The 265,455-nt window shown below is 41.5% G+C and overlaps 1 protein-coding gene across 1 annotated transcript; it reads right to left on the bottom strand.

Annotated features, from left to right (window-relative positions):
- Nucleotides 1-24,433: 24,433 nt before the first annotated feature.
- LOC123650598 (protoheme IX farnesyltransferase, mitochondrial) lies at nucleotides 24,434-161,765 on the bottom strand. The gene is made up of 7 exons (XM_045569485.1): nucleotides 161,624-161,765; nucleotides 156,514-156,647; nucleotides 154,178-154,499; nucleotides 130,852-130,976; nucleotides 65,455-65,525; nucleotides 39,609-39,841; nucleotides 24,434-26,293 (listed from the first exon to the last, which is right to left on the bottom strand). The coding sequence occupies exons 1-7, from the start codon at nucleotides 161,664-161,666 to the stop codon at nucleotides 25,902-25,904; spliced, it is 1,320 nt and encodes a 439-aa protein (XP_045425441.1). The 5' UTR covers nucleotides 161,667-161,765; the 3' UTR covers nucleotides 24,434-25,901.
- Between the last annotated feature and the right edge of the window lie 103,690 nt (nucleotides 161,766-265,455).

The raw sequence follows: 265,455 nt of genomic DNA, 5'->3' as shown, positions 1-265,455 counted from the left end.
CCTTCTAGGGCCTCCAGGAGGAGCGCGACTGCCCACACCTTACTGCCAACTCTTGGCCCTCAGAACTGCAAGACAATACATTCTGCTGTTTGTTTTAAGCCACCAGTTTCTGGTGATTTGTTACAGTAACCCCAGGAAAGTAACATGGGGGTGACTAGGCACAGCTGGGGCCATGGCTGTCCTCATAAAGAGCAAAGGAAAGGGCAGTGGGGGACACTGCAGGTGAGCGGCATTTGTGTCCGGTGCAACTCCTCCTCCAGACCCTGGTGGGGGCAGGAGCCGGGTCCAGGGCCGCAGCCCTGCCCATGGGTGGCAGATGGGAAGTGGAGCTAGGGGTCAAATACGGCTGGGAGACTGAGAGCTGTGAGATCAAACGGAGTCGCCGGGTCATTAAAAATGGATGTTGTTGTCAATGAGGATTATGGCAGGGGATGCAAAGAGGAAAAAAGGATAAATGCAGGGTTGACATTATCTAAGTGGTGGAAATGGGTTCTGGTGGGAAGGGAGTGACGGCAGTGGTCATCTGGCAAGAGCTGAAGGAAGGGCTTGACTCTCAGGTGATACTGACCGGAAGCTGGCGAGCGGGACAGACGGGCTGTGCAGGAGGGCATCTGTCTCCTCTGGTCCGGTCCTGTAAGTGTGCTGGGAGCCAGTCTAAGTGCCACTGTGCAGGGCAGATGCCCCTGGGGATGTTCCCGCGGGGGCGAGACGCTGGAAGCAGGAGGTTGAGGTGAAAGGGAGTCCGCCCTCGGTGGGAAAGGGGCTCCACTGAGGCCACGCAAAAGCGGGAGAGGAGTGTGTGGACAGCAGCTGCCTTAAACTGCTTTAAATATGGTGGGATTTTTTAAAGAGTGCAAGAGTGAATTTCATGCATCTCCAGGAATCACAGAGGGAAACAGAATCAGAAAACCCAGAGCCAAGGAGAAGCCTGTCCCCTCTAAGGGGTCTTAAGGGCATCTCTGGTGTGAGCCCCTCTGTCATGCATTCCCTCCTTCCCGCATGCAGACCAGGCCCTGCGGCTCCTGTGCTGTCCCTCACCCTCAGCTTGTACCCACGTGCACACGGCTTCTCATGTCACCTCCTGACCTTATGTACACCATGTTCTGGGCTGGCTCCCAACGGCTAATGAACTCTCTTCCTGGCCAGGTATGGTGGCTCACGCCTGTAATCCTGGCACTTTGGGAGACCAAGGTGGGGGATCACTTGAGGCCAGGAATGTGAGACCAGCCTGGGCAACAGAGTGAGGCCCCATCTCTACAAAAAATAAAATAACTAGCCGGGGGTGGCAGCACACACCTATAGTCCCAGCTACTGTGGAGGCTGAGGTGGGAGGATCACTTGAGCCCAGGAGTTTGAGGCTGCAGTGAGCTATGATCACATTACTGCACTCCAGCCTGGGTGACAGAACGAGACCCTGTCTTTAAAAAAAAAAAAAAAAAGAATGCTCTTTCTTAGCAATTTGAAACTGGCCCCCAATACTCTGTCTGATGGGTTCTGTGCCACCTGTGGAGTCATTCTCCAGAGCCAGGAGGCCATTCCCAACCTGATCAAGTAGATAAGATTGCCCGGAACAGAACGACACACCCTCCTGCGCACGCTCCTTGTCGGGCTGTCTGTGGTGTGGGAGGCTGAAAACGTACCCCAGGGACAGCAGGCCCCGACCCCCAGAAACTGTGATGTTACATTATATGGCAAAGGCTGCGATTGAGGATCTCACGGTGGGTAGATTATCCTGGATTATCCAGGTGGGTTCTGAATGAGGACATCTGTCTTCATATGAGCGAGGTAGAAGGAGAATTCACACACACACACACACACACACACACACACACACACACACACACACAGGAGACGGCAACGTGACAAAGGAGGAAGAGACTGCAGTGATGTGGCCACAAGCCAAGGAGTGCCAGGGCCAGCAGAAGCTGGAAGAAGCAGGGAAGGCCCCCCCTCCCCCAGAGGCTCAGGCAGGGGTGCAGCCCTAGGGACACCTCGATCTTGGCTCAGCGATATTGATTTTGGACTTCTGGCTTTCAGAACCACAAGAGAACAAATTTCTGTTGTTTTGTGCCCCTTAGTTTGTGGTCATTTGTGACGACGGCCCTAAGAAGTGAATACATATGCAGAGGAAGGAAGGGCCGATGAGGCCCCCCAGCCCATGGCTCCCACAGGAAGGAGCCAAGAGAGTTTCGGGCATGCACAGAAGCGATGGGGGCTACATGGAGGATTCCAGTCAACAAACATGTTCTGTAGCAGCCACAGTTTGATGCCCATCAAATGCAAATGCTTACCCTTGAAAAACAAGGACTGCAATGTGATATACGAGATGCTACAATAAAGATTTTGAGAGGAAACAGCATGAGTAGATTTGGGGTCCTCTTTAGGAAGCATTGCTGTATGAAGGTAGAAGTAGTGAGAGATCATGAACTTAGCACCCACGCAGGGATAGGAAGGGCCAGATCCCAGAATGAGTGAGAAATGCAAACGAGGAAACCCAGCCAGACACTCTGACACAAGAACATACACACACGCCTACACCCTAGGCTTTAATGCATGATGATTTCTCATAATCCTGTTCTACTTGATAGCCTCTGGCTGTTTCTACGTGAAGCCAAAACAATTGAGCAATTCAGCAGAATCATTAGTCAAACTCAAGTTCAGGGAGGCGGCACACTGTAGAGGTGTGATATGGTGATTTGTAATAAAAAAATCTATATTTGGTCTGCATCCCTGTTTCTAGGACAGAACTCCTAAAACCCTCCTAATTTCCTAAGTGACAAGAGCCCTAAAAGTGAAAGGAGCATCTTTTGTCATTCATGGGAAGCCCCTTAATGCACCTGAGTTTATGTTAATGAGGTGACTTTTGGAAGGCCCCTCAGAGTGGGGGCTCCTTGCCAGGGGAACCAAATCACGTGACTAGAGGGTTGGAACTTTCAGCCCCTTGCACTACCTCCAGCCAGGGGCAAGGGAACGGACTGACTCAGCCACACTGGCCAGCGATGTGATCAGCCGTGCCATGCACTGAAGCATCCACAACAACCCAACCGGACAGAGTTCCAAGAGCTTCCGGGTGGGTGAACGACACATGGAGGTGCCCAGAGAGGGCGTGGGAGCTCTGCGTCCCCCCGTGCCTCACTCTAAGCGTTTTTTCCATCTGGCTGTTCCCAAGTTGTATGCTTTTATAATAAACAATAATCTAGTAAATCAACTGTTTTCCTGAGTTCTGCGAGCTGTTTTAGCAAATTATCTAACCCGAGGAGGGGTCTGTGGGAGACTCCCTGATTCAGATTCACAGCTGCTTGGTCATAGCACAGGTGGCAACTGGACTCACAGCTGGGTGTCTGAAATGGGGACAGTCTTGTGGGACCGGGCCCCTAACCACAGGGCTCTGCGCTAACTGCAGGTCGTTGGTGTCCGAGCTGAGTTGAATGGGTGGACACCGGCCGGTGTCTGCAGAGAACTGACCGGTGTGGGAAAAATGTCCACACTTTTGGGGTCCAGAAGTTTTGAGTGTGTGGAGTAGAGAGAAAGACTGTTTTCTTTTGTGTTTTTTCCCCACGCAAGAGGAAAGACCGTGGATTAATTACTCCACCGCCTCCTCCTAGCTTGTGCCACACCACAGACGGGGGACAGGGCGGAGCTTGCAGAAGCGGCCACACGAGCCTACAGCCACACAGTGGAGCGGCAGACCAGAATTCGAATCTGGGGCTATCCGCCTGCCAGACGTGTGGTTTTCCGTCAGCATGCAGACTAAATGAGTCCAGGTGCTCTCTGGATCCTCTGCAGCAGCCTGGCTGACATGAAATGTGTCAGGGGAACTAAGAGCAGGGCAAAATCTGTTAAGAAACCCCCTCCCCATATTAGAGACCGCCGGATCTCTCCCTACAGCCTGATTTCTTTAGGAAATCTATGGATAAGCTTCAGGGGAGCCACAATCTCTCTGGAATTGTTTATGAAATTGGCTTATGTCCATTTTCCGGGTAGCAAGGACCTTACCTCTTACCAGAGTCTCAAGATACATTCACCTTCCCACACTAGACACAGGAAGCCACGCCAGGTGTTATGAGTAAGCGTCAATCTTCCTGATGCCAGCTGCCCACGGCCTGCAGAGAAAGACAGTGCTTTGGGGGGAATCTATAATATTTACATATAAATATGCTTGTTTTATTGTTCAGCTTAGGAAACTTCTGTCCAGGCAGTTCTGGCCACATGTGGGGTATGAAATAAAGATACAAAAGGTGCCCCCCAAAAGCAAAAAGGAGAAGTTACCACCTCTTCCCAATTACATAGAGACTTTATTACAATTCTTTCAAGCCTGTGTCAACATGTCCTACTCACCCCCCTGAACCCTTCTAAAGTACGGTGAGCCTGTCAGTTAAGTGCTGGAGGTTAATTAACAGGTGGACTCACCCACAGGGGAGAAGTATACACAGGTAGGGAGTGAAAGCTTGAGTCAGGGTAGGCAGAGATTTCCTTCTCACACACTTGTCCTGCCAAAAACTGCCTGTGTTCTTCTGAGTTCCTCAGAGAAACAGAACTGAGAGAGAGAGAGAGAGAGACAGACAGACAGACAGACAGAAATATTGAGATTTAGTATAAGGAATTGGCTCTTGTGGTTACAGAGGCTGAGAAGTCCCAACATCTGCATTGGGCAAGATGAAAACCCAGGAGAGCTGGCGGCATGTTAATAATTTCCAGTCTCGGTCCAAGTCTAAAGGCAGGACAAGACTGACATGCAGCTCCAACACTCAGGCAGTGTCCTCTCACCTCGCCCTTTAGTTCTATTCAGACCTTCAGTAGATGAGACGAGGCCCGCCCACATTAGGGAGGGCAATCCACCTCACTTTCAGTGCAAATGTTGATCTCATTCAGTGACATCCTCACACATACACCCAGAATAATGTTTAACCAGATATCTGGGCACCCCATGGCTCAGTCAAGTAGAGACATAATCAACCATCACGTCACCAGTTTACCCCACTCTCCAGGCCCAAAGGAAAAGGGTCCCATGTCCTCTAACGTGAACTCTACCCATATCAGCCTGATCCTCCGACCTCTAAGCAGCCTTGAGAACTGCCTAAAGGTAGCGAAACCAGCAAAGACAAAAAGTGCAATCTTCTAGGTAATCCATAAACCTCATGCAGAAAAGGCTATGGACATTGTGAAGCAGAAGCCAGTTTATGGATCGCAAGCAGATCAACAAATGTTCAGTTTCATAGAAGAAATCAGACATAGTCTTAGATCACTAGAGTGACCATACTTTACAATAATCTGTTGTACATTCTAAAATAGCTAGAAGAGAGTAATGCAAATGTTTCTAGCATAAAGAAAAGAAAAATATTTAAGGTGATGGGTGTCCCAAGTACATTGATTTGATATTTATACATTATATGACTGTATTAAATTGTCAGATAACCCCGAAACTATGTATATCTATTATGCATCCATAAGAAAGTTAAAAAAACTAATTTAATATTGTAGTAAGGATTCTTTGCCAGTGAGAAAGAACGACACAAAATGGTTTATGCCTAAAATAAATCTGCTGGCTCATAGAAAGGAAAAGTCCATGGGAGAGACACACCGTTAGACATTGTTGGATTCAGGGGCTTGGATAATGTCATCGGGAACGAGTCTCTTTGCTGTGCTTTCATCTGTTTTGGCCACTTTCCCAGAGAGCCTCTCTCTTTGGAGTAACAAGACAGCAGCCAGCAATGCCACAAATGCAAGCCCAAAAGTTCCAGTCAAAGTCCTAAACACAACTCTCCAGATCCTGAATTGGACCCACGACGAGTCCCAAACAGATCACTGTGGCCAAATGGCTTCTGTGCTAGCACTGATCAAGCCCACTCAACGTCCCACCACCTGTGGTCCCGGTTAGCGTCAGCCCCATCCAAACCTCACGGACTGGGAGCCTCAGAGGGAAGTCAGGAAGCCCTTAAAAGAACAGACACGAGTGGGTAGCTTGGTGGGGAGAGCAACAAGTTCCCCACTACATAATTTTTAAAAAATCTGTAGATATTTGAACATAATTCTAAGATGGTGGTTCTCATGGGGGGTGATTTTGTCCACAGGGGACACTTTGCAAAGTAAGGAAACATTTTTGTTTTTCACACCTGGGTGGTACCACTGGCATCTAGTGGGGAGAGGCCAGGGATGGTGCTAAAATCCTATGATGCACAGAACAGCCCCCCACAACAAAGAATTATTTGGTCCAAAATGTCAATAGTGCTCAGGACGAGAAACCTTCTTCTATGACCAAAAATGCTGCCAGAAGCTGTGATGTCATCAGAAAAAAAATTTCTGTCCAGGAATGCTGAGGACATGCGCGTCCTTGCAGTTTGTGAATACCTGTTGGCACTTCAAAACGGGGAAGTGGGGCCCAGATACGTCCCTGCTTCCTCAACTCTGGAGCTAAACTTCCAGCCCCATCCATCTGTACATCAGGAACTGTAATCATTAAAGTGACCATTTCAGGTCCAAAGCAATTAGGTGGGAAAGTCCTAGTGGGCCTTTTATAAATCAAGATTACAGGCAATTGTGAGTGTAACAGATGGCGGGCACCGGCCTGCGCTCTCCTCGGTGAAGACCGGCCAAATGGCTCTGCGTATTCCACCATGCGGGGCCTGGAGGCAGCTGCCTGCCCATCTGCACTTGCTGTCCCTCTGTCGACGGCAACTGGTAAAAGCGGCGCCAAGCTCAGAGCTTCTGGAGCACACTCCTTGGGGCTCCCAACGGTTCCCTGTGGAAATGAGCTCCATGGGAAGCTAGGTAAGGGACCCGCAGTCCTTCTTTATGTCGCCAGTCAGGACGCTTTCGGCTGCCAGCCGCTGACTGCCCTACTCAAATGGTTTTAAACAATAGGGCAATACATTATTTCAAATAATAACAGGTCCAGAGGTCTGGATTTGTTTTGTCGCAGGTCCTACCTTCATCCCATCCAGGCACCACATGCCCAGAGCAAGAGCAGGAGCCTTGTTTATTACAAATGAGGAGACCTTTCCCAGAAGCCACCTAGCACACTCCCCTCATGTCTTATTGGCCAGGATTGAGTCACACGCCTGTCCCTAAACCAATTCCTTGCAAATGAAATGGGTTTGCAATGATCGCCTTAGGAGTCTCATCACCTAATGACCACTCTACCTATTAGCAGAAGGTGGACGTTGATCCTTGGCAAACCCCAGTTGCCTTCCCTGGTATGTCAGTTGCAGAGTTAGGGTCGTATCTATCACTCATGTCTGTTGTTGATATTGCGCTTGTCCAAGGCAATTTACAGGTTTGAGTCCCAGAGGGATTGGAGTGATATTTGGTTCTGAATTAAGAGCTCACTTAGGGCAATCCACAAGGGTAGCGGTAAAGGGACATTGCTCTCGATGGTGATGTCGGCAAGAGTTCCTCAAGGACGTGTAACTAGAACACTTAAGAATATCGGAGTTGAAAGAAACTTTAGGTTTTGTATCAGATGTATTTTCATCTGTCAGCAAGTCTTTGGAAAAGAAGCCCAAAGTTCATAGCCTAAATAATCCAATAGGCTAAGTTCCAAGATACCAAGGGTGACATTAACCAATTACTGCACAAGTGGGACAAAGTCTTCAAACGTCCCAACCATAGATTGAAGGACCTCTAATACCCCTGGTTTTCTTTGCCAGAGAAAATTCTGCATTTTGGTGACTATCATTTGTAATATTCCATTCCAGGTACAAACTACCTTCCTCATGAGCAATGAGAGTTCACTAATGAAACAATGGTGGCAAAATTTTTGGAAGTGAAAAGCTTTGACATTTGTGGTACATTAAAAAAATGTGCAAACACAAATGAAAAACAAACGATAATCCTAAAAAAGCAGCAATCACATTTAGGTGCAATTACCCATCCTTCATTAATTTATTATTATTGTTAATCACTTAATTTAGTCTTTCTAATTTTGAGTATTTTACTGTGGAGTTGGGGCCTTGCAGACATTGTCTGGAGCTTTATAACTCTTATCTGCTTGACATTAAATCTCTCCAGGTAACTTTTCTTCCTTGAACTTCTTTTATTTTTTTAATTTTTGAGACAGCATCTTGCTCTATTGCCCAGACTATGTGGCATCAGCCTAGATCACAGCAACCTCAGACTCCCAGGCACAAGCGATACTTCTGCCTCAGCCTCCCGAGTAGCTGGGACTACAGGCACGAACCACCACACCCAGCAAATTTTTCTACTTTTTGTAGAGATGGGGTCTCGCTCTTGCTCAGGCTGGTCTCAAACTCCTAGCCTCAAACAATCCTCCCGCCTCAGCCTCCCTGCTAGGATTACAGGCATGAGCCACTGCACTTGGCCCCTTGAACTTCTTTTATTGAAAAACCCAGTGTTTGCTTCACCTCAGAGAAGCCACCTATGGGAGTCATGGGAGCAGTTCTCCATTTCTCAGCTCTTGTGTCCTTAGAAACAGTAGATCACACATGCTGGCCCCTTACAGTTGGTGGGACGTTTTGAGGGCAAGTGATGTGTAATGTCTATGAGCTGGAGCATTTAACTGCCAGGGTGCTAGACTTTCTGGGCCTTTCTTTTCCTTTGCCACAGAAACCAGCAACATCTAAGATGATGGCTGCTCTAGCAGTCTGGGTGCCGGAGTTGGGGACATGTAGCAGAACCCTCAGCATGCCTGTGACGGGAATCTTGTTTGGGCAACAAACATAAAAAGCACATTAAAAAATTAAACCAATAGTTTTGGGTGCTACTTGTTACCATAGCACGTCCTAGCCCATCTTAACCGAAACACCTTCCAAAATCCTTCCTGTGGAAAACAAAGAAGACAATACTGGGAAAAAAGGCATGGAGGAGGGGACAGAGAAGTGGCAATGTGGTGCCTAGAGTGACCCCTATGTTCACACCTGTATAATCTACCCTTGAAAAAAGTGGGTAGGTAATCCTAGCACTCTGGGAGGCCAAGGCAGGTAGATCGTTTGAGCTCAGGAGTTCGAGACCAGCCTGAGCAAGAGTGAGACCCTGTCTCTACTGAAAATAGAAAGAAATTAGCTGAACAACTAAAAATATATAGAAAAAATTAGCCGGGCATGGTGGTGCATGCCTGTAGTCCCAGCTACTCGGGAGGCTGAGGCAAGAGGATCGCTTGAGCCCAGGAGTTTGAGGTTGCTGTGAGCTAGGCTGACACCACGGCACTCTAGCCTGGGCAACAGAGTGAGACTCTGTCTCAAAAAAAAAAAAAAAGAAAAGAAAAAAGAAAAAAGTGGGTAAGACTTGTGACTTGTTTTTGAACAACAGCATAGGGCAAAGACGGTATGTCACTTCCATGACTACACTGCGTCTTTCACTTGAGAAATTCTCCCTTGCTGTCTTTGAACAAGTAAGCCACTGTGCGTGGGAGGGGCTGTGGAGAAGATCCCGTGAGCCAAGGCGCTGTGGACGGACTCTAGGAGCTCAGAGCTGCAAGAAAGCAGGACTGAGAGTCCTACACCCACTCGAGAGGAATCCCACCAACCACACGAAGGAGCTTGGAAGGGGACCTTTCCCCAGTGGAGCCTCTGATGAGACCACTGCCCCAGCCAACACCTGATCACAGCCTCATGAGACCCCAAGCAGAGGCTAAGCCAGGCCAGGACTGCTGATCCCACGGAAATTGTGAGATGAAGACTGTGTGTTGTTTTAGGCTGTAAATTTGTGCTCATTTGCTAGGTGGTAATAGAAGACCAGCACACCCTGAAAACATTTTTTGGTCAGAAGATTCTCCACTCTCCCCACATTATTTATTCAGTGACTAATTACTGAGGATCTGCAATGGGCCCAGCACTGTTTAGAAACTTGGGATAGAAACATGAAATAAACAGACGAAGACATTTCCCCTAGTATGCTAGGAAAAGGAGGGGATGAGGGAAACACAAGCAAGAACATCAGAAATAACAATGCGTGGTGTGTCAGCAAGTACTATGTGCTGCGGGAGGGGGGAGTGGAACGAGGTATGGGGAGAGTGTGCGGGACAGGAGAAGCAGGGTTGGACGGCAGAGTTCCAAGGAGGGCCCTTGAGCTGAGTCATGCGGCTCTGGAGAAGCCAGTTCCAGAGGGACAGGTCTAGCAAAGACCCCCAGAGCACCCGGCTTGGGTGAAGAACAGGAAGGAGGCTGGCGAGGGGGAGGGCTCTGGCGGACAGGGCCAAAGGCAGTGGGTATTAATCATGCAGGGCTTTGTAGGCCACTCACATGGGTGAACTCAGTGGGGTTCACCTGAGCCACTGCAGGGCGTAGATTCCAGGAGCGGCAGGATGTGACTTGGGGTTCAGAACGATCTCTGTAGCTGCGATGTTGAGCGTGAACCACAGCGGGGCGAGGCTGGAGGCAAAGGGAGCTGTGGGGCACCCCAGGCGCGAGCCGACGGCAGCTGTGCAGATGATGGCACGTGAGGAACGGCTGGTCTCCAGGTACGTGCTGAAGGTGCAGTCAGCAGAATTTTCTGAAAGTGGGACCTGGGGTCTGAGAGAAAGAGGGGCAGGAGTAGAGACCTGAGCTGAGCGCACAGAAGAACAGAGGTGTGGAAGGCTCTGAGTGGGGACGATCAGGAGTCCAGCTGGGCGTGTTGAGTTTGCAATGTCTTTCAGGGAGTGAAAGGGAAGTGCCAGGGTTGGCTGGAAAAGTCCAAGCTGAAGAGACACACGTGGGAGTCGCTTAGCGCAGAGTGGTATTCACAGCCTGAGACTGGAGGGGATGAGTAGGGAGCAGAAGGTGGAGAGGAGGGAGGCTCTGACATGAAGAGATTGAGGGAAATGAGAAAGTGCCACCAAAGCAGGCTGGCGAGGAGCAGCCAGGGGCGAGGGCCCTGATGCCAGGAGAAGACAGGGAACCAAGGAAGATGGCGCTCAGCTGGGTCAAACACCACGGAGGCATCAAGTGAGATGACGGTGGAGACGTAACCCTGGGATTTAGCAACATGGAAGTTGAGAGAGACGCTGACAAGCACAGTTCCAGCGGAGAGCTGGGGACAGGAGCCTGGTGGGTGTGCTTAAGAGAACATGGGAGGAGGTGGTAGGGACTACGTGTTTGTGTTCCGCCACTCCTAGGTTTATCTGTTAAAGCCCTAGCCATCAGGGTGGCTGTATTTGGAGTAAGGAGGTAATTAAGGTTAAATGAGGTCATGCAGGTGGGGCCCTGACCTGACAGGATTAGTGTCCTTGCAAGAAGAGACAGGGAGAGCGAGCCGGCCCTCCCTCCGGGAGCGGGCACCCAGGACAGGCCACATGAGGACATAGTGAGAACGTTGTTGTCTGGAAGCCAGGAAGAGGCCCTTACCAGAAACTGAGTCTGTCCTAATCTTGGTCTTGGACTTCTAGCCTCCACAACTGTAAGAAAGTAAATGTCTGTCATTTTAAGCCACCGATCTATGGTATTTCGGGATGGCAGCTGGAGCAGAGCAATACAGCAGGTTGCGGAAAACAGCAAGTAGAGACACCTGCGAATTCTGCTGCAGAGGCTCAAAGGAATGGGCTGCAGCCAGCAGAGGAAGTGGACTCAGAGAGGTTTTGTTTTGTCTTGTCGTCTCTTAAGCTGGGAGACGTAGCATTCTTGTATGTTTATGGGAAAGAAACAATAGGAAATAAGAAGTTGGCGTTGCAGGAGACAGGAGGAGGATTTCTGGAGCAATGTCTTTGAGCAGATGAGACTCAATGCACAAGGACAGGAGCTGGCTTGCACTAGGTGCAGGGATAGCTCCAGTGGTGGCAGAGAGACAGGTGGGAAGAGGTGTGGGGTCAGAGGAGAGAGGAGGATGTGTGGGATGCGCAGGTGAGAGACTGCTGAGGGACCCCGATGCATCCCGGAGCAGCAAGGCAGGACTTAGGTCCTTGGCCGTGAGTGGCGGCAAGGCTGGTCTGTGTGTTTCGCCGGTGCCTTCAGCTGGTCGGCGCGGGTGTAGACAAAGTTGGCTCTCCCCAGGGTTGAGGTTTTTGCCAGGAGAGCACGATGAAGCAAAAGGAGCAGGAGAATCCAGATACAGGCCAAGGTATGAGTACAGGGACAGGTAAGCTGGAGCACAAGCCAGGGAAGGGGGGAGCACGTGCCTTTTTGTGAAACAAGGAAGCCCAGTGCACCCCCAGGCCCCGCACCCACCAGGCAGGGTCTGTTGGGATTGGAAGTGAGTCCCAGCTGCCTGGCTCTGGGTACCTGAATCTCCATCTTGGGTGCATCTGAACCAGCCTACTGAAGCCGTACAGACCGCTGTGCCCAACTGCGCGTGAGCCCTTGGCAGAGCCGGCTGCAGGGGGCTCTTCCACGCTGGTGTGCTGCTGGCCCTGCTGGACACCTCAGGCACCGTGGGACGGGCTATCTGGGCCTTTCCAGCGACACAGGTAGTTTCCGACTTGTTGGAACTGCGGACCCGTCTAGAACACAGGCTGGGGAGAAGGCAGAGTGAAGGCAGGACGAAGGAAAGGGATAGGAAAGGGGTGGGGAGGGAGAAACAGGAAGAGAGAGGGAGGGCCCTGGGCTAGCCTGGGACCCTCCACAGACCAGGCTGGCCAACCTAGCCACCTGCTGTGCTCGACAGCCAATGCATTTTGCCTTCTGACGTTGGGGGCTGTGGGGCTGTCACTAATCATGTTTGTCTCAAAGTGGCCTTCGTCTTGGAGAAGGTTCAGAGACCAGATGGCACCATCGTCACTACCCCGGGCCTGGAAGGAGCCCCATCCCGCCCCAGCACTCGAGGCCACCCCACCCTCCCGGGGGTCCAGCCAGCCCGAGAACGCAGCCACGACCCCCGCCTACCTCTCCAGAGACACAGCTAATTACAGATTAGAATTGGCTAATTCTTCCTTTCTCCAGCTGTCTGCGGCCTCGGTTTGTTATAGCTGTCTGCTGGAATGCCAGTTGCACAAATACACATGTTAGGGCCTTTGATCTCCGAGTACAATGACATAGATTTATCAAATGTTTGCCTCCTTCTGCCTCTTTGACAAAGGCTGATTTATTGGACGCAGCCCTGGCCTCCCTTCCATTCTTGAAATATGAAGTGTTTGGGAATAGCCAAGGTAATATTTAATATCCTGCCAACGAGCCTCTTGCACTTGCTAACAAATGAACTACATCCCTGCCAAATGGCCCACATCTGTTTGGGCTCCTCTTTTTGACTGAACACATTAGCATGAAAATGCCGTGCGGAGAGTGCCAAGTGTCCCTTTCTAGATGAGGGAGCAGGGACAATTCCGAGGAAGAGGACCACTTCCCGGGCAGCAGGAGCCTTGCTCGTGGCAGATGTGTCCCTCTCTCCCGGAGCGTCTGGGCAGGAGCTGGTCTGCAGCAGGCTTGGGGCCAGGAGCATTTAGTGTCCTCGCCCTCTGCTCCCCACAGAAATTCAGGGTGTGGGGGCAACAGACAGACTTCGTCAGCTCATTTTTGGCTCTTGAATCCAGAAAAGTTTTCCCTAAACCATCCCTAAGACCGGGGAAGTGGCTTCCAAGCAACACGTTATTTCGAGAAGAAAGCTGCTGAAGTTAAAGGTGCTGATTCAGGTGCCCTGGATGGAATTTGGCTTAGCCTTGACCGTGGCTCTGTCTTCCCTGAACAAGACGCTGGTTTAGGAAATCCCACGGGGCGTGGTTGATTCGGTTTAACGGGCAGGTGGCAAAATGTCCTGGGTTGTCACCGTGTCAATGGCGCTGTAATGGGCTGACCTTAATCTGGCCTGTATACAGCGAGGTGGGAGCGCTGATGTCAAATGGCCAGGTCAGCCTTGTGGGGCAAACCCTCCAGCTTACCACCTCGGCTGTGGGTGGGAGAGCCCGAGGGTCTGCAGAGCAGCTGCCCCCCTGGGCCGGCACCCCTCTCCAAGGCCTTGGGGGCCACTTCCTCAGAGCTCCGGACCCCAGATTCTCTCCCAGGACCAAGCTCCAGTCTCTTCCCACCAAGCTTCCCAAGTCTTTGGTCGTGGGAAGGAGTGACTGCCTCCCACACACGGGCTCTCACCGACTTGAGCCAGGTTGAGTAACAATGGAAAAAAACCCCGAATCAGGCCAAGTAGGGCCTGTCTCAATCCCAAGACTTCCTCTTTCTCACTAGGTTCCAGTAAGAGGCTTTCTCAGCCAGCCAGTTCCCCACCCCAGAGGCAACCAGTTACCAGCTGTTTTGCCTCTAGAGATTGTAGGCCTGCGGGCAGGGATGTTTGGCTGTTTTGTTCACTGCTGCATTCCCAGACCCTGCAACAGCAAGTGGCCCAAATGTAGCTAAATATATGTAAATAAAGCAATGGATAATTGCTTAAGAGGTCTTCCTATCTCAAGGGAAGAGAGTTTGCCAAGAGTGGTGCCAGAAAGAGGGGCAGAGAGCAACCTGCCCCCTGGATCAAGTCATCCCTGAAGCCAGCCTGTTTCTCAACCTTCCCACTAGGAACCACATGTTCTTTCTTTCCATGAAGCCATTTTCAGTTGGGATTCCTGTCACGTGCGAATTGTTACAGGAAGGTTGGTTAATGGTTAGCTCAGGAAGAGCACTGCTATAGGGTTAGCTGTATACAGATAGACCAGTGGGTTTAATAGGGAAGAGTGTTTCTCTTAGTCTGATTCTAGGTAGATTATCTATATTTTAGAGGTGAACAAGTGCCAAATGGCAGTGTGAGGGGTCTGGCTGTCAGCCACAATTTGGGTCAGCTTTAAGGTAAACAATCCCATTCTTCCTATTTGTAAAATGAATTCAGATCCTCTGACTGACTAGGCTGGTGGGGAGAAGGAGGGGGGGAGGATGGGGAGAAGTTCCTGCTTCGGGAACCTTCCAGGCAGAGGCACCGGGCTGGGGGAGGCTCGTCCTCAGGAAGCTGGATCTTACCGTATCAGGAGACTGCAGCTGGGACTGGCCGAGGAAGCTTTTCCTCAAGTGCCAGGCAGTGGGGACGTTCCAGGGTTCCAGGCAGAGGTCCCGGTGGCAGGAGGTCTGCAGCGTTGGGAGAGGCAGGATTCTGTGGGCATGAGGGGGCGGGGGCAGACAGACTGGGCCTTCCGCTGGGGGTGAGAGTAGCCACTCAAGCCTTGGTGACCACAGTCAAAGGAAGAGAAAGGGACGTGAGAAGTGCGAGAGGGACTCCCCTCAGTGAACGGCACCACCTTGGCTTCCAAGTTGGCACCCTGCGAATGTCTCACGATCTTCTTTCTGCCAATCACACAGGCAGCCCCGTGGAGTTCCCTCTGTTCCCCGTCCCTCATGGCCCAGCTTCAGTCCTGTCATTGCTCCCCTGCTCTCCCTGGTTCTTCCAATCCATCCTCTGTTCTATGGCCCGAATGTCCTTTCTAACAGCACAAACCTGATCCTGCTGCTTTCTGGCTTGACTCTTCAGTGGCTCCCTATTGCCCTTAGGGTAGAGTGCAGAAGACTTAGTCGGCAAATACGAAGTCAGCCAGATCTGGTTCCTCCCGCCCTCCTTGGCTCCCCTGCTCCAGCCGTGCGGCACTGCGTGTGCTTCCCAGACACGCGAGGCCCCTTCCCGGCCTTTGCTCACCTGCTCTCTCTGCCTGGAGTGCTTCTCCCCTCCACCGCCCTCCCCACCACGTTGGGCCCGATGACCAACAGCCGACGCTGAGTTCTTTCCCACCCACGGAGAAGCACAACTGAGCGGGTGCACAGACACTGTAGAGCTGAGGTCTGGGTTGCGTCCTCCGTCTGGCTCCAGTCCCCTCAGTGGAGAGACAAGCCTATGGCCAGACCAGCCCCGCGACAGTGGGGCCCAGAGACAAGGCCCCAAAGAGTCCAATCAAGGGCGTGAGACCCGGGGCCGCAGGCAAGCAGGGGGCTAGACGCCCCCAGCAAGGCTGAGCGGAGCCCACCGCACACCGGGCAGGGGGACCTGGGAACAGCCACGACACCGTCCAAGGAATCTGGGCAAGAAACTGGAGGGTCCCTTCTGCTCCCAACCCCCTGCTCCACTCCCGCTCGGAGAAGCCACCAGAGAGCGCGCTCCTGGGGCCAGGCTGTGTGAGGGTCCTTCTCGCCCGCCACAAGGCCCACACGGAGCACCGACAGGCGACAGGCGCTGGCCCGGTGGAGAACAGGACAGGCGGTGGGAGCGGAAGGGCCTCCGCTCAGCCTTGGTTTGCGGCTCCCCGTCTCCGAGTTTGCTTGCGGAGGCCGGGAAGGGGCAGGGGCCTTGTCTGCGTCCACCTGCTGATTTCTCTGCATCTTCTGTCTTGGTCACCTCGCCTCTCCTTGGGTGACTGGGTTGGGAGGGGGTTACTCAGCCAAGCACTCTACTTTGCCTCCTCCGCAGTCTCCCGCGTTGTCCCCGCCCTGCCCCTCCCGCAGTCCCCAGCTCTGGCCCCAGCTGCGCTTCAGGGACCTGAGCCCTCGGCCGGCAGCTCGCAGCGCGCCCCCTGGCGCCCGGCCGAGGAAAGACCGGCTCTGGCCAAGACCCTGGCAGCCAGTCCTTGCCCGCCCAGTGGGGGCCCAGCCGCCCTCTTGCCGTCTCTGCACCTGGGGGGTCCACCTTCTCTCGGCTTCCGCTTCTCAGGCAGCTCCCCAAGTCGTGAACCAGGAGGGGCTGCATTCCCGTAAGCTGGCCTGCAGGCTTGATGCCGGCTCTGTGCCACGCATCGCAGGTGGTGACGGAGCGCAAACCTGGTGGGAATGAGTCAACACAGTGACTTCGGTGGACGGTGATTAGGAACGAAGATGGAGGTAGACATCAGATTCCCTGCTGATGTACTTCAAAAAGAAAAAAGAGAAAGAGAACCCAGAGAACTCTGGCGGAGAATCCAACTTAATTTACTGGACTAAGAACTCTATGCTAAGTTGAGCCCTGAAGACACAGGAAATGATGAAAATTTACCACAATTTGGAAAACAAAGACTGTTGAATGAGTGAAACTTGGAAAAAGCAATAGTAACTAGTCTTGGCTCAATTCTGGCAATTTTCTTCACAAAGCAGGTAGAAAGATGCATCTGTCCCAATCTCTGGTACCTCCTCCGGCCACCTCCACTTCCCCTGCTGCCTGAAAGCCACTTGTTCATTCCGTCCGTCCCTGGTGGAGCGTGCATCGCGTGGCCATTCGCTGGTTTCTGTTCCGGTGTTAGAACCGGTTCCCAGCGGCCCCAGGACCAGAGAGGCAGAGCCACCGAGGCTGCAAAAGGCAAAGGAGTTTACTGGCTAGCTCGAGCTAGGGTCCAAGTCCCAGAGCACCAACGCAGTGGCCTCTCCACGAACCAGGACCACGCCCTGGGGTAAAAATTAAGTTTTTATAATTTTTAGTAGGTTATATACGCCGGGCACACCATCTTTTTCCCTCTCTTAGTTCATTTGCTCCTTTAAGAGTGGCTAATCGTGTCGGCTCCTGATTGGTTGGCTCCAAGGTCGTGTTGGCTTCTGATTGGTTGGTTCCAAGTCTTGGGACCTTTTAGTTGTTATCAGCATCATTTTGGGGAAGGGGAGGACCCGCGTCGGGGAAACCGAAACTTAGGTCTATTCCAGGAGCTCCAGCCTGTCATGGAGTCACTCCTGCTTTTTTTCCCGTTTTATATTTCTCCCCTTTTCTTGTTTTTACGAGCACTCTTGCTCGTACATGGGGTCCCGTATTTTTTTTATTTTTAAGTAGGAATTATGGCTCAGTCTCTGGTACTGCTGTTGTAGTATTATCAATTGTACGGTATTGACTCGTTTTTTTTACAAAGGTAACTAATTTATTTAGAATATATGGTCCGAAAGTGAGGATGAGCAGAAGCACAACTAGGGGTCTTAATAAAGTGGAAAGCAAGGTAGTCAGCCAAGGGGAGCTATTGAACTATGACTTAAATTATTTTTTTCTTTGTTTACGCTCTTGCCTCCACTTTGCCAGTCTTTTCCTGACTTTAGCCATGGATTTTTTTATTACCCCAGTATGGTCAGCGTAGAAGCAGCATTTTTTTCCTAGGGCCGCACATAGCCCCCCCTGATTGGAGGAATATTAGGTCTAGTCTCCTCCGGTTCTGCAGCACCACCTCAGACAGTGAGGTTAGTGACTTTTTAAATGGGAGATGGATTTTTCGATTTTGGCTGTATTTTTATTTGTGGCGGCCCTTAGACTATTGAACTCCCTGTGTTGTACTGCTAAGGATGAGACACCTGTCCCTGCTCCTATTGCGCCCAGGCCGAAAAGGGTGGCTAAGGTTATTGTTGTAAAGGGCTTTTTTTTTTTAAGTCAACTCGGTGCCTTCTGTGTCTTTCGTCCATGTATTATGTATTATATTTTTTTGGTGGTAAATAACTTTAGGGAACACTAGCACCATGATGTACAATTTTTCTGACTCATTAAAGACAGACAGGCTGAGGCATGGAGTCAGGCCTGTTTTAGAATAAACCTACCATCTACTGAGCACCAGAAGCACCTATTTTGTTTTTTCAGTCCGGTTTACAGACGGTGGACTTTGGCACAGAACTGTGCATGGCTAGAGGGCACCTTTCCTACGCAGGTTCCGTTTCCGGTGACTGCCTAAAGTGTCAGCCCCGGGCCTTTGTGGTCGCACGTGCAGGACCTGGGGGCCTCTTTTCCCGAACGGTTGAAGGGGGCATCTACTCCTACTGTTTCATAGAAAGGGGGGTCTGATATCATAGCATAACTAACGAGCTTCCGTAGTGTTGGGGTCGGAGCGGTTTAATGTCTTATATGCTGCTGTCAGCATTTTTTATAAGGGATCTCCTGACTTCTTAGCTCTGGGGGTTACTTGTTTTTCCGCCTCCGCCACCGGGGTCTTTGAAAGTGAAAGTGGGGCGACAGTCGGGAGTGGGCTGTTTTTTTTCCCAGCATTGGCTTGGGTCCCATAGCGCCCGAGATGGGAGAAATTCTTAGTTTAAGCTGTATCGCAGTGTGAAAATATGGGCGCTGATAGAGATATATTTTTCAAGATAGTCTCGAGACCAACCGTCTGTCTTTTTTTTTTTATCTGTGAACCTCACACGTATCAGATTATAGTCAGAGGTATACCTGGTTTGCGAGCATGGCCAGACATAAGACACTTTGATGAAAAGAGGTTGTACCTGCCATTTTTATTTTCCATCATTGGTGGTCACACACTTCCAGGCTGTACAATAGAGAGACTTGATCTTCTCACACGCGTGTCTCATTTCTCCTGTTTTAAATCTTGGACAGGCATAAAACTCATTTTGGCTCATGGATACTTGCCTCTGGTTCTGCTTCTACTTTTTTTCTTTTATTTTTTTCAGAGGGCTAATTTCTTTTAAATTAAAATATAGGTCTGGCCACTAAGTGTTTAGTGGGGCCGTTTTTGAAGTCTTATTATAAACTTTATGGGTTTCTAAGTTAGTGATTTCTCAGGTGAGGTTATGGGGCATGTGGGGATTTGGGTCAGTCATTGTTTTTTCTATAAGGGTTATGAATATAACAGTCACCACAAGTATTTTTATCCTGAGTGTCTTTATCATTGGTCCTGTGGCGGTCTGGTTGTCACATGAGTCAGTCTGGTCTTCAGTGGATTTTCTGGATCTGCTGAGGCTCTCCACTGAACTTGCTGTTGTTCTTGTTCGTCCTTGTTGGCAGGTCTTACGTGGGAGTGGTGTATCCAGATCGTCACTCTGTAAACTTTTAGGGCAGTGGGGGTAATAAGAATAATCCGAAAAGGTTCCTTTTACCTGGGCTCCAGGGTTTTGTTATTATGCTGTACTTGTGTCCATCCCAGATGAAGCTGCTCCCGTCCGTGAAGCAGGTCAGGTCACTGTTCGCAAGGGGTCGGTCTTGCAGGTCCCTCCGGGCCATCTGGGTCTCGGCCAGGATCTCAAGGCAGCTCTGTTCGGGTGTTGCCGGCTCAGGATCTGGCAGAAGCGTGGCCGGGTTCAGGATGGCAGGAGTCCGGAACTCCATACGAGGAGTGTCTAACAGAAGTCCCTGGTAGTGAGTCAGCCTCGCATTTGTAATTTATCATCCTGGCGGCTGTTTTAGGATCCCCTGTATGGCGTGAGGGGACATGTGCGTCTAGGACATGTGCGTTGACCTCCCTGAGGTCCTGCACAAGCTGATAATTTTTTCCACCCGGTTTTCTCACTGGCAGCAAGGGAGTATCCTAGGCTGACTGGCACCTCCGGAGAATCCCGGCATCTAGGAGCCTTCGAATGTGGGGCGTTATTTCCACTTTAGCTTCTTGAGGCATGGGGTACTGCCTGACTCGGGCTGGTTTAGCTCCTGGTTTTAGTTTAATATAGAGAGGAGGCCGATGTTTCGCCCAACCTGCTCTCCCTGTCTCAGCCCAGGCTTTAGGAAACTCTCGAAGCCAGTGGTCCATTTTTCTTTCTTGATGGATCCCCATGGGCTGATACAGTCAGTATTTACCCGCCTGGGCCAGGGTCAGGACTTGAGTAACTCGAGGGCTGCTGATAAGGTTTCCCTTAGTATTGGTTATTATTTCTTTCTCTTTAAAACAAATATGGGCTCTTAGCTTTGTGAGTATGTCTCTTCTTAACAAGGGGGTGGAGCATTCCGGAATGACCATAAAGGCATGGCTCACTTGCCCTGAGCTCAGCTCTAACTTTTGCTGGGTAGTCCATCGGTAGGGCCTGGTTCCGGTTGTCCCCTGTACCCAACTAGTCTTGTTGGACAATTTTCCAGTGGTTTTAGTAATTACCGAATGTTCTGCCCCTGTGTCTACTAGGAAACTGACTGGGCTCCCCTCCACATCTAAGGTTACCCTGGGCTCAGGGAGGGGGTCCGAACCCCGTCTTCCCTATTTACTATTTTTTTCTTGCCCCACTAGTAAGACTCTCTTAGGTGATATTCTCCTCTCTGGGCCCCCCTTTTTCTCGGGGCATTTTTTAGTCTAATGTCCCCTTTCCTTGTAATATGTACACTGATCTTTTTCTAGCCTTTCCCTACGGGGGCGGCTCTTTTCTTTCTCGCCGAACATTTTTTTTTCTAATGTGTTCTCTGTAGTCGCCAGAAGAATTTTGGCCATCTCTTTGCTGGATTTTCTAGTTTCCCCAGCCTGGAATTTTTTATCCTCTTGTCTAATTTTTTTAGCCCTTTTTCTGGGGTCTTCTTATTATTGTAGACCTTCTCAGTCATTTTTAATAGATCCTGCAGTGTTTTTTTACATAGTCTATCTATCTTCTGTACTTTTTTTCTTATATCGGGGGTTGCCTGGTTTATAAAGGCCATTATTACTGCCGCCTTGTTTTTATCCGCAGCGAGATCTATAGGCGTGTCCTGCCTAAAGGCTTTTATTAGCCTTTCTAAATAGGCCGCCGGGCTCTCCTCCGGCCCCTTGGCGAACATCTCCTACCTTAGCCAATTTCGTCGGCTTTCATGGCGCAGCTCGGAGACCGGTCATTAGAGTCTGGCGGTAGACCCGGGGACACTCCCTACCTTCAGCCTCATTATAGTCCCAGGGGGGGTCGTTCGAGTGGAAACGCTCAGTCTGTGATCCCTGGGTTAGCGGTGGGTCTGCCGTCATCTCCTGGAACCAGTTTCCGTGCTTCCCCCTGTATTCTTTCCCTCTCTTCAGTGGGAAGAGAACTTTTAGTAGTTGCTGACAACCGTCCCAGGTGGGCTGGTGAGTGAACAAAACAGAATCTAAGAGGTTAATCAGATCTTTAAGGTTCTCCGAGAAGTTGGCGTTTTGAGACTTCCAGTTATAGAGATCACTAGTCGAGAATGGCCAATATTGGTAAGCCTGCTCCCCATCTGCTCATGGGGGCCCTATTGCACGCAGGGGGAGAGCCATTACTGGTTCTGGGTATGGCGTCCTAGCGGCCCGCTGCTGGGTCCCGTAGGCCGGGCCGTCCACCGGAGGAGCTGCAGCAGCTGAGGCTGGGGCCGCAGCGGGGTTATAAGGAGGGGGCAGATTTCACTCCCGGTCTATTAGGTCAGGATATGGAGTGGAATCTGGAAGAACAGGGAGCGAGTCCGAAGGAACGCCATTTGTAGGCCTTGATTTGGACTTTCCCTCTTTTCTGCCCCCCTTTGCTACCATGATCTTGCTGTGTCCTATTGCGGGCAGGATCTTCCTCAGCCAGGGTGGGGGGTCCTGGACTAAGTCCTGCCAGACAATGATGTACGGGATCTGGTCAGGGCAGCTATGGGACCCGTTATTGAAGACAATCTCTTTCACCTTACAAATAATACCAAGGTCGAATGTTCCATCCCGGGGCCACCTAACCCTGAAGGTTGGCCACTTGGACTCACAACATTTAATAAATTTGCCCTTCCTGATTTCTACAGAGAGGTTATGAGCCCGATCCCTGACTTTTTAAAAATGACCTATGAGAATAGACAGAGGTGTCGTCTGAGTCTGTCCCATTCCTGTAAATGTAAAAAGAGTTAGAATATTAGAAGGGAGGGGGCAGTTCGCAGCCACGCGAGGACTCCCACTACGACCCAGTAGAAAAGTGTGAGAGCGCACTTCTTTGGAGGTCCCCAAGATGGAGGTGTGACGGAGTATAAGCTGATACCGAATGCCAGAGCTAGTGAGCTAAGAAAGGTAAGTTGCAACCAAAAAGCAGTAACTCCAGAGACCAAGGGGATCATCGAAAGGATGGCCTTAGGAGACGGGTTCCGGGGCCTTGGCGGAGTCGTGGGCCAAGGACCGGGAGACATTGGAGGCTGCGGAGGAGAAGAAAACGTTACTGGGCGAGGGGACTTAGCCCACCCGTCTTTGTCCCCTCTGCAACAATAGGGACATCTAACTCTTTTGTTAATCAAGGAATTTTCGGGACCAGGAATCGTCTCTCTGCACATTGGATCAAGTTCGCAGTCCTATGAATGAAAAAGAAACATAAAACATGGACAAAAGCGATGAAGCAAGTGACAAACTGACACCAAAAACTTAAATATAAAACGACGACAACGATAAGACAATAATACGGATTGCCAATGATGACAAGACGTTTCACAAATCCCTGATTCTTGGCCCTGTGGCCAACTTGGTTTCCCTCCCAAACAGACCCTATGGGGCCCGCGCTGGAAACCTACCGAGGGGGCGAGGGACGTCTCCCTCTGCTCCCGACCAGCGACCCTCCAGCGCGTCCGCCTAGGCCTTCTGCCCGTCACTTCCCAGAGCCTAGTTACCTGCACCGCACAGATTTTCAGAGTTCCAACTCCTCCTCGGGTCTGGATTCCGTTCCGGGGGTTTCGGAATCCCGCACGAGCCCCCAAAATGTTAGAACCAATTTCCCTCCGCCCCAGGACCAGAGAGGCAGAGCCACCGAAGCTGCAAAAGGCAAAGGAGTTTATTGGCTAGCTCGAGCTAGGGTCCAAGTCCCAGAGCACCAACACAGTGGCCTCTCCACGAACCAGGACCACGCCCTGGGGTAAAAATTAAGCTTTTATACTTTTCAGTAGGTTACATACACTGGGCTCACCATCCCCCTCCCTCCCTTAGTTCATTTGCTCCTTCAAGAGTGGCTGATCGTGTTGGCTCCTGATTGGTTGGCTCCAAGGTCGTGTTGGCTTCTGATTGGTTGGTTCCAAGTCTCGGGACCTTTTAGTTGTTGTTATCAGCCTCATTTCGGGGAAGGGGAGGACCCGCGTCAGGGAAACCGAAACTTAGGCCTATTCCAGGAGGTCCAGCCTGTCATGGAGTCACTCCTGCTCTTTTTCCCGTTTTACACTGGGAGCCTGTGGACACAGCTTCTGCCTTACTGAGTTTAGTCCAGCAGTGGTGGTGTAGTCAGTAAACAGGCAAGAGAAATGCCTACGTCACATACTGACATAAACAAACCATAATTTTAAATTGTGCCCTGTTCTGAGTATCCTGGTGAAATCCCATGCTGTCCTGCTCCGTCTTGTCCCCTGCCCGAGAGTGACTTACTAGCTGTCCTGGTTACCAGATCAACTTGTCACAGTAGCACCCAGCTTGTGCTCAAGTCACTTTTACCTTACTTGATGGCCCCAATGCACAAGGGTAGCGATTCAGATAGGCCAAAGTGCTTCCTTTAAGTGAAAAGGTGAAAGTTTTCCACTTAATAAGGTGCAGAAAGACAAATAGTGCATGTTCTCACTTCTCTGTAGGATCTAAAATAATCAAACTCAAAGAAGCCGAGCAGAATGGTGGATACAGTGGCTGGGGGCTGGGGGTGTGGGGAGATGACAGTCACAGGGTGCAAAGCCTCAGTTAGATAGGAAGAATATGCTTCTGTCTTTGAGACAGATTGCAGTGTGGTCAATACAGTAAATAATAATGTACTATGCATTTCAAAATTACTAAGTAAATTTCAAATGTTCTTACCACAAAAAATAAGTACTTGAGGTAATGGATACATTCATTAGTTTCATTTAATTATTCCGCATTGTATTCATAAATCACAACATCACTTTGTACCTCATAAATATATACAACTATAATTTGTCAATTTAAAATTAAAAAAAAAAAAAGGCAAGAGTCGCCCATGTGCACGCAGCCCCTTGCTCGCTCTCGAAGGAAGCAAGTGCTCGCAGTTCCGCCAGGGACCATGCAGCAGCACGAGGTGACTAAACACAATGATATCACACACGCTCCTTAGATACTGTTTTATTGTAGGAGGAAGACAGAATCAACACATCTTACACTTTGAAAGCTGTACCAGGTTGTAGATGCTTTCTCCAGACATTCCTATGCCATGTTCCCTTCAGTGAATAACCTGGGGACAGCTAAGGGGGGAGACTTCAGATAAGTAGAAACAGGAATCAGATGCTATCTGCAATCACTTTAGAAATTTTGAGACAATAGGCATATTGCCACGAGTGCTTAAATGCTGCTTAAACCCTCGAATGAACCCCTACAGAGCAGCAGTGCCCCGGGGAGACGGAGTAATTAAAACATCCCGTTCAGCTTCAAGACCTTCAGGCACATGGGACTCTTCATAAACCTGTGGCAGTACTAAGGACTAAAGAGCTACAGGTGACTAACAGTGCTTGGTACCCGAGGCCACACCTGGCTACAGGGTAACTCACAAAATGCCCAGAACCATGCTTCTGCCTTTTAAAGCCACTGGATGTGTGCAGGCTAATTTCTGAATTCAGGAGACACCAGGACGGAAATGCGTGTTTCACTAAAGGGACGAGAGCCTGAGCTACGTGGGCTGGCCAGCCCAGCACACCCTTGTTTCTAACTTCCCTTCTCACGCAACCTAGAGAACGCTGGGCCAAAGAGGAGCTGACAATCCACAGTGGTGATGAAGAGGTACAGTAATGGCATCGTAGCCGGAGGGATTCCTGGAGTGAAGTCTAGGGCTACCCTTCCAGAAAGAAGTGCTTCAGACAGCACCTGTAGTTTGAAGTGAACTACAAAGATGCCTTTGATTCCCTGGTTTGGAAATGCTGATGGGTACTGGTGGTGGAGGCGGAAGGGGCTGGCAGTCCAGTCTGAGACCTCCCAGGCAACCGTTTGACATCTCTCTCCCCAGCGGCCTGTGGCAGCCCACCCTTGGTAGTTTATTACCATTTGAGAGAGTTGCGGCTGAGAACACACGGGGTAGGGAACGCCGGGACTGGGGCCCCCAGCTCATCCACAGGGAAGGGGGCCTGCGGCCACAGTGTGCATTTCCCGGGACCAGGCCCTGGAGGGACCTGAGCATACAGGCTACAAACACCAGATTCCCAGTGCTCACCTTGTGGGCCACCCACTGCCACTCTGGCTGGCAGGTGGGGGATGGGGGGAGCAAAAAAGGAAAGTGTGCACAGGTACATCCACGAGAGGAAGGAAAAAAAGAGAGGGGTGGTTAGAGAAAGAGATGTATAAACACCCTCAAAGAAAAAAAGTCTGTATTTATCAATTGAGCCAGCCCATTTCTTATTTGGGGAGCATTTTGGATATTAGTAAAAAAAAGTGTCACGTCATCACTGAGCACCAAATAATTTCACAATTTTGTACTAGAACCAGCGATTTCTCTCCTCACGCTCTAGAATTGCCCAGCGATCCCTGCCCTGCGAAAGAACTGTGCGTGTGCCCCGCGCTGCTTGCTGTCCCCGCCGGGCCCGGCCCCTCAGCTGGCGGGGGCGCGCTCCGGCCGCAGCTTGCAGGTCAGCATGAGCAGCAGCAGCAGCGGCAGGTGCCACAGGCTGCAGAAGAACAGTCTCCGCGAGCTGGCGCGGTCCGCGTCCGCGTAGAAGCGGAAGCCGAGGTAGGAGATGTACAGGTTGAGCGGGAGGGCGACGACGGGGAAGGTCCACGTGGTGACGTCCAGGACCGGCGCGGCGGCCGACAGCGCGCCCAGGGCCAGGCAGTGGCGCAGCGCCACGCGCCGGCACAGCGCCGGGTGCGTGACCGACATCATGCAGTAGCCGCCCCGGGAGTAGTCCTCGCGCAGGCCCCAGCTCAGGGCGTTGAAGTGCGGGAACTGCCAGGAGTAGAGGATTCCTCCCAGAAGAAACGCCCCTGCACGGAGGGTCGGGGAGGAGAGGGAAACAAAGGCAGCTGGTCATCAGAGATGTCCGAAGGAACGGCCTCCTCTCACCCGAGCCTGCCTGGCCTCTGAGGCGCCACCTCCGGCTTCACGTGGCACCTCCGCCGCCCCTTGTCCTCTGCCTGTCCAGGTGGCCCGGCTGTGGGATGCTCCCTGTCACGGGACAGCCGGGCCGGGGCGGCTCTGGCATCTCCCCGGAGGGCCGCCCACGCGCAGGGCGCCCAGCATCCGCGGCTCCCGCCCACCGAGGCGCCTCAGGCCTCCCAGTACCACGACCCCTACACACTCGCCCACACGTCCAGGGACTTCAGTGTGGAATTCAGTACTGTCTCTGGGGGGACTCTGTACTAGAGCTCTGAGCTCCACTTCCACCGCCGGGCCCTGGGCGTGAGGCGCTTCAGCAAGGTGGCGGCAGAGTTGCGACTGGAAGGACACTCCAAGCCCACGGGCCTCTCCTGTGAGCCCCCGCTCCCCTCCCAGGGAAATCGGCACCCCCAGCTCAGCGCACCTGCAGGCCGGGCCTGACGTGCTGGCTTTGTCCGTTCACCTGGCCCGCCAGTGCGCCACCAGGGCTTCCTGGGCAGAGCCTGGCACGCTCCTCTCACACGCCCCCAAGCATGGCACGACCACACGAGCAGGAGGTGTGTGTTAAATAAACAGAGTGACCCAAGGAAAGGAATGAAGTCCCAGGGTAGAAATGGTTACTTGTCTGTGGCTTTGTAATTTTCAACAAGGACATAATTCCCTGGGCACCATATAGCCCCTTTTTCCGGAACAGCTTCCCTACCACCCGCATGGGTGGAATGAAGGCTGCCATTTACTGAGCTTGCCCCATTTAATCTTGACCATAGGATTTTGAGGTAGGTTTTATCATCATTAAAAAAAAAAAAGATCAGATGATGGCAATTCTTCCTCCAAAAAGAGGTGGAGCAGGAATTCAACACCAGTCTGACTGTCAACCCAGGCCCCTTCTACCGCACTCACTGAGCCACCTCCCTAAGGTCGGCAGCAGAGTGGGAGCTGAGGCCAGGGCCACACTGTCCCTGTGCAGGCAATTCGTTATGCAAAATATGCGGACCGAGCGCCTACTCGGCGCTGAGCCAGCGCTGAGTTTACCACCCAGTCAACGGGGTGACATCGACTCAGGGCCACACTAGCGAATTTAATACCACCACTCAAAACTTGAAGGAAAAGTGCGTGGTGCAATGATGACATACAACAGGAGGTGACCCAGTCTCAGCAACCGGAGAAGACCTCTCTGAGCTGAGCTCAAGGGAGAAGCAACCTTGTCCAGTCACGGCTGGTGCAGGGGAACGTGTCCGCAAGGGCCTTGGGGCAGGAAGGTGCAAGGTGTGGTTGAGTATTAGAAGAAGAGTGCAATGTCAGGAGTCATAGAACTGTGTATCAAAAGAAAAAAATGTCAACTTGGCTGTATGATAAATTAAAAAAGGAAGGTACTGTGGCTGGAGTGCTGAGAATGACAGGGAACACCGTTCAGGACAAGGCTGGGGAAGGGGGTAGGGGCCTCACTCGGCCCAGGTTTGCTATTCTAAAAGCAACAAAAGCCACGGAAGGCTCTTCATGTACGAGAGTGCGTGTGTGTGCATGCAGGGGCGAGGGGAGGGTGCCAGTGTTCAGTGACGCCATTGGCGAAGAACACTCCGGAGGGCCCACAGCAGGTGCGGGAGGATCAGGAGATGAGATGAAAGATGACAGTACTCAGGATCAGGCTGGTGACAGTGGAGATGGAAAGAGGACGCACCTGAGGGGGATTCAGGAGGGAAGAGGAGAGGATGCCAGCGCAAGCGCAGGGCGAAGAGGAGCGGAAGTCGAGGGAGGGATCGAGAGCAGCTTAGCAGGAAGATGGGGAGGGGAGGTCGTGACTGTGACCCTGGGCATGTTCAGTCCAAGACGCCTTTGGGACATCAAGGGGAAAGTCTTGGAAAGGACCCTGGCAGAGTGTGGGTGTGGGCTGGGGTCTGTAGTTCGGAGCGACTGATGCACACGTCTATTCCTCAGTAACCCCCCGTGTCCAGCAGACATTATCTGTGTGTCTGTGTTTTCTACTTGAATGTGAACCCAAGAGACTAGAATATATTACTAGGAAGTATGCAGTAATGCTGTAGTAAAGGGTGTTCAAACTCGACAGCAGCCGACGTGTGAAGAGAACTGATTCACTGAAAGTGGTCCCCAAGACCACTTGTTTCCCAAGACGGCTTGTGAACCAGTAGGGCAAAGTATTGGGACTCTGCCTGCTCTCTCCTTTCCCTCCTCTGGACCTGTCCTGGATGCTCCGACACCTCACTGCCTCTTTCCTGGGCTCCCTGGCAGAGAACGGGGAGTTTACCAATCCACTGTGTCATCTACCCTAGAAAGTGCCGTCCTGTACAGCGGGAGAAGAGGTTGAGAATTTGTCACCACAGTCCTATTTCAGGGGGATCTTTTAAGCCCCTGGTCTGTGGGAATGTTCAGAAAAAGAGTAGGGGCTATTGCTAAGGCAGAACCCACCGGGAGAGAAAACAGTTTACAAAATGCAGAATACTCTGGAAAATAAGTCTGGGGCTCTAAGGGCCCAGGGGCCCTGTGTGTGCACATGGCAGGAGAATCAGAAGGAGTGAGCTCCTCTCTTAATCTCCTGTCTGTATTCCCCAACAGTGCAGAAGCAGAGTGACGCTGGGGGCAGGCTACAAGCCATCTAAAAGACAGAATGGGGTCTCTAATTCACGTTGTCCTGGGCAGAAGCATGCTCATTTCTGAGTTTCATGTGTCAGGCAGGGCAGCTGCGGCACATCAAGGGAACCCGTGCGTCTGCGCAAGACTGAAGTGGGTCAGGGCCACTTTCACATGCACGGGCACTTTCCTGTGGCTTCCATGAGTCAATCAGCACCTTCTGTCTTCCAGTACGGGAGGAAACACAACAAAGACCTGCTTTTAGGTCCCCATTTCAGTAGAGTTGCTGTCAAATCCTCCAAATTCATTTTAACCTTATCTATCAATAACATATATACATATCTTAGTTCATAAAGTGGCCATTATTTGTTGACTCTATTCACGTGGCAAACAGAGGATGGGTGTCTCCCATGCCAGGCACAATTCTGGGTGCTGGAAAGGTGGCCACAATCTAGACAAAGTCCTGTTTACAGTCAGGGGGCGGGGGCATGGACATAAGCACAAGGAACAGTGCGGAGGGTGGGGATGCCCTGAGACTAAGCGCTGCTCAGGGAAGGACTTTTTACAGGCGACACCTAAGCCGCGACCCAACTCACTGCAACCAGAACTCTGCCAGCCCTCGCAACAGTGCCAGCATCGAGGCGGAGCAAAGGGGGGAGAGTTCCAGGATGGGGCTGAAGAGGCATCTGGGGACCAGGATAAGGAGTGGGGTCTGCCCTGGCACAGGGGAGAGCAGGCTGGGGGTCAAGGGACAGAGGAAGGCGGCAGACGCGGATGCCTTTTCACTCAGGTGGGGAACAACAAGCACAGGCGGGGGTGAGTGTGTTCATGGCGCAGACATGAGGAGTTTTATTTGTGGCCATTTTAAGTTTGAGGTGCCTCTTAGACATCTCGGTTGAAATGCCTTGTGGCTGTCATTGGCCAGGCACAGAGGAATTGTACACATGTTTCTAGTCCTCACAACAACCCTGCCTACAGGCTTTAGGACCACTACCTTACAGATGAGAAAGAGGAATTAACTTCCCGATAGTATTGGGCACTGCTCAATACGCAGACTCAAATTAACACCATTCCCACACCAGTGGGCTGCTGGATGGCAACTCACACGCCAGTGGCGCTGAGGAAGATGTGTTGGAAGAAGAAATTGCAACAACGCATATTCCAGTACTTAAAAAAAAAAAAAGGGGGGGATCTGTTTCAATGACAAACAGACAGACAATATTTTTGTTGACAGTGAGTACTCTTAGCGAATTAGAAAGGACAGAGGGAAAGTTGGAACCCCCAGGTACAAGCAAGGAGTTAACAGGGTGACAGAGGTAGACCTTCTCCTATTCTCATGGGTAAATAAAGTAATCTCTGGATTTTAAAGTGACTCATATAAGAGGAAGTGTTGTTAGAGCCTCAGGGCAGAGCCGCCTGAGGCTCTGAGCAGTCTGAGGAGCAGATCCAAAGGGTGTGCAGACGGACAGACAGACAGCCATGGCACTGAGGACGCCAACAAGACCAAGAACTGTCTTGTCAAGAAAATCAGCATCAGCGATAACTTGGAAACGGGGGAGGGGAAAAGACCTTCAGAGCTCTGTGTCTGCTCTGCTCTAGGAATGGCTGACAAAGAGCAACCTCCACTGGAGAACCAAATTTAAAATGGCTAATGTATCAGGCCCAAATGTGGTCTCTTTCTTGTCTTCCTCAAAAGCCCTCCTTTTTGTATGCTAACCAGAAGAGTATTTTGTTTTGTTCAATACACTTTTTCCGTTATGCTTCTGCTTAAAATAACATAATTTAAAAAATCATTTTCATGAGAGTAGCATGCTGCTTTCTGCAAGAGGAAATTGGGTGTGGGCTTGGCTCATGTCACAAATGAAAGAGCTTTAGAAATCACAGCCTAGCCTTAATGGATTGTAATCAGAAAACCACCACCCACACACAGTTCTACTTGATATGCTTCAACTGCCTCTCCTCCAGTAAAAGATGTAAAACAAATTACTCTCTTCATCAAGATAAGGTGAACTAGTACAGGAAGACTTGAATTAGTCCGGGGCTGTGGTGGAACTCACCTTCCTTGTGGGGTAAACATAAAACACTCAGCTTACCAATTCAAAGGGCTCACCTTCCTCCCAGGTAAGCGTTCTGTTCACCCTCAGCCTCACTCCCCCAGGCAGTCTATTTTCATGGGGCCCACCTTCTGTGACAACAAATCTTGACTATGTGCCTACTACGGACAGGCACAGTCTCTGTCCTCAAGGTCCTCTGCTGGAGTCTGGCTGGGGAGAAAGACAACACAAACGGATCACAGCCCATGGTGAATGTCACCTGAGGTGCAGGGTGTGTGTGCAGTACACAGGAGGAACACCTAATTTGGCCTGGAGGAGGTCAGGGAAGGCTTCCTGGAAGAAAGGGCTTGTAAGCTGAGACCTGAAGATGGTCTCTCAGTTTTCTGCTTCTATCTTCCTATTTTCTTTTCTAACCCTGAAGGGTCTTTGTACGTATTTGGTTTCATCATATCTGGAATAAATGTCTACTTCTTTTCTGTTAATCAAATACTTGCTGGTCTATGAAAATATAAAATACTAGAAATCTATGAACTAGGCCTATCTGTGGCCACAGTACAGCAACTCCTGAGATCTCGATGCCAGAGGATACCCAGATGTCCAGGGCATCAGCGATTTCCCTCCATACACAGAAAATGGAGAATTGCACATCTACTGTGCGTGTGAGTGAACAGCGAGAGAGAACCCTTACCCGCAGGCACCCTGCTCTGATTAGAGGGACACATCAGGTGGGGCAAGGCTAACCAATGTCTTTCTGGTGACTTGCTGAAGATACATGTATTTTTAAACTTTCTGAAAACATCTATCAAATACTTCTATAACATACAGACTGGGGGAGAAGCTCCCCCATTTCCACCTGTGCATGTCCAGGCACGCTCCTGTCCGCAGCATACCTCCATCATTTTGCTGACAAACAAATCGAAGGCCATTCGAGCTAAATGGTCTCTTAACAGAATGGAGACAGAACTCCTCAAGCTTAGAGCTCTGCCTCTGTCAGTTAAAATTCCCTTTGGAAGGGAGTTCGGAGATTTCAGCTTGCTTTCTCCGACTGCCTAGAGGGCACCTTCCCACCCCCACCCAAACCCATTCATTGTCCTTCGCCATCCACGTGTGGCCTTGCAAGGGACAAAGGAGCCAGCTCCAGTGAACCTTGGAGCTGGGTTTGGGAGGTCTTTCCCTGCTCAGGACAACAGGCTCCTCTCTCAGTGTGGCCCTTAGTGGCTTGTCTGTGCCAGGACTGGTTCTACTTGTGCTTTCAGGGTGATATGGCTGGGGAAGCAGAGCCAAACCCAGAGCTTCATGGTCACAGATTTCAAAGCCTTTCTTTTGAGGGTTAACACAAAGGAGCCTGTGAAACAGATCAGCCTCGACAGTGCAATAGACTTCTATGGCGCTGCACATAAAGGGAAGAGGATGTGGGGCCAGTTTATCAACTGCACAGGCGGCAAAGGGGAAGATGAAAAGTCCTCTGGAAATAGGAAATAGAGTAGGCAATAACTGCTCGCCCTTGAAGAATTCTTCTGCAGTGGCTTAAGAATAATGGAGAGGGCAGTGGGCGGGAGAGAGCCGGACCCCCCTCACCTGACTGTGCTGAGAGTCCCCGCGGGGAGGTCTCATTTAAAGGGAAAGACTTGGGAGTAGAGCACACACAGAGCTCTGACTCTGGAAAAATTGCTCCCCTCCCTTTTTCTCTTCTTGCCACTTTCCTGGAAGGAAGTTTCAAGCATCCATGGACTCTCTCAGAAATGCAAATGCTCCCTGCTCCCTTAGCTCACACTGGAAGGTCTTTCCGTCTTAATCACCCAAATATTAATACATTAATCAAACAGCACTAAGGAAACGAGCACTTTGCACCAGGCTCTGGGTCTACCGCAGGCTGCCCTCCCAAGGCCCCTCCACCACTCCACCCAGGAAGGCACTGGCCTAGCTCCCTCCACGCGTGCTCAGCGACAGTCGAGGCTGCACCACCGACGAGACCCCAGTGCACACGGTACAGAAGTTTGCTTCCAGTCATACCACCGATTGGGGGTCTAGCAACATATTTCTAGTACGTTCCTTTGTTTTTTGGTCTTTTAAGAGAATATAGCGCTCTAAATAGTTTGTTTGTTAATATTCCCATGAAAATGTTCCTCATTTTGTCTTTAAAAATATCATTTATCTTACTCTGGAGCTTTAAGGTTAGTTATGGCAAAATCTCCTAACAAAATGGACATAGGTACGCATTTTTGAGTTTGATTTCAAACCCAGGCAGTATTTTAAAAAAAATCTTTAAAAGTGCTTGGGTTAAATAAATATTTGTTGAATGAATGAGTGAATAAATTCCCTCCATTTGACTCTACTTTCTCATCTGGGAATAAAGGAGGTAAATAAAGTGAGACAGTATTTAACATTTTGTAGTTTACCAGCTGAGGGTAAAAAAACTCATTCTCTTTTTTGTTACTAAAACCATCCATCTGCCAAATGTCACTTCCTGATAAGAGCCCATTTCTAAGTCCTCATTTGTAACTAAATGTTGGCTGACATAATTAATGTTTCCCACACAACATTTGAATTACAAACCAAAGGCAATTGACAAATCAGCTCTACAAGATGGTCATTATAGAGGCCCACCTCATAAACTCCCGAGACATGGGATTTATTCAAATTTAGGAAAATGACAAAAAAGGATCTGAGCCTTTGTAGAAATGGGGGTGATGGAAAGAGAGGTGGCCTTGGCAAGGAGGGGGAGGGGTTTAACCCAAAGCCTCTGAGATACACTAATAGTCTCTGGAGATAAACACTGTTGAGAGGCCTAATGCGAGTGGCTCCAGGCCTGCTTGGAGCTGGAATGTGGCCGGGCACTTATCTGCAGTCTCCCCACCCCCCAGGGCTCCTGCAGGTCACTTCTGTCACTGCAGTCCCCTTTGTGCAGAATCAAACCAAGCACTTCAGTCCTTAAGACAAGCTGGCTAGACCAGGGACCAAAAAGCAGCCTGCTCATTCTGCCTTCCTGAGTTTTAGCTGGGAAGCATTTTTAATGTTTTCTGCTAGGAGCAGTTAAGCTTAATAATAATAATAAAAAAGGCAAGGTAATTAGGCAGGTGGGAGGAAAAGGGCTAACTCTGAGGCACAGAGGAAAAGTGGACACAGGTAGAATCCCATTATAATGATTACCTTTGTAAAACAAAGTCATTTCCTACGCACAGAAGCAGCCAGGCCGCACAGCCCTTGCTGCCTTGATCTGACGCCACAGAGCGCTGTCTGGGCGGGCCTGGTCCTGCCACACAGCTCTGAAGCAAGCACTGGCTGAGAGCCGCCGGCACTGCGACCAGGAGGAAAGCTGAGCTATTTACAGTTCACTGCGCAGCTATAAAATAGCAAATATCAAGAACAATTCACATTTGTTTGGCTTTTACAATTTCCATCTGCCAATCTGTTTAGTTTTCTTCACACTCCTCCCCCTACCCTGCCTCACTCACCCCAAGCTAGATTACCTGCTGTGGATCCACACCGCCCACTGGGACATCTAAAACAAGTTCTTTTCACAATCTGATAAAAAAAAATCAGAACCCCATGGGACATCCTTATACTTATTTTATGTTTTATATCTTTACAAGAGGAGGAAGGCAGTGCAATCTCCTCAGTGCTCAAAGCCCTCTGGAGGCTTATCTGGCCCTACTCTACAGCCACCGCAAAGCCACAAAAAGATCCAGATGCCAAGAAGGGGAAGACGCTCTTCTGACCCAGGTACCTTTCGGTGCTCCGTGGCTCACTCTGACCCGTAGGCTGCTTACCTTCTTTAGGTTTCTCTCCTCCCAACCAGATAGTTCCTTGGGCCTTTAATACACGAGGCTGTGGGACTTCTATTTCAAATACTGGCCGAGCTGCTGCCTCTCCAGTCTTGACTACCCTCTACTGAGCCCCAGGAAAGGCTTGTGCAAATGTGTACACAGGAGGGGACTGGGTGGTAAAATGTTGGTGCTGGGTATTTTATGTCTTGGCTCCCTGGGTGGAGCAAGGAAGGGAATATGAGCAGGCGGATCCACCTCCCTTCAGACACCTATCCTCCTTCCCTTGCCCCACTTGGAGGTGTGCTGGTATTCACAAGTTGCTCTTTCAAAGGATGATCAGACTGATGCTTCACTGAATTCTTAAAGGACGAAATCTTGACTAGGGAAGGCAAAGGTGGTAGGGGCAGGCCTAGGATAGGAAGAGTCCTAATGGCGAGGGGACGAGGGGAAAAGAGCGGGTGGGAGGTGAGAGAAGGCACCTGCAGTCGGCAGGACAATAGAGGCAGACATCAGCAACTTGCTGATCTTCCCGTATCAGGAGAGAACCCGCAGCACGTGTCAGTGAAATAGCCCTGAAAGTGTGACCCGACTGCTCTCCTGCTTCAAGCTCTGTGGGTCTTTATCATCCTGGAATGAAGTACACGTCCTCCGTGGGCAGCTCACCTTGGCAGTGTCCCCACGCACACTGTGCTGCTCTCTGGCTTCCAGGCCCTGAGCCTTTCTACGTGCTCTTCCCCTTCCCCGGGAGCACACCCCCTCCCCAGGTAGGCTGGTCTGACTTAATTCAGAAGTCATTCTTCTCCAAAGTCTTCCCGGACCCATTTAGGGAGGTGAAGGGTTTGCCCTCTGGAGAAACCTTGCTGAAGCTCTAAGATCACTCAGTTACGTCCCTGGCTGTCTGCCTCTCCCCAGAGATGCCGAGGCATGATTTCCACGAGGACAGGCACTGGGTTTTTGTTATGTTTAGATCTTTTAGTGCCCAGCACACGGACACTTGCACCATGAAGTGATTCTGGGGACCAGTTTAAAAAGGTGGCAAACCCAGCAGGCCGCAGTCCCAGCTGCGCAGTGGACGGGTGGTCACCAGCCTCTCTCACTTCCTGGTATCTGTACCCACCTCACCTGCCACCTCCTTCTCTTCCTTACTAACAAGATGGTTCACATAGTATTCCAAAGACTTCTTGATTCACAGGCTTCTCCAAAAGTGATCAATGTTTGGTGGTTCAAATATTAAATGCTTTGAAGATACCATAAAAGAAAAAAAAAAACCCTTTCTTGGCCATTTTTCTCAGAAGGGCTCCTTCCAACCATACATGTCCCCTAAGATAAGAAACCAGACAAGAGATATCATCTCTGTGGATAATACAAATGACCCCAATAATACATCTCAAATAATACCATCTGCCCAGGCCCTCTGCTCAAATCTCTAGGTATTTCCAGGGTATTCTGAAGGCTAGAGTTCTTTCTGGTTCTGTCTTTGCAGATTGGTGGTTCTTAAAGTGTGGTCCCCCGAGCAGGGGCATCAGCACCAGCCGGGAACTCGTTAGAAATAAACATTCTCAGACTCCCCCGCTGCCCACCCCAGACCTGCTGAATCAGAATGCTGGGAGCAGGGCCCAGGAATCTGTTTCAGCAAGTCCTCCAGATGATCACGATGTGCATTAAAGTTTGAGAACCACTGTTTTAGACTTCAGCGAGACCACGGGTACGGTCTCATACAATGCCTCGTTATTTAAAGCACATACTTCTGCGAGGAAGGAACACAGACACATCAGGATACCGACCTTCCATCCAGGCAGTACCACCTAAGCGGACTCGCTGCGGTGACGGAAACGTTCTGCGTCTGTTAATGTGGAAGCTGCTGGCCACACGTGGCTTTGGGCATTTGACATACGGCCAGTGGGAATGAAGGACTCAGTTTTTAAGTTTACTTAGTTTAAATAGCTAAATGTGCCTACTGGCTACCATACTGGACAGTGCAGTTCTAGAAGATAACTAAACTACAGAACCATACTCAACTCAGTTCCTAAAATCCCAGCAATAAAAATCTTTAATACATTCTCTTAGACTCTGTCATCTGTAAAATGGAAGGTACCTATTCGCTGATTCATTCGTTCAAATATTTACTGTTTATTTAAAATTTACTTTATCAAATTAATGTTTTGAAACTTTTTTGAAGCCATTTAAAGCATTATGTAAAGTAGTATTAATTATTCTTTCTGTATAATCTTGATAAGGCTTTAGACATACGGTTTGACCTGATTTGACCTGTGATAAATTAGGATTCTGGGGGCAGTAAACCATATTGTTATTGTGTGCCTTGCAATGTATTTCTTAAGATTTAAAGAAAAAGGATCTACATAATAGAAGCCAACCTCAGAAACTGCCAAGAGGCCTTCTCTTTGTGGCTATACAAATCTTTCAGACTGCTCTGTTTTATATCACGTTCTGTTCAGGTAGATAAGGGGTCTCATTTTCCAAAACAAATATATATTTTCATTCTGCTACGTAATAAACAAGAACGGCCTACCCACAGCTGTCCATCATTAATGAGTTTGTATACAAATGGTTAAGTCTGGATTACAGAAAGACTATGATCAATTTTTAAAATTATCTTATTTTAAATATGACCATTAACAATTTAGCCAAATTCAGACTGTCCCTGAACAAATAAGGGCTGCTGCCCAAATGTGCACACGTAACGAGGACTTTTGCAAAGCTTTGTCTCTCTCTGGCCTCCGGGGATGCAACTCTGGCCTACACATGCTGAGGCTCAAGCGCTTCACAAGGAAATTGCCTGGAAGTGTGACTCGGGCCCCTGGCGCTCAGCAAGACCCTGCACAACAGTGGTGACCAAGTTCTCCACGGCCCTGGACTGGCCTGTCCTCACGAGCTTCCTGTGAGACCCGTCCCTGAGGCTCTGACACTTGGCCCTGTCTAGGACTCCCCAGAGAGAAACGGTAGTTTTGGTGCCTTGTTTCCTTGTGCCAGGTTTGAGGAAGCTGAATAGGGTTCGGGCACTCCTGGCAGGGCACGGGGTGTTTCTGCGACAGGCGGTGGCTCAGCGCAGGTTCCAAGTGCTGGGCAGAGCTCCGTCCTTGAAGAGGGAGCACACTGGGGCCCGCAGAGCCAGGGGCCCTTCGCTTTCTTTCATGGTCTCTGCTCCGAACATCTGAGCCATCACTACAGAGGTCTGGAGAGGGACAGCAGGAGAAAGGATAGCTGGGTTAGGGGACAGGTGGGAGGACAGAGGGAATCTGGGTCAAGTCACGTTTGGGGCTCGAGCAGAACTAAGGAGCAGGAGTGTGACGGGGAGCTGGTGGGTGTGCTCTGTGAATGTAAACTGTGCACCAGGGTGAAAACTCAGGTATCAACAGGCCCAGGGATGCCAGGCCCAGGCTCTCCACCTCCTCCTCACCCACAGACCCCGGCACTCCTTCCCGCCAAGCCCAGAGGCCCCTGACAGTCTTGAAAACAGCAGCCAGGGAATGAGGCTGAATCGCTCAGAGTTTGCAAACCAAACAAAATCTGACCTGGGTTAGTCCCCCGCAGTAGGAAGGAGGACTCCTGAATAATGACAGCAGCACTGTGGACCCTGAGTCGAGCCCTTACCACGGTCTAGCACTTTAAATATAACAACCATTTCATCCTTGCAGTGACTCCACGAGGGGAGGCTGTGACTAGCCCCATGGGGGGTTGAGGAGACTAGGGCCGAAAGAGGCCGCGTCTGGCTGTGAAGGACACACAGCTGACGACGGTGGACTTGGGCTCCCACTCTGGGCGCTCCTAAGCACTCTGTCGATACTGCCCGCCACACAATGGGACTCTGCTTTTAGGTTTATCTCAGAGCAAATGAGCACAGAAGTTTTAGAATATAATATTTGTAGATTCATTAAAATCCGACATTTACAGGATATTAAAACCATTCTAAGAGACAATCATGGTATAGGTGTAATCATATTTGTAAGCTTGCCAAATCGGAGTATAAGAGCTTTTATGAAAAGTTTCAGAAATGTGGCTTACAGGGTAATGGTTTATGGTCAACTGCCTTTTGATCTCTCATGTGAAAAATATGTACTTACATATATTGCAGGAAACCTCACCACTTCCTTCCTAAGTGTTGGTCAAAAACACTAATTACTTGACTAATTAGACTGTGAAACTTCCCTTACAGATGGTAAAAATGAGCTATTTTCACCCCACAAATTCAGTTGTGACATACCACCAAAAAAATGTGGAAATCTTTCAATGGTTTTATTGTAGACAGCATGAACAATTTAAGCAAATCATATAAAAATAAATTAGAAACTAATGAAAATAATCTGTTCTTTCATAAGAGGGGGAAATAACTCTCAGTTCTATGGAAGCAAAGACCCAACCAAGGAGGCCACACCCTTCTGACAGGAGACCAGACGCCTCCTCCACAGACTGGGACATCCCAGGGGATGGGTCGGCCCTAACGTGACTTACGATTTTCATCATGGTTTTCAGGTACTTTCCTTTAAATCTACCTGTAGTCACAGACTGAGGCTGCACTGCTTGCTTTGATTTTCCTTTGTTTTCTTTCAGACATTCCCCTCAAGGGAAAGCATATGCCACGCTCACCTGCCAGCTACGATGACAGGGACTGCCTTCAGCTCTGCACGCACAGTATTTCAGAACGCCACACCAGCACGCTGGCCGAAAGAATCAGTATGGAATAAAATGGGATCTAACCAAGTACTGCAGCTCAGGGAAGGAAACACCTCCTTGACTCGTGGGTGTTCACATGAGATTCCACACCAAGGGACACTCACCAGGATCCAGGCTGCCAGTGGCCGCTGTCCAGCCCATGACAGGTGGGATGGCCCCAACGACGGCCCCGACCCACGTGTTGGCAATGCTGATCCTCTTCAGGGGTGTATAACAGCAGGTATACAGGAAAATGTTGAAGACCCCCAGGGCTCCTGTGAGCGGATTTACCCCCCAGGTCAGAAGGGCAACTCCTGGGACAGCACAACAAGTGGCAAAGGACACAGCGAGCAGCGGGCTGGAAAAAAGCAGAGAACACCAAGCCATCATTTCCAATTCAACTTAATCACACGGCCGAGAATCAATCGGAGCCAACGGAGTACGAATAATCTACCTGGTCAGGGAAGTGGCCTGGCAGGCAGTAGGACTGATTTGACTTCTTCCTTGTTATGAGAATCCTCTTTACAAAACTTAGAGCAAGGAAGGTTGTGTTTTGGAAGCTTTGGCTGCCGCTCTTAATTTTGCCAGCCAGGAGTAAAGGATGTAGCAGCTCAGAGTGCCCTAGATTTGAATACAGGCTCTGTCCCTTCCTGGCCACTAGACTGCCGGACTTCACTGTGCTCATCTCCACAAGAGAGACTATTAATACTCTTCTTTACAGGGTGGATGTAAGGACTGAGACAATGCCGACTTTGCACGGTGTTCCATTTTATAGTTAATGATAAGTAAGGGAGAGTCTAGAATAAAAAATTTAGAACACAATACATAATACTGCAAGATTCAGGTAAAAAATAGTACTTTAATTCTGGAAGCAGTTCTACCATTTATTTATACTTTATTTTAAAACATCACCTGATTAGCAATGATGAATAACAAAGGTATGCCTCAGTGGGTGCTCTCATCCAGTGTCTGTAATAAACCACGGGCCGGCATGGCACCAGCTCCCCACCACGGCGAACGCCAGCGGCTGCTGCATGGTGCCAGCGCCGTAACTTGTTGTATGGATGTGGGATTTTCAGGAGGTCTCACAATATTACACATGTAACTGAAAACTGTCAACTAAAACTCTACAGTGATAATAATGATGATTATAAGCCGGTTTCTCAAAGAGCTCACTTTTTAAAGTAGACTTTGTATGGAACGTGTGGAAGACTTTGAGAGCCTGCATAAATTGGATCTACTAGTTCCTGCTTACAGGCATGTTTGTTTATTCTTTCTTAAGAAACCTAAGGAGGCTATTCAAGCCTGCTTTCTCCTTACAGGAGCCGTAACTCTACCTCTGCGTAAAGTATGTTTGTGCAGTGCTCAGGCAGCCCACTCAACGACAGATTCCACAGTGTGCTTCTTGGGAAGCACGCGCCACCGGCGGGCAGCTGCTAGGGTGCTCTGGTCTTAGCAACAGCCCACTGCCCGAGGGAGGCAATCTTTCCCCAACATGCACACATGTGAGGCAATCCCCTTCTATTCACAGGCCGCAGTGTTCCCACAGCAGGAGAGAAGCCCTGTGTCTACGGAACTGCCCCTCTAGGAAACACTACCTTGTAGAATTATGACAAGTTACAATTCAGCTACAGGGGGACAGGAGGAGCAGGAGAGCACGGCAGCTGAAAATACAGTACCAGGTGACGTCAGGGCCATAGAACATGAAGGCTGGAAAGAACCTGAGGGAGGATCCCGGCTCCCACTCTACTATGTGGCTAGCACTGACTCTTTCCTCCCGGGCCTGTGCCCATTCTGCCTAAAGATGGGACCCAACAGAATGGGAGTTTTGATGGACAAAGAACACACAAGGGATATGTTGCCATCGAGGTGCCTGTGACAGAAGAACCGTGAACCATGGCCTATAGTTGAGAGACTCCTTAGTGCACATCCCACCCTGAGGGTGAGTTTCCACCTACCTGTCCCTGGGTCACCTCTTCTGAACCCCATGGTCAACTACTGAGGCAACACTCACTTGGCCCCTCCATCTGTCATTCTGCCTCGTCCTTCCATCATTCCCTCGCTGACAGTTCCCGTTTCTGAATCTGCTCAGTGACTCACTGTCTCTGCTCCTGCTGGGCAAAGCCCTACAATCATACCAACTGGCTCATTTGGAGAGGATGGCACAGCAGTGCTGGTGCTTGGCTGGAGTTGATTTCCATTCTTGTTCCTTGTAGTGACAGTTTTAACTTCTCTTTCACTTTCTCAAGGCTCCAGCTTCACTCTAGCTCCCCATCCTCCTTAGCAGATGTCCTTCTCTCTTACACTACACTGACAGATACCCCAGACTTACTTCCTTCCTTTTCTCCCATTTCAGGAGAAGAGGTCGTCTTCTTTGTTTTCAAAGATACGCTCTCCACTTTGGCCCTTATTTAATCTCCTTGATCTGTCTGTCTTCTATCTCTACTGTCTACTGACCTGTATCCTCAAATAAATTACTCTGGTCATACCTCCCTCGAGGTAACGGTTGCTTCAGCACTCTTCAAAGCCAAACATACTGATGGAGTCGACTAGACACATTCCTTGTCTCTACTTCCTCCATCCCTCAGTCTCCTATTTGCTCCTCCACACCTACTGGAACAGAGTACTCCAAGGTGGCCATATGCATCATGTGTCCTGGGACCCCCTGGCTTCCCAGCATGGTACAATATGATTCCCTAAATCAAAGCTTAAAAGATGCCTCTGTGTTGCTGCATCTCATATATGCCCAAGAAGAAGCATTTAGATGGTTACCTAGCGGTGCAAATATTCTAACTGTTGTTCTTCTTTCAATCAGGTACTTCATCGCTTACAAGAAGAGAGTTGTTTTTTTCTTTCTTCTTTTTTTTTTTTTTGACCTATGAGCTCTAAAAAGCTAGCTTTGAGTGGGACAAAAATGTCGCTGATGAACATTTTTATTTTTCCTGAATTGGTCCTTGTGTGAAAAAAAAAAGGTTGTTCATTCTTTCTCCAAGGTCTGTGGAAGCCAGTTGGATTCAAAGGTATTAGTGTTATGAAAAGCCCTTTTAGAAAAGCACACATGAATTTAATTTATTGAGATAGGCAATTTTATGTGGAAGTTTAGTTTCTGACCCCTGTTGAAATCACAGAAAATCATGAGGTTCAATTCTGGTGTTTAAATCAACATGCTCAGGGGCATGAATGAAAAAACACAAATGAAGATATTTATCCAGATACCATGACCATTCTCAGCACCAGAGGAAGCCATCCCCTCCTGGCACAAGGAGTGCCCTGGAAATCGAGGATGTCAGAGCTTTCTTGTGTTATGCAAAGGTACTACAATTACAAACTGTGTGAAGTTTATTTTCCCGTGATGTTTCATTTTTCCTAAAATACTTATTATAAAAGTAATATACGTTCAAACTCAGAAAATTTGCAACTACAGAAAATCACAAAGAAGAAATCCTAAATTAGTTACTCAGAGAAATATACTGGTTGATGTCTTTCTAGCCTTTTTCCAGTTATATATCTACTTGAAAAAATAACTGAGAACCTACTATATCATGATTTTGTTACCTGCTTTACTTAAATATATCTTGATAATTTCCCCATGCCATTAAGTATTTCCCTCCTTCCTTCTTTCCTTCCTTTCTTGGGCATGATCAGAGCTCACTGCAAGGCCAAACTCCTGTTAAGTGACCCTTCTACCTCAGCCTCCCGAACAGTTGGGAATACAGGTATGCACCATCACACCTGGCTTATTTTTAAATTTTTTTGTAGATACAGGGTCTTGCTATGTTGCTCAGACTGGTCTTGAACTAGGTGATCCTCCTGCCTCGGCCTCCCAAGGTGCTGGAATTACGAGTTTGAGCCACCATGCCCGGCGAAGTATTTCTTTTATATCATCATCATTAATAGTTACATAGTGGCCTATTCTATGGACATACCACAGTTAATTCAACAACAGACCATTTTTGGACATGGAGTATTTTTCCATTTTTATTAGAAATAATGTTGGGATGAGTATCTTAGGGACAGACTTTTGTTCACAGCTCTGATTAGAATAAATTGAGGATAAATTCCCGGCTGTGAAACTGCTAAGCCAGATGATACGCACCTCATTTAGGGATTCTGACATGCACTGCCAGGCTGCACTTGAGTCTGCACTAGTTCACACTCCCACCAGCAGCGCATGAGAAGGCCTACTTCCCAAACTTGTATTAACACTGGGTATGCCATTAAAAACAAAGCAAAACAAAAACCAAAATTTGCCAACAGGATGGATGAAAAGTAGTATGATGGGCTTCTAAAAAAACCTTTAAAATTAACAAAGTAAAACAAGCTTATTGAGATAGCATTATCCCCATTTTACAAACGAAAAACTGAGATTCAATACAAGTAAAATGACTTGGAAACAGGCTTATTTGTTGGTTCATTAATTTCATCCGGAGTTTCCCAGCCGGTGTGGGGGACACAGGCCATCATACGGCTTGCTGAGGTCTGCAGAGGGCCTGGGCGGCTGGAGTCCTTACTCTGGTTGCTGTCAGCTGGGTGTAGCTTCCTGCATGCTGAAAAGCTCCTTCAGTTTAAACCATTGCACAGGCAGCCTAATGGTCTACTGCATTCCCTGAGATGAAAACAACTGGGGAGCACTAAATCAAAAAAAAGACAGACCTGGGATTTAACACGCTGGGCAAGAAAGCCGTGGAACTCGTCCTGCGGGCACTTACGCTGCAGTGGCAGACGGTGCCGCAGGCGAGAGCCATTGAGCGCGGTGCAGTGGAGGGAATAGGGCAGTCGAAAGCACCTGATGGAGTGTGTTGTGGGGTGGACAGGGCATGTCTGGGAAGAGCTGTTTAAACTGAGACCTGAAGGATGGAGGATGGGCAGAAGGGGTGGACAGCAGTGCCTCCGCAGTGGGAACAGCACGGGAGGCCAAAGGGGAAAAGCAAGGCCAGTTTAAGTTCCTGCATCTGGTGCAGAACGAGGGGTGGGAGGTGTCAAGAGAGCAGAGAAGTTAGGAGGGCCACAGGGAGAGCTCTTTGGGCAAATGCAGACTCAATGAAGATTTCTGTTTTTTAAACAGGGAAGAAAATGATGAGATCTGCTTTTCAGAAGGGTCACTCTGCCTGCCACGTGGGGGCCGGAAAATGCAGACCAGCATTTATTTATTTCCCTCACAAGTGAAGCTCACATTAGGCATTTTCAAGGAAGAAGAATCGTGGGCATGCTGCCACACAACTTCTATCAGACGCTCAGGTGAAAGAAGCAGCCTTCAGCTAGCTTGTACCTTTAATCTATCTTCCAGATTTCCTAAAATGTACTGGTGGAGCAAATCAGATCAGCAGAGAGCCGGCCCTTCTCTCTCACCGAATGGCTCTTTGGTCTAACGACGTGAGGGTGATCAGGGTTTGCTCGTCTAGTTCTATTACTCTTGGCTTTACTTGGTCTCTCCCTAGTCTTCTTTTCACTTTTTTGTCACATTTTCCATACCTTTGCAGGTTACCTTAAGTCTTGTTTGAAGTAAGGCAGAGGAAAAAAGTTAAATAGACAAAGGGGTAATATCATTTTTGGTTGGGTTTTGGTTAGAATCTTGGTATACAATGAAAATACAACAGTAAAGAAATGAAGGACTCTTAAAACTGGGCCTGGGAGAAGGACAAGCAGTATAATGGTTTTGGGATAAAGAGAAAATGCATCAAGCGGTATCTGGGTTATTAAGTTTGACTTACCATGAAATCTTTAAATATCATGGTAATATTAAAGTTGTTGAACTGTTTTAATAAACAGACCTATTCTGAGATAGAAAAAGGTTAAAGAAGAGTGTTCATTTCTCAGCTCAGTTAAACACGATTATGACTTTCTGCCTTCGCGCTCATAAAATGTGGCCAGAGCTAAAATCTCAAAGACCTGAAAGGCAATTCTGTCAAGGACTGATTTCCTGTTATTTTAGATCAATTATTCCATATACTCTTTCTCCAAATCATACCATTCGATCCTTGCCCCCCCAAACCCATCTGCTCTTCCCATCTGAAGATGGTTTTAGAAAGTGTCCCCAACCTGGAGACACACATGACACGCAGACACACAAAGTTACTCTCCTTTTATCATTTATCCCTCATTTTAAAATTTTTGTTTAATTTTTTCTTTCGTTAGACTTTTGCTCCTATCATTTTAATTCCTTAGCAGTTCGCTTCCCTTTCAAGTGTGACTCTGTCACCTGGTTTCTAGGGACAAGGAGAAAGGCTAAGCTGGCCTCCTTGGGCTTCCGGGGCTCAGTTACCTTAGGGGAGGGGCCCCGCTGCAATTTCCGGGTAGACCCTCTGCACCATGGTTCTATTTACGTGTGGTTTAAGGAGCAGCAGCAGCACCACCACCCGGGAACTTGTCAGAATCCAGTGTTCTGGAGGCTCGCTGAAATTTGAGAACTACTGCTGCACCGTTGCCAGTGCCATGCGGGACCCACCGGGCAAGCCACAGATGCTGAGCCAGCAACAGCCACTGCACTCCAGCTCAATTGAGGCTGGCCTGGGGACGTCACCCACTCCCAGTTATATTTTTTTTTTTTGAGACAGAGTCTCGCTCTGTTGCCCAGGCTAGAGTGAGTGCCGTGGCGTCAGCCTAGCTCACAGCAACCTCAAACTCCTGGGCTTAAGCGATCCTACTGCCTCAGCCTCCCGAGTAGCTGGGACTACAGGCATGCGCCACCATGCCCAGCTAATTTTTTTCTATATATATTTTTAGTTGGCCAGATAATTTCTTTCTATTTTTAGTAGAGACAGGGTCTCGCTCAGGCTGGTCTCGAACATTAAACAAACACAAGTACTATGAATTCTCCAATTACAAAATCAGCTACAAGAAAAAGAACAGATGAGACAAAATCATTTAAATAGGAAGAACCTATTTAAATGGAGGTAGAGGCAGGGGCTGATAAACTTGCAATAAATTGTTTCCTGATTTGGTTTTTCAAACTTATGAAGACATATGGATATATATTAAGACTCATTGATATAAAACTATTTTTATTTTCAATTATAACTTTTTATGTAGAATTTCATTTTATTATGCCAAATTACAAAAAGTAAACAAACTAGTACCAGAGAAAACTAGATTGATCACATACAAAACACTTTTTAAAAATGTTGGTGCTTTTGCACCTCTACAACAGTAGCTGTAATGGCCTTTATTAAGAACAGAAGAATTAACATGTCAGATTGGTTCTCACGGGAATGAATTTATACAGGAAAAATCAGAAATGCAGGCCATATTGCAAAAACTTTCTAATTTTCAATAACAGAATAAATGTATAAATAAGGAAAATAGCACTATTTGAAGGGGGAGGGCAGAAAAGACCCAGTAATTTTCCTGAACTGAAAAAATTCTTTCATATTCATTTACTCACTCATGCAAATAGGTTCATGGTTCATGCTGAGGGTTGAATGAAGATTGATTTCAAAACTCACATACAAAAGTAAATTACATTTTAAATTGAGATATCTTTCTACCAAACATCATTGCTTGGGCTCTTTCTACTTCTGCCTTTCCCGCCCAAGGCTACTATAGAAAAGAAACTAATAGACTAAGGGGTGGGGGAGATTTGCCAACATGTTTCTGTGAATTATTGTTTTCTTCTTCAAAACCTAACATTGCTTTGCTTAGTAAATACCAGTCCTCACACAGCTCTGTTAAAGTAAAATTTTCTATAGAAATTAGGAATAAGAGAAATAAAAGCTTTAATTTGATGCCTATTTATTGCACTTAATAAATATAATTTAAATTATCTGACTTTTAAATAACTTCCTGGAGAAATGTGGCATTTCTGTTAAATAATGTGTCAGGGAGGTTTATGAAATGATATATTAAATCAAGAACACTTTATATTTTGAGCAGTTCTGAAGGTAATTGGTTTACACAAAAATTAATTTCATACTTCTTGGTCATTCTTCCAGAATAAATGATTTTTAAAATACAAAATAAAATTTCCTTTCTTTAAAAACAGAACCCTAAACCTTAATCAAACCAAGCCAATTTAACTTTAATTTCCTGCACAAACCCCACATTTGAGCTTTGAAATGAGTTTTTCGGGATAACTGTTTTGAAAATGTCTCCCCAGAATCTTACTTAGGAGTTTTCTATTTCTTCACATGTCTCAGGTTATAGATACTGTACGGTAGCAGACAATGATGTAAATTCAGAGCTTAAGGAAATTGTGAAGAAAGTAAGGACGCAAAACCTATTTTAAAAGAAAATTAAATTTTAAAAAATGTTTAAGAGAAATGCAAGAAATGCAAGAATAACAAAATATTTTTGGCATAATTATAGTCAGAACATGGAAACTGGTATTAAGAAAAACTTTTTTCAAGGAAGAAGACAGAATAGATCTCAGATGAATGAGTTTTTGAAAACTGACCAAAAGAATCTTATTAATTTAGGAGGAATATAAAAAAGATTGGCTGTTAAAACAAACCAACCAACCAAAAAACCAAACCAAACAAAAAACTACCAAAATGAACCTTACCCCACTGTCGACCTCTGAGATTCAGTCTTCAAATTCAAACAGGAGCAATGGTGACCCTTGAGTTATGCTACATCAATTCAGCTTAAATTAAAGATATGATATTTATACAAAGACCCTGGAAAGAAAGTTGACTCCTACTGTCTCATCCATGAAAATAAAAATTTCTAGCATAGTAGTCCAATCCTTTAATGTGTTTCCCAAATTCCCTGAGGGCAGGGACCATCCACCGAATGCTTCCACCATTTCCCCTCCTGCGACACCTAGTCCCTGCCCATGAGAGACATATACTTTTCCCAGTCCAGCCAGATGGTTTAATTCTCTGATCCTCGCCCTTATTTTTAACTTATAGGACTCTATTAAAAAAAAAAAAACCAGCTTGGTTCACCTACACAAAATAGGGTCAATGAATTTTAAAGAGTCTTTGAAAAGCTTTAATAAAACAATTTATTAAAAAATAAAGCTGGGAAATAAAACTGTCCCTGCAGCTTTGGAGACTATCTGGGAGCTGCACATGAGCACCTGCCCCAAGACTGAGGTGCTCACTTCTGTCCCCATCTCCTTGCCGTCCCCCTGGGACCAGGGTCTTTGGTCCAGGATGGGGTTTGTGAAGGCAGACAGGCTGGCACAGCAGGCCAAACAAAGAATAACTCTTCAGGATTTGGTCTGTTGGCTGCTGCTCTGCCATCTCTCGTCTAGGTAAAAGATCTCTTCTGTGAAGAAAGTGTCCTAACTTGGTGCACATGGCTCCTTTGCCCTGGAATTGGAACCCCCGTCTCCAACTTCTGCCTCTCTTTTGTGGGGCCAGTTCTTACTCATCCTCTGAGACTCAGATCAGGCATCAAGAAGAAACTCTTCCAAGAGCATCTGCCTTCACCCCTCCCCCTGGTTGGTCTCCAGGTCTGTCATCGGGCCCTCACAGCACTTCTCAGTCCCTGTGCTGACGTGAGCTGCGGACTTACCTGCCCGTCCCACGACACTGTATTTTTTAGTGCAGTGACTCTGTACTGTTCGTCTCTATATTCTCTGTACACAAGAACGGTGCCCAAATGAACCTTTACAAGCCATGCCAAAGAGAGAACACCATCCTAAGACTATCACTCACACGACACTGAACAGTAAGAACAGCATTTCATCATGTCTAATCTTTTCACATCATCTTACTGGAAAAGAGAGGAATCAAAGTGAAGGGACATTAGACTAAATGACTGTAAAGAAAGACCTAAGAGGTGTTTGCTCCTGTAACATAATCTGGATATTTTCTGGTCATAACAAGGGACACCGGAACTGATGAATCCCCTACCCCTAGGATTGCTATCACAGCTCACAATGCTTCAAAATTGTCATAAATGCTTTCTTTTTTCTCACGACAATGAGAGAAAGAATTGTAACTTTCAGAAAATCCCAGCATTTCTCTTGTTTACTCATTGTAATGATCACGCATGACGATTCGTACAAAAACTTCCTGCTAACTTTTTGTTTTCATACCATGGCTCATAAAAATGAATGATTTTATTTTAAGAACAAAGTTCTCTATATTAGCACCACTATTATTAATATTGAGGCCAAATTCTTTCTTCCTGCCACTTCAAATCACTGGTTAACACTAAAAAAAAAGAAAAGAAAAGAAAAAAACAAATTTCTATACTTATAAAATGTTTATGTTCTTATTACATTAGCAATATATACACACCAAGAGACTAATCATAACAATTCTTAGAAACTCCGCAGAGCTTTCGCCTGGCCGCTACCCATCTACTAGACCAGTGTGCCTGGGTGATGAATAATATTCACAGCTCCCCTGCAGCCCACAAAATGTTTACACTTGCTTAAGTGCTTACCGGTAAAACCTTCAGTAAATTTGAAAAATGTCTCCTGTAAATCCCTATAATACTTAAGCTAAACCCTGTTCTTTAAGTTAATAATGCCAACTAAACAAGCCATTCATTTCATTTCTAAAACTCAATCTTCATCATTCATTTCAAAACCAGGTATTGGCTGACTCCGATTCCAAGTGTTTTAATTTATCCTCTGTAAATAACCTTTCGCTCTGTTCTTATCGTGCAATCTCTCCTGCTTACAGCCCACACCTAAGGCGTACAAGTTATGGATCACTCTCATCTGATCCATTAAGTTGGAAAAACTAATGCTGACATGTATTATTTCCCTGTTGGCATCACCAAGCTGGAAAATGGATAATTCAAAGGAGACACAATCAAAATACAAATGTCTTTCAAAATAACAAGGAGAAAGGCCCAGCCCAGGCCCCCTCCTACAGGAAGCTTTCATTGTCCACTCTGTCCTTATTTCTATCTTTGCCTGACCTCTTGGAGAACTTCTTGTTTGTACCAAGTTATTCATTTCATTCAATACATATTTACGGGCTGCCCTGTCCTGTCTACTAAGCATTTTGTGCATCTGGCTAATTTTTTCACCCAGATTATAAACTTTGAGCATTATAAAAACAAAACTGACAATGTGGATACATTATAGGTTACCAATAAATTCTCGATGAATCAAAGATGAGAATTATTTAATTCTAAAATATTTAACATGTTAGACTTTAACATTCTTAAGAAAGATTAATTTTAATTAGGATAGACCAGGAAAAAAGGTATCACTTTAAAAAAATAAATGTGTAAGATGCCTTAGAAATTTAACTCTGAAGGACCTCAAGTTTCATAAAGAGGGCAGATTAAAGGTATCTGTATTTCTCTGTTCTCTGAAAACCTCAAGGAGAATAGAAAACAGAAAACACCAATGTTGACAGAACCAGGGAACACTCCTACAGAAGAGCTGCCGATACTGCGACACCAGGCAGGGGAGTGACAAAGGAAATACACCTCTGTCATCTGAGGCAAAACATAAGACTCAGTAAATACGGAATTTAAGAATCTCTTCCTTAGGCTTTGATTCTAACACGTAGTAAGAATTAGACATAAAGCACGTGTGCTGGGAATGGGGAGGCGGATTACAGCTAGGAAGTTACAAAGTACAGTCAGGGCTGAGACATTGGCCAGGCGCATGGCAAAGTCCTGAGGAGGCTGCCCTGGAAGCAGCCTTAGGTGCTTCTGCCCCCACTACCCTCCCCTAATGCCGAACTGTCCTCACACCCTTTTCCCTTCCCCAGGGCACTGGACCAGGGGTGACCTGTCTGGCCCAAGCTTGGACAACCAAATTTTGTCTCACACAGCTTTGGAATTGGGACAGAGAACTCAGCCGGAAGACCTGAGGGCTAAGGCTGAGGCTGCAGTTTCAATGATGAGTCAATTTAAGTTAAAGAGAGGTCAGCACAGCCCACATGGAGAGAGAAAACTGAAGCGGAAACACAGAGAAAAGCAGAGGTGAGCAGTGAGCCTAGAAGCAGAACTGTAACTGGTATAGCAGTGAGGGAGCCACTCTTTCTGGAAGTCTGGCTATAAAAAGAGGAGAAAAAGAGTAACTTGATGGAACAGTTGATTTCACAGACGTCGTCTAAGACAGAAGGACCACCTGTCCAAATATTACGTCAGAAGAGAAGGACCCAACGGGCCAGCGGGTCGGAAGAGGTGCTGGGGAGCCCTTGGGGGAGAAATCTGGGCTGGTCTGCAGGTCCTGGAGCGTGGAAGACCTAAGGCAGAAAAGGGATTCCAAATGCCTCCAACAACATCCGAAAACAGATGTTAGATTCTGGCAGCTACAACGTGCTGGGGCAGAATACTTGGTCATATCCCCCTAAGAACAAATGAGATATATCTTAGGGCAAATATTGGGGAATTTACTTTTAATCATTCTTCTTCTGTCCCCTCCCCTTCGCCACCCTAAAACTACTAAATCCATTTTATCCAATTAGGACCAGTGTTACAAGTAGACACGGGGCTTCATTAAGTGGACAGAGTTCAAGGGTGCTGGGGACCTGTGTGATATGTGAGGGGTGGAAGGAAGGGAGTTACTAGTGAGGACATAAAGGTGGCAGAGAAATATGAGGCTCAGCGGTGTCAGAAACAAACTACTTCTTGACAAGTGCTACTTACCAACATGTGCATCCAGACTACCAGGAGCCATGAACCCTTAGGCTGCAATGCGGCTGTGCTTACACCCAGTGGTCTGGCTCCAAATTCATAGGCATAAACTCCGGTGAGGAGCTGATAGCAGAGGTTAAGACAGCTCCATTATGAGCCCTGTGCAGCACTTCCCTCCAGACTTCCTCAGATGCAGATGCAAGAGCTCTTTAGCCAAATGCACCATGACTCCAGATTATCCATATGCATCTGGGATGCTTCCTAAGTGATGTGATGCACAGTGTACTCAAATTCATCAAGTGGCCCCCAAGCCATTAAAGACTCTGATAAATAATTCTATTATAAAGGCCCCAGGGCTGAAGTAAAAAGCAGAAAGCCATAGGGTCAAGTGTTTGCACAGGAATTACATTTGGTAAATAGAAGCTGCAAAAGGATGTTTCTGTTAACCACCTGCATTACTGTAAGGCTACAGTGTTCTCTGGAATGGATAATCAAAACAGCTGGTAACTTCTTGTGTCCTTGGGAAACTTTTAGGATGAATTTAAACATGTCATCTTAGGTATAAAAATGTCTTTTCTTTCCACTAATAAGGAAAACAGGAACAGTAGTATTTTCCAAAACATGATAAGACAATCATTTTTTTTAAACTATGAGTGATACCTTGGACATGTGGAATTGGCATTTTCTTTTTTTTTTTCCTCCTCTGTGTCTGCTCCCAGAGTAGAACTAAGCAGCCAAAGCGAATACTTAGCACACTCTCAAGGAAGCACAGTTCTGCCCTGCATCAGTGCCAGATGTCACCAGAATGGCAGAATGGCTCTGTCTGGAGAGCTGACTAACGCTGGAAGGAACTGGCATTTTATGTAGGCAGTCGTCAGATAATTAAAACTTAAGTACTATCCTCTGTATTCTCCTTGGGAAAAGGAAACAAATAATAATAATGTAATTTCATAGGCTTTATTCTCATTAAATGGTATTTTAGCTGTAAAAGTTTTCCCCTTTGATTCTCAAAAAGATTACAGAAAATTTATATGTTGCCTAAAATGTAAAGTGTTTTTACTATAACTATTTTAAAAATAGTCAATTATCTTACTATCCCTTGTTTATTAAGTATATTCAATGTCACTTTCGCCATCATCTGAAATAACAGAGACAAAAGGCAGCTCAGTGAAAAGCAGGCAAGCTGCACGAAAGCCAGTAATCAAAGCTGCATCAGGACTGGATGTGTGTTCATTTTCTTGAAGCTCAGTGGAGCTGTAGTTTACTGAGTTTATTTAGGTCAGCCCTAAGGATGCAACTATAGTATACTAAAAATTATCCTTCAAAATCCCCCGAAGTCATCCATAAAGTACACGCAAGGGTATGTATGCACAATTCTGGAAAATAATGACTATGTTCACTAGAGTTTGAGAACCCCTGAGTTAAATTAAAAAGGGGGAACAAAAGAAAAGCCTATATTTAGATGGCTGGGCATTCAAACCACTCTGCCTTTAAGAAGACTCTCAGTGGAGGAGAGGAGGAGAATTCTAAGGGGTTCTGCTTCCCTGCAGCGTTTACCCCGTTCAGTCTTCACACTCAGCGTCACAACCTGCCTGATCCCTCACGTATTTTTGATGGTGGCAGTGTGAGGATTTGACACAACAGTGGAGATGCAACTTCTCTGGGATTATGTCCCAAAGTCTCCTTTGCTCGTGTCCCTTAGAGTGAATTACGTGACACCTGTGTGAAGATGTACAGAATTTAACAAAGGTGGAGCCACATGTAGATAGTAGAAGATGGAAACATTTCAGAGAAGACGTAGAGAGATATTCCTTAAAGAACAAACAAAAGTTGTGGAAGAGAGAAAAAAGAAGGCACATAGAAAGGAGTAGCGACAAAGGCAGGGAAGGAGAGACAGGCAGGTAATTTGTGGGAGACCACCGATCCACAGAGAAGAGGAGAAAAGAGGCCTGGAAAAGCAGACAGAGCGTAGCTGGACGCGGAGGCAGTGGTAGCCAGCCTCGACTCTGAACTGGACGATGGCAGAACTTCGCCTCCCCTGTGACCACCCTGGTCCGAGCTATCACCCACTCACACCAGGACCTGTAACAAGTCTCTTCACTCCTCTGACTCTATGTTCCTGTTTCCCCAGGGCAGCTGACGGGTTCTTCTAACCTAAATCCGATCGCACCAGTCCTGTCCTTACAACTGGCTTCCCACTGCACACAGAGTCCAAGCTAGAGTTCTTACCAAGATCTACTTTCTACTTCAGCTCATGCCACTCTCTTTTGGAATTTATTTGTTCACTGGTTCATGTTCTGCCTCCCCTACAGGAACATAAAGAGGGCAGGGACCAGGTCATGCTGGTCATATTCCAGCATTTCATTTAGCACAGAGCATAATATCCAGAGGTGCTCAGGATAGGATTCTAAAAAAAGTAATAACAACAACGATGACAGCACTATCATTCACTGACTGCTTCCCAAGAACAGTCATTTTCTTGCATAACCCCATGAGGTAGGGTTGATTTTTGGCATACTGACCTTGTATCTCATTGTACCCTGGCTAAATTCACATATTACTTCTGGTAGCTTTTCTGTAGATTTGTCTGAACTTTCCACATAAACAATCCTATTTCTGTGAATAGAGTTTTATTTCTTCCTTTCCAACATATATGCCTTTTCTTTCCTTCTTCCCTTATTATACTAGTTAGGAGCTCCAGAGCAACACGGACTGCAGTCCAGTTCCCAGAGAACAGCCCTCACAATGTGGTCTGGTCAGTACATTTTCCTTAACCTGCTTTCCAGCTTCATTTCCTCACTATTCTCCTGTACAAATCCTTTACGACTGACCAGATCACCTGTTTTTATGCTTAAATGCATAGCCTACATTCCCATCTTTGCACCTTTGCTCATCATGTTCATCTTGCCTGGCATGGTCTTTGCCTCCACCTACCCAAAGTCTACTCGTCTGTCAAGATCTACAACCCATCTCTCTAATCTTAATGCTCACTCTCTCTCCTCCCTTCTCTCCACTCCCATCAGAATGGCCTTCTTATTGCCTTGACAGCACATGCCCTATATTCCTGCCTTGATCTTTACTTCTGTATTTCTCCCACAAAGTGAAGTCAGTTCTACTTCTCTGTCATCCATTTGTCTGTCCATCCATCCACCCACCCAACTGCCCATCTATCCATCACTAAACATCAGCTATCTATCAGATATTGTAGCTAGCATGTCAGCTCCATCATGGCAGGAATTTTTGTCTTTTGTTCACCGCTGTATCATAGCATTAAAATTGGTGCTAACACATATTAAGCACTTAGAAAGTATGCATTACATAAACAATCTTAGGCATTGGAGATAAATAGGTAAAAGACTTAATCTGTGTCTTATAAGAACTCATAATAGAACAGAGAAAGAGTGTCTAGCATGGCTTACAGGTGTCTGACTTGGAAACATAAATTAAGGTACACAAGGAAAAAGACAGATTTGGTGAAGAAAATGAATTGGGATACACACACACACACACACACACACACACACACACACAGAATTTGAGATATCTGCAGAAGCATCATCCCAGTAGAGATTTTCAAAGGAACCTGGCTAAGAAGAACGATCTGGGCTGAAGGTATAGACAGCATGGAGTATATATGCAGGGAAGGAAGAGGTTAAAGACCACCAACTACAGAGCAGACAGAGGAGGAAGAACAGAAAGGAACAGCCAGAGTGGCTTATGTCTTACTCATCCTTTGGTTCTTGGCTTCAAGACTTCCTTCCCTGTGATAAGTCAGCCTTGACTTCCTCAGTTTGGGTTAGATAATCTTCTTTGTCTCCCAGATCATGAGGGGCCTGTCCCTATTACAGTATTTAGCACATTACAGATAAGATGCTTATCTAGTTGGTATCCTGCAAGAGACAGAAGTGTGTCTTGGTCATCCGGGGTCCAGCATAGTGCCTGACTGGTAGGTGCATTAAAACAAACAAACAAACAAACAAACAAACAAACAAACAAAAAACATTTGTTGGGTAAACTGTACCTCTGAAAGCACTTAATGTGCTTTTTATGCACGTGTGTGGCCATCTCCTCAATGTGATTCAAAGAGAATGAAGACCGTATCATTGACCTCTTTGCAACCCTAGCAACTAACATGCTTCTCTACATAGACAACATCCTCCATAAAAGTGTCCTGAAGATAACAGTATGAAGGGAGGATTCGATAACCTGTCACTGTCTACTTTCCACTGAGTAGGTTCTGTCCACCAACTTCATCATGATGACAGAAACAATTTTCACTCTCTGGGTTCTCTTATTCACCTCGTGTTCTTGCTTCCTTCTCCTCGTCCTTTGAAAGTAACCTGAATTTCTTTTTTTATATTATTGTCTAATAAGTATAGAAATATATTTTAAAGCAAATTTTGGAAACAGATGGAAGTTCTGTGAACAACTCTACATTTCTCTACAGTTTTTAAACCTCTTCTCTAACAATGAACTTTTATTTACATCATTTTATGGACCTTATTATTATCTGCACAACAATGTTATGAGATGAACAGGTTAGGAATTACAACCCCACTTTACACATGAGGAGGTGGCAGGGTGGAAAGAGTAATTAAATGACTTGCCTCGGTTAGAGTCAGTTAGGTAACAGTTTTCAACAGACCCTTCCTGTACGAAGAATATCTGGAATACGTGAAGGCTGGATGTTTTCTATCATGGAAAATGTTTTAAAATTGCTAAATAATTTTTCAGTCACCAAGTCAAAACTGGATTATGCTGAATCTGACTTTTTAACAAGAAGGTAAACTTCTCTGATATTCACCTTCGTTACATGATTTTGAGTTTCGAGTTCAATTCGTAAAGTGGAAGTGGACATGTGTAAAGAAGGAAAACCCAAGTGGCACCCTGCTTTATAACAAACCACTCTCTTGGGATCTAACCAATTCCCACAAGAACTAATCCAGTCTCATGAGAGCGAGTACTCACTCACTACCTTTAGAACAGCACCAAGATATTCATGAAGGGTCTGCCCTGTAACCCAAACACCTCCCAACACCACCACATTGGGGATCAAATTTCAACATGAGCTTTAGTGGGAACAAACAAATCATAACCAAACCATAGCACTCACTCTTCAGTGTAAATTCCTGACATGTGACACATGAACTTTAAGGTGTGTTCTTAGCCAAAGAATAAAAGGGAGCTCTAAGTCCAGCCCCCTCCTCACAACAATCATTTATAGCCATGACACAGTTTTGCCAGAAATACCAAAACAAGTTAGTTTATTTTACTTATCTTTTACAAATTATAAGATAATTTAAAATACTGAGTGCCACTTTTAAAAAGCTACTTAAAGGAGGTCTGAGGTACCATGCACAGGCAAAGCTCAGAAATACTGTGGGTTAAGTTCCATACCACTGCAATAAAGCAAGCCACATGAATTTTTTGGTTTCTCGGTGCATATAAAAGTTATGTTCACACTATTTTGTAGTCTCTTAAGTGTGCAACAGCATTATGCCTAAAAAACCAATGTACACACTTCACTTAAAAAATAACTTTATTGCTAAAAAATGCTAATGATCACCCGAGCCCTCGCTGAGTGCTGCTGGGGGTTGATGGAAGCTGACTGATCCGGGCAGTGGTTGCTGAAGGCTGGGGTAGCTGCAGCAGTTTCTTAAACTGAGACAACAGCGGAGTTCGCCCCAAAGATTGACTCTTCCATTCATGAAATATTTTTCTGTAGCACACGATGTTGTTTGATAGCATTTTATCCTCAGGAAAACTTCTTTCAAATTGGAGTCAATCCTCTCAAACCCTGCTGCTGCTTTATCAACTAAGTTTATGGAATATTCTAAATCCTTTGTTGTCATTTCAACAACGCTCACAGCATCTTCACCAGGAGGATAGTTCATTTCAAGAAACCATATTCTTTGCTCATTCATAAGAAACAACTCTCATCCATTTAAGTGTTATGAGATTGCAGCAATTCAGTCACATCTTCAGGATCTACTTCTAATTCTAGTTCTCTTGCTATGTCCACTGTATCTGGAGTTACTTTCTCCACTGAAGTCTTGAACCCCTCAAAGTCATCCATGACGGTTGGAATCAACTTCTTCCAAACTCCTGTTAATCTTGATATTTTGATCTTCTCCAGTGAATTATGAATGTTCTTAATGGCATCTAGAATGGTGAATTCTCTATAGAAAGTTTTCAGTTTACTTTGCCCAGATCCATAAGAGGAATCACTGCTTAGGGCAGCTCTAGCCTTATGAAATGTATTTCTTAAATAATAAGACTTGAAAGTCAAAATTACTCCTGATCCATGGGCTGCAGAATGGATGCAACATTAGCAAGCATGAAAACACCACTACTCTCCTCACAGATCTCCATCAGAGTTCTTAGGTGACCAGGTGCATGTCAATGAGCAGTAATATTTTGGACCTTTTTATTTTCTGAATAGTAGGTCTCAACAGTGGACTTAAAATATTCAGTAAGCCATGCTATAAACAGATGTGCTGTCACCCAGGCTTTGTTTTTCCATATATAGAGCACAGGCAGAGTAGATTTAAAGTAATTCTTAAGGGCCCCAGGATTTTTTGAATAGTAAATGAGCACTGGCTTCAACTTAAAGTCACCAGCTGCATTAGCCCCTAACAAGAGAGTCAGGCTGTCCTTTGAAACTTTGAAGCCAGGTGTTGACTATTCCTTAGCCATGAAAGTCTTAGAGGCATCTTCTTCTAATAGAAGGCTGCTTCATCTGTATTGACAATCCATTGTTTAGTGTAGCCACCTTCATCAGTGATCTTAGATAGAGCTTCTGGATAACTTGCTGCGACTTCTACATCAGCACTTGCTGCTTCACCTAATACTTGTATGTTAACAGAGAAGTCTTCTTTCCTAAAACCTCATGAACCAACCTCTGCTATCTTTAGATGTTTCTTCTGCAGCTTCCTCTCCTCTCTCAGCCTTCACAGAATTGAAGAATGTTAGGGCCTTTCTCTGGATTAGGCCTTGGATTAAGAGAATATTGTGGTTGGTTTGATCTTCTATCCTGACTACTAAAACTTTCTCCCTATCAGCAATAAGGCTGTTTTGCTTTCTTATTCATGTGCTCACTGAAGTAGCACTTTTAATTTCCTTCAAGAACTTCTTTGCATTCTCAGCTTGGCTAACTGGTGCAAAAGTCCTCACTTTTGGCCTATCTCAGCTTTCACCATGCCTTCCTCACTAAGCTTAATCAGTTCTAGGTTTTGATTTAAAGTGAGAGTTGTGGGACTCCTTTCACTTGAACACTTAGAGGACATTGTAGGTTTATTAATTGCCCTAATTTTCATATTGTTTTGTCTCGGGGAACAGGGAAGCCTAAGGAGAGGGAAAGAGACAGAATGGCCAGATGTTCACAAACTGATTTAGATACAGTATACTTTCCATTTATGTGCTTTTTTCTCTTTTAGACAAGATAAGCAATGGGAATTTACATGAAGTAGCCTTAAAAATAAGGAAGTTCTATGAGCATCACAATCGCCACCACCATTCCCTTTATATAGGATGGCACAGAGTTATCACCCAAACTGGAGGATGTTGAAAGCGAGAGAGGACACTATCAGTGATTCCCCTGTGAGAATAGGTGTGAACCAAAACTTTCCTGGGCAAAGCCACAAGACATTCAGCCCAATTTACAATCATACCACGTGGCTGAACACTTTCCCCGCACAATCTCTTTGAACCTAGCCATCACCTGATATACGCATAACACTGACACTTTCTCTGCTTTCTTTCACTGACTTGGTTTAATCCCTGGATCTGCTGAATAGCTAGAGATGCATCCTTGGGCTACAACGTCTGGCCAAGAGCTGCTTCCTCCCCACTTGCATCAAGGCCATGTACTCTAAATGGTTCTCGCTGGGTTCTTTGGTATATTTTGTCTCTGGCTTTCACCGAGGGAGGGATGCCTTAGAAACCCATTTGTTTTCCTCTACAGAAGTCGCTGAGGGCATTCTTCTAACATCATCACTAAGTATCCCTTTTTATTTTTTAAAAACTAAGAGGCAGAAGTTTGGTCTTCCTAGAGTGGTGTTTTTTTCTTATGGACAAAGAGACTTTTAGAGACAGTGTTAGTGCGCACCCCTCCCCACCACGTTTTTCTGGAAGAGAGAACTAAAGCACAGAGGATGGCAGCCAGGCGCATACATAACTGCACCCACAGAGCCACAGAGCAGAGGGCTGCCTTAGGGAATGTCCCCAGGTCCTCAAAACAATCACAGAACAGCTAATCCAGGCATATGTGTCTTTCCTTAAGTATGACTACATTACTTTAAAACTTTAGAAGTAAATTTTATTCATTTAAATACAAATTTAAAACAAAACCTGTGATAAGTTTAAAAAGTTAATGCAATATATATTTTTTCCATAAGTGTTTATAGTATGTCTTTAGGTTGGAAAAGAGTCAGTGTATGTACAAGGCTGAAATAGCTGTCATCAGCAAAAGACTTTCAAAGGGTTTCTTTCCCACACTTTCTATGCTGCTGCCCATTGACAATGATAGGGACCCACACTTTACAGGCCAAACTGTAAATTAAGTCTGTGAAGCTGTACAGATTCAACAAGCCATATATCATTCCAGATCAAATGGGGTAGTAAGTATGAAGAAGAAAATTTAGAAATAAGCTGGCTAAGCTTTGTACTTAAATGGCCAACAGCCATCATGAACATAAAAACTGCCAAAGCTAAGAAATAAACATTAATGGATCATCCATAGGACTTCCTACTACACCCCTATGGCCACCCACTTATTAAATGTCTGTGTAGAAGATAATATCATACTAAATTATGAAGATACTAATTGGCAAGATATGAAGTCTTCAGTTTTAAAACTATGCTTCTCAGTATGAGAAGATTTCTGCCCCAGACTCTTAACAGTTCCTTGTATCTATTTAATAAATTACATCCTGGCTATAAAAATAAGTCTGTGTCTAAGTCTTTCAGGCCTGTAATTTGCCCCAATAGCAACTCAGATTTCTTCTCACAAGTGAGATTCTGCCTGGGCTTTCTTGCAAACAAAAGTTTTTAAACAAGACTAACAGTGGTACTATAACCCTTTTCCTTTAAAAAGGAGCCAATCATAATCCTGAAAGACACAGCGGTGAACACCATAATCCTGAATGCTGAAATCCTAGGAAAAAATCAAAATCCCTAAAGTACGAAATCCCAAAAATATAATTCTGGAAAACATAATTGCAAAAATTCTTTATAAGATATTTACGTACATTTTTAAAAGGGAATTTATTTGAGAAACTATTAAAAACACAACAGAACACTTCACTTTATTGTGTCACTTGACACAATAAAATAAGCAATAACAACATACATATTTTTGCAAGCATAAACACCCAAGTACCCTAACGACAGCTGCACGAGTATAACCGGTATGAGCAGACAAATCATATTCATGAAGAAATAGGTAAAAAAGGGAAACATATAAATGCACATCACTATGCTTGGTAATTATGTGCATTCATCTTTATATTAACTGTGGTCACCTGAAATACCGTGACAAACAATGTAAGTCTTTTGATGAGCTCAGTCAAAAACTGCAATGGGTCACTACATATGCAGTCGCCTAAAGAGCTGAGATCTCACAAAATTTTATCTTTTACAAATGCAGATGTACAAAAAGGACATCTCTTCAATTACTGAGGATGTGTCAATGTTTTTATATGCATTCATAATGTGCACACACAAGCTCAACATTGTGATAATGTGCTTTCATGGAGTCAAATTTGCAAGAACTAAATAAAATTAGAACTCTCTGAAAGTCTCTACACAATTTAGACCTCTGGTATTGGAAACGATATGAAGATAAAATACACTGCATAGAAAGTTGTAAAAAAGAATGTTGACAATTTAAAAATAATGAAAAAAAAACCCTAAAAAAAGAAAAAGTAAACAAACAAAACCCAAAATTTGATATATGAAAAAGTATATTACAGGGATAGATTATGGGCAATTGCATGGAGGTAGCCATGAGAGTTGGCCAATTTTCACAGTCATTAACTATATTCTGAAATCCCTCATCACGATTAATAGTTACTTATTCTTTCTTTTAGGGCATGGCTCTCCTCGGAGAATACATTCACATTCATTTTCTACATGGCACTGCTCTTTTTGAAATTATTCTGTGATTTGACACACACTGATATGAGCATTCCTTACTAAATTCTTCTGTCTTCTGTGCCATGTTTCCGTGTTATTTTTGGGTATGCAGAAATCCATTCTGCGTGTGCTCATATACAGACCACAGATTTGGTGTACACAATACTGGTGATAGAACAGCAACACCATTGTGTAAGTGTCTTTCTTATCTTACCATGAACATAATTATTTCCCAACCAGTTAGTAACTTTGTTGGCTTCTTTAGTCAACTGCGGTTTTAATTCATTAAATGCTCCTGGGATGCCATCAGCTGGAAGGAAAGCCAATGCAGGCAAACGATGCATCTTTAAATTGAAGTTTTCATTGCTGCCATATTGCATGGCCACTCTATGCATCTGAATTTTCCGTCAAATGCACTGGGCTGAATGGTCAAAACAAACTTTATTGGCAACCCCTTGAAATTCACTTTTAGAAGCCTTGATCGCTCCTAATTCCAAATCTGTGGACTCAATTTAAATCCATTTTCTTCTACAAAGTCTAACAAATCTTCAAATATGCATTTACGGAGTACTTTACGTTTTCCAGTCATTAATACACAAATGAGCAGATAAGTTCTAGAATTTCTGGATCTAACAGGAACATGAATTGTACATAGTCGATAAAAAATAGTGGGGACAGTTTTTAAAGTGCCATCGATTAGCTGGTTTTTCTACGTTAGATTTAGTGGTAAATATAAGAAGTCTGTCTTCTTCAACAGTCAAATCCCTAATCAAGAATAGTTTAGTATTTAATGTGTTTTGTAACACTGAAGAAACCTCAATATTAGCAAGTGTCTTTGATTCAGAAGGTCACTGAGGTTCTTGAGTTCTTTTTATTCTCTGACAAAGGGTGTTTTTTGAAGGCAAGCATTATATGTGAAGGGGCAGAAGTACAAAACTGAACAATTTGTCAGGGAAGATTTCTTGTATTTTTTGCCTGCATTTTCACTTCTTCTGTGATCTTCGGAACACTTGCTGCTCTTATATTTGGAGAGTGGTTGTGACTTACAAATTTTCTAAGTATATGCTGCCCATTTGAAAGTCTGGTTATTGCTTGCCCATCACAATTAAGCAATTTTCCGCTTTTGAAGCACCAATAATAATTAGCTTTTAAACTTTTATCTTCTACCATTAAATAGCCTTGTACACTTAACTTACCACAGCCTTTTTGTGAGGGAATAATTTCACAGATCTCTTCCATTGGGTTATAAGAAATACAACAAAAGGGAATGAAATTTGGCATCCTCAATACAAAACTCCGTATTAGTCAGGGTTCCACAGAGAGCCAGAGGCAACAGCATACGTATATAGATATATGGGAGGCAATTTATTAGGGAAACGGGCTCAGACGATCATGGTGGCTGAGAAGTCCCACAACAGATCATCTGCAAGCTGGAGACCTGGGATGTGGGTAGAGTGGCTCACTGAAAGCCTCAGGACCAGGGGTCTACTGGTTTAAATCTTAGACTCCAAACAAAGGCCAGCAAGCCCAGAGTTCTGATGTCCAGGCAGCAGAAGAAAAGTCCGTCCCAGCTCTCAGAGAGAGACCAATTTTCCTCCTTCTGCATTTGTCCTCTCTGGGCCCCCAGCCAATTGGAACGTGACCACCAAAAATGAGGGCAGATCCTCCCCATCTAATTCACATGGACTCACACATTAATCTCCTCTGGAAATACCCTCACAGACACATCCAAAATATTAATAATGCTTTACCAAGTTTCTAGGTATTTCTCAATCCAGCCAAGCTGATACCTGAAATTAAGTCTACAAGTCAACCCCTTGTCAACTTGGCACCCATATGTATCTCCTTAAACCATATTTAATTTCCAAATAAAGACAATAATAAGGTAATAGTTCTGCCTAACATGATGTAACTGCACTGTGATTGTGACTTTGGGGATTTTAGATTTTAGGGATTTAGACATCAGGGATTTTGACCTTTTGGGATCTCAGCATTCATGATTACGGAGTTCAGGATTGTGTCTTTCAGGATTATGATCCAAACCCCCTTTTAAAAAAAAGAGCACTGCTAATTACAACCATTAAGGCCACAATGCTCCCTCCTGGATGTACTGATAGACTCTGCTTCAACCACACTGGACAAAGTGAAGCGGGCTACTAGTAAAATGGTGGGCCTTTATCTGATTACCATTATATACTTGCTGGGCCTGTTCCCAGACTTCCCCTGCTGCTAAAAGAGGGTACGATTTCACTGGGAAAAAACAACTGGACAGAAATTCCACATCATTAAGAACTTACTTGTGATTTGACCAGTGGCAAGAGCAGCTTTTAGCTTTTGAGATGGTTTACAGAGTTTGCATTTTCCCCTCTAAAACAACTTTACTCAAATAAAAGCACTTCTGACAGTTTCTAAATCTAAAACACAACACATAACTTTGCGTATATTTCACAAAATAAAATAAAACATCAGTAGATGTGAGGTTTTTTGTTCTTATATTTTCATCTGGTTCTATTGCTCTTTTTAATATAATGGTATTTTAAACACATTAAGAATGGAATGGCTAAAAGCAGCTAATATTAAAAATCATTTTTACATAGACTTATCTGATTATATCTACATTTGCTTCCTTTATTGTTTTACTTAGTTTGTGATTCACCAGTGTTAGCCCCCAAAATTTTATGCTCCACGAGGGCCTTGCCTGGAAACACAAAGAGAGGATGCACTGATTGAGAACAGACAGTAGAACCATTCAGCCCATTTTATTCTTCTAGGCATGATATATATCAGACACAAGAAAATATTCCAAAATGCCAGTTTAGAGGTCTCCAGGAAGTAAAATGTTTGATTATTAACCATTAGTGATATTAAAATATTTATATGCCATTTAGTTCTACTTAACTGAATTTGGTGGCAAGGAGAGTAATGGAGGCAGTACTTCACCTGGCCTGTAACAGTATTAGCAGTTCAGCTGAAAAAGTAAGGTTTCAGACATACCCTTCTGCTGAGACCCTGTACGGATTTGTCTGAAAATCATTTGTGTTAATGGAATGTTTTTATCTTCGGCTACCACAAGTGAAACAAAGTCTATGTCTCAAATTTGAATTTAATTAAAAAAATCACATAAGTTACTTCCACAAAAAACCTAAGCAAATCTTAGATACATCTTAAGTACTTTACATTTTGCTCAGAGGTGGAAAGTACTGTGTAACCATACCAACCTGTCCTTTTATGAGTGTGTCACCTTCACTTCACAATTCAAGGCAAAAGGCTGGGAAATGATTCAAGATGAACAAGCAAACGTATGTCCTATAATGGGGAAGAGAATTATACTCATGATTTTACCTGATCTGTCCACGAACCAGAGGTCTGTTCTTTGTCCTATTCATGTTTGAGTCAAATGGCACCTCAAAAAACTGTAGAGAGAGTGAAAAAAGACAAAATATTTAATACAATATGAACCGATTCTCTTCTGCTTTAGCATTGAAAGTTTTTCACAGCAAACTGTTTTAATTTTGGTATCTTTATTAAAAGGACTTGCTCTGTAAAATTTGGAATCAGTCAAAAGGCCACACTCAAGGATCCAGAAGGGCACATGTGGCCCCGAGGCCGCAGGTCCCCTACTCCTCACCCAAACAATGCAGTATAGTTTTAGTTGTTTACCTGTTAAAAGACAAGGTCCAGGGTATTATCAAAACTCATTTTCCAAAGCCTTGAAAAACTTAAACTCTTAAATTTGTTATCAATGTCTCTTACTTGTCACCATTTTTGGAACAAAAGAGTGCTCAAATAATGCAGGATGTTGGTATTTTAAGTTGGGAGTCTGCCAACCTGCTCATTTGCTGACAAATTAATAAACTTTTCTTTCCTTTTCCTCAAAAAAAAAAGAAAAAAAAAAGTGCCCTGATTGGATTATTATTTGAGAATACCTTTGACTAAATGGGCTTGAAGTAAATCAGAAGATGAAACAATAATTCAGTGGAAAGTCTAAGTCAGTATTTCCCCAACTATGTTTCCTAATAGTGCCTGGAGTTGCTTCCAGAAAGAATGACTTGATGATCAAATCATATTAATACAATAAAGAGGCTGAGAAATCCCGAAGCGAAGGAATCTAATTAACTTTGCTTAGTCAGTGTTTCCAAATTTATGAAACTATGAAACCAATTTTCAAGAAAAACACAATTAACAGATTTTAGAAATGTCTGGTCTGAGTATACTCAAGTGATAGGGATCATTTCTTACTCTTGTTTGTATGCTTAGCTCTTTGTACAGTGTGTCATAGTCAGTAGGTGTTCTATAAATGTTAGAAAAAATAAATACTAATGCTAAAAAGACAAGTAACACTTTATTTTGTTGTACTTTTTCAAATCATCTAGTACTATCTACTAATAAGTAAACGTTAAAAATGAAAGAAAATGTTATCCTGAACTATTTGAGAAATTTAGAATTTATCTTTGTATGTTAAGACATGTGGAAAGTTGTATTCCCCTTAATTTTCTAAAAAACCAAAAACATATAAACAAAAACATATTTCCTTACATATTCCTTTCTTCTACCCTATGCTACAAGACTGTCTTTACTTTTAATTTTTTTTTTAACAATGTCTTACTATTCCTAAACACAATGACATCTTCCAATAGTTTGGTTTTTTGTTTCTCTCATTTCTTTCAGGTGACTGTAGCCACTTCACTCACAATATTCCATGTAGTGATCCAAAGTGAGAATTCCCTGTCACTTATGCTAAGTATCTCATAGCCCTGGTCCCTCATACCTGGCTCTTAATGACTGCCAGTTGCAGCTCATTTTGCCAATGGTCAGGTATCTCTGATCCTCAGACCTTTAAAATAAAACCACATACCATCTAATGATAACCACCGCTATCCCCAAAACATTAAGAAAGCATACATTATATCTAAGAATAATAGTCATTCTTCTCCCGATGGCTAACCTACAATGCATGTTATATGCATTGTAAAAGGAGGTATATGTCCAGGCCAAGTTTTGAGAGCTTCCTGGGTACTACTGCAGGCCAACAATTTGGCTACAGTCAGGGAAAGAAACCAAACATCAGGATATCTGCTTTGCCTTTCTTGTTCTACCAGAGGCCATAGCTGCATGCGAAGACCCCAGATTAGGAGATGGCAGTGCTCATTCTGCAGGTGGATTTTCTGAATTGGTTTCTGTTGCAAGCAGCTGTGGCAGCTGCTGTTTTTATCAACTGCAGAGTATTCCATTTCATGAATATACCATAAAACCAATCTCATACAGATGAAAATATAGGTTGTTTTTCATTATTCTGTATTACAAACATCCCTAAACATGAATCTGCATATGTATGCAATTATTCCTATAGGATAAATCCCTAGAATATTCCCCTCCTTTTTGTTTTTTTTTTTTTATTTCAGCTCATCATGGGGGTACCTAAGTTCAGGTTATATACATTGTCCATGTCCCACCCATCCCCCTGAGTCAGAGCCTCAAGCGTGTCTATTCTCCAGACAGTGCGCCTGGCACTCACCATGTAGTCATACCTCCATCCCCTCCAGCCACTCCCCACCTCCCCGAGTCAGCACCTTCAAGCATGACCATTCCCCAGACGGTGCGCAACGCACTCATCATGTAGGCATACATCCATCCCCTCCCCTCCCCCCCGTCTCAGTCTGATATCCAGTTGGTATCCTTCCCTGATGTGCATTTAGGTGATGATCAGGGAAACCAATTTTCTGGTGAGTATATGTGATGCTTGTTTTTCCATTCTTTGGATACTTCACTTAATATAATGGGTTCCAATTCTCTCCGGGAGAACCAAAGAGATGTCGTATCACCGTTATTTCTTATAGCTGAGTAATACTCCATGGTATACATATACCACAGTTTACTAATCCATTTGTGAATTGATGGGCATTTGGGTTGTTTCCACATCTTTGCAATTGTGAATTGTGCTGCTATAAACATTCGGGTGCAGGTGTCTTTTTTATAGAATGACTTTTGTTCTTCTGGGTAGATGCCCAATAATGGGATTGCTGGATCGAATGGTAGGTCTACTTGAATCTGTTTAAGGTATCTCCATAATGCTTTCCACAGGGGTTGCACTAGTTTGCAGTCCCACAAGCAGTGTATGAGTGTTTCTGTCTCTCCGCATCCACGCCAACATGTGTTGTTTTGGGACTTTTTGATAAAGGCCATTCTCACTGGAGTTAAGTGATGTCTCATTGTGGTTTTGATTTGCATTTCCCTGATGATTAGGGATGTTGAACATTTTTTCATGTTTGTTAGCCATTCTTATATCTTCTTTTGAAAAATTTCTATTCATGTCCTTTGCCCACTTTTTGATAGGGTTGTTTGATTTTTTTCTTGCTGATTTTCCTGAGTTCTAAATAGATTGTTGTTATCAGTCCTTTATCTGATGTGTAGTATGCAAAAATTTTTTCCCATTCTGCAGGCTGTCTGTTTATTTTCGTGACTCTTTCTTTGGCTGTGCAGAAGCTTTTTAATTTAATCAGGTCCCATTCGTTTATTCTTGTTGTTGCTGTGATTGCCTTAGGGGTTTTCTTCATAAATTCTTTGCCTAGACCAATGTCTGTAAGAGTCTTTCCTACATTTTCTTCTAGAATTCTAATAGTTTCCCACCTAAGATTTAAATCTGTTATCCACTGTGATTTGATTTTTGTGAGAGGTGAAAGCTGCGGGTCCTGTTTTAGTCTTCTACATGCGGCTATCCAGTTTTCCCAGCACCATTTATTAAATAAAGAATCTTTTCCCCAGAGTATGTTTTTGTCTGTTTTGTCAAAGATTAGATGGCTATATGAGGATGGTTTTATATTTGGATTTTCTGTTCTGTTCCATTGGTCTGTGTCCCTGCACTTGTGCCAATACCAAGCAGTTTTAATAATCATAGCTTTGTAGTATAGTTTGAAGTCTGGCAAATTAATACCTCCCATTTTGTTTTTGTTGCTTAAAATTGCTTTTGCTAAACAGGGTCTTCTCTGGTTCCACATAAAGCGTAAAATTATTTCTATATCTGTGAAAAATGATGTTGGTAATTAAATAGTGATTACATTGAATCTGTAGATAACTTTGGGCAGTATAGTCATTTTAACAATGTTGATTCTTCCGATCCACGAGCATGGTATGGTTTTCCACCTATTTACATGTTCTGCGATTTCCTTCCTCAGTGTTTCGTAGTTCTCCCTATAGAGGTCCTTTACCTCCTTAGTTAAATATATTCCTAGGTATTTTATTTTCCTTGTTGCTATATTTGAAGAGTATTGAGTCCTTAATTTGGTTCTCCGTTTGACTGTTATTGGCATATATGAATGCCTCTGATTTGTGTGTATTTTGTATCCCGAGACTTTACTGAATTCATTGATCAATTCCAGGAGTCTCTTGGTTGAATCCTTGGGGTTTTCTACATATAACATCATATCATCCGCAAAGAGTGAGAGTTTGATTTCTTTCCCTATTTGGACTCCCTTGATTCTGCTCTCTTGCCTGATAGCTCTCGCAAGGACTTCCAATACTATATTGAAAAGTAATGGGGACAGTGTGCAGCCTTGTCTGGTTCCAGTTCGAAGTGGGAATGCTTTCAATTTTTCCCCATTCAGTATGATGGTGGCTGTGGGTTTGTCATATATGGCTTGTATCATTTTTAGATAGGCCCCGTCTATGCCTATTTTGTTAAGTGTTCTTATCATAAAAGGGTGTTGAATTTTGTTAAATGCTTTTTCTGCATCTATTGAGAGGATCATATGGTCTTTATTTTTGCTTCTATTTATGTGGTGAATTACATTTATAGATTTACGTATGTTGAACCACCCCTGCATCTCTGGAATGAAGCCCACTTGGTCATGATGGATTATTTTTTTGATAAGCACTTGGATACGATTTGCTAGGATTTTATTGAAAATTTTTGCATCTATATTCACAAGAGAAATTGGTCTGTAGTTTTCTTTTTTTGTTGCATCCTTTCCTGGTTTTGGTATTAAAATTATGTTGGCTTGGTAAAATGTGTTGGGGAGAATTCCATCCTTCTCGATATTGGAGAATAGTTTATGTAGGATGGGCACCAGTTCTTCTTTGTAGGTATAGTAAAATTCAGGTGTGAACCCATCTGGTCCAGGGCTTTTGTTTTTGGGAAGGTTTTTTATTGCTGTTTTGATTTCAGATCTAGATATCGGTCTATTCAGGAATTCTATTTCTTCCTGGTTGAGCCTGGGAAGGCTGTGTGCTTCTAAAAATTTGTCCATTTCCTCCTCATTTTCCAATTTGTGTGCATAAAGATTTTTGTAAAATTCATAGATGATGTCATGTATCTCTGTGGCATCAGTCATGATTTCTCCTTTCATGTTCCTGATGGAGGTTATTAGAGTTTTTTCTTTTCTGCTCCTGGTTAGCCTAGCCAGAGGTGTGTGAAACTTGTTTATGTTTTCAAAGAACCAACTTTTTGTTTTATTAATCTCCCTTATGGTTTGTTTGTTGTCCTTTTCATTCAGTTCTGATTTGATCTTAATAATTTCTCTCCTTCTGCTGGGTTTGGGGTCGGTCTGCTCTTCCTTCTCCAGCTCTTTGAGTCTATTCATTAGATTGTCTGTTTGCAAGTTTTCTGTCTTTTTGATATAGGCATTTATGGAAATAAATTTTCCTCTCAGGACTGTTTTAGCTGTGTCTCATAGATTTTGATAAGTTGTGTCTCCATTGTCGTTTAATCGTTCAGGAGAAGGTTGTTTAGCTTCCATGACTTTGAGTAGGAATGAGAATTTCTGTTAGGGTTCATTATTACTTTTATTCCGCTGTGATCTGAGAAGATGCATGGTATAATTTCTATTTTTTTAAACTTTTTAAGACATGCTTTATGTCCTAGGATATGGTCAATCTTGGATAATGTCCCATGGGCTGATGAGAACAAAGTGTATTCAGTGGATTTTGGGTAGAATGTCCTGTAGATGTCAGTCAGGCCCATTTGTTCTAGCATTCTATTTAAGTCCATTATTTCTTTGTTTCTTTTTTGTTTGGAGGACTTGTCCTGTACTGTCAGAGGTGTGTTAAAGTCTCCGACTATCAACGTGCTGTTATCTATCATTTTGTTCAGATCAAGTAGGGTTTGCTTTATGAATCTGGGTGCACCTAAATTGGGTGCATATACATTAAGTATAGTTATGTCTTCTTGTTGAATTGTACCCTTCACCAGTATATAGTAACCATCTTTGTCTTTCATTACTTTTATTGATTTAAAAACTAAGTTTTGGAGATTAAAACCGCCACTCCAGCTGTCTTTTGGCTTCCATTTGCTTGAAATATTGATTTCCACCCTTTTATTTTCAGTCTAAATGCATCCTTGCAGGTTAGATGAGTTTCCTGAAGACAGCATATACTTGGCTTGTATTTTTTTTAACCATTGGGCCAGTCTATGTCTCTTGAGTGGGGAATTCAATCCATTCACATTTAATGAGAGAATTGATATGTGAGACTGATTTCTGTTCCTCATGTTGGCTTGAATTTCATTATTCTGTTTTCTCACTTGAGCCATTGTGATAACTGACTTTTTATCTTCTCTTGAGTAGTTTTATATTCATGGGTCTTTCTTTTGCTGGTCCATGTGTAGCCGTTTTGAGTACTTCTTGGAGAGCTGGTCTTGTCTTGGTGAATTCTCTGAGTTTTTGTTTATCTGAGAATGTCTTAATTTCACATTCATATATAAAGCTGAGCTTACCTGGGTATAAGATTCTAGGCTGGGCATTATTTTGTTTCAGAAGAGTGAGAATGGGGCCCCAGTCTCTTCTTGCTTGTAAGGTTTCAGTTGAGAAATCTGGTGTAATTCGGATGGATTTTCCTTTGTATGTAACTTGCTTCTTTCTCCTAACAGCTCGTAGAATGGCCTCTTTAGTGGAAATTTTGGTCAGTCTGATAACTGCATGACGTGGTGTGTTCCTATTTGGTATGAATCTCCCAGGGGTTCTTTGAGCTTCTTGAACTTGTATATCTAGAGTTTTGGCAAGACCTGGGAAATTTTCCTCAATTATGTCTTCAAATAGCTTATACAATCCTTGTTTATTGTCTTTTTCATCCTCAGGAATGCCGATAACTCTCAGGTTAGGCTTCTTCACATAATCCCACATTTCTGGTAGACTCTGGTCTTTACTCCATCTCTGTGACTGACTTATTTAATTGGAAAGTGTTATCTTCGATCTCTGATATTCTCTCTTCTGTTTGATCTACCCTGCTCTTGAGACTTTCCACTGTATTTTGTAGCTCCCTGAATAAATTCTTCATTTCCAGGAGTTCAGTTTGATTTTTCTTCAATATTTTGATTTCTTTAGTGAATTTTTCTTCCAAGTCCTGGATCTTTTTTGTGGTATCTTTGTGTTGGTTATCCATTTTTTCTTGCATAATATTCAGCTTATTTATGATCCATGATTGAAATTCTTCCTGTGATATATTGCTATTTCGAGTTTGGTTTCTGTCAATTGGTGGAGAATTAGTAATCTTCTTCGAAGGCGAGGTTTCAGCTTGATTCTTTATACTCCCAGAGTTCTTTCGCTGAGGCCTTCCCATCTGGATCAATCCTTAGGTCCCTTCTTTCAGCTAGCTTTAGGCTGGACAGAGGCACTCCGTGCACGCTGATCTTGGGCTGTGCAGCAGCCCAGGTAAGCTGTCTCCTCTGTCACTAGGGGGAGCCCTTCGCGTGCTGTTCAGGATTTTGCTGCCTCAGCTGGGGGGCTGCTCCTGTTGGGTCCAGCCCCAGAGAATTAATTTGGCCTGAAACCAGTTTGAGAGTCCTGTCACTGGGCTGATTTAATTGCAGATGGAAAGTGACCTTTTCCTTGCCTCTTCCTCTCCCGAGGTGGTTTCTGCCTCTCTCTGCGCGAAGGACAGCGGCTGGTGGGGCGGTGCCCATGTTCCCCCAGCGCCCCAGCTGCTCCAGCTCCCGGGGCGACGGCCCCCTGCCCCAATGTCCGCAAGGTCCACGCTCCGCTCCCTCGCGACTGGGGAAGCCCTCAGTGTTCACGCAAAGGCAGAGCTCCTAGTGGGGGACCACAGACTAGGGGATGGAGCTGCCCAGTTCCCAGTCGCCCCTCAGCGGCTGGGCTGGGGACCCCGACAATGGCAGCTGCCCGCGTGCCGGTCGCTGGCGCTGGGGGCGAGTGTTCAGGGTCCGGCAGGGGCCGGGGGAGCCGGGATTGAGGGAGCCCAGCCACCCACGTAAAGGGACAGTTCGGCGTCCCCCAGGTGTCTGTCGCTGCCGCCCAGCGCGAACCCTCTCCCGCGGGTTGCAGTCCGCCCACAGGGCTCCGGGGTCCAAAATGCCTCCCGCTATTGTCTCCTCTCCGCAGAGCCCCGCGTCTCCCGCAGTGATTCTGCACTGGCTTCAGGCAGATCCCTGATTGAGTGGGTGTGGGGGTCAGTGGGGAAACAGGCCGCTTTCCTGTGGGGCTGAACCCCCTCCCTCGCTGGTGAGGCAGGTACAGCCGACCCACGCTCCCCTCTCTATTGTCCGTCCCTGCACTCCCCAGATTTTCAGGATCTGATTTCCTGTTCACTTCAGTCTTTTCTTGCTCTCTGTGTCCCACGATGATTCTCCATGGATTCACACTGCTGTTCACACTGGGGAGCGATCCTCTAGCGTTGTGGCAGACTGAGATCCATGCCTTCCTCTCCAGGAGCACGAATCCAGGAGGTCACCACCGCTCCACCATCTTTTCCACCCCTGACCATTGGTCTCCCCTCCTTTTAAAATTACAGTCCTCCCTTGACTTGAATACACAACCTAATAGGGGTTGTAATTCTATATTCTCCCAATGTTCTTGTGTAGGGTCACTATTCAGTCAATACAATTTCCTTAGCACCTTCTACGGGCCATACAAGGGGATATAAAAGTCAATTAGATTCAGTACTGGCTTTCAGGAAATTCATGTTCTAGGTAGGGGTTGGCAAACTATAGCTCATGGCCAAATCCAGCCTGTACCTATTTTTGTAAGGCCCAAAAGCCAATAATATTTTTCACTTTTTTTTAATGACTGGAAAAATAAGTTAAAAGAAGAATATTTATGGTATATGAAAGTCAAATCTCAGTGTCCATACACAAAGTTTTATTGGAATTCAGCTACACTCATTTGTCCAAGTATTGCCATGGCTGCTTTCATGTAATAGCAGAGCTGGGGAGCTGCAACAGAGACCGCCTGACCCACAAAGTCTAAAATATTTACTGTCTGGCTCTTTACAGAAAAAATTTGCCAATCCCTAATCCACTAGAAAGACTGAGATACAAGAACCTTGTTAATAATAATAATGAGTACAGTACAATGAGAGAGAGATGCGCTGAGGATTATAGGAGCCCAGAGAATGGGCTATGAACCCAGCTGGGGAGGAAGGAAAGGGAAGAAAAAATTTCCTTTGAATACTCTTAAACTGAGGCTTAAAGACTCAGCAGGGTTAGATGGTTAAGGGTATAGGGTAGGATGGAAAAGCACCCGACACAAGAGAAAGCACAATCAAAGTAGGCACAGGAGGCAGAAATTTGATGATGTGCTTGAGTAACTAGCAGTCAGCACAGGAAGAGGTTAAGAGCTGAGCCTTCATAGCTAGAGAGATCAGGGATAAATTTCAGCTTTACCACTTACTAGTGGCTGTTTAACCTGTGTAAACCTAGTTTCTTCATCTGTAAAACGAAAACAATATATAACTGGCAAGGGTGATGTAAGCATTAAGATAATGTATATAGAGCTTGGCATATAGAAGGTGCAGTAATGATTAATTCAATTGCTATTACTATTAGTGTTGCTGCACAGCCGATGATGGCGCTCCGGAGGCAGGCCAGGAACCAGATCACAGAGAGCTTCACATGCCGTGCTAATGAGCCATGACTCTATATGTAGGGCATGTGTTTGGGGTTGACCCCTATGACTGCCACTTGAAAGGAAAGACTGTAATGGCCCAGGCAAGAGATGATGAGGGCCTGAACAAGGGCGGTGACAGTGGAGATGAAGAGGAACTAACATATTCCTTTGCCCCTAACACAACGAGCCTTGCCCAAAGTAACCCTCTATACTCAATCTCTTATCTTTAAATACAACCACCGTGTGCAACCCTGACTTTCTCTTGGGCTCCACTTTTGTCATGTCACTTGATTACTTTTTCTTTCCATTTGGATGTTTTAGCATAATCAGAAACTCAGTGTCTGTCAAATTGAACAACATGTTTCGTGAAAATCAGTTACCTCTCCAGATTTCCTGATTTTTTTGTTAAACATACAAGTTCTCTATAACCCATGTCAAAATCTTTAGGACTGGCTGTGATTTCTCCCATTTATTAGCCAACTATATTCAATTTATCACCAAGTCCTAATAATTTGGACTTTATAATATCTCTCAAATCTATGCCTCCTGGTTCACTCTATTACCACTACTATGGAATCACAATCAGACTACTTCAAACAGTTTGCTCAAATTTTTTTTCTTTTTTTTAATGCCTTTTATTTTTATTTATTTCATCTTATTTTATTTGAAACAGGGTCTCACTGATACACAGGCTGGAGTGTTGTGGTACAATCATATTAATAGCTCACTGCAGCCTTCAATTCCAGGGATTGAATGATCCTCCCATCTTAGCTTCCCAAGTAGCTAGGACTACAAGCACGTACTAACATGCCTGACTAATTTTTTAATTTTTTTTTGTAGAAACAGGGTCTTGAACACCTGGCCTCAAGTAATCCTCCCACCTTGGCCCCTCAAAGTGCTGGGATTCAAAAATATTTAATGGACTCCTCACTTCTTCCCAATGGACTTTGAAAGCCCAAATTCTTTAAAAGTTACATTGTTAGAAGGCCATCCCTAATCTAGCCCCACCTATTTCTAACCTTCTCACTTATTTTATTTCTATCCCCTGGTCACACTCCTCACCATCTTATAAACACAGCAAACTGCCTGTGGGAGTTGGCGACTTAGCCAACTCAGGTTGGAGAAAATATCTAGTGTCTGGAGCCTTAGTTCCCTCCACTGTAAATGAGAATAATTTCTCTAACTATCAAAGTTGTTCTGAGGATTTAAAAAGATAGTGTAAAACTTCTGTTCATGTCTTTTGCCCACTTTTAAGGGGGTTGTTTGTTGTGACATGAACAGAAGTTCTTCGAAGGAAGACAAATCCCCAAGAAACATATGAAAAAATGCTCAACATCGCTAACCCATCAGGGAAATGCCAATCAAAACCACAGTGAGATACCACTTTACCTCTGTCAGAATGGCCATTATTAAAAAGTCAAAAAACAATAGATGCTGGCATGGATGCAGAGAGAAAGGAATGCTTATACACTGTTGGTGGGACTGCAAATTAGTACAACCTCTATGGAAAACAGTATGGAGATTCTTCAAAGAAATAAATGTAGACTAACCATTTGACCCAGCAATCCCACTACTGGGTATCTACCCAAAGGAAAAGAAGTCATTTTATCAAAAAGATACTTGCACTCAAAGGTTTTAATAGCACAATTCACAAATGTAAAGATGCAGAATCAACCTAAGCGCCCATCAATCCAATACCATGGAGTACTTCTCAGCCATAAAAAGGAATGAAATAATGTCTTTTGCAGCAACTTGGATGGAACTGGAGACCATTATTTAAGTGATGTATTTCAGGAATGGAAGAGCAAACACCACATGTACTCACTAATTGGAAGCTAAATGACGGGCACACACAGGCACAAAGATTATGTGAAGGACACTGGAAACCAAGAAGGAGGTAGGGAAGGAGGGCAGGGGGAGGAGGAGGAGGAGAGTGATGGGTAAAAACTTACCAATCAGGTACAATGAGCACTATTCTGGTGACAGGCACACTAAAAGCCCCGACTTAATCATTATTCAAGTATCCATGTAACAAAACCATTGGTACCCCTTTAATATTTTGAAATAAAAAAAATTCTAAAAAGACAGTGTGAATGATGCATTGTAGCACAACAGGTTAAGAGATTCTGCTCATTTTTCACCTATGTCTGCACCCATTAATTAGACTGACGTTCCCTGGATCTTCAACTAACAAATTCCACCCATCCTTTAAGACTAAGTTCAAATTCAACTACAAACTGAAGCCTAAACCTCTGACTTAATGTGATCCCTCTCTGCTTTCAATCCCCATGGCACTTGTCTGAATCACTTTGAGGTGTATGGTTTCACCTTATGTGAATTCAAAACAATGCAAATAAAATAAACGTCAAGAATTATGTAATTCAAAAGGTATCAGATTAAGTGAATAAATCTGTTTATGATTTCACAACATAGCTGTATCACTCTAGCTGTTAAACAAAATATAGATTATCCACTGTTAGGCTCAACATTTTTCTTAATACAACTTACAAAGGTATAACTCACATGCAATAACCTGCATATATTTAAAGTATACAATTTGGTATGTTTTGACATGTATATACTCATGAAACTCCCACTACAATCAAGACACTGAACATATCCATCAGCCCTGAAAGTTCTGTCATGTGTCACTGTAGTCTCCTCTTCCACCCCACCGACCCACTTCTTGCCCTCAGGTAGCCCCTGAACTGGTTTGTACCCCTATGGATTATTTGCATTTTCTAGGGTTTTATGTAAAATGGAACCCTACAGTATGTATTCTTTTTGTTTGGATTTTTTGTTTTCCACACAGCATAATAACTTTGATGTTTACCATCATGCTAAGTATATCAACAGTTCATTCCTTTTTATTGCTGAGTAATACTCTATTATATGGTAGTATCACAATTTGTGTATCCATTCACTTGCTGATGGATATTTGGTTTCTGGATGGATATTTGGTTAATGGATATTTGAATATTTGGAACAGATTACAAAAAAACTGTTACGAACATCTGTGTACAAGTCTTTGTGTGGACATATGCTTTTCATTCTCAAAGTGAAATACACATCACGAATCATATAGTAGATGTGTTTACATTACTGAAGAAACTGTCAAACTATTTCACAAAGTGGTTATGCCACTTTATACGCCCACCAGCAGTGTATGAAACTTCTAGTTCCAGATCCTTCAAAAGCTAACTTTGGGGTCATGTTATCTGGCAAGGAACTACAGCCACTCAAGGTGCCTACCAAGGGCAAAGGCAACAGGGAATGGCTATCAGAAGACAGCAGTTATGAATACCAGCTATGACCCTGTGACCAGTGGCAGAAACAAAGAATATAACTGTTACAAGTGTTTTTTCTTATTTTGGTATAAATGTATTTGTAAATATAAACCAAATTTTTTATTCCTCTCTCTCATCCTCCTACCATTTAATATAAGATATGTTAGTAGTATTTAGTCTCACATCTCAGTATTTCAGTTACACAATATCAAGGAGCTCACAGAGAAATGAGTAGTACCCAAACACGAATAAAGTGACTTGCATTCTCTTTTGGGAAGTAGATTAGTGATTTTTTTGGTTGTAAGAGGTATAGTTTCATTGTGTTCATCATAAACATGATTTTGCTATCACCTTATCTGGACGGTAAGTATGGTTGAGTGCCAAGCCAACAAGGGTGAACTGTGATGGCTCTGTGCTGTGTCAATCTAGCTAACTTGGAACTATGTTGCCCAGAATTCCCTCTCTGCATAGTTCTGGGTTAGGGACAGTCACAAGAGCAGCATGCATGAGATTTGGAAGGTGAGATGCAGCAACAAACATATTTTTGACTAAAAAGTCGGTGTAAGATCAGGTACTATTGCAGCACACACACTTGTGGGGCAGCTGGCTTTCACTGTTGGCCTGAAGCAAGGCCGGGCCTGCAGCTTCGCCAGCTCCTACCAGATCTCCTCGGGCTGTGGCCCAGCACCAGCTCTTCCAGCTTCTCATCGTCGTGGGCCAAGTTTGTGCGCTGCTCTTTGGCATCATCAAAGCCCAAGACTTGGAAGTGGCAACAGTAAGTCGCATGGTCCAGTTTGTTCTGAGGAGTTTCAGTCCATCCTCATGGACTCCAGGTTGTTCTGGTCTCTTCTATTTCCCTGACAGACGGCTCTGCTTACGTCAGGCCCAGCGCCACATACAGGGGCAACAGCCTTACAGACTGCTCGACCCCAGGATCGCGTACAGTCTAATCCCTATCACAGGGCTCTTATATCACTTAGAGTGGTTCTGACATTTTGATCAAACCCTGGTTGCTTTCTTTCAACAGAGCCACTGTTTAAAAGTATTTCATTTTTCAATATATTCATCTTATCTAACCACCTAAATTGCAGGCTTCCTGAGATATGTCAATTTATAATTCTCAGTGTTAAAGAGAAACAGTATAGTGTTAATACTATGCAAATAGGCACTCAATAAGTAATTTATTTAAAGAACCATCAGTGAAAATAAATATGGATATCTGTAGACTGCATTACATTCATTTAAAACTGATATATAATTTATAAGTGTTAAAAAATTCTTTGCCTGTTAAGAGTCTATACTCTTCATTGAATTGAAGTTATATATAATAAAAAGGTTCTGTCTGAAATGCTCTCATTCCCTCCTTTCCCCAATATTCAAACACATTCTATAAGCATTTGAAATAATCTTTCCTCGTGACCTGAAATATGTACTATTAATTTAATTTCATGGGACAAATGAGGATTCCAATTACAAATCATGTTACTTAAATGCTTGTAAGGTGTTATCTATTAATAATATAACACAAAAATCTGTGGGTAACTATATGGGCAGTTCTCAAGTCTCTGTGTACCTGTATGTATTTAGTCCAGGAATTCTAATGTACCATTTCATCTGGATAAAAAAAGATACTATCTTTTCTGTGTTTCTGGCAAGTACATATCATGCAAAGATGGGAACTGAATGGGTCTAGAATGTAGCAATTGAACTCCAGGGTGCCATAACTTGGCAGCAGCGTTTGACTCCCATGAATGCTTAAATTTATCAGGACAAGCAACATCTGGTCAGAAATAGCACACTAACCAAGACTTACGGTTCATTTCAGTGAGGGCTTGACAATTCTTCCTAGCACCAAGGGATCAGAGTTCATTATGCTACTTGATTCTGTTTTTCATGCATTTTCTATAATGCCTTTCAGTAAGGTTATTGCTTTAGTTTAGATATTTAAACCACATTTTCAAAACATAAAGCACAGTTTATTTAGATGAGAAATTTAAACACTTTAATAGTTATTTTAGAACCTATATATAGCTGCCTTTAGTTTACTCACTTTTTCCTGTGCTTTATAATAATTTTTTTCATAATGTTATTTCAGTTGGCTTCGACTACTACAGAAAGAGTGAAGTAAAACTCCTGCAACTTATGTTGAAAATGAAAGACAAATGCTGTAATACCAATCCTTAGAACACATCATTTTGCCCGCTTTTTCATATACCTTCACTACTTCAAAGAACGTCAAAAGTAATATGCTGCGGTAAACAGAATTTGGACAGCTGTCCATGTCAAACTAACCCTCTCAGGGGCCAGTCTTGTGCTGTACCTGCCTTCTCCCAGTAGAAGGCTCTGTTCACAGTCTCAAATAGCCATCACCCACTACCTTACCCCACTCCTGGACACAGTGATTGGTTCACTGACTAGGTGTCAGATTCTAACTGGGCCAACTGAGTCTTTCCCTGGGACTTTACAAAACCAAAGCCCAGGAAAATACGCCCTCCTTTCTCTTAGTTGCCTGTGGCCATGGGATAGGATACGGGAAGTAGAGGAAAGACCCAACATTGATTCCATGGCTCAGGTTACCTCCAAGGTCCCCACCTCTGCCCTTTCTGGTTTAAGTCAAACCTACATGGGTCTATACCGCTTACCTCTGACGTCCTAATACATGGAGATTATAAAAATTTCATACATTAGAACAATGTGTTGAACCGAAATGAATAATATCTTGCTTTTTCCTTCAGCAAACAACTTATTTTCTGTCTAGGTTAAATTTTGAAAAGAGGTTTTCCTCAGTCTCTTTTCCTTCAAAAATCCACCAATCTTATGGAACTCTTTTCATTTTGAACTTTTCATTTTTCATATTCAGGTTCACTAGCTCACCATCTTCCATCCCAGTCAGTCAGTCAGTCATCTCCTCCCTCACATTTCTTGCCCTCCAGCAATTCTGTGATATGTTAGATGCAGCGGTCCCCAACCTTTTTGGCATCAGGGACTGGTTTCATGAAAGACAATTCTTCCATGGATAGGGGGATGGGGGGCTCCATTTAGGCAGTGATGCGAGCGAGCAATGGGGAATGGCTGTAAATACAGATGAAGCTTTGCTTGGTCACCCACCACTGACCTCCTGCTGTGAGGTCCAGGTTCCTAAGTTTCATGGAAGACAAGTTTTCCAGGAGTGGGGGTGGGGGTGTGCAGAGCTCAGGCAGTGACACACTATCCAGGTCCTAACAGGCCACCTATCGGTCCCTGGCCATAGCCCAGGGGGTTGGGGAGCATAGTGTTGGAGTACTCAGGCTCCTGGGGTTGCAAATGATGTACCAGAAATACAACTCAAACCAGCTCAAAGGAAAATGGGGCTTTGTTATTGCTTACAGCAGGGTTGCACCTGCCTTTAGTAATGACTAGATTCAGAGTTTTAAATGATGCCATGATAATTCTGGCTCTTTCCACTTCTCAAATCTGCTCAGTCTATTCCTGCATGTGGATCTTTTCCATGAAGCAGGCACAATGGCACTGGCAGTCCCTGCATTCCACACTCCTGGCAACCCTGGCAGAAAGCTTAGATCATCATAGCTCCAGGAGAAAATTCCAGAACCACCGTGGCCAGGGAATGAGGTGACTATCCTGTGAACATGGGGAAGGTGCTGGTGGAGAGACACAATGACACAGTAAACCCACTCAAACCACACACATTATTTTCTCTATGGGAAAGGAAAATTCTACAACCAGAAGAAAGTGGGTAGATGTTAGGTAGACAAATGCAGTGAAATTATTTATAACACACTGTGAAGCTAACAAACTCAAATCATTTCATTTCATCCACATCATACCTACAAAATAACTTGCCTACAGTGGAAAGGGTATTCCTAGTTTAAATATCTGAAGGGTATTAATTGAAAGAAACATAAGTATTTATATTATATTAATCTTTGTCTCATGATCAGTTTGGGAATTAATCTAATAGTTCTGTTCAATAGAGTAGTAAATAAATCATTTTTCTCCTCATAGTCACATGATGAAGATATAGGGTACTATTATACCAATGGATAAATATCTATTAGATGTCTATTATGAGATTTGTGCTTTCTTATTATATCATGTTTCTATATTACAGATGATTATTAATAATCCAAATAGTTGATGCTCTGATACAAAATACACTTATTAACCCAATATGCAATATGTATATATTTATGATACCACTGAACTTTGTGAGTTAAAATAACATACATACCAAAAGTAGATAGAAATATAACCTGGCCCAAGTGATGAACTTCTTATTCCTACTTTGATTAATTATATTCTACGCAAATGGCAGATATATTCTAGAGCTGTTTGTAAGTCAGACTTAGAAAATTCTGAATTGAATAACAAGGTGCAACTTTTTCTTCCCCCATACTAAATAATGAGAGCGACATTCTTCTAAAGATTCAAAAGAAAAACAAACGTGAACTTTGTCGGAGTTTGTTTTTTCATCCGTCTTCTCAAAGCTGTCAACAAGTGTTTGTCATTCCAATATGGCTCACAGCTTCCAAGGTCCAAGATAATGTCTCAATCAATCTCAGACCAAGTTAAAAGAGAAGTTAGAAAAAACAAAGCACACGGAGAGGCACCTTATCCGGCAGGAGTCCACATAGCATTACTTTCAGCTCACAAATCAGTTAAGATACCACTCAACCATTACTCTCTCGTTGTTACCAATGTTCTATTGCCTTACCTAGAATAAACAAATTAAGTAAGACTCATTCCCATTGATTTCTCCCACTATGAGGCATTTGAAATAATGAATGTGTGTGCTCTGGCATTCATCAGAAGTGGCTTTTCACCCAACGCGATGACTGGGGCAACGTCTTCTCTAAACAAGTTACTCAAGCCGTCTCTCATTAGGCTAGGTTTTAAAATTTCATCCTTAAAGGAAAAAATAAAAAGGTCCAAAAGGTCGCCCAGCACTTATTAGAGGCAAAGTACCACATCCTATAAGTAAAAACACTCAGAAAGTCAAACTGGTTTTGACTAGCTTCAAAAATCACTGCTGTGGCATTGACCCCTGTCTCCTGACGGAGAGATCTCAATTTGTAAACACTGCTTTCTGAAAAAGGTGGAAGGAAAAGACATCAAAATATTTACAATACTTGTATCTGGATAGTGAATGTGGGCTGATTTGTTATTCTTTACTGTTTTGCATTTTTCAATTGCCTATAAAGACTATGTATTCTCTACTTAGGAAAAAAAGGCATTAAAAATAATTCTATCAAAATGATATAAAATCTGGACAGATCCTCTGTAGGTTAACTAATAAAGAATTACTAAACATATCTAGTATAAAACCAACATTAATGGAGCCTGAGTCAATCAGAACCATTTCTTTCCTCCAGAAAGAGTTACAGGAAGACAAAATGTTGATCCTAAAAATTTCTCACATACACCCATTTTCCCCCATCCTCAGTGCCACTTCTTAATTCAGGCTATTTTATTTTGCCTAGATCACAACAGCCTCCCCTACCTCCAGCATTGATCCTCCCTACCAATTTTTCCACACAAAAGTCAAAGTGATCTTTTCAGATTCAAACCTGATCATGTCACTTTCCAGTACAAAACTCCATTCCATGGCTGCCCACCGTTCAAGGAATAAAGTTAAATGCTTGAACATGGCTTGCAAAGCTCTTCGTAAAAGCTCTCACCTCTTTTCACCTCTCCAGGCTCTTCTCTTTCTTGCTCTCTACCTCTCTCACGCTATAGTTTAAGCATTCTGAACTACCTTTCAGCTTAAGGACAACTTGCTTTCAGTTCTCTACATACTCAACCCACTGTCTGCACAGAGCCATCACAGCACTTAAGCTACATATGTAACATTCTACTCTTCTCTGTGCATGTGCCTGAGCAGTGGAGCTATGCTGGAAAATGCCACCCTAGAGGACAAGAGGATTCATTATAAGTGCCTAAGTGCCAGCTGCAAATGGGCTCTTACCACTCCCCGGCAGTCTTACTATACATCTCCAGCCAACTCAATCTGTTCCTCCCAAAAAGGAGGATTTCACATCTGGTCCACTCTCAAGCACCTGATGGTTCTCCACCTTCAATACATGGCACGGCCTTCTACTTTACTGAACACTTGAATAGGACAGTCCCTCCTTTTCCTACTCCCACGTGCCAACATATGCAACCTCTTCTTTCTTAACCCTACTAACCTAGGGTTAGTCCCTCCACCTGGGCTGTCAATCCTGTCTTCTCATATCTTTCTAGGAAATTTATTCCATCAATTATCCTTCTCTGTATAGCATATTCAGCCTGTGTCTTTTAGCTGGATTATTCCCTATACCTAAAAGTGCTCAGTTTTCCCTATCCCACCCCCTGCCCCAAACCCCACATATCTCCTAACATCATTATTTGACTTTAGCACAAAGTTGGCATTTGGGAAAGAGAGAAAAACATTTCTTCCCCTAATGTACATGAGGTCTGGGGCTCACATCTTAGCCAGCATGTTTGTAACAAGGGGTATCTAGGGTGGGGTTAGGAGCCCTCTAAAATCTCCAAATAAGCTCAAAGGAATTTCTGCTCTAACAGCTGCCAAGGGCTATAATTCCATCTCTGCAGAAACTATTTTTAAAATAGTTAATTATGAAGAACAGTTTTGAAGAACAAATAAATGTATTATTGCTGAAGGCTACTAATATGAACAGGCTATTTAGATTGCAAAATTAAAAGAAAACAACTAAACACCTTTCAAACTGGGCTTAAAAGATTACAAAACTTTTTCTTCAACTAGTGCGACTTCATAATTTAATATGGACACAAGACTATCACAGTTAATAAATCCTTGCAGATCCCTCCACAACTAAAACAAAAAATAGGCATGCTTACTGACAACAGTAACAATGATAAAATAAAATGACAGCAGTTTGACCTCAGAATCAGTTCCCTAAAATGCCACAGAATTTAAATGCCATCATTACAAAAGAACATGAACATTTTTAAAAGGCAAAAATTAAGTAAAATCTTCTTTATCTAGGATTCCACAGCAGAAGAATGATAAGATACTCAAAAAGAAAAGATTATACCACATGCTGATCAATAAAACTGGCAAATCCACAGAGGTTCAAATACTGCTAACATACATCTGGTCACAATGCGGTGGGGGTGGAGGCTAGAGAAATCATTAAGCAACCTGAGAACTCCCAAACAAAGAAACTGTAAAATTCCGAACTATAAAGCAAAGGAAACACACTTAAGCCCTCAGGAGTTGCAGTATGTATTTCAACTGGGTTATCCCTTCTCTCGGAAGGACACAGCAACACACCAAAACCAGAGTGACACAGTATCTCCACATATGCATGTGGGCACAAAGCCAGCCTGCTCCAGCACTCCTGGCACCTGTTGGGTTAATCTCTGCAAAAGCATTACTCTACAGAACAGAGAGAAAGGGAAGATGAAAACAAAAAGGAGGTCGCAGGAGAGTGGGGAAAAATATATGCCTAATTCATTTTGCCTGTCTGAGAATATAACATACACCTTTAAACGATAGTTGCATATGCCCTTACGTAAATGTTCAATAATAGCATGTTGAAAGATTTACACTTTTCTTCTAAGATAACTGTTTTATTTTTGAACTTCAGATCCTATACAACTAATCAGGGAAAAGATTTGGTTTGTTAGGAGACACCAACTTTCTACTATACTACCTAAGCTACGCGACTTGGAAGTTCTCATTAACCCGTTCCTCCCATCTGAGATGCTGCCGTGGGGGCACAAGCATTTACAGTGCATTTCAACGTAAGTAAAATTTCTCTACTGCATATTTTCTCCACAATTCTAAAGTATTTTTACTGGTTCCCTAAAAATATTTCAAAATCACTTTTTAAAAATCTTCATGTTTAAACAGTATATATTCTCAAGCAAGTATACTACAAAGTGTGCTTCTTTATGAATTTAAGTGGGAAAAAAATGGAATGCTGAATAAAAACATTGGCTATTCTATTAAAATAATAAATAATTATAAAAATAATAATACTTGCATTAAAGAATAAAAACCGTACACGAAATATCCCGGGGCATTTTCAAAGAGCTCTTAGGAAGGTAACACAGGCAATACACAGTAGTTGTTAACTGGAACACTCCTGCTGGCTTTTTACCAGTTTCTGTTCCCATATTTTCACTGTTTTTCTTTCAACCTGATTACTGGCAATGCCCTCAGTCTGCGTCTGAGATGTTCAGAATACATACCTAAGTGCAGAGTTGGACCATCCACATGATAGAGGGGGCCTAAAGTTCCTTTGCTGAAAAATGTGAAAAGGCTCAAAACTCTTACAGCAGGGCAAAACATCTGTCATGCACAGTGGATAGGATATTGGGTAATTTCCCAGAACCCTCAAAAATTTAAGTACATAGCTTCTTTCCTGAGAAGCCAAACAAAAGCCTGTAATGTGTTATAAGCGTTCTGAGAGAGCAGTATGTGCATCCAGCACCTTACAGAATGATCCAGAAATAATAAAGTGCTCAAGCTATGGAAATAAAGCTTTTCATACACGTGCAAAATATCTTCAGTCCTCTTGTTACCAGCAAACTGGGAAGAAATGTTTCTTTTCTAAGATATGTGGATAAAAATTCTAAATTAGGAGTTTCTAGAAAGAAAAGAAAACTCAAAGATTCATTTTGAGTTTTTCAATGGTACTTTAAAAGAAAAAAAGTTTTAATTTAACTAACTAAAAATGGCATAAAGGGAATTTATTTCTAACTCTTCTGCCAAATACCAATTTAACCCCAGGAAGCAGGCAAAAATTTTTAAATGCCCATAAATTACAGTAACTGATGTGTGACTATGATTTTTTTAGTATAATTATGCAGCTTAGACAAATGGCATTTGGTCATCAAATCCCAATATTAAAAGAATTACAACAGATCATACATACATGTTGCCTGTCACATTTTTCTGTCTCAGACATAATTCTTAGGATATAGGGAATATATACGATTTTCCATGTCTGCACAACTATCTCTGTAAAGTATCAATCTAATTTTCTGACAAGTATGAGACAATGTTAATGTCTTAATGAAATACTTGCAATCAGAAAAGATCTTAATTTTACTAACTAGACTTCTTTTGAGTTTTGAATATTAGGCTTTAGGCTAGTGGGAGGGCAGGTTTTCTAACAGTAAAGACCTTACCCCTCCTTACTTGAGAGGGAGGCAGAGAAAGCAGAGGCAGAAAGGCTCTGTATCAGCAATGGGTGTGTTAAAACAACAAACGACAGAACGCTGATCCCAGGAGAAATTCTGAGCGACACCTAAAGTCACATTTTACAGCTAAAACATTTTAAAGTTTTTATGAATACATTTCCAATCAGATGTTTCACTTTAGATGTGTCAAATGAACCACAGTTCTCAACTTAGCGCAATCCTACATTAAAAAAGTCTTACAGATCCTGTGCTACCCTTCTTATGTAAGGCAGTGAAATTCTAAGTTATATGTGCCAGGATAAAACATGAAATAACAACAATCATTACCACAACCATGAAATTCATAACAACTGAAAAGGTAAATAGACCCTTTAAATATAATTAAATCTGTAATGATATAAAACAATGTTAGATAAGTGTTTTTATAAGAAAATAGTCTGCAATGTCAAATTATCTAAGTTACTACATTTACTTTTTTGCCTACCTAGTTTACAATGACTTTTATTCCACAATGAAAATAGCCTCAAACATTCCTATTCCCCATTCTTATAAAAGGTAGTCTTCATAGGTCTAACACAAATAAGACAAGTCACACTGGACGGGGGAGAGGGTTGGGATTTTGTCCACTGACCTTTAATAGTAATAATTTCGAAACTGTTTCAGATACTAAAGTATGATCTAAAACAGATAAATAACTTATAATTAAGCTAAAAAAATCCTAGGCAATATCTATGTATGAATTTTGAAAGAATGTTTGAGTAATACCAATAAAGCAGAACCTAGTTTGTACCAATAAATTTTTTTCAAAATGATAGCTCTAATAACTAAATATATTTGAGGTATCATTTTCTCATCTTTTATCATAATGTGATGACACTAATTCTGTTACAGTTTTTTTTTTTTTTTTAAGAAAAGTATAAACACAAGTCAAGATTCTGAGAGCTTTGCAACCTAGAAATCAGAAGCAACCCTGCAATTAAATGAAGAGCAGGTCACTGAAGATTACTGGCTAAAGAATGACCACACATATTATGTGATATTTAATAATCTAAATTTTGTATTCCCTCATAACAGGTCAATGAGATTACTATTAAGAATACAAAATCCTTAAAATTAAAAACAAAAACATAAACAGGAATATGAAAGAATATATTATTTCAATATCATTTACAAATGAAAACAGAAAATGTTCTCATGAAAGAAAATAAGGACCTCTAAATTTAATAAGTTTAGTTTATTTCTAATAAATTCCACTTCTGAAACTACATATTAAGGAAATAATACAGAAGTAGAGGACAAAATTACATGTCAAATATAAAAAGTGTCTATTGCAGTATTGATGTTAACAGGTAAAATTAGAAGAAACAATGAAGGAATAGTTAAAATACGGTAAAACGACTTGACGGAATATCAGTCATTCATTAAAGATCATAACTGAGATGATTCTAATAATCTGGGAAAATGCTTCAAATATTAATATTGTAATTTATGGTTTATTATTTGTTTCAGAGCAGTGGGTCTATAGTTTTTTGTTCTCTTTTCAAAATTTTTTTTTATTATAATGAAAGGGAGACAAATCATAAACAGAAGGAATAAATACAGACGTGGCTCCATGCTTTAAAAAGATTTGCACATGGTTTGGAAATGTTTTTAAAAATTAAATGTTACATTACATTTTTCAAACCACATTAAACCTTTTAGGTTTTCCAAAACATATTAGAAATGTAGAATTTTCATCACAAACTCTTTTGAAGGTTAGTTTGAGGGAGGAAGGTCCTTGTAAAGATGGCAACTCAAACAGACTTACAGAAGACGCTCCTGTTAGAAAAGATTTTTTCATAGTCAGGAGCCCTTTTCAAAATGACGTTTTCTGTGGCTTTATTTGTTTATGGATAGCTGCAGTTCTGCGTGCCTACATTACTCAGAATTTTTGTTTTATATTTATTATCCTTGTAACACACTCTAACTTGTTGAAGAAGTTACACAATCTAGTACAGCAAGATGGGGCAATCTGGGAAACATTACAAGCAGAAACAGCTTCTCATACAAGGTGCTGGATGCAACGGGGGATCCTTCTAAGTATAAGGCTTTAAGTGTGCACATCTGTATTTTTGCCACTTAAATCTGTGATGGCTATGAATGAAATACCTCAGTGTGCAATCTTGCAATTAGTATGTAACCTTTATACCTATTTGTTTTATTTTGTTGCCAAGAAATCCCATTTACTTTTTTAGGCACAAAAACGTGTAGCCAGGTTATTTCATTTGAAACACTCTTATGAAAATTTCAACAATAAAATTACAAAAGCTTTTATTTTTATCAGTTTTCTACTTGAAAAACAGTCTACCTTCTCAGCTATGGATTTACTGATTAAAGAAATGTATTTGCTATGAGTCAACCAGCAAATTTGTTATGAATAAAAAATACATTAGACAGACATTGGATAATGAGGGTTAATTAAAATTTTAGCCTTTCAAGATAATAAGTCATAATGTTATTAAAGCAGGTAGTAATCTATAGTTTGGTAACTGAAGGAATATAACAGAGAAGCAAAACATCAGTGCCCTTTTTATATTGATAAGGATACAGCAATGCACTGATTTATTTAAAAATCAAAAATAATTTACTACTATTAGTTATTACTTACCAAGGGTTTACTATTACCGACTTTGGGCTAAATTATTTTGCACATTATCTCATGTAACCCTCACTGAAGCCCTATTCGGTAGGTTTTATCATTATTATCCTTTTAAAGATGAGGGAACTGAGGCCCAGACAAATAAGGTAAATGGATGAGGTCACACCACTTGGACTGGATCCCAGGCAGTCTGATTTGAGCCTCTGCGCTTCATCACTAACCTATCACCATACGGCACACACATTTGAGCAGGGAAGAGGACACGATCAGGCAGTATAAGACAGAGATCAGGGTCTAGCTCAGGAAACAAAAAGGAGTAAAATAAGACCCACAGAAATGCAAATGATAACTGCCAATAATAAATTTGGAGAACGGACAGATTATGATTCTCAATACCGAGAAATTTGGCCTATCAGGCACTGGGCTGCACAACACCTGAGAACTTTTGGCAAAAATTTGTTTACTTATGTAGCTAGCACTCAAGGACTGAGAGGGCCAACCCTTCACAAGTAAGAACAGTGAACTTTAAAAATATAACTCTTGCCCCAATACTGCAGTTACCGTTAGGAGGATACTACAGAGAAAATGTTTCAAATGACTTTATTCCTTTCAAAAACGACAACTAGTATGCTTATCTATAGTAGAATCACTCATGAAGTATTAGACATAATTTCAATGTCTGACAATATGGACTTAGTTAATGTAAATTTTGCCTTATCCATAAAAGGGCTCAATATGCAATATTTTGAAAGCCCGTTTAAAAGCAAACAATATTTAATGACCCGGGAAGTTCATGACTTGGTATTAAGAGAAGAAAGTCAGATTATGACATACCACATACAGTATAACGTCTCTGTGTGTATATTAAAAAAGACTGACCAAGAGCTATAAAACCACATATTATGGCTGAGTGATGCTACTCCCTCTGTGAGGAAATTTTATTCACGTGTGTCTCTTTAATGACTGTCACTTTATGAAATATTTGAAAGAATTGAAATCAAAAGATTACAATTTAGTTTATTTTAGTCTAGCAGATTGCTAGGTTGTAGAAATATATTAAAGACATTAAATTGCCTCTGTCATGCAAGAACATTTTGGAATGAAGAGCTCTGATAGGATCACAAAACTCTATCTTAATACTGATCTAAATCTGCAGGGAAAGAAAAACTAGGAATACAGGCAATGCGTTGAAGGACACACAGATTAACCTAGACATATAAATTGCATTTGACAACAGGAAATAGCAATAATCTCCCAATTCTGAACTGAAGAGCTTTCCCCACCCCAAATGTGAGGACTCGAGACTCAAATCCCCCTGTCCTTTTGAGCAGCATTTCGAGTCCACTTTAATACTATTTATTTTTCTTCCACTTACTCATTTATTATTTTGAAGGGATTTGTTTTAGATAGCTCTTAAAGCCTATATATGATCATGAATTGGAAATTCTAATCACATTCTTTTAACAACACTATCTTTAAAATTTTCTGTATTAAAATATTAAATATATAATAATTCTCACAGGGAGAATTATTTTTATTCTCCCCACCTCTATTTAGTGTTTTAAAAAGAGATGTAAATATTTATTTATTTTCACTCAGGATACATTAATTTCTAAAAGGAGAATTATTAAGTTAAAAGGTATAAATATTTTTGGATCCTACCACTCAGATATATACTTATTGTACACACTATTATTATATTCTAATATATTTTCATTTAACACTCACAAACTTGCCATGTCATTAAGTATTATTTGGAAATATGATTTTTGTGATATTGTATAGTATTACATTATATTTATAAAACACAATTTGCTGTGACATTGTTTTTGTATGTTGAAATTATGTCTAATACATTTATAATATATAAAAATATTTGCATATACTTTGATAATTTATTTAGAAAAACCTTCTAGAAATCAAATTGCTGAGTTGAAGGGAATGTACATTTTTACAAATTTTAAATTATACTTTCAAAATTTCCTTCCAGAAAGATAATCCCAGTTAACATTCTCATCAGCAGTGACAAGCTCTGCCTTCCAGCATCCTCATCAACTCTGGGTACAATGATTAAAAAAAACAAAACCAAAAAACCTAAAAATGTCTTTACCCATTTAATTGTCCACCACCTCACACAGCCTCAGACAGCCTTCTCATTGATTAAACAGACACACACACACAAATACTTCAGACAGTCTAATTACAGTTGAGATTCAAACAATTTTAAATGAAAAATATAAACAAATAACCAAAAAGATTTCAACATAAGATATAAACTACACCCTACAACTTTACTTAAAAAAAATCTTTAGGTCAATAAAGTGTTGATTTTTTTTAAATGAAGCAATCAGCACACGCAAACATCTTTATGAACATACTAAAATCATACACGCCTTTCTCTCTCACCTTTCACTATACTATAATTAATTTCTAACACTGAGAGGCAAGCTGGAGTTCTTTTTCTGCTAACCTTATAAATAAGATGATTAAAAAAAACCTCTAGCATAAAAATGTATTTTGAAGTCAGAGAGTCACTAAAAGTTTTGACATATACGTATCAAGAAAACAAGTAAGTACAGAATCCAAACCACCAAAATCTCAACTGTGCTTTATGGCAAGAAATTTCTTGAAACATCAGTATGTTTCAGGAACAAGCTAAATGTAAAGAATTAAACAAAGTGGAAAAAAAATGAAAGCAAATCTAGACTTTTTTTCTTAATAGCAAGAAAACATCTAAAAAAAGGTATCTTTTTCCTTAGAAAGACGCCTATTATTCAAAAGTCAAATGACTAAGTCCCACCTCACTTCTCTGTCATCTCTGGGAAATAACATGCTCATATAAATGAATTTTCTAGATAAATGAAGTAATTTTCTGCTTTGAATACCCAAATATTTATGAAATTAAAACCCGTTTTGATAGAAATATTTCTAAAATTTCTATTTCCAGACTTTCAAAGCGATTTACTAAACATTTCACCTCTTTCCCAATGAATGACCAAGGGTGCTTCACATTAGATTGTGCAAACTCCTGAACTTTTAAAAATAAATCACTTTTATGTTTTCTTTGTTTTGTTCTATGCCAATATTCTCTTCTATTTTCATCTTTAATCCTAATTTACTACTTTCAATTTCTTCTGTCATTACTTACAACAAAAATTACAAAGTCTTGATGGAAAAAAAAAAAACCCAAACAAGCTATTTGATGAAAAATAATCATCCACAGAAGTACTTTTGTGGTGGCTCTCAATCTCTACTGAAAGCTCTTTACTGCTCAAATGCCTTTGTTTCTCCTGAGTTCCTTGCCATGGGTCTGAAAAAGATTTTAACTGCAGAGCACAGGTAATTACTGAATTGCAATGTTCAAATCTAAAATTTCCAAAAGGTTAGGTAGTAAGACAGTGAAAACCAGTAATTCCATATTTGAACAAAAATCTGAAAAACAAAAATATTCTTTATACATATTCAGAGAATCATAACATTCTATTGCTTCTACAATACAGTGCTAGAAAACCTTAATATCTAACAAGTGCTTCTCAAAGTACAGTTCGGGGACCATCTATATCAGAAACCTCTGCAGGACTTAATTACAAATGCAGATCCCTGGGCCTCACCCTTGACCTTTTAAAGCAGAACATCTAGGAGTGGAGACAGAGGTTTGCATTTTCAATTAGCTCTCTAGGAGATTCCTTATATACAGAAAAATCTGAGAGCTACTAATATAATCTCTAAAATCAGTGATGTGTTTGCTAAACTAATACTAAACATATTTTCCTTCCCAAAAAAACAGCTACATTAGTTCCAACAAAATTTTATCATTAAAATATTGGTTAATTACCAAAATTATTCAAAGATTTCAACTTAAAATCTCTCCACTACACTGATAAAGAAAAAGATTAAAATAAAATCTGTCAACAGAACCAATAAACTAAACTGAACAGGAAAGTAAAGTGCACTCCATATAAAATTTATAAGATTTTACCTATATAAAAATAAACAGCTTTATAAGTATGAATCTTTATACCCACACAAGAAGAGAAATCTCATCACATATTTATTATATTAATTTTAAAGATAATTTCTAATTTCTGTATGCATACTGTTGTCCTTTATCCAAAATAAAAGAAAAAAATAGTGTTATGCATCAGCCATTTAGACTCAAAAAACATTTTTAAAACACAGAGTCAATATCCTGCTTGTGATATTGTACTATAGTTCTGCAAGATGTTACCACTGGGGGAAACTGGGTAAAGGGTACATGCGACCACACTATATTAGTTCTTACAACTATATGTGAATCTATGACGATCTCTAAATAAAGAGTTTAATTTTAAAGACCACGAAGGACATTTACTTTAACCATGTCCAGTGAAAGAACTACTATTAATACTTTGGACAGCATATTTTCTGGCAGTGAAGCTAAACAGCATTGCTGTTTTTTAGCTTATTAAGCTAGTTAATTTCAAACTCCTTTCCAGTAATGCATTTACACCACATATATTTTTTGGGAAAAGGTTTAATCTCTTTTTATGTGCTTGCTATCCCTTTTTGGAGGTAAAAACATCTGTGTCTCACATACAAAGCAAAATTAGGCATCTTACAGAGTTATTCTGTGCTCTGAAACACTATCTGACAAAGGCGGATGCTTTTCATCTTCCAGTGTGAATAACCATTAAAATACTTCTAAGATCCAGTTAATTTTTTCTAGGAAAAAAAAACATTTTCTAATATATAAATTGTTTACTAGATTTCTTGATGGTTAAAAAAAAGCCAATAGAGAAGATAACTTTGTATTTTTTCTCTCTTCATATTCTCTAAGAATACTTTAACAAGCATGTAAGCATATCATTAATAATATTCCTAAAGGTCATGAATGAGATTAGATAAAACCTGAAAAACCATATTCTTTAAAGATCTATATACAATGGGGTGTGAAGAAGAATTCCTTTTTACTTCAGGTACTAACACTTCTTGATTTAAAGACAATATGAAGTTTACATCATGAAGCCCTTTAATTACAAGTAATTGAAAAATTATTAATATTTATGGTATAAAACGGAATTAACACCAAAGCAAAGAAGAAGCCAAAGAGTTCAAAAATACTGACTCAAAGAATCATTATGAATGTCAAGGTTCCCCTCTTTAAAAAGTCAAGTCATTCATCATCTATGATATTAAACATATTTTGCAAAAAGAAAGGATTTCTACATGGTAACAAACAGTATCATTTATGTCCTATAAAGTAAGTCAATGCATACTAAAACCTCACTAATTAACATTACACTAGAACTAATGAGAAATCTGAATTAAAGACTATTGTTAAAGAAAAGATGTTGCCTTAATTTCAATTATGATAAAACTCTTATGAATTTAGACATTAGTAGTCATTTTTTTTCACCATCCATGCTGGAATCAGGATGAATATGACCTCCATTTAGCAAACTGTTTTACTCTATATAATACTCATGTCATAGTTTTAACAATATTTGATGGTGGTAATGATACCAGGTGGGCATTTACAATGCTTGATAATCAACTGTTTAAGTATCTCCTAGTATTAATATATTTTATCAAGTACCTTATATCACACATTAAATGACTACAAATCATGTTTGCTAATTCAATTAATTATACTATTATTAATAGCCACTATGGGTTATATAAAAAGAGATAATACACTCAAAGGTTACTCTTAACAATAAGCAACTCTTCAAAAACTTATTCTAATTTATTTTTTAAAATAACAATATTGGATTTCTTCAGAAATATTCCATAATTTGAATTTTTATAAATCCAGTTAGTCTAAATTAGTATAATTTAACTGTAGCTACAATAATTGAAATTAATAGACAAGCAGAGGTTGTCTCAAAGCTTCCTTTAATGTATGACTCATGAAAACATTTTATTAACAATTTCCTTGTTTAGATATAAACATGCACTTCTAAAATACTTCCAATTATTAAAATACAATCACAGTTATTAAATTTTGATTTTGTGTTTTCATAGAAAGTACAAAAATAAGCTCCAGCCCAATCTAACTAAATGAATACAAAGTCTAACTAATAAAATACAAAGTATTAAAGTTTCATTATATCATTTCTAACAAAAAAAATTATTGACTTATTTAATAAACTTAGCTTATTTTTAATAAATTTGGGGAAAATTCTAAGAAATTTTATCAAATCAACATTAATCCAAGAATTATCTAGTTCCTTTGTAAAGAACTTCACAAATGCCACACATCATATCTACAAATAAACTATAAGAGTTACCACATTACAAGTTTTTAAGTTAAAATTCGCAACAAAATTTCCAAATTGAGCTGCACTGTTTCTTTGTAGAATTAAATACATCTAAAAGGAACTAAACTAAAATAAGAATAGCTAACATTCTAATTTCATAATTCTTTCAACATGATTAGATATTAAATATCTATAGTTACAATGTATAATTTTTCTTTAAAACTTTAATTATTTTTCTTTAAACAAAAAATATCTTCCAGCTATGATTTAGCATTAAAATAAACATAGGAAAACTAAAAAATGACCAGGACTATCCTTTGATATAGATGTTTCTTAATGCTACAAACAGATTCCTTTTTTCTCCTTCTTAATTTAATAGGTTAGAAGTTAAACTATAAATATATCCTATGGAAAATTTAACACTGTATAAAAATATTCTAGGATGGGGCAATATATTTGTAAGACTGAAAAATAGATATAAATTTTATTTTTTTAAGATTATGGAAATATTACGGATAGAAAACTTAACAACACAAACGATTATGCTGACATACTGCCACCACCATTCATTAAAGTGCTTACAAACTCAAAGGGATAGAAAACAGAGAATCAAGGGAAGAAGTAATTAGTAATACAAGGATCATACCTCCATGCTGTATAAATTGAGATAGCAGTAGTTTTACTTCAGATGAAACTTTTTTAGGTAATATATTTGACCATCTACCCTTACCCTTCTTCAGAATTTAACAAAACTACAGAACCTGGTATCGTATATGTATCTTAGGCACAAGTGATCGCACAGCTGTGGAAAGCAACATCTCAAATATCAAAAATTCCTGATATAATAAAATGGTGTAAACTTAAACCACCCATTTCTAATCCAATTACTTTATCTCCTCACCTCATCTGCAATGATTTCATGATGTTTGGATGAAGAACGATGTGGCATTTGGTTCATGATTAAACTCTAATGTAGAACATGGGAATATTATGAAAAATAAAAGCCCAAACAAAAGCAAATTTAAGTATTTTTTAACATAGATACAAATGATAAAAGTGTATACATTATTTAAGCAAACTTCTAGTTAGTAGGAAATCATCCCACAAACAAGCTGTTTTTTCATCACTTTATAATTTAATCCCTCAATTTTTTTAGTCAGAAGATCCTCTAAGTGAAAAGAACTGTGTCAGAAAGCTACTGGGTTAGGTGTCAGAATTTCCTACATAATTACTTTCCATGTATGATGTATGTCAGTTTTGCAATTCTTATAGTGACTTTGTCAGTCTCATGACACTGTGATGTATTTTCTATGATCACATGGCAACAATACAGGCTACAGTAGAATAATTTATTTTAAGGAGAAAAAATGTCTTGTAATATTTTCTAATACTGCTTTCTAAATTATTGCCATTAGATTATTTAAAATGGAATGTTTTTTCTATTTTTTGGCCTGTTTTATTTGCTCCATCCAGTATGTTTTGTGGGGTCATGTGACCATCCAGTCACATTCAGTTCTCTAAAACAATTTCTTCATGCAAAGCCAGGGCCAGAGGACTTACCTTCCTCAGTGCAATTAAATTAAGAATTGGAAGCTGCCCTTTCCTACTCCTTTGATTTTTATTAAGGGGTTCTGGCAGATATAGGGGAGGTTTTAACATATGCATTTTAAATACCCCTAAATGGTCTACTGTGATAAAAGTTCAAACTTTTGTGCATCAGTTGACAAAAAATCTGAGTATTACAAAGTGGTATTTCTACCTCGATACATCTGAGTTTAGCAGCATTGCTATCTTATTTCAACAACAGTTTAAGTGAAATGTTAAATGTTAGTGAAATGGGAAAGTTTCCCATGAGAGGAGAAAGTCAAAGAGGGAGAGGCTCCTTTGTGTATAAGAATTCAGCCTGGGAATAGATAGAAAACACAAGCTAATGCAGGGGCTTTTTGTGTTTTGTTTGTTTCACTGGCTCTATACAAGGATAATAACACCTGCCTCCCAAATTTGTTATAAGGATTAAAGAGTCAGGTAGTTAAGGCATCTGTGCCTGGCATATACTACATGCTCAATGAAAGACTGTTATTCTTACTCATTACCATGTGCAATAATCATTCAACAATATTTTAGTTGCAATCAACCTATTCTCATAGAACATTTTAAATTTCAGCTTCACAGACTTAATAAATTTAAATAGCATTTTACAGCTTATATAATGTTTTCACATATTAATTCACTTGAAAGTGATTTTTCATAGGCATATTTTTTAAAAACCTAGGTAAAATGAGATGAGTAGGTTTGTGCCACTTTTTGTTTCTGTGTATTGTATCTTGTTTTGTTGCCTTTAGATTTTCTATTGGACTAAGATTTAGTTGCATAAAACTCAGGGCTTTTTTGCTAAAAAGATCGTTGATGCCATCTTTTTAACCACAACATGTAACTGACAGATAGGTAGGGACAATTCAAAATATCTAACAACCACTGTCGCATGGGCCTGGGACCAATCAGGACGGACACTGGCCCCCTTGCTGCTGGCACTGCTGTGGAAGTCTAGGGGATTCAGGGATGCCGAGGGGCAGCAACTATTTACCAAATGCCTATTTTTATAACACAACCAGTGATTGCAAAAGGCTTGCACATAGATTTTCAGCCCTGTATTTAAACTGGACTATTTCATGATACTAAAGGGATGCTAGAATGGATCCTGTGAACTCATTCTTCTAATTTCACAGTCTTTAACTTCTGTGCATTCCTTCTTGTACATTATGCATTTTAAATACCCCTAAATGGTCTTCTGTGATAAAAGTTCTAACTTTTGTATATCAGTTGACAAAAAATCTGAGTATTACAAAGTGGCGTTTCTACCTCGATACATCTGAGTTTAGCAGCACTGCTATCTTATCTCAACAACAGTATTCGTGAAATTGTTTAAATATTTTATCGAGTCTGCTCTCAAATTTACAAAGAAAATAGAAAATGGAAAAATGAAAGTGTAGGTACTAATTATGAGAAAAACTGAAAAGGAAAACCTGCGCCAAAAGCTTAGACTCTTTAGCTTTTATTTATTGGATTAAGCTGGGAGATAGTGTATTTGATCGTAAAGGAAACAGTTAAAACTTTAAAATACTCAGAAAATTCCAGAAATACATCACTGAAGATTGTGTTTAATTAGAAACTGTAATTAATGCTTTGACGATAATTTTAAGCTTAATGGGGCATTCAGAACTCCTATTACAACAGGTAAGTCAACCTGTTTACATGCTAGTCTATAAAACCATTTTCTTCGGTTTTAAAAAGGAAATGTAAGAAAAATGAAGAAAAAATAAAAGATAAGCCATAGTATTAGCACTCGTACATAAAAAGCTAATATTGTGGATCTAGCGCTTCATATATACCACTTTCTAATATGCTCTTTCACTTAACATATAATAAGCATCATTTGCATAAAAAAATACATGTACACATAGATAGATAGATCCACCTCATCATCTCCAATGGCTGCAGAGTTCTGCTTTCAATGGATTCATCAAAATGTATTCAACAATCTCCTTTTGGTTTCTCTTAACCTGCTCTCTGGTTATTCTTTTAATTTATAATAACTACTTAGAAATGCCCTTTGACTTCCTCTTCAATAAACTGCCCTTTAAAGATGTCTACAAATCAGTGACCAGTTGCCATTCACTTAAATGACTTGAATATATGCAAACTACACTTCACAATGAAAATCCAAGCATTTGTTTTAGAAGAATTTTATTAAGCAACTATGATGCATTGCTAGGGGTACAGTGGTGTGAGCTAGGTTTCTGATCCTGGGAGCTAATATTTAACGAAGGCACAACCATAGACTAGCAACTGTGTGAGGTTTTTTCACACATAGACTAATTCATTGGTTTTCAAACTGTGTTTGAAGAGGCAGAGGTTCTGTAGGAATCTTGAAAGGTCTTTATAGGAGCTGATGGGGCTGTTTAGTAGAGGAGGAGAGAAGCAAAAGAGAAGGGAAAGGTGGGGAACAGAAAAATAAGGAGGAAAGAAAAGAAAACAAAGGAGGGAAAAAATACAATGATGAAGACCGCAATGAGGAAGATAATCACAGAGATGCATGTGGCAAAGACAACAGCCAAGGAAACAAAGGACAATAATGAAGACGACGAAGGAGAAAGTTTACACCTTAACAGATGTAATTTAATTCTTAGAAAAAAAATCCTATGGAGATGTTACAGGCCTCGGTTTGTATATTAAAATGTTGAAGTTAAATGAGATTAAGTAATTATATAAGTCACACACCTAGTCAGTAAAGCTGGAATTTGATTCTAGGCCTGTTCTACTCTCAAAGCTTGATCTTATGTTATTATAAGAGTTTCTATCTGTTACAAATAACTGTATCTGAAGTTCCTGGATATTTTTAACTGTCTAGGAAGCTGCACTTCAGAGCTAATGATGAGCCTCAAATCCTCCAATCATTGATAGACATCACTCAGATATCATCTTAAAAAGGCAAAATTACCTAACAATATATCTAGTGTCTTTAGTTATAAAAATATTTTACAAATATGAGAGCAACATTTTCCTTGGGAGAATTATTCTGAGGAAGGCAAAATACAATCACTCATAATATACTCACTTCTCCAGTGTAATTTCATTGGGGACTGAAAACTCCCCATTTATATCCAAAGGATTTTACTTCCTTGATTTTTATTGACACTCCAGGCTGGCACTGGCTAGCTTCAGCACCTTCACTATATTCTCCCAGGAGGAGAGACAGGAAAGAAGACGCACAGCGCTCACAAGTATGTACACCTGGGATTTGGGAGCATCACATGCTCATTTATGTGGACTTCTTAATATGTAACTGTAGTGTTTCCTAGACAGGCTGATGCACAGGCTGGAAAAAGGAGAAATAGGCTTTCAATCTGATTTTTCAATAAATAAAAACAAAACCACCAACCATATATGACCTTATTTTACCCAGAGAGTCCTCCTATCCTTTTGCTAGCATAGCTCTGCTGAAGTTGGCTTTTCAAGGTAAAAAGGTCTGTTTTTGTTGAGAACAGACAGCCTGCATCTTCATATCTTTTGCTAAAGGAACATATGGCTAACAACACTTACAGCGCAATAAAGAAAATTATTACAGGGAGTTTTCTCAAGGGGCCTTAAAGACACAGAGTAAAAGCAAACAAAAATATAGAAGGCTGAAAGAGCTGATTTATCCACATAAGCCTAAATAAAAATAGCTCTACTACATAAGCACTAAGAATATGATCCTGGTAAAGATTACAAAAGATATAAATACCACGGGAAGTTTTAACTGATTCAGACAGTATGTGTATAACTAGAAATCAAACAATGGAATTCAGGTAGGAGAAACTGAGAACTTGAGTAAATAGTTCTTAATGGCAAGGGGCTTGTCAACTGTGGAAAGGTTCCGTTATTTATACACTGATATACACATATATTTTAAAATATAGAGGGCTATTTCTTCAAAGAGAAGAAATTGCGTTTCTCTCAACTAAAATTTAAACACAATGTACCCAGCAGTATCTGAAATCTAAAGAGGAAGACATTTTTTTTACTAATGCAAAACGGGTGTTTAAAAAAATAATTGTAGAAATACAGATTTTAGAAACATATCTGAGATATGCTCTTCTTAAAATTGAACCTTTTGTTTAGGTTCTAAGTCCTGCTGTAACTCAGTCCAGCTGTACAACCATAAATCCACCCATAATGTATTTAACTTCTCCCTCTCGAAGCACCCTGCTCCCCTCCTCCAACACCCTTTTTATTTAATTATCTAAATATTTTAGGTGAAAGCATTTTTATGAGGACACACGCATGCAAAATAATTATAGAAACCCTACTATACACACACTATTAGTAGAATTCTGGATAATTTGCATCCTCAGCTACTAAATTTTAATGGCTTATTATGACCAATTGAATATTTGAGAATACTTACTTTCTGTCCAGAAATATAAAATAAAAAAAAAAAAAACAGGTAATCTAATCAAGTCATAACTGAATAAAATACATACCTGATACTTAATATTTTTTATTGATGAAGGGAGAGCTTCTTGTCAAATAAGCATTGTTTCTTTCTAGTAATGTTCAAAGCTAACATTTTAATCTCATAAATATATGACAAACAAAAATCCCAGATTTCAGTTGAAAATGCAGATGTTCAAAATTACATCATTAAAAAGTGGATAAAAATGGAATTATTCTATAATCTTTTCATGTATGAGCAAATGGTAGTTTGTTGTTCATCTCTTTTTCTTTTACTAAGAATTCAGTTCAGTGAAATTTGCTTATTAAAACATTTGAGGCACCAAAAAGAGTAAAATTAAAGATAAAATGTCTATACTACAAAAGAAAAAAAGATAAATCAGATTTATATACAGCATCTGCAACAAATTTGAGGTACTGGCTAGACCTTCAAGGTTCCATGCTGTAATTTAAAAACCACACACACACACACACACACACACACACACACACTCTTAAAGATTCAAATTACTATTAAAAATGCAACTTTTGAAAAAAATTAAAAACACTTCTAAAGGTGGTGTTAACTTTGATGTGGCCATGTTACCAGACTGTTTAGGTACTTGAGGGCAAAATAATAACTTCTCAGTAGCACACAATTAATAGAAGGACATCTAAGTGTGCACAGAATATTACATTTATTTTTAAATACAGAAAGAGTAACAATATTAATATTTTAATATAAATACAAAGTAAATGCATGAATCTCAATGCAGGATACAGATATAATTTTTATTTAACAGAAATCACTAGTGCAATATTATTTCTTAACTTTGATTTACATGAATATGTAGAATTCATTAACTGCACCTGAATTTCTATACATGATCTTAAAAAGCCCTATAGGCACAGAAAATTTAAACTGACTATGGCTTATCTTTATTTATAAACATTAAGAAGACTTTACATCAGAATACACTTTACACCTCCTTCCCTGCGCCCACTATAAAAATATATGAGAAAACTGAGGTAAGGATAATAAATAGCTGAAATATGCTCACAGTGGAGCCGTTGCTGACTCCCTCAGAACGTCTCCATGCTGTAACCATGCTTAGTGGTAGCGAGAGGAAAACACACGCAGGAAAAATATTCTTCAAAAACTAATCTAGTCAAACATGAAATTAAACAAATATATACACCTACTGTAGAGAGGCTGATTTAGTGAAGATAATAAATAGTTTAAATTTACAAGTTTCTCTATAACCTGCCTTAAAATTAACTCTTTAAAAAAAACCAAAGCTAATTCAAAATTTATAACATAGTTTTGGTCAAATTTAACTATTTTCTTTCAAAATTATAGTTCAAAAATTAAAATATGAAGCCTAGGACATCCTGTCCTTTGCATTAAACTCACGATCATATTATTCAAGGAAACATGAATTAGCGATATTAACAATCTATTTTTTTCCTAAAGTTAAAAACAAGTCAGAGACCAAATCAACATGATTTAGCATATCTCAATAATTCTCAAGCTAATATTTAAAGTAAATACTTCCCCATAATTTTTAAATACTAATAAAACATGACATAAAATAAGAAAAAATATAGACATTAATACCTCAAGAGCTTAAGCGAATTAAATAAAACACCAGGTTATCAAGGGAACCACTACCGAGTTCTCCCCATCACACTCCACTGCGTGCCCCCACCTAGCAGACACCCCCACACTTGCTCGCCCAGCACGCTCATATCAACGAGCTTGACAAAAGATAATTTCCATCAAAATAACACAGACTGCGACCACTGCCACCATTAAACACACACAGTTCAATTAGGCAGCTTAAAAAATGTATACGCATAAAAGTACAGAATACCATACTAAAATGTGAACATATCTACTATATAAAGTCTGAACACTGCAAAAAGCAAAGAGTTTTAGTTTCAGTTGTTAATTAGCTGTGGTAACAGGATGTTTATTAAAACTGAATTTATTTTTAAAATATACATTATACATCTTTAAAACTAAGAAGAGGATTATAGAAATCAGAAACTTTTAAAAGTGTTTGAATGCAGTAATTCAAGAGTTTATACTGAACCTTTTATTCAACGGATTGACTAAAGGAATTTAAATTAGTGAGACCCAAATGGCTTAAGTTTAAATGGATATTGATGGAGAAGTAAACATTTGGGTACATTTTAAAATAAAGATGAAATGGTAAAGTGCCTTGAAGCTAAACATATTTAAAATAATAAATAGAAAGTAATGAAAGATGCATCCTTATAAGGAATTAGAAAAAAAAAAATCCCAGCAATGAATCAACACAAGTACCCCCTTATTAATCGCAGTGTTTTGTTAGAGGCATTTTTCTAATTGACACTGAATTAGCATTTACTATCCCAGAGAGAGTTCTCTGTGGCAAACACTTTAATGGAGGTTGTCTGATGGCTTTGGCTCGTATTAGAGGTGTAACAAAATAGATTTAGTGAGCAGAGTTAGCCGTGGTGGTACAAACGGCACCGTGGAATAGTTCTCCTCACCCATAGAACAAGCTATGCATGAAGCTCTTGCCCTTGACTAATATATTAGGTCCTCTAAAACAATACATTAATTATGCATTCACTGTGAGTTCAGACACTGTGCTTAATATGATTAGTGCTGCTGTCTACCCTACTTAAGTACTGACATGTATTTTAAAAACAGAAAGTGAACTGGACGCCTTCTACTATCCAGAACATTAGCTGTCTTCTCAGAGAATACACAGTAAAGATGAATACACACATGCCTCAACTACTAATACTTGTAGGAGTCCTGGTTTAGTGTTTTAAACTCAGGCATTTCCCTTTGTAATCCTCTCTCAAATTTATTTTATCTGCTTCCCAAAAGAGCTGCATTTCATTGTCCGGCTCTGAACCTTTGAATATGTTTTAAATTTTACAATGTGGTTTTCAGTATTAAAGTAAAAATTTATTTTTCAGTGGCCACAATCTTTTCCTCTTACTTGCAATCCTCACAGTACAAAGCTAATTCAGCAAAGAATGAATCTAACACTGCAAACATTGCAAATAACACCTAAAATTCCATTATAGTTGTAGGACTATTATGTTTTTATTAATAAGCTGATAATGTTGTGCAAGACGGGCATGCTGTCACTTCCTATCACTGTTTAAGAGTGGACCCTTCTATTTTCAGTGCATGTTGAAAAACTACAGCTTTCATGAAACGTTTCAACTAGAGGTGGCAGGATAAAAACATTCCTGTAGTTATTTTACCAATGTGCATTCATCAGTGACAACCTGTGTAAATACATTTAAAGATGAAGTTCACATTTCATTGTTCACATTTCAGGGGGGAAACCCAACCAGCATCTCATAAATCAATTTGTCACCTGCTTTTACTGGCCATTTTCTATTGGATTTCAATCCAAAGTGAAAACAGGTAAAGCAATAGGAAAAAGAATAAAATTGAAATAATTTTACACAAAAGAAAACATTTCTAAAACTAGAGAACATTTGTTTCAAGTACAACTTGTAAACTGGTTGTGACTCAACATTAAACAAATAAGACCCAACATTTACCACGTTCACATAGCATTAAACACCCAACCCTCACAAGCCCTTCTATCGTGGGAAGGAAGACTTCGCACTCTGACAGATAAAGAAACCGAGGAGGGGAGCAGAGGGAGCTGAGCTGCACCCCGAAGCACAGAGGATTCTCCATGGCTTAATCCACTCTGGACCATCCATCCAGGGCAAAAACATGGCAAGTACTTTTTCCCCTGTTTAGGTAATTCCCACAGGTAATCACCTAACAACCGGGTGTTATGAAATGAATATACTACCTTAATTACCAAGAGGCCCAATAACAAATTACATGTGCAACATGAACTGTGAGAACAAACATAAACCAACAAAGGACAGTTAGCACTCCCAAACTCTAACATTCTGAATGGAATAAGAAAAAACAACCTACTCCGAGTTGTCCTAGAGATTTTGATTTTTAACCTCTTAAATTCATGTTAATGGAAATTAGGAAAACACTAAAACAAACTTATTGTGCAATATGTTTAAGATACGGCTCCGCTTCACTAAAACTACCCTATCTTTGATAAAATGGCAATAAAGTGTAATAAACTCTACACACAAATCTCTCTAAAGTACTTGTTTACAATTCACAAATTTTGTGCCAAGTTTTAAAGAGATGAAGCACTAGTTTCTATCAGGAAAGAGGAGTTGTCAAGTCTAACCGAGTGGTCACCCTGCAATATTTGATGCAACAACTAACCTATTTATAGCTGAACTGAGTAGAAAACAAGAGTCAGGCAACCTGATTTATTCTTTAGAGACCGACCATCACCTTGACAGGAGTGAGAAATGTGAAACTAACCACCATGCAATCAACTGTAACTGTTGTAAACATTTTATCTGCTTTTAAGTAACAAAAGGCAAGCCTAGCTTCACAGCTGGGTGCTACTAATATGGAGCACTGAGAAAAGGGAAAAGTGCTTGGTACTGAAAGGAAAAATGTCTATGTCTGAATATCATATGGTTTGACTTAAAACAGACTGATTAAAGATACTTAAACTACTCTTGCACATAAATTGCATGCACCTGTTGTTCTCATACTGGTAGCCCCTCCATGCCCCTGTGAGCACGAGAATGCTTCTCCACGGACAGAAAGCCCTGGCTGACTCCATCTCACATCGCCTAACACTGGGGGAGAGTGAATTTATTAATCAATTTCACAGTTTCTTTCGGATACACTATTTACATTAAAATGTAATACTAAATAAACCACAGAAATAACATTTACATTCTCTATTTAATGCCTTTCATTACAAACTGCCATCCTAATTTTATGATTTATATAAATTTTTCTTTCTAATCAGACAAATTAGTTTCATGTGTTTCCATCATGCTCTAGGCTACATTACCCACAATGGGGGAAAAAAAAATCCTAAATTCTTAAAAAAGTTTTAATTTTCACAGCTCACACATCAGTAATATTGCCTATATGAGTCCATTCTATTCAAATGATCTTGAGAAAATTACTGAATATTAATGCTACTAAGAAGAGATTTATCATTTTGGAATCCAGATTCACTATGACAGACTATGAAGATGCAATTTAAAACAAATTCTAAAGCAATCACTTTTCCAAATCAAAAGTTTACTGCACACGTTGGTAGAAAAAACCAGTAGGTTTAATGATGGAAGAAACTGGAATTTTGAGTTTAATCTTTGGTACTGAGGCAAGGCATTATCTCTGAGCCTCAGTTTCCTAGTCTGTGCTCACACAGTGACCTCCTGTTCCATGTACCTCAAGGAATTGTGGGAAGATCAAAGACCTGGTACATGAAATAGCTCTGTAAACCGTAAAGTGCTCTAAAAATGTAAGGCATTATACTATCACTGTCACTCCTAGCCCTCTCTCCACATCCAAGTGGCACATCCTCTTAGGTGTCAGGATGGATGGATGGATGGATGGATGGATGGATGGATTTATTTATTTACTCATTTACTTATTTATTTCTTCCCAGTGCTGGCTTGGCTTATGCTTTTAAACCATTTTAGGACCAGGCAGACTTCACGTAGAAGCAGCTCCTCCAAAGGAAAGCACTAAAGAAATATTATCTTGGTTTCTTTGGGTACTGGTAAGATGTACTTGATTTCTGGCAGATGTATAATTATAAAAGATATTAAATTAACATGGTTTATTGAAGCAACAGTATTTTGGCCAAGGAGCTGGAGAGTAACTTGGCATTTGTGATGCCTGAAAGACCAAACAGTGTATTTTGTGGCAGGGAACAAGCCAAGTTTCAGAGATCCTAGCACCATTCACCAACTGGCAGGACTTCTTTCAGTTGGCCAAGGGCATCCTTCTTCCTTAGAGAATCCCAACAGTTGAAACCATGCTCCACAGGGTTAAAAAGAAACTGGTGGTTAACAGGAATTCTGGAGCTTGTCTCACAGGATGACAGATAAAGTAAGAAACAGCTTGTTGAACCCCTTCTACTTTCAAAACAGCAAAACTGCCCAAAATCAGTTGGAACCAATATGGCCAACTGGAGTCTGAGCAGAATAGACTTGCTTGCCCAATGGGTGACCTTGTGACATCACAGCCTGAATTTCCACCGCATGTTTCATACCAGCTTCCCCTCCCCCATCCCAAATTTGCATCTGTGATCCATGAAGAGACATAAAGAGGCAATTATGCATGCCCAAGGGACTTTCCAAACTTGCCCTCTCCCTCCACCAATCAATCCTGGATCCCAAAACCTTTCTTCCAAAACCTAAAGAGATCAGAGGCTCAGGAGTCAGATAAAACCGGAATGACATCAGGCAATTCGCTTAACCTCTCTGAGCATCTGTTTTCTCATCTGTCAGATAGGGATAACAATGCCCTGCTTACAAGGTTGCTATGAAGATAAAATGAGATGATGTATATAAAGTGCCTGGTGACCTAAAGTCATACTATTATTATTGCTATCATTATCATCATCATAATGACTACCGCTATTTGCAGAATAGCCATGCGAGAGACAGAGAAAGCAGGGAGTCACCAAGGCACAGGTCAGGAGGGTTTGCATGCTGCATGGAGAGCAACATGGGAAGTTCAAAGCATAACCCACTTGACCAGGAACTAGGAGATACAAGAAATTAGGGGCGGGGGGACACAGGGCTGGCGGCAGATGCAAAAACATAGTGACTCCTTGCTTAAGGCCTATACCATTAATATAGTTGCTGCAGAGACAGACACCAATTCCCATAGAATCCATCTAGTATCAAGTTAGATGGAAGATGGAAGTAGATTATTAGCAACATACTTTACCGAAGAGAATCATGTGTGGATTGGGAAAAAGTAGGAGCCTCTAGCAGGAAAATTTTAGCCATTTATCTACAACTCTGATAATGGTACAATTTCTACTCAGAAGTAAGTTTTCACAATAGTTCAAAGATACTCACAAAGACACAAATTTCCTCATACAAGAGAAGGATCTCTTACCATCTCACCCCATCCCTCCCCCTCAATAAATTGGAAAAGTACCAACAGAAAATGTCTACAGAAAGAAATACAACCAAAAAGAACAGCAACAGGTTAGGTTTATTCTCCATTGGTATGACTTACTGCCTTTGGATCAGCAACTAAAAAGGTTCATGGTCCCAACGACTATACCAGTTTCAAATAAGAATTTATAAGAAATGACCTTTAGCCAGCCAAATCTTTTTCACTTGTAACCTAACCAAATTTTAACATTCTTGAAAATTCCATGCAGCAAAAGTTAGGGAATTAACTAATTAAAAGGAATAAGCAAGAAAAATTTAAATAGAAAGTTCAGCATCTCTTCAAACAAATGAACAAACAAAAACAACTTCTTTGGTGTCATGAAAAAGCACTGCCAATCTTTTAATAGCAATTAAAAGTACAGAAAAAAATATTTTCTCTGACCAGAATCCTATACATAATTGTATTAAATGTCTCTTGATTTTCCCTATTTTTAAAGAAATTTAACCAAACAAATGACGATAAACTATTATACAAGTAGGCAAGCAACGATTTGGCAAGATCACAGACAGAAAATATTAATTCATTTAATTGGTTGGCAGGGATTGCCACAGCATGTTGAAGATTCTGCAACCTCATGTGTTTTACAAAGCTGACGACTCTGACCACAAAGTGGTATCTGACACCCAGGCCGACAACTTTTTTCTCAAATCCACTTCCCTTTCCATATTGTCTCCACCATTTCTGATTTCATGTTTCCTAGTTGCTGGGGCTGGTATAGAGCCTCTATATCAGGGCACTGTGACTGTTAGAACTCATGATATTTTCATCTTCCCTTTGATTGCTAAGTTGCTTAAAGCCTAAGCGGCCAAGTTGCAGCCATGATAACAACAGTGCAGGATATTTGATATTAGCCCTAAGCATTAACCTTGTTTTTCACTTACATTTTTCAATTTATGATTTTCTTTTCCTTACCAGGGTTTTTAGAAAGTGCCTGGAAATACCTACATAATTTTTAAAATCAACTTTACTTCCTACTCACAAAATTCTGATCATAAAGCCTGACATCAAAGGTGAGAGGAAATACAGCTGGCTGAGGCAGACAAGATATAAAAAGAGAGTTAAAAGATTATGAACAAATAAATTTAATAACACAATTGCCAAATTGAAATCAGCACTAGAAACCTTAAAGAACAAAACCCACAGTGGAGGGAGTTAAGCCACTGAGTCATCAGGCAGAGAGAGCTTAATGCATTTACCCAGGTTATAGGAGCAAAGGACAAAGATGAAAATGTCAAGAAAGAAATGTCAAGACAGACAACTGAGAAAGAAAACATAACAAATGCTTGACTGGGAAGACTAAATGTGACAAAGATATAGAGTCACCACATCATAATTCCTGTATTTCTAGGGATCTTGGCTAAAGCTAAAAGGATCATCAGCTGGAGAGACTAAGCCTGGACAAACCTTGGGACACTGTACCAGAGGGCATAGGTTTCACTCACTGTTCTCATGTCAAGTTGCCTGTACTCAATGCCTCTGTCTGATCATCTTCTACTCCTCTCTGCAGTTTGACTTCCCATGGCCACTGTGCTTGCTGCACAACTCCTGGAAGCACCACTTATTTTATTCCATGTCAGTGACACCTTCTGGAATTCTGCCTCACTGTGGGCCTGTGGTTTCCCCACCCGATAGACCACCCAAACAGCCCTTCTTAAGGTCATCAATGGTCTCTTCACACTGTATTCAACGGAATTTTCCAGTCTTCAGCTCATATAACCTCATGGCAGCATTTTACCCTATTAAACACTCCATCCTCCTTGAAATATGCCCTTCTGCTTCTGTGATACCCTGGTTTTCTTCTTTGTGTCCTCTGCAAGGTCATCCTCCTCCACCTGCCACTAAATGGTGTAGTTCTTCCAGGCTGGTCCAAGCCACTTAATCTCACTAGAGTGTCTACAGCTATAATTATCATCTCTACGCAGATGACTCTTCAGTTTCTATCTGCAACACAGTCCTCTATTCTAACCTCCAGACCCACACATCCATCCGTCTCATCTGTCTACTTGACGTTTCCTCCTGGCTATATGCCAAAAGCACCTCAAAGTAAACTGAACTCATGATCTTTCCACCAAACCTAGGTCTTGTGTACTGAATGGCATCCACCTAATTTTACAAGCTTCACCCTAGAAGTCATCCTTGACAACTTCTTTCTCTCTTTTCACCCCTGCCAATAAATCTCTAAGTAATGTTCATTTTACCTCTTAAATATCTCTCAAATTTGCCACCCCTCCCCCATGCCAAACATCACCCATGTGTAAGCCATCATTACCTTTTGCCTAGACTCTAGGCAAAAGTAGGACAAAAGCCTCTCAGCCATTCTTTCTGAATCCATTCTGGCACAAATAACAAAGCTGATCAGGTATCTCTCTCTCTGGTAAAGCACAATGGTTTCCTAATGCTTTATAATAAAATAAAATAACATAAAATCTTAACATAGCCTTAAGACCATGCCTGGTCTGAGCTCCACCATCTTCTCCAGCCTCATCTCATTCAACATTCCCCTTTCTGTCTCTGTCCAGCCACAGGGCTCCCAGTATTCCTAAAGCATGCTTCCTCCTGCCACAGGACTTTTGCATATATTATTCACTCTGCCTAGAATCCTCTTTCCTTTCCCACATGCCCAGTAAACTCCCACTCATCTTCAGGATTTCAGCTCCAGCACCACTTCTATCCCTTTAACAGATTCAAATAGTAGCAGGTACCTCTTATTGCAGTACTCGCTAAAGCGATTTTATAATTTTTAAATAAAATTTGTGATTATTGTCTGCCTCCTCACTCTCCACGAGGCATTAAGTCCAATGACAGCAAGGACCATGTCAGCTTTTTGCCTACCACAGAGCCTAGTGACTGGTATATATAATAGACACTCAGCTAAAGACACAACAGTTGAACACGAGTTGAATTCATGAATGAATATGTGAATAAATTACAAACTTTCACAAAATATAGGAAGTGGGACCAGGAAATGTCACCTCAGTGCAGATGAGTCAAATTCCGAGTCAGGTGGGAGATATGCATATATCAATCGTTGGAAATCACAAGAACATAGAGGACGTCTGTAACATCAAGCCTGTGGACACTGCAGATTCCAGTAAATATCACACACTCTGCATATAAGCAAATACTATGATTGAAGATACTTCTCTTAGTTCAATGGGGAATAAACAGAGGGAAATAACAACAGTGAAATTTTCAACACTTCCCAACATAAAATATAGAAAACAATAATAAGAGGTAAGGGAATGTCTGTTTCAAAACAAAAAAATCCTACTAGGGAAAAACAATAGTAAATTTTGGAAATCATTTGCCTTTTAGTCCCAATACCATAGAAGAACTAATGGAAGACATGAGAACATATTAATACTTGTATGAAAAAAACTGAATACAGGTAGAAATTTAAAAAAAGGTGAGAAATGGAACTATTTGAAAGAAACTAAAAATCTAAGAGCTAAGGACACCTAGGAATGAACAAAGAAAGTATAGGTCTAAATTTTTGAACTTTATTTTACTGAGAAATATATAACACAAACAAACAGGAAAGAAGTGTTTTTTGATTCTTATATGTCCTTTTCTCCTTTACAGTTTAATATTTCTGAAATTGGGATTCAACTTCAGGTTGATTTGTATATTTAATGTTGTCTAGTGTTTTATCAGCCACACTCCTGCCCTCCAGTGTTAGTAAATGGTCTTAGAATCTGTGACACACTTTTGGTTAAGAAGACTAAATAGTGCAAAGATATCTACCTAAATACATTTACAAATATAATGTAGTTCCAATTAAAATCCTAATTTTTTGGAAGAACTTCCAAAAAATGATTCTAAATTTCATATAAAAAAAATAAACTTATGAGAAGTACCAAAAAAGTCTTACAAAAGGAGTGCACTGCAGAAGACTTGCCCTCTACAGACATTAAAGAATATAACAGAGATAAGTACTACTTAAAAGGATGTGGTTCTAAAAACAGATTAGTGAAGCAGAAATAAATCCAAAATACAACAGAATTTAGCCTATTACAAGAGTGGCATTTAAAAAGAAGCTAGGGATAGCAAGATAATTTAGTGCCAAATTAAGTTTAATCATCACCTCATACTTTTTAAAAAAAAATCCACATATTAAGATATAAGGCCTTTCTAATGCTCTTTCCCAAGGAAGAAACTATACAAAACAACAAATTTGATACATAAAAATGCAGGCCTCCATATTTCCCAAAACAACATAAAAATAAATAAAGAGCAAAGTAAAGGAAAATACCCGCAGCAAAGGGTTAATTTCCTTAATATACAAAAGTGCTTGCATATTATTTAAAAATAAAATATCTTCATGCTAAAATGGACAGAAGACATGATAGAACAATCATGGCAACTAACAGATGGCTAATAAATATTTGTAATTAAAGCATTAGAAACATAAGACCTTTTTCCTTTTTTTCAAAATTTAAGAAAAATAAGATGACAAGAATGTGTTGGGCAGGGTATGAAGAAACAGGTGTTGAGGACAAGGTGGCTTGATGTGCACAAGGGGCCTTGGTGAGTCCCTGCAAGGTTCTGATTAGAGGAGGAATATGATTTCACTTATATTTCTAGAAGGTCACTCTGAATGTTGTCTTGAGAATATTGTATTATAGAAGGGCAAGGAAGAAGTAGCAATACCAGTAAGGAGGTGATCGTAATAATCTAGGCAAGAGACAATGGTGGTGGTGATGTGAAGGCAGGAGAATTAGCTGGAGAATCCAACCGTCCTCTAGACACTCCTCAATGACTTCAACAGCTAACGTGTGTGTGGGTGTGTGTACACAATCAGCATAATTTCTGGATGGCACAAAAGTGGGGTTTGAGAGAAAACCAGGGGTCATTAATAACTCTAAAGTCATTAATGCAACCAGCAGACTGAATTGACAGCAACTAAGATGGGAAGTCAGAGCAGATTTGAGGGGAAGGATGAGAAGTTCAGTTTCAGACATGTTCTGCTTGTGGTATCTTGCAGAAACATAAGTGGAGCTGTTTAGTAGGCAGTAGGACATACGGAGTCTGGGTTTCTCTATCTCTTAGTTTTTCCTCTGGTAATAAAGTTTCTGATGAGGAAACGTGCTACTGGAATACATTTTCACTAATAGCTCTTTGTGGTAAGTACAGAGAACACATAACTCATTACATTACCAACAAATCACTTTAGAATACATTAATTGATACTGTAGTTCCCCCTTATCCTCGGGGGATACATTCCAAGATCCCCAGAGGATGCCTGAAACCTCAGATGGTACCGAACCCTACATATACTATGTTTTTTCCTATACATAACATACCTACGATATAAACTTTCACCTTTTCACTTAAAGGAAGCACAGCTTCTCTTTGGCACACCTTAATAGATAGCATCACTACTTCTTGCACCTTGGGGGCATCATTAAGTAAAACAAGGGTTACTTAAACACAAGTACTACAATACCTGGAAGTCAATCTGATAACCCAGATGCCTACTAGTAGTGACTGACTGACAGGCATCTGCAGCATGAATTGCCAGACAATGGGATGATTCATGTCCAGGGTGAGACTGAGTGGGGCAGAAAGACATTTCATCATGCAACTTAAGATGGTACACGATATAAAATTTATAAATTGTTTATTTCTGGAATTTTCATTTACTATTTTCAGATCGAGGTTGACCACTGGTAACTGAAACCTTGGAAAGTGAAACAGAGAATTGGAGGGGGGCTACTGTAGCAATTAATGAAGAATAACTTTAAAAAACCTTCAAATGACAAGAAGATAAAATTACACACAATTGCATTTAGTATTATACGAACAAACCTGCTTTGCTGTTATAAACTTTTATGTTGCCATTAACTTTATCTTGATTTTAACTGTTTCCTTAGTATCATCCAACATTTTAATTCACTTCGTTTTATTACAATCTCAATGTTAATCCTTTCAAAGGTGACTAATAAATTTCCAAGAAAATTTGTGCGAACAATAGGATTATCTTCCTCTGTTCATCATAAAATGTAATTTCATTTTTAAATGATAGCTTTGACGAATTTAGAATAACAAAAGAACAACATAACATTGTATGTTTAGCCTCTTTTAATTGTTGAATTTATGTTCTTATTTGCTGAGTCATTTGCTCATTCATTTATTCAATAGCCATTCACTGACTGCCTATTTGTCAGGTAACAAGGATTAAGATAAATAAAATATGCCCTTATAGCCAGAGAGTGGTTCATAGACTAGTGGAACATTCAGATATGTAAAAACATAATTAACATAATTAAACATAAATATGAAATATAAAACATAGTTAAGGTACAATTTAATAAACAGTGCAACAGAGAAATACATATGGAGTTACAAGATCTCAGAGGAGAATGTATCAAAATCCAGAAAAGGTTAAATCAAGCCCTGTCTAACTTACAAGTTTATGGAAAGCAAGTAACAGATATTGATTAAAATGACCTTAGTGAAAAAGGTTAAATAAACTAATATGAGGACTTTTTTTGTGCTACCACATAGTAATCCCTAATTATCATAACTTAAGAACACCTATTTTAGGTATGAATTATATACACATATGACTGGAGTTCTTTCACCAAATTACTTAACTCTAAAGTATTCATCAAACACCTAAGGGCTGGACTTCTTTTACAGAGGATTACAGTGTTAATGTCACCCACTGGCAACTTGAGATACTTTGTAGTAAAACATCAATAGCATAATCAGAAATATTTCTTTGATCAATGAATTATTAAAAATGAATGCTGAAGTTTTTTTACTATTACACTAACCTATACTGACATTTAGAATGCAATTAGGAATTCTATGTTCAATTACTATTGAGATTTCAACTTGATAGAAATGATAAAAATAATGATGAAAATAAGCATGACAATGAAAATAAGAATGATATGTTTAAAGTGATTTGATTTTTTCTTTTTGAAAAAAAACCTAGTGGAATTAATTGGCTGAATGTCTAATTCAAATGTTTTTTTTTTTTTTAAGTTCATGTGAATTTTGTAAAACTATGTTTGGAAAATAATGAAGATATTTGGAGTATCATACTTAAATTGTACGTGTGAGCAATTGTGAGGAAAAATGGGATAATTGAGGGAAAGGATGATGAAGAAATGTGGATAGCTCTTTAAGTACTTAAGTCAAGAAATATACTAATATGGAATGGCACGAAATGTAAATTAACTTTAGGATCTGGTGTTTTAATTTGACAGCTGTTTGACAACTGGAAAATGGAAAACTGACCTCAGACAACTGCGTATAAATGAGAGACGATTAAGCCAAAGAATTTCACATGGAAAGATACACTATACATTGTAGTAACTCCTCACATGGGAATAGATAAATGCAGACTGGAATTTTTATTGTCTTTGAAGGTGCTGATATTCAACGGACTTAAATTTCACAAAGAGCTGTGTGTTACTCTATCACAATTAACGGCACTTTCTGAAACATAATGCCATCAGTAGAGAAATAATTGTAAACACATTTGCAGTTTCCAGGTATTTCTTGAAGCAATTTTGAGTTGACCCTCCTTGACTTTACCTTTTGAATGTTAAAGCAGTAACATACCCCTCCCTTTTTTTAATTTAAAAATAATGACCTCTTCTATGGTATAGCTAAAGAAGACACAATTGTCCAAGAAGGCTAGCGGCTGAATGTACAAGCTAAAGTTCAGTACCCATGCCTTGATTCTATCCACGCTACTGAGATACTTTGTGCATTACTCTTCACAACACGAAATTAAGGAAAGAAAACTACATTCCACTGTTTAGTTGTGAAGAATTCTATTTTCAAAGGAAACATCTTTCTTTCTTTTTCTTGGTAAATGATAATATAAAAACTCTATATTTCCTATTTCAAAAACCAGAATTGGGGTGGGGGACTCAAAGCAAATTCAATCCACTGGCAGGTTTTGTTAGGTATGCACAGTGTTTCCAAAAATTGAGCCAAATTTAAAACAAAAAAGTTACACATGAACCTCCAAATTTCTAGCTTGTATTGAAAAATCAGAGGCTCTGGCAACACTGGGCCTGCACTTACCAAGGCCAGTGGTAGCAGCTGCTCCCCTTGGTCAGGGCCCTCACACTGCAACTCACCACGGCCACCAGCTCTACACCAGCAAGGAAAACATGGGTAGAAGACATCTGAGACCGTGTGCCTCCGAAAATGGAAAAAGTCACCAGGGGTAACTGAGATGAGTTCCTTGTGACCAGGGAACAGCTATATAAAAAAAGAGATCTCATTTCTGAGGCCTGTCTACAATCACTCTCTAGCAAGACTGTCTTCTACAAACACAACTGTAGTCCCAGGAACTAAGTAGCTTAAGAGGGAGGTCCACAGGTAGATCAAAACCCAGAGAATTCTTTCCTCACTCCAGGAAGCAATATCTAGGAAGGCCAGAGTGCAAAATGAGGGCCAAGCAGAGGCTTCCAGTTTGGTCTTCATGCTGCATCAATCTCCTCTGACTCTTCTTCGATAGGTTAGGTTCTCCCTCTGCCCTGAGTGCCTTACCACTTACCACAGTTGTAATTTTACATTCATCTGGGTAAGTTTTTAACTGATGCCCATTTCTCCCACCAAACAATAAGCAACATTGATTATTTGCTTACACATTCATTTATTTGCTGAGCTCCTACTATGTATCAGACAATGTTCTAGGCACTGGGAAAAGAGCAATACATAAAACCAAGTCTCTGATATCTGGAGCTGATGTTCTAGTGGGGAAAACAGACAATGAACAAAAAAACTTATACTGGAGGAGAGAGAGGAATGCAGAGTGTGCCCTGCATTTCTGAGGAGGTGATATTCAAGTAGAGATTTGAATGAAGCCATCTGCATATCTATGAGAAGGCAGAGGGAACAGGAACCACCGAGGGGTAAGAGAGTTCTGGGTGGTTGGGAAATGGCAAGGGAGCCAGTGTGGCTGGAAAGCAGTGAGCAAGAGGACAGAGGGAGAATCACAGGAGCTGAGGCCAGATCACCGAGCGCTTCAATGGAAAGGACTCTGGGTTTTATTCTGAGTTGACCCATTCACGCTGCTGTGGCATAAATCAAATTCTATTTGCCCAACATTTTTATTTTCCAATCACAGAAAACACCAAACATTTCACTACCACTCCCAGGCCTTGGATTTCAACCTCTCTGCTATCTTCGGTTCTCAAGTTGGCTCCCTTGCCCTCCCCCATTCACTCTCACCTGCATGCAAGTCCCATCTACATGGTATCAGTTCTTGGGATTCTTGTTAACTCTATCTCCTGCCAAAATCTCTTCTGGGACCCAATAATGGCCCTTATGCATCTCCACCTGGATGCATCAAGAACACAGCAAACCTACAAAATCCGTGAAACATCCAAACCGGAATCATTATTCCTTCGCCAAGATTTACTCCTTTTTCTATATTCCCTGCCTCATTAGATGGCACTCTATCCATCCACTGAACTTGTCAGAAATCTAAAAGTTATTTTATACTCCTTACTTTTCTTCACTAGGACATATAATTAATGACCAAGTCCTTTCAACTTAACTTCTGTCTTAATAATGCTCCTTTAGACTCTCATGATCTTAACTACTTTGTTATAGAAAGCAAATCTCCCCACCTCCTGTCCTCTTTCAATACATTTTCATTAATAAGTAATAATAATAATTAGCATTAATGGCATGGTTACTAAGTAACAGGCTCTGGTCTCACCATTGTACGAGAGGAAAACCTTTTCCTCTATACTCTAAGGTTCCGTGGCTGGGGATCCTGTGAACTAAACTGACAACAGACATATGAAAGGAGAAAAGGCACACAAATCTATTAATTTTCAATTTTATGTGTATGGGCATATCACAGAAAGAAGTGAATACTCAAAGGAGTGTTAAGATTTTAGAGCTTATATACCATCTTGATAGGAGAAAAGGAGGCGGGAAGGCCACTTTTGGGAGAGCAAATGAATGTTAGGAAAGATGAATGGGCCTTTAGGAAAACAGATAGGATATGCTTGTGCCAGACAGATAGCTTATGCCAATGTCTGTCTGGGTGTGGTACTGACTTCTCCTCTCAGAGAAGAGAAGACTAGAGTTGCTCCCAGGCAGAAGATTTATGACAATTGATTTCTTTCTTCAGAGGCTCTGCTTTTAGATAAATAAGGAACTGCAGGAACTCAAATACTTTCAGCTCAAAATAATTCTTATGCCAAAGTGGCGCATTTTCAGGTGGTATACCCTGATCCCCTTCAGCACTAAATATATTAGATCATTAATTCCCTCAACAATCTCATCTGCTTACAGATGAGAAAAATGAGGTTCACAGAGGTTAAGTCAACTGTCCAAAGCCACGGGGCTATTAAGCGGCAGACACAGAATGTACACCCTGGCAGTCTGGCTCCCGACCTCGTGTTCTCCTGGGCACCAGGCCCCTATGTGTGCATAAAAAGGCAGGGTCCCTACCCTCACTGAGCTTACAATCAAATGGAGAAAACGACAATCAAATAATCACCAGAATGTGTATCTACAAATTGTAAAAATTGTTATTAAGGAAAGCTGTATGGCATGACATAAGAGGAAAAGCTGACCAGGTCAGGGGGTCAGGAAACCTGCTCTGAGGATACGATGCTGTTGCATCCATCTGATTTTATTTTATTTTCATCGTTACACCAGGCCCTGCCTGATATCTCCTTGTTAATTTATGTATTGTCCTTCTCTCACTCTTCCACCATAAACTGCAAGAGAGAAGCAACCTGTTTTTATCTCCAGCACCCAGTACTGTGCCTGGCACAAACAGGTGCTTAGGAAATGTCTGTTGAATGCACCACACTTTAGTTGAGATCTGAACAGATCCTACAGTTCAGACATCGACAGTGGAAGATGAAGCTTAAGAAGAAACAGACCATGCAGAGTCTGTACATCAAAGTCAGGATTTTCTTCTCTATCCTAAGAGTAACAGAAAGCTTACCAATGGCTGCCCAACACCTACAGGGTAAGTCTGGTTGCTTTAGCGAAGCACATGAGGCCCTTCATGACCTGCCCTTGCTACTCTGTTAGCCAAATCTCTCATGGCATCCTCCCCACCGGTGATTCCACTATACTGCAATGTCTGCAAATTCCCAAATGTCTCCTGTGTATAAAACTTTACATCTCTAGGCCTTTATTAATGATGCTCCCTCTGCCTGGAAAGTTCCCCTCTCACCTGCACCTACCTGGTAAACACCCATCTAACCTTTTGAGGCTCTGGTCACTTCTCTGAGAAATTTTTTGACCTTCACTGGTAGAAATGACCACTCCCCACACCTCCCTTTGTGTACCTAAGTCACTGCTAATATTCTAGCACAGAGCCAACATATGTTATTGTTTAATTGTACTTATTTATACATCTTTCTTTCCCTACCAGACTATGAACTGCTTCAGAATAGAGACCTATCTTTTTGCCTCTAGCAAAAGTCATCAATAAATACATAAGGATCCTTTCAGAAAATAGCTTTCAAGAATACAGCAGCAAAGAATATCAGCACTTTCTACTACTTAGTGACATTCTGCTTTCTGGTCCTAGCCAAATTAGAATTATTTTCCAATAGGCAAGTGAACATCAAGCAGATTTCAATAGCCTTCCCCCACCCTAATAATTTTAACTTGAACTAAGTAGAATAAACAAAATTCTATGCAAGTGAGGACTAGTTCAGTCACATTTACCTGCTTTTCAAAAGCAATAAAATCAAGTCTTAAAGCCAGAATGTTCACCAAGTACTTATGAAATGGGTTATTTCTGATGTAACTTAAGTCAGACGTACTTGGGATAGCTAAATATCTATCTATTGAAAAACTTATGTTTTTCCTCTTGTGGGAAAACACATTAGACATTTAATTAAAAGAATGTCCACAACTCTATGTTCAAGGTTAACTGCAAGCTTATTTAAATAAGCTGTTCAACCATTCAGTCGGTCATTCACTCAAGAGTAAGTGAAAAAAATGGAGGGAATCCAAGCTCAGTAAATTCTGCCATTACTGATACCCTAATTTATAAATCCCTGAGCATTTTTATAAGCACTGAGAATCTGTTCTTTAAGATATGTTTACGTACTTAAGGTCAGAAGATGTATTTAGTAGGTGACATCAATAACATTAAGGAAGGATATTTACCCGTACATCTTCAGCTAGCCATTTAAGGAAATTATACACAGCACTGTTTACTCCCTCTTATTTTAGTTCATTTAATGACAACAATATACACAATGGCATTTTCTAGATCAACCATACTTTTGCTAAAAGCATTACCAGAACAATCATAATTTTATTCAGATATATTAATGAAATGTTAAGATATTATACTAGGGTTTTATTTCAGTGGGAGTTTTTGTTTTTATAAACTAGCAGGTAAATAAAAATTATAACTGCATATTATCTTATGATTTTAAGGTTACCTTATATTTTAAGGTATAAGGATACTGTAGATTACAAGTATACATAAATCTTATTAACTACTAAAATTTCTCTTTGTTTCATCCTATCTCTACATTCCATCATTCAGATCCTTTAGAATTTCTTTGTTCCCCCTGTGATCACTGCTTCTGGGAGAAATCTGGCAAAGGATCTGAAGGAAATGCCAGAGTGAAATTTTCCTTAAGATTAATCACACAGGTAAGTAATTTCCCTTTCTTGCCAAACAATATTTTCTAAAACTTCTTAGAAAATCAATAAGACAGGATTGGGTGGTCATAAAAATGTGAATTTTAGGATTTACTTAATCACTTACACACAAATTTTAAAGGTCTAATAGCTTGCTTAAAGCAGCCTGGAGCTCTACCACTAGTTAGACAAAGCAGCACAGGTATGACGAGTAACATCAGCCCCACTGTCCATCCCCCCTTCCCCTGACACCCCAATTCCTATTCCTTTTAGTGTCTGGGGGCCCAGTTTGGAATTCAGAATCACCTGATGATTCCAATTTTAAAGTATAAATATATATCAAGGCATTAAAAATGTTCAAATATTAAAGCTCAAAAGCAGTTTGTCACTAAGGCAAAGAGTACAAGACAAGGAAATGACACGTCTCCCAGGTACCAGCCACACAGTTAGTTTTCACATCAGTGGTATCAGTCATCAGTCAACCAAGGGTCAGTCTGACCCAGAAAACAGGGAGCGACGTCCGTGGTTCAGAGCAGAGAACAAACAGGCTAATGGGATTCAGATGAACAAAGTGTCAGGAAAAGCAAAACATAACTGAAGATTTTGAAAAAAGGAAAAAGAGAATAATTTGGAAAGAACCTCAGCATGACCTCTGCTAGGTGGGGGTGACGACACAGTGAAGGAGGCAAGTCTGCGAGTCACCCAGACCAGGTCCAACCGCAACATGCTACCCAGGGACACAGGCCAAGGATCCTAGCTCCCCAGGTCCATATTGGTATCACTGCCATTATTTCCATTATGTCTCAATTAAATACTTGCTTTTTGATCAATCTTTTTCTACCAATATTTCTTTAATTTACCAGAATTACATACATAACTCCACAATGCTAACCAAACAGTAAAAAATAAACAATGTCTGCTGAACTGAAGTCATCATCACATATTCAAATATGAAGAATTCACATATAAGTACGTGCATACTTGAAATAAATATATTCGTATATTCATACAAATACATACACACACACACACATACACACACACACTCACACACATATATACATATTAGAGTTTGCAAGTATAACCCAAGTTACGTAGTGCACTGAGGAAAATAAACACATTTTCTTTTCCCATTCTCTATTAAGATCCTATCTGGGAATAACTGGAAGATAATAGATTCTGAAAGTGTGAAGGATGTGGGCCAAAAACAGACCAAACTTTTATATTAATAGCACAATAATAGCTAACATTAATGGAACACAGATTGACTAAGGCATAAGTGCTTTAAACCCTCCTGATCATTAGAGATACATATATTACCACGCCCACTAAGGTAACTTCACCTCTACTACACAGTGGCAAGGATGTCAGCAGTTAACCTGGTGGCAGGAAGACTCATAATAGCCCAATTCCAAGGTAGTGAATGGACTAGGACATTTCAGTTGAGAAGAAATAACAGTGAATTGGATCCACAGGTTCTGTTCCCAATTTGATCAATGTGATCAATGAAATGACATCATCTAGGACATTTCAGTTGAGAAGAAATAACAGTGAATTGGATCCACAGGTTCTGTTCCCAATTTGACCAATGTGATCAATGAAATGACATCATTAAACTTCGTCTTATTCTTCTACAACACTGGAATAATGCCACTTCACAGAGTTGTTGTAAGAAGCAAATAGAATAATGATGAGTTAATGTGGCATGTAAATAATAAAAAACTATTTACAAATATATTTTCAAATTATCATCTCTGCATTTGTTGGCAAAACTTCACCTAGAGTTATTTTGGTTATGAATACCAATGCCAAACTCACTCTACTTAGATGGATCGCTCTGGAGAAAGGAATAAAATGTAATTTAGAAATTATTTGAGGTTATATAAACTCAGGAAAAGAGACTCTGCATTTAAAAGGCATTTTCTTTTTGACGTTGTTCAGTAATGTTCATCATTTTCCTTATATATAAAAACCATATTTAGTTAGAGACTTTTTCCCACATAGTATTCAAGAACTCTCTATGCAGACCTGACCTAGTGCAGTAGCTAATTTGAATCATCTGAATAAGCCACGAGTTAGGAACTTCAGAGGCCACTGAATGAATGCAAGTTGCCCACCAGCTAAAACATCAAAGTCAAACAAATCACAACATTCAGAAGAAAAATATATTTCTCATATTGATTTTTCTTACATATATGATGTTCAATAAATCACATCACTGGTATTCACTAACGTAAGTCTCATTCTCCCAGAATACAATACCAAATTTAATAACTACTTCTGTTCAACATGGAAGATGAAAGTCAATTCCTATTGCTCTAGGCAGACTGCATAGTCAAAACAAAAGAAACATCAGAGAAAGAGAAAATGGAGAAAGATGCATTAGATATTAATCTCATTCATATTCACCAGAAAAACAGAAAAATCTTTACCTGTTTCTCCTTTCGGAGTTTAAAGGACGTGAATTTTCTTTTGCCCTACCCACCCTGTAATTCAGAGCTCTTTATCCAAAGCCTCTTCGCTACCTTATTTTTACCATGAAAGTCTCTCAAGTGTTGTCAGTATCAAACACAAAACATGTTTCTTCTTGACCCTATTTTATTCACACCTCTTGATCTTTCATTTCCTTTCATAAAAATTCTTCAACATTCACAAATACACTAGATCCCAAAGATAACACACCCTTCTCAGATTTACCTTTGTAATTAAAACGTACCTCTCAGATGTGAAACCCCTCCTTATATTTTGTGCCTTTCTTGTAATTTTCTCCAAAATAAAGTCTCTGAGAACATCAGTGGCTCTCCTTAGAGCTAAGTCTAAGTTAAAAATTTATTTACCATTTATTTGATCTTTCAAAAGAGCTATTTTTTGGCCGGGCACGGTGGCTCACGCCTGTAATCCTAGCACTCTGGGAGGCCGAGGCGGGTGGATCGCTCAAGGTCAGGAGTTTAAGACCAGCCTCAGCAACAGTGAGACCCTGTCTCTACTAAAATTAGAAAGAAATTATCTGGCCAACTAAAACATATATATAAAAAAAAGAAAATTAGCCGGGCATGGTGGCACATGCCTGTAGTCCCAGCTACTCGGGAGGCTGAGGCAGTAGGATCAGATCGCTTAAGCCCAGGAGTTTGAGGTTGCTGTGAGCTAGGCTGACACCACGGCACTCACTCTAGCCCAGGCAACAAAGCAAGACTCTGTCTCAAAAAAAAAAAAAGAAAAAAAAAGAGCTATTTTTTGAAATCCCTTAAACCTAGATTCAAACAAATGATCTAATGTATGTAAAATGCTTAGAACATTCCATATAGCAAGTGCTAAATAAGTGTTAGCTGCAATTATTGTTAACATTAACACTTCTTGGTACTTTCCCCCTCTCCCCCCAATACATATTCCTTCAGAATTTCACTCTACTGGCCTGCTCTACATGCTTGTGGGCAGAGGTGATGGATGGTACAAGACATGCAAGTCATAATTATCGGTTTCAAGGAGTTAAGTGTTCTCTAGGGAAGAGATACAAATGAATAAGTATGTTGCAATACCACAAGTGCCTATTAACCATGGTTGGAAAGTGATAGATTGGAAGAACTGTCACATGGAAGAAGAAAGAACACTTTTTCCAGAGAGAACTATGGCCAAGAGGTTGAAGTTATAAGGAGGCAGACTTTGGCTCAATATGAGGAAGAGTGCTTTACTCATCAGGGCACCAAGATCCAGTACAAAGAAGTTATCAAGATTCGAGAACAGTGTACTGATAGCCGAGTAATAATGGGTGTAAAATATTCTTTAAGGTGGTGCGTGTATGAGTTTGTGTATACCACCACAATTAGGCATGACAGTAGAAGCTACAGAGGGAGAAGCTGAGGTAAGCCAGGTGACCTGAGCTGTGGTCAGGAATCTCTACTTGTACGATAGGTACATTTGTGAATAGAAAAGGCAGAACCCAACCTGAGATATTTTGATACAAAGATATTTTTACAGTGAAAGATTGAAGGCATAGGTGGGCTACAAATAGCAAGAGCATATAATATTTCTTGTTTAAACTGGGACACTTGAAAGTAAAAGGGGCGTTCTTAATAACTATGCCAAGAACACAGGCACAAAGCAGGGCCTATGGTCACCCTAGCTATCAACAGATAGTTACACAAGAAATGTGAGCCAGGGATTTGCCTGAGGCAGAAATTATAGCTAGGATCTTAGGTAAAGATCTCCAATGAATTCAAAAGTAGAAATTATTAAAGCAGAGGTTTTCTAACTGGGAGTGATTTTGGTCACATGGCAACATTTGGCAATGTCAGTTGTCACAAGTTGGGGAGGGGTGCTACTGGCATCCAGTGGGTCGGGGGTGGGGAAGCTGGGCAGCATCCTACAGTGCACAGGAACGCCCCACACAACAAGCTATCTAACCAAAATCGTCAAGAGTGCTGAGGTGAGAGATTATTAAAATTTCTGTATTTAATTTGTATTAAAAATGAAGAGATTGGACTACATAAACATATGAAACAACTACACTATAAAAAATTAATCAAAAGACAAAAACTGCAGAAAATGTTTGCACCATATATGACAGAGGTAATAATCCAATCTACATACAGAAAGAGCCCTTAGAAAAAGGCAAGCATCCCAACAGCAAAACAGGCAAAACTCACTAGCAAACAATTGACAAAAGACAGTGCAAATGGTCAATAAGCACTAAAAAATAAACTAACTCCACCTCATAAATAATCAAAACAACTTAAATTAGAAGAATACTTCTGTTGTTACCTATAAACCCAGGCAAGGTTTTCTAATTCATAGTGTTGGTGATGAGCATGATAACACACTGCCAAAGAGAAGGATAAGTTGATTTCAAACAAAAACAAACAGAAGACTGTCTGGAGGGACATTTAGCTGTACTTGAAATAAATATCTTTTTTCATTTTAACTTTTCATTTTGAAAACTATGTATCTTTTGGCACAACCACCCGGTTTTAGGACTCTATCAAAAGAAATCAGGACATATGCAAAGATTTAGCTAAAAGGATTTCTGCTCAGCAGTGTTTACATGGGCAAAAAATTGGAAATCCCTAAAATGTGAAATAAGGAGAAATTTCATTAAACAAATCAAGGTACATCCATCTACAACTCTTAAAATTATGCTACCAAATATTGACATAGAAGGAAGTTCATGACATTATATAAAAAATAAATCCAAACTATATATATCATTTCTGTGAGAAATTAATATATATGTGTGTGTGAAGATGTATCTGTGTATGAAAAAAGTCCGTAATAATATAAACCAAAATATTAACAATGGATCTACTTGGTGGTAAGATGTGAGCACCATGAAGGCAGCAATTTTTGTTTGTTCCCTGCTGTGACTAACACACAGAACAATGCCTGGCATAAGGAAAAAGTAAAATAAAAATTATTGTTATTTTTGCTTATCTGTATTTTCTCACTGATCTGCAATGAAAACATTATTTGCATAATGCATTTTTTAAATGTTGCTTTTTAAAAAAATAATTCAATGTAAAACAAAATGTTTTACAAATAGAAATGCAAGGGATGCCACCTACTTTACAGAGTTGTAAGTTTAAAGAACAATTTATGTAAACATGCTCTGTAAACTCTACAGCACTGTAATAATGTAAGAAATTAATTATTTTGTTAAGATTATACATTCTAAAGTTAAACCAGTTTCATACGTGCTTTGGCTGGTAGCTTCCCTCCCAGCAATTCCATTTCCAGTCATTTGTCTTTAAGAACAATTAGAGAAATTTGCAATGTTACTAGCAGAAGCAAAAAGCTGCAACAAGAGAGAACTGAGGCCCATCCATAAAATTTTTCCTATAGAAATTTATTTATCGACATATGCATTTATTGACATAATCTCTCTTTAAAAATCATGTATATGTAACATAAGTAAAAGAATCCCAATTATAGCTTATTATAACACTGTCTTATGTCAAATACTCAAAATAATTGTTATAATTTTCTGATAATTCTTATCTTTTTCAATTTCTTAATCTATTCTACTTGAATTCAGCTATTCAGTTTGTCACTTGTTTGTCAAGACTCAATCAGTCAAAGCCATCCATAACATTTTATCTTTCAGTTGCTAAATTAAAAACATTTTATGCATTGCTTTCATCCTCTGAAGGCATACCCACTTTAAAGCCACACCATGGTTTCGAATGAAGCATGTGTATATATTACAAAACATGTATGTAATTTATTTTTACATTTTAATGTTAGTGGATTATTGTACATATCTCTTTATGCACTCACTTCTTCATAAATCAGAAGCTGAATCTCATTTTCTCTCCTTAAAACAAATGTAAGAATTGCTTTCCAAAGCTTTATTTTTTCAACTTTCATAGAGATCACAGAAGAGGAGAAACACTCAGAACTAAATGAATAACAGCTCAAAGTATTAAAAAAATTAAAAATATAAATAAAATGTTATTTGAATCCTGTCATAAACATAGAAGGGAATTTTTTCTCCCAGAGAACTCTATTAGAAGCTGAAGACCTTTTATATAGACCAACCACATATAATATCCTTTAATTTGAACACTAGCACATTTAAAAAAAAAGGCAGTAAACTCTTTGTTTTTGCTAAGGACTATTTCTTTACGTATGTGCTACTCAAAAACGCAGTTAAACTGTTGTTGCCCAGTGTTTTTTGTTCTGCTTACGCTATTTAAAAGCACCAATAAAAATGGCCTCACATTCCTTTATTTGAAATTTATGAGATTGCCTAACACCGGAACTGAAACATTTCCAACATATAATCAGGAAAATGTAATTGGGGAAGCTGACTGATACCCTAATAAGAACACTAGAATTCTACTGTGCTGGGAATCACTGAGATTTTTTTAAGTATTGTGATCCTTCCAAACGAAATGAGAGCCTAAGACAAGTGGAAGGAAGCAATGGGAGGGATACAAGAAGATGAAGAAATTCATTTGCACAACAAACACTGATGAGGAGCCGACATCACTCAGGACCCTGAGGAGGCCTGTGGGAGCTGAGTGACGTGTGGAAGAACACGACAAAGTGTTCCAAAGGAAGCACAGGAGTGCTGTGTGAGTGGGATGCAGAACAGGGCTGGAAAACCAACCTAAGGAGGAGATATTAACAGAAGAGGCGGACAGGTTTTCTCATGATAAATTTTTTTTTTTTTTTGAGACACAGTCTCGCTCTGTTGCCCGGGCTAGAGTGAGTGCTGTGGCATGAGCCTAGCTCACAGCAACCTCAAACTCCTGGGCTCAAGCGATCCTCCTGCCTCAGCCTCCCGAGTAGCTGGGACTACAGGCATGAGCCACCACGCCCGGCTAATTTTTTCTATATATATTTTTACTTGGCCAGATAATTTCTTTCTATTTTTAGTAGAGACGGGGGTCTCACTCTTGCTCAGGCTGGTCTCAAACTCCTGACCTCAAGTGATCCACCTGCCTCAGCCTCCCAGAGAGCTAGGATTACAGTCATGAGCCACCTCGCCCAGCACTCATGATAAATTTTTGAGCTACCTTTTTTTTCCTTTGGTGGGGATAGGGGAGGAGCCAACTCAAGGCAACCCTTATCTTTTATGATGTTTTAGGGTTTCTGAACCATTTGATGTGTTTTAGGTTTTTTTATCCCCCCAGAATCTCCACACTTTTAAACATTTTTTTTTGAATGTATATAATTGAAACAGAAGACATCTATTAGTATCAAGGATAAATGCAGCTCTTCAACTTAAAAAGAGAAGACTGAAAACTAGAATGTGCTCCTGGTTTTATCTCCTGTAACTAAAGAGAGGTAATTATTTTTAAAAACTGAAAAATAGATCCCAAAATAGCCAAATAAATCCATTTCACTTATATTGCTTTTTATTCAAATTTTTATTAAAAATAAGTTCATGGCGAAACCACGACTATTCTCTTTGCCAAGAAATATGGGAGGGTAGCAAAAGGGAGGCACAATGTGGAAGACATGACATTGTGCTTTATAGATGGGTATGACATTGTTGGTAAAGTGGCGGGACTAAATGAGCCTCATTATAAGATTGTTTTGACATTAAAAATAACAACAATAAAAACCTTATTTGAAATAGATTGATCCTTCTCCAAATAGCTGAAAATATATTATAAAACCATAATGATCTTAGGCATTATCAAATTAAATTACCATATTTTGCAGACCAGAAACTTATATATCCACTCAGCCAAGCTGTTTTCCTGCTGGTCACTTGAATTCCTGTTTTAAAACTGTGCCAACTCCTCTTGGGTGTTCTAGTGACGAAAACATTTTTCCTTAAGTTTTAGCCAGCACAGTATCTTATGAAAAAGCTGCAACGTTAGGGCAGACCACAATGACTAGATAGAGGATAAAAACTAATTTAAGAAATTATTTTGATGTCTAAAATAATAGGGGAAAAAAGATGCATTAAAAATAATATGCTAATTTTGGGGATATAATCTGATTCCATACCACGTTAACTGACTACTAAATTATTAATTTTTTTTAAAGCTGGATATGCTTGTTTAAGATATATTCTGTTCTGTATAATGGTGGTGTAAAATGCAAAAAAATCAAACCAAGAAAGAATAGCATATAATAATGATGAGCTCAGGGAAATGTATTTGAAATGGATAAACAAAGATACCACTAAGAATAGAAAGTTATGACAGCTCTGAAACACTTTTTAACCCAAGGAATCCTGGTCACCTGAAGCATATACTCTACTGCTCTCACACCTGAACACACCTGAAAACCATTCATCTCCAAAAAAAAAAAGGCAAATTGGTTATGGATCCCACAGACATTATAGGATATATAGTGTTACAAGTTCACAACGCTTCTCCGTCAATATATATGATTTTGGAAGATTTTTAAAACTATGACAATACCACCATCTGGGAAAAAGTGACAATACCATAATCTAGCTGAAAGGTGAGGAACTGACCTGATTGATGGCGTTGGCGGCACAGGACGCAAGGCCCGTCCCAACAGAGGCCAGCAGGAAGCAGGGCCAGTCAAAAGGTCCTGGGGCCAATGCAAACCCAGCTGCAGTGGTACTCACAACCAGAGCTGCAATACAGAAACAGAGCAGAGGTATCGTGACCAACAAGATTCCCAACTGTAAAAGCAAAAAGACAAAGAATAAACCATCTCTCATATAAATCAACTGATTACATTAATAACACAAGCTACATGTGTTCATTATAGAAAAATGCTAATTTCCTTTTCACTTCATTATACTTAAAAGTGAAAATAAGGTAGGTCTTTCAGATTTAGTCATTCCCTTATTCATTCAACAAACATTTACTGAATACCAAATTTGTGATCAGCATGCATTATCAGGAATAAAGATGTATAAGGTCTTGTTCCTGCTCTTGGGTAATCTGACAGGGAGATGATAGGCATATGTTTATAACTGCAACACAAGGTAGCAAATAATAATGGTCCCAATTCTGTGACAAACTCCAGACAATCCTAGGGGAGGGCTTGCCTATAACAGATGATGGTCCTAGGAGCCAGAGGATGAGTGGAGGGAGGTGATAACCAGACAGCCTTAACAGCCTGCAGATGACATGTAAGTTAATCTTCAGGCGGGGATGCAGAGAAGGGAAGAAAATGGGGAAGTGAGCAACATTACAGGTAGATTGATAATTCCAAGAACAGGGACAAGGGCAAAGAAGACCAATGTAAACAGTCTGACGTTTGTGTGACACCACCTACCAGATTCTCAAACCAAAAACCTAGTATTTTTGATTCACTCTCTCTATATATCCCATTCACTGCAAAGTACTGTCTGTTCTTCCTCTACAGTGTGCCTCAGATCCAGCACACTGCCGCCATCTACTCTAGTCCTGTGGGTCTCAACCAGAAGTGGTTTTGCCCCCAAGGGGACAGCTGGTAATATCTGGAGGTATTTGTGGCTACAACTGCGAGGGGAGGGTGCTATTTGTCTTCTAGAAGGTAGAGGAAGAGGAAGAGGATGCTTCATAACTCCTTAGGTGCATAGGACAGCCTCCCACAACAAAGAATTTCCTGGCTTAAAATATCAGTAGTGCCAAGGTTGAGAAACCTAATCTAGTCCAAGCAATTACTATCAGAGCTTCTCCCTTACTGGTCTCCTTGCTCCCATCTTGCTTCTCTCTCCAGAGTGATATTTTAAAATGTAAATAGATCACATCACTGTGCTGCTTTGAGAATTATTTGCTACTACACCTGGAAAAAATGCAAACTCTTCCCCCTGCCACACTGCACCTTACACCTCTCTTCAGCTCAATCACTGTTCTTCACTCATGAGGGCCTTCTGTTCTTTGAGCACATTAAGTTCTTTCTTGCCCCCAGGGTCCCTGTACCTTTATTTCCTCTGCCTCTTTCCACGGCTGGCTCCTTCTCATCCTTCACATCTCATCTGAAATATTACTGCCCAGGGAGAACTTCCCTGATCATCTCATCTAAAGGAGGCCTCCCCAGTTACTCCCCTGTGCACATCAGCTTTTTATTTCCTTCACGGCACTTGTCACACTCTGGCTCCTCACTGGAAGCAAGCTCCTCGAAGGCAGGAGCCCTGTCTGTGTGTTTCACTGCTGGATTTTCAGGGCTACCACTAAACCAGACATAGAGAAGTGCTTACCGGAAAAAGAGGAAGAAGGCTGCCAGATTGCAGAGCATGCAGCTGAGGAGTCTGTGTTTCATTTGGTCAGCGCAGAGAGCCGCTGACAGTCTAAAGCAAGAAAGATCTATAACTGGAAGTTTAGCCTAGTAGCAACATACATCATGACTTAAGAGTGACAGAGAGTTTTGCTGAGAAACATTTTAAGAGGATATACCATTAATCCACTGTGAATGAGGATAGTAAAGTGAGAACTGAAGAGTTATAATGGATATTTTGATTAGAGAATTGTGAGGACCTGGTAACTAGGAGAGGTGGGAAGACAAAACAAAACAACAACAAAAGAGAATGAAAGGCGAAGCACTGCACTTGGATGACACGGAGAGCAATGACACTATTAACAGAAATAAGGAAATCAGGGGAAGAGGTGATGGAGCTAGCAGGCCTTAGGAAAATATGTTGTTTCTGAGGAATCATGGGACATCTAGGTAGAAATACAGTGAAAGTAGATAAAATAGGAGACTAGAGCTCAGAAGAGAGAACTGGAGCACATGAAAGAGGCATAAAGCCCTGAGGCACCTGCCTGGAGACTGTGGCTGGACCTGAGGGGACAGATGAGATCATCAACAGGCAGCATGTGCAGTGGAAAGAAGTGCGTGAAAAAAATACTGGATCTTTACAGATGGGGAGAAAGGAAAGAATGAAAGACACAGAAGATCCGGAGACAAGCACCATGAGGATGAGGTGGCATGGACGTCCAATAACCAGGTGAGGGCTACAGGAAGCAGGACAGGAAGGCACTACCACTGACGTCAGCAGGTCCACGCCAGAGAAACTGACAGTTCCTCCTAATGATCGTAAGTTGGCTGGGCTGGCACACCCTTCAGTCTAGCATTACCAGCGACTTACTGAAATCCTTCAGAGTTCTACCATGTGGACAAGCAAGCCCCTGCCATATGTAGACAAGGCACAGTTTTCTACGTATTGCTGTTATTTCTTTGGTTGTATTCAATGGCAGTTTGCAAGGTGACTTAGGAATACGTGCTGAGATTACTATCTAACTAGAAGTCTCGAGAGCACATGTATTGCAGGCAAGAGGTCCTTCTTTAACTCAGCAGCTCCCAAATGTGGTATGCATCTGAATCTCTCAGGGGACGATTTACTCCCAGAAAAGAGGATATATGAACAGATTAGAGTGAAGAGGAAGGTTCAGGAGTGAAGATACAGGTTTGGATAAAGATTACAAGAAGACAAGCAGAAGGTTGGCAGTTAGGAGGCTGATCAGAAGTCACAAAGACATACGGGACGCCTGAGGCGGGGAGTGCCCAAGCCAGAGACCACGTATGCACTGTCCCTCCCACATCTCCTCTGTGTGCGGGTACAGCCTGCCCTGGCCCTGATACGGTACTACAAGTCATAACACAAGTGTACACATGGCACCTAACAGCAGCAAACAACCACATGGAACAGGGGGCAGCAGTCAAAAATATTTATTTCAGAGGAAACATTCTAGAAGAAAGTTTTAGCTCTCTAATTCAGTAATGACTTATGCCCAGAAGAAAATGCCACCATGATTCCAGGCTTTGAAAACAGCAGTTGCAGGTAGGTTTTGGCCACGTGCCAACAGGGAAAGAATAGCCTCTCGTGTAACAGTCTGTTTCGCTTCACCTGCACACATTTAATGACCATCAAGAAGGGCACTATTTTTAGAACAAACAACAAAGCTCCCTTTGGGATATTCAAACAGCTCCCTTCTTTGAGGAAGCTTTTTCATTCCTCACAGATCTCATATCAAAAGTTGCCAAATCTCATGGACAGGTCACGTTAAAGAATGAGAATCATATTGTTTTGTATGACTCAACAGCAACTTCTCACCTATTGCACAGTGACAAGCCAGGACTGGAAGAAAAGTCCTTAACACCCAGGCAACTTCTCAGTTGTACCAGAAGAATTCCAGCACGCAGCAGACAGGTTGACGGGATCAACGGGAGACTTTGAGGGAAAAGATACTGCAGGGTTTTCTCTCCTACAATGAAACTAAGTAAATTGCTCCTATCCATAGAGCAAATCAGTTAAAATCATTCTTAACTGTATATTAAGCCCTTGAATCTTAAACCAAAAGTAGCCTACTCATAAACAACTGCTGCTGTTAACAGAAAATCTACTATAACTTCCTCACTATATAATTAGTAAAGTGCAGAGTCACCAAAATAAAGAACTACAGTTGGCCCTCTGTACCCATGTGTTCTACCTCCACGGATTCAACCAACCTTGGATAGAAAATATTTGAAAACAAACAAAAAGCATCTGTACTGAACACGTACAGACCTTTTTTTGTTGCTATTATTTCCTAAAAAATACAGCATAATAACTATTTACATAGCATTACATTGCATTAAGTATTATAAGTAATCTAGAGGTGATTTAAAGTATACAGGAGGATTTAAAGTATATGGTGTAGGGGTTATACCAAATACTATGCCATTTTATAAAAGGACATGAGCAATTACAGATTTTGGCATCTGAGGGAGGTCCTGGAGCCAATCCCCCATGGATACCGGGGGAAGACTGTACTTTAGATGTCTCTAAACATCCAGATCAACATTTTGTACTGTGCTTAATAAACAGATTTTTAAAAGTCAATCACCATCACAATGGGTAAGAAAGTGCCATAATCATTGAACTGTCAAAAATAAAAATGTTCTAAAAATAAAATTCACTTTGCTTAAAATTAAAAAGGGTATATAGTTACATGAAAGCAAAACTGTTAATCAGAGGAGGAAGTACTTTGTTATTCTTTGTACTCACTCCATAGCTTGATTGGGTGATAAACAACACAGAAAGCACATCAAATTTTTGATTAATGGGTTTACTGATAAATTGACAAAAGAGACAAAAAGTGGTTTGCAAAAAACTGACAAAGGGAAAAGGACAATGTTTTAGTAAGACATAACAATGACTAAATTTACAAAATGGAAATCCTGCTTAATTTCAAAATGTACAATTGGTAAATGGTAATACATATAAAAAGATAGCAACTATTATTATTATTATTATAGGGAAGAAATTTGAATTTTCTATAAAAGACCAAAAGCTAACAAAGGATGTATTCATACTTACTTCATCAAAGTAATTAATTTAAAAGAGAAAGGCAGAGAAGACTGATAAATTATACAAGTAAAATTGACCAAAGCAATATTCTCATACAACACTGCCACAACTGTAATTAAACTTTTCATTGATTTCCTGGGATTCATTACATGGAATCATTTTGCAACACCAGGATCTCATTAAAAGTGAATGTAATATATTCTTTCATTAATAACACTTGAAATTATATTTTATTTGGTAATCTCATATTCTGTCCCTTCACAAATAAACATAAAATCAATGCTGCCAATGAAGCATGACCCATCCGAGACAGGCCGAGAGCCACTGCACTGCAGGCGCAGAGATGACTGGGAGCTCATGGGAGAGTAATATTCCCACACCGATGGAGCCTGACCCATCCCTGCTCCCGGGATGAGTACTCAGCCAGAGAACCACTCCAAGCTTCCGCATGAAAACAGATCCAGTAGCAGCCTTCACCAAAGGCAGTCCCGATGGCTAGGCCCAATCTTAGCACAACTGCAGCTCTATCAGTCAATCCCTTCCAAACCATAGGCCTGACCTAAGACTGACCAGGGCTGCCTTCTTCCTGGTCCCATCATTAACAGGAATTCACCAAATACAGTCTTTTACCTGCCTGCCTTCTCCAGGGAGAAGTTCCCACTATGTTCCTTATAAATTTTTTAGAAGTTTTATTTAGAAACAATCACAATTAGACATGCTCTGGGCTATGGCTGAAACATTTGTCCTCTCTGAAACTCATGCTGAAACTTAATTCCCAAAGTGGCAGTATTGAAAGGTGGGGTCTCTATTCAGAGGTGATTGAGTCATGAGGACTCTGCCCTCAAGAATGGACTAATCCATTTGTGAATGAATGGACTAATGGGCTAACAGATTAATGGTTATCATGGGAGTGGGACTGGTGGCTTTACAGCAAGAGGGAGAGACCTGAGCTGGCACACTCAGCCCCCTCGCCATGTGATGCCCCGTGGTGCCATCTCAGAACTCTCTGTACAGAGAGTTCCCACAAGCAAGAAAGCCCTCAACAGATGTGGCCCCTCTACCTTGGACTTCCTGGCCTTCATAACTGTAAGAAATGAATTCCTTTTCTTTATAAATACCCAGTTTCAGGTATTTTGTTATAAGTAACAGAAAATGGACTAAGATACCCTTGGCTGGCCAGGAAAAAGGCAAACATCCCTGCTGAAAACTGCTTATGAGAGCAACCCAACAGGTATCCTCTAGGAGCTAAGAAAAGCAGTCCATGCCAGCAGCTAGAAGGCAAACAGGGACTTCAGTCCTAGAGTGGCAAAGAAATGAATTCTGCCAACAACCAGTGAGCCTGCAAGAGGACCTGAGCCCCGGATGAGAATGAGGGTACCGAACAACACCGGTCAGACCCTGAGCAGAGGGTCTAGCCACCTCATGCCTGCACTTCCGACCTGTGGAAACAGTGAAACAATGACTTTGTGTTGTTTTAAGCTGCTAAGTTGTGGTAATTTGTTTTGTGTAATAGAAAACTAATATGTACTGTAACAAAGGTAGCAATTAAGAAAGACTAGTGCATCACCAGCAATACAGAGGACTGATTGGAGTGGAGGAAAACTTACTCAGGGAACCACTTAAAGGTCATTGCAGTGCACTAGGTGGGAAGAGATGAGAGCCTGGGTAGGATGGCAAGTATTTTGAATGCAGTGACACAGGGCTTCATTACTGATTAAATATAAGCAGTTAAAGCAAAGGCTGCTTTGCTTTGCTAAAACCCACATTTTGTGTGTCTTAAAATGAATATATCAGTGTAAGAGTACATAAATTTTATTTACAAATAACTATGCATTTATGTTATATATATTTATATATAAATAGCATAAATATTATAAATATACCTATGTATGCTTAAAATTATTTTTAATGATAAAGTACATGACTAATAAACTTTGGAGAACCCTGCTCTAAAATAAACAGCAAAGCAAGGAATGGTAGGTATTAATATCTGATTTTCTATATGGAGAACCATATGCAAATCAGTGGCAGTGAAATCAATCCAGCATCTACTCAAGAGAGTAATATGGTTTATGTACAATATTTGGCTCTCAGCTTCATAGGATATTCTTTAATACATACTCTAAAGATGCATTTTCAGAAAAAGAAAATGCCACTAAATGAACAGAAGATACACATGCACATACACAATCACCTAGCAGATTACAGAATCACAAACCAGGCAAGATAAGCTTTCACCCTGTATCCCTGGCATTGGATTCATGATAATGTTCCTTACTCTTAAAGGTCTTAAGGAAAATTGTAAGGAGTCCCAGAGGAGTGAGCCCCTCGTTGGGGGTGGGTAGAGGCAGCCCTGCTGCACATACTGTTACATCTGCAACACAGGGAGCTTTATTTGTCACCCATAAAGAGAGGCTTTTGCAAGACTTTGAGTAGAAACTTAGCCAGCCTCCCTAGTTCTAACCTCACAGCACACTTTCCAGAGCAGCAATGAACCCCTTGAAAGGTTCTGCCTTTTCCAATATAACATGCAAGAGGTTTTCTTGGAGAAGTAGCTTTATCAAGAATTTTTTTTTTTTTTTTTAAGGCTCACCACTTTGGGGACTATTGGTCTCTGAGCATAATCATAATTAATGTACTTCATTTCCTTTCTGAAATCATCAATTAAAAATAACTGTAAGGATTATATTCAAAAATAGGTCATCTACATCCTGCTTTCTTATTATCTGTCTCTTAATACCTATTTTTTAGCACTGACCCCTACAGAACTAAGAGAAAAACAAAACTCCAATAAATCAATTTGGATAATTATCAATTCTGATAAAAGATTTGGTAGAAAGATCAAAACCACTGACTAAATGAGATTTTGAGATTCTTTATAGATTTCAAATTATCCTTGCAATCTATTATATCTCATTATCCTTGATAGCAGATATTGTGCAATATTGTAAACCAAATCCCACAAACCTGAGACATATTCTCTTTAAAGTTCTTTAATGTACTAACCAAGAATAGGCAGTTAATGAATTTGTATGTGGTTCTGTTTAAGTATGTGTCCAAACAAAGGAATAAGTTTTTGTTAGTAGATTTCAAAGTTCAAAATCATATAACCTAATTCAGAGGTGGGAGTTAAGTCTTTTCTGATTTTCAAATGACAGTTTATTTTTTACTAAATAGTTGTACTTATTATTTCCATCTCTATCCTCATTTCTATTAACACCTTAAGATTCAAATGGTTGAATTTCTAATTTAAGTGAGTTTTTTAGGCTTCACAGCTTGGCAGCATTCTGTGAACCTCCTAATATGGTCATCTTACCAACACACATATCAAAGAAGGTAGTAATTCTTATGCTTATTGTTAAGTTCAGATGAAAAGTCAATTGATGAGAGAGAAACATGATATTTTTTCCTCAGTCACATTAAAGGATATCAACCAGCAGTAACTGATGACAAACCATAACTACTTCTGGTTGGTTAAAAGACTTTTATTTTAATAACACAGCTGAAAAACTAAAGAACTTATTAGGGCTTCCTGTTTTCCTCTTTCTTTTTGTCATATACTTAATCACCAAAGTTGGTTTGAAAATCCTGGGACCACATTAAATCTCATAACATCAAATTTACCTAGCAACACTGTTACCAAAAGGAAGCATTTAAGTAGTCACCAAGGCAATTCACCAGAAAGCATTTGGTTTGCATTTATAGTTCATATTCAGAAAAAGGAAAATGAAGTATCTATTGGCTCCAATAAATATATAAATAAAAATTGTTTATATTAAGCTAATTATGCAACACTGAGTAAGATCCTAAGATTGTTCTTTCAATTACAGTTTTTCCTTGAACCAAAGAGCTCTTCTACTTTATCATCCTATTTTTAGTTTTTTTTCTTTCCAATAAAGAAACATTTCTTCTCACTATATTTCATATACTCAATAACCAACACTTTACAATCTTTTAAATTAATTAAAACATTCCTCCATAAAACTGATGACTATAAACTAAAACTGATGCATAAAACTGAAACTTTTAAGCACAAACATGTTTTCTCAAAAAAGAGTTTGGCAAAATGAAATTGCCAGTTGAGCAGTTTCTGCTAAAAAAGCAAAGCTTTATCTCAGTTTCATAACAAAATTGTAAGTATGACTGTCCAGAGAGCAGCTTTACAAGATAAACATTTAAAATAATATAGAATTAAGATTAAGTCTTCAAGTGTCATTCTGATTTTGACAGTATCTGGTATTTCGCTACATTTGATTATTTTGTACAAGTAATAGGTGAGTTAAATGGACCTACTCACTTGTTCTTCACACCTGGATGACCTAAATGCACACGTATATTAATGTATCATTATTTTCTTTTTCACTGAGAAGTTTCACTTACTCTTAGTAATTAAATAGTAATGTAACAATGTTGGTTATGTTGGTTATGTCCTATTCAAAGGAACTTTCTTCTTGCTAGAAATACTTTTTAGAAGATCACCTGGAAGAATTCCCTTGCAGGTATTGCTGTCCCATTAAGCGAAACTAGAAATCAATAGTCATTTGCCAACCCTAAAATTTGTGTTCACTATTTACGTGAAAAAAAAGTTCTTTGCTGGAGACTAAATCATTCAGAACAAAGCAGAGCAAAGTCTTTGAGGATTCCCCTGAGCTTCAAGGGGTACAGTTTTCACAAACTTGATGACCTTTAAGAGGAGGAACACAGTGGGGCCATCTCCAATCCTCCACAGGCATGCTGAGTACAAAATAAGGTAGCAGACTAAAAACTTGAGGACACAATTTCAGCAGGTGAAAGAGACACTATGAAAAGCAGACCAAGCAACTACGAAAGCACAGCAGGCTAAAGTAGCTCAGTTTACATACAATACTTTTCATTAATCACCAGGCATTAAACTACTACAGCATAGTAAAATAATCAATTATTTGTAACCAAAAGGTTAACCTGCTCAAAATTCTGCAAATGGTGACAACAGAGTCATTACACCTTATTTTTCCATTGAGCTACTATTTGTTGAGCACCTATTACATGTAAGGCACTGAACCAGGCAATGCAAATCCAACAGTCAACAAAATAGATGTGGTCCCTGCACTCCTGGGGCTTCCACCCTGATGAAGAGTCAGAAAAGTCAATAGGCATTAATTATACAATACAATGTGACAGGGACTCAGCAGGTGAAGAACTCTGTGGAGAATACAGAAGGGCCTCCTACTCTACAAGGCTTCCCAAGAGTGATATCCAAGTTGAAGAATGAAGGATGAAAAGGAGTTAGCCTGGCAAAGAGGGAAGACGGTGAGAGGTACAAGTCTGAGACAGAAGGAATAGCAAAAACAAAAGCCACAGGCTGAGCGAGTGCTCCAGATGAAGTCACTCCCCACCTACAGATAGGATACCTCAAAGAGTAAATATGGACAAAATGCATCTCTGTATCCCTTTAAAAGCTCACTGACCTGACAATATTCTTCTTCTCATTCTTAACCTCCAAATTCACTATTCCTCTTTTTTATTTGATATTTTTTAAAAAGCTATTAGTAAAGTTAAAACTTTATAGTACCTTTTAGGAAGGTTTTGCAAAATAAACAGTTGAGTAAAAACTTTTTTTTAGTACTTAAAGAGACAATTTTGTAACATTCTTTTAAAAATTCACTTCTCTCAGCATTTCATTCTTTAATCTTAATAAATGAGATACTACCATGCTTTATTTTGAACTGGAAACCAAGACCTGCATAATACCCCAAAATGACTACTAAGCAACCAGGCAAGTATGGCCTGCAGGTTGAGATGCAATAATACGGTTCCCTCAATGGATTCAGAAAACATCCCCTCCCCACAGTAGAGGGAGATCTGCTTTGACAGGCAGAATTTAAGAGGATCCCAAGTGTCAGGTTAAAGGTGCTGACAAGGAGAGAACTGGCAGAGGGGAGGAAAGGCAATGACAGGTAAGAATTCAGTTAAACTGGGTTAGCAGGAAGTTGCAGAGTGCCCACTTGATGGGAAGTAAACCTACGTTTTTGTGAGTAATGGGAAGCAAGGTAGTTTGCTGAGAGTAAAGAAGGGCTAGGAAAGAGGGTGTTGAATAGGTGCTCCTGAAAAGAAGAGTGTTTCTCAAAGAATGCTCCGGGGGCCATCTGTATCAGGGCCAGATTCCTAGGCCCCAGCCCAGACTTAGCGTGAAGGAAATACATGACGGTGATGCCTGGACATCTGCATTACAACAAGCCCCCTAGGTATCTTGGAAGGCATATACAGTTTGAGAACCAATAGAGAAAGTGAGGTTCTCCAGGTTGATGGTGGAAATTTGCATTGAAGAAGAAAACTGAGCAAGATACCAAAGTCCTCAATCAGCAAGTGCAACAAAGAAGTGAGAGACAGGAAAGTTTCAGGGTGCTCTTTAATATCCACTAAGGGCTTGTTTCTTTGTTCAGCTGCCTACCTACACTTTTTCCGTGACGATGTCTACTTGGGCCAGCTGGCTGTTCTCTGTCTCACAGCCAATACTGACTATAACCCAACACAAACCAGCAGTCTCAAAATGTGTATTTGATTATCAAGATGATAGGGAAAAACTGCTGACAGATCAGTACACATCCACAACCACTACTAGAAAAGTAAATGTTGAGTTGGCAAATCAGCCTTCATTTAAATACACTACATATGAAGTGCACATATGTGGTAGTAGTCACAGAGCAGATTGAAGGGTGGTGTTTTATTTTCCTACAGGAAAAACTGAGTAGGGAAGAAGTGGGCAGCTTCACGCTCTCTTCCAGGAAGGGACGGATTGCATAATGAGACAGCCCTGTGGGGGCTATGAAGACACAGAGAAGTTGGCTACTGTCAGAGTTATCTAGGCTCGATTTCAGATGTTTTGGCTTTTAAAATGACAAATTTATGAATTGTGCCATACTTTACAACCTCCCTTGCAGCTGGAGGTAGCCATCTTGCACAGTTCTGGCCAGTGAGATACAAGGAAAAGTTCTTATCAAGAGCTTTCCTTCCCAAATAAAGAGGCAAAATCTTAAAAGAACGTTTCTGCCTTTCCACATTTTTCCCTCTTTCCTTCTTTCTGCCTGGAACACAGAATGATGAGGAGGGTGTGAGAGTCACTTTGTGGTCCTGAAGGCAAAAACCACAAGCTAATAATGACAGAGAAAAGGAAAGTACCAGGTATGTGGGCAACACCCATAAGCACTAGCTCCAGACTCCTAACTTCACAATCCTTGATACACAGGAAAAATACACACTTTACTTATTTTAAGTCGCTGTTTTTCAAGTTTTTACTTATGTGCAGCTAAGGCCCTTCTCAACTCATAGTTTTTTTTATTTTATTTCTCTCTCTTCTTTAAAGTTGTCAATATTCTTTGAGTGATTATCACCCTTACAAAATTTATCTTTACCTTCCCTACGGCATCTACCACAGCATCTTCCACTTACAAGCAGTTCAATTAAAATCAAATTGAATTTAAGACAATTAAAGCCCATCCTAACAATCAAACCATCAGAAAATAGAGTAGCCTACCTAAATATATTTTTTGTCTAAATTAGAACATTGGCTAAAGCATCTACATAGCCCCAACCCCAGAGAAACCAACTGAAATGATGGAATAAAAATGAAAACTGGAGAAAAACCTACATCAGCAATAAATTACATAAAGACAGGATACTAAAAACTTCAAGAAATATTTGTTAAATATAGTACAGATGAGACCAAATTGAAGACAGTTATTGAGAACTTACTCATAATTTCATTACTTAAATAGCAAAAAATTAGACTGCCTAAATAGCCACTAATGAGGAGATGGATAAATATGGGAAATAAAGGCTACCCTGCCTGTACCCGTTATGCCTCCCTGCTGAGGAGCAATGACAGAGGCCAGGGTAGACCGTGGGAGAGATGGGCCCATTCCACGAAAAGTCCCTTGGCACTCAGTACAGGAGTGCTTGAAGGCAACTGCATCACAGCTAGAAGGGGAGAAAGGGCCAGAGTGGTCACACCAGAAAGGAAGCAGCCTTGACATAATACTCACTGAGACAAGGCGGGAAACTTCCCTGAGTGCCTCCATCCAGCGTGGCAGGCCACACACTACCACCACACCCTGGCATACTGGGGTATCCTTCCAACTCAGCAAGCCGTGGCACCAGAGAAGAGGCTGGACACAGACGCGTCATTTGCCGAGAATAGATGCAGATGGCACTAAAAGCCAGGTTTGGGAAGCAGGACACTGGCACTGTGGTTTCAGAAATGTGGTAAAAAAACCTCATCCCTGTCAGGCCACAGGACTGCTATGCCTGTAATGCAAACTGGTAGCCTCCACGCCTCTTGCTTAATATGTGAGAGAAGCCTAACACCATCAAGTGAAACTACTGGGCGATGAAGGAAGACCCAACTGTGCATCCATTCAATAGATACATAACGAGCATCTATGACACGCCAGGTACTGCTGTAGGCATGGAAGAAGTAACAGTGTAAACAGACAAAATACCCAATCCCCGTGGAGCTTCTATTCATTCGGGGGTATAACTACGGTCTAGAATAGTGCTATCTTTATTCAGGAATGGATACAGATAAAGAAAAGTAAAATGGTCAATGTAAGACTCATAGAAAAGATTCTACAGTATAAAAGAAAAAAAGGAGCACGGAATAAAAAAAGGTTGAATATATTTCTGAAAAAGATACACCATGGAACCACTAAACTATAAGCTCCTCCTAAAGAGTAAGACCCACGAGGGCAAGGACTGTGCCAGCCATACACACCTCATTCTGTCCACAATCCTTAGTAGAGTATTTCTGGAATATGATAGGTACTCAATGAATATCAGTTGAATGAGTAGAAAAAGTAAATTTGTATACCCTAGCACAAAAACAAACCTCATGAAACAGATAAAGCAGGTTAAGAAAAGTAGTATACAGAACTGCCATAGTCATGAGATGTAATAAAAAATAGCAGCACAAAATCCAATAAATGCTGTACTGATATCTGAAATTTCAGATCTTTCAGAAAGAATAAAAAGTTATAACAAGGGAAGGTAAATAGAAAGAGTATACCAAAGAGGTAATTACCAGAAAATGAAATAATTATTATAAATACAAAAAGAGATAATCTGATTATTATTTGATTGTATTACTGAAAAACTCGAGAAATAATCAACTGAAAAAATATTTTAAAATACCACCAAATTAATTTTTCAGTAAATATATTGATCTATTTAAAGAAAACTATAAAACTTAAGAGGCATAAAAAAAGATTAGGATAAATGAAAATGATACAATATAGTAAAGATCTCAATTCATCCTCAAACATATGAAAATTCCAATTAAAATATGAATGGAATAGAGGAGATTATTACAGGGATAGAATTTCACAAATTCTTAAATTTGTAAATAGAACATTCCAACACTAGTTAATGATTTTTTAAAAATTGGGTATATCTCCACCTTATACTATTGACAAAAATACATTTCCTATAAATGATAAATTTTAATATGAAATCATAAAACATAAAGGTTAACAATGTAGACAAATACTGTATTTACAAAATCTTCATGTGGGAAAGCCTAAGCATGACACAAAGACCAGAAATCCACATGGAAAAAGATTTATAGATTTGTATATATAAAATTAACTTCTGCACATCAAAAAAATGATAAATGAAAGCAAGAAGCCAACAACATGTAATATATAAGACATTTACAATGGATATATATATATAATGGGATCAAATCTTTAATACATAAAGAACACTTACAAATAATAAATGAAGACAAATACAGAAGAGAAGGCTGGAGGGCAAGCAGGCCATTAACAAAAGAAATATAAGTCACCAATTGACATATGAAAAATACAAAACCTCATCAGTAGTTTTAAACACAAAATGAAAAACGTAAGCACCATTTTCACACAGCAAACTGGCAGAGTTGTTTAGAAAGATACATTACTATCTAGCATATATTGGTGAAGGTATGGTGAGTTGGCCAGCATAAACTGGTAAGATCTTTCTTGGGGAAAATCTGTCAATGAAAGCAAAAGCTTTAAAAACATGCATACCCTTTGACCTATCAAGTCCACTTATATATATTTATCCTAGGAAAATCATCACAGATTTGACTCCAAAGATATTCACTACAGCACTATTCATAATAATAAAGTGAAAACCACCTAAATAGAAGTAAATGAATTACGGTATAACTATGCAATGGCATGCTATATATGTATTAAAAATAAAGGTATACTTCTACAGAGCTAACTTTCAGAAATATGTACACAAACATATGTACAATGACTTTTAATAGCAAAAAATAAGAGACTATATAAATATCCATTAATAAGAAAACAGTTCAATAAATTCAATGTAGCCACACTATGGAATACTATCAACCTTTGGGGAAAAAAAAGCTAGATTTAATTGTATTAATGAGGAAGTATGTCTGTGATATACTATTTAGGGAAGAAAGCAAATAACTGAATGCTGAATTTGTAATATAACCCCATTGTTATAAAACAAACACAATAGAAACTACTTACTAATATAATAACAACTAACCCTTCTTGAACATTTACTGGGTATGGTAGTAAATTATTTACTTGCATTATTGTTTATAATCTTCACAACAATCCTTCAAGTAGGATTATACCCATTTTATAGATGAAGAAACTGAGGCTTAGAGACTTGAGAAATGTGTCTATGATCATAAAACCAGCATACTGTACACCAGGATTTCCAGCCCAGCCTGTCTGACTCCAGAGGCTGTGCTTAACATTACAACATAGAATGTGCATAGATAAAGGTTACAAAACTGTCTGCAAAAAACCTGATTACTGCATGGCCTTAAGGGGACTTTTTGTATACCATTATACGTTTTTGTTTTAAAAAAAAAATTATTTTTAAATTTTTAAAAAGACACCAAAAACAGGGTAGACATATTCATACAAAAAGATATAAACAGAATATTAATTTTAAAAGTTACAGAAGGCATTTCAACTATAATCTTATATATGTTTAAAAAGCAAAAAAATATATATGAATGGAATATATAGAAAAAAGTTCTAGAAGGTAATGAAGATAATACACCAAAATCTTCCAAATAGTTTTATTTTGAGATGGTGAAATTACAGGGGAATTTCAATCTTCTCTTTTTTGCTTATGTATATTTTCTATTTTTTCCTAAAAATAAATACCTGTAAGTTATATAATTAAAAATACTACTGTAACATTTAGCAAGTATATCATTAAGTTAATTATATCAAAATATAAAGTTCAAGAAATAAATATAAAATTCAAGAAATAAGCATAATTTAACTCAATTATTAATGGCATTTTTATGAAACATGAAAACCCCTTGATACAAATATTTAATAACTGAAGATTACAGTAAGTTGACTTTTAAAAACTATACAAGCAATCTAAAATGCATTTGTATCTTCTACTTTTTTCTTTTAATAAAATGTAACATTCTAGGCTCTAGGGGGAAAAATCTATACATTGATAGACTGTACTTAGTATCAGTTCCATCAACAGCATAATCTACTGGTTCCAATAAACAATCTATTTTTCTATTCCGGTCTCAGAAAATGTGTTGTAGCTTTTCAGTACAGATGTTATTCAGAAAAAAAGTTCTGCTTTTATTGACCTATATTAAGTACAAACTCAGTTGAGTCACCAAAGCCTCTTATGATCCTAATCCAAATAAAATTTCTTCATACCAGTGTGGTCCATGCAACAAACTCCAAAAACATATTGTAAATAGCTCAGTTGGCAAGAGAAAATCAAGGGAAACATATTCCTTCTTTATAAACTCAGTTTTACTTTCCTTCATTAAAAAAAAAATCTTTAAATGTTATTAGCACCAGCAAACATTTGGCCCATATCCTGGCATAAATGCCAAGGCATCAGGCTGCTGCTACCCTGCTATTCTATAAATGAAATATAAGTATGATCACTTTATGGCCTTTCACTTATTCTACAGTTAATTACCCCCAGTATATTACAGCCATAAACAAAAGGAGGGCAAAGAAAGAAAGACCAATTCTATAAAAGTGACCGCTGACTACCAGATATTTCTGCCTCAGCTATCATTAGCTATAAATGAATTGCCCAAGATGTTAAGAGTCTAAAAGAAATCAATTGATAGATACCAGGTATTTTCTTAAAGAAAAAATCCTGCTGACTCCAAGACATGTGTGAATTCAAGTAATAAACTAAATAGGGAGGTAAAAGGTTAGATAAAAGGGTAGGGGTCACTCAAAGGGTGCTGCTTGTTTAAATGGTATAAGCAGAAGGAAATGACTTTAATTCAATTAGTTCATCCAGAAACCTGGGGCATAGAATATATAAAATGATACAAAGGAAAATTTACTGCCCTGGGACTTTTCCATCTGTGTGTGTAGGTGAGGCTGCTGCTTCCTTTCTCCTTGGTGCATCCTGCTTTCCCATACATCTCTTGTGTGGTCCAGATTCTGCCCAGCTGGCTTTCTCTGCTGCCAGCGGTAGCAGCTGGCTGCTCTGGCTCTCCCCAGGTGAGCTCTCTCCATATCCAGCCAGACCACTCAGTCTGGGACCGTACTGGCTGCCACCGTAACACCTACTTCACTTTCTCCAAGTGTGGTCCAGGACCACCTGCATCAGAATCATCTGCTGTACTTGTCAAACATGCGGATCTCTGGGTCCTGTCCCAGCTCTCGGGGATCTGCATCACGGGGAACAGTGGCCAGGAATCGCCACTCTAACAAGCATGCCACGAGTGCTCCTCACCACACTGACATTCGGCAACCGATGAGTTGATGTGCACCATACAACACACAGCATGTACTATTAAATGATTAATTTAAGAATTGCTTGAGATTTCAGACACTATATTTTAAATATCAAACCCTGCATCTTAAATGCCAATTCAGATATATAAACATATAAGCTACATAAAAGGAAAACAATACAATAGCCAGTACGAAGGAAGGAAGCTGTGGCCAAAAAAACCACTAGATGTTAAACCAGTTATCATACTTTCCTCTGTTCCTAATGAAATAAGCATTATGAAAATAAACTTTAAGGAATCATTTTAAATCCATTTTTAAAGCAGCTCACTAAAGACTCTAAGAAGAAGAAACATTGATAATTATTTCCTGATTTAGCAACCAGTCAACACTCACTTCCTAAATGCCAAATAATAAAATAATTCCCTCTAGCCAGGCATCTTAGGAGACCTCTAGCATTTAACAGTGTTGATCACTTTCATTAGGAAGTGGTTCTACTGTTTTGGCTTCTGTGACACAGGCTTTTCCTGTTTTCCTTCCTCTGACGATTCATTTCCCACCAGTCTCCATTACATACTTTACCCAATCCCTAAAAGGAGATAAACCCCAAAGTCCTATCCTGGGCCGTCTGCTTGATCACTCTACACACTGACCTTGGTAACCTTCACTACCACGGCTTCACTGCCAACTCCATGCCGAAGACCCCTGGTTCTCCCAGCCCAGTGTCCTATCTGAGCTCCTGTCCTTCACAGTAAGCCATCCGTGGACCTCTCCATCTAGACATGCCAGTGGCAACTCAAATTTCATTTGTCCAAAATCAAACACACCACCTTTTCCTCAAACCTGTTTCTTCCTTCCATATTCACATTCCTAAGTCTCAATACCATCTTTCATCCAGTTTTCCATACCAGAAGCCTGGAATTTTTTCTAGAGCAGAGGCAGCAAACTCAGATGCCTATGGGAACAGCCAGGTAACAAATTTATTTTTTTATGAAATGTGTATAGCTCTTAACATGTACCAGGCACTTCTGTGTCATTTGCAAATGTTAATTCATTTAATATTCAGAACAATCCTATGAAGTAGGTACAATTATTATGCTTGCTTTACAGATGGGTAAACTGAGGTACAGAGAGCCTATGAAACTTGCTCAAGGTCACTCAGCTAGCAAGAGCCAGCATTTGAATGCAGAGTCTGGCTCCACAGGTCAGCACACTATGCTCTCTCTGTGAGCTGGGTAAGGTCTAGTAAAATAAATAAGGAGAACAGGGCCCGGAGAGCTGGACAATATTTGCTTCACCTGAATGTACTCAAATCCTTTGCAACTCCACATACTCAACTTGTGTTTCATGCCTGCATAGCTCTCCGCTACATCTATTGAAAGTTGTGTTCATTCTACCTCCTTCATGTTTCTCTCACTGTCTCCCTTTTTCTCTTTCCCCACCACAGCCTCAGCTCAGGCCCAAGTCGTTTCTCTATCGGCTGCCACGATCTGTCCGCCATCATTCTTGACTCTCACCAGTCTGTGCTCTCTGACAGCAGGCTGGCAAACTGTACAAGGTCAGACAGTAAATATTTCAGGGTTCCCAGGCCATGAGGTCTCTGTCACAATTACTCCACTGTCACCGTAGCATGGTATCTGCACAGAGTAAGTGGGCATGGCTGGGTTTCAATAAAGCTTTATTTACAAAAACAGGTGATCCTTGCTCAATAGTACTACCACAGCAGTTTTCTTAATCAATCCTATTCCTTCTACTGAAATATATTCCAGATGGTCTCAAAACCTTGGAGAATATACAAAAATATAAAAGTATCAGAAGAAAACAACAGTGAATGTATTTTATAACCACAGGGTGGTGAAACCTTTCTAAGCATGAAAAAACAAGTAAATTTGAATACATAAAAGCTAAAAATCTCAGTGGAGCAAAAGTAAAACTAAACAACAAAACACTTCGAAAAAAGAAAAAAGGCAAAATATGAAAGAAATATTTGTAATGAATATGATAGAGGAAATGCTCATTTTCGTTATTTATAAAGAACTCTAAAAAGTCAATAAGAAATGACCAAGGATATAATAGGCAAATAATAAAAGGAAAAATACAAATGGTCAAAATAGAGAAAAAGATACTAAATCCTACCAAAACTTAAACAATGAAGTTTACTCCCACAAAAATCTTTTTCAATTATCAAATTGGCAAAACTGGTAAAGACTGCTTATGCAGGAGTACAGTATAGACAGGGAGTCAGATTCCCATATGCTACTGGAGGCGTACAAATTATACCATCTCTTAGGAACAAATTGGTTGATCTATCAAAAACTCAAATATCTAAAGCTAGCTATTACATATCTAAACATCCTATAAACTCACCTAATTATACAAAGACTTATGTACATAAAAGTTAATCACAACATTGCTTTTAATAGCAAAAAACTAGAAACACTTTAAATGTCTACCTGTAGAGGATTAGTTAATAATGGTCAATCCCTATAATGCTATGATCCCCAAACCCCCAGCTTGTGGACCAGCCCTGTTAGGAACCTGGCCGCAAACCAGGAGGTGAAGAGGGGGTGAGCAAGCGAAGTTCCATCTGTATTTACAGCCTCTCCCCATAGCTTGCATCACTGCATGAGCTCTGCCTCTTATCAGATCAGTGGAGGCATTAGAGTCACATAGGAGCACGAACCCTACTGTAAACTGTGCATGCGAGGGATCTAGGTTGTGCGCTCCTTATGAGAATCTGATGCCCGATGATCTGAGGTGGAGCTGAGGCGGTGATGGAGCAGCTGCAAGTACAGATTATCATCAGCAGAGAGGTTTGACTGCACAATAAATGTAATGCATTTGAATCATCCCAAAACCACGCTCTCCACCCCTGGGTCCGTGGAAAAACTCTCTTCCATGAAACTGGTCCCTGGTGCCAAAAAGGTAGGGGACCACTGGCATAGTGGACTAGCATACAGTGGGGTAAATACTGTCAGTGAAAGCTACACTGTTACAAGAAAATGGCAAGTTGCAGAACTCTGTGTGTGTGTGCATGTGCGTGAGATTCTATCTCTACTGAAGAAAACATACAACCACACCTATATCTGCATGTGTGTCTATATAGAGAAGGCTGCATTTCACATAGAGTTTTTATCTAGCATGGAAGGAAAGGATACTTTCTCAGTTTAAAATGTATGCTTCTGTATTATTTGAATTTTTTTTACAATAAGCCTGTACCAATTTAATAGTAATTTAAAAACACTTACAAGATAAATAAATAAGATAAAATGCAAAGCGATCATATCCCTCCAAAGAATATTCGACTTGACAGAGCTATGGTATAATGGCCCAACTCTTTAGCATGATATACATGCCAATAAGAAAACACGACCCCTACCTAACTCTTCAATCTCAGTAAGCGCCTTTCCTACATGACAGTCAAGTCATACTGTGTTACTCAGTCACACTGCAGTTTTCTGAAATGCCAGGATATATCAGACTTCTTGGCTTTTGCAAAGAATTCTCCCTCTGCTTACAATTCCCCTCCTTGTCTTCCCTGCCTAGTAAACCTCATTCACCTCAACCCTCCAAACCCCACAGGCAGAACAACCTTAGGGGAAATACAATATATGTTAAAAAGTCAAGTGTTTACCTGGAATTATCTGGAAATTTTCAGTGCCTCCTGTGCGTCAAGCATGCTGCTGGATGCTTTACATGCATCATGTGACTTAATTCCTAAATGATTTATTATTATTTCTATATTACAGATGTGCAAATTGTCTCAACAAGGTTAAGGAACTGGCCAAAGTCTCACTGGCTAGTAAACGTCACAAGCAAGATGTCAATTCAAGTCTGCTTGGCTTCAAAGCCAAAGATCCTGAGTTTTGAGAAGGGAGATTGGAGCCAAGTGCAGGTCTGATGGAGAGATCTTGAAAGGATCTGTCTGGACACTTACGTCCTGGCAGACTAGCCTCCTGTGAAGGCAGATGGACAAGAATGGTGGGGGGGGGAAGGACAGAAAAAGGGAAAGAAAGTTATTTTGGGCCAAGACTTTGATCATTCCAGATGACAATGTTCCTCTAACACCAGGCAGAGTTGAGGCAGGTGGCGATACAGAGAAACTACAGACTCCTGTGTAGATTAGGAAAATCAAAAGCAATGTCTTGGGAAAACTAGTCTGGCAGCCTTGGACAGCATGGACTGTGACAGAGGGTGTGGGGGGACAACAAAGACAGAGATCTGAACAGTTTGGAGCTGCTGCAAAAATCAACAGCCTCATGTGGTTTGGACCTGAACTCGGATGGCACCTTCGGAAACGGGGATGAGAAAGCAGATCCCATCCGTTACAGAAGATTCCCTGGGTGACATTAGATGCTAGACTAGAGATGAAGAGGAGAAGGGAGAGAAAGAGTTAAGATTGACTCTAAGGTTCTTGTCTAAGGGAAGCAAAGAATGCTGGTACTCCTGACAGAAATGGGATGGCAAGAGAGGAGAAGAAACCTGCAGAGAAGGAATCTGTGTTAAATGATGGTGCACACAAGAGGCTCCTACTGTTGACAGAGGTCACTTCTGATGCCTATGGACTGAGAGGCCTTAATTTGGGGGTGATATCTTAATGACTGTAACTTATCTACAGGCATGCTTAACAGGTCAACAGCATGACACTTATACCACTTACATAAATGACAAAAGATCTCCTTTAGAGACATGACCATTCCTTGCTTAACTACCATAAAGCACTAAGACATGTTTTCAAGGATAGCAGGTAGAATTAATCTGTTTTAAGCTACACGATGTAAGTCTTAGCAAGACTCTTAAGCTCTTTCACCAAACCCCCTATGTCTACTCATCATTTCCCCAAAAAGGATTTTCTTTTCTTTAGGTGAGGCTGGCCACTGAGGAAAAAAGTTGTCTGGGTTACCTCCTTTTACCCTGGATTTCAAGCTCAACTCTTTAAAAACAAGCAAAACCACTCTTTCCCTGATACTCTCAAAAGCCTCCCTGTCTCATCTGTTATTTGACTCAGTAACATTATTTATCACTTTCTATCCTCAAAGAATAACTGGTTTAACCTTATCATTCACTTAGTATGATCTATCTCTATTCTCATCCAAGAAGAAAAGAAGAGACCAGGTCTTCAGTTTGCAGAATGACCCAGAACATACCTTCCAAACAGGGTTAGCTCAGAATAGGCCGTGTCAAAGTTTACTCATAAGATGGGATAATAACAATAATGCTTTGCCTGACTTACAGGGTGGTTGTGACAACCAAATTACATAATTATGGCAATAAAATTTTGTATAGTGTACTAGAATTAGGGAAAAAAATCTGGTTCCAAATCTCCTTTCAGAGAAGCAGTCTACATCCCTGCACACCTGGAACAACCCTCGAAGCCTTACAAGAAGCAAAACCCAGAAATGAGCTGCAAGTCTCAGTGGTCACCATGGGTTCACACCACACCCAGCAGTTCAATTTGTCCCATTCCAGAACTGAAGTCTACAGAACTCATTATCTTACTGAATTTTTAAAGTACAGTGGGTGTAAAACACTAAAGACAAAGAAATAAGTAAGATAAGCATTCTACTTTAATTCCAAATGAGAGGGAGACTATTTTAGTGTAATACTTAAAATGTAATATTATTTACAATTCTGTGTAAGTAGAATCAGAGAATTCTATTTTGAATCTCAATTAAATTGAAGAAGAAAAATACTAAGAAAGGATCTGCAGTTTCAAACTATTCCTTTCAGTGCAGTAAATCAAATGAGCTTTTGATTTAACTAAAAATAGTTTCAAGTAAGTATCTAACTCTATCAGAAAAACAAAGTACCTGTGAGTTTGATTTTGGATAGTCGAGCCAAAATTCCTGGTAAATCAGCCACCTGCAGCTTCATCTCTTTCCACTGCTTTTCACCTTTTGTCTCTTTTCCAACATCTACTGAGCCTTCAATTATTGAGGCAGATTCTAGTTCCATCAATTCCTTTTCATTCGGCTTTCTGGACAAAGGCAGACTGGGGGACGAAAGAGGTTTCTTTTCATATAGTTCTAGTTTGGTTTCACCTGAAGATGTTTTTTCAAGGAAAGGAGATGCCACTGGCTCTGGCTTTGGTTTTACTTGCTGGTTGAGGCTTCTGTTCAGTTGTGTGACATACTAAACAAAAAAACAAAAAAAACCCTCGTTACTATATGGCAAGGCCCAAAATACTCTCAAATGGTTGTTTAGTAACATCTTCCATCAGTTCAACTTTTATGGTACTTGAAAGCTTTTCCTACGTATTTAATATTAGTCAATTCAGCATGGATTTATAGAGTTTTTGTTACCTGGAAATCACTAGACTGACAGATATAGAGAATAAAATTAATGCCTCAGCAATGGTTTTCAAATTCTATGGTCTGGAAAATCTAGGCATATAAATTCCTTGAAAGATAAATTCATTTTTTATCCATCTCCTCCAGAATTTCCTCTGGAGGCTTAACATTCCAAATGCAATGAAAAAGTTTTGTAGAATCAAGAGCCCAAGTTAACCTGTTGACTTTCCATGTTGCTAGGCAAACAGCGCAGAGAGGGACTCAATATTAGGGCATAATCCAGGGCTAAATGACGTTACAGCAGTGTGGTATGAGGAAAGAACGTAAGTTTTAGAGTCAGTCTCTACCACTTACTAGCAAAAATTAATAACTACTAATTAGTCACTACTAACATTTGTGAAGTACTTAATAGTTTTATATAATATATATCTCATTTAATCTTCTCAACAGTTGTTAAAGAAGATGGATCAAGCTGGGTGCAGTGGCCCATGCTTGTAATCCTAACACTTTGGGAGGCCGAGGTGGGAGGATTGTTTGAGGCCAAGAGTTCAAGACCAGCCTGGGCAAGCAGGACCCCCATCTCTACAAAAAAATTTTAAAAATTAGCCAGGCGTGGTGTTGTGTGCCTGCAGTCCCAACTACTCTGGAGGCTGAGGTAGGAAGACTGTTTGAGTTGAGGAGTTTGAGGCTTCAGTGAGCTCCAATGACACCACTACACTCTAACCAAGGCAAGAAAGTGAGACCCTGTCTCAGAAAAAAAAAAAAAGAAGAAACCAAGCCTCATATCAAGAGTTATTACCAGTTCTAGGCAGCCCTGGGACATAGAGCCTACTATGCTGATAACTAGAAAAGTGCCTTTTACATTACATCACAAAGACTTGAAATTACATATACTAGTTTTAAATAATAATTAAAAATTCATGAGTGAATGAAGAGTTGTTTACATAAAAAGGTACTATACGTATTTAAATATCTCTTCTAAATATCCATTATCCTTGACCCCCAATTTAAAAAGCCTGAGCATTTCTATCATTTAAACATTTAAATCTCTTATCAACATATCAGGTTTTATTAAGATTTTAAGTTAATTTGATTTTTAAAGTGGGCATTTTAAGTTAAAAAAAGTTGAGAGAAACGTCAAATATGATGTTAGATTACAACTTTGCTATTCTTTCCATCCTCACACTACAACTATGAGTTTTCAGCTATTTTTCTGCCATTCTATGACCATTTTCTATTTGAGAAAATGGCAAACGTTCTCACTGGTAATTGACAGTAAGTTACCAGATTGCCCACAATATCATGGAGTGAATCTAAAGACCTACAAGAGGACTGAGATCATATCATCAATGTCCACTATAAAATGCAAGCAAATTGCAAAAACTCTCAATTTGTTTGAGTTACTCAGAAGTACAAGTATTAAGAAAACTTTTAAACGTACTGCTGATTTAAGAACATAAGAGGGTCACATTGTTAAAACAATTATTTCTGTGTTACTGATGTATTCACAAAACTTCTAAGAATTTTAAAAGAAGTATCATGGTATCATAACAGTTCAGATTTCCTGGTTTTAGCATCGTCGAAATATGCCAGAAGTTTTCAATCTTTCTCCAAACTTAATAGTAAGTTCAGGATCATACTTTTAACCTCAAATGTCAGAATTATTCTGGTTTCAGTTAAGAATAACCAAAACAAGAGATTAAAGTTTTGGATAAACTTAAGAGGACACTAAATAAAAGTCTTTTTCAAATAGTACCTCTTAAAACTTTTCCTATAATAGGAATTTCTACAATTCCCTCATACAGAGAAAAGTAAAGGCAGAAAGCAACAGAGTAAGAACAGTCTTCCTAACATACCATGCGGTTAAGGAAGCTAAAGTGCTGAAATGTAATCCACTGCTTGTTGACATTCCTGAAAAGATGTATGAATTTGTGAGGGGATTCCTGGATAGCTCTTCCTTCAAGATAGCAGACACATCCTCCTACCCAACCTATAATAGAGAAGAGGAAGAAATGTTAAAAATAATTAATGCTTCTCATCAAATGATGATTGTACCTACCCAGAAGCAAAGCCAACTACCTAATTGAGTGCTACACTGTGTCAGAGCTTTGAAATTATCTAACCCAGATTTGTGAATAAATGCAATTATCAACTGTACTCATTGTTTAACTCAGCATAATTCTTCAGAAGGGCTAGGGAAAATTTTGATTTTAGGATCATTATGTTTTATTATTTTAAATGCAGAAATGACCACACTGTAGATCTTTTTAAGAAAAAATATAAAACAATCAGTTCGGTCACTTCTAAAAAAGTAGAAAATAAAAACCACAATTTTTCTCCATGAGGTTATTTTATATAATATTTATATTAATTTATATATAAATATATATATATTTCAGGTTATTATTTTGGCCATGTAAGGTAAGACAACAGCAAAAAAAGTAGGAATAGTTCTCAATAAAGCCTGACTCTATCAGTCTAACTAGGAATAAGCTATTTTCATTGTATCCAAATTTGGCTTTTAATCATGATATTAATACTAAACCTTTTCTCAAATATCAACAAATCCAGTGCTTCTGCTCAGGTCTCACCCTATTCAAGCCGTCAACAACTTGTACAACACTATAGATTCTCCTCATGGCTTCCATGACTCTAAAGGCTCCTGGTCTTCTACATTCTGCTTCTCTGTTTCTTATGGTGTCTCCTCTTGCTGTATGTGCCACTTTAAGGCAATTGTGTCCCCACTTTCCCAACACTAAATATTGTCCCTGAGCAAATGCAGTAACAGTATAACTTCTAACCTTCAACCCATTTCTAAAGGGTCATTATGCCTATTTCCATCTGCTCTCTTGATATCTCCACATGGATGAGTTGCAAAATGTCTTTAAAAATACTTTATGCTCAACCTATCTCTGTTCTGTTCCCTATTGCATATAAAACCATTACTTTTTAAGACATCAGTATACATCTTGAACCCTCCCTTTATCACCTAACAACCCCCTTTATCACCTAGCAACCATCAAGTCCAGTCAACTCTGAAATTCAGTTCAAATCTGTCCATTTCTTTCCATATCCACTGATACAGGCCCTTATCATCTTACCGTTGGACACAGTAATGATAGCAGGATTCAAGCCAGTCATCCTGCCCTCAGTAACTTCCCTTCTACTCCAATCCATGTGCCATTATGCCAACAGTCTTCCTGCAGCCCAGAATACATACTACTCACCCAAATGTGTACACACAACTCACCAAAGCAATGTTGTCTCATGACCCTCCACTAAATGTGTTCATCTTTATGTTTTTTCCTCGCTTGCACTCCACGCACTGCCTATCAAATTTTCAAAGTCTCTTTCAACTACTCCATCACTTTATTCCATATATTATGGCACTTTTTAATGCAAATTGTTTCCATTTGCTTCTACCATCGTATTTTTAAGTCCCTTGATGGGGGTAAGGGGGCTCTCCTTTACTCACTGCCTTTGCACTACAACAGCTGGCAGAGTGCTTTCCATATAATAATGAAATAATGTGTGATGACAGCATAGCCCACATACCTCTCCTGGACTGTGGTAAGGAGAACTATCACTGCCCCTTGAAATACATGGCAGTTATCTTAGACTAGAGATAAATCATTTCCTCACTGAAATCATATCCTTAAGCCTCAGTTAACTATGACATGCTTATTTTCCATAAACATCAAAATATGTTTCCTTGAACCACCTTGGAAAACATCTCTCAAGATTAAGTCGGTCAAACTAAGATTTTACAGAAGGGTACTATGAAGAAAAACAGCTAGGAAACTGTACTTACATATGATGAAAACACTTCATTTAATCAAAACATGTCACATTTCTATGAATCAGTGCCTAGAAACTGAAAGACATTTCAGCCTTACATAAACAAGTGTAAGTTTGAAGACATACAGATACATCAAAAATCTGCAAACATATGACCATATCTACCACTCACTGTCAACACTGGCTTATGATCGTAGAGCTTTTAAAATTAGGTGAGGAGATAAGTGGCTGAAAGGTTCTGAAATTTTTTTGAATGGCTATAAAACAGTTTGAACTTTTACAAGCAAAATTAGACATGATAATACTAGATCCCTAACACAGGCCCAGTGGCCCACCACATCTCACCATGCTGCTTCCCCATCAAGCCCTCTTAACAGATCTTCCCAGTGGATTATAGGAAGTCACACAGACCACTTAATAGCAGATTTTTTTTTGTCAATTACGTTCACAGCTTCAGGGAGTGAGCTGTCTATTAATTCCTTCCATACCACCATTGCAAAGACTGATCCAGCAACAAACTATGTGGGCTATATGCAGCCCATCTACCAGAATGAGGGGATTCAGAGCAATCAAGAATTGCCCTATAGCTGAAAATATGGAATGGAAAGAAGGAAAGACAGCTAATCTGAGGAATGCACATTATAGAAACCTCCCTACAGAGGAGATAATTCAAGCACTTAAAAAGGATGAGTCTTGTGAGAATGAGTGCCTGGGGTTAGGATCAAAGAACATTCTCAGTCAGATGACAGAAAGTAACAAAGAAGTGACTCAAAAAAGAACCACAGACTGGGCACAGTGGCTCACACCTGTAATCCTAGCACTCTGGGAGGCCGGGGTGGAAGGATTGAGAGGATCGCTTGAGGTCAAGAGTTTGAGATCAGCCTGAACAAGAATGAGACCCCCATCTCTACCAAAAATAGAAAAAATTAGCCAGGCAAGGTTGTACACGCTTTGTAGTCCCAGCTGCTCAGGAGGCTGAGGCAAGAGGATCGCTTGAGCCCAGGAGTTCCAGATTGCAGTGAGCTAGGATGACACTACTGCACTCTAGCCCAGGCAACAGAATGAGACTCTTGTAAAAAAAAAAAAAAAGAAAGAAAAAAAAAGAAAAGAAAAAGAAAAAAACCCATAAAAGTTTTCATTACAGAAAATTGCAGTCATATGTAAAAACAAAAGAGTACAATAAGCCCCCATTCCCCATTACTTATCCCCCAGCTTCACCAATTCACCAATTACTAAACTCTGGCCAATCTTGTTTTATCTACACTCCCTCCCTTCTACTCCCTACTTTATGAACCGGAAGGGACCTTTGAGATCATCTAGTTCAATTACCTCATTTTATGGATAAGTCAACTCAATTCCAGAAAAGCTAAATGACTTGCTCTGAGAACCTACAGACCAGAAGAGATCCATAGAATAACATTATGAGAAAGAAGGAAGAAAGGAATTTCATGGAGTCACAGTGATCAACATTGCCAGACAGTGCAGAGAGCTTGTGTGTGGTGGGTGAGGCCTGAAAAAAGTTTCTGGTATAAAGGCCAGAAGTCCCTCGGCCCTCTGGAGTTTCACTAAAAAATCACCTTCCAAGAGGCAGACTGAGAAAAGGTATACAAATTTATTTAACATGTATACATGAGAGCCTTCAGAATGAAGACCCAAAGCTACAGGGGAAATTGTCAATTTTTATGCTTAGGTTCAACAAAGTATGGACAAGCATGTAGAAATATGATTGGACAAAAATGCTAATAGGCTGAGTGAGGAAACCCAGGAAGGCCTGTCTAGATTCTTCTTGGCCTGAGCATCCATTCCTTCCTTCTGGGTATTGAGCAGAAATGAAGGTCTTATGACCTACATTCAAAAAAGATGGTCAGATAATTTATGGCCAATTTTTACATAGAATGGCCAAGGGAAAGTTAGAGTCATATTTTTAGGTTTATGGCTGGCTTTGAGGAAAAAGGGGTCTGGTTTTTGTAACCCATCTTGCAGAAGATGGATTTTAATTTCCGTGGCTAGCTTTGGGGGAGAATGGGTCTGAGACACAAGAAGGCAGGAGAAAGTCAGAGAAAAGTTTTGCTTTTGAGGCTGCTTCTGAGGCCTTCATCTTGGGGTATTATTTTCTGAGGCCCAACATTGAGATATAATTAAAAATCAGTCCCTGGCTTCTCCTATCTAGTCCTTAATATGGACCACCAAGCAACACATTCCCCACACAGCCATTAGTTATCATCCTAAAATACTGGGGACAAAACAATTCCCAACATCCTTTTTAACATCCCCATCTGGACAGATTTCACCCATCCACAGATAACTATTGAAAGCCAACAATGTACACTAAGTACTGTTCTAGACACTGGGGACACAGAGTTGAACCAGAGACACACTGTGTTCATCTCTTCACAAATTTTATATTCTAATTGGGAGAAACACATAACAAACTGGTATATAAATTTTAAAAATTTACAGACTGTGCTAACCATAATGAAAAAAATAAGTGGAATGATGTGAAGAGAGGAGTAGAGGGCCCTACTTTACATAGGGTGGTCACGGTAGGCCTCTCTGAAAAGATGGCATTTGAGCTGAGACTTTACCAAGAGCCAAGGAGGTGCATTCCAACTTCAGTATACATTTGTCACAGGTCCTTCAAGGGGGAGGATTATATCAAGGACGACACTGGCCATACAAAGCCAAAAGTCTGAGGGGGACTATGGTCTGCTGTCTGCAGCTGTCATCACCATTGTCATCGTTATCATCAAGACCTTTTACATTTTAACAAGGCTTCTGAGTGGGAGCAAAGCGCATCCCTTGTCGTTACAAGCCAGTGGCTAGGAACTGAGACCCTGATAAGCCAAGAGGCTTGTGGAGCCCTAAGGTTCCACTCTGCCTTCTCCAGCTTCCACTACCTGAAAACCGAAAGCAGCAGTGTAGACACTACTCCTTCCGGGGAGTCGCAAGGAGGAGGCAGTGTGCATCACTGGGGCCACAGTGCAAGGCTGGACCCTCACTCCGTGGCCCCCTCACTCCAGGGTTCTCCAAAGGTCACTTTCCCCAACACCAGCGACCAGCCGACCTCGCCAAGGGCTCCCAAGGTTGCAGCTAGCCAGAACCACGGCCTCGCACGTGGCTAAAAGAGTTCAATTTTCCCCAAGGTCGTGCCCCAGGCGGGTACAGTACCTGTCAGGAGGCGCGAGGAGAGAGTGTGCGGGGACGCGGCCATGGCGCACGAGTCTGGCCGCTCTCCGGGGTCCCCGTGTCCTCCCTCCTCACCAGCTACTGGGCGACGCCATCTTCCCTCCCCGCCCCCTGTGGGAGGAGAGACGCTTCCTGTTCGTCACTTCCGGGGGGCGGGCGGCGCTAACACCCCGGCCCGCGCGAGTGCCGGGCTGACGGGTCTGAGGCCCGAGGTACGTGGGCAGACGCGAGAAGCGCGGTGTGGAACAGGCGTCCCCTGGCCCTGTCCGGCCCTCCGGTGGCCCGCAGCGAGGGGCCGGGCTCGGCTGCACTGCCCGCGGGCGATTTCAAGTTACAGTTAGGGCACTTCCTGGCGGCCGCAGCGCCGAGGGGAAGCGGTTCTCGCGGCGGTGCCTCCGCCTTCCCGTCTGATCAGTTTCAGCTGTACAGTATACCGAGCGGGAGCCCGGGTCGAGCTCCGGGTTACCTGCCCCTGAGCCGCACCAAAGGAGCTGAGTCATCAGAGTGTCTGCGGAGGAAGAAGGTGCGTGTGGCGGTTACGATCCGGGGCTCCGGAGTGAGAACCCGTGTTCCAGTCCTGGCCTGGTGACCTTGTTGGAGCCAATTGCTTAAGTCCTCTGAACCTCAGCTAGCTACCTGTGCAACAGAAATATTAATAGTATATATTTTACAAGGTGGTTGAATTAATGTTTCTCACGTGGGTAGCCAGGCGTCTATTAGGTATAGGCACTAATGAATTATTATTACCTGTATTAACATTAGGCTGTGGTTACTAGGGCAGATCTCAGCGGCCCGCCTCTTAGCTCTTGTTCGGGTTCCACAAGTAAAAAGTACATTGAAGAAAGATTGAGCTTTTGAAAAACTAGAAGAGAAACAGGTAACTGAGTTCTATAAGGGCAGTTTCTGCCAGTTTTCAATGATGAGGTGATAGCCATCTGGTTCGCCTTAGCTAACATTGCTTGGCACAGGAGATACTGGTAATGACCCCCCTGATTCTGTAGGAGCTTCCACTAGACCAACGGGGAGGCGAAGGGTTGTTAGTTCACCGTGTTGTAGGGGGGCTGTAGAAAGCGGCTGCAGAAACCCTGATGATGTAACATTTCTGTGCAGTTGGATTAGGAAAGGCTTCAGAGATTGAAACTCGGTCCTCAGTGGAAGGAACAATAAGATTTTTCCAGCATGCAAGGAAAGGAAAGGACAGTCCATGAAGAGGAAAACAGCATTAAATACGATGTTAAAAGTTTTCAAACTCCTTAATATCTTCCATGTGGTTTTATAAACACTTGATGTTTACATTCAGAGCAAAAGTGACCCTGTTTATGAGTGACATTTTAAGGCTCAAAGAGTTTTAGTAATCTTCTCAAAGTCACTTAGCTGCTGAGTGCCAGAACCAAGACCTGAACTCTTGATACCTGCCTGGTATAGGGTTACTTCCACTATGCCATAAGGCGGTATTCACCTAAGAATCTTGAACAGACAAAGCTTCTGTGATTTATAAAGCACAGTATTTCAACCTTGACTGCCTGTTAGAATCAAGTGTAGGGCTTTAAAAAATTATAGATGACTGAGCTACCTCCAGACCTGAATTTGAAGGGAGTGTATGGTAGATGGAGAAGGACCTGTAATTTTCTTTTTAAAACACCACTGGTGATTCTTATACACAGAACTGAGGATACTGGATTGTAGATTTTACTTGACAGCACAACTAGTCTAAAAGGTTCATTAACATGAATATTACATTTCATGAATTCCCATGTTCTCTAGGCTTCTGGTAGACAAGGAGTTTGATAGACAGACACCTTCTTGGCCAACAGATTTTTCCTTCATTTTAACTTCTTTCCAAAAATAGGGGCAAGGTATGACCAAGTACACAAATGAATGCATAGGTTTTTATTTATCCATAGAAATGAGTAAATGTTTTATGAGAGAAATGCCTAAAAGATTAACACATTCTGGTTTTACTGGTCATTTATCTACTATTTGTCATAAAGTTAACCTAGGTCACCATACTCTCTGGAAAAGTAATCCCTGGAGATATTTCTGTAAAGAATAGGGTTCCACAACCATATACATTGATTTGGCCACTTGTAGCTGCAAGAGAGGCTGGGAAAGCAAAAAACAGGGTTTCAGTGATTACCTTAGGCCAGTCACAGTTACTGTGGCTGTAGGCATCTTGCTTCCTCACATCAAATTAAAGTTATAACTAAAAGAGTACCACAACTGTTCAACCCATTGTTTTCCAAACATATTGAACACAACCCATTTTGTGAAATACTGTGACAACTTGGGAAATGCTAGAGTCACACATATGCACAAAACAAAGCAAAAACACTTGAACAGACAATTTTGGTGATTGGAATACATCCTTGTTGACAAACTTGACTTATTCTAAGGTGAACCAGACTTTCTGGTTTGGGACTATCTTGCTTATTTAGACTTACCTTTCCTAGACAGATTTTCTTAAAAAATTCCATAGACAAGCTCTGCTCTTTACTCCTTGTAGATTAATAGGCCTTTTAGAGACAGGCCTCAGACATCCATAATAGCCCACCCAACCTTTTCATTCATGGATTTGTAAACTGAGGTCCAGAGAGGTTAAATGATTGACTCTGAGTGGTAGAACTTTGATTCTAGACATTCAGGTCAGCACTTTTTTCCATCTCACTATATTGTCTTTCTTGTTCCTTGCTTTACCTGTAGCATCTTCACTAATGAAATGACATAGAATGCCACAATTATTTTTTATATATATATACACACACATATATATATTATATATAGTATTTGATTCTGGATTTTACATTTCAAGCAAAATAAAGATATTTTTTGGGCTGTGTTTTTTATTACCTGTTGTTTATTTTGTTCAGTTGTTTATGGAAAGTTATGCAGAATTAAAAGCATTGTTTTTAGCTAAAAGTCTTATTTTTATTATCCTATAATTATTGAAAATTGAGTTGTACCATTCAATTGTGTGTTAATATGGTCATTAACTACAGTTACCAATTGCTTATGTATTTTTAAACATTATTCTAAGTAATCAATAGTAAAGCCTTGTACCTTATCTCTTAAAATTAATATTAAAAACTTAACCTAGATAATGACTCCTCTTATTTCCCTTATTGTTTGGACAGTCAGCTAAAAACTAAGTCTCATCTTGTCCTGTAGGTTGGCTGCTCCTTTGCTTTCAAATAAAATCTCAGAGAGTCTTTCTACATGTACTGAATAAAATCTGAAACTTATACCATATTTATTATATGACTTCTGAGTAAATGCTGGCTTTGTCAAAGCCCTACTGAATTTCTCACAATAGATAAAAAGACTCAGCTTTCTCTAGGAGCTGAGAGGAAAATATCCTGACCTAATGTGCAGAACATAACCAGTCAACACAGAGCTATGTATTTAATCATTTCTTTTTTTTTTTTTTTTGAGACAGAGTGTCACTTTGTTGCCCTGGCTAGAGTGAGTGCCATGGCGTCAGCCTAGCTCACAGCAACCTCAAACTCCTGGGCTTAAGTGATCCTCCTGCCTCAGCCTCCCGAGTAGCTGGGACTACAGGCATGCGCCACCATGCCCGGCTAATTTTTTCTGTAGATATTTTTGTTGGCCAGATAATTTATTTCTATTTTTTTTAGTAGAACTCCTGGTCTTGAACTCCTGACCTCGAGTGATCCACCCACCTCTGCCTCCCAGAGTGCTAGGATTACAGGTGTGAGCCACCGCGCCTGGCCTAGAGCTATGTATTTAAAACCAAAATAGATTTCAAAACCTAAGGAGAAGCAAGGATCTGAATAGACTTTCTCTAAAGAAGATATACAAATGCCAGTGAGCACAAGGAAAACAACCCTAACATCATTAGTCATTAGGGAAATGCAAATCAAAACCACAATGAGATACCATTTCACATCCACTGAGAGATGGCTATAATCAGAAAGTGAGATAGTAAGTATTGGCAAGGATGTGGAGAAATTGGAACCCTTATGCATTGCTGGTGAGAATGTAAAATGATGTAGCCACTTTGGAAAAGAGTTTAGCTTGTTCCTCAATAAGTTAAACACAGACCTGCCATAAAGCCCAGTAATTCCTCTCACAGGGATATACCTAAGAGAAAAGAAAACATATATCCATGCAAAAATTTGTATACAGGCCGGGCACAGTGGCTGTGCCTATAATCCCAGCACTTTGGGAGGCCGAGGTGGGAGGATCATTTGAGGCCAGGAGTTCAAGGCTGAAGTGAGCTGTGATTGCACCACTGTACTGCAGCCTGGGCAACAGAGCAAAACCTTGTCTCTTAAAAAACAAAAAAAAAAGTTCACAAATATTCATAGCATTATTTGGGATAGCCAAAAAATGGACACAACTCAACTGTCCATGAACTGATTAATGTATAAATAAAATGTAATATATCCGTACAGTGGAATATTATTTGGCCATAAAATGAAAATGAAATACTGATACATGTTACAACATGGGAGAACCATGCAAACACTGAGTGAAAGAAGCCAGTTGTGAGAGGCCACATACTGGGTGGTTCCATTTATATGTAATGTCTAGAATAGTCAAATTTATAGAGATAGAAAGTAGATTAGTGGTTGCCTAGGGCTGAGAGAGAGGGTAGAGGGAAAAGAGTGACTGCTAATGGGTACAGGGTTTATTTAGAGGGGAGGAGGATGAAAATGTTCTAAAATTGATTGTGGTGATGGTTGCACAATTCTGCATATGTTAAAAACCAATTGTGCAGTTTAAATAGCTGAATTGTATCAAAAGTGAATTATCTCTCAATAAACATGTTATTAAATTACAAAAAACAAAATGCGTAAGGGTAATGCGTAATGGACATCTAAAAATATATATATAAAAAAAAAAAGCCGGGCATGGTGGCACATGCCTGTAGTCCCAGCTACTTGGGAGGCTGAGGCAGAAGGATTGCTTGAGCCCAGGAGTTTGAGGTTGCTGTGAGCTAGGCTGACGCCACGGCACTCTGGCCAGGGTGACATAGCGAGACTCTGTCTCAAAAAAAAAAAGAAAGAAAGAAAGAAAGGTTAACACAGTATAAAGTTGTCAACCAGGTAATCCAAAGGGTAAAAAGAAAACTAGAAAACTGAGGTGTCAGCAACTAGGAAGCAGCTAGGCCTTTACGGCTGCGGGGACAAAAGGAAGAGGTTGGGATTATTAACAATCTAGAAACTTAAAGGAGCAGAAAGTCAGGCTGCTAACGAGGGGCACTGCACCCCTGGTGCTCTTGTTGCTGAGGGGGAAGCCAACTGAGGTGTTTCTTAGGTGCTGGGAAAGCTAAACAGGGCCCAGATGCTGCTAGGGAGTGATGAGGCTTGGCGTCCACAGGAACTGCAGGCGGACAGGAGCAGCGAGTCCTTCTCCCGCCCCAGTCTTGCAGTATTACTGTGGCCCTATCGGCAGAGCCAGACAGGGAGTCTGCAGGACGTGCTTTGCACATAGGCAGCTCTAGGCACAGCATGGAAGGGTAGGTTTGGAGCCAGGGCGGATAACTGATGGGAGTTCTTTGAGTAGGGTATAGATCAGAGTTTACAGTCAGCCTCCTCTGAGCTTGAGTAAGTTAAATCAGCTCCTCAGATCTCTTAATGCGATCTGACTGATAACATCAGGCCAGGATCCCAGTCCAAGATCACTCCCATCAGACATTAGGCCTTAGCTGTAAGCTGCCAGCTGCCCTCTTCCCTCTCTGCTCCCCAGGGCTTGGTTCCCTATATGGTTTTGGGATACCAAAAATGAAATGTGCAGTTCAGGATGAATAAAAAAAGAAAAAGCAGCAGGGAAAGGCACTATGGCAAAAATGTTTTTCTTTTATAAAGACAGGATCTCATAATATTGCCCTGGCTGGTCTTGAACTCCTGGGCTTAAGCCATCCTCCCGCCTCAGCCTCCCAAGTAGTTGGGACTACAGGCGTGAGCCATGTGCCTGGCCACTATAGCAAATTCTATTCACTGCCAAGGCCGTCTGCCTTTTTAATAAACAGACCCTGATTTTGTGCCCAGCCCCAGGAGATGAATCATGACTGCTGTCAGTCAGTTGGAGTACTCTCCTTCCCATTTGCCTGCTGCTTATTCTCCCAGAGTCTTTCAGCAGGGTATAGCTTACATGTCCCCGTTCTCGGTAGAGAGAAGGAAAAACCAGCTGGTGAGGTTTTGGGGAATAATATTGTATGCTGTGGAAAGAGCTGGGCATGCCGAGGGACATGCTCCCTCTGCCTTTCCTCTTCGTTTATTCTCAGGAAGCGAGGCTGAGAATGTAATTCCTGGAACTTCGGCAGCTGTCTTGCAACTATGAGGTGACAAGCACGAGGACAAATAAACACACGGAGGAAGGTAGAGTGGAAAAAATAGACCCCAGTTTCTTGAGAACATTGTTGAACCACTGCACCAAATCAGGAACATCGATCTGCAGACTTAGTGCCACGAGCATGTCATGATGCTTAAACTACTGTTTGGTTTTCTGTTCATTGCATCCTAGATGGTGCATTCAATGAATGGGACAGGGAGGGAGCAACAAAGCTTGCTGGGGACAGACAACATGGAGAAACAGCTGGAATCATGTCAGCTATCCAAAAAGGATATGTTTAACAAAAATAAAACAAATTTAAATATGGTGGCTGTTTCTAATATAACATTGATAATAAATATAATACTTATTATATTTATTATAATTAATTATATAATTAATAATGATTTAAATAACACAAAATAAAACCAGCGATTTTGTACAGATTGTTTCCCATCGTATTTCTTGCTATTTACTGTGTGCTCAACTCCTCTGACGATATCAGAAGTCTGGTTTCCCACATCAGGAAAGCACTTCTTCCCATGTTCCCTGCTTGGCATCTTGGAGCCTAGTGAACAACATAGTGGATGTTCCCAGTACAGCAGGAAACAAGTCCTGTTGGGCACTGCTTACTGAGAAAATCATAACCCCATCAGAGCATCCTTAAAGATACATTTTCTATTAGCTAAGAGAACTCTTAAAAATGGTTCTTATGTATTCTGATAAATGACCTGTCAATGTTATAAAAATAGAGAATTTGAAGGTACAAGGAGAATTACCAAAGGTAAATTAATAAGAATCCCAGGTAAGTTATTCTCAGAACAATAATCATTAATAAGCCACTAGGAAAGCATGGACATCATCACATCTTTTCTAAAATTACTAGTCATCCACAGACCTCCTTTCTTCTTGCATTTGTACCTTTCAGGCAATCAATACCAGAAGATGAAGATGTTGATTTTTTTTTTGAAATAAAGGTCAAAGCATGTTTCAAGCATATACCATTTATTTAGCACTTACTGTGCTAACGTAATAGTAATGCCTTATCATGACGTCTTGTTACTTTTCACAAGAACCCTGATACAAACTATTCCCATTTACAGATGAAGGGCCTAAGACCTTAAAAGTTTAAATAATTTTCCCAAGTTCACATAGCTAGAAAGAAAGTGCCGCAGCTAGAATTTAAATGTTTCTGATTCCAAAGCATGTGTTCTTAATACTCCTGTTGCACTCTCTCCCATATTTTGTGTATTATGGAGGTATTGTTGAGGTATTACAATGCCTCATTATCTGCAATTTTTTCATACTAGTCTAGAGTTTCACATTTCATCAAACCAGTAAAGTTACTGAAGTTCAGCCTCAAAAAAAAAAAAAAAAACAAAACTTGATTTTATGTTTTCTGACTTGGGTTCAATTTAGTTTGACCTCAATTTCCATATTTATAGAACAGGGATTCTAATAGCAGGTGTACACTTAAATTACATTGTACATCGATTACTTAATGAGAGTTCTTATCTGGACACCTTCAAACAATACCCATTCCAGAAGCCTACCCAAGAACTACAGAATCGAAGATTTTTGGTGGTGGGCCTGGGAACACATGGTTAAGAAAAATGATTTTATTATTTCATAAAAATTATACAAACTTTATATAAAAATTCCAGGAGTATAGAAAAAGAAGAATGTGCTTCCAGGACAGAGGGCTATCCAAGGAAGACAATAGTGGCGGTAGTAGTGGTTGTAGTGAGGATGATGACAAAAACAGCCCATTCTATTGAATAGATAGAATGTGCCAGAATTTACATATCTTATCATGTTTAATCGTATTTAATCCCTCCAACAATCTTATAACTTTAAACACATTATTTTCCACATTTTATAGGTAAAATCATTGGAGCCAAAAGTGTTTGAGGTATCTGTTGCCTTAGATTTCTAGGGCTGCTGTAACAAAGTACCACAAACTGGGTAATTTAAGACAACAGATGTGTATTCTTTCACAGTTATGGAGGCTAGAAGTGTCTGCAGGGCCATCCTCTTTCAGAAGCCTCCAGGGGAGGCTCCTTCCTAACTCAGCTTATGGTAGCACCCACCCATTCCTTGGCTTGTGGCAGCAAAACTCCATTCTCCACCTCAGCCTCCATGTGGCTATCTTCCCTCTGTGTCTCTTTCTTCACATGGTGTTCTTCCTGGATGTCTGTGTCCAAATCTCCCTCTTCTTATAAGGGCTCCAGTGATATTGGATTAGGCTCTACCCTAATAACCTCACTTAATTACTTCTGCAAAGATCCTATTTCCAGCTAAGATCACATTCACAGATATTGGGGGTTAGAGCTTCAACATAACTTTTGGGGGAACACAATTCAACCCATAACGCTGTCCAAGGATACGGTGGCTAGTAAAGCATAGAAACTAGAATTGAATTTAGGAGATACAAGAATCTGGCCTCTTGGCCATGATCCAGTACACATTCTATCTCAGTGACATGCATTTGGAAGAGATGTGGACAATGCCTTGAGCAAGGAAGAAAGTGAAAAAAAAAAATCTTTCAACTATTCAGTAAAAATTTATTTACAGGAGAACAAAACTTTGGGTTGGTTTCAGACATTTCCTCTGCAACAGTTAGATGCCAAATGGCTCCACAGGGTTTTGAGGGGGGGAAAGTTATGAGCTAAGAACATTATAACCAGCAATTTGTCTTTCAGTGGGACAGGCGGGCACTCTCAGAAATGCAAGCACAGAGAAAATAGTCCGCTTGTTGAAAAACTATTTGAAGATACATTCCAGTGGTTCACAGGGTTTGGGATTATATAGACCAGAAAAAATTTTCAAAAATAATTTTGAAACTAACACAGGATTGCCAACTTTTAACATTGTGAGGGTGTTTAAAACAAATCAAACTACCATCTAGGGTTATAATCATTTCATAAAAGACATCATTTTAATGCCAAAAATGTTTAAAAGATATAATCTGATACTATTTAAATTGAATAATTTTGCTTTATGAACAAAAATCATTATTTAATATTTTGCCCCAGGGTAGTGAAGCACTTTTTCCATAGATAGGATCTCATCTATGAATGGATGTTTGAAAACCAGGAACTGACAGGAACACAAGAACATCACGTGAAAATGAGCTCTGGCCAGCACCCCATGATTTATGCAACTGAGAGAAAAATATTACTTGAAACTGACTGAAATCATTTCCATTTTCTAAGGAAAGTTTCAGTGGGAAAATAAATCTTTGCAGTTCTACTCCCTTTCACATACAGAGGATGGTGGAGGGTCAGGAGGAGATAACTTGTTCTCTCAACCGACATCTGGGTTTCCACTTAGTGTTTTCCAAAATTCTCATAAAAATATCCATGAAAGGCCCACTAGTTTAAAATGATGATTTGAACTCTCACATTTAATTAATTTTCCCTCCCAAACTCTCTGTTAGGAAAAAAAAAAAAAAAGCCCATATCTGCATTTGAAACTGGGTAGTGTCCATTTGGCTAACATTTCTAAGCAATTGGAGCATAGATGAGATTGGATTGAGAAAAGGGCTTATCAATCTATGATTCATGACATATAAAAAGTGAGACCTATGGAGAAAGAGGAAGGGCCACTAAGCAAAATTTAACCAATATCTCCCTCCCCAAACTTAGAACAAGAGGAGCTTGGAGCCAGGACAGCCAGATCTGGGGGTGAGTGCATCAGGAACCAACACAGAGTCTACTTGAAGCATTCAATGGCAGTTTACACTTGGAATGAGTTCAGAGCAGTGTGAAGCAGGGCAGTTGCAAAGCTGACTTAAAACTAGAGACGTGGGAGTTGGGAACAGCCCTGAAGCATTGCCCTAGAACCCTAGCTAACTGTGAGTTAGAACGACCAACAGAAATGGAAGCTCTTAGGCAGAACAGTGACATTCATGCCCCATACCTGCTCCCTCCCTCACCTCCTAGGCAAATGGACTTCCTATCTGGTATAAGGTAATCCTGTGGTAAACCAAAACATGGTTGCCTCCATTAAAGAGCATGGGCTCTGAACTCCATCAAGATTTAAAGCTGGGCTCCTCGATTTGCTAGCTCTATAACTACTGGCAAAATATTTAACCCCTTCTGTGCCTCAATTAATTCATCTTTAAATGAAGACCATAATAGTACCTACATCAAAGGTTTTGTTTTGTTTTATTTTTTGAAGATTGGTGATTTAATGGAAAAATTGGGAGCTAAGAATGTCATACCCAATGTATAGATTACTTAGCTCTGTGCTTAGCAAATGTAGTCCCTATTATTATTGATGTTATTACCACTATTATTAACAACATGTACTCTGAAATAGATATTATTATACCCATTTTATATTCAATGAAATGAAGATTTAGAATGTTTTTTTTAAAAGGTGTTTAATTAATGACGAACACATTTGAGTTTTGATCCAGATCTGACTCAAAGCTCATATTGGTTTCCTATTGTTGCTCTAGCAAGCACCACAAACTTGGTGCTTAAAACAACACATTCATTATTGCTATCTTACAGTTCTGGAGGTCAGAAGTCATAAATGGGTCTCACTGGGCAAAATCATTGTGTTGGCAGGGCTGTGTTCCTTCTGGAAGCTCTAGGGGAGAATTAATTTCCTTGACTTTTCCAGTTTTAAAGGCTGCCACAGACATTTTTTGGCTTGTGGCCCCCTTCGGTCTTCAAAGCCAGTAAGGGCTGATCAAGCCTTTCTCATGCTGTGTCACTCTGACACTGACCCTTCTGCATTCCCCTTTCACTTTTAAGAATCCTTCCGGTCAGACTGAGCCCACCTGGATAATCCTGGTACTCTCCCTCTTTTCAGATCAGATGATTAGCAATCTTAACTCCATTTGCAACCTTAATTCCCCTTTGCCATTTAACCTAGCACATTCCCTGGGTCCTGGGATTAGGATGTGGACATCTTTGAGGGACCATTATTCTGCCTACCACAAAGCCCATGCCACTATATTATTTAAATCTCCTTATCTTTCCATCTGAGGTAGAAAAATTTGAGTAGGGACTCCATATTTGAAAGAACTTACCTCAATGCCTCCAGTTTGATAAACATAGAGTCTCCTTTTTCCCCCAATCCAGGTAAGATAGGCAAACAAAAATGATCCAGGGCTTTAAAAAAGGACCAGTCTGAGGAATCAGAATATTCTTTGTCACAGAATTTCTATCATAAATGGAAAGAAATAAATGTAGGTATATATCAGTTCTATCTTCAAAAATCCTCTTGTATATATCGGTAATAATTAAATAGAACTATTGAAAAAATTTCCCTGTCACAATGACAACAGAAATATTGCTGAATAACCAATTTGCAACATTTACTAAGAGACTATACTATGGTAACAAACACATCCCCAAATCTCAATGTCTTAACACAGAAAAAAGACTTAGATCTTCCTCACTTAAAGCCTGATGCAGGCCAGATTACTCTTCAAAACTGCCATCCTTCAAGCAGGAACTCAAAGATCTAAACAGTTTCCATTTTGTGCTTCCACTATTCTCAATATGTGGTCTCTGTGGCCACTACCCTCAGGGAATAGAGTGTAAAGGACTCACACACACTCTTGATTCCTTCTGATCATAAGCAGCAAGTGTCCTTTATACTCGCAGACCATTTGATCAGAATTGATCACATGACCCTGTGTAACTGCAATGCAAGGGCATCTGGGAAATGTAGGCAAGCCATGGAATATGCAGGGAGCACTCCTCTGTGCCAGGGACATGCACGAGTGAATAAAATGGAAGATGTACCATGTTTCTGTATTAGGAGAGACAACATTGTAACGGTGATAATTTTCTCCTGTATAATCTATGGCTGTAACATAATCCCAGACACAGTGCTTAATGAAATGATTCTAAAGTTTTTCGGGAAAAATAAATGAGCAAGAATAGGCAAGAAAAGTTAGAAAATGAAGTAGGATAAGTCAAGGCTCTCCACTAATGTATTACATGTACTATGAAGCTTCAATAACTAAAATAATTTAGTAGTATTTGCCCAAGAATAGATAACAAGATCATTGGAACAGAATGAAAGGTCTAAGAACAGAGAAAAGAATACATAAATACATAGCATATGATAATGGTGGCATATTAAATCAATATGGAAAAGACTACTTATGTGAAAAACAATGGAAGGGCCACTGAATCACCACTTTAGAGGAAACATGGTATGTCTGTACCTCACACTATGCTCCAACATTTGTTTCAGATGGATTAAAAGTTTTAAATGGGTTCACAGACAAAAATACAGGTTTGAGAAAGACAATCCATACATGATCTAAGCCAGAGAATCCAAGAAGATAAAGATGCGTGCATTTTTTAACCTAAAAAATTCTGTCCCAAACAACAAATCAAGTTAAAAGGCAATCAAAAATAAGGAAATAAATTGCATCCTATATGAGAGACAAGAGGATACCACTTTTAAAATGTAAATGTAAACAGTCTTAGAGATAAATAATAAATGTATGATATGACACGAACAGAAAGGTAGTTATATATTGTTTTAATAAACATAATTAAAAACATCAATATCATTAGCAGTACAAGAAATACAAATTCTGATAAAATGATATGGTCTTTTACCTATTGAATTGGCAAAGATGAAAAAGGTACTGTTAGGGTGCGGGATAACGAGTGTAAATTTGTATGCCCTCTCTGGGAGATAATTTGTATTAAAAGCCTCAAAAAGCTCATATCTGTACATTCTACTTCTAAAAATTTATCCTAAGGAAATAATAACAGATTTGTAGAAATAACTGTAAAAATATTCACCCAAACTCACTTTTAAGAGCAAATACTTGAAAAACAACCTAAGTGTCCAATAATAATTCTTGATAAATATTCAATAATACTGTGTCTTGGCTGAATAAATTGTTTTAATCCATATGTGCAAATCCTGTAAATATTGTTGTGAAGGTTGTTTATCGGCATGAAGATAGGCATAGGCTATATTTCAATGAACAAAACAAGTTACTACAGTATGATCCTACTTTGATTTTTGAACAGTTTACATATGCATTAAGAATTCTAGAAGCATGTATTCAAAATTAACAGTAGTTACCTCTGGATGGTAGAATTAAGGCAATTTAAAATCTTCTTTTTGATTGTATTTTTACAAATGTACAATAAGCATGTCTTACTTGATTAAAAAATGGAGAGGGTGGAGGTGGAAAAACTGCGAGATTCCTGGAGTAACTGTTGCCAGATCTGCAGCGTGGATCCACAGAAGAGAATCCCTGGCTTGCCCTCATGGCTGCCTGAAAACACACACATATTTCAGAGTTGGCTGCATGCTTTGTGGTAGCTTTGTATTCCAAGGGCTGAGTTTTGCAAACAAGCTGAGCAAGGTACAGCGTGTGCTCCTTCAGGAGGTTTTTGGAGCTCATAAGGTATGAGTAACACTAGCTCATTTATCTCTGGATGAATCTTCCTGGGACACTGAGGTGTTGACAGAACCTGAGCTGAGAACAATGTTTATTTATATCCACACACAATAATTCATGTCTCTCTAAATCTGGGACTTTCTCCTAATTTGCTCACCGTTTGCAAACATTTGCAGTTCTCTCCACTGGTGATCCCTGGTTTGGTTTGGCTGGGCTTGAGCAAATGAAAAGGAACCTAAGACATTGAATGGAGCTGAATGCTGTGATTCACACATGGAGAGGGAACATTTGCTAATGCTGATTTGTGTTAGAAGCACTAAGATCTCTCAACTTCTGTTTTGCACCTTCATGACTATTAATATCTGCATTGTTTGTGCTAGAAGATGTTTTATTCTGGGTGGCTCTGTGTGGGGGTGTGGCCAGTTGGGTTGAAGTGGGATCCTCATGATCTCCTGGCTAAATGCTGAGCCATTTGTAACTATTGAATGCCTTCATGGAATATAAAAATTCCTATCAGCCTTTTTTTATTACAGAAAATGTCAAATATATAAAAGGCAAAGAGATTAGTATAACAACTCCCCCCTCATTTGAGTAGGTGTAATGGGTAGGCATAATTGCTTCAGCAGTTATCAACTCACGACCAACCTTATTTTTTGTATAATCCCAACCACTCTCCCATGCCAACTGTTACACACTACTAATGCCAGCAGATGAAGAGTTCAAGTTGAAAGTCTTAGACTCTGACATCTAATTGTGACTTGTGGGGTGAGAAAGAATTAAGCAAAAGATCAGAGAGTCAGCTAGACCGGACCTGAATTAGGCTTGACCATTACTATTTGTTAGTTGTTAGGTGATTGATCTCAGGCCACTTAACATTTCTGAGCCTCATCTATAAAATGGAATTATAGTTATGTAATTTATAGAACAACTAAATTAAACCCATGGTACACTTAAAGTACTATCAAGTACCGTTCTTTGTATCTAGCAGGTACTTAGTTGTTATTTCATTGCCACTGCTGCTCCTCTGTCTAGAGTAGAAAATCTGAAGTATAGAAAGGCAAAGTCCTCCAGACATTAACATTTTCCAGTAGGCTGATGAACAGGAGTTATGCATTTGCCAAGGTCATTAGTCAGGAATAAGTGCCTCTTGAGAGTAAAATCTGCAGCTGGCTATTATCTAGAATGTCAGGTGCTGTCTTCTCAGAATAAAGGGTAATATAGATCCTTCTGCCCAAAATTTCACCAACACTGGCTTGGACAAATTTAAAAAAAAAAAAAAAAACATTCCCCCATTAGCCAGCCATTTATTTGTATTAAATTCTGTAGATGCAAATCAGGTGATCATTGGCTTTTATCAGTCAATGTCAATTAGCTTTTCAGACTAAGTTGTCATCCATCTAGCGAGGAAATAGAAAACAGATGGGAAGCAAGGAAGCTGGGGCAGATAGGAAGCCCGAGGAGCTGCTTCTCAGGGCAGCTTGACCTACAGAGTGCAATGGAGTGGGTTGGAGTGCTGTGGGGGTGGGGCTCTGAGCAGCCACGGGGAATGTGATTCCCCTGGATGGTGCGAGCTGACCAGGAAAAGTGGCTGAGCCTGGGATTGAGGAACACTGGATAAATGTCAACATGTGCTTCTATCTGGTTTGGAGTCTGTGTGAACTCAGAGGTGCTGTCCAGCTCAGAAACAAGAGTGATATATTTTTAAACAGGTCAATGAATTTTCTTTTTTTTCTATTTTTTTTCGGCAAGTGTGAAACAAAGTTTATTGAGGAAGGACAAGATAGTTTCACAGGGCAAGCACAAGATACAAAATTCGCCACAGATGATGAATGGGCCCCCTATCATAACAAAAGGGTCTTCTTTTTTCTTACTTGTTAAATTGTCAAATAAAAAAATATATATTTATGGTGTACACTTGATATTTTGAAATATGCATACATTGTGGAATGGCTAAATCAAGCTAATTAACATATGCATCAGCTCACATATTTATTTGCAGTGAGAACATTTAAAATCTACTCTCTTAGCAATTATCAAGTACACAAGACATTGTTATTAACTAGTCACCACGTTGTACAATAGATCTCTTGAACTTATTCCTCCCATCTAATTGAAATTTTTTATCCTTGACCAGCATCTTCCCCCCATGAATAAATTCTTAATTGCTCTTCCTAATTAATTTCTGACCTGGGGCAAGTCACTCTGCCCTAATAAGGATTCTTCTTATCAACTTGGCTTTGGGAAATGGTCTGTCCTGTTGAAAGGGTAATACCTCTTAGTAACTGTGCTTGCTGCAGTCTCTGAAGTGTGCTGCTTGGGTTTGCTCCAAGAGAGACCCTGCCTTTCCTTCACCTGCCAGGACTGCAGTTAGCTGACAGCCTCCAGATCCAGCACTTCCAACTCAGATCCAGTTCAGCTTTTGACCTGAGGCCACATTCTTTGCAGAAAGGTACCAGCACATGACTGAACTGAGCATGACACGAATACTAGAGCCTGGCCACTTCTGCCCAATGTGTGGCTCCTCAAAAGGGCCATCATTGTTCCCAGGCTTCCCACTGAATTATCCTAAACTCGGTTGGAACTGCATCACAGTTTGAGTTTCCAAGCCCTGTTGATTCCTGCTTTCTTCCCCCTTCCTTCACGAGTGTCAGGTCAGCATCATAGTCCAAAAGCTTTCCCTGCCCAATTCTGCTTCTTCCCATTTTATTGTTCACTGCATCCCCCCTTCCAATAACCTGCTTGCAATCCTAACTCTGACCCAGAGGACCCACCTGGCACATGTGGTATTGACACTTGCTTATGGAAATAATTCAGAAATTACAAGGATCTACTAGCAAACAAGATGGTAGAGTACTTCAGTACTTAAATCATAGGTGCTTAAATTGCAGACGTTTATGCCATGAGCAAAAACAGTCATATTTTAAAAATGATTTGGCATCAATACTATTCTTTCATCCTGGAACTAACATTTCAGAATTTCGTGTACAAGCTCACATTTCCCTTAGCCAGGCCTTTCATGATCTAATGCAGCATTCAACGGTCCCCAAACTTTTTGGCACCAGGGACTGGTTTCATGTGGCCAGTGGGGCAGAAGCTGAGCTCAGGCAGTGATGTGAGTGATGGGGAATGGCTGTAAATACAGATGAAGCTTCTGTGTTAAAGTTATCCAGATCCATAGAGCATATTCACTATCCACTTCAGCTGTTAATCAACACTTATTTATAGGGTCCAGTATCTGTTAAGAAATTACATGTGGTCGCTAGAATAGAGTTCGAAATGAAGCAGTTTAAACAAGAGAAAATTTAAAGCCTACCACATCCTGGTTAAACTGTGTTAAACTACACATCCCAGAATCCCCTTTCCTGGGTGTTTCTGGTTGGAGTGGGTCACAGAGGGATTCTCTGCGAGACTGGGTGGGCGGAAGTGCAGCAGCAGCCAGTTGTAGCCTACATATGTTACCACTTTACCTCACTGCTGTGAGGCAGCACCTGGGGCTGCACCTGCTCCACCTGGTTGTGAATCCTTCAGCTTCTCTGACTCCTGAGACAGGTGTGTATGTGTTTAACTGTGTGATGAAGGTCCCCAGTTTCTACAGGATATTCATACTGCCTAGGTCCGAGTCAACAGGACTTGACACAGATTTCAGTCTGTCCTCATGGGCTCCAGATTGTGCGTGTGGGTTCCAGCTTGTTCTCCTCCTCCACCTTATATTCAACTGCCTGCAGCCTCCAGCATCAAATGCAAAGACAACAGCCTTACAGATACACTTAACCAGCTCCCACAATTGCTAAGGTGCAGCCCTGTGACAGAACACACACGTGCACGCTAGTGATTCTGCCTCTCTGATGGATCTTTAACCGATACACGGAGGTAGACAACCCAGCTCTGCAATGCTGGTCCCATCTAGTGATGAGGGACTCAGCCCCTGTCTCTGCTCAGCCATCCTCACTGCGGGAGCCTGCTTCCTCGAGGTCACAGGATATAGCCATCATATATCATCATTTCATGTTCCAGGCAAAAAGAAGGACAGAAGGGCAAGGCCAGACAGGGGCTTTCCCAGTAGCCCCTCCCAACAACCATTATTTATATCCCTCCTTCCTCATCTTCAAGAAAGGCTGAAAAGTAGAGTTATTTGAGTTGGTCACTTCCTGGCATTCTGCTACCAAGAAATAGGAGAAATGAGTGGTGGGAAGGTACGTGTCTGTCTCTACCAGAGAAGGGTGTAGCCCTGGACTCTCAACCATGAAGTTCTGAAGTCCAAACTACAGCTCTACCCTTAAGGAACATGTAACTGAATGTAGTAGAATAGCAGGCAGAACATGGTTCCCATGTAAGTGTGCAGTTGAAATTAAATGTCTAAGAGTAATGTGGAGGACTGGAAACAATTACAGTGAAAATTCGTGAAGGGGACGATATACTTACTACCTGGGGAAAGGTTGCTTTACGCTGTGATTTCAAGGTAATGGGTGTGGCTGGCTAGACAGGGTGTAGGGAATCATATGCATTTGGTGGCATGGTGGGTGATGGGAGGACTAGGAAAGGAAAAATAAGAGTAAAATGTTTCTGACTTAAAGCTTTCAATTGATGCTGCTGACTACAGCTAACGACAGTAGTTAATGACTGTTGTTTGACCGAATACTTTAGATCGCAGGGTGTAAGTCTGAATCTGTGTGCATGCAGAGATGTGCATCTTTATGAAAGAGGCAATTAACTAATATGTACTTTCCTTATTTTTTCTTGTAAACAAGAAAGATGCCTTTTAAAAGTATAAATACCATAATTGTAGCCAGAGGCTTCTAAGCACAGAAAATATCAGAAAAATCCCATATTACGAATAAAATTATATCTTACTTAGAAAATAAACTTTATAACATGTCCCAGCACGTCTTCATGACCATCCTCTTCAGGTAATGGCTAGTTTAAATTCACTGCAAATGCCAGAGCTGAAAAGAGTCTAGAATGGGAGCCAGGCAGGAAAATTACTGCTTAAAAAAATTTTTTTTTCATTCATCTCTTCCAACCATTGCTGTGTAGAGAAAATGGCCAGAGCTCCTTGTTTACCATGCCTGTGTTTATTTACTGGGCTGCTGCTTTTAAAATGGGGCAAGGTGTCCTATTTTGCATTAAATATTTTTTTATACAATTTCAACATACCTTTTCATTTGGACCCAAACCACATTTGTCCCTTAAAATTTGGAAAATAATTAGGTTGCTTTAAAACATTGACAGAATAATCAGTACTTAATATTGATTATCATTTTGCCAAGAAATTATAAAATATTTGTCCTATTAGAAAGCTTTATCTGTTCAGAATGTAAAAGACTTCAGGATGTCTCCATTATTCAGTACCAGGAAAGTTGGAATTTGCTTAAAAATTCCATAAAGGTTGATTTTGAGAACTATGCCATTAAAAAAAGGAAGAAGAAGAAGAAGAAGAAGAAGAAGAAGAAACAAACAAGCAAAAAAACCTTTTTCTAATGAATGACATCATTTGCCAAATTAAAAAACAAATGAGGTTAGTGTTGGTGGAAAGCATGATATTAAGTGGGATTAGAAGTCTGTCTCAAAAATAAACAGTGGGACAACCAGGGCAGAAGAAGAAAGTGTTAATGGGCATGATTCTCAACATAGAGATGAAAGGAAGCAAGAAAAGTATCCTTTTCTCCCCAGTGACAGCTTATCGTGTATTCCAAGCTGCTAGTCTACCATGTTGGAGAAAAGGGACTTAGCCGATTCCAGGTCCGCGGCCCTCTCTCCATGAGCACATACAGTAGGAGGATGAGCCTTGGTCAGGAGGTGGAGTCGCGGGCCGGTCAGGGAGCGCTGCAGGTTGGTAATTTAGGTTTGGGTTATGATTCCCCCCCCAGCTATCCTTTTCATGTTTTCTCCTTGCTCCATTTTGTTGACTGTGAAGTTCTCAGCCGATTGTTTCTCTGTCCTGCTGGAAAGCCTGTCCAGGTGGAGCAGTTTCTCTGCCACCCCTGCTCCCTGCTTGGGCGCAGGAAACTGCGCGAGGCTGGGGCTCCTTCTGCCTGGATACGCCCCATAACGGTTCCTTCTCTGCCGTCTCCATGTCTTCCCACGAGTCAATATGGGGAATGCAGACCGTGTCATGCACATCCACCTCCTGGCCCTACTTCCCCTGACCTAATTTAAGGTCAGGAAATGGGGCCCCTTTCCTAGGAATCCCCTGTAGGTTTCTGTGAACATATATAATATAATGCCTTTGTGCAAATTAAAAAAGGGCACCAGGTTGGGATGGTCCAGCTGGAAAACCATGCCCCCGTGGATGGTTGTAGCTATGCAGGCTGACTGGGTGACGGGCAAAGAAAAAGGCTTCGTTTTTGGTGGTGGTAGGAGGGTTGAGGGTTGGGGAATTGGGGGTGGAATTGGCATCCCTCACCTAAAATCTCATTGCTTCTCTAATCGCAGGGAAGAACATTTTCTCCAAAATCTGCATTTGGGGAGCATAGGCATTTGAAGCTCAAGACCCAGAAAGAGATTCCTTCTTCTTTCCTTTTGTGCTAATACAACACTTCTCTGAGGCTAACAGACCCAGGTCACCTGGCTGCTGCCTTAACATGTTCTTGTTGTAGGGTGAAGAGGGCATCACTGCTCACGTCATAGTCCTAGAGGGCAGTTGGAATTCTAATCTGGCAAAGAAAAAGGACACAAGTATAAACTTTTCCCTTCTCCCTTCATCCGGGACTGAAAAGTTTGAAAGGGAATGCAAACCGTCCCAGCGGAATCCGTCTCAACTGCAATGCAGGACAAACACAGATTCTCCCATAACAGGAGGAGCAAACTTGAAAACTCAGTACACATACAGTCGATAGGTTAAAATTAGGGAACCAAATTAAGCAGTCCGTGCAGAAGTGTCCTCATGGAAACAGGTAGCTGCAAGAAGTGCAATATACCTGGAAATCTAAGCCATTGTAACAGCTCTTAGTAGTTCATAAAATTGTAACACATTTCATTTATTTTTCCTATGTTTTACTGTAAACACAATTAGCAATCTTGCTCTTCTCAGGAATTACAATTAACGAGTCCAGTAAGAGACGAATTAGTATCTGGCTGTGATTATATCAGATTTCAAGGGGGAATAGGCAGACTCGGCCAAACGTTTATCCCCATAACATACTCAGCAACATATATGATTTTTATAAATCTGTTTTGGCACCTGATTAGGTTCAAAGGAGTGTACAGATCCCTTAAGATTATATTTTAAAAGATTAAGAAAATAAAGACGTCAAAACACATACCACCTATACATTATCACTCCCTCCTTGTCATGTTACCTGTCTGTAACAGCATGTGTGAGTTAATAGGCATGTTTTCACATGAACAATGGATGCTTGTTTGTTCTTTGGCTACAGTGATCCTGTAAAAATCACGCCCAGCTCAAACTTCCATAGCTTATTTAAGAGTTTGTATCAGTGTTTCTCATTCTTTAAAGTGCTTATCAGTCTCCTGGGGAATTTATTAAATGAGGATTCTGACTAGGTAGGTCTGGGATGGAATCTGAGTTTATGCATTTCTAACAAACTTCTAGGTGATACCAAGCCTCCTGGTTCATGGACCACACTTTCAGCAGCGGGGCTTTATATGGCTAGATCAAAGGTACTATGCTGGGAACTCCAGGTAATCTCAGGTTGTCCTCCTTCCTGATCTCCCCTACCCTAGTTCCAGCAGATGGGGCCTCCCATGGTGCCAGGAGTGGTTGCGTCTCAGGTTGTCAACACGAACCAGATGGCTAGTGAGTCTAGGATGTTAGGGTAGCAACACTGCTCTGAGTTTACGAAGTAAATCATGTGTCAGGCCTGTTGTGTGTCTGAAGGACTCAGAGTGTTCAGGGTGATTACTTTCTGGAGTGCTCAGTTTGGGTCATCATGGGGTCTGAAATGCACCTGAGCTAGACCAATCTTTGGTGAAGTTTGTATATCTGGGGTGATCACTGTGTCCAGCTTTTCAGTCTATTGAATGTTTAACAAGTCCAGGCCATCAGTGTGTCCAGAGTGGTCAGTCTATCCATCTGGGTCAAGGTTTTGGCTTTTGTATTTTTTCTTCCCCCATCATAGTCCTAAAAAAGGCCACATAGGCAGCTCTCAAAGTCGGGACTGCAGCCTAAGGGTATGTTTTGCAGGTAGCCTGGCTGGGTGGGTAAGTTTCTAGCCTGGCTCCTCGCTCTGTAAAGGGAGTCACCTCAGCCTCTTAAAAGGGGGAACCTTCCTCTGCTGTCACTCATTATCTACCTCCACTGCCACTCCGGCTATTCCACAAGTAAGGACCCCCATACTGATATTCTACACACAGAAGGAGGGAGCAGGAAGCCTGAAGAAAGTGCCATCTCTGCCAGACACCAACCTGGGTCAAAGGACCCCCACACCCCCCCATAAAACAAAAAAGCAAATAAAGAAACTACCCTCTCCAAACTCTGGGCTCATTAATACTAATGAAAGGTAAGAGAAGCACAGTGCTCTCCGCTGCCCCCATCCCCAAACTCTGGGCATCAGTTATCTCATCAGTAAAATGGGGCTAATGATAGTTCTAATTTGTAGAAATGTTGCAAGGGCTAAATGAGATCATGTATACAACGAGTTGAGCTCTATGTACAGGGCACAGAGTAAAAACATAAAGAACTATCCATTTCTTTTAACCATAAAAACTCTGAAGAGACACATAGAAGAACAAGGCTCAGCTGAACAATGCAGAAAAATAATTTTTATAGAAAATGACCATATAATTTATTGTCCAAATTGGAACACTTTTGAATATTAAATATTCTATATTTAGCCATTAATTAATATCTATGGCAAAACAACACATGTAAACAGATTCTCAATGGAATGAATGCTCACTTAATATATTAAAGTATTTAAGTTCAAAATTCTTAGGTTCATAGTTTCAAAAAAAGTTTGGAGAGGGTATTATTCATCAAAACAATCAGGTAAAGAAAGAATCAGATTAAAAGATAATAATGAATTGGAAATGATCAATAAAAAGTCAATAGAAATAGGGGACAGAAGACTGGAGAATACAGAAAATCAAATCAGAGACTTGAAGGGAAAGTTCAATGTTCTTCCAGAACTCAGAGACAAGGTAATTGAAGAAAATTATTTTTAAAAATATAAGAAATGGTGCTAGAACAACTAGACATCCACACATGAACAAATTGAATCTAGACGCAGAATCTTAGGCCTTCTATAAAAATTAACTTAAAACGGATCATATACTCAAGTGTAAAACATAAAACTATGAAACTCCAAGAAGAAAACATAGGAAAAAAGCTAGCTGACCTTGAGTTTGATGATAACTTCTCAGATACAACACCAAAAGGATGACCCATAAAAGAAAAAAGTGATAAGTTGGACTTCATTAAAATTAAAAATTTTTGCTCTACCAAAGACACTGTTAAGAGGATAAAAAAAACATAAGCCACAGAATAAGAGACAATCTTTGCAAAACGTATATCAGATAAAGGGCTGTTATCCAAAATACATAAAGAACTCTTAAAACCCCCAAATAAGAAAACAAACAACCCAACTTAAAATATGGGCAAAAGCTTCACCAAAGATATACAGATGGCAAATAAGCATATAAAAAGATGCTCCACATCATATATGACTGGGAAATTGCAAATTGAAACAGTGAGATAGCTCTACACACCTACTAGGATAGCCAAATCCAAAACACTGACAGCACCAAATGCTGGTGAAGATGTGGAGCAACAGGAACTCACACTCACTGCTGGTGGGGATGCAAAACAGTACAGCCACTTTGGAAGACAGTATGGCAGTTTCTTACCAAACTAAACGTACACTACCATGTGATCCACCAATTGTGTGCCTGGGTATTTACCCAACTGACTTAAAAACTTATATCCACACCAAAACCTGCACACAAATGTTTATATAGCAACTTTATCCATAATTGCCAAAACTTGAAAGCAACCAAAATGGCCCTGAATAGGTGAATAGATAAATAAATGGTGGTATATCCATAAAATAAAATATTATTGACCAATAAAAAGAAATGATTTATTAAGCCATGAAAAGGCACAGAGAACTTTAAATGCATATTTCTAAGTGAAAGAAGCCAATCTGGAAAAGCTACATATTATGATTCCAACTACATGACATTCTAGAAAAAGTAAACCTATGGAGACAATAAAAAGACCAGTCAGTGGTTCTCTAGGGTTTGAGGTGCAAGTGAGAGATGAATAAGTAGAGCAGAAGGGATTTTTAGGGCAGTGAAACTGTTATTTTTTAGGTTACTGTAATGGTGCGTACATGTCATTATACATTGTCAAGACCTGTAAAAAGTATAACACAGAGTGTACCCTAAGGTAAATTATGCCCTTTAATTAATATAAATGTATTGATATTGTTTCATTGGTTGTAACAAATGCACCACACTAACATAAGATGCTAATAATAGGGGAAATTGATGGAAGGGGGAGGAAACATATGGGAACTTTCTGTACTTTTCACTTAATTTTTTCTGTAAATCTAATACTGCCAATAAAGAAAAAAATGTCTATTAGTTAAAAAATATATGTAAGTTACAGAAGAGGGATTCCCTGAAGAGAAAATCAGGAGATCTCATATACACATAAAAGTATTTCCAGTTGAAAAGAACCAAGCAGGCAAAGAGAAGCAATAATGAAAGAAATTATGCACATTTTTTTTTACAGGAGCAAGACTTAAGTATCTAAATCAAAGGGCAAAATTAACAACAGGAATAATAGATCTAGACTATCCAAGTTAATTTTTTTAGTTTCAAGGAATTTGAATATAATAAAAAGGATAGGCATACATTTTCCCCCCAGGAAAATAAATGCCTGGAAAAAAGAAACAATTGCAAAATAATTTAGTTGGAAAAATATGACCCAAGGATTTTATATCAATCCAGTATTATTTTATGTGCAAGTGTAACAGAGATATACTTAGATATGTTTGGGGACTCAGATAATATACCCATATATGCCCATCTTAAAAAAAAATTACCTGAAAACTTCCTGCTCACTAGAAATGAATTAAAGCAAAGAATGCAAGAATAAACACTGCATGAAAGAAATAGTGATGTACAATAAAAGCAGAAAAAAAGCACTAAGATTTAAATGATCATCGTTACTATGGTCAAGAAGCAACATAAACAAGAAAACTAATTCTTGAAAGAGACTATGAATCATGAAACATTTATACATACTCAGAGGCTACAACATTTCAATAAATTTCCAAACTTAGAAATTATACTGGCATAAAATGCAATAAAACTCAAAAGTTTTGGCACAGGTATACCAACACAAAAATTAAGACTTCTTGACAATTTAGAACTGTCCTAAATAACCCTGGGCAAGGATTAGAAAATAATGGCAATTTCAGAATTACATATCATAATTAGTAGGATATGGATTAAGCTGTACTTAAGGATAAATTTATCACTTTAAGTACAAGGAGAATCACTGAACTAAGATTCCAACTCAACTCATATTTTAGGATGCTCTGCTGTTTCTTTGGCTATGACTAATTGAAGAGAATAAGCCTGCTTTATCTTCTTCTATTTGCTGTGCAGGTTTTTCCTCCTGACACTAGACTTTGCTAGGATGTTTATGGATATTCTTGTTATTGCTCAAGCTAAGAATCTGGAAGAATCTTGTCTAGATGGTGGTTTTCAAGTGCTATCTGGAAAGCCTCTGACATCCCTAGATGGGGTTCTTTATGGACATACCATCTGGAACTGGGGCTTAATGGAGAATTTGCAGGCTTGCTTCTCCTAGTTCTCCTGATAGTATTCTTATGGAATATGCATTGTAGGTAAGGAAAGAGGGATGAGTTGGGAAGGAGCTAGTGAAAAATTTTTTGGTTTTTGATGGGATTTAATAACCTGTATAAATCTTCAATCTTTATTCCCTGGAACTGGGTTTGAAAAATCACGTCAACATCTCTCTTACATCTACAATGACAGTGTTGTCCATATTGTTTCCTAAGCTCTGTGGGCTGGGCTGGTGACTCCTTTTTATGACGCTGAGCCCCAGAGAGGCCACAATTTGGAGGGTGGGAGGATTCTTACTTCTTACTTTGGGACAGTCAACAAAGGCAACCAGAATTTCACAGTTGTGTTATTGATGAGTCAAGAGAGTATCTAAGCCCATCTGCTAAAATAGAAGAATATAAACCTTTTTAAGAAGTAAATTTTTTAAAATGTGTACTAACTACTAATTTCAAAAAGAAGTCACAACAGCTTTTTTTTAATACAGAGATGTACATTATAAATAGCCATGGAAATATATTAATATTAGTAGGAATAACCTACAAAGAAGGGGGGATATTACATACTTTCAGTATTTTGAAAGAAAAATAATATTGTATCTGATTTTTTTACTGAAATTGTTTCCAAAATGTCCTCAAAAATCCTTATCTCCTGTATCTGCAAAGAAGTTATCAAATATTAGAAATGTGTTAACCAATAGCTTTGTCATAAAATTTTGTGTGTTATGCTATAACTTCATCACTTGTCTAAGAAAAGCTTTGAACGTAGTTTTCCTTGTCTACATTGAAGAAAGCCTTGTCAGGCAAGATAAAGTGAATAATGGATTGGTTACTAGATAAATCTGAGTAATTTCTATTAAAAGACAGAAAGACCTCTGTTGATAGAAGTTTTTGAAAATAAAAATTATCTAGCTTGTCTTTGGTCCTTTCATATTTAGGTCACATTTACATGAGCATTTTCATTGATTTATTGATTTGTTCATCCATTTATTCATTTACACCCTATATTAGTCTGTGTTCTCCAGAGAAACAGAACCAATAGGACACACAAACACACACACACACACACACACACACACACACACACACACACACCTATGAAGGGAGGTATTATGGGAATCGGCTCACATCAAGGAAGCTAAGAAGTCCCACAATGTGTTATCTGCAAGCTGGAGCCCAGGAAAGCTGGTGTGTAATTCAGCCTAAGTCTGAAGACCTGAGAACCAGGGAAGCCAACGGTGTGACTCTCAGACTGAGGCAAAAGGCCTGAGAAGATGGAGGTGAAGGAACTCTGACATCTGAGGTCAGCAGAAGGTGGATGCCCCAGCTCCAGAAGAGAGAACAACTTGTCTTGCCCTTTTGCCACCATTTTGTTCTTTCGCATCCCTCAGTGGATTGGATGATGCCTGCCCACATTGGTAAAGGCAGACCTTCTTCACTTAGTCTACCGATTTAAATGCTAATTTCTTCCAGAAACACCCTCACAGATACAGCCAGAAATAATGTTTTACCAGTCATCTGGGTATCTCTTAACCCAGTCAAGTTGACACATAAAATTAACCATTACATCCCTTTATCAGTTCAGCCAATTGATTAATTAAATGCTTATTGTATGCCAGGCATTGGTTAGGTCCTAAGTACATAAAAGAAAGAAAACACGTTTCCTGCTGTGAGGGAGATTCCTGTATAGTGAGGGAGGCAGCAGTGCTGTGACAGGGCTGAATCCCAGTGCTGGGACAGGATCCAGGAGAACTGGCTGACACAGCCCTTGCAGGGTTACAGTGGAGGGAACTGGAGGAAACTAGCAGGGAAGTGGAAGCACAGGTCGGGCTGAAGCAGGCAAGGGGGAAAGGAAACGAGGGCAGTGGGCAAGGCACAGGGAGACTTGGGAGGAGCTCCTGACATCAGGGTGCAGGGTGAGACGTGAGGTGGGGAGGAGTGGGGGAGAAGTCAGTCTGGAAAAGCCAGCGAGGTCCAGATCCTATAGGGCTTTCCGTGTTCAGCAGTTTAGATTTTATCCTCAGAGCAACAGAGAGCCATTGGGGGGGTTCTAAATAGGAGAGCAAAACAATCACATTTGTTTTTGAGAGAACATTCTAAATGCAGAATGAAAAAACAATTTAAAATGAGGTGAGCATTGTGACAGGAGAAGTAGTTAGGAGGCTGCTAAAGCCATCCAGATTAGAGGTACCAGTGACATCGACAAGAGTGTCAACCTTGGAAATGGAGAGAAGTAGATGACTTAGGTAGTCCAGGGTAGACCTGGCAGAGGCTGGAATGGATCAGATGTGGGGGGTGTAAGGGAGGGAGGAGTCAAAGGTGCCCACACACCTGGCGTGGTCCTCTGTGCAGACTGTGGCTCCTTTCCCCAAGGACAAGGAGCACAGGCAGGGACTGCAGATGGCGGGGAGGGGACAGAGCCCTCTGCTTTGACAGACCTGTTGTGGTTGGAGGTGGCTGTGGGCTGTCCCCCCACCAGGCAGGGGGGCATGCAGCTCTCACGTGGGCGAGAATAAAGCCATGGCAACGAGTGAGGTCACCGCTGGAGCTGGAGCAGAGGCCAGCACGAGAGAAAATGTTTAAAGAGCATTCAGCAGACAGAGAACGTGTTAAATGTGTGAAATGACACCACAAAGACATAATCGGCCAAACCCAGAAAGTAGAAAACTCTGCAGAATGAACGACCCACTGCAAAGAGAGGGGGACTTCTAGATTCTATGACAATTAAAAGGTACAAAAACCAAACACAAGACATGGACCTTGTTTAAATGAATGGTGAAAAATAATTTATGAGTAATTGGGAAACTCTAAACACTGCCTGGATATTTGATGAGGCACTATTGTTCATTTTTTAAGTATGATAAGGCTATTGTGGTTATGCTTTTTTATAAAAATAATATCACTTAGAGATGCATACAGAAATATCTACAGATAAAGTGATGTAATGTCTGGGATTTCCTACAAAATCGTCTTGTGGGAGCGATTGGTGGGGGAGTGATTATGGTGTAGATGAAACAAGAATGGCCATGAGTTGGTAATTACTGACGCTGGATGTTGAGTGAATGGGGATTCACTGAACTATTCTCTCTAGGTTTGTAGATATTTGAAATTTTCGATAATGAAATTTAAAAAATGCAAAAGAGACTCCCCTTACACCCCGTGGACAAATTCATGCAATAAAACTTTTCTACCAAATGAAATCTTATGTAGAAGCTCAGTCTACAAAGTATAGGTTGAAAGACAGCTGTTCTCGTATACCCAGACTGAGAATCCCAGGTCCACAGCTCTGATTTCCTAGAAACCTCCTCACCCTGCCTGTTAACTTCCCCAAACTCTAGTTCTTTCTCAGAACACAGCCGGTGAAAGACCGACATCTAGGAAGCGGGTAAGGAGTGACAGCATTGCCCGTGCATACTTCAACTTTTTCCTCCTGTTTATGGATCTCCCCACCTAGCCCACACAGTGGACACCATATTTACCTTGAAGTAAAGTCAAGCAAGTTCCTGGATTTCTTCAAAGTGGGTTCTATACCCAATAATCATTCTGCAACCATCATGAGTTTCCCTGGAGAAAAACACACTGCATTTTCTGTCATACAGAAAATGATTTCTTGAAGGTATTTTGCTTTTAAATTTAGCCTTATGTAGTAAATTTTAATGTCCAGAAAAAAATAAACATGCACTGCAAAGCTTATACAAAGTGTTTCTGTATGCTCTACAACCTAGTGGTTGCATCTTATGTGACCACAATACATTAACCAAAACTAAGACATTAACAAGGCACAATACTATGAACTAAACTGTAGACTTTATTTGGGTTTCCTCAGTCTTCCCACTGATGTCCTTTTTCTACTCTAGAATTCAATCTAGGATACCACATTGCACTTAGATATCATATCTCCTCAGTTGCCTCTGACATGTGACAACTTCTCCTTCTTTCCTTGTCTTTCATGACCTTGACACTAAAATGTGATCATTTAAAAATCACTGTATACATAGCAAGACCCCATCTCTAAAATAATAATAATAGTAAAAATTAGCTGAGTGTGGTGTGTGTGCCTGTAGTCCTAGCTTCTTGGGAGGCCAAGGCAGGAGGATCCCATGAGCCCAGGAGTTCAAGGTTACAGTGAGCTATGATCATGCCACTGCACTCCAGCCTGGGTGACAGAGTGAGATCCTGCCTCTAAAAATAAATGAATAAAATCACAGTAGTAATACTCTTCTCCAAGATTGCAGGATTCCATAAAAGTGGGGAGGGGTTGGTAACCAGGCTGATGACATTTTAGAAGTTGAAAACCCTCCTGTCCCTCTATAATTTTCCACCTACATTTCTCATCTTCTTTCCAATCCACTTAAAGTCTTCCAGTTGGGTTTTAGCCAAAATGGCAATCCTCTATTAATGAAGAGTTTCTATTTAAAGGCCAAGTTTGTACTTGCTGGTTTCTGAAGAGGAAACTGCAACACGGCCATACTGAAAGGCTTTTAAATGTTTTTATGCAGAAGGCCACTACCTAGCCCTTCTGCCCTTGGCAGCACACTAGGTCTACTATAACCAGCCATGGGACAGGTGCCTGATGGCTGTCAGCAAAAGACAAGAGGCGACAAGTGTCTGTAAGGGTGTGGAGAAAAGGGAACCCTTTTGTACTATTGGTGGGAAGGTAAAATGGTGCAGCTGCCATGCAAAACAGTATGGAGTTTTCTCAAAAAAGTTAAGGATAGACCTACCGTATGATCCAGCAATCCCACTGTGGGTATATATCCAAAAGAAATGAAATCAATGTCTTGAAGAGATATCTGTACCCCCATGTTCTTTGTAGCATTGTTCAGAATAGCCAAGCTATGACAACAGCTGCAGTGTCTATCGATGGATGAATGGATAAATAAAATTTGGTATATACATAGTGGACTAATATTCAGCCATGAAAAAGGAGGAAATTGTGTCATTTGTGACAACATGGATGAACTGGAGGACATGATGTTGAGTGAAAGAAACCAGGCACAGAAAGACAAATGCTGCATGATCTCACTTATATGTAGAATCCAAAAGTTGAACTCACAGAAGCAGAGAGGAGAACAACAGTTGCCAGGGGCTAGGGAGTGGGGGAAATGGGGAGATGTTGGTTAAATGGTACAAACTTCGGTTATGAGTAAGTTCTCAGAACCTAAAGTACAGCACAGTGACTGTGGGTAATAATGCTCTACTGTTTATTTGAAATTTGAGAAGATGGCAGATTTTTAAGTGTCCTCATCTCTCTCTCTCTCTGTCTTGTTCTCTTCTCTCCCTGTCTCTCTCTGTCTCTCTCACACACACACACACACACACACACACACACACACGCATGCATGCGCCCAGTGGTAACTATGGTTGATAAAGAATGCATTAGTTAATTTGACTGTGATAATCAGTACCAATGTGTATGTATATCAAACCATCACGTTGTACACCTTGGATATATGCAATTTTTACTTGTTAATTAAATATTTAAAAATAAAAAGAAAGCTAGGTTTCTAAACCATTCATACTTTTATAAAAAAAAATACTACAACAGAACACAAAACAAATCTGACTTAGCTAGTGGAAGCTACTGCTTTACAGACGCATTTGCTTTGTGGTCTAAAATGGGGTGTTAATAAATTTATGCTCTGGTAGACACTTTCAGAACCGAAGTATTTCATCGCTGGGTTGCTGCCTTCCTGCCAAGGCCTAGCACTCTTCATCTCCCTCAGGGTCTCCGTGAAGGCAACATGCACACTTATCACTACTTAGAATCCTCCTTGCCCTGGGCACTTTCTCCACAAATACCAAAATGTGCACATCAAGTGAGCAGGTCAGCCTGCTCCCCACCATCTCTGTGTTAGCTTTATTTTCATCAGTAAATTTAAAGATAAGCCACCAAGTCAGAAATCACCATACTCAAATGCAAATACAGTGAAGACTCGTTAATTTAGACTCTACTCGTTTCCAGTGTATGATGATCACTCATAAATGGTAAAATGCTTTAAGTGAAAAATTGGACACTATGTCTTTCTCTATAAATTTTCGGTTTGCTCAGGGGTAAAGTAAATCTATTCAGATGTCAGTAGCTATTTCAGAAGAAGGATTGATCTTATGAAATTAAAGATTTGTCTAATATACTTTAGGATCTCGTGATTTCTGTGTGGTGAGGGATTATAATATTTGATACATTATGGTATGATGTACAATTTATTGCTTGGTTGATAATGGGTGCCAGCCTTGAAAATAATGGAACCACTTCTTTTAAATGCACGATGTGTGATTTAGAATTTGTACTATCAACCGAACTTTCTCCCCAGTTGTATTATAAACTTCTTGTATTTAAGGATTATGCATTTTCTACTTTTTGTATCCCTATATTCTATCTATCTCTACCTTATCATAGAGCTCAGAAAAGTGCCTTAAACATAGGAAATGCTTAATAAAAGGTTTTCCCTAAGTATTGTGGGACTTGATTATTCTGAACATGTGGATTCAAGCCAGTTTAAAGAAGCTAGATGTGCTCTTGTTAGCTCTTTATCTATCCAGATTTTTTAAATCTCTCATTAAATTATTGGCTTTACATTTTTTAGTGTGAATATGGTACCAGGATGATTTGACTGCAAGTAATTAAAAAAATCAAACAAAAATGGCTTGGGAAAGAAGAAAGATTATTATTTCACATTGCAAGAAGTTTTGGGGTAGGGCGATTAAAAGGTTGGTTAATATAGAAGCTCGGCCATGTCACCCAGGCCCCATTTTCGCTAGGGCAGCTAAAGCCTTGGGTCCCTCAGGCTCGCGCTGTGGCGGCAGCGGCTGCAGTTAAAGACGTCTTCGCAGCACAGCGTGGAGGACACGGAGGGGTCTCCGCTCTCCTGCCCGTCCCGGGGGCTCCACGGGCAACTTCCCTCCGGGCACGTTCTCACTCCTAAGGTGGTCGCCGGCTGGGGAATGGATTTACCACAGCGGGTGCAGACCCTCCTGGGCTACAGAAGGGCCCAACTTCTGGAAAACACTTAGCTGCCCGATATACCAACAAATCCGGAACTCCCAGCAAGAAAGAGCTGGGTGGTCACTATTAGGGACAGCCAGCAGTGTCTGCCACGAGCGGAACGTCTCCCTGGAGGGAACTGAGTCGGCACTGCATAGGTTTTTTTTGTGCTTTCTCTGTTTTCTGCCTTTGTTTTCTTCCCTTTGGTAAGACTAGCCCATGTTCCTCTTTGTGTCTCTTCTTCCCCGATAACATAACCCAGGTTTTGTTCGGACACAGGTGGCAACACGCTGAAAGAGCGTGGTTCCGGTCCCAGGAGACGGATCAGCGATGAGCGTCGCACAGCCGTGACAGCCCAATTCCGTCCGCCGGTGGACAGTCTGGGGATGTCCGAGGGACCCCGTTCTGTTCGCAGAGGTGGAGGGGAACTTCTCTCGGGGGGACACGGCAGGAGGAAGGGAGAGCCCTCTCCCCCGGGTGCTCGCTCGCGCGGAGACTTCATGCGCAGAGGTGCCGCGCCTGCCCCTGACCTTGGCGGAGCGCGACACACGAGGCCGCAGACCAAAGAGGCAGAAAGGGCCTGGGTCCCCGTGGGTGCCTCTGAGCAACTGGACCAGCCCTGGCACCGCCGCCCTCCGGCCTCCTCCTCGCGCTGCCGGACATAACCCGCCGCTGTGTGGGCCGCGTTTACACGGCTGCTGCTGGCGCTGCAAGCGTCACGGCGGATAATCCCTCTCCAGGAATGCCACAGCCACAAAGGCCTTTATTGTGGTTAATACACATAAGGAATATAAAAGTTTTCTTTCTGTTTCTTTTTTTAAATAATAGCTGAGGTCCGCCTCAGGCAAAAAGGCAAACAGCAAACATGTATACATAATTGAAGAACAATAAATATTCATTTAAAAACAATAAATATTATACAGGATACTATAATAGTTTCATCAGGGAATATATTTTTTAGATACTGATATCAACTAGCAGTATTTCTTTGGCACTTCCAGGACTTCTGTGTTTAACCCCTTCCTGGAAACTGCATTTCTGCACATTTTCTTGCTACTCTAGACCTCAGATATTCCCAGAAAGAATTGCTTTTAACTTCCCTGGCTTTTCTTTCTTGAAATGTTAACTTGGACCTTGCTGTTGTAGCTTGCTTGCTGCTGGATCGCTGTTAAACATTTGTCCAAAGGCACGTTCCTCCGATACCTTCCTCTCACAGTCATTCAGTACATAAGGCAGTTTAAACATTTTCCATAAGATTACACAGACCATTCATCTTTTTTACTTAAAACACTTTTGATATATGAACTATTTCAAATACACAGCCAAGTCCAGAAATTTCTATGGCAACCATACACTAAATACACTCAGCCAGATACTCATACTAACCTCAAGTTTAATATATGTTAACATGTAGGCATATTTACTTATAAATAAAGCTATAGATTTCTCTCCATGCCCCCCTTCCCCTTCTTCCCAGAGGAAACCATTGTCTTGACGATGATGATGACAGCAACAATGATGGTGATAATGACGGTAATAAAAACCACAAATTTACTATATGCCAGGCATTATTCTAAGCACTTTACATACATTAACTCCCTTAATGCCCACAGCAGACATATGACATAGATACGATTATTATCCCCCATTTATAGACGAGGGACTGAGAAAAGATTGGTTAAGTAGCTTGTCCAAGACCACACAGCTGGTGAGCAGAGGTGCCAGGACTCCCGCCCAGGCAATTTGTCCCTGGAACCCTTTCCCACATACCACTGCTGTACGGGTAGTGCTGTAACTATTATACTCTCTGAATATGTACGCGTCTGTACTAAATATACATAGGATTTATGAGTCGTTTTTAAAAAGTATACCATTTATCACATTTGTGTTTTTCCCCCAGTTTTTTGCAACATTATGAACAATGTTGCAATTAATAGTCTTGACTGTATCTCCTGTGCACATGTTTCACGGTAGCAAACATCTAGAAGCCAAATTTCTGGTTGGTAAGTTATGGACATCATCAAATTATTATTTTTTTTAGTTATTCCAGAATTACTCTTTAAAGTAATTGCACCAATTTGCAGTCCTGCCGGCACCCTATAAGATTTCTCGTTTCCCACTAGTCCCACTCATTGTTGGTATTATTGAACTCACTGATTTTTGCCAATCTGATAGGTATGGGATGGTATTTCATTGCTGTTCTAATTTGCATCTTTCTTTAATTTACTTGAGAGATAAGAGCTTCTTTTCATATGTTTATCTATTTGTTTTCCCTTTTTTCCTTGGATTTTTGTCTTGCCTCATTTTTAAGGAATTGTGTTTTTTTTTTCTGATTGTATAAAGTCAGTTATATGGGTTGTAAACACCTTCCTGTAGTATCTCTTGACCTGCTTTTTGTTGTCATCTTGATACATAGAAGTTTCTTAGTTTACTGTAGTTACATTCTCAATATGGTTTATGCTTTTAGCATAATAATATATATAATAAATAATATGGCAGTACTCAGATGTCATCAAGGTATTCTGTAATTTCTCTTTAAATTTTGATTTTCACATTTAGGTGATTTTTTGGGTATACTATGAAGTAGGTACCCAATTTTACCCTCTTCCGTATAAATAGTTGGACTGATTTATTTCCATATGGTGATATCTCAGCATCATTTATTGAATACTCTTATTCTTTGTACAGTGATTTGTGATGTCATCTCTGTCATATTTCAAATTTACATATCTAAGTGGTTCTATTTCTAAGCTCTCTATTCCCTGTGGCAATATCACATTGCTTAGTATGGTTTTATATGATAATACAGTATCAATATTCAAAAAATAGCCTCCCCGTTTTTTTCCTTCTCCTCCTCCTCTGCCTCCACCTCCTCCTTCGTCTTTGCAATTGTCTAGCCTACTCTTGAGGGCTTTTTTCTTTCATAAGCATTTTAGAATCATCTTGTCAGTTCTTTGAAGAATTCTACTGGGCTTTTTATTGAAATTGTATTCAATTTATAGGTAAATTTGGGAAAAAATTCAAAATTAAAATATCGAACCCTCCCATCCATGAATACAATGAATTTCTTCTTTCTCCCTTCAATAAAGTTTTGTTACCTTCTCCATAAAAATTTTACACACCATTTATTAGATTTGTTTATGGGTATCATAAAGCTTTTATTGCTGCGGTTAATAACGTCCTTCAAAACAGAGAATAAAACTTACTTCTTTTAAAAATTATATTTTAAAAATAACTGTTGATTTGTGTATATTGATTCTAGCAAACTCACTGAACTTTCTTATTAGTGTTAATATTTATTTGTAGATTCTACTGGATAGTTTACAGGTTATTAAATATGAAATATCCGATTTCACAAAGTACTAAAGTTTGACAGTTGGTATTGCTGACATTTCACTTTGACACTTCTTGTTTTATTTTTATTGTGAAAGTACATCCTCACTCTTTCAAATGCATGTTGTGGCTTGTGATTATCTTTCAAAATATTTTTAGAGCAATTTTTGTAAAACCTTTGATAAGTCAAAAATTTGTTATTTTTGTATATGAGTTCCATGGTGGAACCGATGCAGTGCAAACAGCTCAAAATATCAGCAAAGTGGGAAGTATGTGGCTAATGAACTCACACTATGTCGATGGTTTGAGAAGTTCTGTTCTGGTGATTTTAATCTGGAAAATGAACCACGTGGGTGACCTGAGACCAACGTGGATAATGATGAGCTGAAAGCTGTAGCGGCAGTGAATCCGTCTCAACCTACACGTGAATTAGCAGAAAGGTTTGATGTTACTATTCCAACAACATTGGAGCATTGGAAACAAATGGGCAAGGTAAAGAAGCTGGATAGATCGGTACCACATGCATTAAATGAACATCAGAAGAGAAATCATCTCAAATCTTGCCTTTCTTTGCTGTCACGACATAAAGGCAAACCATTTCTACATCGTATTGTTACGTGTGATGAAAAATGGATTCTTTTAGACAATCTCAAGTGTTCACCACCATGGTTGGATAAAGATGAAGTGCCAAAATACAGTCTAAAACTGAATATTCATCAAAAAAAGCTAATGGTGTCTGTCTGGTGGTCCAGTGCTGGTATCATCCACTACAGCTTCATGAAACCTGGTCCATTGACCACAGCGTATGTCTACTGCAACCAACTGGACCAAATGTTGAGGATGCTTGCGATTAAGCAGCCAAGATTGGTCAATAGAGACAGGCCAATCCTCTTGCAAGACCACATGCCACAAAAAACAATGCTGCTCAAACTACAGCAGCTGGACTTGGAAACTCTCTGTCACTCACCATATTCACCAGACCTTGCACCAACTGACTACCACATCTTCCGGGCTTTGGACTACTTCTTGCAAGGAAAAATATTCAATTCTCAACAAACCGTGGAAAATGCCTTTCTCGATCTCATGGCCACTCTCTCCAGTTTTCTTCACTGCTGGCATAAACAAGCTAAGTTAAGGTGAGAATATTGTGTCAATAGTTTAGGCGCATACTTTGATTAATTGTACTGCTTCTTGTTTGAGATATAATAAACTACACTTTTGATTCAAAATTTTACATTTAATATTTAATGACCTAAATTACCTATTAATTACATTCCCCCCTTTTCTCACTCTTAAGCTTTTTGTATCTATTGTGCTTTTTGGCATTGATAAATAATTACCACACAATAAAATGCATAGATATTAATTATATAGTTCAGTTAGCGTTGATAACTATATTCACTTGCATAACTAACACCCCCAATCAAGATACACCGCACTTCCACCACCTTGTGCTTCCTGGCACTCAATTTCCTCATCCCAACCTTATGTAACCAATGATCTTCTTTCTGTTATCACAAATTAGTTTTTCCTGTTCTTGAACTTCATATAAATGGAATCATAAAGTATGCATTATGTTGGGACCAGCTGATTTTGCATGGCAAAGTGCTCATTTAAGGTTCATTCATGTTGTTTTCTTGTATTAGTAATCCATTCTTTCTTTTATGACTGAATAGTATTCCACTGTGTATGTCTTGCACAATGTGTTTACTCATTCTCCTGTTAATAGTTGTTTGGGTTGTTCTGAGGTTTTTGACTATTATTAATAAGGCTTCCATAAACATTTCAATAGTTTAACTTTTTCTTTTATTTTTGTATTATGTTGACTAGGACCCACAGTATAATATTGAAAGTAGAATAAAGAGTATCCTTATGTTTTTGACATTATTAATTTTGATATTTGCAATAGGGTTTTGAAAGATATATTAAGTTAAGGGAGTTTTCATTTATTCCTAGTTTGTTTAAAAGGATGTATTTGTTTTGGGAAGGTATATTTGTTTAATCAAGAATGGTTGTTAAATTGCATTAAATACCTTCTCTGCAATTGTAACATAAAAACATTTCTTCTTTAATGGGGTAAGGTAATGATTTATATTAATAGATATTCTAAGCCATTTTGGCATTCTTGGGTAAATCTTAATTAGAAAAGATTTGAGAAATTATATTGCTAGATTTTAAGAATATATTATTTAGTGTATTTCTCTCTTTGTTCATATATGAAATTGGCCTAGAGTTTTTCTTTCTCATTTTGTTTGAAGACTTAATGGCCTCATAAAATGAGCTGGATAGATTTCTTCCTTTTCATATTTTTCTGAAGCAATTTTACAACATTAAAATGAGCCATTTCTTGAAGGCAGAACTTACCTGTAAAATCAATCAAGCTTGGAGATTGAGTTTGTGTGTGTATTTAGAAAGGACAGGAGCAGAGGGGAGGTGGATTGATTTAATTTCTTTCAGAGTAATATGTATGCTCATGTTTTATATTTCTTCTTGAGTCTGTTGTTATATTTTTCCAGAAAATTACCTTTTTAATCTCAAATTTTAAACTTATTGGCATTAAGTTATTTATAATATTTATCTTTTATCTTCTGCTACCCCTCTATTATGTTCTTTCTATTTAGAATATTATCTATTTTTATTTGCCTTTTTCTTCTTTTGATCAAATTAGCCAGATAACTATATAATTTGTCTTCTACAAGAATCATTTGTTTCTTTTGTTAATCTTCTGAACTGAGTCTTTATTTTTAATGTTATTAACTTTCGCTCTTACCTTTATTATTTCCTTCCTTCTAATTCCTTTGGGTTTACTCTACTGTTCTTTTTTTAACCTTTGATTTGGAAAGTAAGTGCAGTCATTTTCAACCTTTCTTCTTTGTTTAATGTATGAATTTAAAGATAATTTCAGTTGTCCACGGTGGTGTGCTGACCAACTATAGCTCATATTATTAACAGCTTCTGAGAGTCAATTGTGTGTGTTTCCTCCCAATAGCACTCTCCATGTTGGTAGCTAGAAATAGACCACGGTGGGATATTTATACTATGGATATTGTCTCTCCCACACCCGTTATCCTCCAAACATACACGCCAACCCGGGGAGCCTGTGGAAAAACATTTACCAGCATATCACTCACTGGTTGTTTCCCAGATTTAGTATTTCATGTAAGTATCATGGTTTGGTTCTTCAATTTCATTATTTTTCCTCAGCTCATTGATTACTTAGAAGTATTTTTTAAAATTTACAAACATATTTTTAAAATTTTTCGTTGTTGATGTGGTCCGTAGAATATCAATTCTTTCGCATTTGTTGGGACTTGGTTGTTAGCATACTATATGATCAATTTATTTTCAAAAATTCCATGTGTGCTTGAAAACATGTGTATTCTTCAGTTCTCAGAGTTCTATATATGTCCCTTTGGTCAAGCTTATTAATTGTCTTGTCCAAATTGTCTATATCATTACTAATTATTTTGTCTGTTTAATCTATTAATTACTGATTGATCAATTCTGAGAAAACAATATTAAAATATTAAAATTTTTACTGTGTTGACTTGTAAATTTCTTTTTGGTTTCTATCAATTCTTGCTTTATAATTTTGAGGCTAAATTGTTAGATAGGTAAATGGTTATTACATCTTTCTGATAATTTTTTCCTTTAATATATAATGTCTTCTTTATTTTTATTTTATTTTATTTTGAGAAAGGGTCTCTCTCTGTCCCCCAAGATGCAGTGCAGTAGTGTCATCATAGCTCACTGCAACCTCAAACTCCTGGGCTCAAGCGATCCCTGTGCCTCGGCCTCCCAAGTAGCTGAGACTGTAGGTGAGTGCCACCATGCATGGCTAACTTTTTTTCTTTCTTTTTTTTTTTTTTTGGAGAAACAGAGTCTTGCTCTTGCTTAGGCTGGTCTCAAACTCCTGACCTCAAGCAATCCTCCTGCCTCAGCCTCCCAAAGTGCTAGAATTACAGGTATGAGCCACCATGCCCAGCCCCTCTTTATTCTTAATACTGTCTTTTGCCTTAATTATTCTTTTGTCTGATACTACATTGTCACCAGTGTGGTTTTATTTGTGGTGAATATTTGCCTGGTATATAGCCTTCCATCTTTTATCTTTCACTTTTCTATTATATTTTAGACATACTTCTTATAAATAGCATGCAGCTAAAATTTTTCCTGTTATAAGAGTTTGCATCTTTTGATTGATAAGATAATCTATTTACGTTTATTGTGTTTGATTAGGGTTTTCTTTAAACTTACTCCCTTTAACATTCTGTCTCGTACTGGCTTTTGATGAGGTTTTTTTTTTTATTTGCTTATCTATATGAAATATCTCATTCATGCAGATAAGAATAAAGATCAGTATGGGTAAAATGAACCCCATGTATCCAGAACACAGCTCTCTCAAATTATTTTTGATGCTCTCTTTGGAAGTTATAGATTCTGCTCCTATTTATTCTAGTGGTCCCATTAGCTTTTCAACATGCACCTGTGACTTGACCTAGGACGAGGACCTTCGAATGGAATGCTTTCATTCCAATCTCTGTTACCCATTCACTGTATGTATAATGGTTTTCTTCTATTTTGTTTTAAAATGTATTCTCCAAACTATTTACTATTTCTCTTTTATTGATATTTTGAGTCAATGTTTGTCTAGATTTACCTGTAGGTTAACCAACTATATTGTTTGCCCAACTGTGAGCATTTTTTTTCCCTCTTTCTCTCTCTCCTATTAGTGGCATGCCTTAACGGTCTCTTCATGAAAATGTCACTCTTGCTCTTCGGTTCTAGTTTAACTGATAATAGAATTCTAAGCTGCTGGTTATTTCCCCTAAGTACTTGGGAGATATTCCAGGGTTTCCCAGCCTCTAATATTACTGTTAGAAATCCTGTTGCCATTTGGGTTGTTGTTCTATTATAAATAGATTTATTTTTTTTTTCTTCCTGGATATCTTGGCTTCCTTAAGTTTCTTATAATTTCACTGCAATTACTCTAGGTGTGAACTTATTTTTATTTATCTTGCTCAGACTTATTGTGCTTCTTTAACCAGAAGATTCATATTTTTTTAATTAAATCTAGATATTCTCAACTATTATTGTTTGAATTTTGTTTCTTTCCCATTGTCTTTATTCTCCTTTTCTGGAATTCTTATTAGATGCATGTTGGATTTTCTCAATCTACATTCCATGTCTTTTAACTTCTCTTTTAAATTTCCTGTATTTAATTATCTTTTGTTCTGTGCTCTGGGCAATGTACTCAGATTTGGCTTCCAGTTCATTAATTCTCTTTCTGCATTATTATTTCTGTACCTTTTAATACCTTTAGTCACCTTAAACATGCATGTCGTATTCCCTTTCAGATTATTTTTCAATTGCTTTATATTTTTTGAGCTATAGTTTTTATGTTTGCTGTTCTGTTGACTTTCATTCACAATGAATAATTTCCTTGTGCATTTTATAATTTTGGATTATAAGAGGGACTTTATTTTTCTTTGTGAATCCAGGCATCCCGGGTTGTTAAAGAATCCCTCAAGTGTGTTTTTGTTTGCTTCATTTGAATACCCCAAAGCCTTCATCAGCCCAAGACCAAGGATTTCCCACACCACGAATGTAGTATAAAGCAAACTCCAAGCCTACAGGCCTGGGATGTCAGTTCTCGTGGGAGAATTATTTATTGATTTAGCCTTCTAGTTTTCCAGCTACGGTCATGGCTAAGACAACTTTCCTATTGTCTGTCTCAACAAGTGGACAGTTTACTAGTCCCAGTTTTCATAGGTGACTTAGCAACCCACCAGGGGTCAAATTCCTAGGTAACTGGGTTAAATGACTTCTCCTAACGGCCGAGCATCCTCTCATGTAACTATCTCTACAGCTCTCAGCTCTCTCCCAGCTTCTGACATAGGCATAGCCACAGATTTTCTTTTCTTGAGCACAGCCATAGATTATTATAAAGTTATAATCTCTTATCCTGCATTTCTACATGTTAATAGTAGGAGACTATGCATGGTAGCCTAGCCTGCTATCTTGCAGAACCGGAAGTCCTGCCACCTTTAGCTGATATGAATTCTTTTATGTTGCCCTTTTCTTTTTTTTTTACTCAAGGTCTTTGTATAAGCCATTCCAGAACAGCAAAGCTACCCCAGGGTGGCTCCAGCATATATATCTTCCCTCTCCCTGCTCTCTCTCCAAATGTTCCAAGAATGGGGATGGTGGGTGGGGCTGAGCAAAACAGGCAGGTACTCCTCTTTCATGCGGTCGGAAAGCATAATATGTGTGAACAGGAATCACTGCTGAGAATGGGTTTGCTTTTAAAGGTCGTTGGGATCTCACCATGTAAGAAAATATTTGAGCACAAAACTCTGGGCTGTTTTTCCACTTAAATTATTTGTGTCCATTCCAAGTGTATTTCATAGCCATGAGTTTGCTAAGCCTTCTTTATTAAAAACTAACCAAGTTTCATATAGGGTGATATTTAATGACTTAGGTAAAATGGCATTCTAGTTCTTTTTATGGAGGTTTTTAAAACTTCATTAATTTTCTCTGTGCATGCTAAATTCTTTTATAATATCCTTTTCTATCCAATTTTTTCCCTAAACTTACTACCACCTTGTCTTTAATTTTTTTTCTTCTCTACAGAAAGGGTGAACGAGTGGTGGAGAAAGTCATTTTAGGCTAAAGAAAGAACTTCAAGAACATTACTGTTTTATTTAATTTCTATTTATTGAAGAAAATGCAATTTTATACCTTGTAATAGATGTTTTACTTTAATCAAAACCCTTTTCCCAAAGCTTCCTCTAATTTCTGATGGACTGAAATAACACATCAAGGGCAAGGACTTCTTATCCCTTACACTGTTGGCCATCACAGACACCCATCATTCCACCTTCTTGGTCGTTGGTTAACTCGGGTAACCAAGAATATTTTCTTCATTTCTATTTCCGTTATCTCAATGGGCCTAATACTCTCGCCACTGCTTCAGTGCCATTCTTGGGAGGCAAGAAGTTCATTTGCTGCTTGTACAGTATGTTGGCACATAAAAATAGACCTACTGTGGGAATGTCTACAGCTCTTCTTCCTGGACATCCTGTACCCCAATACCTACCCGGAGTTTTGCCACATCCCCACTCTCCATCCGAACAGTAAGGCTTATATCTTCCCTGACCAAAGGTTCCACAAATAATTCTGGATCTCTTCCTCTCTCCCCAGGACTTTGTCTGGAGAGTAGGACTAGGGCCCATTTCTCTGAAGCCCACCAACATCTATTCCCTCTGGAACAACAAGAAGCCTCCAACCTTTTCTACATGATAGTGTATTGCAAATATGAAAGTCATTAGCAGAATGAGAAGCACTTTGGTACTTCGCATACATTGGTCTTAACCTTCAGGGCTACAGTTACTATCATTTGACAGATGGGAAAACTAAAGCTTGGGAAAATTAAGTGATTTACTATTGGTTTCATAAATGAGGGAGCTGAGATTAGAGACAAGGCCTGTCTATTTCAGGGTCCACGTTCCAAACCTGCCTGGATCACTTATTCTTACTCTTCATCTCTTCATCCTTAACCTTACCTTCTTCAAACTAGACATCTCTAGTCTAGTTCCACCATGCCCCGTACATATGTTTATTTTAGCACTTGCCATAATGTATTGAAATTATTTAAGTGTTTCTTAATCAGATCAAATCTCTGTACCTCCAGGGCCCAGCACATTGCCTGGTACACAGTAGAAATGTTTGTTGAATTGATAACATATTTCTTCTGTTTATTTTGCTCTTTTACTACCATGGATGCCTTTGCTTAGTCTCACTACCAGAGAAACGAGAGGCACCACACCTTGGTGAGGAATCGTAGTGTCGAGTTGGGACGTGGGGGCAGTTAGAGACCCTTGAATCTGCTATTGAGGGAAGTGCCTTATGGATTCTGGTCTGATTTGCTAGGACTCATCTGGATCCCCAAGCGTGGGGAAGCACTTTGCATTTGAAGGCATTTTATCTTTGTATACACTGCCATAAAACACTTACTCAGAAATTGATAGACAGGTGAATAAATAAGAAAGAACTTCCCCCACCTTTGCTTGATGGAGTGAATGCTGCTCATTTAGAGGCTCATTGTTTTTTCTAATCATCTAAAGTAGAACTTGGTGTATTACTGAATCCAGGTTAAGTAGAAAATCAAAATAATTTTGTCCAAACCTCAACTTTTATTTCAATTTTAATTTTTTGTCAAGTCAATGTGAACACATGCTTATGGAAGATTTTAATAGTAGTTACGGTGAAAACTGCCACGTCTCATCTCTAATCCCCACTACTCGTTTTTAACCCTTTCATTATTGTATTTCTTCTGGTGTATATCTCTAAATAGTATCCTTATACTGTTATTTCATGAATTTTATTTTAGATGTTATCTATTGGCTTTTTTCTATGGACGAAAGAACTTTAGCTTTCCTAAACCGCCCTCACACACATGCTTCTCCTTCTATTTTCCCGTCCTACAGTTGTGTCACACTTTTTGTTGATATCAGTGTTCAGCGTTTGCATTATTAAGGGCTTACAAGTGTTATTCACTGCTAAGCCATGGTGTGCCTTAAAGCAACTGTTCCTTTATCACACAATTTTTGTTTTCCCTGTTAATAATCATCTCACATCGTTGCTTAGTTTTCTATACACCTATCACCAGTTCAGCCCCATAATTTCTAATTAAGCAGTAAAACTTCATTTGATTTGGCAGATACAGCAGGTAATTCTGTCTTGACCATTTTGGTCCTGGAAGTCCAGTTTATTTTCAAAGCATAAATTTGATACTCTGTTTTGTTTTTGTGAAATTGGGATCCTACTATACACACTGTTTTGTAAGTGATTTTTTCACTAATGGTCATGAACGTCTTTCATGCCTAAAACAACCTATTAATATTTAAGGGATGCATAGTGTTCTACTGAATGAACACACCATGATCAATTAAACTAATTGCTTATTGTGACATATTTATGCAGTTTTCAATTTTTCAACAATACTGAGACTCACACTCCTGAAGCCCAGTTTTGCCTAATTCTTTCCTAAGATAAATTCTAAGTGTAGAATTGCTAAGTCAAAGGACATATATATTATTCTGGACTTGACACATATTTTTTTCCAACAATAGTGCTCAATTTGAGAAATACTGCCAATTCTGAGCCTTACGGTCTTAAACATTTTTGTCAGTTTTAATACCAATTATCTTTTAGCATACTAATTAGCATTTCTTTAATAACTCATGAGAATGTGTATGTTTTCATGTACTTATCTGATATTTTGGTTTTAAATTTTGTGAATTGCCTGTTTATATCCCTTGTTCATTTCATTCCCTGCTGTTCTTTCTTAAAATCTCTCCACTTTGATTTGGAATTGTTATCTTATCAGACTAATTCTTTGCATTCTAGCTCTTGCAGGCATTTGCTCATGCTGTTTCCATGATTCATGTAAGCATCCGCCCGTCCAGACATCTACCTGCACTTATTGAGCACATACTTCCATCTTCAAGGAACTGTGAACACCATAGACAAGACCATGTCACCACTCTGATGGAACTTACATTTTGGAAGAGGGAAACGGACACTAAACAAATAAGCAAAAACCGTTAAGATATCAGGTAGTGAGTGTTAGAGAGAGACTTAACACTAGGTACCATACTAGGAGACTACAGGTTCACTGTTTCATATTGAGCAGTTAAGGAGGGTGTCTCTGGGCAGGTGACAATCTGGGACCCCTGAGAGGCACAAGGGAGCCAGCCACCTAAAGCACAACATTCTAGGAGGAGAAAGAGTAAGGGTAAAACTCTGTCCCCTCCCAATCTGAAATTTATTCTTAAGGTAAAGTCCTAGTTCTGTGAAGCTTTCAGGAATCATTTTGGCCCACAGCAAACACTCTTTTGATCTCATGTAATTCTCATTGTCTGAACTACCTGTCACTTATAATTCATAGACTCACATAATTTGTCTTAGGTTTATTATATACATTGAGTATCCCTAATCCAAAAATCTGAAATCCAAACACTCCAAAATCTGAAGAGCCGACATAACACCACAAGTGGAAAATTCCATACCTGACATCTTTGCTTTCTAATGGCTCAATGTATATAAACTTTGTTTCATGCACAAAATTATTGAAAGCATTACATAAAATTATCTTCAGGCTATGTGTATATGGTGTTTATAAAACATAAACAAATTTGGTATTTAGACTTGGGCCCATACCCAAGATATCTTATTATGCAAATATTCCAATATCCAAAAAAATCTGAAATCTGAGACATTTCTGGTCTCATTGCTTCCCACCGGATCCAGAGAGCAGAGGACAGAGAGTCATGTTAGGCCACCAGGATATGCTATATTCATTTCCCAAACATCACTTGGAGTTATGCCCACTCCTAAAAACGTAATGACTCCCAGTGTCTTCAACCCAAATTATAAATTTCTTATTTGAGAATTGAAGATGCTTATAAAATTACTTCTAATACTTTCCCATGCTTTTTTTCTCATTCAATCCATACATTTTAGGTCACAGACAACAGAAAGTTTTCGAATGGCCTGACGCTCTCCTAAATGATATTTGATTGTAGCATAATCTATTATCTTACTACTTCTTGCTTTACACAGTTTTGATACTGCAGCTACTTGGATTTATGAATCTTCCTCTTTCCAAACATTCTAACAACATTCAATGCTTAAACTTGCTTTACATTGTTTTTTTTTTCCTTTAGAGATAGCAGAGCAACTTGTATACATTAAGTGCTTAATAAATATTAATTCGCTCCCTGTTCCTCCAAAATAATAACCATTCTTCCAGGACCAACTCAAAAGTCAACTTACTCAAAACTTTCTATCCTGTCAAAGGGAAGCTGTATCTCTCTCTCTCTCTCTCTTTTTTTTTTTTTTGAGACAGAGTCTTGCTCTGTCACCCCAGGTAGAGTGCAGTGATGTCCTCATAGCTCACTGCAACCTCAAACTCCTGGGCTCAAACGATCGTCCTGCCTCAGCCTCTCAAGTAGCTGGGACTACAGTTGCACACCATGACGGCCAGCTAATTTTTCTATTTTTAGTAGAGATGGAATCTTGCTCTTGCTCTGGCTGGTCTTGAACTGCTGAGCTCAAGTGACCCGCCCACCTCAGCATCCCAGAATGCTAGGATTACAGGTGTGAGCCACCACACGAGGCTAGATGTATCTCTTCCCCTTCAAAGTATGACTTTATCCAGACACCTTATACACCACGCTTTTCAAATGCTACACAATCTGTAATATTTGTGTGAATGTGGCTATTTGTGGCTGCACGTGCTAAGTCATTGACGATAATAACTGTTCTATTAATGTCTGTGCCTTTCATGTATTCACCTAGCACCTGGTGCATAGTACTCAAAAGATTAAACAGAAATTTGTTGAATAAATGCAAAATGGGTGAAATCTTGAGCAGAAACGGGCCATTTGGGGTCTGTTTAGTCTAAGTGGTTGAGGAGAGGCTTTTCTCTTGGTGTTCTCCTCTCACTGCCCCGTACACAGAGTAAGTCTGTGTCTAGAGTAACGTGATTTAAAGATCACATTTATTAGCAAATATCTGTGTTGATAAACTTATACTGACAAAAGAAAAAAAAAAGGAAGCCTTTGAAATTAATACTGTTTGCTGAGACCAGCACCAAATTCAACTAATCCTGCTACTGAGCCCGGTTGAGGAAGTGTGTAGTCAATGTGGTTGTTACAATCTTATAATCCTTACCCAATTCCTTATTATTTTGTTTTCTGAAATCTTACTTAATTTTCTTATAGCACAACTGGATCTTTAGGCTTGGACTTACCAATTTAGTGTTCATTCGTTGTGGACTTTACCGAAGGGAGGAGATGGACTCTCAGGACCGAGTTTGGTCTTACCCTGTTCAGGTTGGCCACACTCCGGGGCCCTGGGATCTTCCTGTGATAGAGAATCCAAAAGACTGTGGGACCAGGGTCTCTTGCTGGTGTTCTCCCATCTCTGCCTCTGAACATCCTGTTGGAAATGTTACCCCGAGATGTTGGCACCCTGGATCTCTGAGAGAGAAAAAGCTGCTCAGAGTCAAAAGTTGAAAGAGGCACTTTCTGACATGGACAATGCTGGCTGTTCTTGCCCCAGATTCCAGCTCCACAGAGAGAAGACTGTGGGGAGCAGATGACCTCAGGAGCAAAAATTTATCCTAGAAAGATATTCCCCCTACTCAGGGACTTCTTACAACGCTTCTCGTGGTTTTAGGTGACAAGAGCATGGAAGATGTTGGAATAATTGCTAATAATCCTGTCCAGGGAGATCAGGAAGCCCACCCCCAAATTGAAATACAGAGTGGAGGGGTTGACCATCACTGATAATTGGACTCAACTCCTTGAGAAGACAGATTTTCAAACTGTTTCCTGCAACAAGTGCGTGCACACGGTCGTACCAAGTTAGAGGTTTCCTTTTGGGGGAGAGTAGTTGTGGCCTTGGATGTATGGCGTCTGAAGCCTTCATACCTTTCTTGGGTGAGAGAAAGGGATAAAAAATGATAATGATAAATGATTCTTCTTTCAAAGTGCTCATTTGGAGAGGCTCTCCATTTTTTTTTTCTCACAAAAGTGCTTAAAAAGAATTCCACTTTGGAATTACTTCTAAGCTAGTTTATGTTTTCTATCTCATCACTCTACAGTTGTGCCTCCTTTTTAACCAAAAAATAGTTTCCTGCTTCATCAATCACCTTGTTCATCAGACTTGACTCTGGTTGGTTTTTGGTTGTTCCAAAAATGAAATTTACCCACAAAGCGGAAAGATTTATGCTATTGAAGCTCCTTAAGAAATGCGCCATCCAGTACACCGTCTGGGGGAGGGACACTCTTGAAGCTCTGACTTGGGGGGGCAAAGGCGATATATGCAACCTAAACATTTGTGCTCCTGCAATGTGCTGAAATAAAAAAAAAGAAAGAAATGAGCCATCAACTCTGAAGAACAGAAGAGGAGTTCCAGATATATTTTGATATTGAAAAAAAAATTGAGTCTCATTCTTTCGCAGTCATTCATTTTCATATCTTCTTCTCTTACATTGTTTTAGAGATGAAACTCAAACCTGTGTAAAGTGTTTCAAGTACATTAATCAAAAAGTTGTGCTTAACCTAGCCATCTGTAACTAAATTTGTCTCTACATCTCTTTGGGAAAAAAAAGAAAGAAAAGTGAAAAGACAGATGCAAGAAAAATTAGAAGTGCGTATAATTAAATCATAAAAGAGGGATAGATACGCAGTTGTGCTACTCTATGTGGGCTCTGCCAGCCGTGTGTACACTGTATGTGTAGTAGGTTACATTATAGCTTTATTTTCTTCATGTTACTAAAGGAATACATACATATTGTAGAAAATTAGGAAAAAAAATAAAAGCAATAGAAGATAAACTCATCTGTAATTCCATCAACTATGGAGTTTTCTTTTATTGCTTGAGCTTTTTTTGATGGATCATTTATTTTGTAGCAGATTTAAGTCAGAAGTGTTTTTGTTTGTTTATTAAAAGTAAGATATGTACAGAAACTTCCATAAAACATGTAGATAAAATGAATTGTATTAAGCACTAGTCAGCTTTCCCTTTCCTTACAGAAAACCACTATGTTGATGTTTGTAATACAATTTCAGGGGGTTTTCTTTATAGTGTTATCAACTAAGCCAAAAGTAATTTTCGTTTTCTTCTCTACTATTTTCACTATGGAATTGTGAATTTTTATTTTTCAATGATTCAATGATTATTAAATGTTCAATGATTATTTTTTTTGGTGTTCAAACTGTCCTAAATATGACCAGTAGGAGCTTTGTCAGGCAGTTCCTGGGACCATTTAGCACAACCCCATTAGCACAAACATCGCTTTGCTTTCTCCCCCAGCAAGATGTTTCAGGCTCACATTGCACGCTCCCTGCCCTGACCATTTCTCAAAGGATCGCTGGTTTCTGTTAGGGAGTAAGAGTTTTTAGAAACCAAGATCTGGGAGCTCCATGCACTCTGCTGTTGAGGTGCCAGCACTGCTAGGTTTCTTCAGAGGACAGCAGCAGGAAACCTACACACATACGTATTAGGAGCTCATGTTGATATTTCAAATTCAAATTTAGCATTACTATATTTATTAAATCCTTTGACTTTGTATCTGGATCTCTTCTACAACCAGCCTTGCTGTGTGCACATGTGTGTGTGCACACGTGCACATGCATGCACGGGGATGTGTGTGTATGTGTGTCGGATATGCTTGACAACTGACAAAATGATCACTGTACAAATGGGAAATTCTGGATAAGATGCAAGACAATACTTTATTGGAGAAAATCCCACACTGATGTGGGAAAATGTTTGGAGTGAATGAAGGAGGATCTCACCCTGAATAAGTGGAGAATAACGAGGCTCTCATTGTGATGCGGGCTGGGCTGAATGAGGTCCCCTTCCTGGGACTCACGTGACTGCTCATGGAGCTCCTTAGGAGAGCCACACCACTTGGTGGACCACATCTCCGACCTCCAGAGACAGAGATCATTCTGCAGAACACTATGTGAACATTCCTGTAGAAAAATCTTTTTGTGCATTTTTCTTATAAACGTGGAAATTTTTCTCATAAATTATGAAAATTGGAAAAATTCTTATGAAAATTTCTGGGTATATATATACATATATATCTCAAATTCTAAGGCTAAATACTCATGCATATCGCCAAATTGCACACCCAAAAGACTATATCAATTTACACCTCTACAAGTGGTGTATAATTAGTTTAGAATTCTTTGACTGATATATGTATCAAGACTATTGCTTTATTTTTGCCCTTTTTTTACTTCTTTTGTGTGCTACTGTGATATATTTATATTTCTTTTAAGAAATACATGGTTGGATTTTGTATTTTTAAGCCAACTTACACTTACAGTTATAACTTATATCTGACTGTTTAGTTGATTTCTGCTTTATGAGGCACAGTCTGAGGCAAAATTCTTGTTCATGTCAATATATTTTGTAGAAAAATAGAAGTCTGGTGATTTCTACCAGATTCTGACATTTGGTTATGTGTCTGTGTCTTACTCATTAATGTGTAGATTTTCCTTTTTAACTTTTTCTCCTTTTCTTTGTATTTATTTTAGCTAAACATGGCAAGAGCTTGCATCGTGTACTGTTAATACAATGTGATTTTTGAATCAAAATCCCCTGTATTGAAAGTAAACTTTATGTTATTTATAAGACATACCATTTTGAGAAATAAAGTTATATATGCATATGTGGTTTATACTTATTATTTTGGAGGGTGAGGGACTTTTCCTTTTATCACTTCATCCCTTTCTTGGAAAGGAATGTGAAAACCTCATTTGCGGAAGAATGATTTCCTTAGGCTGTGGGTCCTGTTCCATGTCATTCTAGCATGACTGAAGTTATAATGGGGTAGGAAGTTGTAGAGACACAGATGTAATTAAAAAGAGCCACAGATACAAATTCCCAAATCTGCAGGTAAAGACGAGATACTGCATGAGACGGAGGATTGCTCACGGTATGAATTTATATCTGTCTTTAGTCATTATCATTTCACATATGGCTTAAAGAATGAACATGCTCCATTCATTTTGGGAGTTTTCTTTGACAGAATTATAACTAATCCTTACATTTTGGATGTTGGTGTTTGTAGAGGACTATTTTCACCCGTAATTAATTTTTATAGGGGACAGTTTGAAGGGAAGTGGAGCAATTTGCTCTAAATCACCTGGGGAGCCAGTTGGGAAGTAAACTGGATTTTCTTTTTCTTTCTTTCTTTTTTTGAGACAGAGTCTCACTCTGTTGTCTGGGCTAGAGTGCCATGGCCTCAGTCTAGCTCACAGCAACCTCAAACTCCTGGGCTCAAGCGATCCTTCTGCCTCAGCCTCCCGAGTAGCTGGGACTACAGGCATGCACCACCACACCTGGCTAATTTTTTTCATATATATATTTAGCTGTCCAGCTAATTTCTTTCTATTTTTAGTAGAGACGGGGGGTCTCGCTCTTGCTCAGGCTGGTCTCGAACTCCTGAGCTCAAACAATCCGCCCATCTTGGCCTCCCAGAGTGCTAGGATTACAGGTATGAGCCACCGCGCCCGGCCAATTTTCATCAATTTTCTTCTTATGAGGGAGTTTTTTCTGAAGACCAATTTTTCCATTTCACCAAAACTTGAAGCTCATCGGAGAGAAAGGAGATCAGTTCTCTTTTTAAACTTCTTTTAGAGTGTAGATGATCATGTACATCCACAAATAGGAAATTTACTGGGCGGAGCAGTGGGAGCTTAACAAGGGCTTGGGGACATGGGCAAGGGCTCCGCTGGTGGCTGAAGCCTATTGAGAATCCTACAGACAGCAGTCTTCAACCTTTTTGGTACCAGGAACCGGTTTCATGGAAGACAGTTTTTCCACAGAGAGGGCTGGGGATGGGGGTGCAGGTGGGGACGGGGGGGTGGTGGGGCTCAGGCAGTGATGTGCTGCCTGGCACTGGGAGGTGGCCCGGGGCTTGAGGATCGCAGGGGCGTGGGATAGCCTGGCTCTCAAATGTTTGACCTCAGGGTCCAGGTAGGCTCTTATAAATTACTGAGGACTCCAAAGATGGTTTAACGTCTTACGTAGATTAAATCAGTTGAGACTGATTGTGTTAGATATTAAAACAGAAGATTTAAAAAAATTATTAATTCATTTTAAAGTAACATAATAAACCCACTGCATATTAACATGAATTACTTTAAAAATAAACCAAAGCAATGTTTTACCAAAGCACACATTTTTAGTGAGAAGAGTGGTATTGTTTTATACTTTTGCAAACTTCTTTTAATGTCAGTTTAATAGAAGACCACAAGTATTCTTGTATTTATCCTTTTATTCAATCTAGGGTGATAGCACATGCCATGTAGCCGCTGGAGAACTCTACCACATATTCATGAGAGAATGTGAATTAAAAACTGCAAATAATGCCTTCATATTATTATGAAAATAATTTTAATCTTGCAGATCCCCTGAAAAAGTCCCAGGGTCTCCCAGGGTTGACCAGACCACTCTCTCTCTGAGAACCACCGGCATAGAGGCAGGCGTGGCTGAGGCAACAGTATCGGGAATCACAAACTAAGGTCTTCGGAACTGTTGACATCAGCTTGATCTTTGTGATATTATACTTAGAAACTGATCCACTGGTTCAGATGATCCACTGATCCACTGATCCACTGATCACTGATCCACTGATCCACTGGATCCACTGGTCCAGAATTTAATGAACAGTTAAATATCTGCTAATTTTGTAAGAATTTACAAAAGTTAAATAAAGTTATCCTGATTTATCTTCAGAACTCCAAATTCTCATATATAACTGCTACTCAACATCTCTACTTGCACATCTAACAGACATTTCGAACTCAGCGTGTCCAGAACTGGTCTCCTGTCTTCTGCCCCCGTATCTTGTATCTTTCCTTCTGTGGTGTTACCCGTTGAGCTGACGGCGATTTCATCACTATGCTAGCTGCTCAGGTACGACACCCTACGGTTATTTTTGACTCCTCCCTGGAATCGCTCTGGTCTGAGCCACCAGCATCTCTCACCTGGGTTACTCCTTGTTCTCTCTGCTCTTACCCTTCCCGACAAAGCCTCCTTAATTTATTCTCAACCTAACAGCTGGAGTGGTCTTGTTAACACCTAAGACCACACACTTTTCTCTTAAAATAATGTGATACCTCCTCCTGTCACTCAAAGTCAAAGCTGATGTTTTAAAATGCACTGAAGACCTTACCTGATCCACCCCCAACTTGTCCCTGTGTGAGCCCCACCCCGTTCAAGCCAAGGACTTCTTACTGTTCCTTGGGCACAGCAGACATGCTTCTGCCTCAGGGCTTTTTCCCAGGCTCTTCCTTCCATCTGGAATGCTCTTCCCCGTGATATACTCACATTCCTTCATTTTTTTAAGAGGCATAAAACCACTTTTATAAATCTTTCCCTACGAGAATATGCAATGAAGTCTGGATCAATTCTACAGCACATCTTTCTCAAGGTTAGCCAATTCATTACTTGCTTCCCTGGAAAATTCAATCGTCCAAGGGTTTTTTTGTTCTATGTTGTTCTTTAGCTAGGGAGTTTTCTTTAACTTTCCAATTTATTCCACTTATTTATGGAATTTTGCTCTCTCCCTTTTTTTAATTTCAAAAACTTTATGAGGTACAAGTGTTTTTTGTTATGTGGAAGAATTGTATCATGCTGAAGTCAGAGCTTTCAGTGTGCCTGTCAGCAGAATAGTGTACATTGTACTTGACAGGTGGATTTGTATCCCTCCCTCCCTCCTTCGCCCTTCTTAGTTTCCAATGTCCATTACTGCTCTCTATGGTCACGTACATGCTTCATTTAGCTCCCACTTATAAGTGAAAAAATGTGGTTATCTATTTTTCCCTTCCTGACATACTTCATTTAGGATAATGGTCTCCAGTTTTATCCAAGTTTCAGCTAAAGACATTGTTTCATTCATTTTTATGGCTGAGTAGTACTCCGTGTGTGTGTGTGCGTGTGTGTGTGTATACATACCACTTTTTTTAAATACACTTGTCAGTTGATGCACACTTAGGTTGGTTCCATATCTTTGCAATTATGAATTGTGCTGTGATAAACATTTCCTTCGGGTAGTTACCCAGTAACGGGATTGCCAGACCGAATGGTAGGTCTACTTTTAGTTCTTTGAGGAATCTCCATATTGCTTTCCATAGTGGTTATACCAGTTTACATTCCAGCCAACGGTGTGTAAGTGTTCCCTTTTCATTGCAACCATGCCAACATGTGTTGTTTTTTGCCTTTTCAATAATGGTTCTTACAGGGGTTAAGGTGGTACTTCATTGTGATTTTAATTTGAATTTCCCTGATAATTAGTAATGTTGAGCATTTTTTCATATGTTTGTTGGCCATTTGTCTGTCTTCTTTAGAGGAGAGTCTCTTCATGTGTTTTGCCCACTTTTAGATTGGGTTATTTGTGTTCTTCTTGCTGATTTATTTCAGTTTATTATAGATTATGGATATTAGCCCTTTGTCAGATGTATAGTTTGTGAATATTTTCTCCCATTCTATAGCTTATCTATTTACTCTGTTGATTATTTCCTTTGCTGTGCAGAAATAAAATGTCCATATTGCCTAAAGTGATATGCAGATTCAATGCCATTCCCATCAAAATTCCAATGTCATTTCTCATGGATCTAGAAAAAATAACCCTAAACTTCACGTGGAACAAAAAAAGAGCTTGAATAGACAACGCCATCCTAAGCAAGAAGAACAAATCTGGAGGCACCATATTATCTGACTTCAAATTATACTACAAGGCTACAGTAACCAAAACAGCATGGTACTGGCAGTAAGGTACACACATAGACCAACAGAACAAAATAGAGAACCCAGAAATAAAACCATATAGGTATGTCCAATTGATTTTCAACAAAGCAGACAAAAACATATACTGGGGAAAGAATGCCCTATTTAATAAATAGTGCTGGGAATATTGGATAGCCACATACAGAAGAATAAAACTGTATCCCTATCTCTCACCATATATAAAAATTAACTCAAGATGGATTAAAGACTTAAATGTAAGACCTGAAACCATAAAAATTCTAGAAGAAAACATAGGAAAAACTCTTCTAGACATTGGCATACGCAAAGAATTTGTAAGTAAGACTCCAAAAGCAAATGTAGCAACAACAAAAATAAATAAATGGGACTTAATTGAACTCCTTCATTTTTAAGGCTTTGTGTAGATGTAACCTTCTCACTGTGTTCTACCCTGATGACCATATTTAAAATTGAAAGTCCCACCTCCTACATCAGAATGCCTGTCACTCCTTTACCTGCTGTACTTTTTATTTCTCCTCCAACCCCAGCATTTATACTCTTCTATTTATGTAGTTATTATTTGTGTTTATTGTCTATCTTGCTCCACTAGAATGTAAATTCCACAGGTCATGGGTTTTTGTCAGCCTTTTTTTTTACCAATATATCCCAAGAACTTAGAACAGTACCTGGAATGTTATAGACATACAATAAATATTTGTTACAGGAATGATTGAATGGAATGCCTTAAGAAAAACTAAGATGACTTGAGATCATCCCTAGTATTTGAGGTTGTTATCAATTAAAACCAATCATCACAAATTTGTTGAGGGTATTAATAGCCAAAAATCTTTCCATTGCAAGTGACAAAAATTCAATTCACCTTGGCTTAAACAAAAAAAAAAAAAAAGAGAGAAAAGAAAAGAAAAGAAAGAAAGAAAAAGGAACAAAAAAAAGAAAGAAAAAAATGTGTTCACTTACAAAATGGGTTTCAGGTATGGCTGGATCCAGGAGGTCAAATGTTGTCATTGGGATTTGATCTCTTTACTTCCTTCTGTGTCAGCTTCATTCTCAGGCAGCCTCTCCCTTTGTGGTGGTAATGATGCCACTGGCATCTCTAGGCTTTCATGTTACCAGCTGAGCCACACCATGAGAAATAAAGGTGCACCTATCTCTGTTGGATGTCCTTGCTCCCAGGCTGTCTCAATGGATGTGGCAAAGGAATGTGTGCACATAATCTGTATTTATTAAAATTTCTGTATCTGTCTCTACAATTGAAAACTATGTGTTCACGCAGTTTTCTCCAATTGCACTCCAACCACACAGGGTTTATTTAAGATTTCTTCCTTTCTCCATATGTGTCTCTCTTTTCTCTGACAGTGGGAAGCTAGGTCCCCATTCCTTATTTACTTGTTTGATCAATCCTTTTGTATGTGACCAGCCCCCCATGAGGGCGTCCTGCTTGAGTGCCGAGAGCTCCCCTAGGCTGCTCTTCTGCATGGGGCTCCTCTTCACTCCTGCTCGGTCTGGCCACTCTGCACCAGACTGCCCCATGTGTGGGTGCCTGGTTACCCTGCTTGGGCTCTGACACCCCAGGCCAGGACACGCTTTTGGAGGGTCTCTCCTTGCCTTGCTAGGGCTCTGCCCCACCTCACACCAAGCCACCCTGAGTGGGTGCTCTCCCCACCCAGCAGGGCCTGACACCCGTGCCTGGCTGCCCTTCTATGGGGACAGTCCCCTTCCCTGCTCAGACCCTGGGTCCCCACAACTTGCCACCCACAGGTGTGTACGAATGCCTTCTTCATCCTGCCAAGTCCCTAACACCTGACCTCAGGCTCAGACAACCCAGGTGAGGCCACCACTTTTCAGGGACATCCTTGTGACCCTGCTTGAACTCTGACACCCTTGAGCCACTGTGTTTCCCTCCCTTTCCTGCACAGATGTGACCTTGTCCTGACCCACTCGATAGCTTTAAGGCTGAATTATTCAGGAAGGGAAGAGCAGGGAAAAGGCAGCAAAAGCACCTTTATCTTTATTTGTGTCAATCACCACAAAAGACTCTGGAGTCCCAAGCGGTCCTTGATTCCCAAGACTAATGCCTGCATGGCTGCACCGTCCAGGTGACAACTCGTCACTGCTCTTTACCCAGCCACAGTCCTCTCCCCTTTCCCTGCTGTGTTTTCCTCCCCAGCATTTACAAGCCTCTGACTTATTTGTTGCATGGACTCTTACATTTTCAGCACTCGGTGCTGTGCCTGGCACATGCAAGTGCCAGGGACTATCTGCCTAGTGAACGAGTCCTAGAAGAGAACACAACTGAGCGCAGCTGTCCCCCATGGACGGAGAGGCCCCTGGCGACGTGGTTTGCACAAACTGCGCTCACCTCAGCCCAGCCTGCTCAGGTTCCTGGCCTTGGTGGAATTCTCCCACGTGTTGCCCGGTACCACGGTGTGCCGGTGCCCGAGTGCCCCTTCCTCCTGACACCCCGTGAGGTGCCACTGCCTTTGGCCTGTGCAGCACGGGTGACTTATGGGAGCGGACAGGCGAGGAAGTGTAGTTAGCATTCATTCACTGCTTATGTTGTACAGGCTGTCAAAACTAATGAAATTTTATGACAGACGGGCAACGACCAGCTTCCTGGTGTTATTTATCTTTCTCGCTTCTGGCTCGGAGCACTGGGTGATTTTTCATTTACATTTAAAAATGCCAAGATGACTAAGCGCAATTCGCCTGCTCAGAAAACTAGCAAATTGTATCAATGCACAAATGTAATTAATAATCATCAGGCATGAGAAATGAGGAGCAGTTAAGCTTCCAATTCCCCTCTCTCTCCCCTACCACCGTTTCAACCAGTTCCTAAACTCCAGGGACGTAACATCATGTATTTTCCTTCTTTGCCCATGTCTGATAGCCAACATTTGCAATGACAAACAAAAGGTCCTTGTGACTGGTGACATGAGTCTCCAAGGCTCAACAGATGTATTTATAGCTGCCTCAGAGGAGACGATGCAAATAGATGTAACACATAAAGAGAAAAAGATGAAAACAATAGAGAAAATTCAATGTAAGAGGGGATAGAGGTCCTGGGAGACAGGTTAATCCTAGAGTGACAGGACTCAAGGTTGTGAGCCTGTGTTTATACACCCAAGAGAAGCCCGCAGAGCCAATTAATCAGAGCAACCTGAACTGGGGAGCTGTGTGCTTTGAAAAATTCTGTTGTGTACATTGCTTCTTTCTCTTATCTCCTCATTCCTGCAGTGCACTATCTGAGTTTCCCTGCAGCCCTCTCCACCTGCTGTTGTGGCATCTGTGGGCTCTGCCACCCCCTGCTCACCACCAAATGACCTCTGGGGGGTCTCCAGAGGTATCTCGTGTGGGTTCACTAATAAATTCTGAGGTCCCACGTAGCATCTGCACTATTTTTCTTCATTTCTGCTGCTCCCATCAGGGTTTTGATGAGCTGCGTCCTCAAGGCTCCAGAGTGACAGCCCGGAGTCCTCTGGAGACCTCTGCGGACCGAGAGCGTGTCCCACTCTGCACCGTCAGGAGAACGCTTCCTCGCCAGTCCCCGTGTTTTCACAGGGATTTAAAAAATTGTGCTGCTTGTGTTCCAGCGCCTTCTAGATTTTTTTAGTAAACAGCCCTGGGCCGGGCAGACGAAGCTGAAAGGCAAACATTATACTCTACTCAAAATCCAAACCTCCGCCGCCACGACTGAGGCTCTGTTACGGGGCCAAGCTCGTCTGCGTCGCCCTCCCGTCCTCAGGATGGGTTATTCTCCAGAGGGCTCCGCAATTTTTTATGCATATTGGCATTGGGAAGGCCGGACGTGCCCAGACATGCCAGGCTCACGGTGCTGGGCACTTGCTCAGGCCCAGAATGACACATCTTGAAAACAAAAGGGCACTGACTGACAGTCAGCTCCGTGCTAGGGGCTCTGGGGCTGAAAACCCAGTGGACACAGGGCTTGCCCTCAGGACGTTAGTAAACTGCCTGCTAAATAAGTGGCAGGGGAAGTCAACATAAGTGCAATGAGAGAGGTTCAGTAACGGGGTGAAGGGGAGAGCGACTGCCTGCAACATCGAAACAGGAGTGGCTTCGCGGAGGATGCATTTGCGCTGAGCCCTGGGAGGAAGTGAGCACGTGAGGAGGTGGATCAAAGGGTATCCTGGGGAGAAGGAGCCAAGGGAGCAAAGGGTGGGCATTACTAGCAATGCAAGGCAGGGGTTCGACCGGCTGACGCATGCATTGTTTGAGGGGAATCGTTCAGGAAATTGTAATAGAAAGAGAGAGTGAGACCCACGTACGGGGAATCCTCGGCCAGCAGGCTGAGATGTCTGTACCTTATTTTGTGCGCAACAAAATATGTCAAACTGAGACAATATACTAATTGGGGGCATTAAAAGCCATTGAGGGCCGGGCGTGGTGGCGCTTGCCTGTGATCCTAGCACTCTGGGAGGCCGAGGCAGGAGGATCACTCAAGGTCAGGAGTTTGAGACCAGCCTGAGCAGGAGTGAGATCCCGTCTGTACTAAAAATAGAAAGAAATTAGCAGGACAACTAAAAATATATACACAAAAAATTAGCCAGCCATGGTGGCGCATGCCTGCAGTCCCAGCTACTCGGGAGGCTGAGGCAGGAGGATTGCTTGAGCCCAGGAGTTTGAGGTTGCTGTGAGCTAGGCTGATGCCATGGCACTCTAGCCTGGGCAACAGAGTGAGACTCTGTCTCAAAAAAAAAAAAAAAGCCATTGAGTAGAGGAGTGTGTTTTTGAATCAGGTGGGTTCACCTGGGTCAGTGTGTGTCAGAGGAATAGGAGAAGAGAGTTGGGCAGTCAGATCCGTGGGCAGGTTTCTGCAGCAGGAGAAGGTGTGGGTTACAGGCACTGTTACTGAAACAGAAGAAATTCTGAGTAGAGATGATGGGCTTAGAGAGAGAGTAGATAGACATGGGGAGTGACAGTAAGGGAGGCTAATAAGAGCCCAATATGACAGCTGGGAAGGAGGAGTGTGATGCCCAAGAGGCAGAGTGAGGTTTTGGAGAAAACACTCTGTAGGGTGGGTGGGATAGAAACACCGATTCTCATTTTAGAGGCTGGAAAATTTGGACAGAGAGCAGGTAAGTGTGTGTTCGTGGTTACACGGCATGTGGCAGAACCGACTTTCAAAACCAGATGTTTGGATTTCAAAGCCTTTGCTCTTTTCCTTATACACAAATACTTACATATGTATAGAGAGGATTATACACAGAAGAATTAGCAAAAGGATGAGTAACAGAGCGTCATGCTATTGATGAAGAAAACACACCCATTGAGTTCATGTTTGCAATTATTCTTGGGAGAACCACTGGGCAAATGAAATCTCCTAATTCAATCCAGGAAGGAATTTCCTGGGCATGTGGATCCATAATCCTATTTAACTTCTCCAAAAAGAGAGACTTAATTAGAGATCAACCTCTGTAAAAAGCAAACTTAGAGGTAGCAATTGTGGACAGAGGGGGGCTTTCTCCCCAGGATCCCAGGCTGTCGTATAATAAAAGCCATGAAGTCCATAAGCCACGTGGAAATTGCTTTACTGAGAAGCTTCTGGAAGGTCCAATGTTCACGACCAGGACGTCAGTAACAGACCTGTTGCTCTTGGTTATTTTAGGTGATGAGCGGCTGTTTATGAAGCGTCTCTGTGATGAGAATTGGGGTGCTGTCACGGCCTATGTTCCGCTGGGCAGAGAGGTGCTGGCGTGTTGTTTTGCTGTTCGGCTGGTGAGGAGGAGAGGCGGGAAACCGCAGGCTCGCCAGTGTCCTGTCTGTTTGTTGTTGCAGCCGGCCTCATTAGGTCAGGCGAGCACTGCCAGCGTTTATAACCTTGGCTTTCCTAATTAAAGTTCTACTGAGAAGGCTGCTCCCCTCTGCTGACTTCCTCACAGGAATGTGCTCTCATAACAGAGGCATCTGCCCCCTGGACTAACCTTTCTTGAAACCAGATAAACAAAGTAATACCAATAAAAATATCCATCTGTGTGCAAAGATAAATAGAGCATTAATATACCAAACTGAGCTCTGGATTCTTTTGGAACCAGCTTTAATGATATTAGACATCTGTTCCGGCTTGCTTTCCACTCATTTTCCATTTGCACATTCTTATAAGAAAACAATGTGACCGCAGTTGGTCTGAGGGAAGTGGGGTGCCACCCGACCCCGCCCTTTCCCCAGATTGCCCCAGTGCAGGGTGTGAGACACAGGTGTGAGCCGGCACCGTCCCTGAACAGTGGACACTCAGCTTGGCTTTCATCATGGATCTTAAGTTCTTGGATCTTTTTTAATTTCTATTTTTTTCGGTACCAGAATGCCAACTTAGTCATTTACAACGATGAGTAGAATTGTCATGTAGACCAAATGTACAAATGTCAGCACGACTGCTGTAGACTTTCTCTTTCTAAAGTTAAGATATATGAGTATCCAAGAGATATCCAGAAGCTATTTACGTACCAGGAGAAATCATCGTCTCAGGCCTGGAGAGATGGGAGTTCCCCTGTCATGACTGTTTCTTTTAAAAGGAATTGTAGTTGGATGGTTTTTGCCATCCAAGAACATTTGAGTGTTCTTAACATTTTTAACACTCGAGAACAAGTTTAGGCGATGTACTGTTGTGGGAAACGTTCTCCTCTTGAATGCAGGTCTTCTGACCTGGGTTTGTTAGATTTGGTGCTGCCTCCAAAGTGACTACAGGCAAGTCAAGGGTCTGGGGGGCCAAGCTGGAAATGTCGGGGGACACTTAAAATTGTTCCAAAGATAGGGAGGTGCTACAGCCTTGGTGGCTGAAGACCAGCGATGCCAAGGCGCAGCAGTACAAGGGACAGCCTTGCACAGCAAACACTTGCCACTGACGAATGCCAATAACGTGGCACTGAGAAGCAACAACTTTTTAAAATAGTGGAAACAGTTTTTCAAACAAAAATCTCACACAGAACCGCAATACATAGAACACATTAATTTATAGAACACATTGGGCTATTATAAAGACTGAGTAGTTTAAAATTTTTTAAGCTACAATTTTATTCTTCTCAACATTTTATAGGAAAGTTTTTAAAGCTTCGGAAAAGTTGAAAGAGTTGTTGAGTTAACCCCCAGACACCTACCCCCAGATGCTACACTTCCCAGGGTTTCGCTGTTTGTCTCATCACCTCTCTCTCCATGGGCACCAAGTCACTTTATTTTTGGATTCATTGCAAAGCAAGTTGCAGACATTGGCACATTTCACCCCTAATACTTTAGCAGGCATATAAAGCATTAACTAGAGCTCAAGATTTGTGTATAGTTCTATTTTAGAGGTCAAGTTTATATACAGCGAAGTGAATAGAGCTAGTGTACAGTTTGACGAGTTTTAAAAATACAATCCTGTAGCCCAAACCCCTGTCAGGATGGAAAACATTCCCACCACCTCTGGACCTTTCTTGTGGCCCTTCCTGCCAGCCACACCCCCACGCTCCATCCCTCATTCCTTCTCCCACACACGCTAGTTGTACGTGTTCCAGAACATTCCATGAGTGGGATCCCTGAGCAAGGACTCGAGTGCCTGACGTCTGTCACTGGCCAATGCTTCTAGGACCTGTCCACGTGCTGCTTTCATCGACAGTTCCTGCCTTGCAGTCCGGCGGGAGGTGTCTCTGGCCACAGCCTGAAGAGCACTTTGACTTCGGTCATTCATAATCTGACACTTCCCGCCGGGCCACTCTCCTTATTTCTGGTGGTATTAGCTTTGTCTAAACACCAGCAAACAATCTGTCAGTGGAGTTCACCCAGCCACACACCCAAGCAGCCCGGTGGGAGGGTCGTTGTGACCAGCGGCCGGCTGGGCCGGGCAGGGCAGGCTGCGGCCGTGGCTGGGGCTCCGGCCCAGCAAGAGCGCTGTGCTCTTCTGCTGCCCAAAGCCAGAAGCTGGGTTTGATCCTGGCTTCCCTTCTAGTCTTTATTTTTTCTTTAATTTTGGTAAATAGATGTAATGCAATATTTACATTTTAGCCATTTTGAGTGTACAGTTCGTAAACACTAACCCCTGTTCTGCCTTCCTCCAGCCCTGGGCAACACCGCCCCACCTTCCTCTCCACGGATTCACTGCTCTAGCTCTCTGGACAGAAGTGGAATCACACAGTATTTGTTCTTTTCTGACTGGCTTATTTTATCTAGTGTAATGTCCTCAAGGACTCATCTATGTTGTGGTATGTGCCAGAATTTTTGTCCTTTTTGAAGCTGGCAAATATCCCACGCATGGATATTCCCCATTCTCTCACCCACTCACCACCCAAGGGCTTTTGGGCTGCCTCCACCTTTTGCTGCTGTGAAGAGAGCTGCTACAAACATGGATGTGTAAGTATCTGTTTGAGTGTCTGCTTCCTGTCCTTTTGGGCGTATACCCAGAAGTGAAATTTCTGGATTGTGTGATAATTCTGTTTGTGATTTTCTGAGGAACAGCCATACTGCTCTCCACAGTAGCCATCATTTTCCACTCCCACCAGCAGTGCCCGAGGGTCCCGGTTGCCCCCATCCTCACCAACACTTGTTATTTTCTGTTTTCCTTGGTAAGCACCACCCTAATGGGTGTGAGGTGACATCTCAGTGTGGTTTGACTGGCGTTTCCCTGATGATTGATGATGTTGAGAATTTTTTTTTTGCAACCCATGTGGATTTCACACCGCAAGGTGGGTGTGCCCAGCTCAGCAGGAAGGCTGGTGCAGGGGCAACGGAGGGTGGCCAGAGTGGCAGGGTCAGGGCTGAGGAGGTGGCCGGACTGGTCATGTGGAACTTGCAGGCCACGGTAAGGAGTCTGCGTTTGACTTTGCATGAGATGACAGCCCCTGGGGGGTTTTGAGCAGGGGAGCAGCAGAATCTGACTTATATTTTAAAAGGATTTCACGCTGGTTTTCTGACCACACAGTTTTTTTTTTTTCTTTTTCCCAATGGGGCATCATCTGAGACTAATTATCCACTGAACACACTTAGCAGCAATATTTATTATCATCATAAAGGCACACAGTGTGGGTAAAGAGATTTACCGTTTACGAAGCACCTCCACATATATCATCTCTCTCAGTTCTTGGGGCAGTTTCTGCGGCTCCCGTCTCCTTGGCTGAGCGCCACTGCTGAGCCATCCCCTGGCCCTGGCTCCCCGTGGAGCTGCGAGAGGAGCTGGGCGTGCCCCTCGGGTGAGACGTCTTTGGCAGAGAACACAGCTCTGGCTGGTTTGGGTATTTTCTTGAAATTAGCCCATCTGTTTATCACTAAGCCATGGTTGCTTGTGCAGAAGTCGCCCAGGAGCAGCCCCACATTTCACTTTAAATGCCATTTGCTCCCTGCCCTTTGACACTGTCACTTTTTCTTAGTCATTGCCACTGTGTCTTTCTTCACAGAAGACTCCTGAAGACTCTGCTTGTTCCAGTGACCCTCAGGAATCTTCCAAAGAGTTTTGAGCGGCTCCTCCTCTGGGAGAAGTGAAATATGCAAACCTGTGTGCATTTCCTTCGCTGTGTATTTATTGAGTGCCTGCTGTGTGCAGTAAGTATGGTAAATACCATGGACATAATGAAGAACAAATGGACATAGTGTTTGGTGCTCTGGATCCAGGGAGGTTAGACGGACCAGGCATAGGGGAGTGTGGGCGTGGGTGGCACACAACACCCGCCCGCACTCCACAGCCATGGGCAACGTGCACACACACACACACATACATACACAGGAACATGAAGTGTGATCCCTGCATTCAGAACCGACAACTACCTGGGAAGCCTTGGTTTCCTTCAAATGCCTGCTGTAGTCATCTAATCAACACTCTCAGTCCTGGGTTGAAGAATGAGACCCTAGACCCAGTTAGGGGGAGTTCTTCTGAGGCAAGGACAGCCACTTGGGACAAACGTGCTTTTTTATCTGGCAGAAATAAAAAGGTAAGCTTGAGGTAAGAGTCCAGACTTCCAATATTTACATTGACCCAAGAATTCAAAGACCTACCCCATTCTTACCATATGGTCTGAACGCCCCTTCTGTTCAGGTCTCACCTGCAGGATTGGGTGACCAGGGCTGGTGGACCTGGGTACCTCTGTGACTGGAGTGTGATGTCCCAGGCACTAGAAACAACTTTCCTTTCTTCCTCCTCTGCAGGGGCTTGAGACTGCTTTAGCAGGGGCTGCCAGAGGTATGGGGAAGCTTTGTGGGATTCCTTGAGTTGTAAGTTGGAGATTCCACTGCCAGACAAAAGAGTGACTTAAAATCACAGTAGGCTGTAAATGGGCTCATTCATTCTCAGCAAACACTTCTATGTGGCAGGCACAGTTTGGATGCAGGGGACAGATGAAGAACTCTCTCCTTTCGTGGAGCTGACACTTCCCAGGTAGAGGAGACAGTCAATAAAAAAAGAGTAAACAAATAAATAAACAGGTAAAAAATCTTTAGAGATTGTTAAGAGCTGTGAAAAGGGCAGCAGGGAGAGTGATTAGCAGCATGGATTAACTCAGATGGATGCCGGGACCAGGCTCCGAGACAAGGATTTGAGTGCAAGCAGTTCACTGGGGAGATCATGCCAGAAAATACCGGCAGAGGAGTGGGGATGTGAGACAGGGACGGGAAGGGACTGTGCTGCCACAAGTCACCTCACAGACAAGGCCACCTAACTCAGGCCCAGCACGGGACACAGGCCTCAGCATTGCCCCGGCTGTGGGGCCAGCGTGCTGTGGGCGGATTGACGGCCGCTCCTGGGGCTGGGAGTTCACCGGCGCGTTCAGCTTGACCTGAATCTGGGCAGAGTGGGCTCCTGTGGTCAGAGAAAGCCTCGGGTGAGTCACAGATGTTGACGTCTGGAGTTGGGACACGTACGCATGTTGAGTGGGGCATCGGTGGCATTTACCCCACCAAGGACAATGTCACTGGGCACAATTCCCCAGACCTGGGACTAATAACGAGTAGGAGGCAGCCATGGAGAGATCTAGGGAGAGCGCATTCGCAGCAAAGGGAACAGCACGTGCGAAGGCCCTTTAGGGTACTTGAAAAGAACTTGAAGACCAGTGTAGCCAGAGGGCACTGACCTCCAGGATCTGCTGGGCAAAGTGGGCGAGGCGGGCAGGGCCCATGGTCCACGGCAAGGAGCCGATGTCATTTGAGTGTGGTGGGAACAGGAGCCAGCGGAAGATTCTCAAAGCAGGGATCTGCTTTACTTTTTACAGGATCTCTCCGTTGGATCAAGCTTTACGTGTTCCAGGAGGGGACTGGCCACTTGGAGTAATGGGGTGGGGGCAGCCCCTCAGACACAGCCCAGGGCACAGAAAGCAGAGCCTGGGACAATGACAGCAGACACCGCCCAGTGCAGAGCTGTGGGAAGGGCCTGTCTTTTGTAGTGCATTCTGCTTGAAAATGAAAACAACCCAGGCAGGGACCCTGGCCTATTTTGAGGATGGCCAAGCCTTGAAGAAGAAGAACAATTAGATAGTAAAAGGATTGGAAAATGGGGAGTTTCCAGCCGCCATTTCTTTGTGTCACCCGTGATGCATTTTGACAAAGTGTGAAGCCGGGGAAAGAGCCGTGGGATTGCAGGACTGCTTGGCTCTGCCGGGCAGAGCGGCGGACCGCGATCGCTTGCAGACAACGGGGGCGGCTCCTCCAGTTATGAATTTGGAACCGAAGCATGCAAAACAAGATTACAGTTTAGCATTCACTGCAAGCATTCAGTGAAAAATGAGACTGTCATGCGGGCTGGGGCTCAACCTTCAAGGAAAAGTGGGGACAGAGGAGCCCTGGCAGCTGAGTGTGGACGATGAGCAGAAAATGCCCAGGCCAGAGGCTCAGGGTTTCAAAAGCTTTGGGTGAGAATTTCTTCTTTTCAGCTATTAATTCCATCCTTCCTTGTGTCTCTGACCCCATGAGATTTCTTCTTCTTCTTCTTTTATTTATTTTTTTTCCTAGCTCACTCTCCATTAGAAATGTGTCGCCTGGGTTTCAAAATCAGGCAGCTGAAATGAAGGCCCTTTCAGTTCCGGAGTTGAGGGAAGAGGAAGGCATTAAATAAACACATTTGAACCATGACAGTACCTTAGAATTATGCAAATTTTTGGAGTCTTTAAAAATTACCCAATCCAAAGCCCTCCCTTCAGAGACGAGAAGGCAAAGGCCTCAAACAGTGAAGTGACTTCCTTGGGTTCCCACGGCCTCCTGGTTGGCAGAGCCGAGGCTAGAGCCCAAGTCTCCTGACTTTCGTGCCAACACTCCCTCGGTGACACCCACAGACGTATCTTTCTCCTTTATTTGTGGGGAAACTTGAGTTACTGGCAGAGCTTATTCAGAGTCACAGACAGTCGGAGGCTTTGGTCGGCTGTGAAGCGAAGCTCCTTCCCACACGCCAGGGCTGTGGAGGGAGCACCTGTGACTCACGGGTCCCCGAGCTTGCCTGTGTGCTGGCACAAATGCCACACCACGGTCTTGGCACCGGAATTGCATGGGAGGGTCTGGTGCCCTAACAGGGGAGGTTGCCTCAGAATACAAGACCCACGCTGAGGAGAGGGAGTGAGACAGAGCAGCGCTGGCGAGCTGGGGGTGCGTTTGCAGGGCAGGGGGGTGTGGCGTGAAGGCTGAGCTTCCAGACCCAGACCACCCGGATCTCAGTCCCAGCCCTGCCTGTCATTAGCTGCGAGAGCTTGACAATTTATCTGTCCTTCTTCCTGTAAAGTAAGTGTAAAAAATATGCATACCTATATTAGTTATCTATTCTGTGTAATGATACTACCACACACATTCATCATGTCACAGTTTCTGCGGCTCAGGAGTCTGGGCTCAGCCGAGCAGGGTCCTCTGCAGGGCTGAGGTCAAAGTCTCATCTGAGACTCAGCTGGGGAAGTTTCCGCCTCCAGGCTCACTCAGGTTGTTAGCAGAATGTATTCTCGTGAGGTTTGTAGGACTGGGGCCCTCAGGTTCTTGTTGGCTGTTGGCTGAAGGCCACCCTCAGTGTCTTGCTGTGTGAGTCCCCAATGTGGCTGCTTATTTTCTCAGAACTGGCAGGGACAGGGGAACTCCAGCAAGTCCAACACCAGAGTCTTATGTAACGTAATCACATAACCATACATGTGTCATTATGTCACCTTTGATGTATTCTATTGATTAAAAGCAAGTCATAGGTTCTGCTCACACTTGGAGGGGGGCTGTGAGGTCACACAAAGGTATGGATTCCGAGAGTTGGGATCATGGGACCAACTTGAAAGTCCGTCCACCACCACGCCTCATAGGGTGGTTGTGAGGACACACAAGTTAATATCCATAAAGCTCTTAGACGGAGAGAGACTCCTGGTCAGGAGGCACCGTGACTGTTGGTTGTAGTAGAGACTGTTACCACCACCACCAGGAAAACGTGACCCAAACTTATACTTGCTCTTGAAAAGTTTTCTAATAGTCTTTAGAGTACCTGGGATGATAGGGAATGAATTTAAACAAATACCTGTAAGAGCTAACAAATGAAATTAATCCCAGTAACATCCCTTTTTCAATTTTATTTTCTTTGTTGGGGGCTGCATGGTGGGTGATAAATACACAGGGTTGGAGTTTGAGGGGCTGTAAATTTGTAGACAGGTTGTTGTAGGGTACACAGATATTGGCTGTTACCTTTCTCTTTTTCAAATGAGAGTTTCCAAACTAGTTTTGATTCCATACCTCATTGGTTACAACGTCTCACTGGATGCCAGTCAAGGGGGTGGGGGGGTAAACCCATAACTAATGGAAGCGGAATGCACGGTATGGGGGAGGGACACACTTGCAGCCCTGGCTAGGGTGGGGCAAACACCATTACATGTAACCAAAATGTTTGTACCCCCATAATATCCTCAATAAATTTTAAAAAAGTGTCTTACCAGGTACCTCCAATATATGCATCATTATTAACATTATGAAAAAATATGGAAATAGAAATGACAAAAGGTTGAGATAAATAAGAAATAAGCAATATTTTTGTGTCTTTCTAATCCTGAAGTCTTCAAACCAGCATTAGCTCATAATTCAAGGTACCTTGTATGAGGTTTGTCATCGACAATAGTGGATGTACATTCGTGTTTCCAATATGAAGCTTTGGACTTTTTGCCAAATCTGATTAGCCCCCTTCTTTTTCTTTTCCTTTTCCTTTCATGAAGTGGCTGACAAAGAGATCAAATAGCAATGGGAGAATAGACAAATTGGCTATTGTTTTGTGTCTACGGTAAGGGTACTGTCTTCAATCCTTGGTATCTTTGCAAGAATCGTTTTAAGCCACGGGTATATTTTGTAAAGGTTGGTTTAGGTTGAAATAGATTGTGTGGTGATTACATTAATTTTACTGGTCCCATGTAAGGTGTGGTATATCTTAGTGTGCTTAAAGTCAATAGACGAGGGAGGGAACCTCTTCAGTCTGCCCCACCCCATACTGTGGACCCACATACCACATAAGACATGTGCCCCTGATGCAAGGATAGAGGGAGGGTGCTTGTGTAAATCTGCATATCACAAATTAGAACAGCTTCATTTCCTGTTTTCTTTTGTAAAACAAAAACAAAGGTAAATAATTCTAACATATTGTCCCTGTGCATCAGTGCATCGTGTCATATCCTCCTTGGGAGATAAGCACACAATTTTGGAACTCCTTTTTTATATCACACTGCAAAAGTTTTTCTTCCAGATGAATTTTTGGCTTTGTATAGATGTTTCTGGAAACATCTCCTATCCCTTGTAGGTTAGCTGTGCTTTTTGTATGCTTACATCATGCAACAAAACTGCCCCTCAGAGCTGTCCGGTGGCTCTGAGCTGCCACCTGGAAGGGGCTGCATTGTGGAAAGTTTGCAAAGTTGGCAAACGTGCCTGGGCCGGGAGCTGTGAGGGACTATCTTGCACAGGCTTCAAGAGAGAGTAAAACTGCTGACAGCGTCAGAGCCTGCAGGAGCTCTTCTGTCATCCTCGTAAACAGGGTCACACGGCCTGCTTTATCTCTCCGTGCAAAATGCAGATTTAATAGGAAGTGCCCTCAGAATCATTGCTGCTAGGTCGAGGCTCCAAAGGAATTAGGGATAACAGTTTAATAACTGTAGAAAGAGCTTAGGCGCTTGGCTGTGTCGGCTATATCTGAGTTAGCTACTGAAAAATGAACTTGGAACATTAAACCCTTTACATCACTGAGATGGAGCAATATGGGGAAAATCCATTCCTTGGCAGGGGATGAGTTTACTGGCTTCTGAGGGGGGTGTGTGTTTGAATGTGATAGGGAAGGGAGCATTTGTCAGAGTGGAAGGTGGATCAAAAGACAAATGAATTCTTTGAGTTAAATAAGAGCTTTAAATTATCCCACTTTGAACTGCTTCAACCATCAGCAGAATGTGCTAGACTGAAAGGCAGCCTGTTTGTCCAAGGTCTGTGGATGGCACAGGGGTCTCTATCTGTTAATGCTGCATTTTAAAGGCACAGGCAGTGTTAGGGCGGGTGGCCAAGCCTGGGGAGGTAAGATAAATGTCTATTTAGTCGGGCAGCAGAGTCCCTTTTGTTAACCTATTCACCCAGAAGCCTGCAGAAAATAAGAGATTTAGACATAGCTGGCTGCCCACATATTATTGACGTGGGCCAGAAGCCGTCCATCCAGCCTGAGGATGGGTAAAGCAGGTTAGCTTAGCCCAGCGATTTCTGCCTTCTGATCCATGGAGTCTGTCAAGTTTATCTTCTGTAAAGATTGAAAAGGGCCACAGATTCTACCCATTCCTGTGTTCATAACCTTGCAATGTGCCAGTGCTGCTCCCCCGTGAAGGGGTGGAGATGTTTCTCTACTCTTTGAGTCTTTGTTGGGCACGTGACTTGCCTTGGCCAGTGGGACATTAGCAATCAGAAGAAAAGCAAAGACTTGGAAAGCATTTGTGCATCGGGACTCGCCCCTGGTGCTCTGCAAATCCTGCCTCCCCACCGTGAGAATTCCAGGCTCATCTGTAGAATGAGAGACATGGGCCCAGGTGTCCTTGGATCTCAGCCAGCCAAACTCTGCAAATAGATGAGGCACTGACTGCAGATGCAGGCGTGATTCCCCACCCTGGGATCTGCAAGAAAACTGGTTTGCTGAACCCAGCCAAAACTGCCCACTCCCAGAACTGTAAACTAAATATATGACTATCGTCTTAAGTCAATAGTTTGGAGTGCTGCGTTATGTAGCAAAAACTAACTGACGTAACTTTAGGAAGAAAAGGAGAACTAAGGGGCAATATTTAGAGCTTCTAAATTTGGTTTCACATAGAGCATCTCTGATTTGTTTGCTCTTTCATTTAAGTTCTTGTCTAAATAAAATGTTTTCGGGTGTTGGTGGTGGGGGAAGCCTTTTTCTGGCTTAGTCTATAGCATCCCAGAATACTCCTGTTGCTGGTGAATGAGTCCTGAGCCATCAGTTCTGAAGCTGCTGCTTCTGGCTTTGGAAGTCTGGGAAGAGTTGCTGGTGATGATTGATTTTTCCCTCAGTCAGTCCGTTCCTTTGTCATTCAAAGTGCTACACATCTAGGCCCCTCAGTTCAGCATAGTTTCTACCGGGGGAGAAAGAGGAGAGACTCGCTGTGGATTTGCTGTAAGCTATTTAAAAGAGCAGACATTCAGCTTTGTTCACTAAAGGAAACTTCTTCCTTTACGTTCCAGTAATTAATTAGCTTTACAATCATATTATACTGTCGCTAATGCCATAAGATGGGATTTGCACTTGAAGTGGAAAGTTGGAGTTAGACTTCTTTTTGGAGGAAGTGAACCAAAAGCAAGGTACAACCTAATGGGTATCCAGAAAAAGAACACAGAATTCAGTCTTTGCACAGTTTCTTGCTACACAGGCATGTCATCCCTCCATCAGCCTTTTGAGCTATGACAAAATTACCTGTGCATGCTGGACAGGAGCACCTTTTCCCAGCCTCCATCATTCCTTCTTTTCCTAATAGTGTCTTTTTTTCCCTTTGGGTCACGTCCTTCCGTCCACTGCAGACAGCTTCAGTGGGGCTGTTGTCCCAGATGCCCATCCACTGCTGGTCAAGGTTGGTATATGGTCCAAGCTTGGCCAATTAGATCTTCCTACCTAAGAACGTGAAAGTTACACAAATCACCCAAGACAGAATGTGGCCGCTGCTGAGTCAAGCTCTTGGAAACACAGTGAGGAGCCTGTCACTCTTGCTCTTTATCTGTAGGCCCAGAGCTGACCTTGGTCCTGTTCTCTTCCAGGTGGATTTCCTTTAATTCTGTGAACTGCTTTATGCTCCCCCAATACATTCCTTTTGTGTTTCAGTTAAGCAGAGCTAGGTTTTGCTCCTGCTGCTAATGGACATGGATTGAGCACCTGGAGTAGTCAGAAGTAACCTGGTTCTTTTCTCCACCTGGACATACGGTCAAATGATACTTTTCTGCCCTCTTTCAAGATTGGTGTGGCCATATGATTTTCTCCAGTCATGAAAATTGAGTGGAGGTGATGCTTCCAGGTGGAATTATTAAGAGCCAGTGCAAGAGAGGCCTCGTTTTCTTGCTCCTGCCATGGTGGTTGTCGTGGGTGTAACAAGACACAGCCTCCACCAGCCGCCGTCCCTGGGGGATGCTGATGAGCAAAACCCTCTGCTCTCTTCCCTTTACCCACACTGGTCATACGGAGCAAATGAGAAAATAGCCTTTGTGGCGATGAGCCCCGAGGGTTGTGGAAGTGTGTGCTACTGCAGTGTAACCCGTCCTGTCCTCAGTCATAAAGCAATCCTCTTGGGCAAAGCAGCATCTGTATTAATACATCATCTTGCAACCTACCTTGTATTTCTCTGCCTCTTTAGCCTGACCTCCCTTCTCTAGCAGCCAAGAATGGGCAGAGATATACCTTCAAACTTCTCCTTACAGGGCAAGGCAGCCATCCCTAAGAGTGTTTTAACATAACATCATTAATTCATTCCATAAACATGTATTGAGTGCCCAGTATTGATTTTATTATTGCATTGGGTTCTATGAGAGATACAAAGGAATAGAACATCTAATCCTTTTTTTTCAGACAGAGTCTCGCTCTGTCACCCGGGGTAGAGTGTCATGGCATCAGCCTAGCTCACAGCAACTTCAAACTCCTAGGCTCAAGGAATCCTCCTGCCTCAGCCTCCCAAGTAGCTGGGACTATAGGCATGGGCCACCACATCTGGCTAATTTTTCTATTTTTTAGTAGAGACAGGGTCTTGCTCTTGCTCAGACTGGTCTCAAACTCCTGACCTCAAGTGATCCCGCCTTGGCCTCCCAGAGTGCTAGGAATATAGGTGTGAGCCACGGCGCCAGGCCTAGAACATGGAATCTGAGTGAGCTAATGATCCACTTAGAGAGGTCAGACTAATATGATGTGGAATTAATGTGTTGTCCTGGAAAATTTATCGGAAGGAGTGATAATGGGATAAATACGTGAGCTCGGGAAGTCTAATCTGGCAGGAATATCGGAGGGAGACTGGAGGGAAGGAAAACTAGCTGGGAGGGTATCGTGGTGAGTTGCGGACAGCATAGTGAGGGTCTAGAATCACCAGGCAGTAGAGAATGAGAACAGAAGAAATCCATAATATAAAATATAGCAAAAAAGGGAGTTCAAGAAAATTTGATAACTGACGTGTTGTAAAAGGAGAATAAAAAGAGTTACCAGGATTCTGAAGCTTTAATTCCAGAGGATGGGAAGAAGGACATTCTCAGCAGAACTGAGGAAGACAAAGAGGGAAGAGGAAGATGCAATCGGGGCTGTGTGGGATGAGTAGCTGACGGACATGCCGCTGGACCCTGGGAAATACGTGCAATGTTTCCTTACCGGACAATGCAGCCCAAAGGTGGTGAGTTCCATTTTGGTTCTTGGTAACACCATTCACCAGGCAGCCGATGAAACCCCCACATGATCTCTGCGTCGTTCCTCTCTCCTCTCCCCTCTCCCTCCACACCCAGCTAGTTTCCCATGTTTGCTAATTCTGCCAGTGTAAGGTGTCTCCTGTCCCTCCCTGTATTTAGCCTCTGCCAATACCCCAATTCTGGCCCCCCTGTGGCTGACCTCAGTGAAAACAATGGCTCCTTAACATTTTCCTGCAGGCAGCACCTCCTTACTCCTTGAGATCTCTGCTGCTCAGTCGTCATGAAATGCAGCCCAGATAACACACTCCCCATGTGGCCACTCCTCACACTGAATAAAGTAGGAGATTTTTGTTTTTGCATGAATCTGAGTCACTCCTACCTCAAGCCTCCATGCCCTCTAAACTCAGAACCAGTGGTCTGCTTTAGAGGTGACACACTCAGATGACTTCAGTGGTCAAACAAGTGACATGGACTGATCCCTTTAATATTATATTATAGGGATCCGTGAGGCCAATGAGAAACTAGAGAAAGTGAGGTGCTACCTTAAAGGCATTCAAATTCAACTTTGAAAAAAGCACTGGGCCAGGCACGGTGGCTCACGCCTGTAATCCTAGCACTCTGGGAGGCTGAGGCAGGAGGATCGCTTGAGGTGAGGAGTTCAAGAGCAGCCTGAGGAAGAGCGAGACCCCATCTCTATAAAAAAGAAAAGATTAGGCAGGCATGGTGCTGGCGCATGCCTGTAGTCTCAGCTACTCGGGAGGCTGAGGCAGAAGGATCGCTTGAGCCCAGAAGTTTGAGGTTGCCGTGAGCTATGGTGACACCACTGCACTCCAGCCTGGGTGGCAGATTGAGACTTTGTCTCAAAATAAAATAAAATAAAATAAATAAAAAAGTCACTGGGTGGAACAAACTAATCTTCCTGTTTCTCCCGTTCTCCCAACACCTAGACGCAAACCACCAGCAAGCTACCCTAGTCTGCGTGGGGTCTCATGACTGGGGCTGCACTCCCAGGTAGGCTGTTCAGGCTATTTCCTTAGTTTGGAAGTTTCACTTCCAAAATTCTCCCTGACACTTAATTCCTCTTTCTTGGGCTCTTGCACAACACATTGCTGGGATCCCTCTTTCTAATTTTTTATTTTCCCTGGTAGACTAGTTAGTTGTTTGCATCATTGTCCTGTCTGGACATGCCTCAAGACGATGGTAGACTTCCGAAGGCCAAGGAGCATATGTCATCAATATCTGGCAAAATGCCAGCACACAGTGACCAGGTGTGAGGCTGACTCTCATCCACTTACCTTCACTCACCTTTAGTCAGCTCTTTAACCATCAGTTTTCCATTGACAAGTCCTTGACTTCACCCAGAGCATCTGACGCACAGAAAACCTCCTGGTTCTTTCCATGTTAAACTCCATTGTCAGCTACTTCATGTCTCTTGCTTTCTGGTACAAATTTCCCCTTTTCTTCCCTGCAGTTGTCCTGTCCACTGTCAGCCTGGACCACTTCCACCGTTTGAGTTGCTTGTCCTATTTTGCCCCTTGGCGGGGAAGGAACGAGGAGTGTCCTGTATCCAGGAGCACCTGGCCCCGCTCCGTCCCCACCCCAGACCGGCTGAGACCACTGTGGGGCAGAACCCTCGCTTATCCTTAACCAGTTTCCCCAAGTTGCTTCTCCATAGTGGTTCTTTCAGATTTCCTTTTTTATTTAAATCCTGCAATCTCTACCCCTTAAGCTGACAACAAGTCTCTTGCTTTATAAAGACCGAGACCATAGTTCCTTTTCTGCCTCACCACATTTCTCCTTTTTTCTTCTCTTGTCCTTCTCTAAAATCTCGGCTGAAAAGAAATCGCTCCTTGGCAGACAAAACAAATCTTGCAACTTCAAACCAACTCTTTAAAGCAGTTGTAAATGCTGAGTTCATTTCAAAGCTAATGACTAATCTCATAAAATGCTATCTTTCTCTGACATCTAGTTGGTTGACATTAACCTTTGTTTTGTTGCTGTCTTGGGTCCTGTCTGGGCTTCATCTTTCAGTTATCTGGTTAACCTGGATGCTGAATAGATTCTAATCTCGACAAAGTCGGTGCCAATAGCTTGATCTCCAGCTTCAGATTTAGACTCTAGCTCTCTGCATGGGAATTACCTGTCCCTGGAAGGGATGAAGGAAATTGCTTATAGTATAGTCTGGGCGGCTTGGGGGTTGCAGAGGGGTAGGTCTTTGAGATCTTCAAATGTATTAGATTAATTTATATACAGAGTTCCCTAATAATTTAAAAATCAAATCTCAGTCTGTGGTTTTCTCTTATTTTTTTATTTTTAATGTTAATATTTGTGGGTGTCCATTTTTCTTTATCAACATTTCCTAAACCTTTTTGATTGTCTCAATGAACCAGAGGCTTTTGTTAAAAATACATTTCTGGGTACTTACTTTGAAGATTCTGATTCTGTTTTTGTAGTAATTTTACAAACTGTCAAAGGTAATACTTCAGGATTAAGTCCTCCCGAAAAACACTTCTTTTGATTACCTTTGGGGACAAGTTTTTCTCTTATGCTGGTTCTCAATCAAGAATCATCCAGAGGACTTGTTAAAAGAGATTGCTGAGACTCACCCCTAGAGTTTCTGATTTATTAGGTTTGAGGCAGGATTCAAGAATCTGCATTTCTAACAAGTTCCTAGGTGATGCTGACCTGCTAGTCCCGGGACGTCAAGCTGAGAACCTCTGGTCCATAGCAATGATTCTCAACTGTGGCTACATGTTGGCAATGGCTGGAGTGTTTTTCAAAGCCACTATCACCCAATTTCAACACAGACATTTAAATTTAATTGGCCTAGGGTGGGGCCCAGCGTAAGTATTTTTTTAAAGGGGCTCCAGGGTTTTGTTACTCAGCCAGGGTTGAGAAGCACCAGGAAGGAGATGGCAAACTATAGCCAGTTGGCCAAATCTGGGTCACAACCTGTTTTTGTGTGGCCTGGGAGCTAAGAATGGTTTTTGCATTCTTTAAGATTTGTAAACAAGCAAGACTGTGTCACAGAGACCACAGGTGGCTCACAAAGCCTGCAATATTTATTATCTGGCCCTTTACAAAAATAATTTTCCCTCCTCTGTATTGTATTGATATTTCTAAGAACCAGCGTCTGGATTTAATTATTTTATTTTTACTTTTTGCTTTTAGAGATGGGGTCTTGCTCTGTTGCCTAGGCTGGAGTGCAGTGGCATGATCAGAGCTCACTGCAGCCCCCAACACCTGGGCTCAAGAGATCCTCTCGCCTCAGCTTCTGGAGTAGCTGGGACTGCAGGCAAGCGCCACCATGCCTGGCTAATGGATTTAATTATTAAATTTGCTCTCTCTCTCTCTCTGTTCTCTAGCTCAACAGTTCCTACTTTTATTATTTTGGGGTTGTTGTTTTCTTCTTGTTTTCCTGGTTTGTTCTATTATTCCTTTTTTCTAATTCCCTTAGGTGGCGGCACAGTTTGTTTTCATTTCATAGTCTTAAGGAAAGCATGTAAGGGCTAGGAATTTTTGTCTGAGCAGTGTCAGCTGCCACAGAAATTTTGATATGCAGTGTTCATATTACAGGTGTTTTCTAATATGTCGTGATTATATCTTTGATTTTTCCCTTTGACCTACAGTTTTAATAGATTTCCACCCCCTCATATTTTCAGGTGATTTTAAAAATAATTTTATTAGAAATGTTGGGCTTTATAGTATTATAAACAAGAACAGAACCTGTCTCATGTTTACATTTGAAACATTTGGGATTTTATTTATTGAATGACTGCTCTAATACATGATCAATCTCTATATATCCTTAATGAAAGTTTAGTAACTCATTTTCAGAGTTTGATGAACTGTTATTTCAGCCTTATTGATTATATTATTAAACCCCTCTATAATCTTGTTTTTAGCCTACTTAATCTGTCATTGACTTTGGAGGTATATTAAATATTCTCAAAATGATCATCATTGTCACTTTATCTTTAGAGTCTTAAGGTTTTGGTGCTGTATTATGGCACATAAAGGTTTAAACGTGTCTTCCTTCGGAGTTGCATTCCTTATCAACAAAGTATGACTCTACTACACTTAATTTTTGACTTGAATTATACTTTTCCTGAGATTATTACATTCCCTTCTTCCTTTTTGTTTGCATATTCTTAGTGTACCTTTTTCTATACTTTTATTATCAACCTTTCTGGATTTCTTTTCCCTTAGGCTTAATTTTATGTTCCCCCCTTTCTGAGGCACAATTTACGTACAGTAAGAAAACCACCCTTGAGGTACATGGTCCTACAAACTTTGGCAAACTCATTTTGTGGCACTACCACTACCATCACAATATAGGATATTTTCTAAGTAAAGAGTGATATTTCCTAATTATAGATATAGACTATTTCCCGATTAAGAATGATTATTCTTCAAATAACAGAATTTTTATTTCCATGTAAGTTCACACTAAATTGTCTGTCCTTATCTCTGTCACATTATGCGCTTTCTGATTCACACACTTTCTTGCTTAGTTCTTTTGCTTTTTTTACCTGCCTCTACTAGCGTAGCCCCCATTTCCCATATGGCTCACTCTCGTCCCTGTAAATTATGGAATGTTCTACAGAGTGGTTCTGTCAAGACCTTCTTTACGTAGTTACTAGATCGTCATGCCACTTCTCAGAAAGAGGAGGTATGCATCGCCTGCAGTCTCTTCATTCATTCTCTTCTCTTCTGCTCTGTTTTGAGTGGAGACACCATGCAGAATGGAGCACTGGAGGTCCGACACTGATGGTGCTGTCCTCCTATCTGCTTGTCCTCTGATGCTTCCCATCAGTTTCCTAGAGGGTGGGTTGGATTCTCTTTGTCATGCCTCCATCTTTCTTGAAACTCCTCTATTTGCTTTAGGATGCTCTTACAGCTATAAAGTCTTCTGTGTTGAAATGCTTTTGGCTACCAGTCTGAGGAATTCCCATCAACAGTGATTTAAGCAAATAGGAGTGTGTGGCAGGAAGCCTGGAGGTCCATCGCCGCTGGCGCCGGTTCAGCAACTCGGCGAAGGGCAGCCCGCAGCTCTGCCTCCCCCTCACCATCGCAAGGTGGTTGCCTCAGCTGCAGGCCTCACACCCCGAATCCACAAGGTTGGTGGGAAGAGGAGTGGGGGAAAGAGGTTTGCCGGGCACCTTTGTTCCTATTAGTGGGAAAAGTAACAGCCTTTCCAGATGTCGTTGGTGAGCTTCTTCCATTTCCTTGACCCAGCTGGGGTCTCCGGGCTGGTCCTGGCTGCAGAGGGACTGAAACGGGAAGTGCAGTACTTCTCTCGCCTCTAGGGCGGAGACGCGCCAGGATGGGACAGAGACCAGGAGCAGCAAAGGACAAATGTTAGTGTTTGCTGCTTTCCCTTCTCATGGCATCTCACGGGGACTGCTGCGGTTCTATTGTTTCACCAACATAGAGATATTACATGTACGGTTATAATAAAATACCAAATATGCACAGTGCTGAGACTATCCCGATATGTTAACTGCAATATAGACGATATAATATTAGATACAAGGTTTGTACAGGCCGCAATCATTAGAGAAGATTGCATGTAAACATGGGTCTTAAACTGAGCCAGGGAAGCCTTTAAAAGCATACAATGTGACCCCGGCTCTCATAGCATTTACAGTCCACAGGGAGGTAAATCTAGCACAGGAGACAAGAGTGAGCAAGCCCTACAAATCAGAGGGTATAGATGAAGCGTTATAGCAATTAATAGGGGAGAGAATTAAGGATTAAGTTGGGACTAGAATCTTCAGGGGAGGGTCCCTGGTAGAGGTGGATTTTAGACAGAGGCCTGAGAATTGAGTAGCATTAAGACAAGGAGAAGTGGTGGGTCTCTGGGCAGGCATGTGGGCAGGGACAAATCTCGGTTTACACACTCAAGTGTGCAATAAATGCAACTTTACTTTCCTAGAACTTGGTTTATTTCGATTTCTACTACCTGCCTATTGGAAACATAATGCCCATCATGTCAGGAAATTTTCTTGCCATTTCTTAGGTTACAGTGAAGTTCCGAGGGTGTCACGCCCTTGCTATCATCTGGCTACACAGCATTTGCTGAGATTATTTCTTGTTTCTCTTGAATGGCCCCTTCTGGTCCCAACAGCCATTTTTGCAACACCTGTGTCCCCCCGGGTGTATGTGACCCACTACACATCTCCATTACTGAGGTGTGTCCAGGGAAACTACAGGACTGTATAAAAGTCATGTCCCTGACATGCCGTGCTTCATTCTCTTCTCTGGGGACTTGCTCCCTCCATGAGGCTCTTCCCAGAAAAGGAGGTACAAAATGCCTCTACCTTTTTATCTGGTTTTCTAGAGATTTTGCTTCTCTGGAATTTCCTAGGGTGCATTTATTTTTCTACACAGCCTGGAATTCAATATATGGTCGCATATTTGAACAATACAACCAAACAGAAATATTACATGTTTTATAACAAGACATTTTAATATGAAAAATATCAACTACACAGAGAAGTAGAGAGAACAATAAGGAATGTACCTGTCACCCAATATCTACTGTTAATAATATCCTTAACAAATGGTTAAGTGTTTACCTTCAGAGATAAACTGTCTCGAAGCAAAAACTTTTTTTTCTTTCATGTGAAATTTTAGTGAAATTTGACCTTTGTGTCTAGGCACAGAAATCAATTGAACTGGAATGATTTTTAAGGTTAATTTTAGAGAGGTCTACTATTTCCTTTTCCTGGCACTAGCCCGCTGACTCAAGCCGAGCTTCCTGCTTGTCTACACAGAGGCCCCGTGTAGACACAGCTATTGCCTCAGTGTCCTGCACTGTGAAACGGCTGTAATGAGCCTTGGCTCTGGGGCAGAGCAGGTAGCATTCCCTGCACCAGGGCTCCTCCGAGACCATTATATATAATCACAGAGTGTCACAGGCCTGACATGAATGATTATGCAAAACTCTATGCCCAATTTCCAAGTGGCTCCACAATTTGACAAAATGATGTGGCCATTTGTGAAATGCAAGCAAATGGGAGGAAATGGAGGGTGTAGGATTTCTGCAGAAGTGACATACTCATCCAACAGCAAGAGCTCTTCCATTTGACAAATCGCACAAAGCACAAATTTCTACCCGAATGAATCAGCCTTATAAAGTGTGAATTTACACCCAGCTGTCATTGGGGTGCACTTTGAATTAGTTTTAACCAGTTGTGGCACAGCCAATGTGGGCTCGTTTGGGGTGGGATGAATTTGTGCCTATCCCCTCTCTCATGCGAAGCAGTTCAAGGCGGGCTAAGGCCGCTCCTGAGCTTCCCAGCAGCTGGCTGCACAGGGGACATAATGCCCAGTCACTGTTGTTGCTCGATGGCTGGTATCCCTGGGGCTTGACCCCAGGGGGGGAACAGTATAACTTGAGTCCTAGACCTAGACTTGTCAGTAATGCTAAGGCAGAACTCCAGAAGGAAGACAGAATGTCCAGATTCAGCTGCCATTTTCTGGGTCCTCTGGTCTAAGTTAATTCTATTAATAGTATGTTCTCAGGAAGAAGGATCCCCTGTGACTCTCAGGCGCAAAGTCTGGAGAGCAGCCCTCCATGCCACAGCCAGCGTACCAGGAAGGGATGGTTTGGTAGAGCAAAGTCCAGACTGGAGGTGGGAGACCGGTGATCAAGCATCTCTGTGACCATGTGATACATTACTGGTCTTTTCTGAGACTCAGTTTTCTTACTTATAAAACAAGAACACCAGGGTGGCCCGTGTTGCTCGCATCCTTCTGAGATTGAAACTTTTAGCGTTCTGTGGTTCTAGACTATTTAGTACATTCTCCCCTTTCTCAGCACTACTGGTGAGGAATTCCTAGGCGGGGTTATTACTTCTGTATGTAGTGACGTAGATTTAAATTGGAAAGGTAAAGACAGGAAGCAAAACCACACAGGAAGGCATTCTCCTGCTGTCTGCCCGTGGCCTCGTCCTTTGCTTACGTGCCCTGAGTTTGATCTGACAGCTGAAAGCGATACGGGAAAGTGGACCCCAAACTGGGGTCCAGTTGAAGGCCAAGTGTGTTCTTGGCTTCATGTGGGAAAGAATTCAAGAGCAAGCTGACAGAGTAAGGCAAAAGCAAGTTTTACTGAAATAGAAAGGGGGAAAAAAAAGAGAAAAGTCGCTGCCCCATAGACAGGGCAGTGGCTATCTCTCAGAGCAACGGCATATAATGGGCATCGAGGGTAACCTGAGGTCAGTTTTCGTGACCATCTGGGTTCTAGCTGGTTTTGGCTGGTTTCTCAGCTGTCTCCTGTTTTATCAGTGACCTGGGCTCGGGTCTTATGCCTCCTTGTTGTGCGAGGCCTGCTGGTCCCTACCTCAGAAGAGCCGCAATTCTGAACTCCCCGTTGTCAACGCTGTAGTGACTCTTCAGGAGCCGAGGTTCACAAAGGTTAAGTGACTTGTCAAAGTGACAGCTACCGAGTGGAGGAACTGCAAGCTCGCAGCACATCTGTGGGAAGATTCCTTTGGAATTCAACCCAGAATGGTCCCTTCCTCTAAGCAACAGGCAAACCCCTCGGCAATGACCGACAGAGTGCTTTGGGGTGGTAAAACCCGTCAGTCGCCGTGTAGACACGGGCTGCTCCTCAACCGACCCGTTCCCACCCTCCAAATTCGCCATCTCTATTTCCAGCTCTATCTTTTATAGCATCTGGGGTAGCAGGGCAGGGAGAGGGATGAACACGTCCCCTGCCTCCTGCATGTCTCAGGGTCCAAGGTGAGACACGGCCCTCTAATTAACACACCCACCCACGTGGGAAACAGGGCTGGAGATCACTGTCCGAGTCCCCTAAACATTCTCGTGAAGCTCTAACTACAGGGAACAACGTGTGGTTTCTTTTCTGTTGTGACTGGGAGGCTGGCCGTTGTGCTCGGTGGTGTGTGGTTTTAATTAATCTTCAGCATTTGAACTTTAGCCAGCTAACGGGGTCTCCTCCACCAGAGTTGGCTATCTGCAGATGGTGGGCGGCTCTCGGACCCTCGCCATGTGCTGAGGGTTTCAGGTTGTGTCTCTTTTGTCTTCTATAAATGCCACTCTCGGGGGTGGGGAAGGGTAGGGAAAGCAAGTGGCTTGATAACATCTTCAGAAACCAAGTAACGAGCCATTAGGAGGACTAACAATAAATAAATGCATTTTCCATCCGGTGTCTCTGTGGCAATCCCGAGGAGCACATGACTAGGAAAATGTAATGAAAGCAATTGTAACTCTTTCGGTAGAGAGGTAATTACAGTCTATGGCTGCCTGACTGATGAAAATTACACTGCTTATAATAAATTGCCACACAGCTAAGTCTTTTCTGAAGTCCTTAGTATGATTTGTGTTTGTGCACTTACTTAAAACATCAGGGAACAATTTATAAACATGAGCCTTTTTGGACACTGCCAGGATAGGCATTTGCGATTAGAGCCTGTTTGAGGCTGCCTGATTTATGGAGGATAGATCATGTTTTCCCGACACTCTCATGGTCAATTACAGACCTGCATGGTGCATTTGGTAACTTAAAAGCAAATTTAATCATTCTTCTTCTTCTTTTTTTTTTCTTCTTTTTTTTTTTTTATTTGTGAGCACACCAAGTCAAGAAAACATTTTCTCTTAGATTGGGGAAGAAAGATGTTTCAAAGACAACAAACTATTGATGGGGGTGGGGAGACATGCGGAACCCTGTGCATCTTCCTCCAATAGAAACATCAGGAACTTCCTTTGGAAATAAAAGGTGCTGGGATGAGTACCTGAGTCACCAAGCCCTTGTCATAGGAAAGTTCAAGAAGACCAAATGTCTTCAGTGTCACTGCCTTTCAGACCACAAGAATCCGTGGGGTGCATTGCTAAGAACACTGGACTAAAAGTCACAGGGCACAGAGCCTAAGCCCGTTTGCGCAATTAAGTAGCCTCGTGATTGTGGGCAAATCCCTAAGTTTTTCTGGGTTCCAGTTTTCTCATCTTTCAAATGAGGGTTGGACTATCTGGGGTCTCCAGCCCTTTGGGGAAAATGTCAACCACTCTGCCCCAGCTCGGAGGTTCTCAACCCTAGCTGCAGGTCACAAACACCTATTAAAAACACTCAAGCCCCTGCCTCTCTCCAGGTGAATTAAATCAAAAGATCTGTGGTGGGTGTTGATGTTCATAAACATAAAAAAAGCCAATGACACTACTCAAGATTGTAATGAGCTGGAGTTGAGAGGTCTGCTCTATCCCTCTGAAATGTCTGCCATATGCGTGGCTAGAACCAGGCGAGACAATGCCCCAAGAGCAGATTGTGCTTGTCTTTCCTCAGAGGTCCTGCGACCGAATCATCTGCTGCCCTTCCTGAAACACGACGTACGTCTGCTGCTGCCTGTTCTTGGACTTCTTTCCATGGAGCATGTCAGAGGATCAGCAGGTGAAGCAGGCTTGTAGGAGAGATGGCTGCAAAATGGAAACTGGTTTTCGCTGAAGCCACTGGAAGAGTAGTCAGTATTCTACATCACAGAGGTTCAGGACCCCACTGAGCCGGGTCGAGCCCCTCTTGCTGGGAGTGCGGAGGGAAGTGAGACAGAGCTGATCTGCAGCCTGCTCCCCGGGCTGACAAGAGTCGATGGTGCACGTCTTGTCCCAACACTGCGCTTACAGACATCACCTGGTAGCTTGGACTCGCCATGGGAGGAGTATTTACACAACAGAAATTGGCACAGGCTGCAAATCAGCGTCTGCCCCGGCCTCCACCTCCCAAGCCAGTTGTTAGACATCTATCAGCACACCACTGAACCGAAGTACTGAGATGCTCCTCTCCTGCGTTGGCAGCGGGGACCTTCTTGTATACTGCTGGGAAGAAGAAGGTCCAGGGTAAATACGAACTGATCAGCTTTCCCTCCGCGGGCAGGTTGCTATGCGGTGGGAAGGCAGGGGCGCTGCGCGTTAGCCCATGGAGCTGTATGAAGTTGCTTGAGAGGGTGGGGCTAATCTTAAAAGAAACAGAAAACATGGTCTTTTCCACAAATGACTTGGGTCTTAACGAGAGCACTGACACGCATCACTGAAACACAGAGCAGTGGTTGTCCAAGTGTGGCCCTGGACCAGCGGCACCGGCATCCTTTGGGAACGTGTTAGAGATGCAAATTCTCAGGCCCCCACCCAGGACCTACTGGATCAGAAAGCCCTGGAGTGGGGCCCAGCAATCTATTGTAACAAGCTATTCAAGTGATTTTGATACAAGCTGAAGTTTCTAGAACCACTGTTCCAAAGAGATGCACAAGAGAGCATAAAATGGTGTATTGTAAAACCCTACAGTGGCAGAGATAAATAGTGGCGGCACAGATCGTGTGGCCCACAAAGCCTAACATACTCACTACCAGCCCTTGACAGAAAACGTTTGCCGACCCCTGCTCGTGGCCACTACAGAGAGCACGCACGCCCACACGCTGATGACTGAACGTGCTCCTGCAAGATTTATCCAGTGTGATTCCTGATTATGTCTTGAAGCCATTGTCATCACCTGCTGTCACCTCTTCCTCACCTCCCACTCTTTCCTCAACTCTCTGACATTTTTTACTCCCCCAAAACTCCTTAATGTTGTAAAAACGGTATTATCGCTAAATCTTGAATCCTTACCTCCCTTACCTTTTCTGCACCGTTTGTTACAGTTGGTCATAACTTCCGTTTTGAAACATTCTTTTTTTATTCACCTCCTTGAGACTTTCCTGGTTTTCCTGGCCCTTACGGTCTCCTCTTTTACTGCCCAAGAAGAGAAATCAGAAGAGGACTGTGTCTATGAAACCTCAGGAAGAGGGTCCTTTGAGGAGGACGAAGTGGTCACTAGTTTTGTAAGCTTCTCTTCCTCAAGGAACCCGAGAATCAAAATATATCCTTTTCTCAGGGTTTGATGCTCTGCCGTCTGCTAACATCATACACGTGTATTGATTTCACTCATGCTGAAGGCTCCTGTGACCATCTCCATACAGACTTGCAGGCCCAGGGATCCTGCTTCTCCTGGGATATCTTTCGTTGACTATCCTGCAAACACCTTGGGCTCAATGTGTTCTCCACTGAAGTCCCCATCTCCCCCTGGAAATCACTTTCTCCCTCACTGCCCCCATTGCAGCAAGAGGCAGCAACATCTATCTACCTGCCCAAGTTAAAAAATTAACCTGCCTTTGCAGGCTATCTTTCCACAACTGCAACAGCTCATTAAAGTGTTTTGCTGACAAAACAAAAGCCATTTTCCTCTGAGTTGCTTTCCTTCTTTTGCTTGTAGCTTTTAAATCAGAATCACAAACTCAACACCTTCAATAATTAAGAGAAGAAAAACAGGCAATAGAGAGTAGTGGGGACTATGGTACAAGGCAGAGTATACATCTGTCCTCCCACTGACCAACCAAAACTTGTAAATTATTAAAAAAAAAATTTTTTTTGAGACAGGGTATTGCTCTGTCACTCCAGCCTGTGTGCAGTGGCCTGATCATAGCTCACTGCAGCTCCAAACTCCTGGGCTCAAGTGATCCTTGTGCCTCAGCCTCCCGAACAGCTGGGACTACAGGTGCATGCCACCCTGCATGGCTTCAAATTTTAAATTTTGCTTCAGCCAAGTACAATGTACATGAACTTATCTCTTAGGTCCTGGTTTGTGACCCCATTTTAAATGAAAGTTTAAGGTCCCCCTCCATGTAAATTATAAAAACTGAGCTCATACTATACCTGCGATTTTTGTTAACCATCTGTTAAGATTATAGCCTTGTGAATATTTTCCCATGTCATTAAAATCCTATAAAATGATTTAGAATGGCTGGTAGTAGGTATGTGTCATAATTTATTAAATAATTCCTCTGTAGATGGACATTTAGATTCTTGCTAGATGTGTTCCCTCAAACTCAGCATGTCTAAAATGGAAGTCACCTTACTGGTAAATGTGTCCAGAAGAGGAAGTCTTTGGAATTATTAATAGAAGGATCAGAGGTTCTGTGTATTCTTAAGAGTTTGACACTTGCTGCTGAAGTGTCCTTTAGAAAAGCAACACCAATTTGCATCCCTTTAGGCTGATATGAGAGCACCCATTTCCTCTAGAAATACTGGGTATTGTCATTAAAAAAAAGTTTTTATTCTTATTTATTTATTTATTATTTTGACACAGGGTCTCACTCTGTCACCCGGGCTGGAGTGCAGTGGCATCATCATAGTTCACAGCAGCCTCAAACTCCTAGGTTCAAGCGATCCCCCTACCTCAGTGTCTAAGTAGCTGGGACTACAGGCACACGCCGCCACGACTGGCTAATTTTTCTATTGTTTTGTAGAGACGGAGGTTTTAAGCAATCCTCCCACCTCGGCCTCCTAAAGTGCTAGGATTACAGGCATGAGCCACCTTGCCCAGCCAAAAAGTATATTTTTTAACTTGATAGGTCCAGGGCATGTCATTGTTTCTCTTTGTGTTTGAATGCTGGGTAAGCTGAACACCCGTCTCACACCGGGATGTCTGGAAACAGACCGGAGATAGGTTGGCTGCAGAGTGTCTGTTAGGTGACAATCTTGGCAATCTCGCAGACGCCACCTGAAAGAGTGGGCCCACAGGATGGGCAGAGCAGAGGTCTGTGAGCAGGGGTCCCCTTCAGAGTTAACCCTCCGTGGGCCAGTCATGGCGTGCAGACTCGCCCACGGGAGGGACACACCTTGGGAGAGGCAACTACCTTTGCCGGAAGAAATTTCTAGAGAGTGACTCAGGCAGAGCCCCAGGCAGCCTCCACGGCCACAAGCTGGGCACCGTGTGCCAGACCAATGCCTGCAACACCTTTTCATGTTGACGGACTCGAGGTCTGGCATAGAGTTTGCATAAATATTTGTTGAATAAATAAAAAAAATCCTATTTCTTCTTTTGTTCATGGCTTAGACCCATTGTTTTGGTCCATGTTTTTTCTCTCTCATTTCTTTCTAGAGAGCTGCTCACATTTTAATGACATTAACCTTTCATCGTGCAGTAAAATATTTTCTCCTGTTTACCACTTGCCTTTTGATTTCATTGGCTTCATTTCTGTGATATATAGACCTTTATAATTTTTATATGGCCCAATCTATCCATCTTGTCCTTTTCACTTACATGTTTGGTAAATCTTTGCAATCCCTAGATCAGAGAATGCTTACTCATATATACATATACATATATATATACACACACATATATATGTTCTTTTAGGTTTTATTTCTTATATTTAACTCTTCAACCCATCTGGAAATTATTTTGGCTGAAAGCATGAGGTAGAGATCTAATTTAATTTTCTTCTATGAAGATCCCTTTATATTACTCCACGGGGTGTGGGTTTTATCTGGAAGCTCGTGGGGAGTTCCTGCAGCAAGCTGAGCAGGGGCAGTGACAGAGGCTTGTTCTAATGGAGGGCTCACAGCCACGTGGCACCTGGACGCATGCACATGTTTGGGGCTAGTGGACTTTCTTGTCCCTCCCATCATGCTTTGTAGGGCTCTTTCCACCTCCTCGGAAGGCTGACTTCGCCTTTCCTTTTTTTTTTTTTTTTTTTTGAGACAGAGTCTTGCTTTGTTGCCCGGGCTAGAGTGAGTGCCGTGGCATCAGCCTAGCTCACAGCAACCTCCAACTCCTGGGCTTAAGCAATCCTACTGCCTCAGCCTCCCGAGTAGTGCCTTCGCCTTTTCAATGATTAAAGCAGGATCCGCTGACCCTTCAGGAACTCATCAGAAAACCCATCATGAATCTCCTACAATTCAGCACTTGCCAGAAGTCGGCTGCAGACTTGATGTGTGTAGGAGACTGACGAGGATTCATGTTAAACATCCATTCATCTACATTCTTTGAGCTCAGGCCTGGTATTGAGTTAGCTCTGCAGAAAGCCATGTGTCTGGTCCATATTATCTCAGTCCCCTTCAGAAACGCTTCCACTCTGTTAAGATTTAATGCTATTTCCCTAGCTTTTATCTAAGAGCCATGGAAGAAATATCCATTTTGAGAAGCTTTCTGCATCTTTCATTAAAACACATGGCAGCCGGGGCTTGATTTTTCTTTGTTTGAAGAAAATATTTTACATGTGTTTTAAGATTGAAATTTATCTCAAATTTTTCTTGGGATTTATAACCAACAAACATGCAAATTAATGATTAAAGGGCCTCTAAGAGAACTTCAGAGAGGTGTTTTGAACCTTAGATGAACCCTGTCCAGTCAGTTCAGGCTGCTATAACTGGATACCATAGACTGGGTGGCTTAAACAACAAACGTTTATTTCTCACAGTTCTGGAGGCTAGGAAGTTCAAGATCAAGGCAGATCCAAAGTCTAGTGAGGGTGCTCATCCTGGTTTGTATATTGCTGCTTTTTACTTATATCCTTACATGGTGAGAGAAAAGTCACCTCTCCGGTACATTTTTATAAGGGTGTTAATCCCATTAATGGGGGCTCCACCCTCACGACCCAATGCCCTACCAAAGGCCCCGCCTCGTGATACCATCACACCGAGGGTTACGGTTTCAACATGGGGAAACACCAAAATTCAGTGTATAACATGTCATTTGGGCTCCACCCTGTCCCGGAATTCACCTCCTGCCTTATGGGCTTTGTCCAACAGGAAGGCAGGGACCTCCCTCGCCTTTTTTGAAGCCCGATTCCGTCTGGACTCTGGTGACATCCTGTATGATTCCAGAGTCCCCTGAACTATGTCATAGGCACCTGACATAGTAATACAATTCCTTGTTCATTTATTAGTGTCCCTTCTGGGGCTTGAGCTCCCTGAGGTTGAGGCCTGGCCTGTCCCTCGTCTTATCCTCAGTGCCCGACACCAGGCCGGGGTGTTCAATAAACATTCGTGGGATTATTAATAGCAAATGGGGCCCAGGGACGAAGGTTGGCTACAGGAGAGTCCAGAGAGGGAATTTGAGACTACAATTAAAAAGGAAAATGATCAAAGACATGTTCAGAGTTCCTTGGGTTCAAATTTTTTTCATAGGCATCTCTTTCCTTCATTCTTCATTCACCCTTTCATTCTATCACTCAGTCCTTCATTCCATCATTCCTTTCTTCATACATTTTTTTAAAAATTATTTACAAAGTAAATACTTTGTGCCTGCCCGCTCTGCCAGCAAGAGAAGCAGCGTACTGGAAATCTCCAAGTTAGCAAACGAAATCTCCTGGGCTGAACCCACCCAGCCCACTACCTGTTTTCATACAGCCCACAAGCTAAGGATTGCTTTTTCCATTTTTAAATAAATGTTTTTTTTTTTTCAAAATAAAAATCAAAAGAAGAATAACGTTTTGTGACATGTGCAGTTTAGACGAAGTTCACATTTCAGTTGTCCATATGTAAAGTTGAACTGGAACACAGCCAAGCTCATTTGTTTACATGTTGTCTAGTGCTGCTTTCACACTCAGGGGGCAGAACCGAGTTGTTACGACAGAGACAGCACGGCCTGTAGGATATTCACTCTCTGGCCTTTATATGAAATATTTGCTGACCATTGCTCTATCACATAAAGTGCACACTCAAAGCACACAGTGACGCGTACCTGCAGTCCCAGCTACTCAGAGGCTGAGGTAGGAGGATCACTTGAGCCCAGGAGTTGAAGGCTGCAATGAGCTATGATCAGGTCACTGCACTCCAGCCTGGGAGACAGAGCGAGAGCCCATCTCTAAAACAAAACAAAACACATAGGGCGCACGCCCCTGGTGTTCTGGCTTTAAACGGGGAGGGTGTAATGGATGGAGCGACTGGCTAGGTCCTGTAGCATCTCTAGGAGGGGGTGGGGGTTGGGGGGAGTTCTGCAAATATCACCAGTCAGGTGGGTAATGGGCAGGAATAAGACAGTGGGTAGCTAATGCAACTCAGGGAAGTCAAAGCTGAGATCCAAAGGGTAGCTGAAGGGTGAACTGCCATGGAGGCCTAGAAGGGCCTAGGCAAACACATTTTCAACTGAGAGGCAGGAAATCAGCCTGATCCAGTGTAGCCACATAGGAGCCAACACCTCGTTCCTGTAGGAGAAGCAGTCGTGTTCTGACCCAGCTGTCCCCAGCCTTTTTGGTGCCAGGGACTGGTTTCATGCAAGACAATTGCACAGACTAGGGGTTGTAGTGGGGGGTGGTTTGGGGATGATTCAAGTGCATTGCATTTATTGTGCACTTTATTTCTATTATTTTTACATTGTAACATATAATGAAATAATTATACAACTCACCATAATACAGAATCTAATGCGGTGCTGATCTGACGGGAGGCGGAGCTCAGGCCGTATGCGAGCAATGGGGAGCGGTTGTAAATACGGGCTGGCTTGCCCGCCACTCACTTCCTGCTGGGGAGCCTGGTGCCTAACAGGCCATGGACAGGTACTGCAGTTCTGACCCATTTCTCTGGGCGTGAGCAGGCAAGGCTTGCAGTGTGTTAGCAGCTCGAGGGGGAGTCCTACCGTGCAGCTTGTGCTTCAGGGAGGCTGGGCCAGAGCTGGGGGGAGCGAGTGGAGGGGATGGAGAACAGGCCTCCTGGCAAGTTCATTCAATGCCAAGAGAGTGGGAGGAATTTCTTGGAAAGATATGAAAGCTGAAATTTACAACATAAGGAAATGTATTGAAGCTCTTAACAAGCGCCTCCATAGACTTCTGTCTTTCGATTGTTAAAGTACTTATCTCCTTGGCATCTGAATGCACTAATGCAAACATGAAATATATGTTGCAGGATGGAAAATAAATAATGAGGTGGCAACCATTTCAACTCTTGATTTCATACAACATTGCTTTATACGGTGGCAACCTGCAATTTGTTAAGGGAAAGTCTTGCCATAAAGGGATCTGACATTCCTTTGAGACTTGAGAAAGAATAAAATCTCATCAATGCTTTTGGGTAGGATATTGATTTTCATTCCATTTCTCCCTGGCAGATAAAGAAAACCCAGTTAGAAGTGTTAATGGAGTAGAAGGCGGAATGTTAAATACAGGTGGTTCTGCACCATTAACCTGGAGGAACTGTCAAGGCGCTTCATTTTCTTATTGGTGTAGTCCAAATATTCACTTAAATAAGAGGGAGCTGGGACTGACAGCCCTGCAATTTCATAAAGAAGGAAGACTGCCGGTGCATATTTTTATTTGTAAATGGTTTTATTTCTCTTACATATTCAGAAAAGCATGGCCCCTTGTAGATCGGGGTTCTGCCAGGGACTTCTTAAACTGTTAGAAATATAAGGGGGGTTGATGTATAACCTTTAAACAAATCAGTGCAAGCTCTTTTATATAGAAAGTTATGTAAAAGAAGGGAATGGGGTAGAGACATTTTTATTCAAATGGAAAACATAACCAAAATCACAAAGAAATACATTTTAAGTAGCTTAGTCTGCCTTTTGTCTCTTTCCTGTTGTGTTCAAGGAAGGAAAAAGAAGAAAATCCTATGAAAGAGGCCAGGATCTGTCTATTCCATCCCACTCTGGTTCCTCCTCTCCATCACCAGAGAAAAGGAAAAAGCAAGACTTTGTGTTCCCCAGAAGATGTGTCATTTCACAGTTACGAGCCCGTAAGCCGCAGCCTGCAGAATGTAGAGCTTGTTTCTATTATTTTGGTCTGTGTCTGCTCTGATCTGCTACCCGCTGTCTGCAGTTCAGTCCATTCTGAGCTTCCAATCCAGTGATTCCTAACTCAACCTGTTGAAAGCTCTTCATCCGAGTTTCTTTCCCTTGTCTCTGCTGTTGCTGATTATAAAGCAACAACCTCAGCCAGGTGTCGGAGTCTGGGAGGAGAGATGTCCTGTTTGAAGGCCTCTTTTAAGTCTTCCTCCTTGTGAGTTTTCTCCCCACTTGGCACAGGAGGGACCCATGGGTGGCACTGGGGGGTGGCTCACTCCATGGCAGTGCAGGGATTTGGAGTGGACGCTCTGACACGGGTGCAGCTGCCCAGCCTCACAGCTGGCAGACAGCCCAGCATTTCACTTTGATGTGTTTCCTTTCATTTCACCAGGAGGCTTCCAGGGGCTGGTCAGGGCAACCACTCAGCTGCCTCCTGCTTCTCACTCCTGCTCATAGCATTCCCAGGCCCATGGAAAATCTCGGGTCCATTTAAAATCTCTCGTACTTCAAGATACCATCTACTTTTTTCATTTATTTATTTATTTTTTTGTCCCCAGGGCTGCCACTTTCCAATAACAGCTGGGAGCCAGCATGTCGCCCTTCCCTGCCTCGTATAGACGTCCCCAAACTTGACGTGGGTCTCTCTTCTCCCTGCTTCTCCCCCAGCCCTGGGCTTGCATCAAGCTCTATCTGGCTTATGACTGTTGTCTCTTTGCTTTTCCAGCCTCTGAAATTGAAGTTCATTTTTTTTTTTTAAACTTGGTGCTATTTGATTCTCATCTATCTATTCTCTAAAGATTTTAGTCTTACAGTCAAGAATAGGCATTTTATGACCTAGAAATTCACTTTTGACATCTTTGCTGTTGGCAAAGTTTATTTGCCAGGTGGATTGGGGGGAAGCCAGCAGAGAGTTGGAAGGGGCAGGGTGGGGATTGTCAACGGATACTTCACATGTCCAGGGACTTTCCTGTGATGTAACGCATTAATTTTTATATTGATGGGATTATATGACATCTAGGTTCTGTCTTGGCATCTACTTAACAGGATAAGGTACATAGTATTTCTGAGGGACGCCCACAAACACAGTCCCACTGTCCTGCTGCCCTGTGGGGTGCACTGAGACCACCTTCCACCTTCCTCGCCACTACCCCTTCCAACCCATTGTGTTCGTGTATTTTTCTCTGCTTCAGGATGAAATCCCAGAAAGTTCCCAGAGGTTTTCTGGTTCCTTTCTTTGCGTAGCAATGATAACATGACTCAGGCCAGCCTGATGTCAGAACTCTGGGCTTTACTCAATTCACAAGTTCTCCCCTCCCTGCCGGAGCCCGGCCCGGGCGGCTTCCTCGTGTCCTCTCCATCCTGCTCTCCCAGTCGCTGGCTGAGGGCAGAGGCAGCTCCGAGCAGAGTGCAGTGTCAAGTGGGTGGTGCTGCTTTGCCCGGCACTGCTACACTGTGGCTGTGTCACAGTGAACATTTTGGCATCTTTCTCTGTTATATGTGTTTTTGGGTTTAATAGCGACCCCCCCCCCCGCCACCCCCGTCCCCATGCTGAGCTCTGCTGCTCCCAGTCCCACTGACGAGGTGACACTTCATTTACCAGCCACGTGTGACTCCCTCGTCCCCCAGCTTTTGCTGGTCCTTCCCTCCACTGGGGTCGCCCTACTCCTCTGGGTTTCTTAGGTAGGGTCCATGTCACAATAACTCATGGCTTAGGCCCTTCCAGAAGGTTCTGGTGTGACTCACGGCAGCATGTGTGCATCCTTTCCTCACGCTCGGAGTCGCAGACCACTCCCGACGCAGCGCTCCTCGCTGTCCTGGCCTCCCTGGGCCCTCCTGCTAATTCTTTCTCAGGTGTGAGATAGGTACCGGTCCCTGCATCCCTAAATTCTACGAGGAAAAGTCAAGTGAATGAGTTATTCTCCTGCAGAATGTGGATAAAGGGATAGGAGGAACACTCACTGCTTTACCCCTTGGGTAGGAGAGAAAACATTATCTTTTCTAAAGAAATATTTATATTCTAATTTTTCTCCTTAACCAATCTCCAAGCCTCCCATTACTTACCTTGAGGAGGGTAGTGGGGTACTTCTGGCATAATGGGGTAATTTGGGGCCACTGTTTGTGTAGATGGTCTAGCACCTCACTATAAAATGGGGGGTGGGTCTTGCTCTCCTTGCCTTGGGGCCTCTGCTAAAACTGAGATAACAGGGAAAATCCTTGCTGCCTGTTAAAGTGTTCTAAGAAGCAGTTGCTTGCACAGCCTCCTCTGAGACCTGCCTACGAGAAAAGAGCCCTTGGTCCCAAGTCTCACTTGACCCAGCCAATGGCCCCTCAGTGACACACCTCATATGGGCCCTTCCTCGGCCCCCACCGCCCTCCCCCTTGTCCTCATTCCTGCTCCTGCTGTCGTGTAGTGCTTCCGACTTAAGTAGGGGACATGAGCCCCTGCTTTGAGCTTTGCTTGCTGGGGAAGTTGGGCAAACATAACTCCTAAGTGCGAAACTGCCCGGGATGCCGTGCAGAGAGGAAACACGGTTCTTCTCAAACTTGTGCTGCCTTCGCAAGTACTTATGTGCTTAACTACGGCCGAGAAAGGGCACCCGAGTCAGAAAGCGATCCTAGGACGTCCAGGGTACTTCCCTCTGCGGTGCTTCCTCCACCGGGTCACTGAGCCCCTCTTTGCTCATGATTTGGGTCACAACGAGAAGTTGAGGAAATAAGGACTCTTCTTGGAAAGCTCCAAAAGTCTCCATTTAAAAACATTGTGATCTCAGGGATGGGGTCTCCTTTGTTTAATCTCTGGATTTAGCTCCGAGCACAGGGGGGCTATCGAGTCCATCGGGTAACTGGAGAAAGGGCCACTGGAGGTTAACCGCTCTTGCCGTTTTCTCTTTGTCCTCCCAGGCCACTGAGGCCAGCTGTGAGTGCTCCTTTTTAAAAACTTCTGACTCCTTATTCTGTTCTGCGGGTCACGCCCTACCTCTCCACAAAGCAGGAGTCACAAGGGATGTAGGAAAGAAGCCTTCCGTGTTCAAGGTTGCCAAATTTCACACTGAAGCAGGTAGGAAAGCACCCACACATTCTCTCTCTCACACGCACGCACAGGCACGCACAGGCACACTCACATTCTTGGGCAAATTTTCCCTTATTAAAAGTAGCTGAAACTCCCTGGGGAAATTAACTGTTGTTATAAAGAAAAAAAATGTTATTGGCCTTGGCCCGGAGATAAGAATCGGCCGCAGGAGATCTGCCTGGCGGGGAGGAGCGCCTTTCCCTCTGGGGGCCTTCCTGGCATCCTGCCCCGCCGCGCGCTCTCCGGCCGCCGCGCCGGGACCCTGCTCGGAGCCCGCGCGCTCGCTCTCCGCAGCCGACACGATGTTTTGATTAAGTCCAAACAAGAAGACTGAGTGATTATCTAAGGAATTTGGGACTGTCTCCAGGACCACAGTGGGATGCTGACCCCCTCAAAGGTTCTCTCATCCCTCGATTTGTTTCAAGTCAGCATCTCATTAGCGACGAGCGCAGGACCAAGCAGTGTCAGGCCCAGGGGATCGCTTCGACCCGAGGGGCATCAGGCCACGGCGGAGCGGGGGCCCGTCTGCGGCTCCCAGACCCCGAGCGTCTCGCGGGGCGCAGAGGGAGAAGACACAGGAACGGATGAAAGAACGTCGGTGGCAGCATCGGGCAGCACGCGGGACTGGTGGGCAGAAATGTGGGGTGTTCTTGCTCTGCCACTAACTCGTGGAATGATTTCAGGTGTGTGGCCTCGGACTCTCTGGGCCTAAGGTTATTTATGTGAGAAGTGAGCTGCCTGAGCACGATCGGGGACGCATGCTCAGTTGGTAGCAGCGCAAGCAGGTAACTCTGGAGGAGAAGGTGCCAGGTGTGGGGGGACGTGAGGGCTTCAGGGCCCTGGTGTGGGCGGTTCTGCACAAGCCCCGTGTGCCTCTGACCCGCTCCGGCCCCAGCCCGTGGCAGGAGGGCAGCGGGCACTGGGCTTTGGCTGCTGCGCCAGGAGGGAGTGCGGCCTCCGCGAGATCAGGCGTTTCCACTTTCAAATTGGAATCCCAGATTTTTATGTGAAATCTCTCAACTTTAAAAAGCTGGCCTAAATTACTCAAAAACAAACAGAAAATATTACTCCAAAACAAACAAACAAACAAACAAACAAACAAAAACACCCAACAACTCAAACCTGTCTGTAGGTTATATCTAATGTTTGGATCCTCACTTTATGGGTTCTGAACTAGGCTGATCTCTCTAAAGCATGTTCCTACAGAACAAGATGCTAATTGATGAAACTGGCATAAGTAAGTAAATAAAAATGGAAAAAGGAGGCTGTAGTCAAATTTTGGCCACACTGGGTTAAACAATGTTAAAGAAATATCTTTACCGTAAGGCTTCTCAAAACCTTTGCTATTCCGGTATTGCACTTTCAACGTAGCAGCCTCTAGCTACGTGGCTGCGTAGCACGTGAAGTGTGGCTGGTCTGTACTGAGATGGACTGTAAGTGTAAAGGTGCGTAAGTGCCATGGTTCACTTTATGTGTCAACTTGACTGGACCATGGCATGCCAGCACATTTGGTTGAACATTATTTTGTGTGTGTCCGTGACCGTGTTTCTGGACGAAATTAATGTTTGAATCTGTAGGCTGAGCAAAGCACATTGCCCTCCGTAATGGGGGTGAGCCTCGTCCAAGCTATTGAAAGCCTGGATAGAACAGAAGGCTAAGAAAGAATTTTCTTTCTCTGCCCAAGTGCTGTCAAGGTGGGACATTGGTCTTCTGCCTTGGGACTTAGACTCAGGCTAGGACTGTGCCACAGGCTGTCCTGGGTCTCCTGCTTGCCGGCTGCAGGTGTTGGGACTTCTCAGCCCTCATAATCATGTGAGCCAATTCCTCTGTCTGTGTACATGTATATTAATATGTATGTAATACACACACACATATATGTGTATATATCTCCTGTTGATTCTATTCCTCTGAGGAACCCAGACTAATACGGTAGGTTTAGAAGTTTATAAGTATAAACACTGGATTTTGAAGGTTTAATTTAAAAAATATATAAAATATTTCATCAATAATTTTAATGTTTATTACATGTTACAATGTCAATATGCTAATATTCCTGATACATTGAGTTTAACAAAGTATTTTATTAAACATAAATTAACTCAAAAATTTTAAAGTACTAATGGAACTCACATAATTTTGTTGAACAGTGCTGGTCTCATATATCTTGTGATCATCCAAAAGGTGGATAACATATGAACATTTCCAAGATTTATTTGATTTCAGATTATTTTTATTTAGGGAGAAGCCATGAAATTGGTGTTCTGTGGAATATATTTCAGGACAGTGATCCATCTCTCAGACGTGACTTTCTGATGCTGTGACACACTGAGGGGCACCCGGCTGGGTCTCGCCTGGGCCTCTGACTCTCACCAGTGGTCCACACGGCCAAAGACTCCCGGTGAGACGGTACTCGGGGTACCTCAAGCGCAGTTCTTGACCAGACTTCGGACCTTCTCACCTATTCCAAATTTCTTCACCTATTTCTCCCTCCCTAACAAAAAATTTAATCACGTTTACTCATGATTAATAGACATACTATAAAATGCACCCAATTTGGTGAGCTTTGACAAATGAATGCACCTGCATAACCATAATCCAGACCTAGAATATTTACATTACCCTAAAAAGTTCTCTTGAGCCTCTTCCCAGCCAATCTCCACCCTTCAACACCCAGCTTGTGCAGCCACCCACCTGCCCTCAATCTTCTCTTTCTCAATAATTCTCTCTCTCTCTCTCTCCCCCTTTTACACCCATTGTTTGGATCTAATACAGTCACTCTATCTCTCTAGAATCCTCCCTTAGGTCTTTTGATCTCAATCTTGAATCTGTGTCTAGCCACTCTAAGTAACAACCCCAGTAGCCCCGCTGCCTTAGTTTCCTGGGACCTGACCTAGTGTCTGTCTAATTAGGTTTTCTTTTGAGTCAGGCCCAATTCCTTCCAAAGGGAATCACACAGGTATGGGAAAAAAAACAACCAGGTAGTGTAAAACCAGGTAATACGCCTTACTGCATGTGAACAAATGGTGTTTCCAGAGCCTACAATACTACCCCTTGTGTAGGATTGAAACCCCATTCAATCTGTAGCTCCATTTCCACTGGATACTTGGGATGGGTGAGCTAGGCTCTGCCATAGAGATCGAGGCATATGAGAGGTGTTGGGGCCATGAAACAGTGAGTAAAGGAGCCAGGACAGAGGGAAGTTGAGGGAATGGTACAGTGGCTCTTCACAGGATATATGTTAGAATTTCCTTCGGAGTTTTGAAAAAGTAAGAGATGCTCAGACTAAGCTTCAGAGTCTAACTCATTAGATTAACATTTTTAAAAAACTTCCTGAACTGATTTTAATGTACAACCAGTCTTAGGATCCCCAAGGTTAGTGCAATCAACACAATTCACTATCTTGGCGGTTGTCCAGGTGAATGTGTCCAGGAGAATTGTCCACAGGGATCTGCTTGGATTTAGAAATTGCGCCCAAACTTGGTTTGTAAGTCCCCAGGCTCCCTGTAGAGACAGCTGGCAGAATGGCAGCCGTTGCGTGACAGGTCTGAGCAGTGAATTCAGGCTGAAATCAGATGAGGACAACGTCTATCCAATAGCATCTGAGCACCAGCAGTGCCCCCAAACTGATCCTGACAAATCATTCAATTTCCTCCCGTCTTGTCCACAGGACTAGTAATGAGACGACCATTGTCTCAGATATCTCTAGGGTAGAGGGCAAGAATACTCCATGCAACGTTATTGATGCAAAAAGAAGAGCAGGTTCATGAGGAAAGTGCAGGTAGTTCAGAACAGCTCATGCCCACGGTGTGGAGGGGCAGCAGGTGGCCAGGTTAGACAGAGGAGGCGTTGAGGAAGAGTCTTGTGTACCAGGTCAGTGGGCTCACGTTTCCCCTGGAGAAGAGATAAGTCCTTTACAAACTTTGCACCTGTGACTGAAGGGAGTGACTTGGCTGTGTGAGAGGCTCTCTGACAGCACTGTGGGATCGTGTGCAGGGCAGGCAGGACCAGCATCAGGGGCCCGGGAAGGAGGCTGTTGGCATGTCTAGTCCTCTTTCTGGTCATTAATATCCATTTTCCTGCCCCGAGAGTCTACTGAGAACAGTCCTCGTGCCTCAGGACTGTACTGGGGCCTCCGATGAGAGGACAAGGTGTGCTTTGAGCTAGTTGAGGCAGCAAAGTGCCACTGAGGGTCTTGGGTTTTCTGGATGGTGGAGTCTCATAGTTGTGGTGCCGGTGGTGGAATATCTCTGAGCAGGGTGTTCGTTTCAGGACTCTACAAAGACTTTTTAGAATAAAATGCCTGCATTTCTCGCTAGGCTTGTTTCCCACGGTGTCATCACAGGAGCGGCCGTCTGTGTACCCTCGTGGCACTGCTGCTGCCACCAGCCGTCCTGCTTTCCTCCTGCCATGTTAATTCCCAGGCTGATTTGAATCACATAAGAAAATTATGTGATTTTTTTTAAATTAGCTTTGATTTATCATAAAAGTGATATATAGAAAAACTTCACCTTCTCATGACCCCAATTATGGGGCTTGGGCATTGACCCAATTCACCGTCCTTGGCCCCAACTCTCTGTTGCCTGTTTGTAAACCTCAAATTCCATTCAGGGATTGAGATCTGCCCCAGGTTCTGGAGAAACTTACAGAAGGGCATTTTCAACACTTGCTTCTGTAAGTTATGGAACATTTGGTAAATATCCATTCGTTACCTTATAGTCGCACCTCATAAAGCTGCCCTGGAACCCAGATCTGGCCTCTGAAGACACGCAGTGAAAATGATTCGCGCGGGTGAGCTGGGGCTGCGAGACAGACCTCTGGCTCTTCCGTGAGCTGGTTTGGTCTGTAGGAGAGGAAGGTCCTGCACAGAGGTGTCCCTTCCTCTCAAAGATGACCAGCAGTTGGCAATGCCACTGTCACTTTCTCCATCTCTCTTCATGAGATGCACAAAATCCACTTATTTCTCTGAAGTCAGTCATTTGTTTCCTAGAAGAAGCACCTACGGGCAGAACTGAGAACTACAAACAGCTGCATCCTCACTGCTCCACTCTACCGAGAAGGCTGTCATTTATTATTCTGATTTGTGTAAATGTAGAAGGATCTTTGCACCTGAATCTGCATTGATTGGCTCGATGGATGCGCAGGTTCTTGCAGTGGGCTGGGCACTTATCCACAGGTTCAGAGTGCTGCCCCTGCCGGGGACCTGGCGAGACACCTGGCCCATCTGCTTTGCTTTACAAAGGAGGAGCAGAGGAGACGCTGGCTTACCCATTTCCCTTCATGCTGCCATTCTCAGCTCAGACGGGGCTTTGGCAAAGACCAGGCATAGCTCCTTGAAGGGAAACAGAGGCCCAGCCATGGGGTAGAAGCTATTGGCCTTCAGAGGGGACCCCACGTCACCCTGCCATAGTCTTTGCAGCTCTGTCTGCACCACTCCATGGAGGCTCTGAACATCCTCTGAACTTTGTACTCGGCTAAAGCCTTTAGACTAACCCTAGAGGGTCTCACATACTGACTCTCGGCTCCCTGCACTTAGAGTTGGCCACACTTTTATGGACTCCGCGTTCCCAACTTCTGCTCACTTCTGTGTCTGTTTTGCTTTACTCTCCTAGAGATTTGGTGACTTCTACGCATGTCTTAACTCATTCCGAGCTGCATCCTCATGTCAGGTGGTTTAGAGCAATTATTGTCAAACTTCTCCTTTAATCTGTGACATAATCCATATTTATAATAAAATGTCTGCAGATTCCCTCTCTGTGACCAGGTACAGATATAAAAACCCTGCCAGACTTTGGTATGTCACAGAATAAAAATGCCCTCGGATGCTCCTTAGAGTCACCTGTATACTCCCCAGTTCAGAATTAGAAGGCACAAGGATAGGTCCAAGAATCTGTCTTTCAAGCATTCCTGGTGACTCTGATACAAGATTTAAGTATTTTATGAATCAAAAAAAAAAAAATCCCATGTGATCTAATTCAGCTGGTCCAGGCCCACGTTTTGAGAAATGCTGTCATACTATCTTGAAAAATTTTAGTTTAAAAAAATATTCCTTTAGAGGATGATTGGTTGAGGAATATTGGTCTCTGTCCTAAAAGAACGTAGAATCTAATAAAAGATGTTGTGAGATAGAAAGATAGAAATAACCACTTTCTTATTGAGACCTTCATACAGCTGGAATGTTCTGCGTTTATTCCGCCTTTTCTCTATTGCTGGGAATAGTTTTGCCTGGGGGCTGAGAAGGCTCCTGGGAGAGAAGCCGCTAAGGACACGGGGTGTTGAGTACACAAGTCTGACCCAATTATTTTGAGATCTGTTGCACAGCATGGTGACTATAGTTGATATTGATGTAATGTGTATTTCACAGTTATTAAGACAGCAGCTTTTAAATGCTCATAACACAAAATAAAAGATGATAAGTATGTGAAGTGATGGACATGTTAATTAGCTGGATTTAATTATTCCCTAATATATACAAATATCAAAAACATCCCATGGTACCCCATTAATATATGCAATTATTATTTGTCAATTAAAAATAAAATTAAAACAATAAAATTAAAAAACAAAACAAAACAATAAAAACCAAGGGCTCACCAGGAGGGAAGATGCCATACCCCCACTGTCTACCACAATGCCTGACATGTAAAGGGCATTCAACAGATATTTCTTTTGAATGGGTAAAAGAACAAAGAAGTTAATGGACGAGTGAATGAATTCCACAGGCTCCCCACTACAACTCCTCAGCCTAACTTGGCTCCACGCTCCCTCTGTTGCAGGGAGAAGGTGGAATGCAAATAAAATCTGGAAGGTGTTTTCACTAAAATATCGTAAGACATTGGGGATACAATGGCATTATTTGGCCATTAATGTAATAAATGGAGTGAGAGGTGTTCTTCTTTCTTGGGCTGGGAATGCAGAGCAGCTTTGATGTCCGGAGGGTCTGCTGTGTTTCTTTGAATCATAAAGGTGAACCCACCTGTATGAGCAGGTGTGACGCTCAGGTAGGGAGATGCAAGCGCATTGCTCAGCAGCAGGTGGCCTACAGTGGGCAAAGGGGCAAGGTGCCTTGGTGACCCCGGCAGGCAGGGACACACTTAGCCATGTGTATCACCAAAGAATTTCTTCAGGGCAGAAGAATGGGGATGGCAGGTCCTGAGAAGCAGGTTCACTATGCACTGGTTCCCACCTTGTCTGAGTCTGGTGAGATAGAACCTCCACGCACAAGTTGTATGAAGTGGGTTTGTATTTCACAGACAGGCAGCGAAGGATAGTAGAAGCCCAGGATCCATGATGAGGTGGTACCCCAAGGCTCAGGAAAGCTGCCTGGGGAGGAGGAGTCTTGTCTGCTTTTGCCCCACTTGCACCACGGGAGGGGCTGGAAGAGAGCCCAGGCTGCTCCAGCCAGTCCCTCCTTATCCCAGGATGTTGCACTCCCAGCACGGTTTACAGTTACTCTGGACAGCGAGGAAACGGAGAGAGCAGGATCAGTCTAGGGCCACATGGAGAACTGTCCTGCAGGAACCACATGGTGGATGACACATACGTGAACTATTTCTGAACATTCCCTGTTAACAAATGAAGAGGTGTTGGTACAAAACTAAAGCCACGCTTCTGAAACTTTAGCGTATACCAGAGATTCGTTAAAATGAAGATTTCGATTCACAGCGCTGGGGTGGGGACAGAGCTTCTGCATGTCTAAGATGCTCTCAGGTGATGCGAGTGCTGCCAGCCCTTGAACCGCACTGTGAGAAGCCAGGATCTAGAGAAATTGTAATCAAGGTGACGATGATAACAACCAATGAAGTGAAGGTTCTCACTGTTAACGAGGCTCCGTGACTGTGCCCATGCTGGCATTGTTTTGGGGAAATCTAGATGTTATTTAAAAGTGAAAAATAAATTCAGAGCCAGGAGAATTTATCAAAGCAGGTGTAACATTCTATCAAAGGTCCCCATGGGCAGAATTCATTTGAGAGAGAAGTATCGGGGGTGGGGGGTAGTTTTCCAAAGATCTTAGGAAAATCTATGGGGGAATGTTCTTTCCTAGAAGGTGGAAATCGTAAAAAGAATAAAGGTAATGACATTTCGCTATATTCTTGTCCTTAGTCCTTTTATTTCTTAGAATAAGCAATGTTCAGATGAGAGGACATGTGTTGGTAGTGGTAGGAGCTTAGAGTGGTGGATATTTGGTACTAGAGAAAAAATGTAAGTGTGTATGTGATTGATCAGATGATCTCCAATGTCTTGTCCGT

The sequence above is a fragment of the Lemur catta genome, chromosome 15, assembly GCF_020740605.2.
Source record: "Lemur catta isolate mLemCat1 chromosome 15, mLemCat1.pri, whole genome shotgun sequence".
Lineage (NCBI taxonomy): Eukaryota > Metazoa > Chordata > Mammalia > Primates > Lemuridae > Lemur > Lemur catta.
This window is presented reverse-complemented; position numbering and strand designations above follow the sequence as displayed.

Coding starts and splice junctions, on each gene's coding strand:
- LOC123650598 (XM_045569485.1), bottom strand. CDS start 161,666: ATGGCCGCGTCCCCGCACACTCTCTCCTCGCGCCTCCTGACAG. Junction 39,842..65,454: donor CTGGTTCGTGGACAGATCAG/GTAAAATCATGA, acceptor GCTTTTTTCCAG/CCCGCTGCTCGCTGTGTCCT. Junction 26,294..39,608: donor CACTGGCAGCCTGGATCCTG/GTGAGTGTCCCT, acceptor CCCTCCGTGCAG/GGGCGTTTCTTCTGGGAGGA.